Source organism: Myotis myotis, unplaced genomic scaffold (genome assembly GCF_014108235.1).
Source record: "Myotis myotis isolate mMyoMyo1 unplaced genomic scaffold, mMyoMyo1.p scaffold_m19_p_14, whole genome shotgun sequence".
NCBI lineage: Eukaryota > Metazoa > Chordata > Mammalia > Chiroptera > Vespertilionidae > Myotis > Myotis myotis.
This window is the reverse complement of record NW_023416318.1, coordinates 49,713,179-50,001,536: the sequence shown is the minus strand read 5'-3', so window position 1 is coordinate 50,001,536 and position 288,358 is coordinate 49,713,179. Positions and strand designations below refer to the sequence as shown.

At 41.2% G+C, this 288,358-nt stretch overlaps 5 protein-coding genes and 1 pseudogene across 11 annotated transcripts; 4 read left to right on the top strand and 2 right to left on the bottom strand.

The window, feature by feature from the left end:
* The first annotated feature begins 52,182 nt into the window (after positions 1-52,182).
* Positions 52,183-52,665, top strand: LOC118669487 (annotated as a pseudogene).
* A 4,855-nt stretch (positions 52,666-57,520) lies between these two features.
* RAD51AP2 (RAD51 associated protein 2) lies at positions 57,521-66,072 on the bottom strand. Its single transcript, XM_036335561.1, is given in 3 exon segments — positions 57,521-57,678; positions 62,426-62,509; positions 62,844-66,072. Coding segments are annotated over 3 exon segments (3,471 nt in total).
* Positions 66,073-81,809: 15,737 nt separating this feature from the next.
* On the top strand, positions 81,810-144,932 carry VSNL1 (visinin like 1). Its single transcript, XM_036335288.1, has 4 exons — positions 81,810-82,117; positions 111,503-111,669; positions 142,331-142,546; positions 143,910-144,932. Exons 2-4 carry the CDS (start codon positions 111,508-111,510, stop codon positions 144,105-144,107), a joined length of 576 nt encoding a protein of 191 aa, XP_036191181.1. The 5' UTR covers positions 81,810-82,117; positions 111,503-111,507; the 3' UTR covers positions 144,108-144,932.
* Positions 144,933-146,426: 1,494 nt separating this feature from the next.
* SMC6 (structural maintenance of chromosomes 6) lies at positions 146,427-202,570 on the bottom strand. Of its 3 annotated transcripts, XM_036335283.1 has the most exons (27): positions 202,373-202,570; positions 193,749-193,891; positions 193,049-193,166; positions 190,658-190,763; positions 186,584-186,720; positions 185,986-186,047; positions 184,994-185,074; positions 183,857-183,958; positions 179,948-180,067; positions 179,765-179,863; positions 176,501-176,647; positions 176,140-176,228; positions 175,798-175,962; positions 175,013-175,191; positions 173,737-173,941; positions 171,140-171,254; positions 169,811-169,971; positions 168,041-168,176; positions 167,102-167,182; positions 165,625-165,795; positions 161,171-161,308; positions 159,999-160,144; positions 156,884-157,009; positions 154,906-155,011; positions 151,124-151,276; positions 148,327-148,424; positions 146,815-146,929 (listed from the first exon to the last, which is right to left on the bottom strand). In XM_036335283.1, the coding sequence occupies exons 2-27, from the start codon at positions 193,884-193,886 to the stop codon at positions 146,815-146,817; spliced, it is 3,294 nt and encodes a 1,097-aa protein (XP_036191176.1). In that variant the 5' UTR covers positions 193,887-193,891; positions 202,373-202,570. The 3 variants fall into 3 exon arrangements, with proteins under 3 accessions (XP_036191175.1, XP_036191176.1, XP_036191177.1); XM_036335282.1 differs by lacking the exon at positions 202,373-202,570 and having other exon boundaries at positions 146,427-146,929; positions 193,749-193,886; XM_036335284.1 differs by lacking the exons at positions 185,986-186,047; positions 190,658-190,763; positions 193,049-193,166; positions 193,749-193,891; positions 202,373-202,570.
* Positions 202,571-202,875: 305 nt separating this feature from the next.
* Positions 202,876-256,668, top strand: GEN1 (GEN1 Holliday junction 5' flap endonuclease). 5 transcript variants are annotated; one of them, XM_036335285.1, is made up of 17 exons: positions 202,876-203,106; positions 212,930-213,105; positions 213,774-213,960; positions 217,510-217,686; positions 218,795-218,905; positions 221,405-221,478; positions 223,997-224,091; positions 225,699-225,849; positions 226,141-226,177; positions 226,269-226,349; positions 227,213-227,343; positions 229,729-229,790; positions 233,537-233,677; positions 234,741-235,973; positions 243,835-243,926; positions 255,916-256,021; positions 256,553-256,668. In XM_036335285.1, the coding sequence occupies exons 2-17, from the start codon at positions 212,945-212,947 to the stop codon at positions 256,576-256,578; spliced, it is 2,865 nt and encodes a 954-aa protein (XP_036191178.1). In that variant the 5' UTR covers positions 202,876-203,106; positions 212,930-212,944; the 3' UTR covers positions 256,579-256,668. The 5 variants fall into 5 exon arrangements, 2 of the variants coding, with proteins under 2 accessions (XP_036191178.1, XP_036191179.1); XR_004971931.1 differs by lacking the exon at positions 255,916-256,021 and adding an exon at positions 242,993-243,201 and having other exon boundaries at positions 202,882-203,106; positions 256,553-256,572; XR_004971930.1 differs by lacking the exons at positions 255,916-256,021; positions 256,553-256,668 and adding exons at positions 242,993-243,201; positions 244,093-244,113 and having other exon boundaries at positions 202,882-203,106.
* Positions 256,669-263,721: 7,053 nt separating this feature from the next.
* On the top strand, positions 263,722-264,513 carry MSGN1 (mesogenin 1). The gene has a single exon (XM_036335485.1). It carries the CDS (start codon positions 263,932-263,934, stop codon positions 264,511-264,513), a length of 582 nt encoding a protein of 193 aa, XP_036191378.1. The 5' UTR covers positions 263,722-263,931.
* The last annotated feature ends 23,845 nt before the right edge of the window (positions 264,514-288,358 follow it).

The window sequence follows — 288,358 nt, the reverse complement described above, 5'->3', positions numbered from 1 at the left end:
GGGAGGGCAAAAGAGGGACCCCAAATTCTAAATGCCACATATTACAAGCACACTGAGAAACTATTTTTTAAATACTTACTGGGAAACTAATCACAATGGTTGGCTGGGAAACTGATCACAGTGGTTGGCTTATGAGGGGAAATATGTGACTGAAAGATAGAACCAAGGAGACGCTTTCATTGTGTATATGCATTTTTCAAACTTTGAAATGTGCACACTTTGCATACATCACCCATTCACAAATTAATTTAGCTAACTGAAAATAAAGTGGTGGGTGAACGTGATTAAAGAAAGTAACCCTTGTCCAGAGTAAAAAGTAATATCTCTTTAATATCTGCTATTCACAGTAAAGAAAAATAAGAATGCCTTAGTACCTATAAGTAAATAATGCATCTGAATTTTTATAAGATTGTTTGAAGTTCAAAACCTAGCATTTTATAACAAGGTCCCAAGTTTTCATGCAATCAAATCATGGACTTAAAATATGATGCTGGTTGCCCTGACCTGTTTGGCTCAGTGGATAGAGCGTAGGCCTGCGGACTGAAGGGTCCCAGGTTCGATTCCGGTCAAGGGCATGTACCTTGGTTGCGGGCACATCCCCAGTGGGGAGTGTGCAGGAGGCAGCTCGTCGATGTTTCTCTCTCATCGATGTTTCTGGCTCTCTATCCCTCTCCCTTCTTCTCTGTGAAATAATCAATAAAATATTTTTTAAAAAAATATGATGCTGGTAATAATGTAAATTGATATAACCACTTGATAGAACAGTTTGACTATATCTAGTAAAGTTGAAGATATGCATAACCTCGGACTCATTTCCAGGTCTGGATAGAAACTCTAAGTGGTTCTTTATCTTTAATGTGTGTCAGAATCTCTGGAGGGCTAGCTAAATTCCAGATTGCCAGGCCCACCTCTAGAGTTTCTGACTAAGTAGCTCTGGGGTGTGACCCGACAATCTCCATTTCTAACAACTCCCAGATGATGATGCTGCAGATGTGAAGGTCACACTTTGAAAACCACTGATTAGAGAAATCCATGCATAGGTGCATCAGGATTCATGAACAAGGATGTTCATAGCAGCATTTTTCATAAAACACCAAACTGGAGACAAATCACTGTCAATAAAAGAATGCTGAAGTTGTGAAATCATACAATAGATTACCATACAGCAATGAAAGTAAACTGTAGCTGCCTGCAGTAACATGAATGACCCACAAAAATATAATGCAGAGCAAAAAAAATGCAACACGAATAACATACATAGTATGATTTCATGGGTATAATGTCCAAAAATAGGAAAAGTGAAATTATATCATTTGCAGATGGAAACATAGTAAAAGCAGAAAGCAAAGCAAGTAAATGGTTATCACATAAGTCAGAATACTGATTACCTCCAGGGTGGAATGTGGGGCTGCAATTGGAAAGGGTCATATGGAAGGCTTTTGGAGTGCTGGCAATGAACTATTTCTTCATTTGAGTAATGATTATGCCAATATTGGGTTGATAATTATTTGTTAAATTGTGCATTTATGTTTAAAGCACTTTCCTTTATGAACGTTATATTTAACAATAGAAGAAGGGGGAAATATATTCAAAGGGAAGAGATCATGAAAAATGAGTGAGACCCTAGCTGGTTTGGCTCAGTGGATAGAGAACCAGATTGAAGGGTCCCAGGTTCAATTCCAGTCAGGGGCACATGCCAGGTTTCAGGCTCGATCCCCAGTAGGGGATGTGCAAGAGGCAGACAATCAATGATTTTCATCATTGATGTTTCTCTCTCTCTCTCTCTCTCTCTCTCTCTCTCTCTCTCTCTCTCTCTCTCCCTTTCTCTCTGAATTCAATAAAAATATATTTTAAAAAAATATAAGTGAGGCAGGAAAAACTTCATAGAGGTGCTGAGACATAAACTCCAATAAAGGAAGTTGAAATCTTTTCTTTTTTTAAAATATATTTTATTGATTTTAGAGAGGAAGGGAGAGGGAGAGAGATAGAAACATCAGTGATGAGAGAGAATCATTGATTGGCTGCCTCCTGCACGCCCCCTACTGGGGATCGAGCCCACAACTCAGGCATGTGCCCTTGGCTGGAATCGAACCTGAGACCCTTCAGTTGGCAGGCTGATGCTCTAGCCTTTGAGCCAAACCAGTTAGGGCAGGAAGTTGAAATCTTTTCAATGAAAAAACTACTAAGTTTGGATATTTGAAAACAGAGCTATTAAAATAATTTTTAAATGTGTTACTCTGTTTATTAGGTAAGTTTCAAAATTATCAATTTTATACAATTCAATGAAAAGTTTCATGAAGAAAAATTTAATCTCACTGCCAAATCAATGGAAATAGATTTTAAAATAATGTATTTTAGCCTGGCCAATGTAGCTCAGTGATTGAAGTTGGCCTATGAACTGGAAGGTCACAGTTCAATTCCCAGTCAGGGCACATGCCCAGGTTTCGGGCTCAATCCCCAGTGGGGAGCATGCAGGAGGTGGCCAATCAATGATTCTCTCTCATTATTGATGTTTCTCTCTCTCTCTCTCTCTCTCTCTCTCTCTCTCTCTCTCTCTCTCCCACTCTCCCTTCCTCTCTGAAATCAATAAAAATATATTTTTAAAATAACAATAATAATAATGTATTTTATTACTGCTTTTAGAATAAACAAACATTTAATTGATTATTATTAAATATATTTCAAGCCCAGAATTAGGCAATTTTCTGTGTTGGGTATGTTCTAAATGCCAAATTACAAATGAAACAATCATTTATAGGATTGAGTCTTTTCAGCAAATAGTTATAAATCAACCAACATTTTGTGATCCAGCACATCTTTTTCTCTCCTTCCGCAGAAATTAGATAATACTTATTTTTTCTTCTCAACACAAGTTCTCACTTTAACCCAAAGAGATAAAATGGTTTTCAAAATATCTACCTCTTTAGCTAAGTTTTGGGTGAATGAATCAGAGTATATCTGTTATACAGGACGGGACAAAAGTAGGCTTACAGTTGTAAGTATGCGAAACACAGTTTATTCTTGTATTATTATTTACTACTTATTGTTGTGTCCAGACTTCAAGGTTCCCAAAAAGCCCATCAGGGAGCCAGCGAGTCCGATGCAAAAGCAAAGAGTCCTTCATTTCGAACTAGTTCGGCTCCCCAACCACACTCACCGATACAACAACGGTAAGCCCAGTGGCCGAAAGAGAGCGAGGCCTGATGGGATTGTGGGTTTTATAGTAAGGGCAGGGGAGGGGACTGTGGGCCCCGCCGATTGGCCAGGCGCGAGTCGGGTCTTGTTACACAGGATGTGGTCATCTCTATGGTGCGCACGTCCCTTGATTGTCATTGGTTAGTTTAAGGAAATCCCGGGCGTGGCCAGTAGGGGCCTGGGCTTCCGGGAAGAAGGCACTCTCCTGAGCACATGGCGGCTGCCCCAAAAATGGAGCACCCAGGGCAAGATGGAGGGCGAAGTCCTAGCCCCCCCCCCCCCCAGGGCAAGCTGAGCCCGGGCTCCAGGGGCCAGTCCGGTTGCTGGGGGTCCAGCAGATCGACCAGTTCCAGCCCAGACAGGAAGTCCAAATCCTCCGTCTCGTTCCTGGGGGCACCGGCGATCACCTCCTCCTCCATCTCCTCGGGCAAGGGCACATGCCCCGCCCCGCCGCCGCTGATACAGCGTGGGTCCGGTCCGGGGGCGGCGGGCGGGTGGCGGCCTGCGCCGGAGCCGTGGGCTGGGGAGTCGGTGCCCGAGGCCGCCAGCAGCGTGGTCAGGCTGTGCCTCATGGGGCCCGGCGGCCGGCCCACATAGGCCCCGCGACGACTCGCCCTTTCACTTATTATTTTATTTTCCATACAAACAACTATAAACCTACTTTTGCCTCGCCCTGTATTTGTTTCATTTTGCTGAATCATTCCTATTTGCTCCTTAGGGGCACCATCCTGAAGTAAGAGATTACTTTTTCTTTTGCCTCATGTATCTGTAGAATGATGCCTTAGTTATTTCTAAAGTTAATAATTACCTCATTATTCTAAAGGCTGAGAGGATGAACTACATAGTCCTTGTACCCTTTTCCTATCTGCCCTTTTTCCAGATTCAAGAAAATCATTGGTGTCTCCTTTCTCTGTGTTTCCACAGCACTCATAATTAGTTTCTATTACAATACCTCCACAGTGTATTGTAATTACTTACTTGTGTATCTATGGCTCCCAGTGCTCATTGAGGGAGTGACCATGTTATATTCATCTCTGAATCTGTATCTAACAGAAAAACTGATACCCGATAAACAGTATTGAACTGAACTCTCTCCTCAAATTTCCACCATCTTAAAATAATGTTCTTCTCTTGACAAAAGTAAATGCTGTTAGCAGACCTACTATGTGTACGGTACTTTGATAGAAATCTGGGAGACGTCTTCATGGGGACTTACAATCAAATTGACACTAAATAAAATACAATACAAAGGATAAAGAATCTTATAAATGCTGAAATAGAGCAATGAACAAACTATCTGAGAATGCAAGAGAAAAATTTTCCAATTAATGAGCAGAGGTAGATGCGGGAGGAAGTCTCCAGGCAGGAAGTAGAACAATGTAAATGATACTACACTCTTCAACCCCAAATTATTCAGGTTTTACTTTCTTGGAATTATTTTCTATTCCCCATCTCATACAGTCAATTGAAAACTCCCAAACATTCCATTTTTGTTAATGGCCCCTAAATCCATTGTCTCCTTTGCAATTGCACTATTGCCTCATCCATTACTTCTGACATGAAATGAACAACTGTAATAACCTTTTAGCTAATCTCGTTCTTCCTTCTTTCTCTGCTCTATCAATATATCTTATACGCTCTTTCAGAATTAATGTCAATGTGGAACTGTAATCCTATCATTTCTCTGCATAAAAGCCTTTAATGACTCTCATTAACAAATTAATTTCCAGTTCCTCAGATCCAAGGTACAGCACGTTGTGGCTGAAACCAACAATTTTAGCCTTATCCCCAACCACCTCCTCACTCTGACCCTGTGCTTCGGCTACACTTGGCTGTTCAACATTTCCCTACAAGCTTTGCATCGTTCTGCCTCAGACTTCATTCCTCTTCCTCTGCCTGCTATGGCTTCCCTGCTCATCTCCACGAGTCAAAATCCTGACCAGCAGCACCTCATTTGGCTCCAGTGTCATTAGCTTGATGAAGCCTCCCTGTTGGTTATTTTTCCTGCAAAGCAACATGATCTCTTCCACCCTGAATGTCTATGGTATCATTCTTTGGGTTCTGTGTTGTTTTTACTGCCTCTTGGAAAGCAGGCTCATAGAGGTAGGTAGGGCCTCTCAGACTTTACAAAATATACATACACCCTTCCCCAATCTACCTCGCCATTATGCCCTCTCATTATATAGATTTTTTTTTCAATTTTTTTTTTATTATTGCTTAAAGTATTACAAGGAGTATTACATATGTCTCCTTTTTTTCCCCCCGCCCTTGACAATACCCTGGCCTCCCCTACCCCCCAGTGTCTTCTGTCCATCGGTTATGCTTATATGCATGCATACAAGTCCTTCGGTTGATCTCTTACCCACCCCCCTCCTGCCCTCCCACCCTCCCCGGCCTTCCTGCTGTAGTTTGACAGTCTGTTTGAGGCAGCTCTGCCTCTGTATCTATTTTTGTTCATAAGTTTATAATGGTCTTTATTATCCAGAAATGAGTGAGATCATGTGGTATTTTTCCTTCATTGAATATAGATTTTTTTAAAAAAATCAAATTCCAGAAGGAAGAAGGCACAATTATCAGAACACACATGAATTAATGGTAGATTTGGTCTCAGGGCCTCAGAGGTCCATATTTCCCCCAGCAGTGTTGACCTAGTCAAAAAAAAAAAAAAAAAAACCACTAATCCATCAAAGACATAAGAAGGTCAGGAAAAATAAAGGTTGGCAAACACTGGAAATGGGCTTCACGTACCCCAAAATTGAGGATGGAGAAGGTAACTTCGTATGTACATGTAATCCCAACTGGACAAATGCAGCCCAAGAAGCCTGTAACAGCCCTGGCTGGTTTGGCTCAGTGGATAAAGTGTCGGCCTGTGGGCTGAAAGGTTACAGGTTCGATTCCAGTCAAGGGCACATAACTGGGTTTCAGGCTCGATTCCCAGGAGGCAGCCAATCAATGATTCTCTCTCATCATTGATGTTTCTTTTCTTTTCTTTTTAAATTTCTTTATTTCATCGTTTCTCGGCCTCTTGGCTAAGATCAAGTGTAGTAAATTTCTTTATTTCGTCATTGATATTTCTATCTCTCTCCCCCCTTCCCTTCCTCTCTGAAATCAATAAAAATACATTTAAAAAAAGAAGCCTGTAACAGATTTAGAAAAAGATGTTGTTATTAAGAATTATATTAGTTTATAAAATTTTGCAAATTGTGTACTTTAAGAAAATTCTGAACAGGAGCTTATGTGGAAGTTTCAGTGAACACTACCCCGCTGCTAACCTGAAGTGAGAGGTAAGACAATAGAACAAAAAAGGGAAGAGAGAGAATATGTAAGACCAACAGAAACAACATTAACATCCATGGTTGATAGAGAGGTGTTGACAGTGGCTCTCTTGGCCTGTCCTGGCCACTCCACTCTATCTGTCCTAGTGCTCACCCTGAACTGATTCAATTTCTGCCCCCCTAACAGTACTCTGGCCTCCAGCAACATCTGTTGCAGACTAACACCAATGTCAGAAGGCTGTGAAGGGCCTTTGTTCTCCAGTAACTTGTTCATTGCTTGTCCATCCTCTTGAATTCACCTCAGCTAACTCCTATTTATCTTTCAAAGACCAGTTCAGTAGTTATCTCATCCAGGAAGCTTTCTCTGACTCCCTAGTCTGTCTTAGAAGCCCTCTTCTGTGCTCACACGGTGCCTAGATTTACTTACATCTACAACCATAACCAGCACACTGCAGGGCAAACCTTGATTCACTTCCCTACTCGACGGCAAACTACTTGAGAGCAGGAACTTTGTCTTCTTTTCCTTGGTATCTTCCCCCTCCCACCCCCATTTAGCACAAGGCATGATACATAGTAGGGACTCGTGAAATGTTTTCCAAATGAAACAATATTCCTAAATGTCAGGCTTGATGCTGTAACTTATCTCTGTAAATTCTCCAGTGCCTACAATATAATAAATGTCCAACTTCCTTAGCTTTCTGTGGTATTCAAGGTTCTCCATAGTAGGAGTTCAGGCTGTCTTTCCTGAGCCAGGTAACTTGAATAAACAGATGTTTCCATTATAAAAGAATTTCACAGAAATTGTATGAATAGTCAGCCCAATCCATGGGGAACCCTCATCCCAAGGCATTTCCACCACAGATGAGCCAGAATGATGCAGTAACTGTCCCCCAACAAAGCCCAAAATAAACCAACACACAAGGTGTGGCCTTCAAACACATTGATAAAACAGGGCCATAAAAACTCTGATGGCAATAGAAATAAATTCTCTCCCACCACCACCCCACGCATATCTTATCGTGTACTATCATGTAACATATGGTTCTATGCTAGCACTGGGGGATTAATTTTATTGTAGTAACGTAGGGAAAGTTTATCTGCCTGGCCCCAAAGGAAAAGTTATAAATGAAGATCAGGCATATATATAATTTTTCAGCAGTATAACCTAAAGCCTTCCAAATAAAAAACAGGGGCCAATAAAGGTCCCAGATGACCAGCCAGGATGCTGTTGACATAGATATGCATGATGACTATAGCAAGCAGAGAAGCCACTGCCCAAGGGCCCCACTCAGGAGAGGCTGAAAGCTAGAACAGAAAAGGGAACCCTGAACCTGTACCCCACTTCATTCTGACCTTTAACAGACTGGAACACAAATGTGCTTGCCTTTCCCCATAGTATGGCCTCTATGTTCACACCCAGAGGCTTTGCTGCCAAACACACCCTTTCAAATCTGTAAAAATCTCCTTAAGATGCCAACTCCCTTTTGAGTCCCTCCTTCTTTCCCAGTAAGGCTTGATTGCTTTTACTTCTTAAAACCCGCAACGTGGCCACTCTCTCCCAAGAATCCTAGAAGTTCATGATGCAGACATGATAGTAAATGATCATTCCAACTCTAGGACAATCACAGCTTCTACTTTCCAGATGTGCCTCTTCTCAATGGCATCAGAGGGTCAGCCAGGACATTACTCCTCTATACAAAGATGAAAAACAAAGCTATTTTGCTGTACTTAGTTCAGTTGGATCAATGTGCTTAGACAAACATCCAGCCATTCCTACAGAGAAATAGAAGGACGTGTTGGGAGGAACATGGTATCTAGGGACAAGGACCTACAATTTGGCTTTGCCAGTTAATAATTTCTTAATTTTTCCCTCCAAGTGTTTATGTTTATAATTTTCTTATGAGACTTCTATAATCTTTGGTCAGTAGAAAGTTGATGACTACTTTCTAAGTATCCTTTTATTTTTACTAATAAATGCAATAAATATAATTGATTTTTCTCTGTGTATAAAACTAGCCTCTTCAATAAGTTTTTATGTTTCTTATTATTGATTTCTGAGCAGTATGTAATTTCAGTTTAGATTTGTTCTCTGGCCAAGTGTTATTTGGGAGGGTTGGTTTTGTTTTGGTATAGTTTCTTATACTTGGGACTGGAAGTTTTGGTTAACTTTTGTTATTATTTCTACTTTTGTTTCATGCCAGAGGGTTAGACTAATATAAGTTATGCACTTTGCCACTGATAAGCTTTTGACTGTTAGAACTGTTCCTTATACAACATTTGGGGTAGGAAGTATTCATATTCTCCCTTCTATATCTTTCAAATTTGTTTCTGAATTAGTGAGTGATAAAACAGTGACAGAGAGGAAGATGCTTTAAACATCTCTTAACCCCAAGTGACTTTGCTTGAGTCATTTTTGCTTTGGTTTGCAGACGATGAATTTGTTAAAGTTGAAGCATCATATCTACAGAACAAAATTACCAGACTCATAAAATAGATGTCTGGCAGCAAAAATTATTCAGCAGTGAACATGCTAGATGTTCTATATATTCTATCATTTAAAACTTTTAAACATCCTTACAAAAGAATGCCAGTGATATCACATGTTGATTAGTCTGCAACATATTCGCATTCTTTTGTTTACAAAATACCAAGATAATTCATGATTTTTTTCAGTATTGTTGCTTTTTTACTCTCTCCCTTCCTTTTCCAGTAGATTTACTTTCCTCTGTAATAGCTTATTTGGTGCTGGCACCCTTTCCCCTCTCCTACCTTTTTCAAATAACATTTCTAAAGCAACATCTCTCCAAACCCAGCAGCTTCCTACAGGCTTATCTACCCACGTATTTTTGTAGGCCACCTTTCATCTCGACTCAGGCTGTCTCAGAGACATTAACTCATGGCTCTTCTGGGACACAGTCAGTAAGTCATAATTACATCCACTCTGAATGGAGGACTGCTCAGAATGCCGATGACTAATGGAAACTTACCCATGAAAATGGATGAACTTGGATTAAAATTCAGAGTCTCTGACTCCAATAGTGTAGGCTCTTCACATTAGATATTACAATATTTTTCTATTACAACTTGAAGTTATTGTTCCCTTGAAGTTTACAATCATGAATTTTCGAGTTGGCAAAAATCTTAATCCCTACCATTTGTTATCTTAGACAACAAACAAACACAAAAACCATAGAGTCCCAGAAGAGGTAAAAAAGATGTGGCCAAGTAACAAGGGCTTAAAGCCGAATAAGGCTAGAATCCTGGCCTCCTGACCCTGGTCTAAAACATCTCCACAATTGCTTATAGATTTATGATTTGCTTCATGTACCCATGTTCTTCCTTTTTGTCTTTTCTTTAACCATTCCACTCCTTCTCTTCCTTCCCTCCATTTTACACAAAAGTGAAACTGTTTTACATAAAAATTTGTTTTTTAAACTTGCATCTACAACATAAAACAAAACAAATTTAAACTATGTGCAAAGTCCATCTCAATTTACTGAAAAGATGTAGTAGACATCTTTTTTGAAGAAATTCTGTTTTGTTCTACTTACACCCAAAGGTAATTCAAAGTAATTTATTAAAATGCTCCTTAACAGATACATGCTTTGCCTGGTGGATGTGGCTCACTGGTTGAGTGTTGACCCATGAACTAGGAGGTCTGGGTTCAATTCACAGTCAGGACACATGCCCGGGTTACAGACTCAATCCGCAGTGGGGGAATGCAGGAGGCAGCCTATTGATGATTCTCTCTCATCAATGATCTTCCATCTCTTTCTCCCTCTCCCTTCCTCTCTGAAATCAATTTTTTAAAAAAAGAGGTACTTGCTTTGAGGTTAGGGATTAGAGGTGACCACATTTCAATCATAAGCCATGGGTACAGCTAAAATGATTGATCTGTATTGATAATGATACCACTAGCCACATGCATAATGATGTATAGCCAAGCATCAGTTTATGGTTGAAAAATGCTTTCAGACCCATGACCCCCTTTGATTCTCAAACCCCCATACCAAGAGAGAAAAGGACAGCATTAATCCCATTTTATCATACAAAGAAACTAAAGGTCCATAAGGTTAAATCACACAACCAAGAAGGCAGGCAGGATCGGAAGCTGAGATGTGCTACCTCCACACCCTCATCTTTTTAGCAAATAGCCCTGTACTTTGGTTCCAGTCCCTCTCACAGTCCTGGGCGTTAGTTTATCTGCCAAACCTGTGCTCTTTGAGGTTGAGGGCTGGCTCATATTCTCCCCTGTATTCTCCAAAACTCTGTGCAGAGATTGTACTCAATAAATGTTCTGTGTACTGAATGTAACCACATGAAATAATTGCATTAAATTGTACTGAAATCCCTATGACCATCTTTTGGATTAATACTGCATCGTTTTCACTAAATTCTTAAATTAATGGGGCGGAGAAATAAAACTCTTCCTGACTCAGAATAAGCCCTTGCTACTCTGAGTCTGCAGGATGTCTTTGGCAAGGGAACAGCTTCCTTGTAGCCTAAGTCCTCTCATTCTCTAATGTTTGACTCAAGGCCCACCTCCTCCAGGAAGCCCTCTCCACCTCCATCCTTCCTGGACTTAACTCCTTTCTGATCCATGCACTCCATGCTGGGTACTGAACAGCCACAGCTTTAATTAAAATTTGCTCTACTTTTCTCCTCAAATGACAGCTGCAGGAACCAATGTTTATTTCTCTGCCTCTTCCTGGGACTGTCCAGAGCAGCGTCTTGTGCAGAATAGGTTTGCAATAAACAACAACTAATAACTAATAACACCACAAGCATTAGGTTCTAGTGCAATCTCAGTCCAGATGCTGAAGTGTTCTAATTTTAGCCTTCCCCCAGCATCTCACACCTGCTTAGACAATTGAGAGCATACCCTCTCCTTGACTAAACACACAACCAAACACGGAGGACCAGGGCTCCACCACTGAGCTGGCGCTGCTTTCTAGATGGGCTGTGAACAATAAGTGATCCTATCTCCTGCCCCCCTGTGTAGTCTCCAAACCCAAGCAGTTATAGTGGGATTCTGCACCCAGCATAGGGAGAGCCCCCAGATCTGCTGCAGGAATGCACAGAGATCTCTGAAATGCAAATAGCCCCTGCATGGCACATGAATGGCTGAGGGGATGGCAAACTCACAGTACTCTCAGGCTCTTTAAATGCTTCTGCTGCAATGCAGCACTCAGCCTGCTGACTCTCTAGGAAGTGATGGCTCAGCACTCAGTGGTGTGGAAGGAATGGCTGAGAGGCTGTGGGAGAGCTAATGCTGGGGATGCTGCAGCAGAGCCCCGATGCTCACTACCTGGGCTCGGAAATAGGCAGCCCTGACGGTGCTAATCAGAGAGACAAGTGGAGAGGGAGGGAGCAGAAAATAATGTGAGGAGGGGAGGAGAGGAGAGAAAATGAAAGGCGGGTGGAGAGAGAAAGAAACGAAGGGGGAGGTAGAGAGTGGAGAGAGAGGAGGGAAGGAGGAAAGACAGAGACAGGGCGGGAGAAAAAAAAAGAGATGTGGGGTGGAGGGGAGAGAAGGCTTGCTGAGAACTTTCCAAGTCAATTCGATAATAGCTGTTGAGGGTAAAACTTTGTTTATCTGGTTACTCACAGGGAAAACTAAAATTGCACATCCCATGCAACTGAACTGTATCTGAAACCTCAAGAAAAATAAACCTGAGGAAAAGAGAGCTGGAGCTTAGCTGCAGGAGGCCAGTTTATAAACTACCTCTAAAAACCCTTCCCTTTTTTCACTCCACCTCCCAAGTCATTTTCTACTTCAGTATAACTTAGTCTCCTTCTACTCCCCAGAATAAAACTTATTTTCATAGAAAAATGTCCGCATTTGTCTGTTAAGGTCCCAAGTGATTCACGCTTCCCATCCCCCATCCCACACTCTGAGAAGGATAATCATGTCAAGCCTAAGCCCTTAGCACAAGACGTGAATCGCTAGCCCGTAATAAAGGGATTTCAGGCCTGAGTCAGCAAGCTAAAGTCTGTCCATGTCTGGATACTTCCTCTAAACCCTTTGGGTACTGGGACTATGGTCCTACTTCCCAGTGATGGGGCTCTGAAGACCCTTTCTCTCAGGACAACATAGTTCCTGGCTATTTACCTGTTTTCTAGAATTTGTTTCCTCATATAGTCATTTTTTCTTTTTTCACTTCTAGTTCTACAGATATTTATTGGGCACACATTATAATTACAACCCAGTTCCAGTACAGAAAGGGAGTTCATTGTCAACCAGAACTGAAATGACAGTGGGGGTTTTGGGGGGTGCTCAAGCTCTCGAGCTTGGGAGTCCTTAGTGAAATCTCACAAAAGAACCTGAGCGCCAAGGAGCAGGACTCCAGATATCCAATTCCAACCTCTTGTTTAAGTGGCCCAAGGCAACCACGTCTCTCATGTCTTATTTATTTAAATAACCTGATACAGCTTTTAGATGAACTAGATATGGCCACCAAGATGCCTGCCTGAAGGGGAGCCAAGTAAGAAGTGAGCACAGAGCCAGGTCGGGGACTAAATCCAGGTCACATGGCGATTAGAAGAACAGTTAGAAATAAACTGGAATGGGGTGTCTTCACTCAAGGTTCAGTGTAGCCATGTCATATCACATAAGACAATGACATTTGAACTGGACCTGAAAGGATGACAGTTCACCAGGTGGAAGAGGGAAAGGTAAGGCAGAATGTTCTAGAAAGGGAGCAAGGATTGAGTTGTGCTGACACAGTGAGGTGGAACACAGAGTGCACAGGTGTCTACTCTCTCAGACCTAGGGAACCCACTGAGGCAGCTGTACTTCTTCTTTATAGCAAGTCTCATGGTTTGTAATTATATACAGGGTGAGGCAAAAGGAGGTTTACAGTTGTTCATATGGAAAATAATGCAATAATTAGTAATACAAGAACACACTGTGCTTCATGTACTCACAATTCTAAACCTACTTTTGCTCATGCCTGTATTTGTAAGGTTTACTCCTCCCCACCTCTACTCCATCCTAAACTTACCCAAATGGCAGAAATTCCAACTGTTTTGCTCACCACTCAATCCTCAACAACTAACAGTTTCTAGTGCTTAATGGGGCTCACTAACATTTGACAATGAACCAATCAATGAGCTATAAACTCAGTGAGACTAGCTCTATCAGAGCACTCAGTGTTGCATATTAATAAGGCATTGTTATTTGTTTGCCATTGAGCTAAATTAGGCATCAATTCACATTAAATTACCATGAGCTGTGCATGTATACAGTATTAATTCTGTCAGATTTGAAAATACCTATTTTGTGGAAAGATTTCCCCTCACCTAGCCCCATTTTTTTCCTTCTTTAAGACAAGACCCCTTTGGAACATACATTTTTTTTTATATCTTAGATACAAGATAGCTTCTTTAAAATGTATACTAAATATCACTAATATGTACTGAAGTAAAAGGCAGGAGAATACAGTAAGGATATTAAAGCTTAGACCCCATCTTAAATATGCAAAATTTTAGTAGGTTTATGAATTTGCAAAAATCAAAGATCTCAGTGCATAACCTAAAGATATATGAGAAAATTCTGTCCTTCACTTGGGACAAATCTGTATTAGGGTGGGCTGGCCAGGAACAGGTGAGATCATCAAACAAGGCTGACTTCTAGTGGCATTCCCCCTAGGGATGTGCCCTTAGTTATGGGCCAGGCTTTACCCTGAATGCTCCTTACCTGGATCTTGGAATTGAAAACCAAAAGGGTTTGAGCTGGGTTTCCTCACCTTCTCTACTCAGTCTGCATAATGTGATATGAAAGCCGTTCCCCACTGTAGACATTACCGGCTCCCAGTGAACTAACACAGCCCCATTCTGAGACCTCCACTCACTACTTAAGTCTTCTCTATCTCTGTGCCTCTTAGGGATATAAAAATAATACCATATATTGTTCTGGTCTTTACTATTTTGGTTCTACTTGACTATCTTTTTTAAAATATACTTTTATTGATTTCAGAGAGAAAGAGAGAGAGAGAGAGAGAGAGAGAGAGAGAGAGAGAGAGAGAGAGAGAAACATCAATGATGAGAGAGTCATTGATCGGCTGCCTCCTGCACATCCACACTGGGGATGTGCCCTGACCAGGAATCGAACTGTGACCTCCTAGTTCAGTGGTCGGCAAACTCATTAGTCAACAGAGCCAAATATCAACAGTACAACGACTAAAATTTCTTTTGAGGGCCAAATTTTTTAAACTTAAACTATATAGGTAGGTACGTTGTTATTAACTTAATTAGGGTACTCCTAAGCTGGCCTTTGTTAAAAACGTCCTCAATCTGACTGAGGTACATTCGCTGAGGTCGACCCCTTCCAACTCTCCCATCCACACTCGTCTTGTATACTTGTTTCATCTGTCTCCTTTCCGAAAACCGACTTCTACGCATGGGCCACGAAGTTTCAATCGCACTGTACGTGTGCACCCGCACGTGGTATTTTGTGGAAGAGCCACGCTCAAGGGGCCAAAGAGCCGTATGTGGCTCGCGAGCTGCGGTTTGCTAACCACCGTCCTAGTTCTTAAGTTGACGCTCAACCACAGCCACACTGGCTAGGCTCTACTTGACTACTTTAATAGCTTCTCCCAGCAAGACCAGCCATGTTAACTAACCAAATCCTAGAGAAGCCTAGCTATCCAATCTCTTCTAATTTTCTGATGAGGAAACTGAGACAAGCCTACAGAGGTTAGTTGACATACTAAGGTCACAACAGAAGAATGAGAACACAGACCCCTTCTTCCCACAAGCCCTAATGCTCCTTCTTTTCTCCTCTCCCACATTTTCGCTCTTCAGTAGAAACCCCTTCATAAGTTTCCTACCTTTACCCTCCTTTTCAGATTCCACTATCATCATTCCACTTTGGAGTTCACATCATTTCTTATGTTCCCAATACTTTGTTCACATCGTTCCCACCACCCCTACCGGCAAGCTCTTCCATGCTGTATAAAAGTTATTATCACTGAAAAGCCAGCTCAAATCCTTTCCCTCCCATAAAACCTTCCTGGCACGCTCAGGCCCAGAGGGCCCTTTCTATCTCTAACACCTGAAGTCTGAACCCTGCTTCGACACTTTGCACGCACTTTCTCCATTTCTTTGTTATGGGAAACATTTCTTCCCCACTCACTGAGAATCTTTCCCTAAAAAGGACCTTAATTATTGACCTGTCTCTTCCCTTATTCACTTCATCTCAGAGTAAAGTAAGGAAATATAAAGTTATAATTTTCTACTTAGCTCCTCTCTTTTTCCTCCATAAAGACTGGTTACTCTGTGTTCCAAGGGGAAGGGGCACTGCCTGGCCAAGAGAGTGAGTTTGACTCATTCTGGACTTCAGTGTCAGGCCTACCTCTGAGATCCATGCAAAAAGGTGTGCACTTCAATCTAGCCTTTATCTACTAGAAATAAAGGTAATCTATTGCCCTATGTGCTTTATATTTATTTTTTTATTATTATTGAGGAAGGGAGCTGGGGAGAGAGATAGAAACATCAATAATGAGAAAGGATCATTGATTGGGGATCTAGTTCACAACCCAGGCACATGCCCCTGACTGGAATCAAACCTGGGATCCTTCAGTCTACAGGCTAACGGTCTACCCACTAAGCCAAACCAGGTAGGGCTGCTTTATATTTCTTATTTCTCAAATGATTCAGAACTCAGAGGGGACGGGAGAGAAACCCCCTGGATACCATCACATTCTATATGGATATTTACTAGTAAGCCTTACTTTATTATTTAATCACTGCTCTGTGTGTTCTGTCTCTCTCTCTCTCTCTAGTATGAATTCCTCAGGGCCAGGAATTATGTGGTATAATTTTTAATATCCCCCAGAGCACTCAATTCAAAGCTTTACACATAGCAGGTGTTCAATCCATTTCTATTCAATGAAATATTTGTTGAAAAAGTCTCATACCTCCCAGCAATCAAGTAATTTTCCCTAAAGTGTTTTTATCATAATTCTACTACATATAAAGATCTGTAACCAAGGAAACATCCTTCCCATGCTAGCTAAAACAGATACTGTCAGCTTTTAAAATCTCTTTCCCTAAGTACCTACCCTTCTCCTCCATCATTTTCTGAATAAGGAAGGAAAAAAGCACTAATAAGGTCTTACAAAAGAGAAAGGGCAGACAAAGCATGGTGGTTCTGTTCACACTTTTCTCCTTTTTTCACTCATAATTCCTCATAAGATATTCTTGTTTTTAGACATAGTAATACCTATAGTTGGTAGAGTTTAGAATTAATATTTTCCTGCCAGCAGACCCAATGTCTATATCAGCGATGAGCTGTTGACAATGCTATAGGCTCCCAGTTGCAGCATTTCCTATCCTTTATCTCATGCTGACCTGACCCATCCCCTATGACTGGTCCTGTTGCTCTTGTGCCTTTCTGTTCCTCATCCAGAGCCATGCTTCTGTATCACACGGTCCTGAGTATAACCTGCTGACTGTGGTTTCCCTCTGCAAACTCTCCTTCCAAGAATTTGCCTGCACCTTTCCACAGCCACCATCCTGTTAGTGATGTATTACCATGCTCACCTAATTTTGTAAAGCCATTTTGGCCCATATATGGGACTTCTGAGTCGTCTCTGCTAGAACCTTCCTCTGTAGATAGTTTAATTTCCCAGGGTCCCATCCGACCTGAAGCACTTCCTCCAATTTGCCTTCTTTTTTAATCTCAACTATCTTATCCTCATCATAACAGTCCAAGTCTGCCAATTGTAGTCTACAATATGCAATGGGTAAGATCAGAGTGCAAAAGAGAAAATAAATTTTGAGGATGTCCAAGTCTGACCTCATAACTTCCTCCTCTTCATTTTATAAATCAGGACACCAAGACATACAGAGGTTAAGTTACCAACGTAAGCTAAAGGAAAATTCAGGACTAAACCTCGAATTTTGCCCACCAGTGTCAGCTCAGTTGATTGAGTGTCCTCCCATGCACCAGGAGGTCATAGGTTAGATTTTCAGTCAGAGCACATGCCTGGGATGCTAGCTTGAACCCCAGAAGGGAGCATGCAGGAGACAGCTGATTGATGTTTCTCTCTCTTCGACGTTTCTATCTCTCCCTCTCCCTTCCTCTCTCTGAAATTAATAGGATATATATTTAAAATAAATAAATAAACCTTGAGACTCCTGGCAATCAATTCTATATAACAATATTTTTAAAGAAATAGAATAACAAAACAGCAACTGATAATAATTTATCAATATTGTATAAAAGAGCACTGCCAAAAATGGTACAGATTTCTCACAAACCAATGCCTCAAATCCTAGGTATTTGCAAAAGGAAGATTAGTTTTGAGCAGTTTTTATAAGTTGAATATTAAACTATAACACACAACAAGGCTGAGTGCTGTTTTATCCTTTGAGACCAACAATTCAGTCTTTTAATAGTAGATGGTTGCAATAAGGGAAACTCTAGAAGCCTCCAAGATCTTAATATTCCATTAGGAATATAAATAGCAGTTACAGAGCTTAAAGCAAAAGGACTTCACCATAATATTAAAGAAATACTCCACAAAATAGCACTAAGTCAATTAATAAAAGGTATGACTCTAAAGAAAAAATCCAAATCCTCAAATTTCAATTAAAAAATGTAATGGGTTCATAAAAATAAGACCAATCCTGTCTCTGTCATAATAAAATCATTGATACAAAGAAGCATCTTTCACCCTTCAAATGCAAATTTCTAGAAATATTCCATATTTTGTGATGACAAATATAAGATCATTACCAAAATTACATAAACAACCAAAAAATACGCCTAAAATCAAATATATATATTTACGTTGAAAATGTTCCATAGTTTTGCTGTTCATTTCTTACCTGCAAACCACAGCCTGTACAAATTAGTTTCAATCAATTTAACTCTGTGTTTCCATCAATAAATGATGCTGAAATATCCATGTATTTATTAAAATTCTCCCCATAAATTTCACATTGGTAGGCAATGTTTCAGTTCATAACCATAACCCTTTGCTCTCTATGCAATAGAGAGAACGGGAGAGAAACATGTATTATCTATAAATGCTGGGGTGCCACCCCAGCAGGTCCAGGGGTCCCCAAAGGTGTGGATGGAGTCGGCGAAGAAGGAATGGCACAGAGACAGCGTTCAGTTGATCAGCAGCCTAGCCAGGATCTCTAGCCAGGATCTCCAGCCAAGTTCTGGTCTGGATCTCCAGTGAAGTTCTGGTTTGGATCTCCAGCCAGGTTCTGTGTCCATGTTCTCTTGCTAGGTTCTCCAGCCAGGTTCTGTAGCCATGTTCCCTCGCTAGGTTCTCCAGCAGGTTCTGTCCAGGTTCTCCAGCCAGGTTCAGTCACCAGGTTCTAGTCAGGTTCTCTTGCCAATTTCTGTAGTCAGGTTCAGTCCAGGATCTTTTGCCATGTTCTCTCCAGCGAAGTTCTTCTGTCTGTAGGTTCTGTGTAGGTTCTGTCTTCTAACTTTTGTCTTGTTACATCTGTATTTATACCAGTTGATTCCAATCCTATCAATCTCTATTCCAAAGGTTAGGGCGTTTCTTATCTCCATTCCAGGGAGTAAAGATTATGTAGCTTAAGCATGATTGTTCGTAGTTAAAGTGATTAATTACCCGCCTGGCACTTAGTTAAGAGGTTGTATTCCCTCCCTAACTTCAGGGGAAAATCCTTACCTGGGGAAACAACCTTTCTCAGAGAGGTGACCTTGGTTAAAACACATAGTGCCAAGAAGGTGAGCAAACATATTAAGAACAGTATGCCATATATGCCAGGTCCCTTGAAACAGCAAGGATGGACCGGCTCCCGGCATATAAAGTTGAGCTCTCATATTTAAATAATTGGATACTACTCCCTCTATGCTCTCTGTCTTCCTAAAATGGTAGATAAAAGCAGCACTTTGGGGAAGTGAGTGGGAATTGATGCTTTGTCAGCACTAGGGGAATGGTTTGGCTAAATCACTTGAATGGAGTACAGCAATTTGTCAGGCCACTGCTTACAACGCAAAGGGTTCTCTGCATAGTAAGAAAGAAGCTTGGCATACAAGCCACCCCAACTTCAAACTAATAAGAAGTAGTCTCTACTTGATCCACTCATTGAAGAGGTTAAAGGTGGGCCAGGACTGTATAAAAAGTACATTTTTAAAGTGGACTCCTTAAAATGTCCTGCATTTGCATTTGGGTTGTAAAATTTTGAGTTTGCCAGTCACTGCTTCCTCAATAACTATAAATGGAATGCTTTGAATTACATGAATATATTTAATTCTCTTGTAATTCTCAGGTGAGAGAACTAAGTTACAGGGAGGCTAAGAAAGTTGCCTAAGCCCTAGCCAGTATTGCTCAGTGGATAGAGCTTTGGCCTGCAGACCAAAGGGTCCCAAGTTCAATTTCGGTCACGGGCATATACCTTGGTTGCAGGATCTTCCCCAGCCCGGGCCCTGGTCAGAGCAGGTGCAGGAGGCAACCAATCGATGTTTTTCTCTAACATCGATATTTCTCTCTGTCTTTCCCTCTGTTTTCCACTCTCGCTGAAAATCAATGGATTAAAAATCAGGTGAGGATTTTTTAAAAAAAGGGAAGATACTGAACTCAGAGATCTCTAAAGCCTCTTACACCCCTGACAGCCTTACACACTCTGTAACATCTTAGCTAAAATTCATACCTACCTATATTAGGTGTGCAGAATATGCACCTCTCCTGATGTCCGCTAAAATAACAACCACAGCCCTACTCAGTTTGGCTCAGTGGATAGAGTGTGGGCCTGTGGACTGAAAGGTCCGGAGTTCAATTCTGGTGAAGGGCACATGCCCGGGTTACGGGGTCAGTCCCCACTAGGGGGCATTCAGGAGGCAGCTGATCAATGTTTCTCTCTCATCATTGATGTTTCTCTCTCTCCCTCTTACTTCCTCTCTGAAATCAATAAAAATATATTTTTTAAAAACCTGTTAAAAAGTAATAATAACAACCACAATCTCCCTGATTCCCACGTGTATAGTTTTTCCACTAACTAGTCCTTTTTACCATTTGTTAGAGAACATGTCAAGTTCAGAGAGAAATATTCCTCAGGTTACCTAGTTATCTAGTTATCTAGTTATCTAGTTATCTAGGTAAAACCATTCATATTATGTTCACCACTCTCTGATGCTAGCAGGAATCTGGATATGCAATGTAAAGTTTACTGATTTCCTGTTCTATGAGTCAAGCAATATGCCAGACACATTTGGCAGCACAGGGATAGATAAAGCCTGATTCCTGCCTTCAAGAGATTTATAGCACTGTAGTGGGAGAGGAAACTGATAAAAATTCTTTCTTGTCTATTATCTTTGATCCTCACAATGATCCAGTGAGACAACATAGAAAATATCTATATGATATAATGGTAACGACCATAGATACAGGTATAAATATTCTAGTAGATGCAGATATCTGACATTTCCCATCATTTTAAAAAACAAGGGGAAATATTTAGATTCTAATCATTGGATGGTCATTGAAAGTCTCTCATCAGGGAAGAACACATTCATCAAATTATAAAAAATACACACCGATCTTGTCTTGCATTTTTCTGGTCCACAAGGAGCCCAAAATTCCTTTCAACCTGACTGAAGCCCAAAGCAAAGGTATCTCCAGAATGAGTGGGTGGCAGACACACTTGCCTTGCCGCTATTTTTTAAGAGAGGAATGAAAGAAAAAAGTCAACATGTAGGTCAGATCTTTATTATTCTCTAATGCTACAACGGGTAGGCTAGAAAACATTTCCTCAAATAAATTGATGTTGTATAACTCAAAGACAAGAAAGGTTTGCAAACTTTGTGCATCTTTTTCTTTTTACCAAAACTTTAGAAGCGAACCAATATAAAGAACCTGATCTGAAAGTTAAAATTACAAATTATTTTTTTCTTCTTTTTGATGGGAATAGTTCTATATTTTCCAAAACTCTTAAAAATCCAAGATACATTAACATGGTCTCTGTAAAAACTTGTTTATGCTATTAATTTTTTTTAAAAAGCTCTTTTCAAAAATATAAGCATAAATATAAGCTTCAATGTAACTTTAACTCTATTTACTTTAGATTTCACACATGGCACCCAAATATTTTCAAAGTCCAATTCCTGCCACCCTTCATCTTTGTTTTCCTACCACTGTGCTCTCTCACTGTGGTGGATACCGCCCAAGGATTTCTGCCCCCTGGTGTTCAAGCTGTTGAGTAACCTGCTTCCCTTGAGTGCAGGCAAGACATGTGACTTCCTTCTAACCAATACAATGTAGCAAAGGAGATTGGGTATCATTCCTGTGTCAAGGTTACATTATATGACAAAAGTCTTCTAGTATTACTATAGCTAACCCAGTATATTTTCTCGATCTTTAGGTTTTAGGTGTGACACTTGCAAAAGCATATAGCCTCTTTCCATATTTGTTTTTCAATCTGATACATTTTGCCTTTCAAATGAAGAAATTGGTTCATTTTCATTAATTTTAAGTACTGATGATTTTTATACATTTCTGCTATCCTATTTTGTGCTTTCTATTTGTCCCATTTTCTGTCTCTTTTGTTTATTTCCTCCTTTCTTGAAACCAACATTAAACCCTACAGCATCAGACACTCTGCTAGGTTTCTATATATATAATATCTGATTTAATTTTTATAACTATTAACCTATTTTTCAGATAAATAAAGAGTCTCAGGAAAATAAAATGATTTACCCAGTAGTACACAGCTAGTTAGTGACAGAGTTGGGAATCAAATTTAAATACAACTTCAAATCAATGTTGTTTTCTTCTCTTGATGTATGCTTCAGGATTTCATGTGAAAAATTGCATACACACACACACAAAGGTAGTTAAGTGGAACTATGATCTCTAAATCCCTCACTGCTCTGAGATTCCATGATTCAAAGCATCTATTGAAAACCAGCAACCATGAGACACTCTAGGGAGAGACTACTGACTCTAATCCCACAGGTTCTGAAAAGGAAAGCAATTAACAGCAAACAATAACGGAGTGCCTGATATTTTTATTTAAAACACCATTCAACACTGACTTTGAGCAGGATTACTTCATAGAGACTATAATAAACTCTTATGACAAACTTTGCAACTACACTGAAAAAGCACTTTATGTCCTAGCCAGTTTGGCTCAGTGGGTAGAGCATCAGCCTGCAGACTGAAGGGTCCATCCAGGGTTCCATTCCAGTTAAGGGCATATACCTCAGCCCCCGGCCCTGGTCGGGGCGTGTGTGTGAAGGCAACCAACTGTTGGGTCTCTCTCACATCAACGTTTCTCTCTGTGTGTGTCTCTCTCCCTTCCACCCTCTCTAAAAATAAATGGAAAAATATCCTCAAGTGAGGATTAAGGAAAAAAAAGCACTTTATGTATAGAAGATATATTTTATTGAAAATCTACTGTGCACTAAGGATTTTACCTATATCATCATTGCTAAACCTCCAGAGAACCTCATTTTATAGATGAGTAAACTGAGACATAAAAAGGTTACATAGGTTCCACAACTAGTGACACCCATGCCTGTTTCCAGTGTGCCCCCCCCCCACCGAGATGTGCAGTCATGAACTCCCCCCATTAGAAATCCACATTCAGTGTAAAACCATTGCCAAGTGAGGTGCTCCCCTTCCAGCAACTTAGTCTTTTATGACATCATCATGAAACAACCTCATTAGATCTTCCAGATGCAAGAGCTTTACTGAGTTAGCAACGGGAAAGAATACATATCAGAGAAAGTTACAGGTCTTTTCCAGAATGGAAAGCCTATCAATAGACTGGCTAAACACTTAAGGAAAACTTTTAAACTATATTTATTGCTGGATTTTCAAAATAGAACCTATGTTGAAAATGTTGTTAGACTGACACATACTTGTTGAGCAACTAAAAAATCTTTTTCCTTTAAAAAATGGGCTGGAAAATCCATGTGTTTCCTACTCTCTATTCAAGTTCCTGAACCTCACTTCATATGAATTCTGAGATTCCCTGATTCAAAGCATCTATTGAAAGCCAGCAACCATGAAAAACAGAGGATTGCATATTCAGAACATGGTGTCATTTAAAACTCCCTCATAAAGGACTTACCTCTCCTACGGACTTGTGAGCTATTAAAATAGAGTAGTATATGTTCCAGGAAGTAAAAGGTGAAGGGGGGAGCAATAGGTACACCAAGTTTGTGCACAGCGTCAATTCCAGAAGAGATTCCAATTAAGACTTTTAAAATTATTCTTTCACTGTGCTTTCAGAAGACGAAGGGTGTGATGTGATTGCTAGCTTGTATTGTTTATACTGCCCTAATTTATAATTATATTAAAAGATTTTCCTACAACAGGTGACTAGATGATATTCTAGCTAAGTACCATTGGCTTTGAATATCCCTCCAGGTGAGGTTAGAACAACTACTGTCCTCGGTTTTGCTGCTTATTGCTCAAGTGAATTCAGAATGATATTTCTCTTCTATTAGGCTATTTTGGAAACTGTCAGAAAAGCATCCTGATTTTACCCTAGGAATCAGTCAGAAAGCTTGAGAAGGTTTTGATCCCTTATGACATTTGGTTTTGTGTGACTTTTTCTAGTTCTACTTTTTTCTTTAAAAAAAAAAAAAAAAAGTCTGTTGTGATTCTCCCAAATGCCAAAAGGGAAAAATACTTAAAATGATGTTGCATAACATTTACCTTCAAATATCAAGCTTAGAATATACACAAGGTTGATAGGACATAACGTATCTTTCTATTATGTGTGTGTATGTGTTTAATAGTCTCTTAGAAAATGTCACAAAGTTATTTTAATTGCATAGTCAAATACTATATCCCAAGAAAACATGAACTTCTAAATTTAGAAAAGTTGAGCAGCAACAAAAATTCATCTCCCCGAAATCAAATATCTTTCCAAAGACAAAGGACTCACCCTCAGTCATCACTGAGTCCTCCCTCTTCCTCATAACCAATATTCACTCCATCACTAAACCCTTGAATTTGCCTCAAAAATATCCGGTGGCCACACTCTCTCTCAACTTTCATTGGAACTTTCTATAGCCTCCTTTCTCATCTCCTAACGGCCTGTTTCTCCCACATGAGTCTATTCTCTCTTTCTCTCTCTAGTGCTACCAGAGCTCAATAGTTCCCGAGCCCATCCTATCTGCAGTTTCGCTTCCCAGGGTTTTCAGTTACTTTGGTCAACCAAGGCCCAGAAATATTAAATGGGAAATTCCAGAAATAAACAATTATGTGTTTTAAATTGTAAGTACACTGTTTCACGGTTCTGAGTAGATGATGAAATCTCCAGCCATCCCCCTCCGCACCATTCGGGACTGGATGTAAACCATCGTTCTGTCCTTGTCTCCACACTGTTTATGCTTCTGCCCCTTAGTTACTTAGTAGCAGTCTGGGTTATCAAATGGACTGTCACTGCATTGCACTGGTTGTGTTCAAGTAACCCTTATTCTACTTAGTAATGGCTCCAACGTTCCAGAGTAGTGATGCTGGCAAATTCAGATATGACAGAGACAAGCCATAAAGTGTTTCCTATAGATGAAAAGGTTAGTAATGTGCAATAATGATGAATGTACAGCTCTGCTTGAAAACACTTGCTAATTCCCTATTGCCTATAGGATAACAAATACAAAATTCTTCCTAGAGTGTCTCACAAAACTGTGATTCTCAGAGCAACTGCATCAGAATCTTCTGAGCTCCTTACTGGAATAAAATAAAAGGGTACTCCTGGCCTTAGCCCAGGCCTACCATATCAGAATCCTTGGATCTGAGTTCAATAATCCACAATTTAACCTCTTACTCAGAAAGAATTGCCCTAACCGGTTTGGCTTAGTGGATTGAGCATCAGCCTGCGGACTGAAGGGTCCCAGGTTCGATTCCGGTCAAAGGCATGTACCTTGGTTGCGGGCACATCCCCAGTAGGGGGTGTGCAGGAGGCAGCTGATAGAGGTTTCTCTCTCATCGATGTTTCTAACTCTCTATTCCTCTCACTTCCTCTCTGTAAAAAAATCAATAAAATATATTTTTAAAAAAAAGAAAGAAAGAATAAATCTCCTAGGAAGAAGAAAAAGTATTTAAAAATACATACATTTTGAAGAATTTCAGTATACGGAAAAATTATGAATGAGAAATCCTGAAAATCATGACTGTAAATTCCTAGATGAATGGATGGACTAATATATAAAAAAATGACAATCAATCAAATCTATGGAGGAGGGAAGAAGAACATGGGTCTAAAGAGGTGATACAGAGTAGGAAATTCAATCACAGAGGTTTCATAAAGTCAAATCCAAGTCTCAGTGAACAGAGAAAGGGTGAAAAACAACAACAAAAAAGTAAATTCAGAAATAGATAGCAAAAATACTTTGGTATTTTAACCTTGGCTCTGAGAAGGAAGAAAACCATTCTTCCAGAGTATTAGCCACTATCTGGTTCCTTATGTGAGTTGATAGCTTAAATATACACTATTTTGTGCAAAATTTAAGGGCAAACTCCTTTATTTTATTGTGGACCCAAATCCGTAGCAGCTGCAAAGGCAAATCTCCTTCACAGAAACATACTGTCAATCTAAGCAACAAAGGAGTCACATATGTAAATTTTCAAATATGAGCTACCAATGAAAAGCTATAGAACACTCAAGGAGACAAAGCATCATGGTGAGAGTTTTCATTTTTTTTTGAAAAGTTCAGAAAGACTTCAAATGTAGATATAAAGAGATATAGTATATAAAATAAATTTTTATAATTAGCATAAAAAATTATGATCTGCAAATATTATTTCTCACTAAAAGGTACAAGGATTACTTGGAGAACTGGCTGGGAAAGAAAGCATAAGTGTTAATATTAGAATACCTTGTCATATCAGAAAGCAATGACGCTATTAAAGACTACTATAGCTATGTCAAAAAGACTTGGAACAAATGAAGAGGCCCCACATTAGCCAAAAATGAAATAATTTGAGCATGCACACAAAAAAATAATGGAAATATCAAATAGTTAAAATCCATCAGCTTATAATAATATTTAAACAAAAACTCATAGGCCACCTATGAAGGATTCCAGACAACCAAAACATTATACTAAACACTTAAATAAAAGAAAGCTATGCCAGCCAGTGTGACTCAGTGGTTGAACATCGACCTATGAACCAGGAAGTCAGGGTTCCATTCCTGGTCAGAGCACATGCCCAGGTTGTGGGCTTGATCTCAGTGGGGGGTGTGCAGGAGACAGCCCATCAATGATTCTCTCTCATCATTGATGTTTCTATCTCTCTCTCTCCCTCTACCTTTCTGTCTGAAATCAAAGGGGGGGGCGCTATCCACATTTATTCCAAAATTCAAATTGTACATCAAGATAACCAAATAGTTAATAACTTTTTTAAAAGAAATAGTCCATTTAATAATTGAAGATGGAATGATAGACTTAATTAATCAGCATTTTTGCAAACCCTAATGAAATTATGAATCTTTGTGATGACCATTAATGGTTGTTAAATCATTAGATAAAAAGAACATGGAAACTTTAAAATCCAAGGATCAGGCCAAATCACCTAAATAGACTGATTAATCTTATCACAAAAGGAGACAAATAGGCATAATGAGCCTCCTGATGAAAGTACACAACACCATCTGTGAAGTATTCCTGTCAAAATATTGAATGTGCATTTAATCAAGCTTCTATATCCAACTATTGGTTTATGGGAAATATAGGGTAACAAAACATACTCCCATAGAATGCCACGGTGATGCAATAAGCAAAACCTAGGCTGTGGAAGTCTCTACAGGACAAATGACTGACCTTTTTTTTTTCCTTCAAATTATAAGAAAATTTTAAAAATTTTAAAAAAATAGGAAAGAAGAATACATAGAATTTTAAAAATATAGTATTTGTTTGCTAGAGCTGACACAGCAAATACCAAAGACTGGGTGACTTAAAAAACAGAAATATATTTTCTCAGTTCTGAAGGCTGGAAGTCCAAGAACAAGGTTTGGTTCCTTCTGAGGCTTCTCTCTATGGCTTGCAGGTGGCCACATTCTCACTGGTTCTCATGGCTTTTCCCTGTGTTCCTGTACCACTGATGTTTCCCTGGGTTTCCAAATTTCCTCTTATAAGGACGCTAGTCAAATTGGAAGGGGGACCACCCTAATTGTCTCATTTTAACTTAATCACCTTGGCAGAGTTCCTTTCCAGCTGTGAATCTGTGAAATCTGACAAGCTAGCTGCTTCCAAAATGCAATGATGGGACAGGCATTGAATAGACATTCCAATTCCAAAAGAAAACAATTGGGGAAGATAAGGCACACAGATCCCAGCAAGTCCAAAACCAAGTGAGTAAACTCCATTAGACTTTAAAACTCCATAATAATCCTTCTTTGGATCCAGGCTATGTCCTCTGGGCTTACCTAGGTGACAACCCCATCCTTCTGTCCTATCCTGGCCTTTAGCTGCACCCCTGAGGCCTTATCTCCAAATACAAGTCACCATTCTGAGGTGATGAGGGTTGGGCCTTTAAAATATAAATGGGGAGGTGGGGGGGAGACATACAATTTGGCCTGTAACTGAGACCTATCTTATGTAATATTTGGAGCATGTTTGGTCATGATTAAGGAAACTGTTTAAAATTTATAAAACAATCAAGGATTTAAAGTTGATTAAATATCAGATAAGATTAAGAATAGCTTTTAAATAATTATATTTTAAAGTTCTTAATATGATAATCCTCATGAATACTTATGAATGAAATTTATGCTATCTAGAGTTGGCTTCAAAATAACAAAACAGGGGGATTTGATAAGCTGAAACTGACTTTGATTTGATAACTGTTGAAGCAGAGTGGTGAGTATATGGGAATTTCACATACCATACTCTTTACTTGGGCATATATTAAAAAGGTTTTATAAGTTCAAATATAAATGAGTGTATTTAATGTGTGTAAGGGAGTAAAGAAAAAATCAAAACATGAGCAAGAAGAAATAAAATATAAAAAAATCTTTGAAAAATAATCTAAAAGTACTTGTAGAATGGAAAATATACTTGTTGAGCCCTAGCAAGTTTGGCTCAATGGATAGAGCGTCAACCTATGGACTGAAGGGTCCCGGGTTCGATTCCGGTCAAGGGCATATGCCTGGGTTGCGGACTCGATCCCCATTAGGGGGCATGCAGGAGGCAGCTGATCAGTGATTCCCTCTCATCATTGATGTTTTTCTCTCTCTCTCCCTCTCCCTTCCTCTTTGAGGTCAATAAAAATATATTAACAAAAAATAGAAAAAGAATATTCTTATTGACATTTTAAATGCTCTATGGTAGAGAGCTCACTTCATAAAATGTCATGCTCCTAAAGTGATCTATATATTTAATAAATTATAATCAAACTTCCAATAGGATATTTTTTTTTAAATATATTTTTATTGATTTTTTACAGAGAGGAAGGGAGAGGGATAGAGAGTTAGAAACATCGATGAGAGAGAAACATCGACCAGCTGCCTCCTTCACATCCCCCACTGGGGATGTGCCCGCAACCCAGGTACATGCCCTTGACCGGAATCGAACCCGGGACCTTTCAGTCCGCAGGTCGACGCTCTATCCACTGAGCCAAACCGGTTTCGGCTCCAATAGGATATTTTATAAAACTTCATACTCTAATACCTATTTATGTTGATGACTAAATAGATAAGAATAGTTGAGAAAAATCTTACCAAAAAAAAAAAAAAAAAAGGAATAGGAAGGAGAAGAAGAGGAGAAACTAAAACTTGATTTATCAGATACAAAAACTTATTACAAAGCAAAATAGTTAAGACTGTGCTACAGTGGTTTCAAAGAAAGACAATAAATCAATGCATTGAACCAGTGAGCACAAAAGAACACCATGCACACATCAAAAGCTATTTTTAAAAAGCTATATATGCACAGATAACATTGAAATTTGTTAGGTGAAGATAGCTCATTCATTAAATGATATTGGGTCAATTAATTATCAATAGGGGGAAAATGAAAATAGGTACCTACTTTAAACCACACAAAAATGAAAAAAGAACAGTGCTTTAATGTTTAGAAAAGCATATTTTAGGTAATGTTTTATTTTTAATTTTAAGCCCCTCACAAGACACAAAATACTCATCACAAAACAAGACTGATAAATTTGACCATATTAAGATAATTCCATTATACCCTTTATATAGATTTACTAAAGGCCTGGTGCATGAAATTCATGCACTTAGGGGCAGGGAGGGGTCCTTCAGCCCGGCCTGTGCCCTCTCATAGTCCTGGAGCCCTCAGGGGATGTCCAACTAACAACGGGAGAGGCTCCCGCCACCACTGCTGTGCTCACCAGCCATGAGCCCGGCTTCTGGCTGAGCAGAGCTCCCCCTGTGGGAGCACACTGACCACCAGGGGACAGCTCCTGCATTGAGCATCTGCCCCCTGGTGGTCAGTGCACATCATAGTGACCAGTCATTCCACCATTATGTCGATTTGCACATCAGCCTTTTATTATATAAGATTTTGTTCATTGCAAAAAGAACTAGTTACTCAGGTAAAGAGCAAGGTAATGTGATTGGAATTAAGTACACAAGTACAAATTGGGAGCTCTTGTAGGTTCTGGTACCTAATGTGTGTTGGGAGTAGCAAGGCTTAGGGGGGGCACCACAGGAAAATGAATAAAGAAAACTTCATTTAAAACAAACTCCAGAAGTCCTGAAGGAAGAGTTCTCTCTCACATACTACCACTCACCACACTTCAAATTTTCCAGACTCCAACAGAAAGAAGCATAGGGTTACATTTCTGTACAGAAGGAAGCTTATTTTACTACTCCAGGAGGAAGATGATTTTCTCCTTGCCTAGCAACAGACCCAACCAATAGCAAACCACCATGACTCAGCCAATGGAAAGCCACTACACTTCAACTCCTTTTGTCATAAGAGCCCCTCTCAACTCCTCCCTTTTCTCTATACAAGAACATGCCTCCCCTTGGTTCTCTGGACTTGCCTAAGGTTTCTGCCATAGCTTGTTTACCTCAAATTGCAATTCTCTGCTTTTCCCAAAACTCATTTTGCTGATAAACAACTGGCTATTTCATTTTGTTAAGGATGACACCAAGAAAAAGCAATTATCTGGACACTATCTGGGTTTCCTACAATCTAACTCAATTCTATCACTATCTCCTTGGAGATAGCATCAGATTTCACAGGTTAAGGATTTATTTCTACAAAACTGCTTGAAAGTGCCAACTCTCCAGTCACATGGTTGGTTCTCCTGGCAACCAGCCCACATTCTCAATTGAGGTCCCAAATTTACCTCATTTGCACAATACGACACCTTTATTGCTCTCATTGCTTGGGAAATTCCAAGGGTTTTAATAGCTCTGTGACAAAAACAGGGATGAAAAACAAATATAGAGTCATGTGTTAAAGATTAAACAACATCATTTAAATACAGTATTTAATATGCCTGTATTATGTATGTGTGTGTGTATAAATCAAATTATATTAAAGTTAATTTAAAATATTTTGTGTCATAAGGAAAGAAGCTGTAACTCTGAGAAAATAAAATTGGTCTCTGGCTATCAGTTAATAAATGATAGCAAATGAGTCAGTAAACGTCATTTTTTGCCTTCTGTGCATGTTTTCAGAAACTGATTTGACTACTTTCTCACTGAAAAATAGGTCCTTCCTTGAAAACTGTCACACAATAAAGAGACTAAACAGGAGGCTTAGTCCATTCTTTTCCATCAATGTAAAAGGATTTATAAATGCTCATAAAACCAAAAGCACCAATGAGTTTCAGTGACTACTCTAATAACTTTTAACTACTGCACTGTTCCATCTGACCTTCTTGGTTTGGTCATTGAACATCAAATGTAAGAAGAAACGAATTTATTCTAAAGGACTATGTAATACTTAAATCACACACAAAAGTATATACCTGCACCTGGTTCCTGCAACTGTATTCTTTTCTATGGCAAAGATACAGCAACAAAATGTTCCTAAATGTTGAGTTTGCTCTCCGTGGCACATAGCACTGAAGAGAAATCCCTATGATAACTGTCTTTCATCTGAGGTGACAGTCTAACATCTGTAGGGGAATAGTTCCTTTCCTAAATATTCTGGGCATGAGGCTGGTCTTCAAATTAATTAATACTTACAGAATTAGTACTTTTTTACTTAGCTCCAGAGAAAGATGGGAAAACCTGACCTATATTTAGTGACTGTTCTCTCTGAATTTTTGTCAAAGGAATGATGAAATTGTTTTTGAAAACCAGCATTAACAACTATATTCAATGTTGCGCTAAAAATATGCCCCTTGCAGAGTACATCACAACTGTTTCTCTATAAAACTTGAAGTTTTAAAAACTATGCAACACTTTAGCACCCAAAGATCCAAACAGGAAAAGTTTCACTCTCCTTGTGAAAAGGCTGAAGCAAATGATTTCAGCGTGCAACATATTCATCCTATGATGTTATCTGCTCTGTTGGCGAGATCAAGAACCCAACCAATCTTTTAAAACAAAAGAGTAATGCCAGGACTGCTTCTCTGTGCTTTGTCTCCACTGAGAGTGACTTGGCGTTTCACCTTATCCTTTAAAGGAGGGATATGTCCACTCCTTATAAGGAAGCCTCCAACTGTATTCCTGTCCATTGCAAGTGTATCCGTGGTCTGTCAGGCCCATTGCAAGTGTATCCATGGTCTGTCAAGTGCCATATAGGCAGTTGGCCAGTCACACCACTTTGAAGATAAGAACCTATTTATATCAGAACCTATTTGTAGGGAAATAAATAAATAAAGTAAAATAAATATGATAGTGTCAATATACATGTACTAAAAGTAATGCTTATAAAATGTCTCAGGCAATGTGGCATTGAAAGCATGCACAACAAATGTTCTCAAGAATTGCACCACAGTAAGATGTTTAGGGGAGACTACATAGGTCAGTGATGGCGAACCTATGACACGCGTGTCAGAGGTGGCACGCGAACTCATTGTTTTGGTTGATTTTTCTTTGTTAAATGGCATTTAAATATATAAAATAAATATCAAAAATATAAATCTTTGTTTTACTATGGTTGCACATGTCAAAAAATTCCTATATGTGACACGGCACCAGAGTTAAGTTAGGGTTTTTCAAAATGCTGACACGCCAAGCTCAAAAGGTTCGCCATCACTGACATAGGTCCTAATTTAAGATAGAGTATTTACAGGTGAGTGGATAAACACAAACTGTGTTTATTTACCAATGGAATGCTACATAGCTGTAAAAAAGAAGGATCTCTTACCCTTTGAGACAGCATGGAGGGACCTGGAGAGTATTATGATAAGTGAAATAAGCCAGTCAGAAAAAAACAAGTATCATGTGATCTCACTTATATGTGGAACCTAACGAACAAAATAAACTGAGGAACAAAATAGAACCAAAGACACTGAAGCATGCAACAGACTGACGTATTTCAGAGGAAAGGTGGGGTGGGGTTGGATAGGTTAATCAAGGAACTTAATGCATATATGCCGGGGTCCAGCCCCAGCAGGTCCAGGGGTCCCCAAAGGTGTGGACGGAGTCGGCGAAGAAGGAATGACACGGAGACAGCATTCAGTTGATCAGCAGCCTAGCCAGGATCTCTAGCCAAGTTCTGGTCAGGATCTCCAGCGAAGTTCTGGTTAGGATCTCCAGCCAGGTTCTGTGTCCATGTTCTCTTGCTAGGTTCTCCAGGCAGGTTCTGTAGCCATATTCCCTCGCTAGGTTCTCCAGCCAGGTTCTGTGTCCATGTTCTCTTGCTAGGTTCTCCAGGTTCTCTAGCCAGGTTCAGTCACCAGGTTCTAGTCAGGTTCTCTTGCCAATTTCTGTAGTCAGGTTCAGTCCAGGATCTTTTGCCATGTTCTCTCGCTAGGTTCTGTCTCTAGGTTCTGAGGCCAGTTTCTGTCCAGGATATTTGCCATGTTCTCTCCAGCGAAGTTCTTCTGTCTCTAGAGAACGTTCTGTGAAGGTTCTGTGCCTCCTGGTTCTGTCTTCTTAGTTCTGTGTTCTAAGTTCTGTGTTCTAAGTTCTGTGTCTTGCTGTCTTGTTACATCTCTATTTATACCAGTTGATTCAATCCTATCAACCTCTATTCCAAAGGTTAGGGCGTTTCTTATCTCCATTCCAGGGAGTAAAGATTATGTAGCTTAAGCATGATTATTCATAGTTAAAGTGATTAATTACCAGCCTGGCACTTAGTTAAGAGGTTGTATTCCCTCCCTAACTTCAGGGGAAAATCCCTACCTGGGGAAACAACCTTTCTCAGAGACCTTGGTTAAAACACATAGTGCCAAGAAGGTGAGCAAACATATTAAGAACAGTATGCCATATATGCCAGGTCCCTTGAAACAGCAAGCATGGACCGGCTCCCGGCACATATATGCATAACTCATGGACACAGATAATAGTAGGGAGATGGAGGGGGTCAATGGGGGTAAAAGGGGCACATCTGTAATACTTTCAACAATAAAGATAATTTTTTAAAAGGAAGAAAAGAATTGTGAAGGGAAAATATTAGATGTCTCAAGGTTTCCTTTGTAAAAATTCTCTGTGCCTTTTCCTTTTGCATATTTTAAGTTTCTTAGGTCAGCCTTTTCCCCTCTTGGTGCTAAGTAATGATATTATAGTGATATAACAATGCTAAGATTTAAAATTGCATGTGCTCCTAAATGATGGTGAAAGAATCTCAGAACTATTGGAAGGATAAAATGTTTCCCTCTCCTTACAGCTGCAATACATATAAATCTGCTTTATACTGTGAATTGAGAACAGCTATAAAAGTATCGATCTTATTTTCCTATGAAATATATGTGAAAAAAGTAATCTGTTCTGTGTTAGATTATTGAAACTGTCCTTAAAAGTGTTATTTATACAAAGGAGTCTTTTGGGGCACCTGGAACTTTGAGATTATTACTCTGCTGTTAGAAATATAACCTAGTAACCCTCCAAGTTTGTGATTCTGATTGTCAATATTTCATTATTATTATTTGCCATGGTAATCTATAATAATAAGTGTAATATGCTAATTAGACCAAATGTCCTTCTGGATGACCTTCCAGACAAAACCTGGGCTGCAGGGAAGCCCGGGTCCCAGGTGCCAGAGGGAAGCCAGTGCCAGCAGCCAGGGGGAGGAAGGCCTACTCTTGCGCGAATTTTGTGCATCAGGCCTCTAGTAATATTATAATAGTCATCCTTGTTTCCTGAAATATAAATAGTGTGTTTTCTTTTTCATGTCATAGAAGCACTTTTACAATTGCCTATTCTCTCCCTTTTTACATAAATGCCACAAAAATACCATGAAGATGATGAATTCTTTATTTGAGCAAGAGTTCAAGACTCTTTGTATTATTTCAGTTAAATCTAGTATATCCTAGAGCAGTGGTCGGCAAACTCATTAGTCAACAGAGCCAAATATCAACAGTACAACGATTGAAATTTCTTTTGAGAGCCAAATTTTTTAAACTTATACTATATAGGTAGGTACATTGTTATTAACTTAATTAGGGTACTCCTAAGCTGGCCTTTGCTAAAAACGTCCGACCGACACCCCCCAATTCTTCTAATGCCACTTCTTCAAAATAGACTCGCCCAGGTCGAAAACCGATTTCTGCGCATGGGCCACGAAGTTTCAATCGCACTGTATGTGCACGCCCGTACGTGGTATTTTGTGGAAGAGTCACACTCAAGGGTCCAAAGAGCCACATGTGGCTTGCGAGCCATGGTTTGCCGACCACTGTCCTAGAGCATACTGAAAGACAAAAATCCTGAGACTATATACTTTTTAAAATGCAGAGGGAAGATAATCACTTTTAACTAATAATATATTTAGGAAAGACATACTTAGCATCTTTCTTAATGCCTGGAGCTTGACTGAAACACTGACTATATCTTGAATTTCTGTCTCACTTTTACCTTGAATTCCCAACACCTATTTGCAAAAAACATGTTCAACTATAGCATGCCAGCCCTTCATGAGAATCTTCTGATTTACAGATGGAGCAAATTAGAGACATTGGAATTAAGTAAGAATGTCAGAATCACACATAAAAAGAAGAAAGGGCTGTTTTTAAGCTGCTAAGTACTAATTTCTGGGTTTGGAACCCAGCAACTGCTTCTGAAGAAATATGATTGATTCCATATGAGATTGTATCTAGTTATTAATGCCTCAACTCTAATAGTAGGGGAAATTTTTCTAATATGTGAAATAAATAGAGTTAAATGGAAGAGGAATCCTTTCCTATATTACTCATAATGAGTCTTTTCTAGATCACTAATAATAGCTATCATTTTACTTTGCTTTTCTTATTTCAAACTGTATATAAAGGACAGATGTTTAAGTAAATGTGTATGGGTTCATGTTTATGAAAAGAAAAATTAATAAGAGTTTCTTTCATATACATCTTCTCTTTCATCTAATTTTACATTTTACTCTACTCACAGCCATGATGAGCTCTGCTCCCCTGACTGAATATCTCAATTTTAACTAAGCATACCATTTAAAGCATATTGACTTAAAGTAGATTCTGTCATCTCTGTAGCATTTTTGATTCTTTCATAAAAGGACTCTTGTAAGGAGAACATAAAGGAGTATACTGTGGCCCGGCAGGGATAGAGTAGGAAAAGCACTTCAACTCTTAGTGAGAAGAAAACTTTTTAAAAAAAGATAAAGTGATTGTTAATTTCTTTTTTCTCCTTAACTACCCCGAGGAAGGATAAGATATGATTAGCTAATTCCATATTTCAAGTAATCCAGAAGAGGAATGAGAAGAATCAATTTTTCAGCCAACTAATAAGAGAAATTATGTTTTCAGATGTTAAATTGACCTTATTGAGCCAAATCATCCATTCAATAGGAAGGAACACAAAATAAGAAAGGCCCTGTGGGGTGTGTCCAGAAACTGAAGCAAGAGACACATTCAGAAATAACCATGTTACAACTGCTTGTAATGTATGATTGAAGTCAGTACTATGGAAGCATACAGGAGGGAGGCATTAATTTTTTTAGGGATAAGAAAGCAAGGCTGAAAAAAAGACTTCAAGGTGATAATGTCTTCTACCACCCTGTCCAAATTAACCTTTGCTACAGTGAACAGATTAATAGAAAATTATTTATAAATCTGTAATACTGCACAAGTAGTAATCTCTTCTCTCATCAATATTTAATATAGTTGGATGGCTGAACTGTACATTCTTTTACAGTTACTGCCTGCTGATTCAAGTGGAAACTCCTTAGTATAATATTCCAACTACCACTACCTGGCTTTAACCTATATTTCTAGTTTTATATGTCACCAAGTCACATTTTACTTACTACACTCCAGGAAACTATAATATTCTGGAATTTTCTTTCCCTGTATATAATTTCAGTTTCCTCTGCCTGGTATGTTCACGCTTAATCCTATTTTTATCTGTCATAATTATCAATCTCTCATTCCAAACTTAACTCAAATGCAAATAGGGATAGCTGGGAAGGTTTTATATATGTACTAAGCCTTAGATAATATATGAGAATTGTTGTGAATTTTCTAGATGCAATAATAGTATTTTGCCTAGGTGAGAGAATACCCTTATTTTTAGAAGACATATGCAGAGCTGTGTAGGTGTGCAATTTTCTCTGAAATGATTCTGCAATGAGGCTAAAATGTTAACAACTGTTGAATCTACAAAGAGGACATATGGGAGTTCACTGTATTCTTTCAACTTTTCTGTGTGTCAGAGAATTTTTACAATGGACGTCAAAGTCTTATTAATGTAGCTCACAAAAACTTTCTATTTAGTGCTAAAACCTTAATACAAACAAAATCTGACAAGGAAGCATAGAAAATAAAGCAGACTGATTGGAACAGGTTGATGAACTTGGAGTCTATCCCTCTGAGCAACCCCTTGCCCTTTGAAGGCACCCTTGAAGCATTCAAAGAAACACAGTTAAAACCCTCTTGTTTAGTAAACCATTTCTCCAGGTGACAAGAAGAGCTGGGGTGGCAGCAGGAAAAGAAAAGAAGTGTGCTCAAAGAAAGAGCATAGAAAAGGAAGGTGGCAAAACAAAAAGGTAATATATATTTCACATTCTTATTAAGGCCAGTCCTCTCCTAGGGCATTTTGGAGCATTTAGGTAAATTTTCACTGTCAGCATACACAGTCAGAAGCCCAAACCTTAGAAAAAAAAGACCTCCAGTCACTAGGTGGCGTTGTCATTAAATCAGTGGAGGATTCAGCATAAAGCATGAGCCCAAGTGTCCATCCATTCAGAACGTTTCATAAACAGATCCAGAGGGAGGTTTTAGCTTCACAAGGTCTTTTAAAAGAAAAGATAGGTAGCTTTAAAATTCAATTGAATGGTACTTTAATTACTAAAACGTAATTAAATTTGGTGCAGCCTAATTTGTAAAAATTTTTATTTACTTCCTACTTGAAACACATTTCACTTTTAGAAAATAGCCTACTAAATGTATGCATGTTTTAATTATGTACTGTTTAAAGCATAATTGGATAGTATGAGTTTTAATTAGGTGCTGAGCTTTTATTTTCATTCCTTTGCATTCTGTTGGGTATGTGCGGGTGTTTATGATTTTAAAGACCTGACTCTTTTTTAATTAGTTTCCACCCATTCTGAGCTTTCTCTGAAATAATAAGCCACATCATCTGTTGTATACATCTAAATATGTGCAATTTTCTAAGAGACAAAAATTTTTTTCAGGAACTGAATTTAGAAACTTAGTAAAATAGCACCTTTTCCTAGTTATTTTTTTTTTACCTGTAAATAAGTGTTTGCAGTAAAGTTTCATAGATATTCTAAATTATTATGAATGCCTAAGAATTCTATATTTTAAATCATAACTAGTGGAGTTTCTGGAGAACATATTATAGAAATAATATTTTCAGTCCTCTTGATATTTAATAATAGACATTTCTTTTTGTTTGCTTGTTAATCCTCACCCAAAAATATTTTTCCCATTGATTTTTAGAAAGAGTGTGGGGGGTGGGGGGGGGGGGGCGGAAGAGAGAAAGAGAGAGAAGCATGTGTCCAGACCCGACCAGGGCCCAAGTATGTGCCCTCAACTAGGAATCAAACCCACACCCTTCAGTGTGTAGACCAATGCTCTATCCACTGAGCCACACTGGTCAGGACAATAATACCCATTTCTTGAAGAAAAATTATATCTTTTCAACACTTTCTAAATTGAATCATAGATTTTTAATGCAAATAATCAAGGTTTCCTTATCTAGGGAGCAAAAAATATTGTTTCTATTGGAAATTCAAATTTAGCTAATGTTATCCATTAGGCTTTGAGAGGTAAATAAAGGGAAGGAAGGTAACTAACATGTACTGAATGCAAACTGTGTACCAGGTCCTTGTACCTACAGTCTCATTTAATTCTCAAGCTAGTCCTACATGGTAGATATGATTTTCTCCTCTAAAATTAAAATATACATAAAACCTGTTTGATTCTAAAATGTGTGCTCTTTCTGAAATAACAACTATCATCATTAGAAATTAAAATTTAGAATGCAAAATGATAATATATCCCATCTGCAAATATCTGCATGTTAGAGTGGATATCATGTGAAGATATTGCTGGTAAGAAATCATAATGAAACAAATTAAAACATCAAAACATATTTTTCAGCCTGCCTTAAATTTTGAAGGGACCAGATAATGTGAAAATACAGAACCATTCTTTTATTCTCTAGAGCCATGAGAAACATTAAGCAGAAATAAAAAGCAGTTATGAGTAGAAAGGAAACATATTTTTATTTTAAAAATATGCATTGACTTCCCACTTTGTGTGGTAGTATAGCACTATCCCAGAATAATCTTTTGGTTTTTTTTGTTTTGTTTTGTTTTTTTTGGGGGGGGGGGGGCAGGGGGAACTTATCTGTGCTTATCATACCACTAGAGCAGCCGTGGGCAAACTACGGCCCGCGGGCCGGATCCAGCCCATTTGAAATGAATAAAACTATTGAAAAAAAAGACCATACCCTTTTATGTAATGTTTACTTTGAATTTATATTAGTTCACACAAACACTCCATCCATGCTTTTGTCCCGGCCCTCCGGTCCAGTTTAAGAACCCATTGTGGCCCTCGAGTCAAAAAGTTTGCCCACCCCTGCACTAGAGGCTTGGTGCATGAAATTCATGCACGGGTAGGATCCCTAGGCCTGGCCAGCAGTCAGGGCCAATCTGTGGGGTGACAGATGGGGTGATTGGGGGCCCCTGCTGGCACCCGCCTTGGCCAGCCTGGGGCCTGCAGGCTGGGGGTGCTTCTGTGTTGAGCATCTGCCCCCTGGTGGTCAGTGCATGTCATAGCGACCGGTCATTCCACCGGTTATTCCACCGTTCAGTCAATTTGCATATTAGGCTTTTATTATATACTAGAGGCCCAATGCACAAAAATTTGTGCACTCGGGGGGGAAAGGGGGGTGCCTCAGCCCGGCCTGTGCCTCTCGCAGTCTGGGGCCCCTTGGGAAATAACGCCCTGCTGGCTTAGGCCTGCTCCCGGGTGGCAGAGGGCAGGCCCAATCCCTAGGTGCAGCCCCTGGTCAGGCTCAGAGCAGGGCCAATTGGGGAGTTGGGGCGCCGTCCCCTGTCATGCACAGAGCAGGGTGGATCAAGAGGTTGCGATGCCACCCTCAGTCACGCACAGAGCAGGGCCAATCAGGGGGGTTGGGGCTCCATATCCTGTCACACACAGAGCAGGGTTGATCAGGGGGTTGGGAAGCTCCCCCATGTCACGCACAGAGCAGGGCCCATCAGGGGGTTGAGGAGCTCCCCCCTGTCACTCACAGAGTAGGGCCGATAGGGGAGTTGGGGCACCGCCCCCTGTCACACACAGAGCAGGGCAGATCAGGGGGTTGGGGCACCGCCCTCTATCACCCACAGAGCAGGGTCGATCAGGGGGTTGGGGCGCCACCACTGTCACACTCAGGGCAGGGCCGATGGGGAGGTTATGGCTCTACCCCATCACACACAGAGCAGGGCCCATGGGGGGGGGCGGTTTGGGGCGCTGCACCCTGTCACACACAGAGCAGAGCCGATCAGGGGGTTGGGGCGCCGCACCCTATCACACACAGAGCCGCAGGGTGATCAGGGGGTTTGGGCGCTGCCCCCTGTCATGCTGATCCCAGTGCCAGGAGGCCTCACGGCTCCACTGATCCTGGTGCTGGGAGGCATATTACCCTTTTACTATATAGGATAGAGGCCTGGTGCATGGGTGGGGGCTGGCTCGTTTGCCCTGAAGGGTGTCCTAGATCAGGGTGGGGGTCCCCACTGGGGTGCCTGGCCAGCCTGATGAGGGGATGATGGCTGTTTGCAGCTGGTCACACACCCTTCAGGGTGGGGGTCCCCACTGGGGTGCTTGGCCAGTCTGGGTGAGGGGCTGAGGGCTGTTTTCAGGCTGGCGAGTGACTGAAGCTCCCAACCGCTCCTTTTATTCTTTTTTTTTTTTATTCTGGGCCAGCTTTAGCTCTGGCTCTAGCTCTGAGCCTCTGCTGCTGAAAGCAGGTATCTGGTTTGTTTGGGTTCTATAATCGAGACACTGTATCAACTCCAGCTCTGAGATCCTGGCTAGCTGAAAGCAGTTTTCTGGGGTTTTGTTTAGCTTTTATACTTGTTACAATGTTTCAAACTGCAAGCTCAGAGGCCGGCAAGGCAGGCAGGGAACGTGGGAGTCCTCCGTCACTGAAGCAAGCAAGCCTCATGTTCACTTCCAGCTGCCTGGTTGCCGGCCGCCATCTTGGCTGGCAGTTAATTTGCATATCGCCCTGATTAGCCAATGGGAAGGGTAGCGGTCGTATGCCAATTACCATGTTTCTCTTTTATTAGATAGGATGATATTACACTTCCATGAATAACACTATTGATTTTTAAATAGTAGATATAATTAGCTGTTTTCTATTAAAAGGACAAAGTTAAGTAATCTGTATTTTAACATCTGTAAAATTTGGATATTATTACCTCATGGATCTAGTATTAGAATTAAATAAGTGTAAACACATTATACTTTTTAAAATGAATTATACATTTTTCTTTTTTAAATAAAACTTTTTATAATGAAAATTTAAATATAGGGTAGCCCAAAATTGTATATCCACACTTTGAAAAATTATAGAGGCAGTGTTTATTAAAATACATTTCATTTTCAAAATTGAGCTATCAGCTGTTAAAGTGTGTCTGCATTTTGAGGGGACACCCTGTATATATAAAAGTAAAGAGAATAGAATTCTTTGTAACAATCATCTAGCATTAACAGTTTTCAACATATGAAAGCTATTTTGGTACCTGATACAGAGTAGGTTCTTGAAATGGGTTGAATGGTGGCCACCAAAAAGACATGTCAATGCCCTAACTCCTAGATTCTATAAATGTTACCTTATTTGGAAAAAGATCTTTGCAGATTTATGTTGAAATGAAGAGGTCATCCTGGATCATTTCAGTGAGCCCTAAATCCAATGATAGTGTCCTTAGAAGAGGAAAAGGAAGTTGATAGATAGATGTACAAATGGAGGCAGAGATTAGAGTGATGAGGCTACAAGCCCAGAATACCAAGGAACTCCCCAAGCCACCAGAAGCTGAAAGAAACAAGAAAGGCTTCTACTCTAGAGCCTCCAGAGGGAATGGGGCCCTGTCTATACCTTCAAAACTATCAGTGGGGGGGCGGGGGAGGGGGGGCACTGGATTTTAAACAACCCAATTTGTGGTAATTCCTATCATTTGGTATGGAATTCCTATCATTTTGTATGGACGTAATAGGAAACTAATATAGTTCTCACATGGTAGTTATTAGTGATTAAGTCAAAGTCATTGCTATGCCTTCCTTTTGGTTTAATTCAATGGATCTCAATTTCAATGCACAATAAAATTACCTTGGAAGCTCCTAAAACAGAAATGCCCATGCCCCATCCGTGAGATTCTAGTTTAATAGGTAGAGGGGCTGGAGGAGTGGCTATGGTTTTCAGTAGTTTTTAAAATCTCCCAGGTAAATATAATTCACTGTTAATGTTGCTAACTCAGAGTCTGTCTTCCCCACTAGATTTTGAGCTCTATCATATAAGCGCTATGTTTGAATTATTCCTACCTAACATAGTACCTGACATATAGTAGTATATTTGTTGACTAAATGAATAAGTATCTAGCCCTCTAACATGTTTATGCAAAAGTGAAAAATGAATAAAACATGGCTCCTTACTTCAAGCTGTTATTCATCATGCTAGGAGGGAGAGGAAGACAGGTTTGGGTAGAAAACAGAGGCTGTCTAGGAATAATAAGAATTATATCAAGTTGAATCACCTTCAGCTTCAAATATAGAAACCCTAAAATAACAGTGGATTAAATAAACAGAAGTTTTTCTCACACATAAAAAAATCTAGTAGTAGACTAGAACTGGTAAGATAGTTTTAAAGTTATCACAGACTTGACCTTCCTCCTCCTCATTCTTGACCCAATATGGATATCAAAGATGTCAAACACATTGCAGCCAGCAGGAAGGGATGAAAGACAAGCACCCTCCCATTAAGGGTCCCCTGAATGCATGTGACAGGACATTTCCACTTATATACCAACTAGTGGCCCAGTGCACGAATTCGTGCACAGGTGGGGTCCCTCTGGGTGACTTGCAGGGATCGGGCTGAAACCTGCAGTCCAACACTGCCTGCAGCTCCTACCTGCCATTTCCGCTCATCCCGGCCCCACTGTGCCTGCCCCACTGTGCTTGCGCCCAATCAGTCCGGATCAGGAGAGGCTTGCACTGCCACAGCAGTGCTCACCAGCCATGAGCCCTGCGTCTGTCACGCTCCCAAAGGGAGTGGCCTGCAGGATCTCCGACATCCCCGAGGGGTCCCGGATTGCAAGAGGGTGCAGACCAGGCTGAGGGACCCTACCGGTGCACAGTCGGGCTGGGGAGGGACTGCGGGAGGGCTCAGGGCATGTCTGGCCCATCTCCCTCAGTCCCAATGGGCCAGACCCCAGCAGCAAGCTAACCTACCAGTCGGAGCAATGCCCCCTGGCAGTCAGTGCACATCACAGTGACTGGTCGACCAGTTGACTGTCTGTCCCCTGGTGGTCAGTGCATGTCATAGTGAGCAGTTGAGCAGCCTTAGCATGTTATTAGCATATTACACTCTAGTTCGGTTGTTCTGCCATTTGGTCTATTTGCATATTACCCTTTTATTATATAGGATAACCATAACTTAGTCATATGGCCGTTTCTATCTACAAGGGTATCTAAGAATATTGCTTTGTTTCAGGCAGTCATGTGGTCAGATAAAAATTGGGAGTTCTATATATTATTCACTAAAATGGGTACTTAGAGGAACAATTACTGTCTCTGCCATAGTAATTAAATGTGTCATAGTAAAGGTACACAGTACTTTGGGAGTACAAGGAAAGGAACTAAAATTCCAACTGGAAGCATCATTGGAAATGTTATCATTTAAGCCACAGAAGATAAATCGAATAATAGGAAAGGGAAAAGGTGCTTAAGGCAAAAGGAATATTGTGAACAAAAGCATAGAAATGGGAAGAGTATGTATCAGAAAAAGATACAGAGTATGTATCAGAAAAAGTTCATCTAGTAAGAGCACAATTGGAGAAAGCATTCTGTTGTAGAAAGAGAACAAGAATTTTGAATCACAGAGACCACATTTGAATCACTGCCCTCACTACTTAATAGAGGGGTAATGAGAAGTTAAGAGATTTAGATGAGAATATAAAGTGCAATTGGCAAATAATAAAGTTGAAAAATATATATGATAAAGATGAAATAGAAATCAATGATGGAGCTTTGGGTTTATTCCATTGGTAACAGTGAGAAAATTGAATATATTAATAAAAATCATGCAATGTCTATTTTATGGAAAATCTATTTGGTAATTTTGATTAGAAACTTTGGTGATTTTAATAATTAAAAAAAATGTTTGTTACAGTAGAGAAACCTACATATACCACCTTGGAATTCTTTCACACAATTTTATTCCTCCTTACAGCTTTCAAATCATCTAGTAGACACATGCGGAAAAAATCTGTTTGAAAATGACAAGTGAAAGATGTTTTATAAACTCCAGATGGAATTCGGTCTTTACTCAGATCAAATATGAAAAGACATCCAGGCACCAGGGTATATATATAGAAAGTAAATTCTATCTGACTTCGTGAATCAAATTTTTCGGCATTTGACTAACTGAACTTTAATGTGGAAAATCAGCAGTTATGCTGCTATGCAAAGAGGAAAGAAAAACTGGAAGGAATGGTGGAAGGTTAGCATTATTTATTGGGAATTACATGGTACCAGGCACAGTGCCAGATATTTTATATCCAATATCTCATTAAACCCAATAATCTTTGACCTGAATACAACTAAGGTTCAATAAGGTTAAGTGTCTTGCCCAAGTCATTGAATGACCAAGATTCAAAATCCAAAGTCTGACTAACTGAAAAGTATTTGCTTTTTTTTTAAATACAGGTGATATCCACTTTTTTGCTCACTCACTCACTCATTAATTCCAAATTTACTGTTAATTCTTTTTTTAATTGTTTTCTTGCTTAAGGTATTACAAAGAGTATTACATATGTCTCCTTTACCATTAATTCTTTAGTTCCAATTTATTTCACCCAATTTTTTAATATGATTTTTTTAAATTTTGTTTTATTGCTTAAAGTATTACAAAGAGGAGTACATATGTCTCCTTTCTTTCCCCCTTGACCTTCCCCCAGCCTCCCCTACCCTCCAGTGTCTTGTGTCCATTGGTTATGCTTAATCGAAATCACTCTTCTATTTGCCTAGATCAGTGGTTCTCAACCTTCCTAATGCCACGACCCTTTAATACAGTTCCTCATGTTGTAGTGACCCCCAATTTCATTGATACAAATTGAACATAATTAAAGCATAGCGATTAATCACAAAAACAATATGTAATTATATATGTGTTTTCCAATGGTCTTAGGCGACCCCTGTGAAAGGGTTGTTTGGCCCCCAAAGGGGTCACGACCCACAGGTTGAGAACCGCTGGCCTAGATGTTTCTAATATCATTATTCACTGATTTTCTTCTCCATTTCTTTTTGTTGTTGTTGCTAATCCTTGCTGAGGATATTTTTCCATTGAATTTTAGAGAAAGTGGAAGAGAGAGGGAGAGAGAGAGAAATATCAATGTAAGAGAGACAATTTGATTGGTTGCCTACTGCATGCCCCTGGCCAGGGCCATGGATGAGTCTGCAACCAAGGTATGTGCCCTTGACCAGAATGGAACCAGGAACCCAAACTGGCTAGAGCTCCATTTCTAAGTTATCTCACTTCCTGATTTATAATGTAAATTAAAAATCCTTAGAAAAGAAGGGTTAACATGTTATTCTTTTAGTGAATTAAGAGAAATAAAAAAAAAAAACTTTAAAAGAAAAATATGGCTGGCAAACAAAATAAAAATGAAAACATATCTATGAATGGTGAGTTAGTTTACAGAAAACAACATCTAAAGATACTTTGCACAAATTCCTGGTTGGCTCTGCAGGTGTTAACTCTGTATGTTTGCATTTCCTTCACTATTCAAGCAGCCACCTTTAGGATGACTTGAAGCTCATGCTCATGGTAGAGCCATCCCCATAGACTACAAGCTAACTACTATATCTCAGAACCTTTTTACCCATCTGGGAAAACGTGGTGGCCCCCCGGGCATATACGTGATGGATCTGAAGTATTAAAGTCTGAGGCAAAACAGATTAAATCACAATATGAGAAGCACTGAAGGAAATCTCATTCAGAAAATGTGCTGACTCCAGCCATTTTCTTTATCTGCATGTCTTTCAAAGAATATTGGAATCAGAAGCCATCCCCTATTTCTTAGAGCTTATTTCAAACAACTTTACTGAGGTACATTTTACAAATCATAAAATTAACCCATTTGACTCTACAAAGTCACACCCTCCCACCCTCCCCAGTAAGATCCCTCATTCCTATTTAAACTCTTACCCTCCCCCTAGGTCCAAGCAACCACTAATCTATTTTCTGTCTTTATAAATTTGCCTTTTTTTTTTTTTTGGACATGTCACATAAATGGAATCATACAATATATAGTCTTTTGTGTCTCAATGCTTTCACTTTGCATAACGTTTCTAGAGGTTCATTCATGAAGTAGCATATGTCAGGAGTTTGTTCCTTTTTATTGCTAAAAGTTTTCAATGATGTAAATCCACTACATTTTGTCTACCCATGACAGCTTGATAGACACTGAGGCTGTTTCCAGTTTCTGGCCTTAGGAAAAATGCCATAAACTTTCACTCACAAGTCTTTTTGTACACATATGCTTTTGCTTCTCTTGAGTAAATACCTAGAGTGGGATGGCTGGATTATATGGTAGTCTTAAGTTCAACTTTTTAAGAACCTGCCAAAGTGACTGTACTATTTTACATTCCCACCAGCAATGTTTGAGGGTTCATATTTTCCACACGCTCACTAACATTTATTATTGTCTGTCTTATTTATTATAGCCATTCTACAGGGTGTGAAATGATATATCTTTGTGGTTTGGATTTGCATTTCTCTAAAAACTAATGACATTGAGCAGCTCATAACATTTTGAAGTTGCAAGTTCATTATTTTACAAATTTGGAAATTAACAGCTGGAAGAGTGACTTATCTAAGAATACTCAGAAATGTTGTGGCAAAAATAGAATATATATCTCTTGTCTTTTTATTTAAAGCTTATTTTTTATGAAGCAAAAAAGTAAATTCATCCTATAGCAGTGATGGCGAACCTATGAAACGCGGGTCAGAGGTGACACGCGGACACATTTTTTTGGTTGATTTTTCTTTGTTAAATGGCATTTAAATATATAGAATACATATAAAAAATATAAGTCTTTGTTTTCCTATGGTTGCAAATATCAAAAAATTTCTATATGTGACACGGCACCAGAGTTAAGTTAGGGTTTTTCAAAATGCTGACACGCCGAGCTCAAAAGGTTCACCATCACTGTCCTATAGAGTTTAGACTCCTCTGACAGATTATAACCACCTCTAAAGCGATAATCAAAATTTGTGCTACCACACTCAGTACAGTTTTCATGCAATCTTATATTTATTTTCTCTTGCTGTGTATAGACGCTAGCACATGCTTGATGCTTCATAAATATCTGAGTGAATGCTGACTGAATGAATGAATGCTAATAAGTGTTAAAAGCATAACATGTATCTGAGGAAAAGCAAACAATGCTGGAAAGAACTTATACAAAATAGGCATGTGAAAGTCTGTTATTTCCTTCAATCAACAGGTGAAGAAATTTCCTCTTGCTCCCAAATTGAATGTGTGCTCACCACTCTCACTTACACTTAAGTGAAATCTTCCATTATCTTGGTATTGTATTATGTCAATAGCATTAAAATAGTCTTTCCTGCCAGCAGTTTTTTCTAACTCCTGCTTGTTGGTAAAATAAATATCTGAAGTCATTCTGGGTTTTATTACTGCCTTTGTCTAGCCAGTATTCTTAAGTCCAAGTTATTTAACAAGACACATAAGCCCAGCCGGCTCAGTGGTTGAGCATCGACCCAAGAACCAAGAGGTCAGCAGTTTGATTCCTGATCAGGGCACATGCCTGGGTTGCAGGCTCCATCCTCAGTATGGGCATGCAGGCGGTAGCCAATCGATGATGCTTCTCTCTCATCGATGTTTCTATCTTTCTCCCTTCCTCTCTCTCTAAAATATATAAAATAAAATAAAAAGACACACAATCCTTTGTCACATATTAAATGGGCCTTAAAGACAAGTAGACTAGAGATAATTGGTGGGCCAGTCCCACCAAGAAAATCTCTTTTTTGAGGCAAGTTTCATCCCAGCCAATGGTATTGCTTAAGCTTTCCTGAGATGTAATCTTGGATTTGCAAAACCTTTCTACACCTGTTCAAAAAATAATTAATTGCTTCTCTTTCGGCTGTTTCTGTGGAAGACATGAATACTTTCTAACATAACAGTCCAGTCCCCATCCACCAGAACTGGTTATCCTATGGTCTGTCTGCAAAACTACCTCTTTTCCTCTTAGAACAAAACCACCACTTTGATTTAAAAAAAAAAAAAAAAAAAAAAAAAAAAAAAGCCCTGATCCAGCACCACTTGAACAAGTCCATTTTTTTCTGAGGTGGGTAAACTGTGGCTTAATGCTGTGTTTGAGCTCACAGATGCAGAAACCATGCTATTTTTGTTCTTGGACAAGGTAATCCAGACTCTAGGATGACTCACTCACTGTGTTCACATGCATTTTCACAAATACTAACATGGATTAATGCTTCAACTCCCACTTGGCATGAGTTTACAATTCATTAAGAGCAATTGCAAACTAGATTGTGACAGATCTGTCTATGCAGAAGAACACCATGCTCTTTCTATTTTCTGGAGTATGTATTACTAGACAGGCCAAGGAAATACCACATAAAGTGGCAGTGTATTTCTGCTTATTGTTAATTTGTCATATTTATTAGAGATGCCTTAAGAACTACCTCTAAATCCTCTTTTTATAACATGTTTGACCAACAGTTTTGAGCACTATTAGGTGTGAATTCAGTTTTCTCAGAGGCAATGACTATTTCATGTACTAAAATGATCTGCAGATTTTGTACAATATTGAATAACAGAAATTTGGTGAAAGTTTTTAACAATACTTTTTGTTATGCAAACCTTATAGAGGTACAGTTATATGTATAATTACTAGAGGCCTGATGCATGAAATTCATGCAAGGGCCTTGGCCCCAGCCCCCACCCACCACCACCACCACCACTGCCGCAGCCGGGGGCCTCTGCCGTGGCTCCTGCCCACTGTGGCTTTGTCCGGAAGGAAGAACATCTGGCAGGACGTCCAGTCTAATTAGCATATTACCCTTTTATTATTATAGATATTTAAGGATCATGTAACCTTGAGATATAATTTTATACTTTTGTAGACATTCCAGATGGTAGAATACATAAAATACTTTAAATAATTTTTTTAACCATGATATAAACAGTTTTTGCTGGCATTCTAGAAACCCACATATTTTATTAGCATATGCCTCCTTGTCATATTTTAACAGTCCCTAATAATAACCAAAAGTTATCACATAAATAGCATTCATGAGCTGAGTCAAACTATAATGTGGAGAGAAATTATGGTGTGGTGACAGAGGATTGAAAAAGTATCAAGACGTTTTGTTCTAGCCTTGGCTTTCATACTGTGTGGCCTTTTTGAACCTCCATTTTCTCATCTTTCTGAGCCTATTTTCCTATTCGCTTGGATGAGATGTGTCACTACCAGAATTTTGAAAGCAGAATCTAGGAAAAATGCCTACATGTGAAGTGTATTTGGGAAATGATCGCAGAGAGCAGAAATGAAGGATAAGAGTAATGAAACAGGAAAGGAGAAGAAGTCAATAGGATGATCTGTATGGTGTCCAGTTGGCCACTATTTTGAGCTACTGGTGCTCAGAACCTTCTGGAAGCTTCATGACATGGGCAGTGTTAGAGCAGTCCACTGAGGGACAAAAGGTGGAAGGAAGAATGTATTCATCAACTCAAGGCCTATCAGTCAGGCATGGTTGTACTATTGCATGCGTTCGGCTCAGGGTCCCACCGGTGTCCACCCAGAGTTGTCAGAGAAGCCTTGGTCAGGAAATGAGAGGTGTGTATGGAAGCCTGAAACAAAGTGGTCTCAGGTTGCAGGGAAGTGAAGGAGTTCAAAGCCTGCACAGAAGTATTCCCCTTAGCACAGCGGTTCTCAACCTTCCTAATGCCGCGACCCTTTAATACAGTTCCTCATGTTGTGGTGACCCCCAACCATAAAATTATTTTTGTTGCTACTTCATAACTGTAATTTTGCTACTGTTATGAATCGTAATGTAAATATCTGATATGCAGGATGTATTAGGCCACCCCTGTGAAAGGGTCGTTCGACACCCAAAGGGTTGAGAACTGCTGCTTAGCAGTTACTGGAGTAAAGGGAAAGCCAGGTGCATTTGAAATGGTACAGAACAGGTGCATGATACAAGACAGTGGCTCAACATGCTCTCGAAAAACTTCCAGCTCTAATATTATTTAATATTAATAACTACCATATATGTAGTTTCTACTAATGGATCACTCTGTTTGTATTGCTAACTAATTTTGGTTGCACAATAATCTCATAAGTAGACATGGTTATTTCCATTTTGTAGATGAAGAAATTAAGTATAGAAAGGTGAAGTCATTTTCCTAAGTCAGGGTTCCTCAACCTTCATATTTCTGAAACTTAGGGTCAGATTCTCTTTTGGGAATGGGGGTGGCTGTCTTGCACACTGTAGAGTGTTTAGCAGCATCTTTGGCTTCTACTCACTAGGTGTTTTTAAGAGCTTAGTCAATCCTTACTGCCTCACCTATAGCAGAAAGTAAAGTGTGTTTCTGTTTCAAAGTCTCTTTTGGGAATGTGCAACGTGGTCCAGAGAAAAGGAGATGGAGGCTGGTGGCATTGAAAAAAGAGTATACTCATTTATTCAACAAATAAAAAAGCACCTGCTCTTTTTTTATGATGTCACTCTTTAAAAAAAAAAAAAAAGGAAAAACTGAGTGACTGGAGGAAAATAGCAGTGGATTAAGTGGAAGCTATGCTGACATTTTCCCAGGACCAAACTGGAATTACAACAAAAATATAGAAAAATCATCCTGAAAAACCAGCTGAAGACTAGCTGGAGAGAACCCTTACAACCAAGGACATACAGAGGAGACCTCATCGAAGAGGAGAGCAGAGGAGCCACGCTCCAAAGGCAGCAGCTGAAGCTCCAGAGGATTATCTCAATTGTGGGAATTTCCCCCTGAGAAGTCTGGAATCTAAACCCCAGACCTGGAGGGCTCCCCAGCCCAAGGCACCAGAACTTGGAAAAGGTGCCTACATCACATCTGGCTGTGAACAGCACCAGGGGTTCTGTCCAGCAGAGACAGACAGCTAGATATGCAGACACCCTCTTATGGAGCCAACACACTAGATTTTGTTTGCAGCCACTTACCTTGGGCTCCAGCAGTGGGAGGACAGAGTGGACTAGAGCTGGGTGAGGCGAGTCTGGGGTGGGCAGCTTGGTGGGGAGAGAACACAGAGGACCACCTTGTGGACCCATGCGCTGAGTCATTCCTCCATACACGAGAAACCATCTTTCTCAGGCGGAGCTTCCCCATTCAGGCAACTTTTGCCGGGGGCGGGGGGGGGGGGGGGGACTGCCCCGCCCCTTGGAAACCCTTTTTCCCCACCCTGAGGAGTAAATACTCCATTGAGCTCTACAGCCTGGGGCTCATTAAGTGATTGAGACTAACAATCTGCCTGCAGGCAGAGGCAGATCTATTGTTTTGAGTTTTTGTCTTACCTGCCTCTGGGCCCTGAGCAAGAAAAAACAGACCTTGGTGCACAATTTGGTCCTTCCCATTTGCTTCTAGCCCTAGCAGAGGGAGCTACAAGCTATGTGTTGCTGATAGCTCTAACCAGGGCCAGTCACAAACAGCACCTGACATCGGCCTGTACCAGAGACACTCCAAAGAGGCTCAAAACCAATAAACCCAATGGCCAGCTTCAAACAAGAGCAGGATCCAACAAGCTCCAGAAGTAGTATATACACAGGCTCCAAAATTTGCAGAGAATTCAACTTTCTGTGATAAGTAACTGCACAGCAGACTGCACACTGTGTTGGGGGTTGAGTTTCACTGGGATGAGCCCACAAAAGAATGAGCCAATAGCAATTGTCTTACCGATCTGCAATCTGCGGGATGCTGATTTTCATGAAAACCCTCACTCTCAAGGTTGAACCCTCTGATACGATAGAAAATATACTAGTAAAAGCCAAGATCCAGGATAAGGAAGGAATTCCTCCTGATCAGCAAAGATTGATCTTTGCTGGCAAGCAATTGGAAGACGGACATACTTTGTCTGACTACAGCATTCAAAAGGAGTCCACTCTTCATCTTGTGTTGAGACTTCATGGTGGTGCTAAGAAAAGATAGAAGAAGTCTTACACCACTCCCAAGGAGAATAAGCATCAGAGAAAGAAGGTTAAGCTGGCTGTCCTGAAATACTACAAAGTGGATGAGAATGGCAAAACCAGTCACCTTTTTCGGGAGTGCTTTCAGATGAATGTGGTGCTGGAGTGTTTATGGCCAGCCACTTTGACAGACATTATTGTGGCAAGTGTTTCAACAAACCAGAAGACAAGTAATTGTATTTGGGTTAATAAAAGACATGAACTAACATTTAATTGTTAAATTTTATTCCGGTGAACATTTTTTAAGCATCAAAAGTTGATGAATCAAATTGATAAACTATACTTTGGCAGAAGAATTCCATTATATTTAATATCAGCTGTCTAGATAATAAACCAGTTTGTGTTTCTGACAAAAAAAACCCAAAAGACTCAATTGTAACGGGAGGGCACACACGGAGTGCACAAGGATAATTATTAGAACTAGGTCTGGTGATCAGGGAGACTGCACCACTGGATCTCACAGGTCATCCACTGCATGACACCCACCAAGGCTGGGAGTCATAGCAGATCTACCTAATACTTAGAAACAAACCCAAAGAGTCAGCCAAAAGAAACAAGCCCCAAGTGAAAGAACTATAATACTTTCAACAATAAAGATAAATTTAAAATAAAATAAAACTTTTAAAAAAGGAAAAACTTTATTTAAAATAACATGTTTAGAGCAAAACATGTTATTTTAAATAAAGTGACGTTCAAAAGTGCTATATTCAACAGTGTGAATGTACTTAATGCCACTGAACTGTATACCTAAAAATTGCTAAAATGGTAAATTGGTATTATGTAACAAAATTTGTATACTGTAATAAAAACAGCTGTATCATTTTTAAAAATTATTTATAATAAAAGAACTGCCATTGGACCTGACATAGTACATTATACATGTGAATATAGATTGACCCAAACATATAATATTTGAATTATGAATTAATAAAGTGTTCTGAAAAATAAATATTCAAAACATGTAATAGACTTAAAAACATAAAGGTAACTATTTTTCAGCCCATCCTTTGTAGGTAGGATCCCTTACACAGGAAACTATTAGTATATTTTTATATAACCCTAAAAGGGGTGAAAAAGCTCCTTTTAAAGTAATAATAACAGATATTAGTAATTATATGCTTGCTGTATACCAGGAGCTGAGCTAGACATTTCATGGATATTATCTTTAATTTTAGTCTCATGAAAATAAAATGATCTCTACTCCATTCCTCAAGTCCCCAAATTACAAACCTTAACGCTACTGAAACATCTTTTTTCTCTCCGAGATGGGAAAAATAGGTCACATCCATAGGATTGTGTTCATAACCGACTTTAGAAAGTCCAAATAACATTGTTATGGTTCATTCTTTTTTTTTAAAATATATTTTATTGGTTTTTTTACAGAGAGGAAGGGAGAAGGATAGAGAGCCAGAAACATCGATCACCTGCCTCCTGCACACTCCCCACTGAGGATATGCCCGCAACCAAGGTACATGCCCTTGACCGGAATCGAACCTGGGACCCTTGAGTCCACAGGCTGATGCTCTATCCACTGTTGCCAAACCGGTTAGGGCTGGTTCATTCTTTATTATTGATACAGAATGTGAGTAAATTTAATAGAGAGTTTCTCATAAGTTAGACAGGTCCAAACCATTCAATGGATAGGTTCCTTTAAAACAGCGTTTCTCAACCTGTGGGTTTCGACCCCTTTGGGGGTCGAACGACCCTTTCACAGGGGTCCCCTAAGACCATCGGAAAACACATATATAATTACATATTGTTTTTGTGATTAATCACTATGCTTTAATTATGTTCAATTTGTAACAATGAAATTGGGGGTCACCACAACATGAGAAACTGTATTAAAGGGTTGCAGCATTAGGAAGGTTGAGAACCACTGCTTTAAAAGGATGTTTGCTATGTAGAAAGAATTATGAGTCACTAGATTTTTTTCCCATTTTGCTTAACTAAATAAGATTAAACAGGTAATATTACCTCAGAGGTCTACATACTTAATGTACTGACTATAACATAACTTTTTAATTTAGTGTAATATAAGGTTCTGCTTTTCTTCTCCAGCTTACTGTTACACATTCAAAAGCTTGCTATTTTAAACTGAAGTAACACCCAAGATTTATTCTAAGGTTGAATAAAAGCAAGTATTTTTTGAAGTGGCTTTTCATTGTCTGAATATTTTTATTCTGATCTGAACACACTCAACTTTTACATTTTAAGAACAAGGATAAAAAGAACAAAGTGGAGGGGAGAATGGGTTCCAATTTAAAATGTATTCCACCACAGCCCCAATGCAACCTCTGCAAACCTGGCTACAAAGACACAAAAACTTAAAAGCTAAAATGTTACCTTCCTCCTATCCTCCAATTTTCCAATTCCAGAAACAAAAACTCACAGAACTAGGCAGGAAGGGGGAGGTGATGTTTCTGTGTGTGTCTGTATGTTAAGGAAGAAGGTCCTGGGGGAAGGGGTACTTGAGTAATGACACTAGCAGGAACAAGTTTTGCATTGGGAGAGGTATAATACTTCCCAAAATTTTTATAAAGAAAGATCAAAGATCAAAAAGACATAGCTATGATGAGCAGGTACAGAAATTTATTCATTCACTCATTCAAATAATATTGCATGGGTACTTAGTAGGGGCAGGTACTATCCAAGGCACTTGGGATATATTGGGGGGTGGGGGGGGGCAGGCGGTAAAGAATCCTACCTCCAAGGACTTGCATCCTTGTAAGGCATACATTATATAGTGTGTGAAAAACTGAAGAGTTCTGCGAGAAGAATAAGAAATTAGAGTAGGATAATGAAGTTAAAGACTACATGGTAGGGCATGGAAATCAATAAATAGAGCTGAATTTGAGATGGTTTTTAGTGTGTCTCAGAATCTTGGCTTGTAATAGGATAATCAGACTTACTTTGTTAATACATTTAGTCTTCCTTCTGTCATTATACACTTTCCGTTTTTTGTGTTTTCTTGCTGCTTCCTTTTTTCCTTAGTTTTTGCTAAGCAGCCCATTTTATTTCTCTGTCTAGTGTTTTCAAAAATATTATTCTACTGATGGTTGCTCTTAAATTATGTATATCTGACATTTCTTTTCCAATCTCAAGTAAGCTCCTTGAGGCAAGGACTTCTGTATTCTATCACTGAGCCTAACACAACAGTAGGAGTATTAAAATACATTTATTCTATGAGTGAATAACTTAATAGTAGGTATTAACTAAAGATCACAATTCTGCTCTTGGGCCAGAGATAAACTCTGGAGGTGGAAATAGAAAGTGAATGCAGAGAAAGGTGGGAAAGAATGCTATGGAGGAGATTCCTCTATCCCAACCCTGACCAACTTTGTGATTTTGAAAAACTCAACCATCCTCTTTGCACCTCTATTTTTTTTCACTTGAAAAATAAGGGAAGTGAATTAAAACAATGATCCATTACCTTTCTTTTCTAACATTATGGGAGTTTTATTTGGAAGTGAACTTTAAATTATTAATACAAATGTCAAGATGCTACACAAAGCATCCACAGAAATTTTTTCATCCTTTTTCAAAAATTTACACAAACATTTCCTACATAATCCAACACACAACAACAACAAAAATGGTACATCCTTTTTTCAATTTGCATACAATGGAAAAACATATGTGTGAGAAATTATCTAGTAATAAATAATCAGAATTTTTTTTAATATCAGTCACTTCCATAACCAAATATTATTCTGATCAATAAAAATTGCTATCATCAGACTTCTGGTATATACTTATACCATTACTTAATTTTTAGTACTGCTCCACACTTTGGTTCTTCACAATCACTAACATAGAAAACTATTGCAAAGTAGGTACAAGCATTTGCAAAAACAAACAAAATCCCCAGCTTAAAGCATGAATGAGTATGATGGAATTTCTTCCCAACCAATGGACTTTCAAACCATCAAATACCCAGAACCAACCTGGACTTTGGCTGTGTGGCTTAGTTGGTTGGGGTTCATCCCATGCATCAAAAGGTTGCTGGTTTGATTCTTGGTCAAGACACCTGCCTGTTTTGCAGGCTTGATCCCTGGCAGGGGTTGTGCAGAAGGCAGCTGATGAATGTTTCTCCCTTTCTCTCCCTCTCTCTCTAAAAATCAATTTTAAAAAAACTTTTTAAAAAATCACTAGAACTGAACTAAATTTGCCAAGATGGTTTTGCCTAAGTCAAGGAAGAGATACATTTATTTTCAACAGAGGAGCTGAAATTAAAAGCCAGTATTAAGTTTAAGACAGGTTGGGGGATTCAGCCATTTGAAAAATAACCATCTTTTTAAAAAATGACCACTGAAAGTAAGTTCACTAAATTTATTTTTTAAATCATAAAACATTTCTTACAAAAGATCATTAAATTGTTCACATTGCTCTGAAGAGATGCCAGGGACATGTGGACTATTGTTACTTTTCCTCCCTGTCCCAACCCCCCAAAATGTTGAAGTGACCACAAAGCAAAGTGTTCACAATAATTTCATAGGGGAGATTTTCCTTTTTTAATCACCAGCAGTGAACAAATATTAAAATTCACTCATTCTGTTGCTGTTTCAAAATTTCAGTGTTAGCTTTTGCACACACACACACACACACACACACACACACACACACCTGTTTGTAAGGAACGAAAACATTACATCTAGTAAACAGCAAAGATTCCACTACACTTCAAATGCAGAACACCTATGAAGCAGAGGCATGCTGGCTTTTTAAACAGAAGCAGATAAGGTTTGTTGCCTTTTTAAGAGTCACAGATCTTTTAGAGAAACCTATAAAGGCTACCAATCTTCTCCACAAAAGCATTTTATATATATGCATATGTTATGAAAAATAAGTTGACATGTTTTATAAGATCAAAAAAACTTTTAATCTGTATATTGTTAATGCCATAAAAATATCAATATTATATAATGTTTAAATATAATTCACACACACACACGCACACACACGCACCCTCTCCATACTTCATAATAAAGAAAGCTCCCAAACCCCAAGGTGAAAGAAAAGCATTTAGCCAAAGAAATAAATAAAAGATTGATAGTTGTCATGAAATTTTAAAGTCCAATATCTTCTTTTAAGTCCTCATAACATATTTACTATAAATAGGGATGAAGTTGCTTAAGTTTGGCTTTTCTTGACAAACCAACTCTGATTGGACGACTGCATGTCTTAAGAGGTAGTACTCTTGAAATTCCATGTGAAAAATTACTACCTAAAAATATAAGACAATAAAAGTATTTAAGGGAAAAAATTACTCATAGTTTCTAAGATTAAAAAATTTTGATAACTTTTAATCATACTAGCAACTTTACTGACTCACTGAGTTAAGTGCTTTAAGTGAATTAGCTTACTTAATCCTATCTCCATTTTTAAAATGTAGAAACCTCAGCACAAAAGTTAAGTAACTTGGCCAATATAAAATACAAACTAAATAAAATCATCATTCCAGTCAGGCAATTTGACTTAACAAAAAAACAACATAGATTTTTTTTTAAGTATTGATTTTCGAGTGAGAGAAACTGATTTATTGTTCCACTTATTTATGCATTCATTGGTTGATTCTTGTATGTGCCCTGACTGGGGATGGAACCCACAACCTTGGTGTTTCTTGGTGTATCAGGACAACACTAACCAGCTCAGCTACCTGGGCCTATATAGATTTTAAAGTTACACTTGATATAGTGTAGTGATGGCAAACCTATGACATGCGTGTCAGAGGTGACACGCGAACTCATTTTTTTGGTTGATTTTTCTTTGTTAAATGGCATTCCAATATATAAAATAAATATCAAAAATATAAGTCTTTGTTTTACTATGGTTGCAAATAACAAAAAATTTCTATATGTGACACGGCACCAGAGTTAAGTTAGGGTTTTTCAAAATGCTGACACGCCGAGCTCAAAAGGTTCGCCATCACTGATAGTAGCTCTAAACACCATGTCACTTTTTCTTATTAGAAGCTAAATAACTAAACTATTCCATTAATGATTATGTTTGATTTCTAATAGAGATTATTATCAAAAATAGAATGTAAATGTTATTTTTAAAACAGCTCAAAACATTTCATGAAGCTATATCTGTTATTAAATCAGTTAACCAGACAAACAGAATCAACTACCCTTGATAATAAAATACAATACCTCTAAATTTCAGGTGCTTTATTTTTAAAAATAAACAGTAGGATACATATTTAAAGCTAAAAATGTATCTATCAAGCTTTCATCATGCTTTAATGAATTAGTATGATCTTAATATAAAAGCACATTATACTAAAAATAGTGTAGTCAACATAACTTCAAATCTGACAAAAGGTAAACAACATAATTTCTACTAAGTTTAACCAAACAGAAAGTGTGTACCTATGTAAATGATAATGAAATAAAATGCAAATTTTAACTATATGTAAAAAGGGAGGAAACAACATAATATAGCTAGTTACTCATAAAAAAATTAAAAAAATATATTGCCAAATTATTTTTTAAACAAAAAGGGATTGTTCAAATAAACCAAAATTGATGGATCATACCTGATACACTAGATTTGGTTATAAATTAAGTAATGTCAGCAATTTATGCTAAGTATACTTCTACATTATGAGATTTTTATTTCAGAACAAAGCTATGATTCGTCTATTTGATTACTTTTTCAAAGTATAGCTTTCCCCTTTCATATTCTAATATGACAGATACTTCTGATAATTTTGCAATGGGTGGGAAATCACTAAACCAATTTGTATCAACAGTAGGCCTTTTGCAAAGCATATGCCCTTAAACAGTGATTAAGTTGTGGTCGCAAGGATGTGCTTTTTTGTAACCTTGGACTTCCTACCTTTTTATTAAATAAATTATGACCCTTTTTATTATTGCTATATACTGGATTAATGTATTGCGTTGTATAATTTAACAATTCTAAATATTCAAACGTACTACCAGAAATGGTTCATTTTAAAAATTAGTATTTAGAAAATTTCTGAAATTTATTAGTCATCTTTTAAAAATAATACTAACTCGATTGTTTTCTAAATCCTTGCAACTCAGAATATAGTCCACAGACTAGCAGCATCTAGGTGCTTGTTAAAAATCAGAATCATAATGCCTACCCCACAACAGAACAATAATCATTTAGAAAGATACCCAGGTCATCTATATATATAAAAGGCTAATATACAAAGTGTCCCCTCAGTGATGGGGAGTTGGGAGACTGGGAGTTCAATCACACACTATGACACGCGCTGACCACCAGGGGACAGTGCAGAACAAAGGAAGGCCCCAGCCAGCCCTGATCACTGGCTAGGCCTAGGGACCCTACCCATGCACGAATTTCATGCACCAGGCCTCTAGTTTGTATAGAATTTAAAATTAGGGGAGAATGGATGCTGAATGATATTTAAAGCACCTGGCACACTGGCTGGCTGGCATATAACACATGCTCAAAATAATCCCAAAATACTTGCCTTCTCCACAGATAGAGAAGAAAGACACAAAGAGTTTACAGGATGTTACTGGAGACTTAAGTGGCAGAAATTTTAATTGGAGGCATCATGATGACAAGTGAGTAAGTATCAAAAACATTTCAGTACAATCAGGAGTTTCCTAATGCCTTTAAAACCACTCTGTATAAACAGGTCTTATCCCCACTTCCCAGTGTCTCTCAACTATTCCTTTACACTATCGATTTTTAACAAGTCTCAGGAAGATTATCCCACTTGGGGATAATCTTTGTAAGTAAATCCAAGACAACTATCCTAACACAATATTAAATAATTCTGGCTGACCTCACACATACTTTATAATAATGAGGCACTTTTTCTTATAAAGACACAGTACAGTAGTATAGATTCAAATATTTCCAACAAATGTAACATTTCTTTTTTTAATTTTTGTACATAACTTAATCTTTCATTTCATCCATTTCATTATCACAATTATAATGATGAAGAGTATGGGTGTATGTTCCCTAATCTTCCTCCATTCTATCTCAAAATTAACCCAAGTTCTTCCTTTCTTTCTGTCCTAGAAGAAACATCTCCTATCCTTTCCAGACTAATTCTGCCACCAGCTTTTATTTTCATAGAGTATTGCTACCTCAGTTATTCTCTTCATTCATGGGAGAAGAAACTACCTGTGGGTTTTTTATCTTCCGGGACTTGGATTAATTTTTAAGGTTATTTTATTGCAAGCTTAGAAAAAGGAAAAGATGCATTATGGAAGTGACTGCATAAAGGTTCCACTAGCAGCATCCTACTGATGAGAAGCCAGGAAAATGTTTTGAGAAATGATGAATGTTTTGGTAAATATATTTCACCTACATCATTACTCTTTCTAGCTCTGGTCTTGTGTAATACCAGCAGTTTCTACCAAATAAAGTTTTAGTCATTTAGAAAACAATTACCCAATGTAAATCCTACCCCTGTGTCTCATTCCACTGGTACTATTATAAGTTAGACTAGATATTAGACTTGCTGTGTTTTATTCTGATATTGTAAACCTTTTAGGCAAATGATGAGGCTAGTTTAACTTTTCATTAGTTTTGTTTAATAGTAATCAAAATTTAAATTCCATAGTCATAAATCATGTTCATATATCTAAATTGCTGGGAGCCGGTCCATACTTGCTGTTTCAAGGGACCTGGCATATATGGCATACTGTTCTTAATATGTTTGCTCACCTTCTTGGCACTATGTGTTTTAACCAAGGTCTCTGAGAAAGGTTGTTTCCCCAGGTAGGGATTTTCCCCTGAAGTTAGGGAGGGAATAAAACCTCTTAACTAGTGCCAGGTGGGTAATTAATCACTTTAACTATGAACAATCATGCTTAAGCTACATAATCTTTACTCCCTGGAATGGAGATAAGAAACGCCCTAACCTTTGTAATAGAGATTGATAGGATTGAATCAACTGGTATAAATACAGATGTAATAAGACAGCAAGACACAGAACTTAGAATACGGAACCAGGAGAGACGGAACCTAGGCACAGAACCTACACAGAACATTCTCTAGAGACAGAAGAACTTCGCTGGAGAGAACATGGCAAAAGTTCCTGGACAGAAACTGGCCTCAGAACCTAGAGACAGAACCTAGCAAGAGAACATGGCAAAAGATCCTGGACTGAACCTGACTACAGAAATTGCAAGAGAACCTGACTAGAACCTGGTGACTGAACCTGGCTGGAGAACCTGGACAGAACCTGGCTGGGGAACCTAGCAAGAGAACATGGACACAGAACCTGGCTGGAGAACCTGGAGAACCTGACTGGAGAACCTAGCAAGAGAACATGGACACAGAACCTGGCTGGAGATCCTAACCAGAACTTCGCTGGAGATCCACAGCAGAACTTGGCTGGAGATCCTGGCTAGAGATCCTGGCTAGGCTGCTGATCAACTCAACACTGTCTCCGTGTCCTTCCTTCTTCGCCGACTCCGTCCACACCTTTGGGAACCCCTGGACCTGCTGGGGTTGGACCCCGGCACTAAATGGTACTAAATTTTTAATTACTAAATAAAATGTCTACATAAAGAGCCTCATAATAATTAAAGAATAGAGAACATTGATGATAATTATATAACTGTGAGCAACATCTCATCAGTGGAAATTCAACTTAGTTAAATGCCTTTTTTTGTTTTGCCCATTAATGTTACATATATTAGATTGTATATTAGATATGTATTACCTCTATCTTATTACGTAGTTATTTCAATGCATCCTGGCAAATAATTAAACAGTTTTGAAGAGCACATTTCCCAATAATATTCTAAAGCTAATATTCTAAAATGGTATTTTAATCTTTAGCCAATTTTTAACTATTAGAATTTGCTCCAGTACATTATTAATATTTACAAAGGTGCTAAATCTTTATATTTATTTTTCTAACAACTTAAGTACATTTTCCTTATACTGAAAAATACAAGAATGCAATAATTATCTTAGAAGGTATTCTTGAAAATAACCAAAAATCTTACCTCCCTTCACTATATAGTTAATTCTTTCTTCCTTAAATTCATCAGAGGAAAAAGCAGGTCTTTTGGGTGAGGGTTTCTCACAATCTGAAAATAAAGATCAATATATTACTGTAAAAAGTAAGTTTTATATAAAATGTGAATTCTAAACAAATTACTTTTTCAAAAATATTTCTCCCATTGGCTCCTAATATTTAGAAAAATGCTTCAAAGCTCCTTGAAAAAATTTTATCACTTGTTATCTTCAAGTTCAACATATTTAATGTTGGAACAGTTCTTTATATAAAATAATGTGCATCAATAAGCATTGCTTACACTTTATCTCCCTTTTGTCAAAATTATATATTTGGCCAACACAGGGGGGGAAAGCTGCAATTTTTTTTCTATCATAAGAAAAAACATTTTAAAACTAATTTTGTACCTTCCTCAGAAGTCGAATAGAGTACTTCTTCCTCTGATGTTCTTAAACAGGAATGTGCATTAGGAACTTCCTGTTCTCTGCTTCTGGGTACCGATTCCCAGTTAAATAAACTTTGGTGTCTTTTATGCATATTAGGCCCTGCTTTAGCATCACAGAGCAAAGAAGATTCACAGATTTTGTTGACTGTACCTATTTTCAAATCTTTTTTTATCTTTGTTTTTACCGCCTCCACAGCATTATTTTCTCTAAAGTAATTTTCTTGCCCATTGTTTGTTTCAAGAGTGCTTAGAATTTCATTTTCCTTACTGATTTTGTGAAACATACGAAGTTCTTCAAGAACTAAATCAAATTTACTTTTCATCTCAAAATCTTTGGCTATTGTCACAACTTCTGTTGGTAAACACTTGGCAGTTAAATCCTGAAAACATTCATTGTTCCCTACACTCAGATCAGCTTCAAATTGATGTTTAACACATTCTATAGAGTCATTCTTTGGATAAAAATGCTTTAAATTAACTAACTCACTTTCTTGCAAAATACTCTCACATTCCTTTTTGTCAGCTAGATTATGTTGATTAACATAGTTAGCCTCCTCCACATTTACTTTCCTACTCATTAAGGAAACTGGTTGGACAGAAAAAATGCCATCCATTGAATAAAAGCTATTTTTCTCTTCCTTTTCAATCTTAATATCTTTATGAACTTGGTGACAGTATGTTAAACTTTGGGCTATAACATTTTCTTCCTCCATTAAAATTAAGTCATGTCTTTTTGCTTCAATTTCACTTTTTAGCAAGCTCCCAAAATTTTGAACTTGAGTTACAATCATGGGATTGGTTTGTTCAGCACGTTTTGTGCAGTGGCTTGCTGGTTTGGCTTGTTGCCTAACATTGAGGATATCTTCAGCAATGCACTTACAATTAAAGCTACTAATCTTATTATGCGCCTGTTGTCTTTCAGTAGCTACATTTTCATTATACATATTTATTTCATAAAAGTTTTCATTAATATGTTCATAGTTGTTCTGTATGAATTGAGGAAGAGAATTAACATGTATTTTCACAGTGTTTGTACCACACTGAGCCCAATTTTTCACATTCACTACTTGTTCAGGACAAGTCTTACTCTTGTAACTAATTTCATCCCTATCATCAAAGTCCATTAAAACGATATTTTTAATTGTTGTACTAAAGGAATCGATGGGTTTTTTCTTAAACTCTTTGAAAACTTGTTCAGTTTTAAACAGCTTTTTCTCCTCTAACATAGGTTTCATATTATCTCCTAATGGTATTGAAACAGTTAAAGTCCTTCCTAGATATACAACCTGATTTTCCACCATAATATTTTTTGGATAATTCAAACACATTATCCATTTGAAAATGCACCCCTCTTCTAATTTAGAATCATTTTCAGTTCCAGTTAAAGAGTCAAAGTTATTGAGCAAAGAAGCTATGTTGGTTTTCAATATGATATGTAGAGATTTTGAAACACCGGTTTGCAAATATATGCTTAAAATGTTATTCCTTCTATTGACATTTATATTCCTAATTATTAGATTATGAACATCAGTTTGCTTTAGACACTTCAAAATTTCATGCCAGGCTAAAATACTATTATCTGCTTCTTTTGCTGAAATGCTTTTATGGAAGTAAAACCTTTCTGTAATGAAATTCACCAAAATATTGCTTAAATCACAGTCTTTTTGTGAAGTATAATATTGCAACGGCAACTGTAGCCTGTTATCGCTTTCTCCTGTACCACTGAACCAAAAAAAATTTATTAAAGCTTTTTGGCTACCCAGTGTCCCCATCATGAGAAGCTGTGGTTGTTCTTCGCGTGTGTTCATGGCTTTTATATCATAACAATCTTCTTTGCTTACAAGAGCTGTATCCGACGATTGTAGCCAATTCCACTTTTCTCCAGTTTTCTTCATATTTTCACAGTTGGTTTGGTAACTATGCATAACCCAGCTGTTTTCCCTATTTTTTCTCAAAATATGTCTAATGCTATAGCTCCCGCGCTGACGTTTTCCGAATCCGGTGGCTATGTGACCGTCCAGGCTTGCTCCTGCCTCCTCCCAAGCTGCACTGTGCAGTGTCAGAGTGAAATTCGCACCAGGATCCCTTACAGCAGACTCGACGCCCCTGCGGCGATCGCACCGGAAGCTGATGGCGTCCTCCCGCCTCACGCAGACCCTGTGCTCGCTGGCTGAGCGGGCGCCGCTGTCACCGCGTTCAGGAAACAGAGCCCCTGCGTCCACCATGTCTGTGTCGCCCAGTAACTTGCGCCTCTTAACAGTCGGTCTATTTGGGGGCCAGTCGATGTTTGTGAAACCGGTAACATGGGTCTCGTTTTTGTCGCCCTTTTTCTTTGCTCTTTGCTTTGAAGGGGACAGTGTGCTCTTGGAGTCCGCTGGGCCCTCGGGGAGAGGCCCTGCGCTGCTCTCTCTGCAAACCCTGGGCTCGGCGATGCTCCTGCCGGGCTGGTTCTGAGATCTGGGCCTTTTCAGCGTGGACGCCGCCACGTTACTTTCCTTTTTATTGGGCTGTGCGACGCTGCCAGCTTGGCGCTCCTCAGCTTCCTGAGATGTGGGTTTCGGTTCCTCGTCAAAGGTGAGGCCCCGCGACAGATTTCCTGTCCGTTTCCTGTCACTACTGTCGTCCTGCCTTTTGCCTCCCCCTGGGACTGCATATCGTTTTCCAGCCTCGTTGGCAAGGCCTTGTATGTCGCGTAGGGACATGTTGGGCTGAAGCTGCCCCCCCTCCGCGTGGGATCCGTCACCGCGGGGCACACGGACAGCCGCCCCGTCACACAGTCCTGCCCCAGAGAACCTTCTGGAAGCCCTCGAACCAGAATGCAAACTTCCTGAGGGAGGGGACTGCAAGCCAGCATTCATCTCGCATGGGCTGTTTTGGCATCCCCCATGTCCCGTGTGCTTCCCGCCGGAGTTGGTGAAAATCACGTCAGGGGAAAGGAGCAGCGCCCTGAAGGGTCTGGGCGGCAGCGCCCATTTTTTCTCCACCTCCGACAGGCGAGGCACCAGAGGCAGCCTCCACCCCGCCTCAGAGGCCCCGTCAGGCTCCCCGAGGCGGGGCCGCTTAGTCGGGGGGTGGGAATCAGGGTCTGGAGGAAGCTTAGTGGGGGGGTGGGAATCAGGGTCTGGAGGAGGCGGGGGACCAGCCCGCTCCCTGAGCTCGGCAGCCGGCAGCGTGAGGCGCGTGAGCGACATGACAGAGAACTGAGGGCATCTGTGGGAGGTTCCCGCCAAGCTCCAGTCTTTCAGCCCAAGCGAAGAGGCTCCGCCCCATCCCGGGCAGCCCCGGCCACGCCCCCGACACGCCCCTTAAGGCCTGGACTCAGTGTTATCTTTATGGAAAGTCCCGCCCCAAACACGCCCCTCCAACGCTCCAGGTTATCCGCCCCGCCCCTCTAAGTGCCGCTCCGCCTAGACCACGCCCCCCGGACGCTCTCCTCCACCCCAAAGCCGAGAGCTCCCAGTGTCGCTCCCAGTGTCGCTCCCTCACCCCGAGAGCCGAGAGCCGCCCTGGCCGTTATGTGGGCTATTTTTAGCGCCTCTTGCTCCAGCCAGGACCTTAGCTGCTCTAAATCGTTTCTTTCCTCTGTCAGAATCTGCATTATTTTTCTAATTTGTGAACAGAGACGGCTTGACATTTCAACTTCTCAAATTCCATGTTTTCCTGGGGGGGGGGGGGGGGGAGGCGGGGGGAGGGATGGCTTCCCCGCGGCAGCTCCCGAGCGAGCGACCTTCCAGTCAAACCCTGCAGCTGTGCCAGCGGCGGGCCAAGTCTCTCTGCGCCCGGAAAAGCCTCCTTACAGCTGCTCATCGCCTCGGCGGCGCTTCACGTCGAGTGTCCACTTCGCTAGGAAAGTGTGTTGTGAGGGAAGGACAGTACATCCGGGCAAAGCGTGTGGAAATTATTACCCAGAACATGCTCGGTCTTCCCTTTCAGGCTGTAGAAAGGTTTCTCCCCCTGCTGGGGGGCTCCTTCCCCCAAGCTTGTGGGTCAGGTCACCGAGAGCAACAAATTCCTTGCTTCAGCTACGCCATTTCTTGTGAGCAGAAGTAATAGAGCGCTGGCTGATAAGTTTCATGAAGGTTATTTTTCTTTTCCTTCAATAATCTCCTAAAATACTTTATTATGTCCAGTTCATGGCTGAGTTTTGTCAGTTCCGTGGCCACAGAGTGATTTTCAAAATGTGTGTTGTTGTTATTACGTTGGTGTTTATTAGGAAACACGTCATCACTGTTCAGCAGTCAAAACCTCAGTCCCCTGGAGGGCTGTTTCGCAGTCGGGAGGCCGCAGGGGCCCTGGTAGAACAGGAATAAGAATGACAATGAGGGGAACAGGAACCCCCACTTCAGGAGGGGAGGGGGGGCGGGGTACCCGCAGGATGGAGCTGACACACTGCGCCCAGCAATGCAGCGCCCACCCGCCTCCCGTCGGATAAACGTCACGGTCCCATCTCCCGGCATCCGCTAGGACGGACGTTAGCTTTTAAATTCCTCCAGAGAAACGTCTGCTCACGTGTGGAGAAAGCCTTGCGGTAGAAGCACTTCATCAACACCCTCACTACGAAGGCAGCGGAGGCTCAGAGGATCCGTCTTTTTCTTTCTTTTTTTTAACATATTTTATTGATTTTTTACAGAGAGGAAGGGAGAGGGATAGAGAGTTAGAAACATCCACGAGAGAGAAACCTCGATCAGCCGCCTCCTGCACACCCCCTACTGGGGATGTGCCAGCAACCAAGGCACATGCCCTTGACCGGAATCGAACCCAGGACCTTTCAGTCCCCAGGCCGACGCTCTAACCATTGAGCAAACCGGTGAGGGCAGGATCCCTCTTTTTCTTAAACTGGAGGCCCGGTGCATGAAAATCGTGCACTCAGGGGGGGTCCCTCAGCCCAGCCCGTGCCCTCTGGCAGTCTGGGACCCCTGGGGGATGTCCGACTGCTGGGGACCCCACCACCGCCGCTTTGCTCGACAGCCGTGAGCCAGCTTCTGGCTGAGCCGCACTCCCCCTGTGGGAGCGCACTGACCACTAGGGGGCAGCTCCTGCGTAGAGGGTCGGCCCCCTGGTGGCCAGTGCGCATCATAGTGACCGGTCGTTCCGCTTTCGGTCAATTTAAAGGATTGCGTTGCCTTTTTCACCTCGGAGTCTCCACAATTCCGCACTCCATCCCCATGCAATGCCGCCCGTCCTCTGCAGCGCGAAGGCAGACGAAACTGGTGCACGAACAGGACATTAGGACCAAGCTTTCTATGTCAGTGACGGCGAACCTTTTGAGCTGGGCGTGCCAGCATTTTGAAAAACCCTAACTTAACTCTGGTGCCGTGTCACATATAGAAATTTTTTGATATTTGCAGCCATAGTAAAACAAAGACTTATATTTTTGATATTTATTTTATATACTTAAATACCATTTAACAAAGAAAAATCCACCAAAACAATGAGTTCGCGTGTCATAGGTTCGCCATCACTGTTCTATGTGAACACGCCACAGCTCTGAGGTCCTGGGCTGATTTGTGTGTAACTTGGTGTTTGAGTGTTTGGCTACACAGCTGTTTGTAGTTTAGCTCCTAACCGTTCTCCAGCTTCTATTCCCACCGCACACACACCTTGCCTTCCTGCGGCACCGAAACCCTCTCTGCTCCTTAAATACATAAAGCCCTTTCAGGACTTCAGTTTTCGGGTGTGTGCTGGTGCATTTGCCTAAGGGTGAAAAACAGGATCTAGGCAGCCTTAGAAGACTGGCTTTAAGTGGGAAATAAAAAGTGACCTAAGACCCTGGAAAGTACAGCCCTGCTTCCTCAGAGACTAAGGACGCGCAGAAATGGCTCTAGAATAGGAAGAGCGAGCCAGTCAGGATGCAGACCAAGCGGGGTCTGGGGGAAGCAGGGATGGCGATGGTGGGGGGGGGGGGGTGGGGGTGGGGGGAGGGCACAGGGCGGACAGAGGGGGATGTGGCGATGGACAGAGACTGCTTGGGGTGGTGAACGCACACCACAGCGTACAGGTGACGTGTTGTGGAACTGGGCACCTGACATCTGTATAATTTTAACCAGTGTCACCCCAATAATTCCAATAAATAAACAAAAGTTGTTTTAAAAAGTACCCAGTCACCACCTGCAGGACCACCCCAGAGACCAGCCAACACGCCCTTTTCTCTGCCTTAACTCCTTATTACCGAACAACCATGGGCTCCCAAATTCATCAGAATCGTTCCCCCAGGTGGAGGCTGCGGTCGCCGCCTGGCCACCTGCCTCTGCGGGCCCCACACCTACCTCTCCCTGGGCTTCCATCCCCACGGGACATGTGGCTCTGGAGGGCAGGCGGGGGCCACTTCTTCCGTGAGCTGGTGGAGAAGAAGTGCTTGGGCGCTGAGCGGCTCTTAAAGTTGCAAAACCAGCTTGGCAGCCGCATTCCCTCCAGGACGTGTAGGAGCCGCCCCAGGATGAGGGGGCAAAGCTCAGGACGCCATGGAGGCCCCCCGGGCCTTGGAGAGGAGCCTGACCCAGCCCTTGCGGAGCTGCAGGCCCTGGGTTCCTGGAGAACCACTTCCGGGCGAGGAGGTGAAGCTCATCAAGAAGATGGGAGACACCTGCCTCACCTCCCTCCGCAGGCTGCTGGCCCCCAGGCTGGGCAGGGCGAGTGTCTCTTCGGAAGGCTCCCCCTCCAGCACCACCAGGAGCCTGTGGAGCCCGAGGCCTGTGGGGCCCTCTGCCTCCCCTGGGGTCTGGCTCTTTCCTGAGCTTCTCCCCGAAATTACTGGCCATTCTTTCAACCTCCCTGAAGCCGCCTCCCATGCATTGGACCAAATGAAATAAAGCTTTTTTGCAGAAAAAAACAAAAACAAAAAAACCTGTGAAAAGGCACAGGTTTTATTGGTTTTTGCTTATAAAATCTCCGATGGGTGGAAACACAAACACAGAAAAAAACTTATTTCAGTTCAAACAATATTTAGTACAGAATATATGTCTCATTACTGTGCTGGATGCCATACTCTTCCGAAAAGCACTGGCTTTGTAGTCAGAAACACTTAAATACGTATGTGTCGCTCTGCTGAATAGACTTCTTACATAGTAATGTAATAGCACTATCTTTTTCCACTTTTACTCTCCAAACTCCTCTCTGGTAGAAGGATAAAAAAAAGAAGACAAGTATTTCAATTTCTGCATGCCATTGAAGAAAAGACCTCTTACGCCCTAACTGGTTTGGCTCAGTTGATAGAATGTTGGCCTGCAGACTGAAGGGTCCTGGGTTCCATTCCTATCAAGGGCACATGTCGGGGTTGTGGGCTCAATCCCCAGTAGGGGGCGTGCAGGAGGCAATCAATCAATGATTCTCTCTCATGGATGTTTCTATTTCTCCCTCTCCCTTCCTTTCTGAAATCAATAAAAATATATTTTTTAAAAAGACCTCTTACATTGGGTTTGATTACAAATGAATTTCCTCAAACGATAATTACCTATACTTGAAGATCTGATACAACATGAAACTTTGTCAGGAACTTCAACATGGAAATAAAATATGCCAATTTAAACTCCAACTATACTGTGTGTCTGCAGAATAGTTGTACTGGGGGCTGACAAATGGAAGGCTAGAATCGTGGCATCATTCACCATTTACCCTTTCGGCAGCCCTTGTTTCCTAGTATAAACCGCCAAGGTCATAGGGTTTGCCTATAGTCTGATTTTGAGAGGATTGCAAGCTAGCAGAATTTTCACTGGGCAGTGTCATCATCAAAATGATCTTATGTAGTAACTTCTTGAAGATTTTTCTTATTGTTTAATATGATTAAGCTTTTATTTCCTGATTTTGGAACTAATTTCACAAAAATTAATTTGAGTAACAAAAATCTTTAAATCAATAGTATGTGGATTTCAGTGTTACCTGCATATAGACAATCACTTAATGTAAGAAAATATTTTACTTTCCCTTAGAAAATATAAAAGGGAAAACTATTTAAACTTTTACAACGGCCTTAGAAAGCTATGATCTTGTCCATGGTGGCTACCAAATGAATAGTTAGAGAAAATAAAGTCTAGCACAGCCTTCACTTGTCAGTAGGAAAAAAGAAAAAAAAGGACAACAACATAAAGAATATAAGCAGATTTCTTGGCTTGCAAATGATTACATTGGTTGCCAAAAGATGGTTCAGTTCCAGTGTCTAATGTCAATTGTAAAAACTGTTGCCCAGTCAAATAAGCCTGGAAACTCCCTCTGTCAAGTCTAATTTCCTCTTTCATTCATAAAACTAATCACACAGTGTTCATAAAAATTAACCCAAACACTGCGTCTCTTCTTGTTTAAATACTTTTATAATATATTCCATCATATCTGGCACAAACCTATAGTGAATAATAACAATATAATCATTAGCTGGAAAATGTCAAAATGCATTTTTAAAATCAATATAAGAACACTGCCACTGTTAGGGGTTTTGTAAATGGAGAATTATCTATCACACCCACTATACTAATTATGAAACAGTATCATTATTAAGTTATAAAAATAATCTTCCCAGTTATCTGAACTCCCAACTGAATTTTAATTCTTCTAGATTGTAAAAGTATCAAAAACTAGTCCACTGAGAATAAAAACTAAAGAGAAAGAGGGAATTGGCCAACCAAATAAATACTGAGCTCCATTATAAATCAGGAACTTGGCATTTTGAATGATACAAAGTAGAAGTATAAGACAGATCCTGTACTAAGTAGCTTTACAATATAGTTGGATATTAAAATCTAAAAGGAGCCCTAACTGGTTTGGCTCAGTGGATAGTGTCGGCCTGTGGACTGAAGGGTCCCAGGTTTGACTCTGGTCCCCTTCCTTCCTCTCTGTAAAAAATCAATAAAATATATTTTTTTTAAAATCTAAAAAGAAAACTGTGTATCACAGTGATATTTCATTTAATTTTCTGCTCATATTAGGTATCTTAAATCTACTGGCAATTGAAAAGAAGGAAATATCACTCTGGAATAGGTAGTCAGGAAAGTCTTCATGGTATTTGAATAAGACGTTGAGTAAGTAGGAAAGGTTACAGCTATCCAAATTCAGCAATATGCTATAACCTGGCTTTTTGGTAAAAATATACCAATCTATTGTAAAAGTCTTCATTTGGGGGTACAAATTTGGGTGGAATTCTAGGAATACTTCACGTTAGAGGTCAGGAGATCACTTTGGTCTGGAGATGCCCCTGGTGAGAACAGGAGATCTTGGAGGAAATCTTGTCCTGCTTAGACTCAGTTAAAGAATTCTCTTCTGCTCTAACTTCAGACCTAGGATCTGGTCAGAAAGCAGCACCACGGCCTGTACTTGACCCAGCCCTAGTCCATCCCACAGAAGCAGAGCATCACCATCACCACCAAACGGTACAGTGTTGCTCTCTCTGAAGGAAAACTATTTTTCATTAATCAGAAGAGATTTGTCTTTGGCACCTTTCCACTCATTTGTACCATTTCAATAAAATGCACTGCTCACACACAAAAAAGTGTGATCCTTCCTACAGGAAGGACCAAAGAGAAATATTCAGACGAGAAACTGAAAAGTACACTTACCTGACAGCATCGGCAACATTGTGTTTTAACTATCTTAAGGCTCCTGGACAAGGCTTTCCTAATTAGCTTAAAGTGACCCTACAAGTTCTTTTACCAGGTGCTGGAGAGATACAGGCTCACCAGATAAACACGGGTGTTTTCTAAAGACAAGTATTCTTTCTTTTAGACCAAAGTGACAAATTATTCACACAGTACATGTTTTAAATAACATCATTAATGGCCCATCCTCTTAGATTAATAGCTTTATTAGCTCCTAAAGAGAAAGAGCTTCAATCCCTTTAAAAAATCTTCAGGAAGACCTATTTTTACAAATGCATGTTGAAGCCATAAAGACCAAAGAGTACATTTTAGCTCTTTCAAAACTGACCTTCATCCACTGCATTCAAATTGCTTTCAAAATGGCCAGGATCTCAAGTTTCAATTACATATTTTTCAAGTAGTACAATGATGTATGGAAATTTTAATGTTTCCAGATAGCAGGATTTTTAATAGAATATGGCTTTTATAGATTTAATTTTGGGGCTGTATCTATTTGTGAATGACCCTGGGGGTTATAACGACAGTACTATGTCATTTTGCTAAAGTACAATTGTGAATCTTATATAACTATGAAGCTGGTGCCTGCAATTGAGAATGAAATTAGTATAAGTCTTAGTCAACTGATCACCTTTGTGTGTGCAGCTCAATGTAGCTTTGTTGTTCTTAATTTATTATCTTACTAGAGGCCCGATGCACAAAATTTGTGCAAGGGTAGGCCCTCAGCTGCCCTAGCTGCCTCGCGGCCCTGCAGCCCCAGCCCCCACCCCCACTGGTTGTCCAGGTTGTTATACCATTTGGTCTAATTAGCATATTAGCACTTTATTATATAGGATTTAATACTCTATAAGTAGGTAGTTATGGTTACACCAACTAAGCAATTTTATTCTACAATTTTATTTGTGTATTGGAGAGTCAGGAAGGTCTTAGGACATATAACCTCGTGAATATTAAGGCTATATAATACATTAAAGAAATAATACAATTAATATGTTATTTAGTTTTATTCATCCAGTTCACAATCAGAATCAATAAGGTCTACGGTCAATGAGTGTTTCTAAAAACATTATGTGTGCTGTTATCCTATTTAAAAAAAACCAAACACATTATATTGGCAAAGTGTTATATAAGTCTAATTTCAAAATATTATCTAACATTAGGGTTATTAATACTCACTTTTATTAGAACATCTATAAACTAGCCTGCGAAATCTTAAACAGAATTTGTATTACTTCTTGCACTGGCACTGTGATCAATGTACCTAATCTGATTTTCATGAGCAACAATATGAAAAGTCTCTAAGGAAATTATTTTAAATGAACTCAAAACCAAAACCATGAATTTAATTTAGTTTTCGATAGGAAGAAAGTGGCTCAATATCATCTTAGATGCAAATTAGCTCTAGTAACTTACTCTGCAGAGTTTTGTGGATGACTAATATCTTGAATTTTTGAGCTACAGAGCCCTACTTTTAGGTAGAGTTTTAATATTTCTCAGTTTATCAATGAGGAAATTAAGTCATGAAGGTAACTTAATTTGCCCAAGACCACATCTAAGAAGTAGCAGAGTTGGTTCATGAATCTATGTCTCTGAATTCAAAGTCCTGTCATTTTCATAGAAAATAAAAAGGGGGAGTGGTCTATTTGTAGAAAAGAAAACTTTATCTTTCTATTATCTTGCTACCAGCATAGTCTTTATTGAAAACCTAAATGTCAATTGCTGTATTTAAGAGCACTTATTCTCTGTATTAATTTCCTAGGCTGTTGTAACAAGATATCACAGAATGGGTGGCTTAAAACAATAAAAAATTTATTTTCCTACAGTTCTGGAGGCCAGAAGTCTGAAATCCAGGTATCCCTGGGGCTGATTCCTTTGGGGGCTCTGAGGAAGAATCTGCTCCCGCTGCAGGTGGTTGCTGGAAACCCCGGACATAATGCCAGTCTCTGCCGCCATAGTCACCTGTATGTGTCCCTGTCTCTGTGTCTTTACACTTCTCACAAAAACACCAGTTATTCTGGATGTAGGGCCCATTATGAGCTCATCTTAACCTAGAAAGAACCTATTTCCAAATAAGGTCACATTCTTAGGTTCTGCATGGACATGAATTCTTGAGGGCATGCTATTTAACTCAATATTGTACATCTTCTTACCTAATAGTGATAAAGAACAGTTAAGAAACATTTTTTTCTATCCTGAGTTAACTGACTCTCCTTTGGCTTATAGATTTTTTAAAAAAATATTTTAACATTTGCCCTGGCCAGTGTGGCTAAGTTGGTTGAACACTGCCCTGTGCATAGAAAGGTTGCCTGTTCCATTCCTGGTCAGGGCACATGCCCTGGTTACAGAATCCCTCCCTGGCAGGGAGCGTGCAGGAGGCTGATCCATGTTTCACTCTCACATGGATTTCTTTTTTTCCTCTCTCTCTCCCTCTCCCCCCTCTCTCTAAAAAATATCAATTAAATATTTTAAAAGTATATTTTAACATTTTATGGATCATTAATAAGGATTTTGAATTTGAAGTTATTACTGTTCCCTTAATCACTGACCAGATTCAAATAATTTCAAAATTATGACATGCTTTCCTATGGACTTCAAGTTTATTGTGTTAGATATGATATTTAATTTGTCTGGTGTTTGATTTCCTCAACAGCAAAATTAAGCTACTAGTAATTAAATTACCTACCTCACAGGACTATTATGAAGATTAGGTGGAGAATACAATGAGTATATCGAATATTAAAAGAATATTGAAGAGTAGTATGCATTAAGAAAATCAAAGATGTTATTTTTAATTGTAACAACTTTAGCTGTGCTAAATAAGAGTTGCAAAGTTCTTGGTACATGGCATCAACATTTTACCAACTGAAGCTGTAGATTGAGCTCAGTCATCATCTCCTTTGGGGTCCCTTTCATAATCTAGGTTCTTTCTCTCACAAATATTCTGCCATACCTTTGTGCTTAGAATAGAATTTAGAATTTATCAAACTGTTTTTTAATTATCTATTTACTAATTCATTTCCTGGAACAGACTGAAAGCCTTTTATAGGCAGGTCTATATCTTTTTTTTTTTTTTTAATACATTCTTATTGATTTCAGAGAGGAAAGGAAAGGAAGGGAGAGGGAGGTAGAGAGAGAAAGAAACATCAATGATGAGAGACAATGATTGATCAGCTGCTTCCTGCACGTCCCACACTGAGGATTGAGCCCACAACCCAGGCATATGCCCTGACCGGGAATCGAACCATGACCTCCTGGTTCATAGGTCCAACACTCAATCACTGAGCCACACCTCTGGGCAGGGCTATGTCTTATTAATCTTGAACATTCATCCTCTAGCTTTAGATAATTAATAAATATTTGCTGGATAAGGACAGTAGTAATAGCTGCTACATTTGGTTCACTTTTATGGCACATTAACGGGGAATTATTTACCATTAATTCATTTTTTTGAGAGCTCACAATAGACTACCTCTTCCAGATTAACTCAGAAACAGGAGAACTATACTTGATATATTGCCCATCAAAATATTCATGAAAATACAGAAAAAGACAAAAACAGTCCCTAACAATGTAAACTAACATTAAGATAATTCGACAGATAAGTTTCAGGGCAATTTCAACTTGCATTGTAAAATGAGTTATACCATAATAGTACCTATTTCACAGATAAATAGGGCTGTACAACATTTATCTTGCATTTATCCACACTTTAGGTGGATAAAAAGGTAGTAATTTATAGAGAGGAAATTATAATATTAATTGCAATGGGGTGAAGAAGGAGGAGAAATTGAGGCTAACTGAAGAGTGGCATCTGGAGATATTACTAATATATACATTGCCTCAATTTCCTCCTCATATGTAAAATGGGTTATTACAGTACCTATTTTACACATAAATAGGATTGAACACTGTTTGGTACAAAGTAGATGTTCAAAAAGTGCTAAATAAATGAATAATGAATGGATCCAAAGGAATTCAACCTCCTCATCCACTACTGAACACCACCATGAATTACTTGCACAGGGTTGTTGTTGGTTTTTTTCTCTTTTAAAAAATCAGTGCAATCCACCCTCCTAGAGGCTATGATAACAGGTACTGAAGATACATTCTGAAAAAAATCAAAGATCCTCAATGGTCACCCTTTCTCTTCTTGAACCTCCTTGGGATGGTATAATGAACTTTAAAGGAGGAATATGATCACACTCAAAATGCGGAAGGCCACTATCTCTTTGCTCCTTCTGGAAGTTAGATGAACATATAAACTCAATTATGAAAATCTTTTGATGAAGGATAGAGGTTTTGTTTTTGTTGGTTGTCTCAGAGGAAGTGTAGAATTCATCCTTTTTATTTCATCTTAAATTGTATGCTAAGATTCTCTGTTGAGTTTGAGAGTTTCATTAAAAATTCAAAGAAACAATATTAAGGGAAATAGAGATTGAATGGAGAAACAAGTCAGTAAGGTCTGTTTTAGGCAAAAAGGGCTTTTGAAGTTCTTATGGATCAGATTGTCTCCAAAGTACCTAATTCCTGTATTTGAATGCCTGATTCCATTTGCACAATGGTCGGCAAACTCATTAATCAACAGAGCCAAATATCAACAGTACAACGATTGAAATTTCTTTTGAGAGCCAAAGTTTTTAAACTTAAACTATATAGGTAGGTACATTGTTATTAACTTCATTAGGGTACTCCTAAGCTGGCCTTTGCTAAAAACGTGCTCAATCTGATTGAGGTATGTTCGCTGAGGTCGACCCCTTCCAACTCTCCCATCCACACACACCTTGTATACTTGTTTCGTCTACCTCCTTTCGTTCATCCTCTCTATATGTCCAAACCATCTCAACATACCTTTCTCAATTCTCGACACTACATCTTTCACTCCACAACGTTCCCTAAAATTAACTTAATAAACTTTACTTAAAGTTTTAAGTCAACTTTGCACTGTACGTGCGCACCCGCACATGGTATTTTGTGGAAGAGCCACACTCAAGGGGCCAAAAAGCCGCATGTGGCTTGTGAGCCGCAGTTTGCCGACCACTGGCCTAGCATATAGGACTACCTAAAAAGTCACTGAAGAAAAGAAATAGGCTCATAGATAGTCCAACTCTGCTATCATTATTTCTTTTGTGTTGCCACTAAAAATAGTGGTAAACATTCCCAACTTCAGAGCACTGCTGTGAATCTATAGGTTAGGCCCAAATGTGGAGGAAAGAATGGAATAAAATATTTTCTGTTCTTAAGGCTGTAGACCATACATTTACAATGACCATTTCTGAGACTCCAAGAAACTTCTAGGAAACGCAAAGCTTTGCCGATAATTCATTCAGCAGGGACTTAAGAAACTTTTATGGTGAATTGTTCAAACTTTAAAGGAAATTGGTGACGCCGTCAAAAGTTATATTTCAAACCGAATTTAGGTTCAATCATGGATTGCAGAGATAAATCAGGAGTGGGCTGGGAGAACTGATAGACACAGTCCATTAAAACTGGGCCTTTTAATCCTTCCCTGTCCAGAGAGGCATGGAGCTCTCCCTCTAATTGCATGGAAATTACTCCTTCATGGTTTTGCATCTTTTTAATTATTTTAGAAAAAAACATGTAGAAGGAATACAAAATTATCTGATGAAGCAATTTATGTGTCAGTAAAACTACTACTGTAAGGCTTTATTCCAGGTGATAACGTCCTGTTTGAGTTTAGGAGCTTATTTTATTTTGTTGGTCTATCCACATATTTTTTAAATAGGATAAAAAAATGAGGATAAATATAATTATCTTACATAATGCATCTCCTCTGTGAGGATTAATACTCTTAGCCTTTTCAAATAAGGGCACTTTACCCATACAAGAAAATTACTATCATTATTCTTTATGAATTTAAATGAGTATAAATCAGTTTTTCCAATTCCTGTCTCTTTGCATTTTAATGACGACTTTCCAACACTTAATCTTTCTTCCAATTTCCTAAATGCCCTCATGTCTTAAGTTCCACCCTCCTTGGCTCATTTATTTTATACACAGCATGTCTAATATATAATATTACCGTGAGCTCACAAGATGACAAGCTTAGACCTGTTATACCGCTGCCATTTTGCACTTTTACTGTGATTCTCAGTTTTCATCTTGGCCATGCTACCATGAAAGTGAATGGGAAAATTAAATGAAGTTGGGTACACCTAAAAAGTCATTCTTTGATTTTATTTTGTTTATTTTTGAATCTGGGAAGGAGGGAGGTGAAAATGAGGCAACTTCAAGTAAGAACATAATTTGCAAACAAGGAAAGGAAAAATGGCTCCTCCGTTGTTTCTGGGCAAGTGAAGATTCTACAAGGTACTCCAGGAAAATCAAACACCCCCCTCCCTCCCTATAGCACCTTCCTTCCCGCCCTCTCCCATGTCCCGACTCACCCCCTCCGCCCCTAAAAACTCTCCAGCGTGTGAAAGCTGACACTTCGGGGGTCTGCAGTGTGGGGCACCAGGCTTTAAGTCGTGGGACAGCGGCCACAGCTGGTGGCATTCTTCAGTGAACAGGGGCATTACTGCAGCCCTCTACCCCAGGGCGGGCAGGCGGGCGGGGCAGCACGCCGCTGCTCTTCTTTGATCACCCGTGACACCTGCATGGAAAGAAAGAAAGGCTCCCCTATTTTTCAGCTTCCCACCACATTCCTGCCATACAGCTCATTCTACCAGCCTAAAAAGGGCAGCTGCTTTCTGTAATTAAAAAGATAACATTTAACATTCCTTCGCTATCTTTTAGAATTGGCTTCCCTTCTGCGATTCCACTGCACACAAAACTCCACCTAAGGGCCTCTCAAAAAATTTTTTTTAAACAAAAACAAAATATTAATGCTTCAAAAGATAAGGTTACGCAATAGCTGGAGATTAAAGATTAGGATTAAGATAGCACATGACCCCAAAAAACTCTTCAATGCAAATAGAACTAAAGAACAACAAAAAAACCCTGCCTGCCCCATTACACAAAGCTGCGTTACCAAAACGCACGCATCTAAACTCTTCCTTACAACAGAGCACGGTTTGAAAGTATCAGTGCTCATTTTTTCCTAAACACGAGTCCAAAGTAAGTTATCTAAAACCTCACATGGCCACAAAAGAGACCCCCGGGGCGCAATAATTAGATTCAGCTCTCCGAGGCCAAGAAATGGCACCGTGCCCGCTACAGTCCGCACGGAGACTCCTTCAGAGGGAAACCGGAGAGTCCCGCACACAAATGTTTTCATTGGGCAATCGACCAAAGACGGGGAATTACTTGGAAAGCTTTGGAGACTGTCTCCGCCGCCCACCAAAGCTGCCCATCAGGACTAACTTTGCCCAGACCCCAAGCAGAGAAACAGGATGAATAGGCTGGGCGAGCCGGCTGCGCAGTGCGCACTGCGGAGCGGGAGCGCGGGGCGGGCGCCGCCACCCTCGGAACCTGCTGGGCTGCCGCAGCGCCAGGACCGCGCGCCCCGCTCCCCGCCGCTCCGCGCTCCGGGTTTCCGCGGTCGCCAGCCCCGCGCGGGAGAGCCGGCCGGCTGGTGGGGAACCTGGGCAAGCTGGGTGCCCGGAGCCCCTAGCGTTCTGCCCCTTTGCGCGGTCTCCCCGAGGCGTCTGGCCCCCGGGAGCGCGTTCCTGGCTCTGGGCCGGCCAGGTTGGCATTTTGCAAGAGGCCAGGACGTCACCGCCCGAGGCCCTCACCTAGCTGGCTTTCCATGGCCACAGACTCAGGAAGCAGAGGTGTGTTTTTTTCTGGTCGCTTAAGTAGCCTCAAGTTCTTCCAAACCTGACACCCCAGCTGGCAGCTAGGAGCATCTCTCTCCTGGAAAGAGATATGTCAACCTAGAGCTGCGATTTTCGACTGTTGTGTCCCGGCCAGTGTGCCTCCAGAATTTATAAAACATGCAATACCTATTTATTTAGTCAGGGGCACTGACCTCTCTTCCCTCAGATTGTCAAATTAAAAAAAAAAAAGACAACAGGCCACACAGTAGCTGTCCAGTGTGAATGAATCAAAATTATACCTTGTCTTTTTTTTGCTCATATCGGCAACAAGATATATTTTCTTTTGTGCCACAGTTTTAGTAATTAGTTTATATATTCCACGAGGTGGAAAAAGTTGAACATCGCTGGACTAGAGCCCATTTGCCATGGGAGATGCTCGTGGTGTCCTCAGAACCAAAGGTTAACTCAGCCGCTTTCCTGCCAGTGGTGAGGTGTGTGAAGGCTCTTGGCAAATTGCAAAGCTCTCTGCTTAAGGAGGACATTGATCTTTATTGTGCCCCCAGAACTTTCCTCCCTTTAAAATAAAATTCCCACCTGAATGTAAACTTCAGGAGGGGTTTTGTTGACTGCATTACTTCCAAAGCATAGAACAGTGCCTAATAGTCAGTAGGAAGGTGGCCAGTGATAATTGTTGAATGAATGAAAGTACAAGCATACACACTTGAGGAAACTGATTAGGTTGGAAACATCAGTGAATTCTCCTTGCTTTTCCTGGTAGGGAAGCAACCAAACATTTACTGGGCAGTGCTCTTTGCCAAGTCTTCTAGGCTTTGGCAGGCCAGTGGGGAGCAGAGGAGGCTGGCAAACATACATTGTTCAAGGACAGAAAAGGGGGCGGTATATGATCCCTTAGTTCAAGCCCTCAACCCTGAATTCCAAGGGTGAGTCATCCCCACCTTGGCTACCCCCCCTCCCCACGTCCCACTAAAAGCATATTCAAAAGCACATTCAATAAGCATTTATGAAGTGCATGCAGGCACTTATAAACATTTGTTGATGGTTAGCATGATTTGCTCAAGGTCACACAGGGCAAGCCTCGGACCCAGCTCCGTTGAACACACATTTCTCCATCACCTTTCTGGGCCTGGACCTCTCCTGGGCACTGGGATACCACAGGGCCAGGCTCCCAGTTCTCTAGGTTGAAGTGGCCATGCAAAGTCACCCCAGTGAGGGTTCCTTTGGGGAGCCCAGGTGATGGGCTCCCAGGTGGCTGGGAACGCTTCCTTCTGAGAAAGGGATTCCTGCAGTTTGCTCCTTCATCTGCAGCCTGACGGAGGCTGGGCTGGGGGGAAAAGCAGGATCCACGGGGCACATCTCCGGCCTCAGCCTTCACCGCCGGACTCGGCAACGGCGGGGCGAGGGGAACCCAAGTCCCCCTCCCTCACCCCTCTCCAGGTGCCGCTGCTAGGGGGCCAGGCACCTTTTTCCTACCTACTTTCCTTTGGAGTTTCTGCTAAAATCTGGAGAATGGAATGCACCCGCGGCAACTCCGAGCCCCTCCAACTGAGCATGCGCCAATGCCAGGCAGCTTTTGGTCAGCGACCGACTCCCGAGCATTCCGAGCCGGGGCTGCGGAGCCGGAGGGGCGGGGGGAGGAGAGCCGGGAGGGGTGCCCGCGCGCCTGCGCAGCCAGCTCCAGCGACCCTAGGTTTTCTATGGGATTCCCAATCTGCAGCAGCGATTTACCCGAGCGTGTAGCTGCGGCCGCCGGGCTTGGAAGGCGCGATTCGAGAGGGATTTAAGCAGCCTAGAGCTCCGGAGGGGAAAAGAGCGCGGCTTCACCACAGAGACGGCTCAACCTTTTGCTCGAATTAAATATCTCTATAGAAAGACCTGCCGAGTTTTGCCGTTTTCGTTCAGTCACCGAGCGCAGGGCTCTAACTGTAAGTGGAAGACGCAGTCTTCGTTGCATTTGTGCATGGGTAGCGCAGCCAGTTGTCTGGGAGGTGCTTTGGCTGTTGTCACACACGTTGCTTTGCACATAGATGCGTCTGCATGCGTGGGGACAGTTGCTTTGGTTGATGCTGGCTATCTGGATGCACTGTTAGTCCAAGGGGGGCTATTTGGAATAATGGGGGGGGGGGTGTTTATACGCGGCGTGTTTTGGAGGGTTGTCTTAGGCTAGATTTAAGACAGGTGAAACAGAGGTGCTTTTTAGTTTAAGTCTATAAATAGTAGGATTTCCTTACAGAGATTTAAGTAACTAACTGACCGATGGGGAAGTTTCCCGGTTGCTGATAAAACTATTGAGAGGTTGCAGTCCAGTAGCAACCTGTCATTCGTGGGGTTGGTGCACCATTTTCCTCGCCGTGGAAGAGCAGGGGAGGTGTTTGCTAAGTCAAACTGAGTGGACGAGATGGTGTGGAAATCAGGGTTGGTTTCCCAGCGGGATGTAAGTGTTTAGAACCACACAGCGAGACGCAACATAAGCACATTTCTCTCAGTATTTAGGAATGAGTGGCTAATTTTTTCCCTTTTGGTTTTTCGTCACGATGGTGAATGGTCAGAAAAAGGAAAGATATTCCGCCGCCCAGTCAGCCCTCTATTTTGAACAGAGTCTGAGACAGAATGAATGGGGGAGTCAGACCCAAACTAGTTACCTGCCTTGGCATCCGGTATTCGCCTTGGGGGATGCGGGCATGGGAAGTGGGAACCCAGACGCGTTGCGTTTGGCAGTGTTTCTTTAAAGGAGGAAAGGTCGTTTTGTGTTTTTTGTTAAAATGGATTGTTCCTTCCCAGACACGGGAGAAGTCTTTGCAAGGTCAACCGCGCTGTGGACATCGGAGGTGCTGGTGAATGGGGGGAGGGGGCGGCGGGAGGAATCGGCGATGCTCCGTCCAAGTGCTCAGCGCTGCACTGCGCGGATCCGCGCCCTGGGAGATGCCGGAGTGGGAATCCATTTTTCAGAGTTGCCCTCCTGCCCATATTTTGGAGACTACAGTGAAATGGAAATGCAGTGGGTGTAGAAAACAAGTGTATACTGTCTCTGTGTCACGTCCAACTTCAAGGCAAGAGGAGCAAGGGAGTTGTATTTCTACATATTCATTTTTTAAATAAATTTGAGATTGAGACAAATTAAAAGAGAAACTCTTGTGAAAACACATTTTATCTCCACTACCATCAAAAGTGCCTGCATGTGTGAGTGATGGTGATGGTGGTGTGTGTGGTGGTTGTGGTGGTGGTGGTGGTGGTGTGTGTGTGGAGGGTGGGGGGGGGGTAGCTTCCACATCACTAAATAGTGCACCTCCATGAAGCTCGGGTGTTTGATAACCCCAGAAAATGCTGCACTGAAGCCGGCAGGCAGAATGGTATGAGGCAGGCAGAGAGGGGGAGAGCATGGCCAGTGTGCTGGATTTCCATGGAAAAAGCAGGTTCAGTTTCTGGGAAGAAATGAAATAATTTTTTTTTTTCCCAAAACGGGGCAGATCATTATAGAACTCTTTAACCATTTTTCAGTCCAACTATTTAGAACCTACTCAAAGGAATTTATAATTTATTTAAGTGTATGAAATTTGAAATAGAAAATTCGAGAATAACCTCTCCTTGGGAACCCAAAGTATAAATTATACTGCCGTCTCTGTGCCTCTCTTCCTTACTTCAGGGTGGAAGGAGCAATCATCTGTCACAATTAAGCCACACTCCTTGTCATCACTGAGGCTGAACCAGCTCCAGGAGTGGTGCAGGTGTGCACTGCATTGATAAATGACTGGTGGAGGAAGAGGGAGAATTTGCTATTAAAGTTCAAAGACGTTTCGTCTCAGATACTCTGGTTCACAGGCTGACAGTTTATAGAGGATCACATCTGGCCCAGACCTTCAAAAGCATCTAGCCCAAATACCTTGTTTGTACAGATGAGGAACTGAGGCGCAGAGCCATGAGCTAGGGAAAATTCAATTAACTTCTCTAGCCTATGGAATAAACAATTAAAAAGTAATGTTGAATGGGAATGATCCCTTCTCTCTGCACTTTTAACATGCTCGGTGACATTGCTGACATCGTCAAATAAGTACTTATGTGCTCCCCAAACATCTTTCGAAAAGGTCCCAAGGGTTTCTTTTCACACCATAGCACTTCTCTGCCTCTTCTTACTTGCAAGGTCTCTTTTCTATTGCCCCTCACCTCTACTAGATGCATCTCTTTACATGTTTAGTCTGGCCTCCTGGCCTCCTCTGTACCACAGTCTATTTTTTGGGGCACCTTTGGAGGTTTTAGAGAGAACTGGCAAACCAGTTAGATCTTCAGCTCCTGTTTGGGGACAGCACAGCCCCATCTCCATCCCTGCCCTGCCATGTTTCCAGAATTCTTCAGAGCATCCTGCCTTCAGAAACACTGCAGGCGCATGCTCCTTCTTCTGCCTTCTTGCCTCCTCCTAAACTGCTGCAGCTTCAAGCACTGAGACTCTGAGGAGTGAGGAAGCTGCAGTGCAAACACACCGTGCCCTGCCAGCTCTCCCCTGCCTCCTAGAAGGCAGAACCCAAATCCAAGATGCCTGTCTCTGGCTTCCTGGCAATGCTCCAGATGCAGCCACCTTCAGAAAAGATGGAGGGTGGGGCAACAGCAGGACTGAGAGAAGAATGCCTGACTGCTTGGAGCTGACCAGGCCCATAGAGGCCAGCAGTGCGGCTTCTAAAACCTCTCAAGGGCTTGCGCAGCTCCTCCTGCACAGCTTCCTTCTCTGTCCTGCTGGACAAGGACAGCAGCACCGGCAATAATACCTGCCTATGTGAGCCTTCTTCTCTTTCCTCCTTTTCTTCTCCTTCTCTCTCACTTGCTTTCTCTGTTTCTCCCTTTCTTCCCAAACATTTTTTCCTGAGTGTCTATATAATAAAGTTCTAGTCAGTTTTAAAATAATCCAGGCCTTCCTGTTCCTTCTCCCAAAATGCAATCACTCAGGCACTCAGAAAGATAACCAAAACTAACCAAAATGTCCCCTTGAGGGATATGCCAGGAATTCTGACCTAGAAAAGCTGAGGCCTTCTGGGAGGCTGGTAGAAGACAGAGTCTGAGTCTCTCATTGGAGAGAGTAGCCAATCCTCTTGGAAGTTGTGGAGGAAGTAAGGTGATGTCTTTCTCAACACATTCACCAATTACCAAGCGAATTCCACCCCCCATCTTGGCAACCCTTTACTGAATCGGAAGGAGCTGTCTCTTGGATAGTCTGTTCCAACAAAGGCTGTTGAGTCAGATGACACCTGGTCTTGCTATCCCATTCTGAAAACAGGCAGGCCAGGATTTTTCTCAACACCAGGTAGCCTCTGCAGACAGCAGAGACTTGGGGTTGCGAAGTGCCCTGCTTGGTCTCGCGAGGCTATGAATCCCATTCTGTGACAGGGTAACTTGATTAGAAATGCCGCCCTGGGCAAGCTATAGGTTTTCTGTTTGGGTTGCACATAGTTACGGATTCCACCAAACATTGCTGAGGAGCTCCGTGGGGAGTTTCACATCCATATCAAATGCCCAGTTTTCTAATTCACAAAAGCAATATATTTTAATGTCATTCTAAAGGTCTTTTTCTTTATGTTGAGTGATTTCTATGCTCCTAAGATTCGTCATTATTTAGGAAGATAAGAAAGTTCTTTTAGAAGGAATCACATTCAGTTAATCTAACGTTGAAATGGACAATGTCCATTTCAGTTATATTTATTTATTTATTTCTATATTAATATACTTTATTGATTTTTTACAGAGAGGAAGGGAGAAGGATAGAGAGTTAGAAACATCGATAAGAGAGAAACATCGATCAGCTGCCTCCTGCACACCCCCTACTGGGGATGTGCCTGTAACCAAGGTACATGCCCTTGACCAGAATCGAACCTGGGACCCTTCAGTCCGCCGGCCGACGCTCTATCCACTGAGTCAAATCAGTTAGGGCCATTTCAGTTATATTTAGTAGACATAAACATTAAATTTCATAAAATATCAAATGATACAGAGATAAATTAATAAATGATTGATATTTCTACTATTCCAGTGGTTAATTCATATAATTAATATAGTATATGAACTGGAAGGGAACCATATAAATTACCTAATCCATCCTTCCAATACATAAAAATACAGTATATTAAGGAACATTTTTATCTTAAAGACATAGCTACAATATGAAAGCACTGTCCACAAGGGCAGATATTTTAATGACCTTTTTCATATCTCTATGATGGTTTTTATAGTAGATACTCTATAATATTTGTCAACGAAATATTTGTTATAACAAGAATCAGTTGAATGTACCTTATTAATTATATCAAGAAATTAAATCTTCTACTAAAAGCCTGTGAACAATTAACATTGCTATAAATATCTTTATGTTACTTAACAGAAAAGAAAAGCAAGACTAAAGAAGATTTTATAATTTACTTCCAGTAGATATAAAGCACCTTTAAGAGTGCTTTTTAATCTACTCATATGAGTATCCTCCCTTTCATCTCTTACTAAGTAAAATCATAATCATTTTTACCTATATTCAAGAATTGTTATTAATAATTTAAAGTGATGCAAACCTAGCCTATGGTAGCTATGTGTACCACTCATTTAGATGATGGGTCTCTTGAGCTGTGGAATTATTTTAACATGTTAACATTGTGAAGGGGCCATAACACTTCATTTCTCATTTACAGTTGGTTTCTAAAGATAACTTGTGCTCTCTTAAGTGAATCAAAATAGTTTGAGTTGCTCACAGCTTGAATCATTGAGAACTTCACAAATGGGGATCTTGGGGGTGCTTTAGAAACTACTTAATGAATGAAACAGAAATGGAATAGCAAATTACTGAAGAATCCTCAAAGAGGTTTGACACTTTAATAATAAGGTGCCTGTGAATACATTAAAGAGATGTTCTATACTCTGATCAGTTAACTTAAAGCATGCAAGTCAGATAATTTATAATTCTTATGCCTTCTCTGAATATCTCAACTGCCTTACTTCACTGTATTCCTAACAAAGATGACTTACTGTATAACCACCAATTGTTTATTTTTTTTTAGAAGACAATGCACTGTATTTCTAACCATTTGTTGGATAATTTTTAGGTGAACAATCTATTTCCTTTTGTTCTAAATTACAATTAAGACTTGGAATACTCTCATTCACCAAGTGGCCTTCAAGCTCAATATAGCTGAGAATAATTGGTGAACTTTTTATAGAAAGTAGGTCTCTCTTAATTAACAAAGATTTCATTTTTATGAAGTGTTACTCATTAAAGGGAAAGTGTGCACAAATTAGTTAAATTTGCCTACAGTTATTATAGATCTATTAAGTGAATCCTATTTTTTTCATTCTTACTCATATAGCAACTTTCTGAAAATGGAAATCTGTCACTTTAAATGTACTTTTTATCCTTTATTTGGATCTTGTTTATTACCTCTTAAGCTCTGAAAGACTATGAACTTTTGAAAAGCTGAATGTAAATAGATTTTTTTGCAAATCATTAACATGTTAAATGTGCTTTGGAGCCTGGATGAATTTTCTCTAATTCACGCAAGTAGGCCCTAATATTTCTGCTCTTTCATATTTCAGTATGTTTAGGGCAATTGAAGGTTTCTTAAAATAGTAGATTTTGGTGGTACAGGAACCTGTGGTGTTTTATATTTTGCATTGGTTTTATTAATTTTTGATTAGTGAGTTTATTTCTGAAATGCAATCTTGAATTATTAGTGAAATGCCCCATTGGAGGCCCATTAAGCATTATCAATAAAGTTGACATGCTTATTAATATAATATTTTATTTTTAATGTACCAAAAGACTGCACAAGTCTGACTCAATTTGCAACTTCTGCTTGATGGAATTGTTTGGCATTTGATGCTATGAGTTAATGGAAGACCATCAGTTTTGTTTATTGCAGAAGTTCAAGTGTTTTTTAAATGCATACATAAGGTACTTTCTTGCTCATGAAATATTTTTTAAAAAATCAGCTTAAATTTTGTAAGTTTAACTACTTATAAAGGTATTTTTCCTCAGAATGAGATGAAAACTATTTAATTTTTCCTCATTTTTCATTTGTAAATGGGAAAATTCCTCAGCCCTCACCAATGTTTCAACTGGCTCAAAAGAAATTAGAGGAAATGTAAACAAGAATTTTCAAGATAGACATCTATATATATAAAAAGCTAAGTGACCATCCAACCGTCCAACATCCAGTACATATGGCATGCACTGACCACCAGGGAGTAGATGCTCAACGCAGGAGTTGCCGAGCTGCAGTGGCTTGGCAGTGGCAGTTCTCGGGTGATAGATCCCGGAACCAGAGAGGAGAGAGCCCGATTCCTCGTGGAGGCTGCGTGATTCCACCTTCGGCCTTGGGTTATGTTGTTGCTGTGGTACTGTCTGCCCCGTATCTGGTTTACTGCCAAGTTGTGGTGTTGCACCCTGGAATCAGAGAGGTTAATTTTCTTTCAATGTGCACGAATCCATGCACCAGGCCACTAGTACTTAGATAAAAATCTCCAGTTCCACTGTTTATTAGTTCTATGATCTTGAATAATTGTTTAACCTCTCAGCCTCAGTTTCCATTTAAAATAGTACTTCAGCCGAAACCGGTTTGGCTCAGTGGATAGAGCGTTGGCCTGCAGACTGAAAGGTCCCAGGTTTGATTCTGGTCAGGGGCATGTACCTGGGTTGCGGGCACATCCCCGGTGGGGGGTGTGCAGGAGGCAGCTGATCGATGTTTCTCTCTCATCGATGTTTCTAACTCTCTATCTCTCTCCCTTTCTCTCTGTAAAAAAAATCAATAAAATATATTTTAAAAAATAATAATAAAATAAAATAGTACTTCAGAGAATTCTTGAAAAGTAAAAAGAAGACTATTTATATAAAAAATATAACATAATGCCTCATTACTAAAAATGCACAACAAATGATAGTTATTATCATCCCTTTCATGAGAAATCAATGGTTCATAAACCACTTTAGTCTCTGAACAGTAGTAATCCCATTCATGGTGGAACCTCTGAATAAGAAATTAAACTATTAAAAGCATTGAACAGTTAATAGTGCTTAACCTACAAAATAAATAACTATTGAATAAATGTGCTGAGGACTGTGTAGTCACTGTAGAATCAACATTAAGATACTACTGGAGCCTTCAAGGAATTTATGCCTAATGAGAAAGACAGATAAATGAATTCCAGTAAGTCAAGTGAAGTAAAAAGGTGGTATAGATGCATACAGGAGAGAATCTATAGAAGAAATACCTGAACTATATAGTGGAAAGTACAGAAAACTGGGAGTCATTAGATGTGTTTTAGACATCACACCTGTGCTGTAGTCATCATAGGTGTGAAGTCCTAGAAAAGTTACTTTTCTGAGTTTAGTTTCCTTGTATGAAAACAAATATGAAATTACCTACCTTCTCTAGTTAGCAGTTATGAAATTGAGATGACTATGAATATATTCTGTAGATTATATAGTGCCATGTAATGGTAACAAATTTTTTAAAATATATATCTGTATTGATTTCAGAGAGAAAAGGGAGAGGGAGAGAAAGATAGAAACATCAATGATGAGAGAGAATCATTGATTGGCTGCCTCCTGCACATCCCACACGAGGGATCGAGCCTGCGACTCAGGCCTGTGCCCTAACCAGGAATTGAACCAATACCTCCTGGTTCACAGGTCGATGCTCAACCACTGAGGCGTGCATCTGGGGCGGTAACAAATTTATTATTGTCACAACTTTAGAATTTTAGTTTATCTTTTATAAAAAAAATTTAAGACTCAAAGTACTGATCTTGTGCAAATTATTGCATCAAGGTTATATCTGCTTCTTCATCACTTAGTTCAAAATTGAACTGAGAAAGGAGAGATTGAATTGGATCTAAGTGGAAATATATGTTTAAATTAGACTGAACTTTTTAATACCTAGGAAAAACACTTTTCTGATACCTGAAGTGGACCCAATTTATTATCCTGGGATGGGACAGGGAAACACAGTAGAGAATATTTGAAGCAATAAAGAATAAAGCTATATAGCCAACCTATCAATAAACTGGTTATAAAAAGAGCTGTACAAAATGGCATAAGATTTGTTCATAAAACAAGAGGTCTAGGCAAAGGGGAAACTGGAAAAGGATACCATTCTTCCACAGAGGTGCTCTGTAGATGACCAGCTCCACAGGAATTTCATATCATTCACCTTTGGTTGTTGGCCAATATCAGATTCATCTGAATATTGTAAGTTATCTCTGGCTAAGTCATGAGAGCAAGGAAATGAAAACAGAGATTATTTATTTTTGTAATAATATTAACTAGCAATGTAGTGAAGAACTTAGAATGTATAGGGCACTATGGTGTATATTTACACACAGTACCTCATTGAGTCTACATTACAGCTCTGCAAGGTAAGGATGCTTCATTTTGTGACTAAGTAGCTGTGTCTCAGAAAGTAACTTATTCACGGTCACACTTTTACTAACTGAAAAGGTGTTATTTAAACCCAAGACTTGCCCAGCTGGCATGGCTCAGTGGTTCAGTGTCAACCTATGAATCAGGAGGTCATGGTTTGATTCCCAGTCAAGCCACATGCCTGTGTTGTGGGCTCAATCCCCAGTGTGGGGTGTGCAGGAGGCAGCCAATCAATGATTCTCTCATCATTGATGTTTCTAGCCCTTTCACCTTCTCCTTTCCTCTCTAAAATCAATAAAGATATATTTAAAAAGTAAACAAAAAAATAAACCCAAGACTCTTTTTACTATGGAAAGCATACACATTCGAAGGGAATAATGTACCAGTAATGAACTCCCACGTACCCATCACCCAGCTATAACTATTATTAAGGTCACTTTTCTTCCCCCTCCAGTAGGTTAGTTTGAACAAATTAAGACATTATATTATTTCATCTACAAATATTTAAGTATATTTCTACAAAGACTCTTTAAAACATGTCCACAATACTGTTACACACCAAAAAACAAACAAAAAAATTAATTTCATCAACTATTTGATCAGTGTTCAAATCTCATATGAATTGTTGAAGTTTATTTAAGTCAGGTTCCAAATAAGGTCTTACATATCCCAGTTAGCTAATAGAGAGCAGCCTGTTTTATACAAGAAATTTATACAATACCTGTTTCTCTCTAGAGAGAAGTATGGTATGGATAAAAGAGACATGGCTTCAGAGATGAGTGCAGTCACTCTGCGAAAGTTATTTAACTTTTGTAAAATGGAAATTATATCCCTGAGATTAATTGCAAGGACTAATAACATAATGTCTATGAAAGTGCTTAGCACAGTCTCTGGCATGTATTAGGTCTTCAATGAATGTTAATGTCCCTTCCTTAAAAAATTTAAATGGAAAAAAAGGGACTAATAGGCCAAGAAGCTTGAGGAAACTTCTTGGAGTACTTTGGCTACTGATCCCTTGCGATCTCTCCCATTTTGTTTCTGGATGGAAATTTGACACAATTGTGCCAAAGTGGCTAATGACTAATGGCTCTGAATCCTTCCCACTGCATGTTTATACCTCTGTATAGTTTCCCCACATGAAAAGGGGGTGTATTTATGACTTTAAGATGATCTAAAATTCAGAAAAATGACATTATTGTAAAATATTTTTTAATTTCATGTCAATTCAAAATAATACAAAAATTAAAGTATGATATGTTATCAGAGGTTAATATAATGTTGCAGAGGTCATAATTTAAAAAATCAACAAATAGAGGCAATTAATCTGATTCAGATTTGAGTTTGTTTTTTGTTCATATTAACTCGGCATGTCATTTAATTCCTCATGTCTCAGTTTCTCAGGGTATCAACTGGGAGTTCTGAATAAAACAATCTAAATAATCTAAAGACTAGACATCAACAAAATGGGAAAATTTAAATAAAACTGGACTATAAATCAGAACCAAATTTGAATTCTGACTCCACCACTTAATGGCTGTGTGGCCCTAGGCAAATAATTTAATCTTTCGGAGCCTTAGTTTCTTCATTTAAGTGTGAATTTAACCTGTCTCACAAAATTGTTGCAAATCCTAGAGATAATATATATTAAAGGCCCAGCAGAACCCTTGCACTGAACTGCCACTCAGTTTTTAATAATGAAGTTGTATTTGTTATTCTCAGAGCTTTTAAGTTGAGAAATTAAATGAATTCATTATCAAGAAGTTTACAGCTGAATATAGCTGACGTGCTAGCTCCTAAAACCATTTGTGAAGGTAAATGGGTACTCTTTCTAGAACATGAATGTTTGAATTCAGAACATTGTATTTATAAAGATTCCTAGCACAATGACAGTGGCATAATGTTCTTGTACTGCTTGTGCCTGCTTATTTAAAAAACTAGAGGCCCGATGCACGAAATTTGTGCAACGGGCTTGGCCCTCACAGCCCAGGCTGCCTTGCCCGGCCTTTGCAGCTCTGGCTGGCCCTCACAGTCCTGGCCAGCCCTTGCAGTCCCAGTCAGCCCTCACAGCCCTGGCCAGCCCGCACAGCCCCTCACAGCCTCTGCTGGCCCTCCCAGCCCCAGCTTCATCCGGAAGGTCATCCAGAAGGTTGTTTGGCTGTTTGGACTAATTAGCATATTATCTCTTTATTATATAGGATGTAAAGAGACCAGCTTCTTCTATATTACATGGGAACCACTTAATAAAATGCCAACCAGAGGTTGCTGGTAAGAAGTATTTCGATTATAATAGGTCTATAAGGTTATACATCTGTGAATGAAAACTCACTGGGAGATGTTATAATAGAAGGAAGGCTAAACATTTATCCAGTACTCCAGCTAGTTTCTCTGAATTGTAGCTATCGGCTTCTATGGTAGATAACCAAGAATCACATCATTTCTCTAAATTTAGAGCCAGCCTGGACACTGATTGTTTACATGGCGATTGAGTTTGTCTCATTATAACAGTGATAATATTCCAGTTTTGTGGTTGTCTGGGAGTAGATATAAGGGCAGAATATTTCTTTTTTCATTAAGTGAAGAAGACAGATTACTTTGTGTGTGTTTTTTCAGAAGATTTTGTGTCTACTTTTGCAAACTCATTTGACAAAACTCCAAGAACTAGAACTAAAGAGGGCTGCTGTTGGCATTCCATGCAATTCATTGAACAATACTCAGTCCTTCAAGTCCCTACTCACACAACAGCTCTTAAAAGAGCTTGATTGTGCCCGGCTGGTGTGGCTAAGTGGTTGAGTGCTGACCTATGAACCAGGAGGTCACAGTTTGATTCCTGGCCAGGAATTGCAGGCTCAATCCCCAGTGGGGGGTGTGCAAGAGGCAGATTCTCTCTCATCATTTATTCTCTCTCATCATTGATGTTTCTCTCTCCCTCTCCCTTCCTTTCTGAAATCAGTAAAAATATATATTTTTAAAAATTAGCTTGATTGAAAGCTTGGAATTTGCTCTTCTTAAGTGCTTAGTGATACCTTCTTCTAAGTAAAAGAATAATACTGCAGAAAATTTGGAAAGCAAAACATAAAAAAAGAATAAAATCACCTACAATCTGTTACTTATAGGCTATATTTTCCTCCTTTGTAAGTATTGTTTCTAGTTGAGACTACTCATGTCTTTAAATTTTATATACTACTTTTTTCCCCCTTAGCATGACCCTTGCAATTAAAACATATCACAAATGTTATCTTAAGACATTATACTCCATTATATGTATAGACAAGGTTTACCTCACTATTCTCTTTTTATAATACATTTTAACTTTTTAAATACCAGTGAGGGAAATATCTTTGTACACGTTGCTCACTACTGTTTTAAGGGTAGCCTTAACAATATCCTTGACATAGATTTCTGGACATCTTTCGTAGAATGAATAATCCCCTTGAACCTGGGTTGGCTGCTTAGTGACAGAGGGTGAGATTCTAGAAAATCATAGGCCAGAGGAGTCATAACATTTAGTATTGGGTGGGAAATTTGTCTAAACTATTTAGTAATTTTCAGGGCCAACTTTATGAGTCAAAGACTGCATTCCTTCTGGAAGCTCTGAAAAGTCTCTTCTGACCAAAACCTATCTGCAACTGCCTGATATCCCACCACTTCTGTCACTTTGTTTTGGAACAGGAAATAGGAAAGAGCCGAATCTAGGCTGAGCTCCCAGAACACTGTTTCATACAGTTTTAATGGCCTGCTTTGCTTTTACTATCATTATTACTACTACTACTACCACTATCACCATCATCCTCTTCATATCATTGCTAGTAGCATATTCCTCATTGGTCTGTGAATTCCTAGAAAGCAAACACAGGGTATGATTAATCTTTGGATCTCTCATTGGTCTAAATGAAGTGGGCCAGGTGTTAAATTACTGTTAAAATGATGGTATTTTGACCAAGCAGAATGCCTGCCTAGTATCTTTGTCTTTCAGAACCTGTCATCAAGCACACCAGCCAATAAAAATATATCCAGGATCCTATGTGGTTCAATGTCCATGAATTGACATTGCTGGTCTAAAAAAAGGAAACTCCTGGATTCTGAATTTTGCATTCATTTTAAGTTAGTTTTAAAATATTTCTGTACCACAGGCAAGCAGTTTTCATGTGCCAGAGAAAACCCAGCATTTATGAAAGAATATTTTTACATCAGTAATTATAAGGACCATGTTTACTAAATTGCACAATCTAATAAAAAGTAGAAAATTCTATAATAATGTCAAGTCATCACTTGCTAAATAAATTATACTATTAAAAGTGACTGGCTGGCAGATGTGCTATAAGGAAAATCATGGCTGTAGGCGTGTAGGGTCACATAGACCTGCATTCCAACCCTAACACTGCCACTCTCTAGCTGCAGGGCTGCAGTTTCTTTGCCTAAAAATGAAAACTGTTAGGTCTACCTTTCATAGTCCTTATAAAGATTAAATAAGATTATGAATCAGGAATACCTAGGACAGGGCTGGGGGGATAGAGAGCGTATACAATAACAGATAGTTACCATTGTTATTGTTTGCAGCGATATGTGACTAAGGCCCCTAGGTCCTTTCAGGAGTTATTCAAATACTAGAGGCCTGGTGCACAACATTTGTACACTGGAGGGAGGTCCCTCAGCCTGGCCTGCACCCTCTTGCAGTCTGGACCCCTCAGGGGATGTCAGCCTGCTGCGGAGGTGGGAGAGGCTTTCGCCGAGCTCGCCAGCCATGACCCCGGCTTCTGGCTGAGCAGTGCTCCCCCTGTGGGAGCGCACTGACCACCAGGGGGCAGCTCCTGCATTGAGCATCTGCCCCCTGGTGGTCAGTGCGCACCATAGCAACTGGTTGTTCCACTGTTTGGTTGATTTGCATATTATCCTTTTATTATATAAGATAAACAAAGCTCTAAGACTGAACATCTATCTAATTGACCAGTGTATTCCCAGAGCCAACCCCAGTGGACGGCATATCATAGATGCTCAATAAATATGCATTGAATAGACCAAAGAACACCAAAAGGTCCCAAATGTTTGTCTAAGATTTGGAATAGGGAAGTGAGAATTTCTGGCCACATGAGGAAGAGATTTCAGGGGCAATAGGGTTTCCTCATGTGAGTAATTTCCACTTTTGACAGATTTTTACACCTTATGATGTTCAAGTGTTCCAAACTTCCAAATAATAGTATTTCTACTTTTGGTGATGAAATTGATACAGGGGTTGAGTTATTTGCCTAAAGTAATGATGTTTGTAAGTAATAGCTCCAATATCCAAAACAGATCTGTGCTCTTCCTACTTACTTTACCTTCTTTTTACTATTTATTATGTTACTTTCACATGAGGTATTGCCTCTCTGTCTTATCAAATCATTCTTTTAACAAATACCTATTAAACATCTATCATTTGTCTAGTACTAGATATCTATTTAGATCACTAGGGTGATCTAAATCATCCATAATCCCTGCCCTCATAGAGATCAGAGTCTAGTTAGAGGAACAGATATCAAACAAATAATCATACTATAGCATAAAATTATAAAAAGGATTAAGTACCATGGAAGAAAATTAATCAATGCTACAAGAAAATTTTAATGGGGAGACCTATTTTGAGCTGTTTGAAATAATAGATTCCAGGGAAATCCACTGAGGTCTAAATTTCCAACTCAACCTCCTGGGATTGCAGCTAAAACCTGTTTACAGCCTCTGGGCCTTGAGAAGGAGGGTGGTTGCTGTATTTCTCTTTGAGGAGAATGAGCCTTGCCCACAAGTGTTAGCATCTCCCATTTTATCCATCACTTGCAAGGCCTCCATAGCGAGGACAACAAAGCCATTTACCACATAGATATCCATTTAATTTTAGCATATCTCCAAGAGAAATCTCCATGATAACCATACCCTGATGCATAGCTCACTGGAACAGTTTCCAGATAGAGAAATCTGCAAGCACCTGAATGTCAGGTGCTCTTCCCAAACCCTTCATTACTTCCATGTGATACAAACCTGTGGGTCTTTAAACATGTCCAAGTGCCTTCACAATTCCATTAAGTTAAAAGTATTTTATTTATTTATTCAAGTATTTCTTTAGTACTTACTATGTACTCTGAAGATAGAAGACATTGTTCATGCCCTCTCAGAACTCACATTCCAGCAGTAGAGACAGGTATCGGTAGTCTGTTAAGAACAGTCATGAAAGAAGCATAGAGTGCCGAGGAAGCCCTTCTAGACACATAAACCCAGACCTCCACAGGGTGAGGATTGGAGGTGGGATCATTTGGGGTGTGCCAAGAGTAGGAACTAGCTAGGCAATGGGGAAAAGGGTGCAGGGAGCAAGGACCAAAGCATACAATAATGGCAAGAAAATACTTTCAAATGCATTGTCTGACATAATGTTTTAAAGGATTAAAGAATCTTGATTGAATAAGACGGAAAGAAGTGTGGATTTTATAATAAGGCTCTGTCACAAAATATTCAGAGTTACATGAGTTATTTTATCTGTGAAGTTTAGATAATGATACCTGTATGACAGATTATCATGGTGTACATGTTATAAATATTACTACATAGATATCAATTGATGCCTGGACTTTAGAGGTGGTAGTAATGGTTTTAATAATAGGGTCAATAATACTACCATGGTTAATTTATATTGACATACCCTCTAATCTTATTTAAGAATGCTTATTTCAGTTCTTCCCTGAAGTTGGTAATAATTAAGAACTTGACTGACTTTTGCATATCCCTATTGAGCACCTGAGCATGTAGATAGGGGAACTTAAACTTGACCTTTCTTTCAAACAATTTTGTAGAGACGATCTCTTTGCATTGAGCACAGTCATATAATAACTCTAACAGCTATCACTATCAAGAAGAGGAGCTTGTATTTAAAAATTATAGAAAGTTAAGGTATTTCTTTTAAAAATATTAATTACTTCTTCAGTACCAGGGGCAAGTCTAGATATAAAGAGTGGTAAACAAAACAGGCCAAGTTCCTGCGCTTTTGGAGCTGACATTCTAGTGAAAGAAGTCAGTAAATGACCATATAGACTAATAACTACATTAGCTAAGTTCAGATAATCCTAAGGCTACAAAGAATATAAGGCAAAGTAATTGATAGTCATTAGGAGTGTATTGAAGGAGAGACGAGTTTTAAAAATTTAAATAGAAAGATCAAAAAAGTGACATTTGAGCAGTGACTTGAATGTTGAGAAGTCAGCCATGAAAGACCTTAGGAGAAGAGAATTCTAAGGAGAAAGGAAAACTAATGCAAAGGACCTAATATGAGAGTAAACTTGATGTGTTAGAGACAAAGCCACAAAGTGAGTGTGGCTGTGGCATAGCAAATAAGTGTTATTGATAGGAGATGAAGTTGGAGAGGTAGGGTGACCGTACACCCCAATTTGCTTAGGATAGCCCTGAATAATGCCTGTTGTCCTTGCATAAACAATAGTACCTTCTTTCATTCTCAAAATGACTTCATTTTTTTTTGCAGTAAATAGTTTAATTATAATGACTGTTAAATATTGTATGTCTGCTTTTTCCACTTAGAATATCGTAAGTAATTTGCCATGTTTCAACATAGAACTCACAGTTTTATATTCCATGGTGTTAATGTGCCATAATTTACTATACATTTTTTTAATGGGGAATGGTTATAGTTCTAGAGTATTTTTACCATTATTAAATAATGCTGCTTTAAATATATTCTGTGTATCACTTTTTTTTCTCTTGGACTATTTCTTTAAGCTAGCTTCCACTGGAATTAAAAGTGTCGATATATAAAGCTTATTGATTTCTAGTATTTTTTGGTGGGTTGCAACAATATACAATTTTACTGTGCTCGATTATTTGTAGGATTGAAGTTGGCCAAGATATTTCATCTTTTGTTCATAATCTGTTCATATTTGTTGCCCAGATTTCATACCCTTTCCCCATTTATTTTTAAGCATATTTAGTACTTAGAAGACATTTATGTTGCATATTTCCCCATTTTGATATTTGCTTTATTCTAGTGTTTTTAGACTGCATAAGCTTTGAATTTTTATGCAACTCTATTTATCTTATCTTTTATAGTTTCTGCCATTGCTTTTAATGTTTAGAAAGCCTAACTTAACCTTAATAAATAAGTTAACCATGTTTTTGGGTTTTGTTTTCATTATTTGTGTTTATTCTGGCCTGAATTATCTAGCCTCACTCCAATCATTTATCTCCTCAGATTCTAATGGTTTCCTTAATAACTGTATTGGTTTTATATTCAAAGCTATGTGTACACATACACAATAACTATTAACATTTGTCTAGCATAGTTTCAGTTTCTAATTGTTATCTTTGACTTAATTTTTGTATTAAACTGTTTGTTCCAACTGTTAATGTTTTTTAAAAGGTGGTATATAGTGTGATTCTATCTGATGTTTTTCATCGAATTGCTGCAAAGGGGTGATGATAGCATCACTTACAAGAATATATTCCCTTTTCCTCTTGTTTGGAAAAATTTCTTTCATCATATATTAAGTAATTATGTATAGCTGGATCTATTTCTAGACTCTCTGTTCCTTTATGCTAATCCATAAGTCTATTTTTGTGCCAGTAAATCCTTCACTTATTTGAAAAGAGCTCAAATTTCCTCCCTAAAGTCTTTGCTTCTCTTGGCTAAAAATTCTCAGTACCTTCAACTGCTGCTTTTGTATTTAGCATCCAAACCTGTCCCCCACCCCCTAGGAATCAGAAGCTAGCAATTGTGAAATAACGAACCAAGCTGTGGAGTACCCTTAAGTTGCCTTCCTTGGGGAAAAAAATAACATAGATCAGGGCACCATCCAGGCAAGGAGAATGGCAAACTCTTACATTGAAATAATAGTTTTTGTCCTGGAGAATACTTTGTTGTTTCTCATCTCCTTTAAGAAGATAGAAAAGCTATCAGTGAATGAGAGAACTTCCAGGGTTCAAAATCCCAATTCTACTGTTTTCTTGCTGTGTGATCCTGAACAAATGTCTTCAATTCTCTAAATTTTATTTTCCTTGACTGTGAAGTGAAGACATAGTGGCATCTACTTCATAAAATTATTGTAAAGGTGGAGTGCATAACCCATGAACACATGGTAAGCACTTGATAAGCTATAGTTATTACTGCTAAAAATCATTTATGTGGATTTATTATTTAATTTAACATTTTGAGGTTGTATGTAATTTAAAGCTGAATGAACAAGGTAGGAAAGGTTCAGTAACTTTCCCAAGGGCACAATTTAATAGAAGTGCTAGAATTGGGATCTCACCTCACATGTCTAACACCAAGGCCCATGCTCCTTCCTGTAGATGACATTACTGCACAGCATGATTAAGGTGCTTATACCTGGTTCTTTGGGTTCTGCCCTGGTTACATAGATGCAGCTGTAAGTTCTTAAGTGAAGATAAATAGAAGGTTCAAGTATATGATTGTCTTGAGATTTCCTATGGCTTCACTATGGAAAAGTTATATTAATGGGAAGGAGAGATATGGTTTTATTCTAATCTGCAAATTAGCTGACAAGGAAACATATCCTTTCAAGCTAAGTATTACTTAACATACTGCTCCAAGTGGCAGGACACAGGCCCGGAAGCATTTGTCATCCCCACAGGGTGGCGGAGGAAGCAACGCTTCCTCTCGTTCAGCACACGTTACCTGTGCTCTCAGGAGGCCCAGGGACGGAAGGACGTGGGTAGAGGATGCCATGTTAGCAGCCTGGGCACACAACTGCCAAATCAAACAGAACTGGAAGGTCTAATTTTAGCCCTCTCAGCCTTGGCATTGTCCCTTTCAGGCAATATATTTATCACATACCACAATAAAGTGCTTTATTCCAGCCTTGCTGGATCCTTCACAAAGGCCCAGCAAGGACAGGGTGAGCATAAGTCAGAGCTAGAAACACATCAAAGACAGGAACCTTACTAGAGAGGGTCAGCACTCCCCTGGAAACCTTTGGTAAATGTGTCTTTTCCACCCATCTAGTCCCAAAGATCCAAGAAACTGGCACGTGGTTGGCTCTTCTTCCTCCAGCTTCTTCTTTGTGAAGCTTCTGTCGGCTGCTCATCAACAGGTGTCTTCACCCCTTCCTGCTTGGGATTTGCAATTTACTCCCTCTCCTCATCCCTGCCTCACAAAGTCCACTTCTTTCCATATCTGGGTCTTGTTTTCTTTCCTGAGATGTCCTGGAGAGTGCACTAAATTAGGAGTTACAAACAGTGTTACAATATACAAACTGCCTCCTCGCTTTGTCCCCTGCAATGACCTGGTGAGTTGGGTGAGGGAAACTTTCATAGAACTTTCAAAGATGAGAAAACTGAAGCTCCAAGAGGCAACAGACTTTTCCTAAGGTCATACAGGAAAACATGGCAGAGTTGGGACTGAAACCCAGCTCCGGTGTTTTAGGGAAAGGTGTCCCATGAACCAATCAAAGCACAGAAAGCCCACACAGGCCATTTGGGTGGGCCCTGGAAAACTTTTCCTGAGGATATCAGCTGGCTTCATGGCCAACAGTTCCAGGTTGAGGACTCAGAATGGTGGCCCTTACCTTCAAGTAAATGTCCTTATACTAAAAAGAGACTAGGGGATTTTGATCTACAGACACATCCAGAGATGCTACTGTTTGCAAAGGAGAAAAATACATTTTTCATCTACCAGTCTTGGTTTTTGGCTAAGCTATACCCTGTAATGATAGACAGATTAATAGGACGAAAACAAGCAGAAGTCTAATAACACATAGACCTCTATTGTACATGGGAGAGAACCAGGAAAACTGAGTAACTCTTCAAAATGGCCCAAGTCACTACCTTAAATACCATCACCAGTAAAAACAAAAAACAAAAGCAAAAAACGTTAGTTGGGAGGAAAGCCAGTGGTGGGAAGCTATCAGGCAAAGCCCAGCAATCCAGGTCAAGGTTGTTATGCAGATTTAAGTCAGCTGCCTTCTCCATTAATAAGAATTTATAGGTATTTGGACATCTGCCTGTTCCTGGTACAAAGAGGGAAACAGCCTTACAGATAGAGATTTCCCTTAATAAATGTGTCTTTTTGAAGGGTAACTTTGACTGTTTTCAGAGATTCTCCTATGTCTGCTATTTCTTAAAAATAATCATCCTAAAGTAATCCTATGCCAAAGCAGCATATTTTGGCTCTTTCCTTTGACCTCTAAATGGATCTCTCTCTGGGCCTCATTGAACTATCCTAGATCTGGCCTTAGGCACCCTGAAGTAATGACCTATGGATCATCTTCTCTTTGAATTTTCTATCTTTCAAATTTGAATCTCAATCATTATAATGAACATGGGATAGATTTTTCCTATCTTATATATCATTTAAGCTGTGCTAACATTATCACAATACTGTGTGTAACATTATTATACTCCATCTCACAGAAGGCAGCACTGAGCCTCAAAGATGCTTCCTAACATGGCTGTCCTGAATGTCAGAGACGCTGATCCAGGAATTCCCCCACAACAACACCATGTCTCCCTATCATTGCTTCTCCCGGGTGCTGGGGGAGAGGGGACAGAGTAGTCTTGAGTGCCATGCTGAGGACTGGATTCAGAAGGAGGATATAAAGGCCACTGAAGGGATTAAGCAGGGCAGTGACATGATTAGATTTTATGCTTTAGAAGGTCATTTCAGCTATAGTTGAACTTAAGGAGGGCAAGACTGTAGATGGGGAAACAAGTTAGAAGATTATTGTGGTAATCAAAGTGAGACATAAGAAGATGATAGCCTGATCTAACATAGTGGCAACAGAGAGTGGATGGAATTTGAAAAAGTTAGGAAGTACAATCTACAGACTAAACTTGATGATTAATTAGATAAAGGAATGTAAAAGAGAGCAGAGTCCTCAATAACTACAGGTTCTGAACCGGTCCCTGGGCAGAGAGTGGGGCCATTACCCAGAGAGTAGCCCAGTAAGACAACATGTTGGGTCTGGTAAGTTATAGGATACAAAGGTGGACATGTAAGCAAGCTGATAGATATATATCTAGTATTCAGAAAGGGCCTGCACTAGAGATCAATATGGGAACCATATTTACATTTGTATTATATTACAATATTGCATGAACATTTGTTGAATAAGTTTAGTATCACATCTGCTTCAAGCAGAACATTTTACTTTTATAAAGCCAACTTTATATGCCAACTTCAAAACTCTCTGTATGTGAGACCCACCCACACCAGTTAAGTATTTTTTAGGATTACTGTGCAGATCACAGTTTAGAAGCATGGTCAGTGCAAAGGGCTCTCAGAGGGGAAACAGACTAAGAATCGGAAGACTTGAATGACTCTGCCTTTATCAGTAGACACTTGAACATGTCACTCGCCCCATCAGGATACCCATGTCCTCACTCTGAGAACAAGGAGAGGATACGCACCACTTATGCTCAAGGCTGCTCCGAGCCCTGTGACTAGGGATGTGCAGGTGACATGGGCCCCAGGTCTGCACTTCTCTCTCACGACTCCCTGCTGCTGGAGATAAGGGCATGGTCCTACCCACTGGGACTTGGCAGCACAACCTAGATCGCAATCTGTTGGACAGAAGGCTGTGATTATTAATGAAAGCATTTCCTCTGTTACCTCACAGAACTAAGGTTCTTATGCTGCCAGAGACAGCCCCTTCTTTTCATAGAAACTGATTCTCAAACACATTGAATAGTCACAGACAAGCACCGGGAAGTAAAAATAAGATGCAGAAAAGTGGGTGGCTGCTTGAAACACTCCCAGATGAAAGGTTACCAGCTATTAATCAGCTCATACTTCTGTTCAGTGGGTGAGAAAGGAATTGAATGGGAACTTCACTCAATAGATGCTTACTCAGGGCTGTGGGGTCCTCAGATGACTTGAATATGTCAAGTCAGATATGAAGCATTTTTACTTAAAGGAAGGAGAGTAAATAGGACCATGGTAAATTCTCCATGTCTCACATTCTGTGTACTTCTGTTTATACCTATCAGACCTGATGTAGGTATAGGGGTTAGGCTGACTCCTAGATGTCTAGACCTGAATCTTGAAATGTCTACCTCTCTGCTAGAGCTGCCCAGTTTGCTGGGTCCTGTGATCAGGGTAATAATAGCCACTGTTTGTTGAACAGCCACTATGTGGAAGGAATTTTATGTCTTATCTTAGTAATTCTCATAGCAATGTCATCATTTCCATTTGACAGATGAGGGAAATGAGGCTCCAATGGGCTGAGTAACTTGTCAGAAGTCATACACCTCGTATGCAGCAAAAAGCACCATTAAATCCCAGGTCTGACACCAGCACACTTTTTTTTCTCCATTAAACTAAGCTTAAGTAAAAAATAAAAGACATTGCGCCCTGATTAAGAAAGAAGGGAACCCACAAGATGGGGTGAAAGAGAATTGAGTCTGAACAGAAACATTTCCAAAGTCATAGCCTAGCCCTTGGGCATGATATAGTCTAAGCTGTGGTTCCCAGATACTTGGGAAATGTCCTTTGTTCCTGGGAAAGGAGAAAGAAGATGGCAGTTGGGTCTGACCCCTAAGGCTAATCGGCCCACTTGACCCCTTGCAGGTAGAGTCCATGAGCACTTGGTCACCTAATTACTAGGTGATTTTAGTTTGGAATCACCTAGGGAACCACTTAGTCAGATTCAAGGGCTAAGGCCCACTAGCAGCATCCATCCTTGGGTCAGGGCTACCCCATCCAGCAAATCTCCAGGGCCCCATCAGGTTCTCAGCCCTGAGCTGTAGAGGGACAGCCTAGGGAAGGAGGCCACTCTTCATACCCTAGTCACAAGGACATGGATTGGCTCTTCCTATTCCTGCAGTGGCTAGGAACTTTGGCCCATCTAAGTGCCCCGGGAGCACTGGCCTCCAAGTCTTATTGCTCAGGCTCAGTAGCCAGGGCACTGCTAGGTTCTGTTACTAACTCCGTGTCCCATGGCATAAGTCCCCTCGCCTCCCTGGAGCTCCTCTATTAAACAAGGGAGTTAGATCAGATGATTGATCCCTGGGGCTCACTTCTGCTTTCATCTTTCTGTATTTATTATACTTTCTGGAATGAAACTCTTGTCACTGGCTCTAACACTGACATCAAAATGTGTTTCCTCATTTATTACAGATCAAATAAATACTCGCTCATCGTGAGTCCCCAAGAGTGCAGTCTGCGTCCCCACCTGTTTCATGCTTGTGGACCAGGACCTTGGCTCTAATCTCATTAGTTTCAGGGTCTGAGAAAGTCTCCAGAGAACACCAAGAGAAAGGATTTCTCCCCTTTTCCAAAGCTGCTCAGGTCCACAGAGACAGCGTAAAAGGCCAGCCTGTGATCTCTCCCTGTGCCCTGGGACATGCTGTTGGGGGGCTGTGAGCACTTGGCTTCGGGAGGATGAAGGAGAGAGGAGCCCAAAGAACCAGCGTGTCAGATATTTGCTTTATTGAAGAGAATACCCCACACAATGTGCTGGGCAACGTTGAGTCTGGTTTTCAGGGTGGTTTTAACAGTCTCTGGAAACTAGCAACCTCATGTCATTTGTTTATAGGATCCCAAAGGGTCGGTGATGGGAACTGTTTCAACACTTGGCACAGAAATAAACATGCCTCCTGGCTTATAGGCTTTGTTTGGCCTGGAGGCAGCTCGCTTAGGGGTGGAAGGGTGGGAACACCCGGCCAGGTTAGGAGACAGGGGTTCTCACCCTGGCTCTGTCATCAGTCACCCATGGGACCTTGAACCTCAAATTCTCCAACCTAAAACCAAAGGGCATAAAAGAGAAGAGCCCAGAGGCAAATTTTTTAAGCTTTGGCCATCCTTACTTGTGTGGTTTCTAAATTCTTATGCTAGTGTCCCCAGTGCAGGATCTTGAAACCATATTAGGGATGTCACATGGAAGAAGGGAGGGTCTGGGGTTATGTCTGTGCTGCCTTGGGTGTTTTCTCCTTAGACTTTGATTTTTATTCATGTTTGTATCGGTGCTTCCCAAATTGACTGAGGATCATATTCACCTGAGTAGCTTATTAAAAGTACAGAATTCCCTCAAAGAATGGGTCTCAGGAAGCTGTATTTTTAACAAGACAACCAAGGATGAGTCTTGTTCTGGGGCATGTTTGGGAAACACTGTTTAAGATTTTTTTCACCTGGGAATCAGTTAAAGGAGAAGTTCCCAGAACTAGTAAGAATTTGTCTCTCTGTTCCTTATGATCTTTAGCTCTGTGCTGTGAGCATTCATCTCACCATGCTCCCTATTCCAGGAGGTTTGAATGTCTCCTGCATTCAGTTCTCAGCCCTTCAAGATTGGAACCATGTCTTCTCTGTATATCTCACCATGCCCAATACAGGGCCTTTCTCACAGAAAATGCTTATAAATGTCTGCTGAACTGACTTACCCAGAGTTAACCAGGCCACATGTCATTATGAATACAAAAAGGACAGTAGAGAGCTTGTAGAGAGTGTCATGGAGAAAACAGCATTTGGACCAAGCCTTGCATAAGGAGTAAGATTTAGACGGGAGGTAAGGAAAAGAAAGGACAATTTTGGCAGGAGTCTAAGCCTGAGCAAGGCTAGTCTCTTCCAGTTATTACCGTGTTCAGGTGAGGAGCACTTGTTCTATTAAACCCTCGCCCCAGGTAATCTGACACTAGAACCAGCTCAACTTGCAATCCAGACCCCTGTCAGGTATCCCATAGGCCTCCAGTCTGAGCCCCTAAAGCCCTTTCTCTGCTGCTCTGAGTCCTACTTCCAGGGCTGTTTCCCTGTTGATATGCTCATCTTGCTGTGTTTCTGCACCAGTGCCTGGACTGTCCATCTCAGCCCCTCAGTCTGTACATGGATCTTGGCAGGCTGATGGCAAGATTACATGAGAGAAGCTGGACCTGATGTTCTGTGTGCCTCATTACATGCAGCAGGCCCTGCCGTGTCCTGGGAAGCTGGACTTAGATATCAGCATGGGTTGGGGCCAACTCAGGGCAACACACACACACACACACACACACATACACACACACGATGCAAGTGGGTGTTGCTTGGTTCCCCTGCTGGTCCTTTCCCCTCTTCCAGGCAGTCTTCCAGTTTTCTCCTAAGGGCACTCTGACATGCTCTGCCCCTTCTGCTCTGGAATCCTGTTATCAAGACAAGATAGAAGGTGGATGAGAAGAGGGAAAAACTCAAGGTAGCAAGACCAGCTAGAAGGTGGCTGCAGAATCCAGACCAGAGATGACAGAGAGCCTGTATCAGAAACCAATGGAAGTTCTTTCATTCTGTTCTAAGCTTTTTACTAGCTGGTTGAGCTAAAGTAAATTACTTAATCTCTCTGAGCTTAAAACTTCTCATCAGTAAAGAGGGGATGGTAATTACCTCTTTCTTACAGCATTATTATATGGGCAAATGTGCACAAAGGCCTTCTGTAAACTGCAGTGTAGAAAAATTTAGTCTTTTCTACAGGTAAGTGGTCCTGGAATTTCACTCCAGGGCCCATCCCTGGGGGGTGGGGGGGTTCTCTTGCCCATCAGAGCCCCTCCACCAGTCCCACTTTGTGCCTAGCACCGAGTTTCTCTTTATTGTAACACAAGCAGTGAAAAATTCTTTGGGTTGTGGCTGGACTGGTTTTTACCTTGTAGCCTGGAACTCAAACTTAAACATAATACACCAGTTCCTGTCCCCTCCCTTCTAAGGTAACAAACACTCAAGTACAGACAGGTTGTCAGGTAAAAAATCCACACATTTGAGACAGCCAATTTGAAGTCTGGGACTCCATTTTCACATTTACAAAACTTACGTTGCAAATCAGTGAATGGAAGGGGTTGGAATGGCCTTAAAGATCATCTGACCCAAATCACTTATTTTTCAAAGAGGGAAACTGAGCAACAGGGAAGGAAAGGATCTTACCCAAGATCACAGAATCTACTAGAAACAGGGCTGGAATAAATCTCCCTCCCATTATCACTGGGAACTTGGTAAGTTTTACTTTCATTTCTACCCTTTCTGTATTCCTGGTCCCAAGCGAAAGATACTACTTAACCCATATCATTGCTGCCCAGAACAAAAGGAGTGTAGGTGGGGAGCGTTAACCCATGGATGCTTTTTCATTCACTTATCAAACATTACTAAGCGCCGCCTTTATCCCAGGAACTGAGGGTACTGAGATAAAAAATGGATCCCACCTTCAAGGTGTTCAAAATTTGATGATGAAGACAGACAGGGAAACGACCTCCAGGAAAACAGACTAGTTTCTATACAGTTCAATGAAACATTCCTGCCATACGCTGCCTGCACTTTATGTTTATACTATGGTTACATTGATTCCCTTCAAAATAAGACATACAAAATACCATAAATTGATGAAAATCAGTGACAAGGTCCTTAAGCATCTACTTCATAATGGTCAGTCCCCATCATTCATTCATTCTGTCAAAAAATATTTGTTGAGCACTTAGAACAGTGATGGCGAGCCTTTTGAGCTCGGCGTGTCAGCATTTTGAAAAACCCTAACTTAACTCTGGTGCCGTGTCACATATAGAATTTTTTTGATATTTGAAACCATAGTAAAACAAGGAATTATATTTTTGATATTTATTTTATATATTTAAATGCCATTTAACAAAGAAAAATCAACCAAAAAAATGAGTTCGCGTGTCACCTCTGACACGCGTGTCATAGGTTCGCCATCACTGACTTAGAATGAGGTACCAAGGATGAAAGATAAATAAAAGACAGTCCTCTCTCTCTCAAGAAACTAAATAATAATGATCATGGAAGCTTTTACAAGGCAAGAGGGATGCCTAGGAGAAAGGATGCCTACGTTGGCCTTGTAAAGTCAATGAAGGTGTCGCAGAGGGGTGGCCTGTGAGCTGAAGCCACTTAAAGAAGAAAAGGTGTGCTGAGCAAACACAGGGCATGTGATTCTAAGAAAAGAGAGCATCATGTACAAAGCATGGACCTGTGGAAGCATGTAAGACCTGAGACCTGTAATAGTTGATTGTTGCCAGGCATGTGAAGTGAAAAGATAGATGAGTAGGCAGGACCTGTGCCATGGTAGAGAGAGGGGGGCTACATTCTGTAGACAATGGAGAATTATTGAGAGTTTTAGGGAGAGGATTAGAAGGTGAGGTTTATATTTCAGAAATTCATTCAAGCAGCCATGCAGAAAAAGGTGGCTTGGAGTTAGACAGCCCGGTGAGGAGGTTGGTCATTAATCCAAACAAGTTCTGATGAGGGCATTGTCAATGCCACTTTGAGCCAGTTCAGAACTTGATTTTCTGAATGATTCACTCGTTGCCAGACACACCTGCATGATAGTGCTGATCATAAAGTATAACCAAGAAGCATGAAGCTATGCATTTGATTGTTCAGAACTGTGATTCATGGTCCTGACAATGTTCCCTGCATGTGTAAGAGACAACCCTCTTCCCAGGCAGCTGGAACAGACTAAGGAATCATAAGTGATCCATGGAAAATCCAAGCTTTCCTGCATAAGAGAGAAGCTGACACTTTGACCTTCAAAAGGCTATTGGAAGAGGTGGTTTTAAATAACCTTTAATCCATTTTTTCCATTATTAATACAAATTCACGTCTGAGCTTGTGGTTTTCCAAAGAAGGCTCTGGCAAAGTGACTGACCTCTCTCTCTCTCTCTCTCTCTCTCTCTCTCTCTCTCTCTCTCTCTCTCTGCCAAGAGACACTGATTCTTCCTGCTTTTGCTCCTTCTGTTCCTTCACTTAACATGCCTTCCATTCACCCGTCTGTGATTGTGCATAGGCGTCTTGCAGATTCAGGTTCAAATTTTAGTTCTGCCACACACTATTTGTATGATCTTGAGAGAGCTGCCCTAATCCTTATTGCTGAGGTGCCATAAGGTCATAGGCAAGTTCATGAAGTGCTCACTCAACACAGTGCCTAACCCAGAGCCGACACTCAGTATTCAGTAGCTCTTATTGTTAGGTGAGATTCTAGTTCAATAATGAAAATTTGTAATTCTCTAAAAAGAACAAAGTGATGTATTGAAAATTTTACATCTTTTGATTATCAGGATAACCATGAATTGCAGTTTTCTTATTCCGATTATATAAACCCGACACCTGAGTATTTACTTGATTTCCATATCCAGCTGTGGAATCCCACAGTAACTTACAATTAAGAGACAGTTGCTAATAAGAGACTTGGAACTTGGAATTAAGAGCAAGAGTAAATAGAGAAGCTCCATAACAAAGGGCATGCCTTATCCTCCGCGCATTTTCTCAAACCAGAGAGCCTAGAACACAAATGGCCATCTCAATGGCATCTTCTCGCTGGGTTGTGTGATGTTGGGATGGTGCTGGGGGGGAAGCCTTCCCTAGAGGGAGTGGCTTTGTGAAAGAATTGTTCAGTGTTAGGGCAGGTTACTGACAATGGGTGTGGAATCTGTTTTAGAAGAAGGTAAAAAATAATAACAAAGTATGTGATGAGATTACCTTTTCTGGTCTATTGCAAGTGTAGACCTGCCTAGAGCCCGGGAGAGAATTTGTCTCAAGAACGTTGAAGCACTAGGCCCACTTGGGTAAATTCTTCAAAAGCTTACTCAGTCTCCTCTGAACAACTTTAAAGATCTTGTGACATTTTCCTTATTCTGGTGGTCCCTTAGATTTTCAAGTTTACTTTGACTTTTTAAATCAATCTGTGACTAATTTGTTTTCACTCTTTTTTAAAAAATATATTTATTGATTTTTTACAGAGAGGTAGGGAGAGGGATAGAGAGTTAGAAACATCGATGAGAAACAATGACCAGCTGCCCTACTGGGGATGTGCCCGCAACCAAGGTACATGCCCTTGACCGGAATCGAACCTGGGACCCTTGAGTCCACAGGCTGACGCTCTCTCCACTGAGCCAAACCGGTTAGGGCTGTTTTCACTCTTTTTTATTATAAAACAACACTAAAAGGAAATTTTACGTAGTAATTCTTAATTTTCCTGCACTAATGCAACTATTTTAATTTTGGAGTATTTTTATCTTTGTTTACCTATTTCTTTCAGTGAAGCTAAAAGAGTTTTGTTATTATATTTGCTTTATTAAGGAAGAAATTGAAGATAAAGCAGTTAACATTGCCATAAGTGATAGACATAGTAAATGGCAAATCAGGAGTAAAAATCAGGAATGACTTTAAACCTATGCTCTGTTCACTGACAGTCTACTGTGATACTGGCCACATAACTTGGCACATAATTGATGTAGGTAACATTGGTTCTTTTTCTTTCTTTTTAGGTAACATTATTTAATGTACTATTATTTTTACTTACTAACAGTAATAATAGAAGAATGGAATTATGTCAGCTGAAATTCACCAAATGATCTTTTGAAAAAGCCACCAAGAGTTGGTCAGTACTGAAAGCAGTGTTGTTGGAAGTCTCTGTGGATGAGAAGAAAAATAGAGTATCAATGTGACTAATAAACATAAGCTGTTTCCATTTGGGAAAAAAATCTGCAACTTTAGAACTAGAACAACTGAGACTCCCTACTATTGCTGATCAGCTTTCCAAGCCACTTTTTGATCATTTGTCTATAAAGCCTTATTTTTCTTATCAATAATCTCAATATTTCCACAAACTAAATGTAGAATTAGGTACCTGGGTAGCAAATGAAAATAAACTTAATCCATTGAAAGAAAATATAAACAATGCCCATATACTTTACATGAGTAGCATAAAAAGGAACAAGTGCCTTCCCATGTGGTAACCAATGTTATGTGAAAGATGACACATGATGGACGAGGGTGAACTCTGCAGCCCTTTGAACTGTGAGAAGAGGGTTTTGTGCTAATCTCTTTTCTAGAATACCAAATAGAAGGAAGTAGACTTGGGGAGACTTTTATCAGATGCCCTGGAGGGAGTTCCCACCAAGGAACTGCTCAGAACTCCAGCTTGGCTCCTAATCAAGTTTGAAATAATCATAGCTGTGGCACTAATTGCATTAATTTGCTTTTCTTCAGGCAAAATGGGGAAACAGAATAGCAAACTGGCTCCCGAAGTGATGGAGGACCTGGTGAAGAGCACGGAGTTTAACGAGCATGAGCTCAAGCAGTGGTACAAAGGGTTCCTCAAGGACTGTCCGAGCGGGAGGCTGAATCTCGAGGAATTCCAGCAGCTCTATGTGAAGGTAAGTTGTTTGTTCATCAGGCAGAAAACATTGTCTTCATGAAATGCAGCTTCATGTGGAATTATAATTCAAATTAGCCAGTTTGTTTCACCCAAATAGAAAAATTGACAATTTAAAAAAAATGCAAAAGGGTGTGCTTTGTTCCAGAGATAATAATTTCTGAACAAGAAGAGTAATCATTCAATCAAACCACTGAGAAGAGTTTAGAGGATGACAGGGCTGGTAAAAGAACAGTAAAATTTCAGATAATCGTACGTGCTGATGATTATTGACAAGCTGCTAATTACACTATTGTTTGGCTTGAGAAGGCATCTGTATCTTTCTCAGTTAAAGAGAAAGTACATGGATTTTTTTTTTTTTCACTAAGAAAAGTCCTCCTATTTGCAGATAAGAAAACAATCCCTTCAACATCACATGTAGAAGGGTTAGGGGAGGTCTGGTGTACATCCAGGCATCAATGTCCACACCATGGGCTCTTAACTCAGCATTTTGTAGTGTATGGAAGTTCATCTTTCCCTGGACCTGAGATAAAACTGTTCCATGGAAGGTATACTTCCTACTGCAGTGGTATTGTTTGGGTTTGTCTGAGTTTATCAGCTTGACTTGAGCCACTCTAATTTGTATCTACTTACATAATATTAGGCTTGTGGAAGAAATACATACTTTTTCTTTTAACATTTTCTGAGTAAAATGACAAATAGCATAGAGTGATTTTATCACTTAAGTGTAGCAACTGTCCATTTGAGCAATCTGAAACACCCACCTGTATATATGTGTGTAGGATGATTGCATAAAATATTAAGCATTGTCCTTGTCTCCTGAAGCATAGCCTGTACTCCAGAATTCCTTCCTTGCACTTGTACAAGAAAGGACATGTATAAGAATGCTCATAGCTGCACTGTTCACAATAGCAAATCTGGGAAACAACCCAAATGCCCATCAAAGGGAGAGTGGAAAATAAACTGTGGTATATTCACGGAAGCAGTCAAAACAGTTGAACTGTAGTGACACTAAAACATTAAGTGCAAAAAAGTAAGTCTCAAAATGTTCTAAATTAAACACAAATAGCATTTAAAAATTTTATAAGATTACAAATAAATGCCATAAAATCATATAAAAAGGAAAGCAAGAGAGTGATAAACACAGGATTCAGACTGATCATTATATTCAGTGGGGAATCGGCAAGGGATGAGCTGGGGATATAACCATATGTTAGATATAAATTGTGTCAGTCATACTTATGGTTTTGGGTGGTGAATTTTCAGGGCTTATGTCATTATTAAAAGCTCACTAAACCTGCATGGGCCACTGATGCATGTCAGGGACCCAGAATTATTATTACTGCAAAGCTGAGCCCCTGAGGACACTATGTCTATAAGTGTGTGTAGAAAGGTACACATATACTGGCATGGGTACTGTAATAAGACTACTGTGACATTTCTAAGATCTAAGTAATTCATTTTTACCATGTGAAGACCTTTTATATAAAAGTGTTGAGAAATGCATTTATTATTCAAGTGATCTAAATTGGTTTTGCAGAGAAGTGTGATGGTATGCACGTTCCTAGATTATTATACATACCACTCTCCATAGTTTCCAGTCACATCTTCCACTATTTTATCACCCAAGAGTTAGCCTGGGCCTCAGAACTGTCTTCACTATCAGCCCCAAGGAAAGCACAGACAAATGAGATTTGTCAAAGCCACTTCCATGTCACCGAAGGTCATGTAAGCTGTCACTCTGTGTTTAAGAGAGCTCCGTGTGCCATGTTCCTTACTGTTTGTTTGAAATGAGAAGTTTTGCCTTTGAAGACATAGTTGATTTGCAGGAAATTAAGTATTGCATTTATATACTGGAAATACTCAGCACCAAAAAAGCACCAGCCTCAAGATGGGGAGAGAGGAGGATGTAAACATTAAACACAGCTCAGCGTATACAGTACAACTGACATATATGTACTGACATCATCTCCCACCCCACCTCCCCAACTCCGTCCTGGAGTAGATTTTTTTTTGTTCCCTGAAGGGAATATATGACTTTCTGGATGGAATTTAGACTCTTGGCAGCTTCTTAATAGCCACATTCAAACTTAGCCTGTGCTCTTGTATCAAATAGTCAGAAAACAGGCAAAGTCTTCCACTGCTTCCAAAATTGTCCAAGGACATAATACAAAGTAGAATCACGTAGGAAATATGCCACATGCACAGAAAAAAAGAACGACAAGTCTGATAAGCTAAAAGGGAAAAGCACAGAAAAATGTGGGTTATATAATGAGGACCAGGAGAAGGGCCGACAAGAAAAAAAACACAAAAAAACTTCCTTTAATGCTGCTGAAAAGTGCAAATATTCAGCAAAACACAGTCCTTCTCCTGATGAATAGGCACTTTTCAGGGGTTCCTTCTAGCTCAGTGTGGATGATGAAACATCCTGGAACACAGCTGGGCCAGCAAAACTGCTGTGGCCTCTGCCCTCTTGTCTGTGCGGTCAGCCTGGCTCATCTACCTGACCTGTTTCAGGCTCCCAGTCACCTCGCTGCTTGGAACAAATGCTGATGAAGTATAGGGAGGAGCAGGATAATGAGAGACAATGCAAGGCCTGGAGCCACAAACCCTCAGCTTTAGAAGCCTTTGTTACCAAAATATAAAGGAACGCTTTCATTAAGTCTATGTTTAAAAAGGCTTAAAACCGAGGTTCAGAAAAATGAGGCAATTTGCCCACAAAAAGACCGAAGGTAGGAGAATGGACAATAAAAATTGTGTGCTGACTCGCACCACAGCACAGAACCCTACCTGTCGACTGGATTCCATGGCAGCTCCGCCTGCACCCCTCCATCCCCTACACCGTATGCCTGCTGGAGTGAGCCTTGAAAAACACAGATCTGGGCATGGTCCTTCCTAGTCTGATACAGGTTTCATTCTTTCGTCATATTGACCACAGTCACCTCATTTCAATTAACATAAGACCCAATGGCTAGCACATCCTACTACAAAGCAAGCATGAATCATATTGCTGAGTGAATCATATTAAATGCTGGCTGTGTATCTCCCCCTCAGAAAGCCTTGTGGTGGAGGCATAGAGAAGTAACTAAAGGACAGTCCTGCCTGCCCTCAGATCTCGCAGGCTACCCTGAAAGACACGGCTAACCACAATCCAAGGCGGAATGACATAAGTGCTTCTGGTGGGGCAAAAGTGGAAAGAAGAGCTTAATTTCAAAATGGGATATTAAAGTAAAAAGTTAATTAAGGCCGTGATGGAGGACTTTTCTCTTAGCTTTTAAGAAGGTAAAATATCTCTAGGAGATATTTTTACTTTTTCAAGCTTAGAACCTGTGCACTTCCCCACAAATTCATTTGTGAGAGTTTTAACCGCCAGTACCTCAGAATGTGACTGGATTTGGAGATAGGATCATTAAAAAGGTAATTTTAAATGAAAAGGAGGTCATTAGAGTGGGCCCTGATCCATTATGACTAGGGCCATAAGAACTGGAGATTAGGACACAGGCATGCAAAGGGATGACCATGTGAGGACACAGGGAGAAGGTGCCCATCTAGGAGCCAAGAGGCCTCAGAAGAAACCAACCTTACCAGCACCTTCATCTTGGACTTCTGCCCTCCCCAAATGTGAGGAAATACATTTTTATTGTTCAAGTCACCCTGTCTGTAGGTAGCACTGTGTTATGGTGGCCCCAGCAAACTAATATAGTACCTGTTTCTTCTCTGTTACACACTTCCACGTGCAAACCCAGATCCCTCTGTATCTGATGTAGGGACCCCCCGGCACACACAGGAATGTCTGTGTCTCGGGTCCCAGGAGTGGTAGGAGATATTTCATCATCCCCACCACAGCACTGCTGTGAAAGGGTGGGAAGGGAGCTTTTGCATTTTGATTTTTTCCCCCCAGGAGCATTTCTTGTTTCCAATAATCATGTGATTGCCAAGTTGAGATCACAAATGAAGATGGAGGGTTTGCGGTTTTAACTATATGTTCAGAGAAGCAGCCACAGTGTCAAATAAACCCTACCCTGGGGAAGAGCAAGCAGCTGTGTGAGGGAGGATGTGTCCCTCTCCAAGGTCCTCTTCCTGGGAAGACGGGTGCCTGTTTGCCTTGTTCAGTCACTGTGACATGAAAGCTGAAGACACCGCATAACAAAGCTGGTGGAGTTTTGGAAAGCCCCAAATGGATTCTGATTTTGTTTGGAGTTTGCCTGTCAGGATTGTTTGGGAGGATTCAGGCTGAGTTGAAAAGTCAGTCAGGGGGTAGTTAAAAATGGCCATGGGATTTGGAGTCGGGCAGACTTGAGATCCAACGCCAGCTGTGCTACCTTTGCCATTCCCTGCCTCTCTGAATCTCTGTTTCCTCATCTTTGATAAGGAAATAACAAGCCCAGACCTATCACCTCAGTGGTGGACCCCAAAGGACAGAAGGGAAGCGAAAATGATTTTGCAACCTATAACAAGATGTTTTTGCTCTCATGATTGATGATCTACTCAGTTACTCCAGAGTCAAGATGAAAAATGTGTTTGTTTTACATGCCAAAGCCAATGGCCGCATAAATGGTCTACAGAGGAGGATGTAAGGCTCTATTGATGTCTACAGTGTATTCTAAGGTGGGGTAGCAACCATGGCAAGACCTACCACAGGCTATGCTAGCTTCATTTCCATCGCAGAGCCTTAGACATTGAGCTCTGTGTCTTCCCCAGCACAACGGTGTCCGCCAGGCCCCTGTTGCCATACAAGATGAAGTGTGACATTAGTTCATGTTAGAGCCAACCAAAGTGCTTTGTACCCAGGTAAGACAGATGGGTAGCTAGATTAAGGCACCTGGGCATGGGAAGGTTTCCAGATGTCAAACAGCCCAGTCCCTTGGACTGTGGCATTGTGGCATTGTCCAGGAGAGAGAATTCCCCCTTCTACCCTTCTTGCGTTCTTGCAGCTAGACTACTAATAAAATTGGCACAAGGCCTAATAACACGAGGAAAACCCAAATTATTACATGTACATAGGAGAATTAAAAGAATAATTCTCTAAGAGAGAAGTGGAGCAGGCTGTTTATATATTTTTTATTATATGAAGAAACAATTAATTTGTGCGGACTTTGAAAAGACAAAATAACATAGGTGCTGGGGTCTGTAAGTAGTAAGGAAGTCTCTAGAATGTGGGCTAAGGGCAGTAAATTAGTAAAACTGACAAGGGTTTGTTTATATTCGCTTCTCAGCCCTGGATCCTCTATCTGTTGCAATAAGGCTGTCAGATTCTTTTTAGTCTGACTGCTCTGAATCTTAGTCCTTTTATAGCGGGGGGTGGGGGGTGGGGGTGGGGGGTGTACCTTTCACATGGAGGTTTATTTCCTGCATTTATGCATTTATAGAGACAGAGGCGAGTTGGAGAGCTCCTCCTTGCTCTGGCAACCTCTCAAGTGATTTTAATTCAAAATAATCCATATGCCATTGTGGGATTACAATGGCTATTACAACATCGCAGCATCAGATTCAAATGAAAATGGAAAGTAAAAGATTTGGCTCAAAAAAGGTTTTTGGATGATGAGTTTTCAAGGATTCAGATTTTGCATGTTTGTAAAAGGTAATTAGGAGTAGGCCTCATTAAAAATTTTGGGGGCAGAGCTATATGCAGAACCATTTTAATTCTTTTGGGAAATAGACGTTACATAAGACATAAAATGTCATGGAGATTGGGCTGGTGAGGATGCTAAGATTTTTAGTGAAAACCTGGGAATTCATTTCCATTTGGAATGTTTCCCAACACGATCAAGGCTGCACTTCAACTTTAATTAACGTGGAAAACAAGAGCTAGGGTCTGAAAATCTTGAGGGAGAGATGACAATGAAGTTCTAGTTCTGGGAAAATGAGGTCACATGTGAGGTTCCAAAGGCATTTGTTATGGGGAAATTTTCTCAGGGAATAGCTAGTTACCAGTGAGTCTTGCATTAGAGAGAGCATTAATCCCAAAGGGGTTGGAGTGATAACCTCCTCCTGTCTGGGATGGCGTGAAATTCCTTTGGATGGCTTCCACACCTTGGGAGTTTGCTTTCCTGTGATACAGCAGGTGTCAGTTAGAGAGCTATCAATGGTCATTGCAGCCATGTTATCCAGAGGAATGCTCTTAGATGATTCCTCGACTTCTCCATTCTTGGGATAAGGTTGGAAAGAGCTCTTTAGAAGTCTTTCACTCCATCTCCTCCCTCCTCCCCCTGCACCCCGCCAACCTCTTTCCCACTTCCCCCAGCTCACCTCACCTCCAATTTACAAAGGAGGACACAGAAGCCCTTGGGAGGGGGAGGGGCATTCCACAATGGAGCAGTTTCTTAATGGGATCCACTTAACATCCAAAAGGATGGGTCCCAACTCCAGCCTGCTTATGGAGGTTTTAAGCCAGGAAGACCAACTCTCCACTTAGCTATTATCTACAGCTAATTGGTAAAGGACAATCCATTTCAAATTGGAAATAGAGCCAAAGAGGAAGAAATCGCCCATGTCTATTATAGGATTGCACTTAAAGATACACAATCATGTCTGGATCTCTCATTATAAAGCTGTTTTGCATTAGTAGATTTTTGTGACCCTTTGAAATGGTATCTGGATAAATGGGATCTGGATCGGGTACCATTGACCTAACCTGGTGGGAATAATTTCTTTCCTCCCCTCCTGTGGCCCATCGAGCACCTGCCAGAAGAAAACTCTCCACCTTATTGATTATCACTCTTAAATCTCCACTGGAAATGTTCTTGGCTCTTTGACTATTTCTCTCTCAGGGTTGTTATGGAGTCCCATCCTTGTGATTGCCCTTATGATGCTGTGAATTATTCCAGTGTCCTGTCAGCTTCTCTCCTCCCAGATGAAACGCAGTCCTGTCATAACTGGAAAGAAATGGGAGAGATCAGGTGTAAAATAGTCCTAAATCCATCTACAAAATGTCCAAGGACTTCATTAGCTCTGTCATAGGAGAATCCCTCAGTAGATAGCAATACAGAGAAGCTACTAGCAATCATTCACCGACACTGCTGGGTGGTATCTATAACAAGCCTGCAGCCAGGAACTATGGGGAATGTGAAGTTTGAGTCAGATTGCCTCACTTGTGTTAAGGGCTTGCAACCTAGTACAACAATCTACATAGATAGCTCAGAGATGGTAGAGGAAATAATATTTGTCCCAAGACCAACAAAAATATTCTAGCCTTGTATATTTCTATATATTTCTACATAAATATCTTTACTGGATATTTCAACATACCCTGAGGTATAGTAAGAGTTGCAGCTGCAAGAGTGACATTCCAAAGAGAAAGGACAAATTAAGCAAGGGCATAAGGACAGGGAGATAGGGGGATGTATGGAGAATAGCAAGTAGCTATGTTGCCTGAAATGTCAGATTACCAAAGAGGTAACAGGGGGGAAGTAAGATTGGAGATGTGAGTGGGACCCAATCACAGAGTCACTGAATGCCAGGAAAGCTCAAGGTCCTGAATATGTTCACAAGTCCAACAGATGGCTTCTTGCCAGGAGGTGTTAGATGACCATAGAAATTCTGGTGACCTGGTATTGTATTCTTAAAATAGCAGAATGACAGCACCAGAAATGATAAGGTGTGTTTTATGTTTTCATTTTCCTTGTAAATGTTCACAGTGACTCGGTGAGTGAAGCGGCAGGAGCTCACAATGTGTCCCTAAGCAAATGCCTTAGAGCCAGAGTTGACTGAGTTCTTCATCAAGTGTTTATTGTCCGTACCTTGTGTGTGCCACACCAGACTAACCTCTGAGGGGACCACAAGCAGTCCTAGGCAGTCCCATGGAAGCCCTATGCAGTCTGGGCAGGGGCTGGGGTGGGCACAAAGCCATCCAGGCAAACTAGTCAGGCACAGCACAAGAGCTATGAGGTTTGGGGTCAGTAGGAGCTTTAGGAGCTGAGGGGAGGGGAAGGAGACAGGGGCCATGTTTTTAGCTTCACCTCCTACTTTTTTTCTGGAGACATAGAAATTAATAGAATATGGTACCAAGGCAGAGATGGGAGTTCCACAACAGAAAGAAGTTTCTATGACTGAGCAGAGAAGATGAGGGGGTAAAAGATAGAAGGTTAGAGGTAGGATGGGGAGGCATGGCCTTAGATTATTTCTCTGTGAAATGAGGGAGAGAACCGTAGACCTCTTGGATTCCTTTCCAGTACTAAGATTCTAGAGAGCAAGTGGAGCTGACACGAGATCTCTGCTGGTATGTACTGCAGGTTGCTTGGCATCATGGCGCTTTCCTGTCCAGCCCCCCACAGGGGCAGGGACTGTGTCTTTTTTTAAAATACATTTTAAAAATTGATTTCAGAGAGGAAAGGAAAGGGAAAGATAGATAGAAATATCAATGATAAGAGAGAATCATTGGTTGGCTGCCTCCTGCACGCCCCCCACTGGGGACCAAGCCTGCAACCCAGGCAAGTGCCCTGACCTGGAATCGAACTGTTGACCTCCTGGTTCATAGGTCGATGCTCAACCACTAGCTATGCCAGCTGGGTGGGGACTGTGCCTTATTCATCTCTCTATCCTCAGCTCTCAGTAACAAAAATTAGTTGGTTGATAGAACAAATTAATAAATGAATAAAGGACTCTCTTATAAGCTTAGCTGAAATTCAATTTGAAGAAAAAATGAAAGGAATGAAGCATGTTACAGCATGTTATCCAGAATAATAAATCTACAGAGATTCATAATGAACAACTGTGATATAGGATGAAATAAGCAGGATACATCATAACATAACAGGATGCATAGCATTGCCATTCTCAGAGTCTAGTTAATTTTATTATGAAATATGTGATGCAGTTGCCAGCAAAGAGAATAGTCAATGAGCTTCCTTAAATACTACTTTCCCAAGAGGAAAAGAAAGGATAAAATGTAAAACTCAAGATGTCTAATATAAAAAAGCTACCTGAGCCCTAGCCGGTTTGGCTCAGTGGATAGAGCATAGGCCTGGGGACTGAAGGGTCCCAGGTTTGATTCCCATCAAGGGCACTCACCTTGGTTACAGGCTCCTCCCCAGCCTGGGCCCTGGTTGGGGCACCTGCAGGAGGCAACCAATCTATGTGTTTCTCTCATATTAATGTTTCTTTCTGTCTTTCCCTCTCTCTTCCACTCTCCCTAAAAAATCAATGGAGAAATATCCTCAGGTGAGGATTAACCAAAAAATAAAAAAATAAAAAAGCTATCTGAAGACTTGAAAATTAGACTGTTTGTGTTAGTTTGTAGTATGATTATTAGAGAAAAATGCAAAAACTTAAAGGATTTTCTTTTAGAAGAAATGCAAAAGACAGAGATCGTCTGCTTTCTAAGTAAATCTCACTGTATAGTCAAGGTAGGACTTGCTTTTATCCATATTATTTTTAAAAATGTGACAAGTGTACCAGGAGCATGAATAATGATGACATCCTGTTAGAGCTAATATGTTGTGGCTTCACAGCTTGGTCCCAGTCATATCTCTTGTCGACTCAGAATTTGGTGCCTGGAGATATCTTTCAAGATGACACAGTTGGGTTGCCAGGGTAACTCCCTGGATGAGGATCTAGATGGCTTCAGAGAGATTACATAAGACAAGACCAACTGGAAAGAGTCAAGAGATATCCTGAGGTCAAGAGATGAAAATAAGTTAGATGAAATAGTGTCTATTTAGCTTTCAAGATGAGGACATGATGAGACAGGTAGCATTAGACACCTGGATGAGCCACGTAAATAGAAAAATCCTAGTGGTCAGACTGATGATGAAAGCTCTGGGCAACTAAGGAATCCAGTTGATACAGAATTAATATAATAGTATGTATTAAGCAAGGAACCATTTCCCTAAGAAATCAGTCTAACTATCTCCTTTTAAGGTTTCAAATATATTAAAGGTGCTCTGTTATTCTGTGTTAGGGACATATATCAATATGTATTTATTGTTCAAATGGAGGAATGACTCTGAAGGACCAAAACTATTGAATTCATAACAGTCAGTGGAGGAGACATGAAGATTTTCCAGAGTGTTTGTGTGTATAATTACACACACACACACACACACTCATTTCAGTTAAGATAAAAATTCAACTGAGTGCAATAGAGACTCATGTGGTTTCAGCATGACTGAAGAATATTTTTTTTTCATGGGAAGTCCAAGTTGACCTGGCATCACTGCTCTGTAAACCTTGAGGGACTCAGTCCCCTTCTATCCTTATGCCCCTTCCAAGGGTGTTGCTCTGATTCACAAGTGGCTCCCTACAGTGCCAGTTTCCAGCCAGTGAGAAGGAGAAGACTGAAGGATGGGAAAATACACCCTTACCTTTAAGGGAAAGAACCAGAAATTGCATACATTACCTCAGCCCATATCCAGAGTTTAGTCTCATGACAACACCTAGCTGCAAGGGACACTGGGAAGGTAGCCTTAATTTTAGGTGGCTATACGCCCAGCTAAACAGTCCATTACTGTGAAAAGAGAGAATACTAAATAAGGGAGATCACTAGAAATCTCTGCCCAGAGGGAATGTTTGGGGGGGCTCCTTCCTGTCATCAACCTCTCTTCTCAAGGTCAGATGCAAGGTGCGCAGCTATGCGCGCTTCCCGGTGGATGGGATTTGAGACCATGACAAGCAGAATTGGACTCATTCTGTGTCTGATTCTCTTTACTAAGCGTGGGTGGTGCTAAGATACCCTGTTCTACTGCCTGGGCTGAGCCAGACAGCCTCTTCAGGGCTCCACTCTGTCTCACACTGGAGGTTGATAGAAACTGCATCCACATAGAGAGTTAAACTGACCATAAAGGTCCCAGTGATTGATTACTTCATTTGCTGAAGTCAGTGGGGTTTATTTTTTAAACACAAGGAACTGTTGTCCATAATTTCCCAATGTAAGACTTTCCTGTCAACCTCTACCCTCTTCCTGCACCTGCTCCCTGACTCTTTGTCCCCATTGGGGCACTCTGCCGGGTGTACTGCTAGGCTGGTGGACCATGATTAGTGCTTGTGTTCCTCTCCTCTTGTCAATTTGACAGCAGAGGCATTTATTTGCTGGCATGACTTGAATAACGCATGAAGATGAGGCCTGCGGTGGCATTAGGCAAGTGCAGCGTCACATGAGGAACAGACACCTAACAGTGGGTGAGAGATGCTGAGACATGGGATCTATAATCACACTCATACTAAGATTTACTGATGCAGAATGACTGGTCTTTGTATTTCACTCATCTATCCATCTACCCATTGATCAATCAATCAATCTATATATATATACATTTATTTATTCATTAAACATTATTGAGCATCTGCTCACTGAGGACCCTGAAATAAACCAATAGCCATGACTCCTTTCCTCAAGGAGCCCAGCCAATGGAGGAGACCGCCAAGTGAACTGGAGGTGATGATAAATGTTGTGCTAGAGGCCATAAAAAATGAAGAGTGCTGGGAAGAGGCTCTAGGGGGGCTTTCCTGAAGAAACAGTAATTGAGCTACGTCTTAAGTGGACCAGGTGGCAATGAAAAGAAGGATCTCCTGATAGCAGCAAGCATTTGCAATCTTTTGGGTGTTTTTTTTTTGCCAATATTTTTTCTTGGTCCTGGTCCACAAAATCATCGTGGAAGGCAAGATCCTAGGTATTTCTCAGCCACACTAAAAATACATCCATAATCTAATGGAAACAAACACATTGGTGAAAGTTTCCCCTTCCTGCCCATTAGTCAGCCCTTTATCAAAACAGCCCTGTCGGGGACCGAGAACATGACGATGGATCACAACGTGTGCATGATGTGGGCCTGGACGCATCCGGATGACAGGGCCTTGGCTCTCCGTCTCGCCTGTGTGTTTCCAAGGAATCTTCCTCTGAACTCGAGCCAGGCGGGGGCTACAGCTCAAGGCCCTGAACTGTGCTCGCTTTGATCCAATAGTGCCAGTGTTGGCTTCTTTTCAGCGGGAACATGAAAATCTTTGTTCCGTAAAACAAGTACTCGTGACATTTTTGTTGGCCCTGATGGCAGTTTTCAGAATGACAAAGGGAAGGGAGATAATACTTACTGAGGTCCTACTATATGTCCAGTAGATACAATGAGAGAAACAGAGGTGATAGGATTCCTTTGAAATAATATTGAGTAGTAATAACATGAATAAGAATAATAGTAAACACTTATGTCAGATTTACTATGTGCCAGGCACTGTTCCGTGTATTAATTCTTTTCATTAAAACAACTGCCTTTTGTGCTAGGTACCATTACTGCCTCCAATTTGTAGAGAAGGGAACTGAGCACAAAGAAAGAAAAGTAGCGTGTCTAAGGTCACACAGCTAATGAATGGCTGAGTGGTATAGGCTTTAACTCTGGAACCACAGCTCTGACCTTACTGTATGACATTGGACAAATGACATAAACTCCTGAGCCGCAGCTTCTTCATCCAAACAACGGAGAGAGCAATGCCTCCCACACAGCTCTGTTGAGAGCATTTCAGTTGTGCTGAGACACCAGGCTTGTATGGAGATAATATGAAGGTTGACCCTGCCATATAACACTCATGTCATGTACGACTGCTTTGAGACAGGCTCCATCCACGAAGTAGGACTTGAATGGAGCCAAAAGGTACATTGACTCCAGGCTAGAAAGAGGTTTGCATGATTATTCTGAAGAGGACATTGGTGTTTCCAAAATGAGCCAACTCTGGCTCCAACATCCTCACTGACATTTTTCTGTGCCCTATTGTCTGCTTCATAGCTTCCCACCCCACACCTACCTACCTCGCTCTTGCCCTCCCTCAGTCAAACCTGCTCCCTCAAATGTTTCTAATCAATTATATCAGCACATCAGTGGCTGCTTAGACTTCATGTGTGTGGCATGCTTAGGGATTTAGAGTGTATCAGGAAAGCCAAAGCAATAATGACGAGATTCCAGGGCCATCACATGGATGAGCAAAGCAAGGCTTTGGCAGTCATCAGGGGTGAGAATTTGACAAGCTAGGTCTTATATTCCAGGGTGTGTGTGTGTGTGTGTGTGTGTGTGTGTGTGTGTGTGTGTGTGTTAGGGGTGGGGAAGGGATTGGTGTTTTGAAAATGTTTTGCAAGTTTTTGCCTTCCTTGACTTTGGCTCCTTTGGCAAAAGAATCTCTGCTAAACGATCCTTTGCTGGGGCTGAAGCTCTCAGTTCGGAGGAGGGCAGCACAGAGGGGCCCCAGAGGGTGCTTGTCACCTGTGTGATCCTGGTGGCTTGTGTAGAGGACTGACCAGCAAGGCGCTCCCCTCTCAAAGTGTTCCTCAGTGTAAAGGCCCCCTTCTCCCTCCACAAATATCCCATCAGTTCATCAGAGAACCTGGTACAGGAGTGAGGGTTCCTGTAGCTGGGAAAATCCAAGTAGACATTTAGCTCCACCAAACCTTACTGAAAGGATCACCCCAAATATGCCACCAAACAGATACATCTACAACCACTGCAGGGCCATCTCCAGAGGAGGGCAGGGAAGCTGGAAGAATCTAAAAGTGCTGAAGATCATGCTTCCTGACATCAGGCGTATGCATTTCTAATTTCTACATGACTGACAGGGCCCGTCCCTCCCTTCTGATTCAGTATAAAGGAGGTAAGAGCAACATCTATACTTTACAAAGCTCCACGGTGATTCTGAAATGCATCGCAACTTGCCACTGGGCTTTCACGTGACTCTAAATGGGGACAGACAACCCTGGACGACAGCAACTGCTTCATTTTCCAGAAGGCGGAGTTGCCCATCCTGCAGTTCATTTATACACTCAACGAAGAGTTCCCAGAGTCTTTCTCAAAGCCGGGTCCAGGCCCAGTCCTCTGTGTTGGGGACACAAAGATGAATAAGACACCCAATCCTGACTTGGGACACTCATGGTTCCCCAGCACCCTTCCCTGGCCTTTCCTCCCTAGGCTACCTCCTTCTTTATTTTCCCCACCAAATCCACCACCTTCACTATTCCCACCTTCTCTCTGTAGCAGCATAGGGGAGGAGGGGCACTGAAATTACACTTCCTGTTGTCAGACTTCCCAGTCAGGGGAAACATTGACTTAACAATGTTCAGCAAATTACATATTCACACAGAATCCTGTTGGCAGATCCTCCCAGCCCTGAGCACCAGCACCGGGGAGTGCCTCTGACAGTCTGACAGCATAATTACCCCTCACTATGAGTTCTGCCAGTTGTCATATTCCCAGGAGCTTTGCTGAACCGTCAGCGTTGAAACCAGCCTGATGGGCTCCACACGACACTTCCTTTGGCTTTGGTGTCCGATCGCTCTTTTCCTCCAAACCCATGCCAGTGTGTCCCTACCTCCCTGAGTCAGCTCTGGTCAACACCGAAGGGGGCATTTATGCCTCAGGATCAGGCCCAGACATTTTGCTTTCCTAGCAGGCCCCAGGAGGAAGAGGCTCTCTGGGTGCTCACTTTGCATCAGGTCTCCTCATCAAGGCAATTCAAATACAGTGGGGCCTTGACTTAAGAGTGTCCCGACTAATGAGTTTTTCGAGATAAGAGCCGTCTCTCGGCCGATTTTTTTGCTTTGAGTTGCGAGCTAAAATTCGGGTTACGAGCCAGCTTCAGATACCCCACCGCTAGTTGGCGCAGCGAACGTCACAGTGAACACCACATCAGCCCAGCATCACGTATCTCACTCGTTCACTTTAAGATTTGACATACGAGTAATTTGAGTTATGAGCTCCATCACGGAATGAATTAAACTCGTAAGTCAAGGCCCCACTGTATTTGCATTTGGCAGCTTGGAACATGGGAGCAGTTATGATGGAAAATGCAAACCCATTTGTCGGTAAAATAGAGGAACAAGGGATTTGGGTATCAGACAGAACCAGGTCCCAGTTCTGAGGGCACCTCTGTTTCCACATCTGTAAAAGGAGAATGACCTCACAGAGGAGCTGGGATTAAATGAGAACACCAAACACAGTGCCTGCACCCAGGAAATTACCCACACATCTCAGCCTCTCCTTTTGCTTTTCAGAGACAAGGGAGGTTCTATCTATTTTGTTTATGTCCTATTTGGAGATGATTGAATCATATCAGCTTCATCTTCCTTAAGTACAGCTTCCCCAATATCCATGGATCCACCTGGATCCAGGCTGTATTATTAAATGAAAAAAGCCAATTGTAAAACACTATATAGCATAATCCTAAGTTTTTGCAAAATATACACACATTTCTCCTCTTCATAGTGTGTTCCTTCAAAAAGGTTTGATGAAAGGGGGGCCCTGTACTCCTTACTTTCTATACTTTTCTATTGTCCAAAATCTTCACAACACGTATCTATTACTTTTTATTTTAAATTAATCTTAAACAACTACAAAAGCCCTCCTTCTCTTTGCCTACAGGAAAAAGTACAAATTCCATTTCCTGTGCTGGACCTCTTAGTTACATGGCTACAAGGAACCAAAAAATCTAATAAAAGGTGGCTTAAATAGACAAGAGTTTATTTTTCTCACACAAAATGAAGTTTGGAGATAGAAATTTGTTCAGTATTAAATCATGGCTTCTGAATATTTCTTGGCCTTTCCCTCATGGATACAAACCGATTGCTGAAGTTCTGGGCATCACATCATTACCCAAGTCTGCCAGAGAAGGGAAAGGGCACCAGTGGCATCAGTCTTTTTTGTCAGGAAATTAAAAGATTTCCAAGAAGTGCCCCCTTCCCACCCATCTACCTTCAACAGACTTACTCATCTGTCTCTTTGGCCTAAACTATATCACATGTCATATACATATATAATTAAGAAGCAAGAAACAGAATTGTCATTATTACTTTTAGTTCGATCACCATCTGTTACCTAGAGTTGGAAATATTGATGCCTTGAACAAAAGCCAAGTTAACAAAAAATTAGGGAAGAAGGGATAGTACTAGTTGACTTAGACTATCTGCCAAAGAGCCTGATACCTTACTTTCTCACTGCACTAATCCATGCACTAGTTAACCTGGGCAGAGCACAGTCACCGAACATTCTTCAGTGTTGCATCTCCTGGACTCAAGCCGTTTTCTTGGCCTGTGACATGCTCCCTTGGGAGGTCATGATGAAGGGAACAAGGTGCTCACATATTGTGAACATCATCACCCAGTGGAGCCCAGAAAGCCGGACGCTGCTTCTTGACTCTGGGAGGCCTTGCAGCCAGCTCTGTGGCTCCTGTCAAGCTCTATAGTTAACTCATGAACTCCAGTTTATTTCATGAAGTGCTATGAAATAGCATAGAGTAGCCTTGCCCCATCCACCCTGCTAGCTCCCTGGACCCTCTCTGCAGCATTGTGGCAAGTCCCATAATGACGGAAGGACAGAGTGGATTTGTCCAAACACCCCGTTGCTGACTGGTGGTGCAGTGGTAGGTGGCAGGAGCTGATGGAGTGAAGTGAATTTGCCTTCTAATCAGGCAGTGGGGCCAAGGTGAGCTTCGTGTAGATCCTGGGTTGCAGTTACCTGTGTATGTGCCTCAGCTTCCCTGCTGGACTATGGCTCTTGAAGGTCAGGAACCAGTTGAGCATCCTTGGAAAAGTTAACTATTTATTCAGATTGGTTTAAGGAGTGGTTTCTGTCTTGTGTTATCTGGGCCCCAGAGTCCATCGTGGCCAGTGGCGTAGCTGAAGAGCTTTGACGTGGTCCCTGAGGAGGAGGCGTGTAGGAAGCAAGACTGCAGAGCCCAGCAGCAGGCGGTCCTCTGATAGATAGGCCACAGGGGCCTGGACTTCTCGCTCATTCTCCTTCAGTCACTTCCTCTGAGGAAGCTGGCACTGTGAACAGCACAGGAGCAGCTTCCTTTGGCTCCTGGCTGCCCCTTGGGGCTTTTCCTTGCCACTGGATTTCAGGAACATGGAGAAATTGCCGTCATCCTGGCCATTCTTTAGCTCTATCTTGTTCCTCAGTCTGAGTTCATCATCTCCCAATGAACTTAAACTCACGGTTGTTAGAGGGGCTCTCAGGGGCCATCCTGGCTAACCCCCTGCCCATCACAACAGAGTGGAAACCAGGCTTGGAGGAGGGAAAGGACCTTCGCAAGGAGATCTTGAATCCAGTACTCTGCCCAGTGTAGCTTACAGCCTCTCATCTCATTCACAAGCCAATTTCCTGGCCTCTGGAATCCATGCAGCTAATTTAGAAAGATGGAAAACAGCAGAAGTGCTCTGGCCTCGAGGCACGCAGACCCTGCCGGGCCGTCGAGCTGTCAAGCATGGAGTGGTGACTGGATCGCAGAGGCAGAGCTGTGCTAAGAAGGCAGCCAGCAGAGCCAAGGGATGCTGTTTCCATGGCAACTGCCATTCATCCTGGGCTTGCCAGGAGTTGAGCAGGGCTGGATTCCTGCCCCCATCATGTGACATTATTTTCAGTTTTGAAATGCCTTCATCAAGGTACACACGTGCAGACAGGCACACACACATCTCCGCAACTTTTTCCTCTACCTTTGCCCAGGGAAGAAGAGGAGGGGTTCCCAGCGGCCCATTTCAGGCCTGGCAGCACCATTTCAGCTCCAGTAGCATCAGTAACCTGGGGAAGGGATGTGGGGGAGGAGCAAGTGACGGAGGTGTGAGAGGGACCAGCTGTTGTCCTGGTACCCAGGAATCAGAGGAGGAGTTGGGTGGTCATTTTGTTGTCTGTGTTCAAGGATGTAGCCACCCGGTGAATCAGTTTCCTGCTGCTGCTGCAACAAATTACTACAGCTCCTTCGCTGCCACAGGGACAACATGACCCCCGCCAGGGGCAGAGAGGAGGTGCAAGGAGAAGCTCACATAAGGCACCTGCCCTCGCTCCACTCCACTTAAATCAGTGGTTCTCAACCTTCCTAATGCCACGACCCTTTAATACAGTTCCTCACGTTGTGGTGACCCCCAACCATAAAATCATTTTCGTTGCTACTTCATAACTGTAATGTTGCTACTGTTATGAATCGGCATGTAAATATCTGATATGCAGGATGTATTTTCATTGTTACAAATTGAACATAATGAAAGCATAGTGATTAATCACAAAAACAATATGTACTTATATATGTGTTTTCCGATGGTCTTAGGCGACCCCTGTGAAAGGGTTGTTTGACCCCCAAAAGGGTCGCAACCCACAGGTTGAGAACCACTGACTTAAATGAACGGAGCAGCTCAAAGCAATCTCTATCAGAATCTCATTGTGTTTTGCTTTGTTCGGCTGCTCTGCGACTTGACTTAATTCTTGTGAAATTTCTCTGAGAGAATATATTCTCAATAATAATCCGAAGGAGAAGAGTGGAGGGGTTGTTTGCCACATATGCAAATATGTGATAAGCTTGCAGTAATTAAGCCACTATGCTATTGACAGAGGAATAGACTGACTGCCAGCCGAAAAAAGAGAGTAACAAGTTTAAACCCAGGCCCCCAGGGCACAGCACAGATGTGGTATTTCCAACCCGTAAGGGAAATTTGGACTTTTCATTAAATCATGCACTGGTTCAACGCTCCGATGTTGCCATCTCCAAGTTCTTGATAATTTTTACACAGGGGCTCCACATTTTCACTTTGCATGGGCCCCCCAAATTCGCTAAAGAATCAACAAGACTAGAAGCGGGCTATGTTTTGCCGGTGCCTGGGGGAGAGGGCCGCCTGGCTTCCGTCTCTCCCTCTCCCAGCCTTTGCATTTGGGGACTTCTTAGCACATCACCCAGGGAAGGAGCAGCGATGGCAGTGTGTGGCGTTGCCCAGCCAGGGAAGGTGCCTACAGCGGGAAAAATGAGGCCAAGGCCAAGACCCACTGGGGCCCTCTTTGCTTCGTCCCAAACATCGTTTCTCCTGCGCATGGAAACTGGAATCAGGAGCAAGGGGTCCTCGGGGAGGAGCTGGGAGAGGGGGAAGACAGGTGTTTTTGTGTATTTTGTATATTTGCTTCTATTTTCCTGGGAGCACAGCTATGAAAGAGGAGAAAACGGTTACCTTCCTGCTTTGAGTGATGTAACTCCGTCCCACCCCCTCTGTGCTTCAGTCTGTTCTGCTGCAGTCCTGGGGTCCTGCTGCCAGGCACAGCGCTCTCTCTCTCTCTCTCTCTCTCTCTCTCTCTCTCTCTCTCTCTCTCTCACACACACACACACACACACACACACACACACACACACACGCAGATCTGGGCACAGGAGGGTTTGTTTGTGTCACCATGAGGGTTTCCTTCCACACATCTCAGCGTGCACCAGCTGCTTAGCAACAAGCTGCAGGGCAGAGCTGGGAATGCAATGCCCCTGTGGCTGCTGCAACTACGGGTGCCCCACGGGAGGGGGAGGGTCCACAGGGGGGGCTTGAGCTGAAGAGCCTGGTGTGCGGCCGCCAGAAGGACACTCCAGAGATCAGAGTCAGGACTCTGGTGCCGAGCCAGAAATCTCAGGCGCCTGCTGGGCGTGATGCTCCAGAAAATAGAATCCCAACAGAAAGCCGTGGGCGGTGGGGAAGCTGCCGGGATGGCTGATAACAGGTGGCAGGCAACATGTAAAAATTCATAAATGTCTGCCGACAGGATCGGCCGCGGCAGGATCTGGGTTCAGGTCATCGTGATGGCTGCCCTAAAGCTCCTGCCCTGGTTGGTGGTTTTTGTCTTCAGGTCAACTCTCCCCGCCCTGGGAGCCCCTGGCCTAACAGTGAGACAGCAGAGCAGCACCGGGCTCTGCAGGTAGATTTCCTAAGTTCACATCTCAGCCCTGCCATGTACTGTGTGACCTTGAGAAAGTGACTTCACCTCTCTGTGCCTCAGTTTCCTCATTTGTGAGCCCTACCTCATAGGAGTGTTGTAAGAATTAAGTTAAAACTGGGAAAAGGACTTAAAACAATGGGTGTGAATCAGTGTGAGGTCAGTGACACTCCAACAGGACAGAGGTGCCTTGTTTTCAGAGATGGCACAAACTAGTGTAGACTCCAAAACACACATCCACGGGCCTGAGGGAGACAGGAGGAGCAGCAGCTAGATGTGTGTGTGTGTGTGTGTGTGTGTGTGTGTGTGTGTGTGTGTGTGTTTCATGTCTCCTGGCAGCGAACGAAATGCTTAGATAAGCTATGGCATTAACCACTCCTGGGACCGGTCTTTTCACACCCGCTGGAAACAGGCACAGGAACAAAGTTCTCAGGCCACATGGCACTTTAGATGTGGAGTCAGGGTTTGACGTGGTGGCAGCGGCTCCTGAACCCTCATTCATTCCCCTCAGCCATGCTGTGTCCCCTATTGCTTCTCAGAGAAAGAAAAAAACACTGATGTCTCAGAGGGGTCAAGATTCGCTGGGAAGAACTCTTCAGAGGAACATTTGAGAAATAGTGTTTAAAGCAGGGGGAGCACTGTGGCACTCCCTGGTGGCTGGGACCTGGGAAGGGGAAGGCAGACCAGGGTTCGGAGGAAATGGAAGGTGTGCGAGGTGTGAGGGCATCAGATGCCTGGATTCGGGACGGAAGCCTGGACTGACGCAGCTGTTCCAAGCTCCATACGCAAGCCGAGGCCCAGTCTGCCTGGCCGCTCACTCTCCTCGAAGCCTGGTGTGTCCAAGGGTGGGAAGCAGCACTGGTGTCCAGATCTGAGAGGTTGCTGCCTTGCTCCGGCTCACAGCTTTCCTGGTAACGCACAAACCCCTGCATCCCTGATCGGTGGACAGCCATCCTGTGCCCACGCTCTGACGGTCACTCACAGCACTGGCCTATGCTTCTAGAATGTGGGCAGTTAGAACACATTCTTTGCATTGGACGCACTGTCCAGAGCTGCAGGGTTCCACAGTGAGGCCCGGAGCTGCGAGCCCTCAGAACGTGGCTGGTGGGCATTGAGATGTGTCACCAAAAGACACACACACTCATTCCAAAGGCATAGTTCACAATAGGTAAAACATTTCATTAATAACTTTAATACTGGTTACATGTTAAAAATGATGTCATGGGATGTGCTTTGACTAGAGTGGGTTAAATGAGATGTCATTAGAATAATGTCACTTGTTTTTTCCTACCCCTTTAAGTGCAGTCATTAGAAAATTTCAGATGATTGTGTGGCTCACATTTGTGGCTCACAGTGTCTATTAGGGCTCTTCTCGGAGGAGTTCACAACAGGCCTGGCATTTGGAGAGCGCTTCTTGCCGCCATAAAGTGTCTGCCGTTCCTTATGGCAGAACCACAGAAAGGGAGGCCTGGAATGAGGAGCCTTAAGCCATCTTGTTCAGCCTCTTGATTTGCGGGCGGGGAAACTGAGGCATTGAGAGGAGAAATGATTCTGGTGCTCGGGTATCACCTGTGACCCCCCACTCTGACCCGGTTGCCTTTCTATGCCACCACGGAGGGCGGGTTGGCCTGTTCTTTTTCACTGTGTCCCTCCCGGTCATGGCCTCTGCTCCCCTCTGCTCTGGGAGGACCTGGAGGGTTCTCCAAGGGGAGACTCACATCTTGATTCATGAGCCTGGTGGTGAGAGCTGGGATGTTCTCTGCTTTCCCTTCAGAGACGGATATGGAAATGTACAGAAGTCCTCCTGTCGGGAGTCCGGACAGCCACCTCACCTAGAGCATAAACCACCAGGCCCCACTCAGCCCTTCTCCACCCTCTGTACCTCCATCCCTACCCCACAGGCAGCATCGCCCAGGCAGGCCAGCAGGCCCACCGGGCATCTCCCCAGCTGGCCCATGGCTTCTGTTTGCCACACCACCTCGTGTAGGCTTCTCCCAACACCCCAGTGTGGAGAGCGGCTACAGTGTTTGGACAGGTTCAAGCCTTGGACTAATGAGAGGGCACAGTCCTCTCGTGGCCACGTGCAAGTCCCAGCTTGGAGGGCAGGGCCCTCCCAGCACAATTATAGCCAACAGCTATGGTTGTAAGGTTGAACCTATGGTCTGAACATGTGGCCCCACGTGGCTGAGTGATGTGGGCTTGATAGAGTTCAGGTGCATGTAGTTGAGTAGGATTGAAACCCACAAGAATGTTGTAAACATCTTAACCAGGCCCTTACTTTGCCTTGTGGAATCTGGCTATAAAATAAAGACACGGCTTGTAGTCCGTGTCGCTGTCTCTCCATCAGAGAGGCAACGTCCCACCGAGACCCAGATTTCATTCTCTTGTCTGTCTTTTCTCAACCCTTCACCGCCCCCACTCAGGTTTACCCTTGGCCATGCTGGCGAGGCATACCCCAGGGAGACACAGTGCCTACTTACCTCCTGCTCCCTCCTGTTCAAGCCCACTTCCTCCAGCACACCCCCTCCCCCCTGACCTCTCCAGGGCTGCCTGGGCCTCCTCCTTCCAATCCTAGGTGCCTAGGATCTGCATTGTTGCCTATCATAGTCACCATGACGCTGTGAAATGAGTTGGGTGTAGGGTGAAATGGGAAGAGATCTTGAATGGACCCCTTTATTCTCAGAGGAGTTGGGTGTGTCTTTAGGCTCGTCCCAGAGAGCCCATGCATGGAAGGCCACGCCCATGTTCCGCTGTGTCTACCTCTGATGCATGACATCTACCTGAGGGCAGGGACCAGGCGTTACATTTACTGTTACTCTGCGTGGCCTCTCCTCGCCTCCCTCCTGCCCACACAGAGCCTGACACCAACTGGGCTTCTGCGAGTATCTGTTGAATGAACACTTCGGCAGGAAACGGTTTTTTGGACTCCCCACTTCTAATTAGGGGAGAGGGCTCTCTCCTCTTTCCAGCCACGAGACCAAGTGCATGCGCTGCTCTGGGGATGATTCATACCCTCATGAATCACCAGCTGACTTAGTGATGGGAATGACAAGTTTTCAGGCCAAACAGTGAGCCTTCTTTAGCATAGTGAGTTATGACAACCTTCAGAACACATGTCAACCCTTTCAGTGGCCGTCGGGTGAATGTGCAGCTGTCTCCTCGGGCTTGAAAAAGACCTAAAATGCTGAGTCACTTTATTGGACAGACAGTTACTTATTGGGCACCTCGGTGGCCTGGCCCTGTTCTGGGCACCAGGGAATACAGTGTGTGTGTGTGGGGGGGGGGGGGGCAAACCCTGGTCATTCCCTGCCTCCATTTAGCGTATAGTCCACTGGGGAGGAAGGCGTTAATCAAGCCACCCCATGAGCATTTCTTCACGATCATGATGGATGTTTCCAAGGGCAGACTCAGTCGTGTGCCTGTATATGGCCTGGACTCAGAGAAGGCTTTCCTGAGAAGATGAAGACTGAATCAGGGTCTAAAGAATGAACAGAGTTACACGTTTTGGCAACAAGGAACATTCCCACCAAAGGGAACAACAGGACTGTGGCCAAGAGCACAAGGTCCAAGTGACGAAAGAGGCTGAGGAACAAGGGAGGGGACCAGGTACTGGGCACGAGGCAGGACCGGCTGGGAGGGCTCTCAGGCCTGGGGGTGATTTTGGTCCTTCTTCTGAGAACAGTTAGACGCAATTGGCTGAGAAGTGGACATGAACAAACTTGGGTGTGAAATTTCTCTGTGGAGCTGTGTGGGGAACCGATTGGAGAGGCCTGAGAGGAAGGGTAAGGGAGCAGTTAGGAGGCAAAGAATGTGCAACATCAATGGGGCCAGTGAGCCAGCCCAGCAAATGGGGGTCCTGTTCCCAGTGAGGCCTCATAGGGTGAAGAGCCTGAAGCCAAAACTGAATACCAAGTTAATCCTCAAGGGCACCAGCTTGGCCAGCAGCCCAGGACATGTGCAGAGACCCTCTCACTAACCACCTGCTCACCCAGGTACCATCTGCAAGCATCAGGGTATGGGATGCATCTGGGCGGACTTGAGAGGATGAGGAAAGAGAATGAGGGCCTGTAGCACCCAGGGGCCCAGAGGTCTTCCACGTCTGTCATCTTCAGTAAATCCCACAATTCTGTGTGCTAGGCATCAGTATGGCCCATTTTGTGGATAAGGAAATTGAGGCTCAGATGGGTCAGCTGACAGCCAACATCACAGCGTGAAATGGAACTGGGTTCTCACCCCACCTCTGCTTCTCGTTAGCCTTGGGTGGGCCCTGACTTCTTTGAGGGACACCACACTTCTGCAGCCTTGGGGGAGCGGAGATCCCAAGTATCAATATCGTGTGGGCCACAGCTAAGGCCTAGGAGGCTGACTCAAATCCTCCGCCTTGGTCTTCGCTGGCACATCTTCCCCAATCACAGAACTTGGGGCCACAGCTCCCATTCACCTGCCCTGAGCACAGCCTGCTGCTGGCGGCGGGGGGGTGGGGGTGGGGGGTGGGCGGAGTGAATGTAGATTGATGTGAGGCGCAGTAGGTATGCCCTTTTGGTCTCCAGACGGGGTGCCCTGCTCCCCATGTGCCTGCTGCCTGGTCCAGCCCTGCTGAGGACAGAGGCAGGAAGTGCCCACAGGATGAGTGCCATGTGGGGAGGAGGCAGCAGACCAATGGGCAGAGAGGCAGAGCCTGCTGGACCCTCCCGCTGAGGAGGGGGCATGGAGGAGATGGATCACAGCTCAGTGTCAAAGGCCGGGCAGGCTTGCCAGGTGCAAGACAGGCGGCATTCTGCACACAGAGCTGGGTTTGACCCCAGCCCGCCCACACTCTTCGAGGTACCACTCTATGCCAGTTACTTAACCCAGAAGAACAGCCCTCAAGGTCTGAACTTCTTGAAGAATCAGCTGAAGAAGTGTATGATGCTGCCACAGGCCTTGCTCCCTGATAGACTCTTGGAAACTATAACTCCTGCCTTCGTGGCAGGGCCTGAGGACGTGGGCTGGACGCCTCTGATGAGTTCCAGCAGAGTGAGGGCACATGACCTTGAGGTGCAGTAGCCATTTCAAGGATGCAATAAAGAAGACCCTACCCTTGGGGGGGTTGTGTATGTGGGTTCATGGCCAGAGAGATAGGCTTCAGACATTGGAGAACAAAGGGAACAGAATGGACCGGAGCAGGATGTGCTAAAAGGGACTGCATTCCATGAGCCACGGGAAGGGAAGGCTCCCCTGAGGCTGAGCAGGGGAGCGGCCCAAGAAGACGTTTCTGTTTTTTGATCCCAGTGTGAACTCTAGTCCAGGCTGATAACGGGCAGAGATCTGTTCTGAGGTCTGCGGGCTGCCCTGCATCAGCCAGGAGTGGGCCGGGGGCAGATACCAGGAGAGACCGTCCTCACCGGCCTTGCTGCCACCCTCTGACCCCGCCCATCCGCGGTCACAGTGGGACACGGCAGGCCGCCAGGCCTGTGCAAACCTCGTGCCTCTGAAGGGCTAGGGGACCCGCATCCTCCGTCAAAGCTCCTCCATCAAAGTGCAGCCGGCTCCGGTGCCTGGGAGATGGAGAGATTCTAAATGTCGCAATGTCTTCTCTGAAGTTAGAACAGTTTCTGGAAAGATGCGGTATACGCGCAGCATGGTGGTGCAGAGGGCAGACTGGGTGAGGGGAGGAAGTGCAGTGTTTGAGGCCGTCTCTTTTTTGTTGTTAACCCTCACCTGAGGATAAGATATTTTTCCGATTGATTTTTAGAGAGAGTGGAAGGGAAGGGGAAAGAGAGAGAGCAAACCATGGATGTGAGAGATACATGGATTGGTTGCCTCCTGCATGGGGCCCAGTGGAGCTGGGGATCAAGCCAGGGATCAAGCCTGCAACCGAGGTATATGCCCTTGACTGGAATTGAACCCGGGAACCTTCAGTCCGAGGGCCAAGGCTCTTCTCACTGAGCCAAACCGGCGAGGGCTTGAGGCCATTTCTTGATGCAGCCACCAAACAGCCTCTGTCTCACCCAGGTCGGGGTCTGGCGTGCAGTCAATGACACAACACATATTCAGCATAGGTGTCCGGGCTCACTCACCCCCCTTAGAGGAAACAAGCCTTTTAACATTCACAGCTGGATAGATTATGGCAAAGAAGTGCAGGGTTTGGGCCACTGTCTTTGGAGGGAGCTGGATAATTCGTGCAAAGTCTCCTGTTGTGGCCTAGGGAGAGACAAAGGCTGCAAGCATTTCCTGGGGTTTTCTTCTGCGCGTTGGTGGGTTCCGAGTGAGGGTGTGGAGCACAGTGGGGAGAAGTCTAGACTTGAGTAAGCCCAGAAAGTCCCGGACTCTGAAACCATTCCTCAGCTACGATGAAGAACAATGAATTGTCAGCAGCCTGCATATTAGGGTGGTGGGAGGAAACGCTACACTACATTTTAGAAATTTTATACTAATATCATTCCCATCACTCTTGTTTGCAACTCTATGCAGCACTTGTAACTTATCATAATGTATTTTATACTCATGTATGTAGTTGATTAATATCTGCTTGCCTCACTGACCTTAATGCTGTGAGTCTTTTTCTATTTTATTCAGCACCTAAAACAATGCTTGACACAATTGCTTCTCAATAGTTATTGAGTTAATGTATCATAAAAGAGTCCTCATTTTGGTAAATTTCTTGTAGTTCACACACAATGCCAGAGGGGGGCAATACATACAAAAGGCTGTGGATTTCCAGTGTTACAAGACAATGGGAGTGAAGAATTACATAATGCGACCAATTCTTTTGCTGCACCACATTCTTATGCTTCATCACTTGTGGAATTGGGTTTATTTCCTTAGCTAATGCTCCATGGAGAGAAATAACAATATGTAGCAGGAAAGATCACACCTGTCTGCGTTTGCCTCCTGCCTCTGCCACAAACAGGCAGGAACCCACAAACACCGTGACCTTTGAAGCTGCTTCTCCGGCCACGGTACCGAGTGCACAGCGGCAGGCATGCTATGAGGACTGAACGAACTCACACACATCAGGAGCTTTAGAACCGAGCCCACTCTAGCGCTGTGTGACAGTCACGGAAGCTTTCCGACAAATGATGAGGCCGATGGAAACCTGTCCCTCGCTCTCCGCCTCCTCTGTCCTGTGTGTCCTTATTCCCGGCAGGGCAGAGCTGCAGATGGACACAGTGGGGAGAGAACTAACTTAAGAGTTTGCTGGACCTCTCTGAGTCCACGTTTCCTTTTCCACGCAATGGAGTTGAGGATACATGCTCGACAGGAATATTGTGAGCGCTAATGACAGCACAGATCAGAGCAGTCAATGCAGAACCCCAGAGCCACACGTGGCTACCTACATCGATGTGCAAATTAAACAATGTCAAAACATTCAGTTCTTCCATCACATGTAACATTTCAAGAGTTACAACCCCCACTGTCCTCAATGCTCTCTGTGGGGTTTTTCTTTTTCTTTTTTATACCCAGCACGCAACATAGTGGTTGTCACATGGCTAGTGGCTATTATTTTTAACCGTGTGGTTTATAGAATTTTCCGTCATCACAAGAAGTTCTGTGGCACAGAACTGGCTAGAATGTAATAGATGTTCCGTAAGTGGTAGCCGTTTGCAGCAGCAGCGTTTGTTACCCTCAGGTTGGCCCTGCAAGGGTTCCTTCCATGTGGTCATTCAATAAGATTGTACTCAGCACTTCCGTCTGCAGGCCTGTGCTATGTGCTATGGATACACTGGTGGGCAAATAGGCTTTGCACTCTGCGAATTTTAGTTCAACAATAGTAAGTAAAGAATCCCCTAAATAAATAGGAATGCAGACAGTGCTAAACCTCTGTCTTAAAAACCCGCTTCTCTGTTACCAAGGAAAAGTTAACAAAAATCAAACCATCCCCTTGGGTTGTCTTGAGGACTCTAGAGACACTGAATGTGTAATTGGTTGCAACTATGCAGACAATGATTAGGAAGAACAGTTCAAAGAGAATGTAGTTCACTCATTCATTCACTGCGTAATGCGATGACCGGTGGCTGAGGGATCCTCGATGGGAACTGGTCAGGGAAAGACCAAAACATGATTAGAGGGTTGGGACTTTCAACCCCACCCCAGACCTCCAGGCAGGGAAGAGGGGCTGGAGACTGAGTTCCATCACCAATGGCCGATGATTTTATCAACAAAATTTAATGAAATTGCACAAAACCCCTTAAACAATAGAGGTCAGGAGCTCCCTGGTGGTGAACACATAGAGGCACTGGGAAGCAGTGTGCCCAGAGAGGACATGGAAACTCCGTGCACCCTCCCCACACCTTGTCCTATGCTCTCTTCTGTTGGACTCTTCCTGAGTTGTGCCCTTTATACCTTTATAAAAAACTGGTAATCCCATATAATAAAAGGCTAATATGCAAATTAACCAAACGGTGGAACTACTGGTCGCTATGATACACACTGACCACCAGGGGGCAGACGCTCAAGGGGGAGTGCTGCTCAGCCAGATGCCAGGCTCAGGGCTGGCAAGCACAGCGGCTGTGGCAGGAGCCTCTTCCGCCTCCAAGGCAGTGCTAAGGATGTCCAATTGCCGGCTTAGGCCCAACATCCCCTGAGGGCTCCCAGACTTCGAGAGGGCACAGGCTAGGCTGAGAAGACTCCCTTCCCCCCTGAGTGCATGAATTTTGTGTGCCAGGCCTCTAGTAGTAGGTAAAGTGCCTTCCTGATTCTGAGTCATTCTAGCAAATTATCAAAGGAGGGAATTGAGGGAACCCCCACCTTTATCAGAATACAGGTCTATCAGAGGTACAGGTGGCAACCTGGGACTTGTGACTGGTACCTCCAGTGGGGGCAGTCTTGTGGGACTGAGCCCTTGACCTGTGGGGTGTGCCCTAACTCTCGGCAGTTAATATCAGAATTGAATTGACTTCTAGGACACCCACTTGGTGTCCGAAGAGTTGGAGAATTGGTTGTTGTGAGGGGTAAAAACAAAACAAAAACTCACATGTTTGGTGTCAAAAGTGTGAGTAAAAAGCAGGTCAGAGCACGTAAGGATCCAATTTACCTATTTAGAAATTTTCAAGTTCAAATTGCTTAGTTCAAAACTCAGCACCTGGCAACCTATCCTCAGGCACCTGAGCTCCGCAGAGGCATGGGGGAGAGGGGTGCAGAGGGAAAGAAGGGCGACCTTTTCCTCCATAGCACCCCTCTTTGAAACCACCCGGAGCTTTAGGAAGACTGACTACTTAGGGGCTCTAGCTCTGACCAGGTAACACCACTGTTGTAAATTTCACATTGGGTTCCCCATTAATTGCAAGGACCGGATCTCTGTATTCCCAGCACCGAAGACAGGGCCTGGCAAGAGAAAGGGCACAGTGGGTTTTGATGAATAATGCAAAATGAAGGACAGCAAAAATATGACACATTTAGGGAATGAGGGAACAAAGGGGAAAGCTGTCCTTCACAGCCATAGAACCGTAAGTTGTTTGATGGGGAAAATGGCTGTCCAATGTTTGTTTTCTGAGATGAATAAAATGATCGCCATTGTTTTATGCCACTAAGCTTAGCGGTGAGGTGGTACACAGCAGTAGTAACCAGAATGGATCTTGGTGTCTGGACATGGCTGCTACTGAAATTCAAACCTAAGCCAGCTCCCCCTCCCCCAGCAAGGCTGGTCCCTTCTCTGGGCCTCAGGTAAGGGGTCCTGATGTGGAAAAGCATCTTTTATCTCTGGAGGGAAATGTTCTGCCTTCCATTGTGCTTCTAGGTGTAGGAAGAGTGGGCAGCAGGTCAGGATGTACAGCGAGAGAGAGACTGAGGTTCCCTAAGGGAGACAGCCCCGAGTGGGTTCCAAGCCAGCCATCTGTCCTGCTGGCAAGTGGCAAAACTTGCAAAACATATCCTCAAGAATGTGCTTTGAATTTGCTGGATTTATTCATCCATAAATACATATATACCTTGTCTGTTTTAAAATAGCACGTGGTTATTGGGGTGGGGGGAGAGTTTGAGGTTCATTGGCCTCTTTTCTTTTCTCCACCTGGAGAAAGTCCTTCAGCTTTGCTGGACTAGACAGAGGATCAGGTGTCAGATTCCCTGGCCCTTGTGAGGGCTTAGACCAGCCGTGGGCAAACTACGGCCCGGGGGCCGGATCTGGCCTGTTTGAAATGAATAAAACTAAAAAAAAAAGACCATACCCTTTTATGTAATGATGTTTACTTTGAATTTATATTAGTTCACACAAACACTCCATCCATGCTTTTGTTCCGGCCCTCCGGTCCAGTTTAAGAACCCATTGTGGCCCTCGAGTCAAAAAGTTTGCCCACCCCTGGCTTAGACTCATGTCCAGGCCGAGGCCACCACCTGGTTCTGCCCCTGGCTTCTCCGGGTCTATGCTTCCTCTCCTCCTTGTACCCATCGTCTCCGCGGCACCCTTGCCAGCTGGTGGCTCTGAGAAGAAACCTCTTTCTATCTCTCCAAAGTAAGCCCAGTCATGTTCTATTTTTAATGGCTTTTAAATGTCTGTTCTACAAAAGAAAAGTCCCTGTAAAAGGCGGTCGGACACTAGGGCCTCAGCAGAGATGACAGCTGGCTGGGGAGGGAGCCAGGGGCTGGAGAGAGCAGGTCCAGGCAACCTCGCTCGGCTCATGGGCAGGGACCTAGATGTTCTCACGGAGGGGAATGTGGACATCCCTGTAGAAATCCCCCTCTCCCACCCACCTCGGCCATGGGGAGAGGAGGCTGCTACCTGCCCAGTCCTTGTCCTTGTGGGAGTGACTGGAGAGGCCGCAGCTGAGGGTTCCAGCTACCCCCATTCAGGCTGCACCAGCCTCGCCCACGGGAAACAGTGAGGTGCTTGTGAGTGAGGTCACCCCCGCAGACAGCCTTTCCTGTGCCAGCGCCCTTGGCCTTGAACCCGTGGCCAAGCTGCTGCTCAGAGAGGCGAGCTCCCCCCACCCTCCCCGGTCTGAGACCACCCGTGTGCTGCAGCCTCTCTGTCTGTAGGGGCTCAGCTTCAGCCTAGACGGGCTGGTTCTCTCCCTGCCGCCCCCTGACCGTGTCCGTTCCGCTTTGCAGTTCTTCCCTTACGGGGACGCCTCCAAGTTCGCCCAGCACGCCTTCCGCACCTTCGACAAGAACGGGGACGGCACCATCGACTTCCGAGAGTTCATCTGCGCCCTGTCCATCACGTCCAGGGGCAGCTTCGAGCAGAAGCTGAACTGGGCCTTCAACATGTACGACCTGGACGGCGACGGCAAGATCACGCGCGTGGAGATGCTGGAGATCATCGAGGTGAGCGCGGGCCCTCGGGCGGCCGCCGGGCTGTGGGGCGCCGGGGCAGACCGGCTCTGGGCCCTGCTTCCTTGGCACAGGTCTACGGCGGCTCCTTCCTCCCCGGGAGCCCTGCTAGTGACAGGCCAGGCCCTGGATTCTCCTACCCGCCCCCCACGCCAGCGCAGGGCGGGGAAAAGTCCAGATCCCAGAGGCTGGCGCTGCCCCCTGAGGTGGCATTGAACCAGCCCCGCACCTCTGAGCTCTTACACAACGTGGGCTACTGGGCGCGGAGGAAGCTACAGGACTGCTTCCCGCCCGGCTTAGCTCTGCGGGGCTGGACTCGCCCTGTTCCTCCAACCAGCTTCCCCGCGGGCATGCGATGCCACTGCGGCTCCTCCAATTGGCATTGAAAAAAGACTTTGTTGAGTCATAATTTATAGCCCATAACTTCAGCCATTTTAAGGCACAATTAAATGGTTTCCAGTAAACGCAGCAAAGTGTGCAGCCATCACCATAATCCAATTTTACATTGTCATCCTCCCCGTCCCAGCTAGTAAGGTCTCTTTGCCCACCTGTTGCCACCTCCAGGCGGCTCAGCAAAATACTGTCCTTCTGCACATGTCATGTCAATGGAACCGAACAATGTAAGCATGTGTGTGGCCCTCTGTCTCTGGCTTCCTTTTTATCTCTGTTGTGGGATTTATCACATTCATTTTTCACGCATAAATAGTATCCGATTGTAGTGTAAAATACGTCATGTCTGTTCATCTTTACCAATTGCTTCCACTTTTTGGCTCCGACCTGCAAGTCTTTGTATAGATGGGCATTTATTTCTTTAAGACACTTTTCTAAGAAAAACATTGTTTCTACCTAGGAAACTGCCACCTTGAGTACTGTGTCTGGTGAATGGAACAATTGGAGTCTTGTTGTAGCTCTAATTGACAAATAGTCCCCAACCCACGGTGCTCCTCACACTGACTCCTTTCAGGGCTACATGGTAGTGCTCCATGTTGTGTGACTGTCTTAAGCGACTCTCAGTTCCTGATCAGTTGAGACCACATTCCATGTTTTCCCAATTCACCAAGGGCGAGGGCATGCTGACCATCACCTACACGTCAAACTCGGTGTTCAAAACAGAAGCCATCATTTTCCTCCCTGACCAACCCGAACCCATGGTTCTTGATCTCACCACTGAGCTACTCTTTCTACCCATTTCCTCCCGCCAGAAACCTGGCAACCATCCAAAGTTCTTCTCTACCCAAGAGGGCCTGAGACTCACATATATCTGAGTATATCACTCTCGTATTTAAAGCATTTAAAGAGGTCTTTGAAGTAAACTGGAGCTGTTGATCCTATCATAGAGCCTTCTGGTTTTCTGCAGGCTATCTACAAAATGGTGGGCACTGTGATCATGATGAAAATGAATGAGGATGGCCTCACGCCCGAGCAGCGGGTAGACAAGATTTTCAGCAAGATGGATAAGAACAAAGACGACCAGATAACACTGGATGAGTTCAAAGAAGCGGCCAAGAGCGACCCTTCCATTGTACTACTTCTGCAGTGTGACATTCAGAAATGAGCTGAGGTCAACGCTATGGACTGCATAAGTTTCAATGTTCCATTCAATCTGCAGCTATCTCTCTTTCTCTCTCTCTCTCTCTCTCTCTCTCTCACTCACACACACACACACACACACACACACACACACACACACATTGCTTGGACTACCTATACATGGACTTGCTTCTTGTGTTTGAAACACTTGTGTGCATGAGAATGTCATTTGCTAATGAATTTTAAAAAGCATATATTATAAAACAACCTGCCACAATGTAATATGTGTAATATTATTTCATAACTAACCCTCCTTCTCCAAAGCCTGGCCAGAAATGTGCAACTAATAGTTAGTTCTAGGACTTCTCATTCATGTTTTGCTAATGCTTGTGTCTCCTTGATTACATGTCAGTAGCACTGAGAACCCCCCCCTCCCCCCCGCTATGGTAATGTAACTTATTATAAGCTGTGTCACCATTTTCCTGTAAAATAGTACTGGACAGACACACACAGGGGTTCTTGATTCTTCCATGTGGTCCACCCACAAGAGCTTGTCTTACCAGTGAATATAAATGTGCTACATTTGCATGCCTTTTAGGGTTGCCTTCACTCTTACCTCATTTGCATCCTACCAATCTGGAAAAATCTGTTTTGGAATTAATGCAGTATAAAACTTAAAAATCCTGATAAATGACTCAGTAAGTATATCTATCTATATATATATATATATACACACAAAGATATTATTTATTGAAAGTGACAAAAAAAAAGTGTATTGATTTCTGCTTGAGTTTTCAAAGGCTTCCGAAAAGGTGGCAATAGAGGTCCCAAATAAATTTATAACATTTGACTTTTTCCCTGAATTTTTATTTCATAATTTTAGATGTGAAACAGATGTTTATAATTATCAAGGGTCAGCTAGCTACTACTTACCAAATCTAGCCCTTAAACAGACAACTCTGGAATTCGAGGAATTAATGACAACAAAAGGGGAAAAGCAACCTTCCAACTTCATTCTGGCCCTCAAAAGAGGGACAATTTCATATGTAATGTTTACAGAAAACACAACTTTTTCATCCTTAAAAAAATGCTCATATGAAAATAAAATGTATCTCAATGTGACTCTGGTGCTAACGACACATTATGTTCTACACAGGCTGGAGGGCACATTCAGCAGGCTGGAATGTCCTCCAAAAGAGGTCTTTCCAAACCAAAAGCACACTATCTGTTCTTTATCAGGATGGAACACTCTGACCTTCTTAGCTCCAGGAAGGGAGGCAGAAAAGATTCCATTAAGAGCTCTAACTGCTCGCCTGGCTGGTGTGGCTCAGTGTTTGAACATCGACCTACCAACCGAGAGGTTCCAGGTTGGATTCCAGGTCAGGGCACATGCTGGGGTTGTGGGCTAGCTCCCCAGTAGGGGCGGGGTGTGCTGGAGGCAGATAATCGATGTGTCTCTCTCATCAATGTTTCGCTTTCTCAAATCAATAATTAAAATTGAAAACAAAGGACTCTAAAGGCAGGTTTGCATTTCCAGAACATGTCTAGAGCAGTTCAGTTCCTTCCTACAGTGCCGTCCAACAGAGCTTCCTTGGTGATGGGAACGTGCATGTCCCCACCAGCTACATGTGGCCTGTGTGACTGAGGAACTATTTTTCATTTTAATTATTTAACTTTAATTTGCCACATGTAGGCAGTACAGTATCACAGTGCAGTGCTATATTATTCATTTCTTATTGAGTGCTTTTTTCCTAAACACTCTTTTTCTTTGCCGTAGGGTTATTAAATAAGACAGAGACCACTGCCTAATAATTTATTTATCCATTCAACAGAAACTGAGGCAAGCAAACCGTACCACAAACACTGATAAAACCAAACTTCCACCCCAAGTGCTAATAGAATATCCTGGTGTCCTTAACCCCTGAGCTAGGTGGTCCAAAGTGGGGGCAGGGAGAGATGGGAAAGGGTCAGTGAGTGCCTCCCCATACTCCCTTCCCAGAGTGAGGGAGGGGGGTGGAGGGGGGTTTGAGGAGCTGCGGAGGCTCCTTGGAAGGGCAATTGGTTAAGTCAGGCTCTGGGCAATGCTTTCATAGCAATCTTCATGGACCTACCATGTGTCCAACACTATGACAGATAAACACACACACACACACACACACACACACACACACGTGCACGCCCGTAACTGTGAGTCATGAAGCAACAGCAGAAGGAAGTGGGCCCTGTGGATATTCGGGACACGCACAGAAAACAAATTCTCCAGCAGATTGAGTGGTTCTTTTCATACATAAAGTAGAAACAAACGATGAGAATGTAATATTCTGGAAAAGCAGGACTAAATATAATCAGGGAATCAAAACGTTTATTTTCATTCTTACAAATTCTATAGAAATGAACCCAAATGAAACAGATATGTACATATACATATGTACAAAATTTTACTTCTGAAAAAGAATCTATAAAAGTAGATGGTTGAAAATAAAACAAAATGAAACAAATAAACAAACGTAAACGGATTTAAAACCAGTACTATGAAACTGATTTTCTCCAAGTAAAGTAAGAGTTAATTTTGAATTGCTGGTTGTGGCTGGTTTTCCAGGTTATTTACATATTTTATTGTGGTCATCTATACAAAGGAATCTCTTTTATTTCAGAATATCTTCAGTTCCATTTTATTACATCAAATAGTCCTGAATTCTTTTCCCTTTACAGAGCTTTCAGCACGAAGACGATCAACTTCCATTTTCTTCTTCCTCTTGACCCACGGGTCGGAAAGGCAGTATCATCTGCCCTCTTTCAGGATCTGACATTCGAAGAATTCTAATCAGCTTACTTGATGGAAGTGAGCTAGAGGAAGTAAAATTAATTACTCACATTTCCAAGAACACGTTTTCACATTACAAGAAAATTCTCCTCCTCCTCATGAAAACATAAATCTAAATGGCTGTTATCTGTTAACATATATTCACAGCAGGGGGGTATGGCTACTATCTGAAGTTCCAGAAGAAATATGATTTGCAAGAAGGAAATAATTTGTTTTCATTCAAAAAAATCAACTTCCTGCTAAATGCTATGGGTTTTCAGTTTGGCAGAAAAATAAAATGAGGGAGATTTATATACCAACTATTTCTTATTCTTGTTCTTCTTGTCTAGCTGGAAAGGGGTTACCTGATATTTCCAGTCACAAATTTAAATCCCCACCAAAGCGACCACTTTAGAGAGAGAATATGGGTTCTAAGCGACAGGGAGCCTGGTACCTAGCAGGCACCAGCAGAGGCTGACTGCGGCAGAGGAGCGCTCTCTATTGGGAAGGAGTGTAACTGCACTTGTAACTGACCGGGAAAAGAGCCAAGACCAGGGAATCATGAACGTTTTTTTAGTCTAAATGGAATTACTACAACTACTGCAACACTAGTTCAGTGGTTCTCAACCTTTCTAATGCCGTGACCCTTTAATACAGTTCCTCATGTTGTGGTGACCCCCAACCATAAAATTATTTTCGTTGCTACTTCATAACTGTAATTTTGCTAGTTATGAATCATAATGTAAATATCTGATATGCAGGATGTATTTTCATTGTTACAAATTGAACATAATTAAGCATAGCGATTAATCACAAAAACAATATGTAATTATATATTCAATATGTGTTTTCCGATGGTCTTAGGCGACCCCTGTGAAAGGGTCGTTCGATCCCCAAAGGTGTCGCAACCCACAGGTTGAGAACCACTGCACTAGTTGGTCATAATAAACACAGAGGAGCAGATTCAAAATAGAAACAGTAACAAGTCAATAATCACATTCAAATCAACCTGCTTCTGTTATGGGAGATGATACACACAAAATTTTAAATATCTACAAAGAGAAAATTATCTTAAATCTCCAGAACTGGTATAGAGGCTAATTTTTCCTTTTAATGGTCATTTAAGCATTTGCACTTTAAAAATTGAGATTATAGCCCTAGCCGGTTTCGCTCAGTGGATAGAGCCTTGGCCTATGGACTGACAGGTCCCGAGTTCAATTCCGATCGGGGGCACATGTCCGAGTTGTGGGCTTGATCCCCAGTGGGGGGCGTGCAGGAGGCAGCCGGTCAATGATTCCCTCCATCATTGATGTTTCTCTCTCCCTCTCCCTCCCTCTCTGAAATCAATAAAAATATATTTTTTAAAAATTGAGATTATAAAAGACTTCTCCCCATTTTATACACTTGACACATATATTCAGAGCAGACTTTTAAAAGTTACCTCATGCTCTGAGGCGTAAGCAAGATGAATTGTCTGAAGCGCTGGGAATCTGCCATCTTGAGTATCATGTCCATTGCGATTCTCCGGTTCACCATGTCCTGGAGAACAAGCAGAGGTCAGGGTCGCGGCATGTCAATCAAATTACTGGGAACACAGTAATCTGCCCGCTACTGCAACCCCTTGGATTTTTATCCACGAATCATCCATTGCCTTCTCTCCGATGCCAAGCTTAGGGAAGATAATGTCCAAAGCTCTCAGGGAAAACAACTGAGTACATCTCTCTTCCATGTAATTTCTTCAGTAAACGTGTTTATAAGCACTCAAAAGACAGAACTAACTATTCCAGAATGGATCTAATTTGTACAGTAATAGTCACTCAGGAGAACGGTATCAAAAGTGACTAGCGAAGCCGAAACTGGTTTGGTTCAGTGGATGGAGCGTCGGCCTGCGGACTGAAAGGTCTCAGGTTCGATTCCGGTCAAGGGCATGTACCTGGGTTGCGGGCACATCCCCAGTGGGAGATGTGCAGGAGGCAGCTGATCGATGTTTCTCTCTCATCGATGTTTCTAACTCTCTCTCTCCCTTCCTCTCTGTAAAAAATCAATAAAATATATTTTAAAAAAAAAGAAAAAAAAAGTGACTAGCGAAAACATGTTACGTCTCTCAAATTTTCCCTCAATGACTACGGTGCTTTAAAAACGCTGCCTGCACCCTTCATCTTCTACAATTTGTACAATGTGAACCAATTTGAATTCACAGACCAATTTCTCAATTAAATCTTTAATATAAACAGTGCATCGGTGCATAGAAAATGAATTACACTGTGCTCACATTTTCTCAGTTAAATAACAGAAAAGAAAAACAATCCAAGCAGCCCTCCCACCCGAGAGGTGGAAGCCGAGGCAGATGGAGGATGCACTTTGAAAGGACTCCTGGAAACCATGTGTGCGGTGCAGCCTGCTGGCTCAGAACATGGGCTTTGGAGGCAGACAGGGGACCCACATCCCGCCTACACTGCTCAGTGGCTCGTATGATACAAACTCTTCCATCAGGAATATCTGCAAAGTAATATCACATAAAGTGAACAAAAATAACCAGAGCTTGCACAAATGGAATGCTGTCCTTTCCTAACAACGCCCCGGTGTGGCCTATCATTTAATAACAAAGCTGTCAACGCACCAAAAAAAAAATTTGCTTCATTGGATTGGTTCTCAGAACCTGGGTGCATTTTTCTGAATAATTTTAATGGGGCAAAATGCCATCCTGATTAAGACCCTCTAAGTTTGTGAAAGAGAAAGAAGTTGTCCTGAGTTAAATATGACATAAGATGGGTCATAGGACTGGACTGCAAAATGGTATTTGGGGGTGTGGGGGCGTCAATTGGGGAAAAAGGAGACAGATGTAAAATGGTAGAAAAGAAAAAAAATTGTATTTGGGACAAAAACAATGCATGAAAGAACAATTGCCTTCTAAGATTTGTGAATTAGTTTCAAAGCCAATTCTCAGAGGAATTTCTAACTAATCATCAACAATGTTTTTTGGGAGGCTGCCACTTGAAAGATTACATGGCACTCACCAAGTATAAATTCTGATTCATGAATAAGCATTTTCTAAATGCTTCCTATGGGCTAGCCCAGTGATGGCAAACCTTTTGAGCTCGGCATGTCAGAATTTTGAAAAACCCTAACTTAACTCTGGTGCCGTGTCACATATACAAATGTTTTGATATTTGCAACCATAGTAATACAAAGATTTATATTTTTGATATTTATTTTATATACTTAAATGCCATTTAACAAAGAAAAATCAACCAAAAAAATGAGTTCGCGTGTCATAGGTTCACCATCACTGGGCTAGGCATTAGAAGGTAGAAATATGACCTCCAAAAGATTACTATTTGGTGGGAGATTCAGACATAAGAGGGACAGCAATGGAAAGGAAAATACATACAGTTAAAATACTAGTGTAATGGTACATGCAATACATAATATAAAATATATAATGAGGCAATGTGAGGGAGGTGGAAACCAGTGAGAAGACACATTCTGAAGACACATGGAGGATAGGCCTGTGGTGACAAATACTAAAAGAATTAAAGTACGACTGGAAGTTCGTTTATGATTTGGCTACACCAGTTTTGCTAGAGTAGTCAGTCTCTAAACTCAGACTGCAGTGGATTTAGGAAAGAACGGGGCATGAGTAAGTGAAGAGAATGACTCACAGATAATGTGGGAGAACTTACTATGTGCACCGAGCAAGACCCCACTGGAGCCTCGCTATAACCTGAGGCAGGAAAGATGAATAGCTTTATTTTATAGATGAAGACACTGAGGCCTGAAAGGATAACTACTTTGCCCAAAGTCATTTGGGTAATTGGTCTCAATCTTGGGTTTTTAGACTTCAAAATCAAGTGTTCCCACGCCCTTGTGTCATATATATATACCGCTCTCTGAGGGGCTGTGAAGGAAGGAAAGCGTAAGCTAACTGCTTTTGACTTTCTGTTACAATGAGAGACGGAAATACACTAGGGAAGAGGCTACAGGAGGCCCATCTGGTGGCGAGGAGGGAGGTCCCGCTGGGAGAGAAGAGGAGGAAATCAGGGCGGGTCTCTGGAGCTGCCACACCGTAGCAGGGAGAGAGCTGCAGCTCTTCAGTTCTTCCTTCCACCAACACGGACTGCAGTGTCGGGGCCGGAGCTTTCCTAGTTCGGGTAAAACTAAAGAGAGAATCGCTTCCATACAAAACACACGTCCACCACCCCACCCCCCAAACTGGAGAAATTAAAATGTAACACTACCATGTAGACATCAAACTCATCCAGGCATCTGAAGGGAGACTCAGCAATGGACCACAGAGAAAGAATGAAGCACACGGTGGAGAAGGAGCGCTCGCCCCCGGATAAGGCTCGCATGTCGTTGAAAGCCGCTCTGTTCCCCTCGCCAGGCTGCACCTTGAATGAGTCAATCGGAAAAAAAGGTGTAGAAAAGGCATTATTAAATTCTCTATAAAAAGGCTGCCTCACATTAGAAAGAATGGGTTTACAGTTAAAAATAATAAAAGAGACTAAAGTCATTTAGTCAAGTGGAAATGACATCTATTCCATTTAAAATATTTTACAGTAAAACAATGAGCTATGCATAACAGTGGTTTTTGTTTTATTGTGAGAAAAAAAAATTGAAAGCATTTTCTCACTGTAATGAGATCTAACATCCACAATTCCAAAGGCTTGGTGATAAAAATGCCAATGTGAGCCCAATGTTAGTAACGAAAACACTGTGAACTAGTCATTCTGGCACTTTCATAGCCCCCTGAAGACCTGAAACCATACAACTTGTAGAAGACAACACAGGGAAGAACCTACTCATCTTGGATAGCCTGGGCCCCGTGTTTCCCTCACGCCCTACACCTGGCACCCACCATTCTACTGCTTCCACGAAGTTTGGCTCTTTTAGATTCTACATAAGTTATACCAGACAGTATTTGTCGTTCTCTGTGTGACTTACTTTAATTAACATAATGCCCTGAGCTTCATCCATGTTGTTGCCTGGATGTCAATTTCCTCTCCTTTTTATGGCTAAATGATATTCCAGTGTGTGTGTGTGTGTGTGTGTGTGTGTGTGTGTGTGTGAGAGAGAGAAAGAGAGAGAGAGAATATCACATTTTCTTTACACATTCATCTCTTGGTGGACACTTAGGTTGTATCCATGTCTAGGCTATTTGAGATAATGCTGCAATGAACATGGGGGTGCAGGTGTGTTTCATTTCATTTCCTTTGGATATATACCCAAAGCTTGTGCTTCTGGTGTCAAATCCAAACAATCATTACTAAGGCCAACATCAAGGAGCTTCCGCCCTATGTTTTCTTCTTAGAGAAGATTGCAAACGGTGTGAAAAGTTGTAGTAACCAAGAGGCGTGACTGCTTCCAGATTTGTTCTTTTTTCTCAAGATTGCTTTGGCTATTCAGGGTCTGTTAGATTCCACACAAACTTTAGGGTTGTGCTTTCTACTTCTGTAAGCAATGCCACTGGAATCTTGATAGGGACTGAGTTAAATCTAATCAGGCTTTGGAAAGTATGTACATTTGAACAATACTAATCCTTTTGATGCATGAACACCGGATATCTTTCCATTTATCTGTGTCTTCTTCAGTTTCTTTCTTCAATACATTATAGTTTTCAGTGGACAGATCTTTCACCTCCTCGTTAAATTTACTCCGAAGTATTTTACTGTTTTTGATGCTACTGTAAATGGGACTGTTTTGTTTATTTCTTTTTTCAAACATTTCTAAGTGCCAAGATAACTTTTGTTACTTGAATTCCAGTGACATCTAGTGGTTATGTTGCTTCAAATGTAATTACTGAATGTCAAAAAGACATAGGACCGACTTAAACAGACTCAGACTGGCCAAAGAAAGTAACAGCAATGAATTGAAATTCATAAAATCTCTTTAAAAAAAATCCCCCTTTAATAAATAAGGGCTCATGGGAACAATAAACTAGCAATTAATAAATGAACAGCACACTGTCACAATTGCCTGAGAATATAGTATACTGAACATTAGAAGTCACTCCTTCATTCTGACAGAATTCCACTTGCACAAATATGCTACACAAGGTGAAAAGGCAGCACCAACCAGTTCTACATCATGAAGGTTAATCACACATGGATTCACATATTTTCCAAACTGCTATCTAAAAAATTATGAAGCTCTCAAGTGAGCATTCATTTATTTTTTAACCATCTAAGGGTTACAAAATATTCTGAATTTAAACATACACTGAAATTTTACATATATCATCTGTAAATCTGAATCCTCCATGAAAATCCAAATGAAAAAGCAACATTAACATAGCTAAACCAAATAAACATACACACACACACACATATGAAAGTAAGAACTAAGTAACAGGATGTAATCTTTTGTCCAAAACTGCATTTGGTATCAATCTCCATGGGTGAATCATGGAGATCTAAATTTTACTTCTTATCTATTACTAACTTATCATAGGACATTGGTATCAATTTCCCTTTTTTGAAAAATGACTAGATTCCTTTTTTTTTCTTAATACTCACCTAAGGATATGTTTGTTTGTTTGTTTGTTTGTTTATAAAGAGAAAGAAAGGGGGACAGAGAAACATTGATCAGCTGTCTCCCATATGAGCCCTGACTAGGGATCAAACCCTAGTTGTGTGCCTTGACTGGGAATCAAATCTGAAACCCTTTGATGTATAGGATGATGCTCCAACCAACTGAGCAAACCAAGATGACTAGATTCTTAAAGCAATAATGTTCTTCTGAATAACAGGGATGACAACGTCAGAAAATCTAGCTGCACTTGTCTTGTATAGTCAGCTCTGGGGATAAATTACCCAAACAATCCTAACACTTTGCTCTTTTACTCTTTTTTTAAAATTATTATTATTAGAGTGTAAATTACATACAGTAAGGAACAAAACTGAAGTGTTTAGTGCAAATAATTTTTATACAAACACATACACACACACAGAGTAACCACCACTCAGATCAAGACGGCATTTCTGGCATCTCTGCACATTCTCTGTGTTCTCTCCGTCACTAGCAATCCCCAAAAGGTAACCACTATTTTGACTTTAACCACATAAATGAATTTTGCCAGTGTCTGAAGAGTGGAACTGCTTTAACAGACAGTGGCAGACGGGTTTCCAAATAAGTTCTACCAAGTTATAGTCCCACTGGCAGGGAATTAGAGTTCTTAGTCTATATCCTCACCAACACAAGATATTATCAGTCTTGTTCATTTTAGGCACACTAATGGTGATGTCATAGTAAATTGTGATATAAATTTGTATTTCTCAGATGACTAATGATACTGGACACTTTTTCATGTGCTTATTTGCCATCTGGACACTTTATGAAGTTCTTGTTTAAGCCTTTTGATCATTTTTACACGTGTTGTCATTCTTTTTCGTAATTATTATTATTATTTAAAATTTTTAGATATGAGTCCTTTGTTTTATATATGTGTTGCAAATTATTACTTATTCTAAGTATTAACATGGGAATATAAAATGTATGGCAACTAGATGTAGTAAATGAGTATTTGAAAGTTTCCTCCAATTATTTGAGTGAATAGCTGCTCTTGCCCTGCACTCCTTTCAACGCATGTGACTATGAGAGAAAACATAAAGACAGACTCCACAGAGTTGAATGTGGCAGCTTTCTTTCTCAAGAGAGATCAGATCTAGGTACACCTTCAGAAATAAGTAGTACAAACTATTACATGGGCTAGAACATTCTTTGAGAAATTCTTTCTTGGCTTCCTATAGTGAGACCAGAGAAAATGGACCTTCTATAATGTCCCACATAATTTCAAGAAAGAAACCAATGGAGTAGAAAGAGAAGGTAACTAAATTTTATTTCCACTGAAATAAAATTCCTAATTATCATCAGAAGAAAATAATGTGGTTGTCTGGGGGAGATTTTTTCTTTTTAAATTAAAAAAGCTACAACAGCAGCTTTAGCCAATAAGGTCAATTTACTGTTCAACACTTTGACAAAGCATCTCCTAATAATGAACATGTAAAGTTAAGATACTTACTGATATAGTAAGAGTTTCATTCTTGTGGTCAAAATTCATTTTTCCACAATAGGCCCTCTGAGATAATAAGTTGTCAAAGTACAATTTGCATCGTAAAGTCAAACACCTTGAAATAAAAAATTGGACACATTAAGAAGAATATAAAGATACAGAGTGTATTCAGCATGATCTTTAACCAGCATGTAAGACCAGACAAAAATATGCTAAACTGTTAACACTGGTGGGCCATTTTATAGGTGCAATTTTAGGTGATTTTCTCCCGATCTTTATATTTCGCTTGTCTCTACATTTTTACCACAAACATCTGCAGAATGATATCACCTCACAGTGAATATATCTCCTGATATTAGAGCTGGTCCATATGGATGTACCGATCCATCATCCTAATGCAGAAGACATCCATCTCCTTGCAAGGACTGACTCTAGCAGTGTTGACAATGGGTGAAGGACCTATTCATCTGCCTGTCTCCTCCCAACTTCGTAACAGCAAAAAAAAAAAGGGGGAAGGGCAACCTCCAGTCACTGCGTATCTACGATAGCTACACCATGCCTGACCCGATGCAAACTCCCATTCCGTCTCTGTCTGTCAGGTGGCATTCCACTGAGCCCTATGGATGCCTTCAATGACAACTTATGGAAGAGTAAGGGGAGAGGGTGAAAAACTAAGTGGAGCTGGTAGTCCCTGGAGGCCAAGGAGCCTCCGGTTCACAAGGCAGAGTCTGCAGAGGAAAGCACGGCACTGAGAGAACTCGAGAGGACCTGGAGAGGTGCCTCGGGTCTCACTGAGCACTCTGCTCATCAGTGTGAGGATACCACTCCCTGGGGGAGAAACATTGGAAAGAGGCAGAAGGAATTCATGAAGACACCCACAGCCAGGAGCAGTTCACATTCCCCCTGCCCAAGTGGAAACCTTTTAAGTGACAAGATGTCAGTACAGTACTCAGAACCTGCTTCACAGGTAGAAAAAAATTAGTTCTCGACTAAAGGCTGCTCTGGTCCCACCAAACAAAACTTAAAAGCAGCCTTAAAAGGATAAAAATAAACCCTATTTAAGCCTTAACAACATATGCTTATAAAATAGAAACAAAGTTTTAGTTTAGTTCAGGAATATGGTCACTCATGTAAAAGCCTATTTCTTGTTATGGCTTCATTTGAATTTCCATGTATGTGGTAGAGCTAGTTACATTTTAAAAAAATTCTTAAGACTAATAGAGTTTGGGGTATAAAGGCAGGGAAAAAGCACGTGACTGAGGGATTGCTTCTGGGGAAAACAGAAGGTTAGTATAAAGACTAGGGCTGCCTTGGGTCCAAGCACACCAAGGGTTATCCCTACCTTTAAACTGTCCTCTGCTTTATTTGTTGCTTGTGACTTTCATTGGGGTCAATTTATCCATGCGAGTCTGTACATTTCCGGGTACATTAATAATATCCAGTTTCCCTAATACTGTATTAATTCACGCAACTAATATATACCAAGTTCCTACTCTGTTTCAGGTCCTGCAGTAGGTTCTGGAGATAGCTGTAACAAAGCAGCATCCATCAAGCTACAAGCCACACCATTCTTGTTGATCAGGGTAAATCAACTGAATATTGACTCAGCAGGTCCCGTCAAAAACATGCATCTCTCAACAACGTGCGATGTCCAAGAGTGAAAGAGGCTGCCTCAGGACCAATGAGCTACCCTTCAAAGGGCACTTTAAGCAGCCAGTGACCAGCCACCTGTGAATGATCTAGAAAGGATGGATACCTGATGGAGTGGAAAAGTTGGACAGCTGCTATAAAGGCCCACTCAAATCCATAATTCCCTAATTAAATTATAGGACTGTGAGCACCAGCTGACAAGGTAAGCACTGGCAGCTCTTCACTAACTGAATCATGCAAAGTTCTTTTAATTTAATTTAATATTTATAAGGGATAAGTGGAAACAAAGAAAAATAAAAAAATGCATATGTGATAATATATTTTTTAATGCACTTACCTTCTAAATTGTTGGTATGTTTTGAATCTATGGGTCATTATTTCTTCCAGTAATTTAATAAACCTTTTTAAAGTCTTTACTTTAGTATCCAGATCAAGATAGGTTTCTTTTGCTTCTTGGTACTGCCTATTTTATGAACAAAGTATTAAGTAAATAAAGGTCATTCAAAGAAACATAAAAAAGTAAAATCTCAAATATATTTCATGGGGAAGACCAGGGAGTACAGGGAGTGTTGAGGACCCAGAACTAGCAGATTTCACAGAGTTGTAAACACAATCCACTACCAGGAGGAGCGGGTGCAGCCCTGACCAGGAAGAGTGGTTAGCAGGCTGGGCAGGAACAAAGTTCAGCCCTAGAGAAGGCAGAGAAAGCACAGAGGAAAGTGGGTCCCAGAGTGGCAGTGTGTATTAGAGAATATACACCTTCTAAACGTAAAGGGATTACACTGGAAGGCAATAAATATTTCCCTCAGTGACAGATACTAATGTGGGAACACACTGAGGAACACAGAGAACAGAAAGGAGAAAAGGAAACAAATTGGGGAAAAAACATATAAAATGGTTGGACAAAATATATAGAGAAGACAAAGACTATCTAACATATGTATAAACTAGAGGCCCAGTGCATAACATTTGTGCACTGGGGGGCGGAGGGAGAGGGTCGTCCTCAACCCAGCCTGCGCCCTCTTGCAGTATGGGACCCCTAGGGTGATGTCTGACTGCCAGCTTAGGCCCGCTCCCCGAGGGGTCCTTAGCGCTGCTGCAGAGGTGGCAGAGGCTCCTGCCACCACTGCTGTGCCCGTCTTCCGGCTGAGCGGTGCTCCCTCATGGGAGTGCACTGACCACCAGGGGGCAGTTCCTGCGCTGAGTGTCTGCCCCCTGGTGGTCAGTGTGAGTCATAGTGATCAGTTGTTCTGCAGTTTGGTTTATTTGCATATTAGCCTTTTATTATATAGGATGAAGACCTCAAAAAGAAAACTGAACAGAACAGAAAATATTTTAAAAAAGTAAAACACAAGAAAACGTTTAATAAATAAGACTTGAATCTCCAGACTGAAAAAGCACGCTGTGTACCAAGTGAAAGGATCATGGAGTCTGACATTCTGGACAAGCTACAGGACTTCGTAGACTATCACAGATACTCAAGAGACAGGGGATTTTACATTAGGGTAAACTAGTCTTCAATTCAAAGTTAAGACAAATAATTATGAATATGCAAAAATATCATTCATGTAGCCATTCTTAAGGAAACAATTTGAGGACAAACAACTTTTTAAATGGCTGCAGGGCCATTTGGGAAAAGATAAAATACATTCCTCACCTTACAACCAAATTATCCACAGGACAATGAAAAAATACATAAAAAGTGCAAAGAACAAAAAATAAACAGTTGTTAAGACAAGAAAAAAAATGTTCAATAATACTTAATATAAGTGAAATGCAAATAAAAATTATAACAAGGTTTTTTTTTGGGGGGGGGGCGGGGGGGGGAATCTATCCATCAGCAAAAACCATACAAGATGATCACACTGTTTAGGCTATTGGGAACAAGCCCTCTAATACACTGCTGATGGGAATGAAAATTAAATACAATCCCCAGAAAGGGGAATCTGTCAAAATGAAATTTTTTCCTAAAAAAACAAAACCAAAAAACCACACACACATACACACACAAAAAAAACCTGAATAACATGACACATGTACAAAATTACTTATTATGTACCACTATATATAATAGCAAAAGATTCAATTAAAAAATTCAACTATCCATCAATAGGTGGTTGAATACTCTAAAACATTAAAAAAAATATCCAAAACACTGTATATCATTAAATCAAAGAAAATAATCTGTAAAAGAGTTTATATAATGTGCTATCTTTTATAGCTGAAAGGATAAAAAGCAGTCACATTACCTTACATTTGCATATAGAAACACTGAGAGCACATTTAATAAGATAAAAGAAAAAAAAGTAAAAAGAGGAAGTAAATTTTTGGGGGGTCTTTTTACATTGTATTTTTTAAAAACTATTTTAAAGAAAAACTTTACTGTTTTTGTTTTCCAATGCTTTTGAAAATAGAATTGAGATAGCTCCCGTCTCCAGCCTTTTCTTAAATAGGAAAAGTTCTTCCAAAGTGCATAGTTACAATCTTCTACTACAATTTAATCATCATCCTATAGTTGCACATGGTTCTAATTTTTCACTGTTATAAATAATAAACATATCCAAGCAAAAATTATTTTTCTCATTTTGGATTATAATAACAAAATTACTTGGCCAAACAAATTTTTGAGGGCATTTGACATAAACTGCCTTAATGTTGTTCAGAAACACTAATATTTCACATACTATGTATCCTATATATTCTGTCTATTATGATCTCATTTAATCCTCACAATAACCCTTTAAGGGGAATACTATAATTACATCTATTTTACAGATGAGAAAATTTAAGGTTCAGAGACACTGGATAATCTGCTGAAGCCATAAGATAATAAAAGAGCAATTCAAACCGAGGTACTTTTGCTTCAGAACCTGTGCTCTAACCACATTGGAGCTTCCATTTTCACCTAGTATAAAAACATCCATTTCACTGAGATCTAACTGACATGAAGTTTTTTCCATCTTCATGTATGTGAAAATGGCTTCTAATTATTCTGATTTGCATTTCTTTGATTACTTGTGAAGCTGAATAATTTCATGTCTATATGAACCTTATAGGTATAAAGATAACATTTATACGCAAATATTCTGTAATAATTCAAAAGAAAAAAGTTAGTTTATATTATTTTTTTATTGACTTTGAGAGAGAGACAGGAGAGAGGGAGAGAGAGAGAGAGAGAGAAACATCGATCAGTTGCCTCCCATACATGCCCCAACTGGGGATTGAACCCAAAACCTTTTTTGGTATGTGGGATGACGCTCCAACCAATTGAGCAACCCGGCCAAGGCAAAGTTAGTTTATTATTAACATACACATATGAAAGACTAGTTTAGCTATAAACTATATGCTATGGCAATATTTAATCCAAATTGAAGATTTATATTTAAACATTTTTTTGTGTTGATAATATATATGGATAACATAATCAAGTAGAAAAGCTACCAACCACTTACCTCATTATTTCTTCTCGATCTCCATGACTAGCATGTTCTGCCTGGATCTTTTGTCTTAATCTATTAATTTCTTTATCTAGAATCGATGCGGACTTTTTCACTTCTATCCGTTCTGGGCAGATTTGTCTTGCTTGTGACATTTTCTCCTAAGACAAGATATTTTTAATGTCATTAAAACTCTTCTTTGAGATAACAATTCATTTTACTACTAATGCCAAAATAGGCAAAGTCAAATTCTAAACTTATGTTTACAAAATGTATTTTGAATGCATTTGGTATCAATGTTATTTCTCTAAGCTTTATATTGAGAATATAGTACAGTCACTATAAATCTTCAAGAGAAAATTACACTACTGTTCACATCTTTAATAATTTGTAAGACCTCCGTAAGTTCCTAATGAAACAAATTTCAAGTAGCAGTTATGAAAAGTTTGGCATGCAGGGCACTGAGGTCAGACATAGCTTTCTGTGTATTTTAGGATGGACTCTGAACACCAAATAGTATTGAAATGCAAACAAAAAGACCCTCATGTTTATAAAATATTAAAAAACTCAAAGCACTTTCACACATAGTACTTATTTTGTATTTACAACATTTGGTGTAAGTCTTGAATAAGTAAGGCAATGAATTAGAGTCTCAGTCCTTTCCCAAGATACATAAAGGCAAAGTTGAGATCCATCTCTTCTAGTTAGACCGAGGTTGCTTTCAACTAATCTCCAAAAACAGGGCTGCTGCTCACAGCTGTCAGCATGGGTGTCCAGCAAGCAGGAGTGGAATTGCAGCCCAGCACAGGCCAGCCCAGCCCAGCCCAGCCAAGCCCGGCCCCAACTACTCAGAGGCAGGGATGGATTTTCTGGCATAAAGCTGCTATCTACTTGCCACACTAGGCCAGTAAGGAGCTAGATTAGCTTGGAAGGAGTGCCATTCCCTTTCAGACGCCAGACTGTCGCAGTCCTGCCTGAAGTCTTCTTCGTGTTAGTCTATTTAAGTCCCCACACTCAGAGAGTCCCTAAGGCTCCTTCTCTTGATTCACCAAAACAGCTGTTATTTTATAGGAAACAGATACTCATCCGACAACTTGTGTATGTTTGAAAACAGGATATTAAGAAAAACGCACTTTGGGAATTAGGAGTAAGGTTGTAAACAAAAATGTAAAATAAAAAATGATAACCTCTAGTTCTTTTTCTTTCATATCCAGTTCTCGTTTCTTTTTATTTAAAGTATTCAAGTGTTCTTTTTGTTTTTCTTCATAATGCCGCTTCCCTCGTTTTTGGGTATCTACTTCAGAATCAGCAATGTTTAATTCATCCTGTTTGAAGAAAGCCAAAATAATTTCTAAAGCAAACATTGTTTTTTTTTTAAAAAAAAAATTACCAGCTATAAAACAAACTATAAAACAAACTGACAACTCCATAAAGTGGATAGGACTATGTTGCTTCAAGACACAAGTGCTAGAGTTCATACCGAATGTGTCTGAATAGAAATGAGGAGTCACATGATTATATTTAAACTCTTATATGAAGTCTCCATATATATGGTGCTTTCAACTTTATTTTGGTAAACAGCATAGTTTGGTGGGAAGCCACATTAGCCTGGTGAAAGGCTTGGATGACATATGCATAAAGACATTCATTATGGTGGCTTCTCAAATAATGATCTACATTACCACTGATTTGGATGTTTTTACAAAATATATAGACTTCTAGACTCCACCTCTGGATGTTTTATTTTAGGTCTGGAATCCCCGAATCTCAATCTTTTAAATAGCTCTTGATTTAAGAAGCACCAAAATAAGTTTAGAATCTCAGAGGGCTTGTTCTTTTGGTTTGATATACAAATGTTTAGAGCAGCTTTCTTTGTAATAGCCCCAACCTGGAAACCCATGTCCATCAATCAGTAAATGAAACAAATTGTGGTATATCAAACACAATGGAATGCTACGTGGCAATAAGAAATGAATTATTGATTCAGGTAAAAATATGGATGATTACAATAATCAGAAAGAGTAACTTGTATTCCATTCACTCACTTTTTCTTTCAAACTATAAACAGTGTATACATTATGTGCTAGACAGCATGTTAGGTTCTGAAAAAGGTCAGATCACAAAAAAGTGAGAGTATATAATGTGTTATTCCATTGCATGTAATTCTAGAAAATGTGCAGGCTACAGTGTAGAAAGCAGACTGATGGCTGTCTGGGGACGAGGGGCAGGGCACAGGGAGGGACAGATTACAAAGGGGCACGAGGAAACTTTGAGCATGAAGGATTGTTCTTTTGTCTGATTGTGAGGTTTTACAGGTACATACATGTCAAAATTTATGAACTCATACACTTATATGTGTATTTAATGCATGTCACTTATATCTCAATAACACTGTTTTCAAAAGGCTGATTTAAGAACCACCATGTTATATTTTAGTTCATTTGTTTGCTTGTTTTTCGAGCCTAGCATTGCTCACTGACACTATGATTATCATGTTCAGTCTCAAGAGTTAGTTATAAACAGAGAAAGAAACAAATACAAACCAGAGCAGCAATAGAGCATCACACGGGACAATACATGGAGGAATCCGCAAAAGGAAGAGGTATCTAAACATGGAAAATATTTACCTCACATCATGGGCTATTTTCTAACCTAAGAATACAATTTATTGCAGCTTGTTCATATTAATGGAAATATCACCATGATAAACATTTGATAACATATAGCTTTTATAAAAGAGTTCTATTAAAATCATTGTTACATGAAGGATGAAAATAAACTGCTCATTTATATCAAACAATAAAAGAAACTGGGTGCAATGTGTGTAGCAGGAGAGATTACAATTAGGAATGGGAACAGTTTATGAAATAGAATGCTTGTCTTCTAAAAACAGAACTAAGTTTTCTAATCATTTTTGGTAGAAGCTGTCAAAATAAATAGGCCCCATTTGCTTTAGGGAATCAATTCAGTGTTAGGGAACAGAAGGGATAAAACACACAAGGACACATTTGTGCTGGTTAATCTTCCCTCCTAGCAACCTGAGAAAGGGAAAGACCTACAGTGTGAAATAATAGGAAAAGACCTACAGATGTTAATATCCCTTTCTCAACATTTACCATGGCTGTCTGATTTGTCCTTGTATATTTAATAAATATATGTCCTGGGTACTATGAGATTTAAAACTAAAAGGAAACCAAGAGAGCATTTCTTTTAATTTCATTTAATTTGATGGTGAAATGAAGAACTAGAGATAATAAAAGCAAGTTAATACATTCATCTTGGTTTGGGGGTGAGGCCTAGGATGGGATAGTCTAAAATGAAACTATGATGCAGCCCTTAACCTGTAGAGTAAGCATGTCAAACTCGCGGCCCTTGGCCTCATTTATTTGGCCCATGTCATTAGCCTTTCAGTTTGACATGCTTGCTGTAGAGTTTCCACCTGCAAGAAGTTACAGCCTTTAGAAAATAGATTAAGATGCTAGAAAGGACAGAATCATTGAAAAACCTTATTCTCTTGGATGCCTAAGCAATGAATTTTATTCAGCACCATCGGAAAGACTGCTTCTTGTTTCATATAAACCTACGTTCATTATGAGGTTTTAAAAAACTATAAAACATGAAATCTTGTGAGAAAAGTATTCCCCATGCCAAGATTTCAACGACTGCATGTTTAAACAGAGTATTCTACTCTTTACCACCCCTCTCACAAAATGAACAAATGTCCTAACAGCAAGCATTATGTCTAGAAGCTGCTAATGTTTAACAAGTGACTGCAGTGTCTCAGGAATTATTTTGTTAGCCAAATCCTCTTGGTCCTCTTGTTACTGACGGCTATGTGATGTGACTGTGAAGGAAAACCTCTTGGCTACTAGCTGTTTGCATGCAGGTTAACTGAAGGACTCACCTCCTAGCTTTCAGTTATTTGCAGCCAAGGCAAAGAGCTAAGACCAAGAATTCTTACTGCCTTCTGCCCATATTTTTCTGCTCTTGGACTTATTTATGGACTCCCAATTCCAGGAGTTGCTTTAGCTTAGAGGTCCCTAAAAGAACAGAACACAGCGTACTCTTCATCATTTCTTGTTTTTAATTTTAAGTCTTCTGGGATAAATAATTTAGGTGCTTTCTTTCCCTGTATCGTTTTACCGTATTTCATCATTTTGATTTTGTCACTCTGTTCAATCCTTCACCCATTAAAAAAAATATTTTAACCTTACCTTTGTTGTAATTTTACTGCTCTAATTCCTGAATTTATTTCTCTGAATTCTACCTTGTCTATTCTTGATAATTTTCATATTTATTTTATTCTTTTTCTTCTTTTAAAAAGGAATTTCGTTTTCTTTTTTGTCTTAGGCTTTATCTTCTTAATTCTTATTTCCTGTGGTAACTACTCTCTTATTTGTATTTCTCAGTGTTACGTTTAGTACATTTTCCTTCCTCACAACTTTACAATTTAATATTTAAGCTATCTATTCTTCTTAGTCTATTTTCCCATTTTCTTTTCTTTTTTCTCATTTTCTCAGTCATAATTTTATTTATTTTTTATTGAATTTATTGGGATGACATTGGTTCACAAAACCATACAGGTTTCAAGTGTACAACCCAATCAAATATCACCTGCACACTGAATCATGCACCTATCACCCCAAGCAAAGTCTCTTTCCATTCTCAATCCCCACCTTTGCCCACCTCAATTGATCCATCTTAGGTTATAATGGCAGACAGAAATCTCAGCTCCAGGGATAATAACTACAGAGAAATCTACCACAAATAGGGGAAGCTATTTCTATGCAGCAAAACCTCTAAATTCCTTTACTATTCTCTCAACTCTTTACTACATTTTTAAAATTTTTTAATAAACAAAATTACAATAAAAATTTTTATGCATGCAAATTCTCTTAAACTTTAAAAATATCTAAACACATTTTAATATACAGAGGGCAATTAATTTTCCTGGAAAAAGAAAAGGATATGTTAGAGTGATATCTCAGATACCCCACCCCTCTGAAAATATCCTATTCATTCTTCCCAGTGTCTTATAAATAAAAGTCCTGAAAATAATTGAGCTATTCATAAAAATGATGACAATAAAATATTAATAACTAACCTAATAAACAACTTGGAAAAATTTACACAATTTAATTGTTGAATAATTGTTTTCCTAAATTTGGTTTTAAAAAGCATGTGTTAAAAAAAATAAACTGAATTCAAGCTGGAATGTAACTGGGACATGCCAATAAGCAGGAACTGAGTAGCACTTTATTTCAAGTTGGCTTGAGTTATTGAAGGAAAGTGGGACAACAGAACAGGCAAGCACAGAAACAGTGCAGACAGACAAGATGTCCCTGGCTCTAGCTCTAAAAAAAAAAAAAAAAAAAAAAAAAAAAATTAAATCAGAAAATAAAGAGGGCGGGGAGCTATAATCTTCTGGGACAAAAACTTGCCAATTTATTCTTATAAAAGCATGAGCAGAAGCATTTTATTCTAATTGATCTAAGGATGAAAATTTGGTTTACATCCTATTTTTACGTGGATATATTAACGTTTAAACATAAATTATGTTAGGATAATATCTAGTGAGTACACTGTAGATATAAAGTTAACACCTAAGATACATATATCATAGAATAACAATAATACATACCTTAAGTGGATCTGCTAGCTCTGCTAGCTGGTTAACTTTCAGTTTAATCGCATCATACTTGTTTTCTGCTTCTACTTTCAGACTTTTAAGGTATTCCATATTTTCTTTTTGTTGTTCCATACTTTTCTCAACCATTTTCATTTTCATTTTATTTTCTTGAGCTTCATCTTCCTGATTACATTTACAGAGCATATGGAGTTAATTAAAATGCTTTGTTATCAGATAGAAAAGTAGTACAAACAATTCTAAGAGAGAAGACACTACACGCTATAGGCAAATCAGATAAAAGACAAATTCAAAGACTACTAGGGCATTTTCACACTCTCAAAAGCAAATTAGGAAGAAGGAAACAGGTTCAAAATAGTAAGAGATACTATTTAGGACATAATTTAAAACTATATTGTGCTTGAGGTCATAATCAAAAGGAATAACTTTTATTCTACCCACTTACTTTTCTTTCACAATATAGTACATACTGGTATAAATATCTACCTTGTGCCAGACAATGTGTTAGATGCTGAGTAAACAAAAATAAACAAGACATATTACATATCTTCAAGAAACTTAGTCTATCACCCTAGCCAGTTTTCTCAGTGGATAGCGCATTGGCCCGTGGACTGAATGGTCCTGGGTTCGATTCCAGTCAAGGGCACATGCCCGGGGTTGTGGGCAAGATCCCCAGTAAGGGGCGTGCAGGAGGCAGCCGATCAATGATTCTCTCTCATCAATGATGTTTCTCTCTCTCTCCCTCTCCTTTTCCTCTCTGAAATCAATAAAAATATATATATAAAAGAAACTTATAATCTATCAATAAAAGGAGTTAAAGCAGACAAATAAAATGTGGGAAGCAAGATTACTAATAAAAAATGAAGACAAATTCTCATTCGAGTAGAGTCCACATGCTGTATATCCCTCAGCAGTTTATATGACGTACAGTACAGACACTAAGTAATACTTCTTTTAACAAGATTCTGCAAGCTATCTAATCCATTGTTTACTGTAACTCAGAGAAGCTAAGCTGAATATCATAAACAGATGCCTGAAAAAAATACAGAATAACAAATATGTGGTCAATTAAAATGAAAACTATTAACTTGGGGAAAAGAAACAATGCAAAGAGAATAAGCATAACTGACTAAAAGGTACCCATTAATATTGATACTGATTCACTCTGAAAAATACTATGCTAGGCAGCAGGGTTTAAAGTGCCACTGTTTGATTTTACAAGCACAATTAAGCTTTGATAAAGTTTTCTTCATGTAGTAGATGACAAAATCAGTTATTATTCATGCAAGTTATACAGACAAAACAATAAGGAACTTGAAGGCTATACATGAGGTAGTTTCTATCTTACCTGTAAATGGAGATAATCATGAAAAGCAGCCTTAAGCAAAAGGATTTAAAAAAAAGCTGAGTAGATACTGTTAAGCTAAATGATAGTTTTGTCCTTTATAAACTTTGAGGAAAAGACTCTTACCAAGGTTGCAATATCTACAGACTGGTGTTCTTCTATATTCTCAAGTTCCTGAATTTCAGAAATACTTTTTCTTATTTTCATCTGAAAGAAAGTATTTTAATTTTAGTAACATAAAAATAAATGAAAAATAAAAATAAAGAAAGGCTATATTAATCCATGATGTTCTACTCTGTGTTACAGAAGGATTCTGTATTTAATAAGAGAGACATATTAGTATTAAATGAACCAAAGTAACTTATATTACCAAGTTTGCCATATTACCCTCACTGGTGAACCATTCCCACACAAAAAAGATGTAAGTACTCCATCTTTGCATTTAAAATGATGATAATGTTGAATTCATAGAGAAAATATTCTAAAATATCCAGACTCAACTTGTGGAAAGATTATTCTAATCCAGGGGTCTTCAGAGTACAATTCAAGTACTGCCTGGATGCCTCTGAAACTCTTGCAGAGATTCATGAGGTCAAAACTATTCTCATAAAAACACTAAGACATTATTCACCGTTTTTACTATTATTTCTCATAAGTGCTCAGGAGGTTTATAACTCGGTGACGTGTACTTATTGCAACAGATTGATTGCAGAAGGTTGATTTGATAATTCAGTTAAGTTTTATTAAGCCAGAAATACAAATTTACTACAAAAATATAAAAATGTCAATCTTCTCACTAAATAGCTTTGGTATTTGGAAAAGTTATTTTCCATAAAAAATGTTAGTATGTTAACAAACAATGAGTTTATAATTTTTAACTGAACTAATAAATACAGTTAAATTTTGTTTTAATTTTTAACAACGTAAATACTGATAGATAAAACCCACATATGTAAAAAGCTCTTTTAAGACTATTAAGGTGCTAACCTAAATAAATGGTAGAATTTTAAAAACAGCTTAGAAGTGACAAGATGAGAAAACAAAATGATGCATATATTTTTTTACCTTTAATTCTTTATATCGTAGTTGGTACCTTCTAAGAAATTCTTCATTGCGTTTAATATCCTTTTCAAGGGCAGACAAATGTTGCTGAAAATTTAATATCTGGGCCTTCTTATTTTCAACCTCATCCTCCAATTCACTGGATAGAGAAGGATAAAAAATAATTTAAAACTATTTCTGAATATTACAAATACTTTAGATCTTTACAAAGAAAAACTAATTTTTAATAGCTTATTTGTAAAAATCCTGATGATTTCAAAAAAATATCTAGACTGGAGTCAAATTTTACTTATTTCATTAATAGGCATTTATGATATGATTTCTGTGTGGCGGACTTTGTGCGTAGTGATAAGTAGAGGCAGAGATAGAATTAAGACATGAATAACTCAAACAAAAAAAGACTCAGGAAATAAACCATAACATCAAAATACGAACAGGACACTATACATCCATAGTACCACGGAAAAATCAGACTTTGGGAGACATGGCAATTGTATTCTGTAAAGTTTTCAACAGTGGGACCAACTAGAGGAGAGGATGGGAAGAACTGCACAAAGGCACCGAGGGGTGAAAAGATAAAATTGGCAGCTCAACTTTCACTGTTGGTGAGAAAGTGCTATCACTGCTATGAATGCGTGAGGAATTAAAGTGAATGAAAGGAGGACAATGAAAAGGGATGGAGAATAAAGCAAGCAAATGCCAAAACCATAAAGATCTGGCCGGCATTCACCGTCTTCAGAAATGACCTTTTCCTGCCTGACCACAGTACCTGTCCCCCAGAGGTGAGTGCCTGGTGGAAGTGAACCACCTTTGCAGTTAAGAAAAAATTCTCTGAGAAAGAGTGTGCCATATTTCAATAAGATGCATATTTCCCACATTTTCACCTCTCTGAAATAATCTTTCAGTCCATGGTTCTATTAGCAACTTTTTTCTTCCTTACTGATATATAAAATAACACAGCAACTTAAATTTGATAAATATTATAAATGTGCTACCTTACTGGAATTCTCAAAATTAAAAAAAAAAAAAAGTCAGCTGAATAAATGATAAATGAATAAAAATGAGGAAAGAAGAATAATTGTGGTATTTCTGATAAAAATGGGGCCTGATGAAAAATTTAAGATGGCTCCTCAGGATTTAATAAGAAATGTTTATCATATATAAATCTATACATTTATTAACAAATAGTAATTTTGCTAAAACAATAAAAATTTACCAAGTAAATAAAATTTGAAACTAAGAGACCAAAAATAAAACCAATAAACAATATTGTTATTAAACATTTTTCTGAATATTTAGAATAAATTTAAAGAATCAACATAATTGCCCTAGCCGGTTTGGCTCAGTTGATAAGAGCGTCGGCCTGCAGACTCAAGGGTCCCAGGTTTGATTCCAGTCAAGGGCATGTACCTTGGTTGTGGGCACATCCCCACAGTAGGGAGTGTGCAGGAGGCAGCTGATCGATGTTTCTCTCTCATCGATGTTTCTAACTCTCTATCCCTCTCCCTTCCTCTCTGTAAAAAATCAGTAAGATATATTAAAAAATAATTAATAAAAAAGAATCAACATAATTTACATAAACAAAATGGCTAAATTTTATAACTTCCCTTTTTCAGGGTAGGACAAATTCTGTTATGTATTTTCATAGAGTGTTTCTCCTTAGTTTTTAATTATTTTTTACTTGGAGAAAGAACATGTGCTACCTAATAAAATATGTATGAACCCCAAAGGAAGCAGTAGGAATAATATAGCAAAGCCACACTGGACACCAACCTTATTTCAGAATCCACATCTCTGCTTAGGAATTTAGGTCTTGTATATTCAGATGAGTAATAACGTCCTGCAAAAACTTGATCACCATCAGCAGTAAAAGCTTCCCTGCAATTCTTAGGTGGCTTTTGGGACTGCATAACTGCACGAGCTACAGAATTACTCTAAAAACAACAGAGGAGGAATACATTTCTTAAATTGTGCCAAAGCATTTTTGATGCACACAATTTCAAAATTTCTGCCATTGTTTTAAGATTCAAATATTTTTTATTTAAACATTCAAGTAAAATAATTCCATAAAGTTAAACAAAAAAATTAAAAAAAAAACTTTCAAGATTCAAAGAATTAAAACTATTAAGTCTTCAAATCAGCACAGCAAATAATGCTTTATGACAAACTGATACGTTCTATTTTTAATATTGCTATCCATTTAAATTTAAAAATTTTAAGTAACTCTTCACATGAAAATATTTACTTCTACCAGTTAATACAAATCTTATTTTTTCTAAATGACTTACTAGAAATGATGCAACTGAATAACAAATTCCAGTAAAAGACAACAACCTTGAAATATTTAAGCTTTAGAGGAAATCAAAAGGGAATCAGGCTTAACCTCTCCAGGCACAGACCTTTACAATAGGATTTCATTGTTTTATTTCATATATCCTTCTAAAATATGATAGAGCCAAGCCCACAAAAATTACAACACTTGCAATACACACACACACACTTGGATTACTAATACCATTACTTCTCATTTCCATTAATAAGAAAAACAGACTCTATTGTGTTTGTCTTGATTACGTATTTCTGTTTTAAGTTTCCTTATTCCTTTCCAGCAAATTTATTCCAATAGGTAAAACACTATATGGTGATCAAATCAAACAAGTATATAAAAATGCATATACAGATAAAGAATACATATTGATTTTACAGCACTCAAATTTTTAAGAAAAGAGATTTATAAAGTATCAAGTATTTGTTTAAAAAGTAGAATGATAATAATACATGTATCTGTAAGGGCAAGTCAAAAATGAATTTGGCAGGCAATCGAGAAAGCATAAACAAAAAAATTTATAGCATCATGCATCAAAAAAATATATACATTTGTGAAACTGCTTTACAAAGAATAGCTGAAAGTAATGAAGTTCCCTGGGGCAAAAAACACAAACCACCAGCTCTATATTATTCTATAGATTTTCCTACGAGGTACATGCACAATGATGAAACATCAACAGCTCCATGATGTAGGAGGGGAACAGGGACTTATATAACCTACTTCAGTTCTGAAATTTTTTAAAAAACATAAACACAGCACGCATCTGGTCTTACTTTGATTAGCAGCACTGTTTCTATCCCTCTCATGTCAATCAGGCTATTTGCAACAACTGCGTTATTTATTTCCAAAGCTGTCAGCACCGTTGGGAACTCTGGATGATAAGCAGCTCTAAGAGACAAAAATACATAAGGATTAGCATCAAACTTTAATTATATGTAAACATCCCTACATATATATTAATGGGTGAGTAGATGATAGGCAATGATAAGATAATGAAAAATATCTGGTAACATTTGAAAATATCTGATTAGGTTTATTTATTTACTTAGCAAACATTTATATGTGATAGGCACTGTTATAAGAATATTATATGCTCATCTAATCCTATAGCAACAATGAGATAGATAATACTATTCTCTCCCTTTTTCTTTCCAGAGAAGCTTCAGATTTTAATAAGTTCCTCAATGTCATAGAGCTTGTTAAATGCCTGGGTTAGGATTTAAACCAGGCAGCTCAGCTCTAGAGCCCAGATTCTTCTTCTCCTTTTTTTAATAAAGTAGAGTTGGCAAATGATATTATATTAGTCTCAGGTGTACAACACAGTGATTCAACATTTGTAGAGCCCGGATTCTTAAACACTATGCCCTACTGCCTGTTACAGTAATTACACCTTTCTTAAATCTTACATGCTATCATACATAAAAATAAAAGTCAATTAACTAAAAAAGTGAAACAATATTACTACCGAGACAAGAAAAACTGAAGTAAAGATTATTATGAACACAGAGGAAATATGAGAGAAATGATATTCTTAGGAATTATAATTTGGGCTCCCTAAAGAGACATTCACTCTTTCAACTAAAATTTTAAACATCTGTGCTATTAACAGCACTGAAGAATGGATACACCAAGAACAGAAGGTGCAGAAGCAATGAGTATCTATAGGGGAAATGGTCATGGTAGTCTTAGTACTTTCTTAGTCCTACAATTCTAAAACAAAGAAAGTATCTTTGTATATACCGGGTGGGGCAAAAGCAGGCTTACAGTTGTATGTGAAACAGAGTTTATTCTTGCATTATTAGTTATTAAATATTGCATTATTTTCCATAGAGACAACTGTAAACCTACTTTTGGCTTAAGCAACTGAAAGATGAAGATGGAGAAGATTCTAGGAAGAGCAGGTTTTAGGGCAGAAATCAGGAGACTGGCTTTTACACAAATTAAATTTGAATGTTTATATTCCCCAACTTCAGTTGCAACTAACCTGTCAGGGATCATTTTTTACCACAGCAATGTTGTCTGGTAGCACAACTGAAATTTCACTTTTATGGGGTTTAAGAAACCAGGGATCAAACTAGAAATCAACTTAAGGTAAAATTCCCATGCAGAAAAAGAAAACACTTACTCTTAACTCCCAATCCTTATCCTATATAATAAAAGCCTAATATACTAAGTGTCTGACCAGTCACTATGATGTGCACTGACCACCAGGGGCAGACGCTCTGACAGGTAGGTTAGCTTGCTGCTGGGGTACGGCCGATCAGGACTGGGCGAGGCGGGCCGGACATGCCCTGGAGCCCTCCTGCGGTCCCTCCCAGACCCCAATCATGCACTGATGGAGTCCCTTGGCCTGGCCTATGCCCTCTCACAATCCAGGACTCCTCAGGGGGATGTCAGAGAGCCGGTTTTGGCCTGATCCCTGCAGGCCAGGCTGAGGGACCCCACTGGTGCACGAATCAGTGCACTGGGCCTCTACTTTCTAGTATAAAAGCCCAAAATCAACAATTCTAATACAGAACTTAACTACTTTTGACAAATTCACTTTTTTCTTATATTTTTCCTAAATCAATTGTTGGCACATCTGTTAGGTAGTCACTCCAGCCAAAAACCTAGCAGTGATCCTCAATTCTTCTTTCTCTTATATTGAAGTAACATGTGTTATTTTGTCCTAAATATCTTTTAATCTGTTCCTTACTATCTATAATGCAAATGCTATTTTTGCAGAGTAATTTATGATGTCATGTTTCCATGCAATTTGCACATAAAATTCTATTTGCCTACAAGGCAATTAACAAACTCATCAGTTAGAAGACCAATCATTTTCCTCTCTCCTCTGATTTCTTCACTAACCTACCTAACATTTATTTACTCCCTTATCTCAACCGCAACTATAACTTGTAATCCAATTTTATCAAAGATGACAAAGAATAAATTAGGGACTATGTACACACTTAGAAATACAATGGGCAGCCAGCCAACAGCTAGTAAAGAAGCCAGTTTGGGTATCTTGCCTTGAAAGGTTTGTTAGGGTCATTAAGGAAAACAATCACAGCTCTTTATGGAATCTCCGAAGCACATGAACAATGTCTCCCTTAATGCCTCCCTCTTTATTTGTCTAGGTCTGGCACCATTTCCCCTATCAGCATAATTCCTAGGCCACACTACATCTATTTCACCATACTGACTCCCACAACAGACCTCAAGGCAGGGCGTATCTCTCTTGTGTATCTACCAGAAGAGAACAAAGTGGCCTGATGTAGTTTTGTATATCAGTAGTACAGATATGGTTAACTTAAAAATGTTTTCATTCTTTGTGACTTGCACATGATTAAGCAAAACCAGAAACAGTATTTAATTACTGATGCCTTACCTGTGTCGTACATCATACATGTCATTCCGAAACTCAGAAACTATTATCTGTGGCCGTGAGGTCCCTGGTAAATAAAACTTTCTCATCAGTGCCTGAAGTACTCTTTCATCAGAATGATTATGGCAACAATAAGCTTGCAGAAGTCCTTTTAAGCAAGATTCAATAGCCAAAGCAAGTTCAGGATCCCGAAGATGAATGCAAGCTCCTAAAAGTGATAAAAAATTATTAAAGGCCCATAAATACTTATTTTTGAACATTAATGTAACTATCTTTTTAAAATAGTTCATAATGATTTTAAAATATTCTCATGTAAAGCAGCTTAGATGATATTACAAATCTTACTTTAACTGAATGGGAAATGTCACATATCCACTCATCACACTGGGAGGAAACCCACTCTACTCTGTGAAAAAAGCTGTCCCACTGAAATGTAAATCAACAGTGGTTTTTCTACGTACATTTATAGATTCCAGCCTTTGAATGGTATTTTGAAAATCAATCAAAAGATTTAGAGATTCTTTATTTTTTTTTTTATAAAACTGATTAACATTGGAACTTTAGACTTACAACAGGAAAAAATGCCTTTCACTGAAATGGATCCTGGCATAGAGGTACATATTTAATTAAAGAGACATTACTACAATACTTAATATTGTATATAGCACTGTACTTATACAATACAGTACTTTACTAACAAAATAAGTTTATATTTTCACGTAACAAAGTACAGAATTAGAGATAACTCCGTAGGAGAACTCAACTGATTTTCTAAAATCTCAGGTATATATGGAGATATTTAGGTAATCCCAGATTTTACAGTTGGAAGAGGACTTAGAAACAATGTTGTCCATCCTTAATAGAAACTAAGAAACTCAGAAAAACACAAGTCATTTTTTAAAGGTTAAACAAAACTCAGGTGTTGAGTATCCTTTCAAATATGTCTTAATGTCACTGGATTTTCTTACTAATCAGTTACAGTCAAGTTAGTTCATTTATTTACTCATTCAGGGGAAAAAAAATCAAAATCAGATTATTTAACTCTATAATTATTTTCCTAAGTTCTCTTTTGAGTATTTTATGCTTTAAAGATACAAAAGCAAAGTTACAAACTTTAAGGTGACTCATCACTACTTCTTAAAACATGTACAATTAAAATCCACACATAACTATATAGCTCTTTGATAATAGGTTTAAAATTAGATTCAACAGACCCACTCCTAAAAATAAAACCTTATTTCTAATGTTTATTATATCCTGACTAAATGGTGACAAATACCTAAGGGGCCTACAGGTTTATAGGTAAAGTGCCCACGTCTATAAGCATCGTCTATTGCTTCGAGAAGAGCTGGAACATGAGGGCCAAATCGTTTCAGTCGATCAGTTTTACTATCTTTCAGTTCTTTCAGCTGCCTCTGATTATAGCTCAGTGAATGCTTCACATCTAATTCTTCTCTCCTAAAATATAAAAGTGGAAGAACAGAGCAGACGTGATAAAATTACACAGAAATATTCACCCTTCTCCCCTAACACCTGTATACCAGTAACAGAGCCCGCTACCCTAAAAACTAAAAGCAGATCAGAGGTTCTCAACCTTCTGGCCCTTTAAATACAGTTCCTGATGTTGTGACCCAACCATAAAATTATTTTCATTGCTACTTCATAACTGTAATGTTGCTACTGTTATGAATCGTCATGTAAATATCTGATATGCAGGATGGTCTTAGGCGACCCCTGTGAAAGGGTCATTCGACTGCTAAAGCAGTCACGACCCACAGGTTGAGAACCACTGAAGATGTCTTTATTTAAAAATAATTGTGCAACTAGAGAAAAATTAGTCAGAAATCCAAAAAAAAAAAAAAAAAAGGATGCAATAATGGGGACTAGAAATCCCAGAAGTTATTCAACTCTAAGAGTGTAAGAAAGTCTCAAAAAACACTTTTAAAAGGTCCCTAAATTATGTAGAGCAAACAAAAACCCCCATGTTTTCTTACTTCCTATAAAGAGCAACACTATGATTTTCAAGTAATTGAAAAAAGTAAGTGTAAGCATGTTGAAACTTACCTAATTCTAGTATATTCTTCTTTGTCCTTTTCTATGGCTTGCTGAAACTGCTCCATCTCTTGGTTGACAGAAATTTCTTGATCCTGTAAGGACTTTACTCTGTCTTTCAACCAAGATATTTTTCTTTGCCTCTCCAACCGCTCAGGTTCCAAAGATTGATCGGCACTAACAGTAAATAATCCAAAGTGGAAAATGTTAAATGAAAAGCCTAACATTAAAAACACATAAAGCAATGTGATAAAACCCTTTAACAATAGTACAGAAAATACAATACTCCATTTCAACTAGACTACTTTATTATAAAATGAGGGAACCATAAAAATGACAAAGTAGCTATTTTACCTTTTTTTTAATTCTTCAATTCTTTTGCAAAGCTGCTCATCATCTTTCTTTAATGCTCTATACTCATCCAGGGAACGGTTATATACAATCTAACGAAAAATTAAACACACTTCAGTAAAATAAAAACAAATAAATATCCCATTCAAGTCCACTTTGCCAAGTCTTCAAATCAGTGGCTGAATATAAGCAGAAATATATTTTTAAAATAAAAAAGTACATAAATGACCAAATGAAAACATTTTTTAAAGTCTTAAAGCAACACAGATTTCAACACAATTACAAAACCTCTACTTCTAAAATAAACAAAGAGTGTTTATATTTGACATGCAGTTTTACTACTCCAGACTGGACAATCTCTCACCTCGGCTTCATGATAGGCTCTTTTCTTGGCAGTGACATCTGCTTTCAACGCCATACATTCAGGTGCCCTTGCATTTGTCTCTTCACTAATCTTTTCCAGTTTATCTTGAATATCCTTGTATTTGTCTTCTGCTTCATTAAGTCTGACCTTTAAAAAAATAACATTGTTGGCATATGTTTTATTTTTCTTCAATAAATAGAAATTTAAAAAATTATATATAGTTCACACCCCAATAATAAATTTAATTTCACTGATTACATAAACTCAAGTTATCATGCAAGCAAATATAATTATAATATAAAATACTAAAATGTATTAAATTTTAATTCCATACTTCCAACAAATATGTTATCTTCTGGGGATACAAAAATGCTGTAATAACTGTCTTCAAGTAACACAATTAAAGGGAGACAGACACAATTCAGCAGAGAAATAGGCATGCAAATTGGTCATACAGTTTGAATAGATTAATGCTGAAGTCAGGTATGCCTATTTGTAATTGTGGAAGCATACAAAAGAAACCCATAGCTTTGCCAGGAAAAAATAAGGCATGTCTTCAAAGCAGGAGTAGCATTTGAGCTGAGGTGGGAAAGATTTAATAAAAATGTACCAGGAGAAAAGCTGGGGTAAGGGATTAATACCCATTTAGGAGTTAGAAATATTTCTGGAGATTAAACTGAGAAGGTAGTGGCGGAAGATGAGATGACGAAGTACAAGGGTCTTGAATTCCGCAGTGATGAGCTTACAGCTTAACCCTAGACAACTGGGAGACAAGATCTGACCAAATCTGTATAGTGAGTCACTTTGGAAGCACAAGGAAGGTAGGGTGGAGAGGAAAATAAAAGAAAATGATTTCAGTAAGAAGTTAACAGAATATTCTGAAGCAAAAATAATTAGGGGCCAGAATGGGGTACTGACAATGGATTAGAAGTAGCAAATATGAGAACAATTTAGATCAGGAATCAGCAACTTTTTCTGGAAAGAGCCAGATAGTGTATGTCTCAGAATTTGTGAGCCATATTGTCTCTCACAGCTAGTCAACCAGACATGCTAAGTTTAAAGTTTCTGGACCAGGTTATATAAAGCTGTGAAGACAGACATTTGAATCAGTGCTCAGGATAAACATTTGAAAAGGAAATATAGATTAGGGAACTGTCAGTATTAGGATATTTAGGAAGCATTACAGAGAATGATAACAAAGTTCTATTATTAAAACATTGATAGTAAAATCTGTATGCTTTTTTAATAAAAATTGAAGTTGGTCTATGTGTTATACACAATAACATATATTTTCAGTTTTAAATTAGGTAATACAAGGTTAAAGTTTGCTTTAGACCAGTGATGGCGAACCTATGACACACGTGTCAGAGGTGACACGCAAACTCATTTTTTTGGTTGATTTTTCTTTGTTAAATGGCATTTAAATATATAAAATAAATATCAAAAATATAAGTCTTTGTTTTACTATCGTTGCAAATATCAAAAATTTCTATATGTGACATGGCACCAGAGTTAAGTTAGAGTTTTTCAAAATGCTGACACGCTGAGCTCAAAATGTTCGCCATCACTGCTTTAGACACTATTCAGAAACCTTCGATTCAATAGCCATTCTATAATCAATAACTGAGCATATATTATGGGAAAGTTTTTATGTAAGACTGAGGGTGAAGGGCATAAATATAAAATTAGATAGTCTTTATCCTCCAGAAATTTACCACTTACTACATAAAGTGCCCAAATAGTTAAAGTGGAGCAAACACCCACAGAAGCAAATTTTACCCAGCCTCCAGATTTTCCTTTTCCCATTTGGAAAAAAGGGGTGAGCACCTAGTACTCAGACTGGATTCCATTTCTAGATTGGTGAATACCTAAAGAGGGAAGTAACTTAAAGTTTTTTCACATGAGAAGCTAAAAAAGGAGGTCGAGAACAATACAGTTAAAATTTCAGAACATTCTCTCCAAAATGAGTATGTGAGGTGAGAGAAGTAGGTGGGATTGAACTTCCATTTATTACCTGAAGAGGGAGTAATAAACTCAGCCCAGAGATCACCAAGAAAATGCACAATCTGTAGCATTTGTTATTTTTCATACTTATCTATTACCTTTAATAGCTTAATGTCAGAACCCTTAAAAGAAAAAGACATATCTGTTTAACTTGGAGGCACAGAAAAAACCAAGGTAGGGAAGATTATATCCTATTACATCTAAGCTAGGAGGCCAACAACTACTCAGTAGAATAAAATACTCAGAGGTAAATCAACCACACTGAATATGGGGGGTGGGTTGTGGGGTTGGGGTGTCCTATATAGAAAGAAAAGGCTAGGAACCTTACTTCTGGTATAATACTGTGTGGAATTCCACAGTGCTAGCTACACACCCTTGTGAACATACTAAAATTCCACTGACCTGTAAATTTTGCAAGGGTGAATTGTATGGTAAATGAACTATATCTCAATAAAGCTGTTTAAAAACGAATGGAGCCCGGCTGGCAAGGCTCTGACCTATGAATCAGGAGGTCACGGTTCAATTCCTGGTCAGGGCACATGCCTGGGTTGTGGGCTCAACCCCAGTGTGGGGTATGCAGGAGGCAGCTGATCAATGATTCTCTCTCCCTCTCCTTTCCTCTCCGAAATCAATAAAAATATCTTAAAAAAAAACAACAGCAAAACAAAACAAAAAAAACAAATGGAAAGGCGAGAATAAAGAGTGGATCTGCTATATGTTAAAAAGATCCATGTGGAGGATCCCAACAGAAAATGACTACCTTTATGTACCACTCAACCAACTTCTATCTCTAGGCCCAATTGGAAGAGTTTTCTTGAATCTTAGCTGATCACATCCAAATAGTGTCCTCTCTCTAGATGTATTGCCACAACACTCCTTGAACAAAAGTTTAGGTCAGCTTCACTTGAGTAATAAATTCAAATTAGGTAAATATATAGGTTGGGCCGAAACCGGTTTGGCTCAGTGGATAGAGCGTCGGCCTGTGGACTGAAGGGTCCCAGGTTCGATTCTGGTCAAGGGCATGTCCTGGGTTGCGGGCACATCCCCAGTGGGAGATGTGCAGGAGGCAGCTGATCGATGTTTCTCTCTCATCGATGTTTCTAACTCTCTCTCTCCCTTCCTCTCTGTAAAAAATCAATAAAATATATTTAAGAAAATATATATATAGGTTGGAACTGCTATTTTTGTAAGTCATAATAGTCTAATATCAGCAATCTCATATGATTCAACATACTAACTCTATATAAAAACAGTAATTACCTGCTGTTCTTCCATTTTCCTTTCAAGTCTAGCAGCACGATCTTCTCCAATTTTGATATTATCTCTGATAGCATTCAATTGTTTCTCAATTTCATTGACCTAAAAAGAAATTATATAGAAAATCACTAACTGTAGCCAAATATACTGATAATATATGTGAATAAATAATTAAGTGAAAATTACCACTGCCCAAGCCATTTCATGTTTCAAGCCTTCTAAGTTAGTCTTCATTGTACTTAAACCAGCAATAATTTGAAAACGTTCTTCTTTCTCTAAACACTGGCGCTTCAGTTCAACAAGTCGCTTTAAAAAAAAAGGATATATTTCTTACTAACATTGAAAAGACAAGACGTTTCACAAATGTATTTCTTCTGAATACATTGCCTAAACAAGTACTAAAAAAGATCTGCTAGGAAATGACTTCTTTAAGATAAAAATAAAAAATATTTTTGATTCTTTGGTATATTTTACTAGGTACAGCAATTTTGTTAATTTCTGCACTATAAAAATGACCACACTACCACATTTGAAGGGATAATGTGGGAAATAAAAATAAATATGGTCACCCCTGCTTTTGGAGTTTTCACTTAGTGAACCATAAAACTATAAACTTACATTTTACTATATAAAAACTTGAAGTAAAAATGCCAGTGAAACAACTAATACATTTGACCTGAGTCAGTCATTAGTACAAAAGAACAAGCTGTCTAAATTAACTGACTAAATAACAAAAGAACAAGACCCAGAATCACACAAAAATTGGTGGAACTTAATGTATTGGATGAACAGTTGAAATGTAAGCCTTATGATTTTGAGGTCTCTGATTATCAAACAGAAAGGGTGGATCTTCAGGAATCTGAAGAAAGTATAAGAACAAAATATAGCATATGTAAAAACAAATTTAAGTTAAGTCCCACTGGCTTGCTTCAAGCAAATTTGCAGCTGCAAATCTGGGAGTACTGATGTGACAGCTGCCTCCAACCCATCAGAGCTTGATGAATGTTAACACTGTACTAGGGAAATGAAAGAGTCATCTGCCATATATAAGTATAAATGCATATTATGTTTAATACTAGAGGCCCAGTGCACAAATTTGTGCATGGGTGGGGTCTGTCTGGGCCAGTCGGGGGGAGGCGCAGTGGGCGGCTGGCCAGCTGGCTCCGCCCCCGATTGGGGTGTTGGGGGGCAATTGGGGGCCGGGCTGGCCTGGGGGGAAATGGGGGCGATCAGGGCCCAGATCAGGCTGGTTGGCTGCCACAGTGCGTGTCACAGACACCGGTCGTTCCACCATTCCAGTCATTGGGCTTTTATATATATAGATAGAGGAAGTAATACATGTACATACCCATTACAAAACAAAAAGTAAAGGCTAGTAAATACCCTAAATATAAAAACCACACTTCATATACTTCATAGGGTACTTTGAAAATATTACTTTTATATAGACAGGGGCCCGGTGCACAAAAATTTGTGCACTCGGGGGGAAGGGGGGATCCCTCAGCCCGGCCTGTGCCCTCTCGCAGTCTGGGATCCCTCGGGAGATAACGACCTGCTGGCTTAGGCCTGCTCCCGGGTGGCAGAGGGCAGGCCCAATCCCTAGGTGCAGCCCCTGGTCGGGCTCAGAGCAGGGCCGATTGGGGAGTTGGGGAGCTCCCCCCTGTCACTCACAGAGCAGGGCCCATCAGGGGGTTGGAGAGCTCCCCCCTGTCACGCACAGAGCAGGGTCGATCAGGGGGTTGGGGAGCTCCCCCCTGTCAGTCACAGAGCAGGGCTGATCAGGGGGTTGGGGAGCTTCCCCCTGTCAGTCACAGAGTAGGACCGATAGGGGAGTTGGGGCACCGCCGCTGTCACACACAGAGCAGGACGGATAGGGGGTTGGGGCGCCGCACCCTGTTACACTCAGGGCAGGGCCGATGGGGAGGTTATGTCTCTACCCCATCACACACAGAGTAGGGCCTGTGGGGGGCGGTTGGGGCATTGACCTCTATCACCCACAGAGCAGGGCCGATCAGGGGGTTGGGGCGCCGCCACTGTCACACTCAGGGCAGGGCCGATGGGGAGGTTATGGCTCTACCCCGTCACACACAGAGCAGGGACCGTGGGGGGGAGGGGGGGCTGGGGCGCCGCACCCTGTCACACACAGAGCTATAGGGCGAACAGGGGGTTGGGGAGCTCCCCCCATCAGGCACAGAGCAGGGCTGATCAGGAGGTTGGGGCGCCTTCCCCTGTCACGAACAGAGCAGGGTGGATAGGGAGGTTGTGGCCCCGCCCCCTGTCACACACAGAGCCGCAGGGCGATCAGGGGGTTTGGGTGCTTCCCCGTCACGCTGATCCCGGTGCTGGGAGGCATATTACCCTTTTACTATATATGATAGAGGCCTGGTGCACAGGTTGGGGCTGGCTGGTTTGCCCTGAAGGGTGTCCTGGATCAGGATGGGGGTCCCCACTGGGGTGCCTGGCCAGCCTGGGTGAGGGGCTGAGGGCTCTTTTCAGGCTGGCGGGTGACAGAAGCTCCCAACCGCTCCTTTTTTTCTTTTTTTTTTTTTTATTCTGGGCCAGCTTTAGCTCTGGCTCCAGCTCTTAGGCCTCTGCTGCTGAAAGCAGGTTTCTGGCCTTTGTTTACCTTCTATATTTGAAACAATGTTTCGATCCTGCTGGCTGAAGCCCGGCGACTAATACAGGTTTCTGGGGTTTTGTTTAGCTTCTATATTTGTAACATAGTTGCTTAGAGTTGCAGCTCAGAGGCCTGCAGCGGCAGGCGGGGAACGTTGGAGTCCTCTGTCACTGAAGCAAGCAAGCCTCATGTTCGCTATAAGCTGCCTGGCTGCCAGCCGCCATCTTGGCTGGCAATTAATTTGCATATCGCCCCTTATTAGCCAATGGGAAGGGTAGCGGTTGTTCGCTAATTACCATGTTTCTCTTTTATTAGATAGGATAGCTACACCAATAAAAGACAAACATGCAAATTGACTGCACCTTTGCTACACTTTAAGCCACGCTCACCAGCCAATCAGAGCGACTATATGCAAATTCACCCAACCAAGATGGTGGCTGGCAGCCATGGAGCTGGAGCAAGCAGGAGGCTTGGTTGCCCCAGCGATGGAGGAAGCCAAGCTTCCCGCCCACCCTTGCCAGCTCTGAGCTCCACTCAAGGCTACAAAGTTTCAATTATAGAAGGTAAATAAATACCAGATTTTTTTTTAAAAAAAGGAGAGACTGGGAGCTTCTATCGCTAGGGGGCTTGGCCAGCCTGAAAAAGGCCCTCAGCCCCTCACCCAGACTGGCCAGGCACCCCAGTGAGGACCTCCACCCTGAAGGGAGTGTGACCAGCTGCAAACAGCCATCAGCCCCTCACCCAGGCTGGCCAGGCACCCCAGTGGGGACTCCCACCCTGAAGGGGGTGTGACCAGCCTGCAAACACCCATCAGCCCCTCACCCAGGCTGGCCAGGGACCCCAGTGGGACCCCCACCCTGATCTGGGACAACCTTCAGGGCAAACCAGCCGTCCCCCACCCGTGCACCAGGCTTCTATCCTATATAATAAAAGGGTAATATGCAAATTGACCCTAACAGCAGAACGAATGGGAATGACTAGTCACTATGACACACATTGACCACCAGGGGGCAGATGCTCAATGCAGGAGCTGTCCCCTGGTGGTCAGTGCGCTCATACAGGGGGAGCTCTGCTCAGCCACAAGCCAAGCTGATGGCTGCCAGTACAGCGGTGGTGGCAGGAGCCTCTCCCTCCTCCTCAGCAGCACTAAGGATGTCTGACTGCAGCTTAGGTCTGCTCCCTGCTGGTAAGTGGACATCCCCCGAGGGCTGCCAGGCTGCCAGAGGGATGTCTGACTGCCAGTTTGGGCCCAATCCCCCAGGGAGCAGGCCTAAGCCAGCAGGTGGACATTCTCCCAGGGGTCCCAGGCTTCAAGAGGGCATAGCCTGGGCTGAGTGACCCCCGAGTGCACAAATTTTTGTGCACCGGGCCTGTAGTATACATATATAAACATATAAATGTAAATGATTTTATAATAACATTTATACCTATAGAATTTTGACTGATCTCAAAAATAACTACATTAAATGTTTACAAACCTCTTCTCCTTGACTTATCTGCTCCTTTGTTCTTTCTTTTGTTTCCATTATGTATGAATAATCTTCTTTCATTTGTTCTAGTTGGGTTGCTTTCATGAAAAACTATCAACAACAATGAAAACACAATTAAGAAAATTTCCATGGAACTCTAAAAATAAAAAATTGGGTCTTCAAAACTTTTAGACCAATTATGTAAACAAGACATGAAAAACATACGTAAGCACACATAGACACAAAAGAACATGTCTCATTTCAGACCCAAAATTTACTTAATCTACTATGTTCGTATCTACATGTTTATCTGCAAAAGTTCTTAAAACTCCATGAAAGAAAACACTTTTACTGTGATAGTAATACCATTTTGAAAGCTTATTTTTATTGATTCCCATTCTTTAAGCAAAAATGGAAACAGAGAAAACATCTGTATGTTTGATCTTAGTACACTGCAAATTTTTAGAAAAGGAAATACTTAAACCCATCCAAAAGTTACACTGTAAATTTTAGTAGCTTTTTGAGATTTAAACAATTTAAGGTATAAAAATTATTATTCAGACAAAGCTAAGAAACATGAGTTCTTATGTTTGGAATTTCAACCTGAAATTCATAGACACAGACAACAGTATGATGCTCACCAGGGGGAAGAGGGTGGCAGCTAGTAAAGAGTAAAGGGGAGGCAAACATATGATGCTAGAAGATGATTTAACTTTGGGTGGGTGTTGGGCACACAATGAAATATACATATCATGTATCATAGAAATATAAACTTGAAACCTATATGGTACTACTAACCAATATTACCCCAATGAATTTAATAAAAACTTTAAAAAAAGTTATATATGTGTGGCTAATCTTTCTTTTGTATTTTCTTAAAGATAATTTTAGAAAATAATAGCTCATTCTCCCTCAGAAAGCCAAAATGTGAACCAAGAATTTACCAAAAGATTAACATTTTTGGTAGTGTTAATTTATTATCTTACTTAACAATTTCCTAAATTAGTCCCTATAATAATTACTTTAAATAGGTGGCTTATTAAAAAACCCTCAATATTTACTGTGGAAACAAGAATTATGTTCAGAATATATGCTTAAACTATGAATGTGTTCTTTTATTAAGTTCATTTACGTGGTGTTCCTTACTTTGTACTTGTCTCCCTCATTTTTAGACTGTAAAAACTGCTTGCTCATCTCTTGTGTTAAAACAGAAACTGGATTATCCACCTGAAAAAAGCAAACAAGCAAACAAACAAAAGGTTATTTTTGAATACGTCAATTTAATGCCTTAAAGATAAATAAACTGAATATATACAATACAACTGACCTATGGTGCAATCAAGCAGGCTAAGTATTAGCCAATGGTTAGAGCATTAGGGTAAATATATAAAGAAAAATGTTATAATAGAGAGAAAATGTTTCAATATTTCATGAGACTAAAATATATACTATAGTCAAAATTAAATATTCTGCTATTACATGAGGGCACAGCTATAAGAATTCTCTGAAGAAGTGTTTTTATTGGAAAGTTTTCATTTCCTTTATCTCTTTTATAGAATATCACTCCTAGCTACTCTTAACCACTGGACAAGAGTTGGGAAAGCCCGAGCATGGGATTCAGCTGCCTTGAGACCTAGTTTGGGCTCCATTTCTACCCTCCTATGTAGCCTTGGGCAACTTTAAATACAAAAAGTCCAACACAGTTTCTTTTTAATCAGAATTATGATAAGTATCATTTCTGTTTCTTATAGCAGTTTTTCAGAGTTCCCACTTGTTATATCTTCATGAAGACATTATAAAAAAAATGGAAATGCTGGAGTCATTTCTATCTTTTGGAGTGGGGAGGCATTTTAAATAAGCCATTGCTTGGATTCAACCACCTTTGGCTAACAAGTTAAAGTACAGTTAAGGTAATAGTAAAGTATACTAACAGTTCAAATTATAGTTGAAAAACTTAAAAACATATTACTTGTTTCAAAAAGATTTATACTTTATATATCTGGTATTAGTAACAAAGCAATTGGTATGTTAGAAAATAATCCTGTTCCTAAGTGATAGAATATGTAGGGCCAGTATAAATGAGGAAAGTTTTAAACTCCTTCATTTTACCATTTGTAAAATTCCAACTTAGCAATTACCTGTATGTTAAAATGATCAAGAATTGCAATCAGCTCTTCTTTCCTAGTAGAAACCACGGTGCCTAGTTTCAGGAAAGACAAAATAACCAGACTGTTTCTAGGGCAATAATACAGAAAAAACTGAGCAGTTAATCAGGTACCCACAGAGGGAGAGGCACAGATGCAGTGACTGTGCTTCTCTTCTTCCTGGAGCTCAACATTTTCTGTTCCTTCTCATCTCTGGCTCCCATAATTCTTAACACTCACTTCCTTTTTATGTCCTTTCCCACCTTTTGCTAACCATCTCTTTCCACATGTGATAGAAACTATGGGGGTGAAAGAAGGTTTGCAGATGAGAACAAAATGGCATAGCCTATTTCAAACAAATCCAAATTCTGCCAATCTTGGTTTTGTTGTAGAATGTCTGGTGGTACAACTATGTGCAATATTTGTATGCATATATACACGTATGAATACATACATGCAACCAAGGAACCATCTTACAAGAGATTTCAAGAGCTTAGTGCCCTTCCAATAAATACCAGCACAATCACTTAACTCTTTTAAACTAGATATTTACTAATATTTTATATGAAATGAAAAGAACTTCATAACAAACCTGTTTCACTTTTTAGTTTATAAGATCGACTTCCATCCATGCTGATGTGTTGCTGCACCACTATAGAGTTTCCATACACATTTCCTCTATAGGCATCATCTCCTCTGTTCCTTAATGTTATTGAGATGTCTGCTGAGCTAAAGCAATAAGGTTAAATACATGAAGATACAGTGCAATTACAGTACTAGGTCACTAAATTTTCAAAACTTCCAAGTAATTTGGCTAATTCATTTGAAAAGTTACTGTACACCAGATATCACATCTAACAAAAAAAATTAAAATTGAGACTAAGGGAAGCTTTATTAAAAAAGAACTGACTATTCTATCTAATATACAAACAAGTTGTTAAATAATAAGAGCACACATGCTTCAGAAACAATGAGAGACACTCATTTCCCCACACTTTTTGTTGTCAGGAGAAAGGGGAGTGTATACAGGCAATTAGGTGAGGAGGATGGGGGAGGTGGCATAGAGGAAAAGAGCAGCAAAGGCACTACCTGCCTAGAGGCAAAGGCCAGAGAAAACCAGAGACAGGAGACACTTGGTTTCGAGGTCTCTCATTTCTGGTCTCTCATGAGACCCAATTCTACTTCCTCTTGGAAGCTTGCAAGATATATAAAACCCTGCATCTTTACAATAAATCTCCTTTTCAAAAGCTCCCCTGAATGGGTTGGTGTATGTATTTTCTTTTATTCAGCGATACCTAATGAAGACAGATATGCTCCTGCCAAATTGTAATTACCAGGATTGTTACAAGCACTCTGAGTTGATTCTAATGAAGACTCAAGGCTGAAAATCAATAAATAAAGGATGATCGGAAAGGGCAGCTGAACTACAATATGGTGCAAAAATATGTTTCATTAACTAATATGATTACTTCATATTAAGTGAATGTATCTCATGAAAACATTGATTGATTGATTTTTTACAGAGAGGAAGGGAGGATAGAAAGTCAGAAACATAGATGAGAGAGAAACACCAATCAGCTGCCTCCTGTACGCCTCCCTACCGGGGATTGAGGCCGCACCCGCAACCAAGGAACATACCTTTGACCGGAATCAAACCTGAGACCCCCTCGCCCATGGGCAGATGCTCTATCCACTGAGCCAAACCAGTCAGGGCCTCATGAAAACATTTTACAATAAAGTGATTGTACATGCTGTCTGAATAACCAAAATCTCTCAATTAGCAAACATCTACTTTATTATTTTTATTTCTAGCTTACAGCTTGTATTTCAAAGCTACTTTTAGTATTGTGAGAACTTTGGGGGCACTGACATCCTGTTGCTATATGAATTTAATATAAGAAAGCCAAGTTATTAAGAAAATTCAGACTTAAGAAAAAAGCCTCCTGGTACTTCAAAACACCTGTGAAAGGGGAGAAAGACAACCGAGCTGGGCCCTAACTGCTTCCTCCCAACCACACTGACGTGGCTGAAGCTGAATTTGGGTCAAGGGCCACAGTGTCTGTAAATACGGGAGATGCATATGTGAAGAGAGACAACTATCAATGAGATATGACAACACAAACTAGCAGTGCCAGGTAAGCATGTGGCTTCTTTCTCAGCTCCGGATGAAACAACCTCACAAAGGTAACTGGCAGCACACACCAATGGGATTGAGGACCAAGGAAAAAACCATGTAAAAATACAACCTATCTGTCCCTTCTCTGGGTAGCCAGCTCTTCCGCAGTAAGTTCTGTAACCTTGCGTTTTAGTCCTTCCATCCCCCACTCCCAATGCCACAGCTGATGGCAAAACAAGACAGGTACGAAGATCCCAACACCACCAGGCTGGATCCGGAAGGCTGAGGGAGGAAACGGTGAACTGTCATGTTTAAGAGAAACCTGACCAGCCAGAATCATGAGAGCTGAGCTCACTGTGAGAGGTTCCCAAGGGCAGAGATGTATCAGAGGATAGTGGAATCACTGTCCCTGTATAACTGAAAAAAGAGCTGGTGGATGGATGGGCTGAACCCCAGGTAAAAGGTCTTAAGGCACAGTTCTCTGATTTCTCCTAACGATGCTGGGCAAGCATCTCTAAGACAGCTCACAGCCCGGGTGTCAAAAATGAAGGGTATAATGTTTGACATGGAGGAAGGAGAGTCCTGAGGCCACCTCACACCTGTGCCCGACAAGGCCATTCCCCAGACACACTGGGATAGCCACATAGACTTTAGGCACAGAACAGACTACAAATAGAACTGGAAAGCTCAATGAGCTGATTCCGTAAAAACGTGATGACAGAATCAGACACTATAAATTAAGGGGAATTTTACAGACACCAAATGTTTTAAATGAGGAAAGGGATGACAGGAATAGTAATGGGTCTGGAAAAGCTGTTTATAGCTACTTTTTCAGACAAGGTCAGTAAAAAGGAGACCGAGCCCACATTAAAGCTTTTAGCTGTTATTAACTCTGTTTAAAATATACTGATGTTCCTATCCACAGACAGCTGTGTCCTCAAAAGCTGGTGATTGTGTAAGCTAGCCCTTTTCTTCCTTTCTTCCTTTTAATGGTTTTCCAAGGGCAAGTCTCAGAACAAGTTTCTGCTTTGGTTCAGGTACCTCCAAAATGGGGGGTAAAATTAATTAATTAATTAATTGAGTCATAAATCATTTAGTGATACCAAAAAAAGTAGTTTCTTCCTGAAGCTTCCATTTGAAAGATCAATGCATTATCTGGCTAGGTGGATGAGGTGATTATTTGGACAACTAAGAAATGTATAGTTATATAATGAATTAAAACTGAGTCCAGACTATTAACTAAAAAGTGTTAAGATAACTAATTTTTTATTTCAGACATAATTTTGTTTGGGGACTATGGGAAAGAAGAGCTTGCTGGGCTAAGGCCCAAATAAGATAAGTAGAGACAAAAAAATATGCTGGAAAATTCTTACCAACTAGTTCTTTTCCAAGGCCACACAGCATGGGAAATCATTTACTGTGTATCTTTCCCCTGCTTCTCCTGAGTCAGCTTGGAACCCTGGCTCAGGGTTGATTCCTAAGGTTTCTGAGAGATACATCAGAAACTGTAATCCTGATTCACATCCCTCCCCATTCTATTTTTTAGTAATAAAATGGGGGAAGTTAAATGGATATGACACTGAGCAGAGGAGTCTGTTATACGAGAAAAAGGCTTCACTATTAATTATCCAAGTTCCTGATGTTTTGGGCGTCGGGCGTGTGAGAGGAACGAGTACTGGAAGCAGCCCCACTCTGGGAGCTATGACAGTCTGGGGCATCTAGTTGTCAGGAGAAACAAGGTCCCTACTGAGCCATCTGAGGCACTATTTTTTTTAAATTTTTTTATTGATTAAGTTATTACATATGTGTCCTTATCCCCACGTTACCCCCATCTGAGGCACTATTAAAAAAAGGACATCATCCTGAAGAGAGCTCCTAACAGGCAAAAGGCCATGAGTCTATGATGACGTAAACTAGGCAATTACTATAAAGTTATGTGAAGGCAAGCTGCAACAAAAAAATATAAACTTGAAGCCAAAGTGAGTAGTTATAAGACCATTCATCAAGGGTCAAGATGGACCACAAATAGATTCGTGATTGTGGCCCTCAAATCAAACTCATTGGTGAATCACCTGAATAAAGGATATAAAAATTAGAGACAGAGAGCAGAATACTCTTTGGAATTCTTAAAGCGCTGGAGGCAGAAATTTTGTGCAGGGACACCTTGGCTGGTCATAGACTCTGCCTTCATCTGTGTCATACCAACGTGGACTTGCCAAAGCTGGGTTTGGAACAAGAGTCAAAGGTCAGTGTTTATAAATATTGCTTTAAACACAAGCACATAGATTTACCACTGCTCATTCTTCCAGAAAGGTAACAGAAACAGGCACATGGCAATAATTTGCACAAGCTGTCTGTCTGTAGGTGGATAACAGGCAACAGTGGGCCATGCTGGGAACAGGGGCAAGAGAAAGGAATGGAAAGCTGTGATTCCTGTGCTCCAGTTCTGAGAAGCCACTTCATTTCCTAAAACGCCTACATGAACTGTGAATCTAAAGTAGCTGCTAGTACGAAAAAACTGAAAAATGCATGTAAAAAGCAAACACTTACTTCTGTCCATCTTTCACAAAACCTTTTAAAGAAGATCCTCTATTAGTAGCGATTGCTTTTCCACCAAGACCAACTATGAGAGCTGTGAGTACTGCACTCTTCCCACCTAAAGAAACGGGAGTTGAAGAAATCACATTCATTAGCGAGCGAGAAAAGGAAGGGCTGACACCTACAATTTGATGTGAAAATTTCAGAATAAAAATGTGAATTAGCCTAATCCTGAAAGTATTACACTTCAATTATAATTTTCTTCCAGTGCCACAGCAGCTAATGTTAAAAAAAAAGTTGTATATATAATGAAATATTTAGCTAATGCTATTAGAAAAAATCAATACATTTCAGGAAGTAAATTTTTGCCACTGATAAGGAAATGGGAAAAAATGGTTGCTGCATTTTCAACCTAAAAATCCCATTGTACTTTGGACCACAGCCTATTCACTGAACTCCCTAACTATACATACATACATACATACATACATATGTACATATTTAACTCATCTAATTTTTATGACATTCTAATTAAAATTTACTTTTTCCATAAATTCTTAGAAGCCAGAAACTATTTTTAACAACCCTTAAAGTTCCATTGAGATAGGAATGTTGTCTATTTTATTCAATGCAGGGTCTCCAATATCTGCCCATAACAGCACTCCCATGAATGAATTTTTTGAAAAATTTATCAATCATATCAATAAATATTTGGACAATTATTGCTCCTAATTTGAATATCATTCATCAGTTAGCACTTTAAAAATGTATTTCTTTTTAACCTGCATAAAATATCACAAGCTGAAATTCCAAAACCTACAATAATTATCCAGAATATGATAACCATTTTATGACTGCCTCGATCAACCAATTCAATCAACTCTTACTGGCCCATTATCTTCCACAATACAGTCCAAATTAACCAAAATATAACATTGGTTGTCCAGCTGGCGTGGCTCAGTGATTGAGCATCGACTTATGAACCAGGAGGTCATGGTTCGATTCCCGGTTAGGGCACATGCCTGGGTTGTGGGCTTGATCCCCAATATTGAATGAAGAGGAGGCAGCCAATCAATGATTCTCTCTCATCATTGATGCTTCTTTCTCTCCCTCTCCCTTCCTTTCTGAAATCAATAAAAATATATTAAAAACAAACAAAAAAACAACACAATATACCACTGGTTAACCCATTTAGTTCCTGGGATGCCTTTCAAGTCCCTATTCTAACTCTCTTCTTTTCTTTCACTTCTAAATTTACTGCCTCCACTACTTGCGTTATTTCTTCCTAAGTTTTATTAATAAAATCAGTCTCAAGAGTTAAAAATAAGAGGACCTAATGGCCCAACCCACTAGTCTTTCTTCACTTACTGCCCTATGTGACCTCCATGTGGCACTGACCCCTCTGTCCATTCTCTCCTTCTGAAAACACTTCCCTCTTGGCTGAATGCAGAGCAGGGAAAACAAAGAACTAAACAGGCTGTGGAACTACAGGTACCTAGTTTCATGTCATAGCAGTATTACCATTGTAGACTTTGGCAAGCCTCCTTTCCTTGTGTACCGGCTCCGTCAAGCTGCCAACACCTCATGCCTGGCGGGTCTATCACAAAAGTTAAATCGCTGTTCTTTCTAACTCCTGTATCTTCCCCTTCTCATCGATTCTCCACAGCGTGGCCGTTCGTTTCACAAATCTTGCTCAGGTCATCACTGACTCACAAGCTTTAATTAGTTCTCCGCTGACTTCTGAATAAAACCCCCACTTCTTTACCATGGCATCCAAGATCTTTAGCAGTATCACCTACAGCATGACTCTCCAGTGTCAGCTTTTGCCCCCTCCCTACCACATACGATATGATAAAGCCATATAAGGTTGTTGCCTCTCTCCACACGCATCTACTTCTACCCCCACAAACCTTAACCTTAGCTGATGAGCAATCTTTGCCTGGAATATCTCAGCTTCTTCCCCAATGAGACAAAGTACCAGCACAAATACCAGCTCTCACAACACTTTCATTTGTCACAAGAGTGAGAAGTTCTTTCCTTCACCTTTGGATGCCCATGGCCCTTTATTCATGCTCTGTTACAACATTTAATAGAAGTAGATACAGGGCTGCCCCAATTACAATAAGGTCAGCTTGTCCACTCTTCTATGGTGTGAATTCCAAGGTAAATAGATTCAAAAGAATAAATATGAAACGTTTATCTCTGTTGCATAAATCATGAACCCAGAGTTAACATTATTTCTTAACGTGTAGAATGGCAGCAAACACTGAAACTATTCATGACCACTGTTACAGACCTAAAGCTCAGATTTATCAGCACTAACAGTCACCTATTTCGAAAAGATAATGCATTCTAATGTCAACGCAGTGCTCAGAGTGCACAAAGGAAAGCGAAAGCACTTACTTCCATTGTTGCCAACGACAAAGTTAACATTAGAACCAAATTTGAAGGGTCCAAGCATTGAATGACACATGAAGTTTTTTAGCTGAATACTCTCAATTATTCCAACTTCTGCTGCAGTCTATTAAAAAACAATGGAAGAAGACAATCAATTGGTCCAATTCACTCATTATAACTATCCAAACGTCTACAGCAGGAGAAAGATCAGCAGTGTCACCCATGAAAAAAGTTACAGAAAGTGAATAATGTTAACTTCAAACAATGAGTGAAATGAAATGAAATGGGAGCCTTATATGAGTAACTACTCATTCTAAATTCCTTAAAAAATCTAATAAGTAAATCACAAGGTTTCTTAATATAAATAATACTAATATTTGAGTCAGATAATTTTCTGTTAGAGGAGGGCTGTCTTGCATTGTAGAAAACTATTTCCCAGAGTAGCTGTAGCCCTTTATATTCCCCTTTTCAGTCTTACCAGAGGTTTGTCAATTTTATTGCTCTTTCCAAAGAATCAACTCTTTGTATCATTGTTTTTCTCTACTAATTTTTTCTAATTAAACAAAAACTTCATAATTAGTTGGGTTATTTTACCTCAGTTTTTTAAAGGTCATATTGCTTTTCCTGATATTGAATTATCAAGAATATGTCATATGAACCAGACATGAGAAACATGCCAATAAAAAACCCACAGTTTTGTACTTACCAAAGTAGAGGTACCATTAGTGAAGGTATCTGTACATTCATCTTCATCACCATCTTTATCAGAATCCTCCACCTCTTCTTGTCTTGGTCTTTTGGCATTTTCAGGAGAGCAGAAATCCTCTTCCTTTCTTTTGGCCATCAGGTCTGAACAAATTTTAACATATTATTGTAACAATGAAATAAATCAAGTATAGTATTCATATGATTATTCCACATACATTAAATTAAACAAAATTAAACCAGACAAGGCTTACATTTTAAGTACCATGCTCATTCATTTTGACTTTAAAAAGGTAACAATGTCATCTGCATGGAGAAAGGGGTCTGTGAGCAGAAGAATGCAGGTGTCACCAGAGGCTAGAAAGGCAAGGAAACGGATTCTTCCCTCGAGCCCCCAGAAAGGAACACAGACCCACTGCCGCCCTGACTTTAGCCCAGCGAGACAGGTCAGACTTTTCACCTATCAAAGTATAAGATAATACATTTGTTTGTGTGCTTCTGAATCATCTGCATATGAAATACCAGTTGATTTTACTTCCATTGTTTATGGCCACCATTTTACTGATATGGACCTACCTAAATAGTTTGACTCCTAAATTCACAAAAGGTAAAAGATTTTGTGCAACCGTGGTTTCTAGTTTCCCAGATGTTTTAGAGATGGCATAATGCCTTCTGAGATTATTCCAGAGCAATCATCCAACTTTTACAAGTTATAGAGTAACAGTCAATCAGATAAAACTTTTAATTTTAAATTATTTTCCCAAGGAAGTATATTTTGAAGCAGTGTTGCCTAGCACTAGTAATTCCCCTTAACCGTTCCCTAAAGAAAGTGCATGCTGATTGACTATTTTTTACCAACAGGCTATAAAATTTATACCTGGAAAATGAATATATTTAAAATTACACAAGATTTTCTAAACATATGAAAACTGCACTTCAAGTCACAGCTGATAGTCTGTGACTAAAATTAAATGTTATGACTACTCTGATTGCTGCTTTCAGTTTTCTCTTTAAAATACATTTAAGGTCTCAAAAGATATAGTACCTAATAAATGTTTGCTGAATAAAGAGAAAAATCCTTGGCACAGGTAATCAAAAGTTTCTAAGATACAAGAAAAGAATATGAGAAAAGTTTTAATCTCAATCAATTTCAGTCTCTCAAGTACTACATACACCATAGCAACCCTGTTTATGCCCGGTGCCTGGGCGGCAGTACATTATTTCCTCTTTTATGAATTTGGACTGAAAGGCTCTAGTCAGTCCTCCCTAGAAGAGATGACATGAACACAGGTCAAGAAAGCCAGTCCTGCCGAAACCGGTTTGGCTCAGTGGATAGAGCGTCGGCCTGCGGACTGAAGGGTCCAGGGTTCGATTCCGGTCAAGGGCATGTACCTGGGTTGCGGGCACATCCCCGGTGGGGGATGTGCAGGAGGCGGCTGATCGATGTTTCTCTCTCATCGATGTTTCTGACTCTCTATCTCTCTCCCTTCCTCTCTGTAAAAAATCAATAAAAATATATTTAAAAAAAAAAAAAAAAAAAAAAAAAAAAGAAAGCCAGTCCTAAGTGCATGTGTGTGCTGGGAAAGGGGGAGCTAGTGCAGCCGTGTTACAGAGCATGAAGTAGCTGTGCAGAAACAGGACAGGGACTCTACAGCAGCGGTTCTCAACCTGTGGGTCGCAACCCCTTTGGGGGTCGAACGACCCTTTCACAGGGGTCGCCTAAGACCATCGGAAAACACATATATAATTACATATTGTTTTGTGATTCATCACTATGCTTTAATTATGTTCAATTTGTAACAATGAAAATACATCCTGTATCTCAGATATTCACATTACAATTCATAACAGTAGCAAAATTACAGTTATGAAGTAGCAACGAAAATAATTTTATGGTTGGGTGTCACCACATGAGGAACTGTATTAAAGGGTCGCGGCATTAGGAAGGTTGAGAGCCACTGCTCTAGAGGAAGGATGTGTTAGAGAAAAGGAGGGCGAGGGAAAGACACTCATGCAGTGATGCCTTCTTTTAAAAAAAACAAACACTGCTTTCCAAACTTATACCGACAGAACCAATTTCAGAAGTATCAAATGCCTGTACTTATTTTGGAGGAACTATTCTGGAGAACAATAGTTGCCAAGTCTGTTATTATGACAATTCATTAAGTGAAATGAGTAGTTCTCCCATCTTCTTAATGCTCTCAAATCACCTCTATAACATGACATTAAATGTGCTTGGAAAGTGAAAAAGAACTAGACGTAAAGCTAACTAGATAGTGGAGACTGTTTTAAGTTAACTTTTTATGAAATCATCTCAATTTCTATCTTGTATATTGGGTTTTACAGGTTCACTATATCTTCCTGAATTGGAAAATAAAAATTTTCCATAATTTTTATTTTCCAAAATATTGATAATTTAAAGCCCAAATATACTACACAAAATCACCTTATAGTTTATAAATCTTCAAGTATAGTCATAACTCCTTTCATGCAAATTCTATTTCATTAAATTTTAAACATTTCTCCCCAAAATTAGTTCTTTGCCCCACCAAAACTAGTTTTTCTTCAATGGGAATATTTTAATATTTATTCATATATTTTATACAATCAAATATAAGGGATATGCAGGGGGACTAGATCTCCCACAGCGCAAGTTTAAAAAAGGACATAGAGACTTCCGCTTCCATGAAGATGGAATAGGTTTATTTTTCCCGATTCCTCCTACTTAGTAAAACTAAAAACCTTGAAAATTACATATAAAAGAAACATAAGACTCTGAAAGAGAAGGAGGCAGATTGGCTAGGGACCTCAGCACCCAAGGAATGACACCCTGGTAATGTCCCTGAGTTTTTGCTTTGCTTCAAATTTCTCAGATTTGGAGAAGACAGCAACTGCGGAAACACCAACAGGTGTAAGTGCAGGGGAGGTGGAAAACAGGGTGGAGCTAAGGAAAGCTGTCCTCTCTAGCCAAAGGACAGGAAAAGGGCCCAAGACAGAGAACTTTCAGGCAAGAATTGCTCTACTCCAGCCAAATACCATTGAAAAAACTGTGCCCCACGCCCCCACGCCCCCACGCCCCCACGCCAGCGAAGGCCAAGTGGGTAGCCTGGTCTTCCACTCTGGTGAGGCTAAAAGGAGTCATCTCAACATCCCAACTGGGCTGGTGTTAGAGGCTATGCAGGCCAAGGAGAGAACCATGACAATGACTTCAGTGGGGATCACCTAGAGAGCTGAGACAGTTACCCCCACAGACAGCAATAGGGTGCCACTTACTCCCACTCCCCCTTGCATGGTGTCAGAGGAGGCCTTTTACTACTGCCGGAGAGGGGACCATGCAGGGAGCTGAAACTTCCATTCTGGCACAGCTGTCACTGTGGCTAAGGAAAGAGCTCTGGTAAGTTCTAGATCAGAGTCTCTATGTCCATGGTCCAATACCGTAGGGCAGCAGTTCTCAAAGGTTATGGTCTCTCAAAAGATACTACAGTACTCAAAGAGCTTCTGTTTATATCTATTAATATTTACCATATTAGAAATTAAAAGTGTAAAACTTTTAAACAACACCAAGTACACATTCTATCAGTCGTGAGAACAATGACATCATCACATGTCTTACAACCTCTGGAAAGCTCCACTGTACATTCAAAAGTGAATGAAAGTGAAAAGGGGAAATAACATCTTACCATTATTACAAAACAGTTTTTACCTTGTAGACCCTGTGAAAGTCTCACAGATGCTTGCTTGGACCACACTTTGCAAACTGCTGCTGTAGGAGATACTGTATGCAAATCCATGACTCAGTGCCATTATTTACAAGGCATAGCCAGCAAAGAAGAAAGTTAGAACAGCAGGAAAGCTGACCACACAATGACTTGCAGACTTGATACTCAAAGTGTAGCCCAAGGACCAGCAAGCAGCCTCTATATCTCCTTGGAATGTGTTAGACTGCCAGCATCTCAGGCCACGCCCTAACCCAAATGAATCTGAATCTTCATTTTAGGAAGACCTCAGATGATTCATAAGCATATTAAAGTTTGAGAAGAACTATTGTAAACAACATTAAAGGACTTGGACTTTATCCTATCCTGAAGGCAATGACGAATCTTATGTATCACTCAAACGGTATATTAGTTAACATCCAAAGGACATTTAACCTCAACAAATGTCTTTAGAAACATTACCATTACAGTCACAATTACATAGTACTCAAAAATCTTTATTTTACATATAATTTAATGTTTATTTTGAATCTCTTACACAACTCAAAACTTGAAAATCAAATATATTCCTCAAATTATTTAATAACAAGAACCAATGTACACATATTTAAATATATTTTTATTGATTTCAAAGAGGGAGGGAGAGGGAGAGATAGAAACATCAATGATGAGAGAAAAATTGATCAGCTGCCTCCTGCATGCCCCACACTGGGGATCGAACTCACAACTTGGGCATGTGCCCTAACTGAGAATCAAACCATGATCTCCTGGTTCATAGGTCAACACTCAACCACTGAGCCAAGCCCGCTGGGCTCAATGTATATTAGTTTCAACTTGTTGCTAATTTAAATTCCCTAGAATACCACCAAGCCATTTTCCCCTCCCCAACACTTTCTTCTCTCCCACCCATCCTCTATTCATTTCTCAATTACTGAGCAATAATTAATTCATTTATTACAGAAGGGCAAAAAAGAAACATTACTGTTTGGTTTGCACAACATTAAATGCCCTTTTAGACAGTTTTTATTAATGCTTAATAACATGATCTTAGCAGGCACTCAGAGAGCAGCTGATTGATTTTAGAATTTTACCATTCATAGAAAACGGCAGTGTTCAAATAAAATTGGGGGGAGGAAAATGAACAAAGGTAAGTGTGATAAGCTTCTTACAATGAATGTGAGATTCTACACTACACAGAAGATAATGCGCTACATGAAGACGATGTTTTTTATTTGCTGTGCTTAGTCTGGGATTTGCAGTTTGCTACTAGGTTGCCATGGTAACTTGCACCTAACAGACATGAAGGATCCTACCTTTTATAATAGGAACCACTTTGTGATTTAATGATAATGGATTTTTAAAATCGCGGTAGATACAGGTTAAAACAGAAAAACTGTTTCCAATAGGTTAAAGAGACATATATACAGAAGATTCCCCTCCCCCAAATATACTTTTAAATATTCTGGAATGCACAAAAAGGGGAGAAAAAAGCTCCTCTGGGATTATCAAGACATCTACAAATCTCTTCATAGTTTTAATATTTGTTTATTGACAATAAAAATATTAGAATTAAAGAACATATCATTTCTCTCTCATAGGAACCAACCTCTATCAGAGCAGAAACAGTAACAAATATGCGCTTTTAATAAAAAATAAGTTCAAGATCAATAACCACAGGTTCATTACAGCAGTATGTGCATAGGAAATGTGATAGACATCAAATGCATTTTACAAATATATTTTTTAATGTTGACAGCATTAGAGATCTCCCATTTCCTCCCCCTTTACCTACTCCCTCCCAGCCCCTGCCTCCCCGGCCTCTTCTCATCGCCCCAGCCCCACATCAGGTACGTCAGTCTGTTCCATGCCTCCATGCTTTGGGTCTTATTTTGTTGTCAATTCATGAAAGTATGTGCGTAGGAAATTTGATAGACATCAAATGCATTTTAACAGGATTATAAATTTCTAGATTTTAGATTTTATTGTGAGCACCTAATAATTCATACTTCCCATTTAACTAAGCTGGAACTAACAGCAGTGGGAGCAGACATAACAGAATTGGAATTCTCAAAAAACAAATCATGGTTATAAAAAGGCAAATTGCTACTACTTCTGAATCTGCTGTGGACTGTTTACTTTATGCCCAATTCTACTCCTCCCACCACCATGGATACATTCATTCTGCATTAAACAACCTGATTTTTAATGCATTCAATTAATTAAGCACACTGCTTGCAATATATCATGAAATCATATGAGATACAATAGATAATAATATAAATATTTAAATTAAAAAATCCAATTAAGTCCACGCATTAAACAATCCCAGATAAGCGAAACTGGAAAGTACTAGGCACAGAATTTCAGTTAATAAATTTGAACAGTCAGATTTATGTTTTAAAAACATCCCTGTGGCCTAAATGTAGAGGACAGATGAAACAGAGAGGCTGAAAATATGGGCAAGGGAACAGTCTCTAAAGAATGAGGGGCACTGAACAGAAAAAACAATAGCAACACCAGGAGATGATGGGGGAAGAGATGAAACCAAGAGATTTAAAAGATTGGGTCACTTGGGGGCATAGTAATATTTGTTGAATAACCACTTGCTAGACTATGTGCTTAGCTGTTGAGATAAACATTCTATGTATTTCCCTTAACACGTTAAGCACCCAGCCTGTTTTGTCTTCCGGATGGAAAGTATAGTGTCAGTCACCGGTGACTGACAGGGCGCTTAACATGTTAATCCTCAACATCCATATAAACTGTCCTTATTTATAAAAGAGGGTACTGAGAATCAAGAGGACAGTTGCCCAGGTTTATGTAGCCCAGATCGAAACCCAGGTTTGTGAAAACCTAAATTCAAACCTCTTTAATGCCCAAGTTCCTCCAGGCATGAACTGAATTTAACATTTTAATTGTTTATGGCCTGTAAACTGGCTAGTAATCTGTTCATCTTCTTGTCCATCCTTTGTTAATGTATAAAACTACATAAGAGATTCTATTGCGATGTGTCCCTCCAATGTTACTATGCTTTATAAAATTTTACTTTGCGTTTAATTTTCAGAAACAATCTACACATTTAATGCTAAAATGCCATTATAAGTAGATGAAGCAGGTTTGGCAAGGAGGGAGGATATAGAATACATTTATTTTGTTGAAAACACTGAGTTTGAAGTGCTCCTGGGACACGGAGATGGCGAGGCCAACAGGCAGTAAAACGTACCCTGCTGTAGAGGTGGACTGGGGAGCGGAGCTAAGGAAGCCACAGAAATTATTTTGAATTTGGTCACCAGCAAAAGCATGTTGAGTGAGGAAAGATGTATTTCATTAATTAGTGAAGCAAAAATGCTAACGTTAATATAAGTGACTGTACTTGACTCTCAGTCATCTGGACTTCTGAGTAGATAGAACAGTAGCATTTAAATATGCCTTAAATGTAATGCATACTATTATGGTAATTTGCACTGTGCATTAATTCCTGAAAAGTAAGCCAAGTACAACTTTGATTAATTTTCCTAACTGAAATCTAAACGTGATAGTTAGGATTTGGGCAGGTTTTACATAAAATTCTACATCTAAGCACTCGGTAAAATAAACCTTTGAGTAAAACCTGTTTTTCCGATGTAACAACCCTAATATGTCAACTGTACTTACTTTTTGTCAGGTTCAATAAGTGCCTTACACAAATTATCGATAAACGTAGAGCTATAACGGTAACTATCTCACTCACTCTTCCCACCCCAATATATTTAAGAATCCCGTGAGTAGGGTATTACGTTAATTTATGCAACTACAGAAAAGGAAATGAGGCTTGAGGAGGTGGTACCCACTTGGCCCAGGGTCATACACCACCGGTTCTGCCTTAGACAAAAACATGCTTTTTAAACAACAGTCGAGGGATCTCAACATGTTCTTGTAGCTACACCCATTCAGGAAAAAGAAATTCTGAATGCACATTCCAAAATGAATTAAGTACTCTGCATACTTCACGCACCAACATAATGAGAGAAAGTAAACGTCGGGAGGCCTGGATGCTCCCACCCCAGCTCCACACTCGGGAACTACCTGCAGGCCAGCGCAGGGGCTGCCGAGTGCTTTAAAGGACTACACAGCAGCCTTCTCAAAGCCAGGGAATTTGGACTTTTTTCTTTCTTTCTTTTGAATATACATTCCAGAATAGCTTGTCCTCAAAACACTCGCTTTCCATCTCCTATTCGTGAAAGATAACTTGTCTTCCCACATCACCGCCTTTTCTAGGAATGATCACAAGCCCTGTGGGTCCTGCTCCCACCCCTTTCTCCACCCCGGAGTCCCGCGTTCCGCAGTTCCCAGCTGGGATTCTTCTCCAGCTCCTTTCCGCAAGAAAACAGGGGAAAGGATCGCTCTCATAAAAGATCCACACATCACAATTCAATTTTTTCTAGAAAATGCCGTTCGCATGTTCACGGAGCTGGGTTTCACCACCAATGCAACTGAAGTGGTAGTTGTATCTATCTCTTAAACAAACATTCTTAAGTTGCTTCTGGCGAGGTTACCATCAGATTGCTGATAAGCGCCCAAATCCCGAGTGTAACCTCACCCTTTAACCCCGAGGCCCCTCCACTGCTTCGCAAAGCCAACCGGCCCTTAGGGGACGGGCAGGGGGTCCCGCCGCCCGCGCCGGCAGCTGCCCGGAGGGGCCCAGCGCAGACGGGCAAGTTTCCCGCGGCAGCGGCGACCGGTGCCGCCTGCAGAGAGGGCGCGAAACACCCGCCGGCCGGCCCGCCCAGGCCCACGGGGACCATGCTGGACAGGGGGCAGCTCCGGGGACCCGGGCGCCACCAGACGGTTGGGGGAGGCAAGCGACGGGGGCAGCGACAGGGACACGATCCGGAGCCAAGGAGAGCGAAGGCGCGCACCCTCACCCTACCTCCAACAAGTCCAAGTCTCCCCAAGGAACCCGATGGCGGGACTGTCGCGCCGGAACGGGGCGCTCCAGGCCACTCGTTGGGACGTCTCGGCCGCGGCTGGTAGCCGTTGGCCCGCCGGGAACCGCGCGCCTGCGGCACGAGAAGGCAGGAGCCCGGCCGCCCCGGCGCCCACCCCGGGACGGTCCGCGCCTGCGCCCCGCCCCCCCGCCCGCGGGGACTCCGCCCGCGCGTGCGCGGTCTGGCGTTTTCGCGCCACTGTTGTCTACAGGAGGGGCCGGAAGTGCCCCTGGGCGGACGGTGAAGCTGGGAACAGCTGGGGCTGCACAGCGGCCGGACGCGGGGTGGTGCACAGGGGGGTGTTGATTTGCCTCAGTGAAAGGGAAGATTGCTCGGAGGCCCAGCAACAGCTCCACGCATGCGTACCACGGCGCGGCTGGGAGCTAGCGGTCGGGTCGGGACCGGGGGCTGCCACTTCCCGGAAGGGGCGGGACCTTGCGTGCGGAGGCGCCGGATTTGAAGTGCTCCCGGGAGGTTTCCGCGTCTGGGTGCTACGACCTATACGCAGGGCTTTGCGTGGGAAAGGCAAGAGGACGTTTTTCATTTTCTTTTTACTTTAATCTTTTTTGGGGAGGAGATTAAATTCAGAAACTTGGAAGCAGCTAGTTAGGATTCAGGCCAAACTGGTAAATGACGGAGGGGCGCCTTCCCAAGCCAAGGAGAAAGGGTTGTCTGGGTAAGTCCCACGGGCCGTGGAGAGGCGGCCCCAGGGGCCCGGCACTTCCCGTCGGTCCTTTGGCGTGTGGGTTGGGGAGGAGCTCTGTGTTCGCGCCCTTCTAACGCGCCGTCGGTGGCTCCCGTTTGCGCACCGTGGGAGTGCAGCCCGCCACCCGGGACGGTAGCGCCCCTCCGCCCCCGAGCTGACCCGCGGGCCAGAACTCGGTGTCCCCGCCACTCCGGGCTCTCCCTTCTCTGCCAAGGCCAATGCGTCCTGAATGTCCTTGCCCTGGGCACCCTTCGGGCCCCCGCCCACGCCTGTTCAAGGCCCTCCGGGCGAGTCTACCGATCCCCGCAGGTATACTTGGGTGTTCCCCTTTTCCAGTTGTCAACGTGGTGTTTGGAAAATAATTTGCATTATAGCAATTGCCTTAAGGCATGATGGTTAACTTACAGCCATTCTTCCCCCCTCCCCACCCCGCCCTACCCCACCCCACCCCCACCCGCATCTCAATAAAAATCGGGACCAGTAAAAGTTAAGGCCTTGACTTGGCTTTCTGCACCCGACCTTAACCTACTTCTGATGTTTGCGAAACTCTTCACGTGGCCTGCGGATCTAGACAAGTAAATCTTTCCATCTTCCTTTCTAGATGGGAACAAAGTGGCATGTACCGCTACCCCAGTCCACCCCAAATAAATTGATGTCAAACGTCTGGTAGTGAAATTCCTTGCATCTAAGTCACCTTTTTACTTCTAAAGATAATCAGATATATATATATATTATATTCCTATTATGGTCCTTGCCTTGATACAATAAGTATGACATAGTCTGAAGAGTCAAAAATGCTGTAACATCTAGGCTAAGTGGTCCTGTTGGGAAACAAGGGGAAACTGGGAGGTGTCTGCTTGGATGTCACTTCCTTTAGGAAGCCTTCCTGGAGTTGGGGAGGTACCCCTTCTTTATATGCTCCTGTAGTTCACTCTCCTTATCTCTGTACCTGTACTTGTCACATTGTTGTAATTCTTTTTATCTCTAGTCTCACTCTACTAAGTTCCTCAAATTCAAGGCTTAATCTTTTATTATTGCGTCTCCAACACTTAGAACTTCGATAAATAGTAGGCATTTAATGTTAATTGATAGCAAAGTTAAGCCCAGTTTATATTATATTATGCTTTAAAGTTAAAACTAAATTCATATGAAAATAAAACTGACGAAATAATAAACATTAGTGACGTTATGTGGGAAATCCCATACAGTACCATTTTGTACTGAAGTAAACTTTACATCGTTTACTAGTCCATTATAGTCATCTACATGGGAATAAGGTAATTTAAAGTATTTCCCACATTATTGTTAAAATAAGTTTTCTAATGTTTTTGCTTAAAACTGAAGTAAAATTGCAAAACTGAATAAAATGTATTTTTGCATGAACCAGATCACTGACCTTTTTTTATGTTTTTTTAAAATTTGATTCATTAGTGGAATTAGCAAGGTTCTGTGCTTTTCTCACCTCATTCAGTTTTATAATCAACCAATAAAAACTTATTAGCTTTTAAGGAAGTTTTAGGGGCATAAATTGATTTATGGGCACCATATGGTTACATCAAAGGATTTGTTTTTGTCTTAACCTAAAGTGAATTTTAAGCACTTTCTTTAAACTAGAAATTCATGTTCTTTCGTCCAAGTAATATCTGAAATAAAGTGATTGGATTTTCTTTTCTTTTTTTTTGGTACCAAGCTACTAAAATTGGTCATGAGATTCAAAGGATGTCAGAATCTTGTAATTCATTTTGTTAATATCCTTCATTTTGGAGATCAGTTAAATGTCTTCCCAAGGGTATACAGCTAGTCAGTGTTACATCCAAAACCAAAATCCTAGGTTTCTTATCCCAAGTACAGTGCAGTTTTACTAAACTAAATAAACTGAAGCCACTAATCGGTTATAATTTATTTGTTAAGGGTTATTCTGACTGTTGACTCACATAAGTAATTATGTATTACTCTAATTTGTAAGAATTGTGAATATGTTAGATTTTTTTAATATGTAATATATATAGACTGCATGATCAGATGGACATCAATAAAATTATTACATTATAAAAGTAGAAACTAACCAAATCTCACACCACACAAATTTCAGATTTCACTACATTAAAAAAAAAAAAAAAGTAAGACAAAATTATACCTAGTTTTGGGTGAGTTTGATATGTATAATATTTTTAAATTTTAATGATGGGTTATTTTCAGGTAACCTCATCAGATTGATCATGACCTCATGCAAGAACCATTTGTTCTATCTTTGAGTGTAGTTGTACTGGATATCTTAAGAGCTGTTGCATTCTGTCCCTTTTTGGAACTTTATTTGCTTTTACATTCTTGCTACTTAATGTCACTTTGGAGGAAGGACTGGTACAAAGAAAGTAACAAGAAAGCAATAGATCATGGAAATACATATTTTGTATTAACTGCTATCTTAAAATATGTTCTGTTGTTATTTTTCATAAAATAGACATTTCACATAATTTTATCCTTTCAGAACTATTGAGATATTCTTTTAATATTCTGCGTTTATTAATGATTTTCACAAGGAACATAAATGCTTTTCAAAAGAAAATTAGAAGAAAAAAAAAGAAAATTAGACAACTAAGTTGCAGATCTACTGAAGATAATCCTAAAATAGTATTTTAAAAGAGTCTTCTAAATTTCATTTAAATTACATACTAAGTTACATTAAAGAGTGTTCTGAATTACATTTAGAACACTTACGTAATTTTACATAATTTTTTTTTTTTTTTTTTTACATTTTACAACTGGCTCTAAGGTAGCACCCACCATATTTAAAGAAGTAAATTAACTTGTGACAAAGGTTATGTCACCTTTAAGGAAAGTCACTATCCATTACCAAAGAGGTGATTTTAATATTTTAGGTTATTAAACAAAATCATTCTGGCATCATTAGGAGAATGATTACCTGGGGTGGAGAGTAGAACCAGGTTAGAAGCAGGGGCCCAGTTGGAAGACTATGACAGTCATATACAGGCAACGCTAGGGGAGTGTCATTAGAAATGGGGATTTGGTATAGATTTTGGAAATAGAGAACTTGCTGATCAAGGTGCTATTAGAGAGTGAAGTAAAGAATCAAAAATGCCTAGGTTTTTGGCCTAAACTCCTGCATATTTAGGGAAAGACTAAGGGTAGAACAGTTTGAGGAGAGGTGTTGGAATCATGAGTTAGATGCATATTATGTATCCATGTGAAGATAAAGTAGGGATTGAATGTTCTAGTCCAGAGGTGAGAGGAGTTAAGAGATGATGTGGGATACATTATATTAGAGGTGGGGAGTGAAGAAAAGTTCCTTCATTGTAGAATATTCAAGGGGGACTCAGCAATAATGTCTTTTTCAGTGTAGTCCAACTCTAAAAATATCGTTCCTCACTCTCCAGTTCCCATGTCTATCCCCATCCTTTAGGTATTGTTGCTTGGCATGGCTCTAATCCATTATTTCTGGTTAAAAGTTGTAGAGGCTATAAAAGGTCTTGCAGTAATTTAAGAAGATCTAATAGAAATTCATGAATGGCAAGTCACTAAAAAAAAAATATTTATTGAGGAATGTCATAGAAAGAGACTAGCTCCTATAAAAATGGCCCCTTGATTCGCATCATTTAGACTTTAGAGGGGGAAAATGAGCGGGGGGAGGGGGGGGTAGCAGCAATTCTTTCATGCTTATGAAAAATATAGAGCATTACTATATAGGAGTGTGCTTGGGGAGCACAAAAGATGTTCTCAGCTTTTTCAAATCCATTTTGGTAGATACATAGGAACTATAGGTTAAGATACCAGAGTGGTTTAAAAGGCTTTGAGGAAGATTTAAAAATACAGTGACCAGAAGGATTGGCAGTGAAAGACGTTTTTCCAGCACTGTCACTTAACTAAGGGAAAGTGAAGAAGAGAACACTTTAGTTCTGCAATAATAACTCAAATTTTACTTTCTGAAAACTAACAGATAATTCTGTTATAGACTTTTTTCTTTTTGCCTACATTATTTATACCAGTTGTGTTTAAGTAGCCATTGTTACAGCTTTGTAGTCTTTTGCTCACCTATATATATAAAAGCCTAAGCGATTGTTCAACCGTTTGACCAGTAGCTATGACGCACACTGACCACCAGGGGGCAGACACTCAACGCACAGGCATGGAAACATGGAACAGACTGATGAATCTGTTCCATGGGTTAAGGGGGAGGGTGGGAAGAGATTAACCAAAGCTCTTATATGCATACTGGAGGCCAAGTGCATGGATTCATTCAACGGTGGGGGTCCCTCTTCTTGGCCTGTGGGGATTGGGCTGAAACCAGCAGTCCGACATCCCCCAAGGGGTCCCAGATTGCAAGAGGGCACAGGCCAGGCCTAGTATTATAAAAGAACAACCAAAATAAATCTTAAGTAGACATGGCTGATACCTTTTCAATTACCTGTGCTAGTTCTATACCATAACCATGGATGTTCATTCTTTAAACCAGGTTTATTTCTGACAAAAGAAACTAAAGTAATATGAATAATTAAGTTTTACATGTAATTAATGTTACATTAAACATATTATTTGGGGTCTACTTAAAAGCACAGTTAAAGAGTATTCTTTTTCTTGCTTAAGGGATTCCAACCTGTGGAAATGTTAATACATTATAGAATCAGTTCTGGGCTTATTTTTTCCCAGGCATGGCTGCTCCAGTGAAATATAACATATGTGTAGTCATTTTGTGTAATCTACCATTAGAGTCATGATAGGAAGGATTGAACTTTAGGGTGGGAAGGGCCAGAAGAGATATGCATTGTCTGAGATCACATGATTCATTCCTAGGCATTCTGAAGGAAACCGAAAATGTAAATCTCTCCTTAAAAAGCTATAGTGAAGTCATATTTTTTTAATATATATATTTTATTGATTTTTCACAGAGAGGAAGGGAGAGAGATAGAGTTAGAAACATCAATGAGAGAGAAACATCGATCAGCTGCCTCCTGCACATCCCCCACCGGGGATGTGCCCGCAACCCAGGTACATGCCCTTCACCGGAATCGAACCCAGGACCTCTCAGTCCGCAGGCCGACGCTCTATCCACTGAGCCAAACCGGTTTCGGCGTGAAGTCATATTTGATGTTCAGGTACTAATAAATTTGCAGAACATTGCTTTTTAATTCAACCCATGAAATATATTCAGTTTGGTCATATAATATTTAGGCAAGAAGTAACCCATCTAAAGATTTCTAGTTTATTTTCCAACCCTTTATAGATAAGAACACATTTTTAAAATAGTTTTTTAATTTGAAAAGTAATGCATGCATATGGTTATCTATCTATATAAAAGCCTAAGCGACCGTTATGACCAGCCAACCAGCTGGTAACTGTGGCATGCACTGACCACCAGGGGGCAGATGCTCAACACAGGAGCTGCCCCCTGGTGGTCAGTGCACTCCCACAGCCAACCTCTAGTGGCCGGCCAACCTCCCATGGCCCCTTCCTACCACCCCTCCCAACCTGGCTGACCAATTGCTTGCCAGACCGAGGGACCCCACCCATGCACAAATTCGTGCACCGGGTCTCTAGTTTAATATAATAAAAAACACAAAGGAATATACTTTGAAGAGTAATTCTTATCACTCATCTCCAGTCATTCCTAATATGTAATCTCTTTTATACCTGTTTTCATTTGAAAACTTAGAGACTTTTTGCTCAATACATATATATATTCTTTTCTCCTATTAATTTTAGAGAGGGAGAGAGAAACATCGATTTGTTATTCCACTTATTTATGCATTCATTGGTTGATTCTTGTATGTGCCCTGACCAGGGATCGAACCCACAACCTTGACATATGGGAAGAAACCAACTGTTTTACCCGGCCAGGACCAGTATGTATAGATCTATACCATTTTTATTTGCTGCACCATCTATTCCATTGTTTGAATATATCAAACATGTATCATTTATTCATGGACATTTATTTTTCCCCACTGTCTTACTATTATAAAGATTAGAGGCCCGTTGCACGAAGAGATTCATGCAATGGGCCTTCCCTTACCCTGGCTGCCGGCACCAGTTTTCCTCCGGGGCCCAGGCCTTCGCTTTGGCCTGGAGCCTTCCGTCTTCGCGGCTCCAGCCCGGAGCCTTCTGTCTTCGCTGGGCTCCACCGCTTTGCGCCTACATATGCAAATTAACTGTCATCTTTGTTGGGTTAATTTGCATACTCTCCTGATTGGCTGGTGTGCATAACAGAGGGACAGTCAATTTACATGTTTGTCTATTATTAGGTAAGACTAGAGGCCCGGTGCACAAAAATTTGTGCACTCGGGTGGGAGGGGGTCCCTCAGCCTGGCCTGTGCCCTCTCGCAGTCTGGGACCCCTCGGGAGATAACGACCTGCTGGCTTAGGCCTGCTCCCGGGTGGCAGAGGGCAGGCCCAATCCTTAGGCGCAGCCCCTGGTCGGGCTCAGAGCAGGGCCTATGGCGGAGTTGGGGCGCCGCCCCCTGTCATGCACAGAGCAGGGCGATCGAGAGGTTGCGATGCCACCCTCAGTCACGCTCAGGGTAGGGCCGATTGGGGGGTTGGGGCACCATCCCCTGTCACACTCAAGGCAGGGTCGATGGGGAGGTTGCAGCGCCACCCCCTGTCACGCACAGAGCAGGGCCAATCAGGGGGTTGGGGCGCCGCCCTCTATCACCCACAGAGCAGGGCCGATCATGGGGTTGGGGTGCCGCCACACTCACACTCAGGGCAGGGCCGATGGGGAGGTTATGGCACTACCCCGTCACACACAGAGCAGGGACCGTGGGGGGGGGCGGTTGGGGCGCCGCACCCTGTCGCACACAGAGCCGCAGGGCGATTAGGGGGTTGGGGAGCTCCCCCCTATCAGGCACAGAGCAGGGCTGATCAGGGGGTTGGGGCGCCTTCCCCTGTCATGAACAGAGCAGGGTGGATAGGGAGGTTGTGGCCCCGCCCCCTGTCACACACAGCCGCAGGGCGATCAGGGGGTTTGGGCGCTGCCCCCTGTCATGCTGATCCTGGTGCCGGGAGGCCTCGTGGCTCTGCTGATCCTGGTGCTGGGAGGCATATTACCCTTTTACTATATAGGGTAGAGGCCTGGTGCACGGGTGGGTACCGGCTGGTTTGCCCTGAAGGGTGTCCTGGATCAGGGTGGGGGTCCCTACTGGGGGTCCTGGCCAGCCTGGGTGAGGGGCTGATGGCTGTTTACAGCTGGTCACACATCCTTCAGGGTGGGGGTCCCCACTGGGGTGCCTGGCCAGCCTGGGTGAGGGGATGATGGCTGTTTGCAGCTGGTCACACACCCTTCAGGGTGGGGGTCCCCACTGGGGTGCCTGGCCAGCCTGGTTGAGGGGCTGAGGGCTGTTTTCAGGCTGGGGGTGACTGAAGCTCCCAACCACTCCTTTTTTTCTTTTTCTTTTTTTTATTCTGGGCCAGCTTTAGCTTTGAGGCTTGGCTCCAGCTCTTAGGCCTCCGCTGCTGAAAGTAGGTTTCTGGTCTTTGCTTACAATGTTGCAATCCAGCTGGCTGAAGCCCAGTGGACTAAAGCAGGTTTCTGGGGTTTTGTTTAGCTTCTATATTTGTTACATAGTTGCTTAGAGTTGCAGCTCAGAGGCCTGCAGTGGCAGGCGGCGAACTTTGGAGTCCTCCGTTACTGAAGCAAGCAAGCCTCATGTTAGTTTCAAGCTGCCTGGCTGCCGGCCGCCATCTTGGCTGGCAGTTAATTTGCATATTGCTCTGATTAGCCAATGGGAAGGGTAGCGGTCGTACGCCAATTACCATGTTTCTCTTTTATTAGATAGGATGCTTCAGTTGCCCTGGTCAGGTGGCTCAGTCAGTTGGTCATGGGTTCAATTCTTGGTCAGGGCACATATCTAGGTGGCGGTTCGATCCTTGTTTAGGCACACGTGAGAGGCAACTGATCAGTGTTTCTCTCTCCCTTCTTTCTTTAAAATCAGTAAAAACATCCTTGGGTAAGGATAAAAAAAAAATGCCACAGTGACTATCCTTGTACATACATCTGCACACACCTAAGTGCATCTTAAAATAAATTCCTAGGAGAGCTATGTAAGTCAGAAGATACTGGCATTTAAAATTTGACAGCTAGAGTCAGGGTCATATATAATAAAATAAGATCAGTTATGATAATTGTCCTCCGGAGAGAAGAATTGCGTAATTTCCTTCAATAATAAGCCCTTCCAGTAAACAGCTTGCTTCACAAATAAAAGGAAAGCAAAACTATTAAAAAGAACTCCCCCTCAAATTTTGTTGTTGTTTTAATTTTTATGTGTTCTGATAGTTACATTTGTCTTGTTTCTGTTCATAATAATGCCTTAGAAAATGTATGTACCTCACTCTTTTTCCAGAAGTAAGTGCAATTTTTCACATTAACCAATGGATGAAATCTTAACTCTGAATCTATGCTATAGTGTGCATTCTAACCAGTGGGACTTCTTGTTGTGAAATAGACAGTGTAAGCACTGAGCCACCATTAACTACCTAATTCTGTGCATTCAAATCTGAATGTTTTTCTTTGTACGTTGAGATATCAGCAAATATTTGTGCAAGTTCTTCATAAAAATGAGTGCACAAAATAATACTTAGATTAAAGGAACAGACAATATAGTATTTTTATTTAGAATGGTTTTTCATTATGGAGATAGCCTTTTGACTTAATTTTTGTTGTTGTTGTTGTCCAACCTTGTGCTTTTGGAATGAAGTTCATTATTGAGAGGATGATAATCTGGATTATATGTATGTATGTATGTATGTATAGTCAGACTGAATCATTGCAAATGCTGCGTAACATTTTTATCAAATAATAACAAAGGGAAAGAAAAACAGCTATAGATGTTTAGTAAGGAAAAACTGGCCTATAGAAAATACCAAAGACGTTATTACAATAGCAGAATTTAAGCCAATTTTGTTTTTCAAATTTCATGGACATAGAAAAGAGTTTAACAATAGTTTTATTTGGATCGTGTAAGTATGGGTGATTTAAAAATTTGTTTTTTAAAGTTGTTTATTTTTCCACAATGAACACGTGAGACCTTGTAATTAAAAAGCCCGTCAGTGCTCTTTGAAAAGATAATTCCATATTCCTCCAGTTCCCATTTTCTGTCTTCAGTGTTTTCCTTCGTTAACCTCTTATTTTTTTTCTTTGGTTTATTTGCTTTGTTTGCATGGATCCTTGCTTATGTTTTTTTTGTTTTTCCTGATCATGATAGAGCCTGGTGTGAAAAATCAACGAATGAATTTTCAATAAGATAAATATGATTTACAGCACCTCTGTTTTTCTACCTGTCTTGCATTTGTTAGTTCTTGTTATTAGCTGGAACAAAGCCAATTATCACCATTACGTTTTGGCGGGTAATATTTTATTTTCTAAATTTCATACAATGTTAAGGTAACCATGTGAAAAATGTTATTCTCAGCTGCTGCTAAAGAGGACATAGAAAAGAAGAGGAAAGAATGAGGAAGGACAAAGGCGACCATTAATATTTGAGTTATATTAAATTTAAAAATAACTGTTTTTAAATACTGTAAAGAAACCCAGATTTGGTGACATGTAAATTACTTATAATCCATTCATTGTATCAGCATTTTGTAACCAGCATGTCATTTACTACCATTTTTAATGGCTTAGGTATTCTTGGTTGATTCCAAAAAGCTGACTAGTGAAAGAAATAAGTAGAATCCTCTATTTATGAATTATTCTTATGTAGGTCATAATATATTGCTTGAATTCCTGTTCTAAGCTTCTGTGTTTATTAACAATTTTTGAAAAGTGTGTTTCTAATAACAGCCAATAATAACCAGAATGGGAGTGAGTGACTTGTGGCAAATTTTGGAGCCCGTTAAGCAACACATCGACTTGAGTAGTCTTGGTGGGAAAACCATTGCAGTTGATCTGAGCCTCTGGGTGTGTGAATCACAGACAGTCAAAAAAATGATTGGAACTGTCACGAAGCCCCACCTCAGGTACAGTAAAGTTCTTAGAATATAAATGTATGATTACATAAATAGTTGATGTCTTGGTTTTGAGATTTTAAAAGATATTAATGTGTCTAGATCTGCCATCTCTGTATTGATGACTCACAGATTTGTACCTCTTACCTTCTGAACTCCAGACTCACATGCTTAGTTGCCTGTTTAACATATCTACTTGGATGTTGCCATGACTAAGCCAGAAATTTGGGAGCCATTCTCTCCCTGTTTTACCTGGCCCACTGTCCAGTTCCTCAGAAGTCTTGCCAGTTCTACTTTCAAAAGAAACTTTTGTTAGTTCATAAACGTTACTTGATGTCCAAAGGCACCACCTCAGTGTATGCCAACATCATCTCTCATCTATACTGCTGAATGACTTCTTCATCGGCTTCCCTCCCTCAGGTCTTAGCCTCCTCTTCCTCATCCTCCTCCTCCAGACCATTTTCCATATAGCAATTAAAATAATCATAAATCTCCCTTGCTTAAAAACATTCAAAAAACAAAAAAACATTCAGTAGTTTCTCAGTCCCGTGAAAATAAATGTTATTGCATATAACCTTTTAGGTACTAGTCTAATGTTCTTGCTGTTAACGTCATGCTGCTATGTTGACTTTTGCCATCAATATATGAGGATTAATATATGACTAATTTTTGTATTTCAGGAACCTGTTTTTTCGTATCTCACATTTAACACTAATGGATGTAAAACTGGTATTTGTTATGGAAGGGGAACCCCCAAAGCTGAAAGCTAATGTCATAAACAAGAGGAATCAAATTCGGTATGGGCCTTCTGGAAAAACATGGTCTCAGAAAACAGGGAGATCACATTTTAAATCAGTGTTAAGAGAGGTGAGCATTTGGATCTGATTTAATAATTCTTATTGTATTGTATATAGAAGGCCAGTGTGGGTGGAGAAGAGTTTATATTTTGGAGTGAAATTGACCTAAGTTCAAGGCCTGGCTCTCGCATCTTGAAACTCTAAGGTGTTCTGCACGTTTTTAATTTATTTAAAATAAAAATTTCCTATTCTGTGAATGAGGATAGTAATACTTTGCAGGGATGTGCTGAAAATGAGAGAAAATCTACAAATATCTAATATCTAATCAACTAGTTCATAGTAGAGACTTGATACATGTTATCTTTTATGACATCTTTACCACTTAAAGAATTCCCAGAACAGAGATCTCATTAATTCATACTTCACTCATTCAGAATTAATAATAGTTCATGCATTGAACATGCATATTTGACTTTCCTTAGGGCTTTGTAATTTTTAAAAGTACTTATTGTTATATTTTAATATATTTACATATTACTTATAAAATATTATATATTTTTATAAAAGTTAAAAAATTATCCATAAAATAAAATATATTATTAAAACAATAGGAAGCTACTATAATTTTGTCTTTTTTCAAATGTATATATTTTTAAAATTTGCCATAATAGTTCATAAATAATTTTTGTCTTGGACTTTTCACTTAATATGTCATATCCATATTTCCCTGTTGTTATAATGATTGTGCAACATTTATGAGGCTATGAAATCATTACCCAGGATTGTATATATTGTTTATTTTTCAGCTCTTCCATTATATGTGAAATTATGATGAACATTTTTTGTGTACGTAGTTTTTTCTTGTGATTTGGGATTTTTAAGATAAAATTACCCAAAGTGAGATGAATAGACCAAAGCTTAGGAATGATTTTATAGCTACTACCAATTACTTTCCACCAGTATAGATATGAGATAAGCAGTTTCAGTGCACCCACAAGAACACTGAAGATAGGATATTTATCTTTGTATTATTTAGTATTCAAAATCAAAGATGTTTCTTTGTTTATGTAATACATATAAATACATATTTAATATGTATTGGTCTTTTAATGGTGAGGTTAAACATTTAACCTAGTTTTAGTCCCTCTGTGGATAATGGTCTTTGCCCTACTTACCTCTTGAAGTTTTAATTTTGTTGTTGTTGTTCAAATTCTTGATATATTAAGGATATAAACTTGTTATCATATTTGCTTTTAATTCATATTCCTGTTTTTCTTTTCAATTTTGGTTAAAATTTTTATTTCTTTAAAAGGTATTGCATAAGTTAATAATCATTTTCTCCTGAAATTCTGTTTTTATTCTTAGATGATTTTTAAAAAAATAGTTTTTAATTAGTGGCTATTCCACCTTAATGACTATCAGTAGTTGAAGAAAATATATGTACTGGATTCTAATTATTTCCTCCATAAACAATTACTGGAAATAACCATGGTACACATACTTAGAGCCTTAAATACCCAGAATAAAGCAAAAAGATGTCCATCTCTTTTTTTTTTGAGAAAATTGCTCCATTCTTATTTCTTTATTACAGTAATTGGTGTTCTTAGACATTTTGCTCAGTGTTACCTGCCCATTATTTTCATATTTCTGTACCCTCAGTTACTTGGCCCTACTTCCTCCTACTCCACTGCCAACTTTTAGTTATAAGCATGAAAGGCACAAATTAGTCTTCTTCCAACACCACATCCACCCTCAATGTGACAGGGACTTAGGGTAGGAAAATTTACAACCAGCCTCATCACAAATTCACTGCTGGTTTTTGAAGAGCTGAAATGACAAATGGCACTGGAATCTAAGATAAATTTCAAACTCTTGTTTATGCTGAAAGGATATTTCTTATCTAGAGGAAGGTCGAAGCAACTATAGTGTTGCCATAAAATAATACCTGTAACAAAACTTGTCTTCTGAAAAGTACCCTTCTTATCAACATAGTACTTTGTATTTTTGGACCTTGTCCACGTTGGGCAACATCTGGCAGAGGTTTTTCTTATGTAATATGGCATGTAAGCAATTGACCAGTTAAAGCAAAAGAGACGATGTTTACTCTGTCGGTCTCTCCAAACTACAGTGCCCTTGTTTCTTCACCTTACCCAGTATTCCCCAGTAATAGAATTTGAGAATTATACATGACAAGAAAGAATACACTGGGATCTCAGACTACACTCTATGCTCCTCAGTTGGGTTAAATTCATAATCCAAAGAAAACTCAGGATTATTTATTCATCAGCAAACTGATAGGAACATTCTGCACAGACATTTGACTTCCTAGGAACACATCAACAGCTGACCCCTCTGTGGTTTCCCACCATGTGTTTCATTATAGGGAAGAGATGATATAAGGAAAAGAAGAGAACTTTAAAGCCTCAAGCCAAATTGCATAATCACCTCATATTACATTGCCAACATCATGTGAGAATTTTTGTAATTTTACAGACGTAAACATTAATGTGATTAATTATTAATCATTTAAAAGATATTTCCAGAATCTTGAGATACTATTAAGCAAGTATCATAATTTGTAAGACACGTAAATAGCACTGTTAATGCATTATTTGCGGGTAGTTTTTATAGCTTGCTAACAGGTGGCGCGGGCCATTTTTGCTAATTTTTTGCGCAAATGGCAATGTTCAGTAAAATTACGATAACTTTAGTTTACGTATTTATACGTTACCCGCATTCTACCGCTAGTCTATAAAAAACGTATTAATACGTGTCCCGCCCTCTACTACACTGGTAGAACGTATAAATACGTAAAATATATAAATACGTTTCCCACATACAATGTGTTAATAACTATAATAATCCTATATAATAAAGAGGTAATATGCAAATTGACCCTCATGCCATCACATAAGATGGCCACCCCCATGTGGTCAAAGATGGTCACCACAAGATGGCTGGCAGGGGAGGGCAGTTGGGAGCGACTGGGCCGGCAGGGGAGGGCAATTGGGGGCGACTGGGCCTGCAGGGGAGGGAAGTTGGGGGCGACAGGGCCTGCAGGGGAGGGAAGTTGGAGGTGACCGGGCCTGCAGGGGAGGGAAGTTGGGGGCGACTAGGCCGGCAGGGGAGGGCAGTTGGGGGCAATCGGGCCAGCAGGGGAGCAGTTAGGCATCAATCAGGCTGACAGAGGAGTGTTTAGGGAGTGATCAGGCTGGCAGGCAGGTGAGCAGTTGGGAGCCAGCAGTCCCGGATTGTGAGAGGGATATCCGACTGCTGACAGTCAGACATCCCCCAAGGGGTCCCATTGGAGAGGGTGCAGGCTGGGGTGATGGACAACCGCCCCCCCCTCCAGTGCACGAATTTTGTGCACCAGGCCTCTAGTCTATAATAATAAAAGCATAATGTGCTAATTAGACCAGACAGCTGAATAACCTTCCAGATGACCTTCTGGACAAAGTCAGGGCTGTGAGGGCTGAGGCAAGCCACTGCGGCTGCGAGGGCTGCGCCCCTTGCTCAAATTTTGTGCATCAGGCCTCTAGTTTGTAATATAGGAAAATAAGTGAAAAAAATTAGCAATAACAATGTTCTTAGATTTCTTGTATCTGCTTTTTCTTTTCAGTGTCTTGAATTGCTGGAATGCTTAGGAATTCCCTGGGTCCAAGCTGCTGGGGAAGCAGAAGCCATGTGCGCTTACCTTGATGCCAGTGGTTATGTGGACGGCTGCCTCACCAATGATGGGGATGCTTTCCTTTATGGGGCCCGGACTGTTTATAGGAATTTCACTATGAATACCAAGGTATTTTTTTCTTTCTCTTTGTCAGCATTTGTTTTGCAAACTAAATTTTTAAAGGGATTACTAAATGATTAAATGGAAAAAATGCTTATTACTGTTACTAAATATCATTGCCACATAGTTCATTCTCTTTGAAATGTAGATTTCTCTCCCAAGGGTTTGACTTGTTTCATATACTTTAATTCTAAATTAGTTTTAAAAGTATATTATAAAATTGCATTTGAAATTTATTGCTTTTACCCCGAATTTCTACTTTTAGTAATGTATCCTCAAAAACACCTCCAAATATGCATGGAGAGGTATGCAAGGATATTATTTCCAGCATTGTCAGTAATTACAAAAATTTGATAAGCAACCCAAATGTCTATGAGAGGGAATGGTTAAATATAGCCATGGTTCTCAGCCTGGGAGATACTGCTAGGAGACATTTTGGTTGTAACTATTCAATGTTGGGAAAGGGAGACTATAGACATTCGGTGGATTGGAGCCAGGAAAGCTAAATCTCTTGCCAGACAATTCTGTTATCTGTCTGAAAATGCTTATAGTATCCCCATTGAGAAACACTGCTTCAGAATTGATATAAGAGTAAGCAGTTATTAAAACGGTATGTAATATTAAAGATACATAGATATATTAGCGGGTAAGAAATGTTGCAAAATATTTCTTTTATATAATCCTGTTTTTACTTAAAATATGCTTAGTAACAAATATTTGTATATGTGTATAAAAGAAAAGGTATTTTAGAAGAATATGTTCCACACTGTTAATAATGTTAACTTTAGAAATTGCAATTACAGGGAATGTTTTCTTTCAGTAATATACATTGTAAAGTGTTTAATTTTGTAAGATGAAAATCTGCTTTTGTATACAGAAAACAATAAAGGGGAGAAAATAAATGCTGAAATGTTTAGCCATTTTTGAAACTATGACTTTATTTCCAGATATTAAAGTGTTAGATTCTACGAAGATTCTGGTTATTAGGATAATTTCCCTATTTAAACATCTGGGAATAATTAAATATTTAGAGACACCTTTGACACATTTTTGTAATGCTGTTTAATGTATAAACATTTACATTTTGAAGATTAAACAAATTTGTGCTTTCTTTTAGGACCCCCATGTTGACTGTTATACAATGCCATCTATCAAGAGTAAACTAGGTTTGGATAGAGATGCTCTAGTTGGACTGGCAATACTGCTTGGCTGTGATTATCTTCCAAAGGTACACTGAAATTCACTATTCATAGTGTGGGGTTTTTTTATTCCTTATGATTTACATAAATATTAATACAGTATTGTTATATGATTAAGAATCTAATTTAGAGTATAATTTTAGGCATAATAAAATATTCAATAACTAAAATAATCAGCATTTCAAATGACATTAAAAAGCTGGTTCATTGTGACACTGAAGCTTCTAAATAGGAATAGAATAATAATTATTATCACAGTTTGAATCTCATAAACCATTACTCTAGATTAAGAATTCACATTCAAGTTTCAACTACCCTTTTAAAGAAATAAAGGAATTATTCTTTTCTTGTGTCATGCTAATGTTAGTTTCTATCACTATTTTATCTATTTTTTGGTTTTCAGTCTTTAGCTTTCCAGCTGTGCAGACGCTTGGTGTTATTATTATTGTTGCTAGGCTACACGATTATTGGAATAAGCCATTCATCCTTTCGTGCCGCATTCAATGTTGTTCAGAAAACCTTTGATTTATATCTTATAAATTTATATTGTAACAAATAGGTATATTAAGTGAGTGATTAAGAATTATGAGGATAACCCCATTCTTAAATACTATATTTAAGAATACAAAATTACTTGTATTATAGCTCTTATTATGTAGTCCCATTATTATGTCCCTACTGATCATCTCTTCTTACCGAATCCCTCATTATACTATACTGTATACTCTATCCCCAAGAGACATCTAGAGAAGGAGGACATATAATATTTTTTAGCCAGATCTTAGGAGATAGGAAAAATAGCAGGGAAGTCAAATTATTAACTCTAATTTCTAATTTATGTCATCAGTGACCAGATGGTGAAATCAACTTTTTTTTAAACTTATAAGTAAAGGAAGAAGGAAGAATGAAACTTTTAGATAACACACAAAAAAATTATTTTATTATAATTGTAATTCTGAAATAGAAAATTTCTATTTCCTTTATATAATTATTAAAGCTTAAAGACTAGAAGCAGTCCAATGTTGAATGTAAAAAACCAACTTTATCTACAGTGGTATTACATTATGCATTAGCCTTAGCTATTTTGAACATTTGTATTCTTTGTAATCCAAACTGCCATCTATTTATATTGTTCTTAAAGTTAAAGATTGTTAAGACTATATACTAATACTAGAGGGGTCCTTCCTGCCATTGCCGCTGCACTCACCAGTGGTGAGCCTGGCTCAGGACTTCTGGCTGAGTGCACTGACCACTAGGGGGCAGCTCCTGCATGGTCAGTGCACGTCATAGCGACCGGTCGTTCTGCTGTTTGGTCGATTTACATATTGAACTTTTATAGTATAGGAGGACTAGAGGCCCAGTGCACGACATTCATGCACTGAGGGGGAAGAGGGTCCCTCAGCCCGTCCTGCGCCCTCTCACAGTCCAGGACCCCTTGGGGGATGTCCACCTGCCGGCTTAGGCCCGCTCCCTGCTGACAGTCAGATATTCCCCGAGGGGTCCTTATCGCTGCACTTGCCAGCCTTGAGTCTGGCTTCTGGTTGAGCAGTGCTCCCCCTGTGGGAGCACACTGACCACCAGGGCACAACTCTTGCGTTGAGCATCTGCCCCTAGTGGTCAGTGCATGTTATAGTGACTGGTTGTTCTGCCGTTCGGTCAATTTGCATATTAGCCTTTTATCATATAGGATGATTCGTCCTCAAAAAATTTAAGATGTAGCTAAGTGCCGATACAAGAAGGGTGATACACAAAATATTTGGCAACTGGTATGCTGAGGACATAGGCTTGTGGTTGCCATCTGTTGTGCCATGTGCTACCATTTTAGTAGCAGGATCCTGGTGGGTTGGGAAGGGTATTCAGGTTAGAGGGTTTGCCAGCAGGCACTCAGGATGCTTGAGGAGTATTGTAAAACTGGTATGTCTATTCTAGTGTATATTGGCTAACCAACAGACTTGCTTATAAAGACATATTCATAAACTTGTATAGTTACTGGAAGCCTCAACTTAAATCAGAAATTGTCATGTGAATTTATGCTTAATGGGTATTAGCTTATTTTAATTTTCTTAACTTAGAACTCTTTTTTGTTCTCTTTTGACATCTGGGTCTTTAAATATTAAATTTCATATCATTAAATAAACATGCTTTTTCCTGATTATAAATATAACATAAAATTAGCTCAAATAAAAAATATTATCCAAATAATTAACAAAGAAAGCTATTGCCCTCTAAAATTCTGTTCTTCCTTCCCCTAAAACAGACACTATCAGTGGTTTGGTATGTAATCCTCTGACTTTCTTCCTTTGAATAGATTAACAATATAATTGTTACTTCACTTACATATCTAGATCACACCATAGGCTATTCTGTGGTTTTCATCTTACACACAGCAATGTATTTTGCACATCTTTTTCTATCATTATATAGTTACCGCATTCTTTCAGCTGCATGATCTACTTTTGAATGGACTTAATGTACTTTATTCATTTTCTAATGATTAACATTTGAATTTCTTTCCCCTTTTCTGAAAGGGCGTCCCTGGAGTTGGAAAAGAGCAAGCATTAAAACTTATACAGATTTTGAAAGGGCAAAGTTTACTTCAGAGGTAACTAAAAATTAAGTTTTCTTGGGACATCAGACTTTTATTCTTGTTGAATTTTATAGTGAATGCTAGAGGCCCAGTGCATGACATTCGTGCACTTGCGGGGGGGGGGGGGGGGGATGGGGGTGGGGATGGGGAGTCCCTCAGCCCAGCCTGTGCCCTCTCATAGTCCGGGACCCCTCGCAGTATGTCCGCCTAGGGGTCCTTGGTGCTGCCGCAGAGGCAGGAAAATCACTTATTTTTATTTTGAAATTTTTCAAAGAAAGGGTTGGCAAAAGTAGGTTTACAGTTGTTCATATGGAAAATAATACAATAGTTAATAAATAATAATGCAAGAATAAATTCCCGTGTTTCACATATAACTGTAAACCCACCCCTATATACCCTAAGCCATACTATATATTTTTTTCAATATTACTAGCTCACTGTAAACACAAGTAGATGTCAAATGTGTTTATTTATAACCATGGGCATTTGCTATGGGCTATTTTAGACTATTTTACTACCAAGTAAAGATAATGTAACATTAAAATGATTTTATCCTTAAAAATATTTTATTTTATCCTTAAAATCATTTTTATTATAAAATAATTTGATACTGAATTTATTTTTGTAAATGAAATGCCTAATCTGTTACAAATATTTAATAAGTAACACTTGATCAAAACTTTTACTTCCTTTGTTCTAGAACCATACATTTAAGAATATATTTATTCAAATTAATTTAGACTGAACAATTTAAGGGTTCGAACCAGTTAAGGAACGTATTGAAATTTACAAACTATGCTATTTAGTTTTGCAAGCATGTGAACTAGATTTACTTGATGAAAGCAGTGGTTTATAAAAATTAATATTAAGGGTGATAAAATAGAGTGAATAAAGGGAAGAATGAGAATACTGGAGACTTAAACCCGTCTTGGCTTCCGGTTAGGTTTGAGATGGTGAGTGCATGAAAGGAAACACAAGTTGTAGAAATCAAGAAGGAATGATGATGAAAACAATTTCAAATTACTGTGCTTTTTCCTACAATACTTCTTTTTCAGCTGAAAAGCTATTGATAGATCTAAGCCTTCAAAAAATTCATTATTGAGATCAGTGATTACTTTGCCAAAGCAGGAGAAAAGGGTATTCTTTGGCATAGAGGTGAGTTAAGGAATTATTTGGGAATTGTGAAAACTAATACAAAGAGGGAAAAACAAGCAAATATGGCCTTTGGCCAGCTACAAGTCATTCTTATTGAAACAGTTTCAGCAAATTTGTACTTTTGGCAACATTTTATTAAATGTTGGTCTTGATATTTGAAAGTAATGAAATTACATTTTTTGTTATAATTATGTTTTAATTTTGATTAGCTTAGACTGACTTCCCTGTTTATTTTTAACATTTGAATCTCTATTATTTATCCAGCAGCCAGCATCAATTAATGCTAATTTTTAGCAAGCGTGTAGTTGGTCTTTGTAGTATGTGCGTTAGAAATTCCCAAAGCTAAATAATAATTCTTAGTGCCAGTTACTAGATTGCAAACTGAAGGTATAATTTAGTTTTTTATTAGAACTTTAATTTCTGTAAGTAGAGGAACAATTCAGAACTTATATTTTATGGTAATGTTTATCCTCTTGGTGGTTTTAAGTTGACATGAAGCTTGTAGTGAAAAATTAACTATTATGCCCTAGCCAGTTTGGCTCAGTGGGTAGAGTGTTGGCCTGTGGACTGAAGGGTCCCAGGTTCGGTTCCAGTCAAGGGCACATGCCTGGGTTGCGGGCTTAATCCCCAGTGGGGGGTGTGCAGGGGGCAGCTAATCAATGATTCCCTCTCATCGTTGATGTTTGTATCTCTCTCTCCCTCTCCCTTCCTCTCTGAAATCAATAAAAAAATATATTTTTAAAAAACTTATTTAGTAGACCTTTTAATAGTAATGTACATTTTCTTAAAATCTTTCATTAAACAAGTAATGTTTTTGCTGTTTGGGTAGGAGAATAAGAAAATGACAATTTCAAATGATCTGGATTTTTTAAACAGTTCTTACCCAGAAACTCCATGTTTTATTTAGTGTTATACTTTGCCCTTAACCCTTATTTTGATATACAGAAGTGTTCGTGTACATGATTCTCTTTGTTTTATACTCTGGCACTTAGAAAAGATATAAAAAACAAATTTATATGAACCATTCTCCCTATATGTATGCTTAAGTGAAGATTCTTTTTTAAAAATAAAGGCTGAATGAATATATCAATACACACACACACATTCTTTCTCTCTCTCCCTCTCCCCTGCTCTGACACTCTTTTTCCTCTCCTGTTGGAATTCTGTCTTGGGGAACACATCTAAAAATTGAGGTACGTTGATTGAGGGAGGGTTTTTTTAATTTGGGCAGTAACTTTATCTACCACCAAAGGGAAAATAAGTTGGTAGGTTGGAAGGGAACAGAATAACCTGATATTTGAGAACATGGCACTTTGGTGACCTTGGGGGTGTTTTTGTGTGTGTTTGTTTTTCTTTTTAAAGCCATTTTCTTTTAAAGGTTTACTCAGTGGAGTGAAGAAAAACCTTGTAACTCTAATCAACAACCACTAGTTATTAAAAAACTGGCTCACTGCTCTGTGTGTTCCCATCCAGGTAAGCAGCCATAGGGAATGATATCTTGGAGGATTAGTGTCAGAAACCCACATTTTCACCCCTGTTCTTATAGGTACATTTTATATTATCTTTCCCGCTAGATTGGGAATCCTCAGAGTCAGGAGTTGTCATATATACATAATAGGCACTCAGTAAATGTTAGTTGAATGAAATGAAGTGACATAAATGATAAATATAGAACCAGTACAGTTTCAAACTATGAATCCAAATTACTTAGATCTTAAAATTATGTTTTTAATATAGAAATCTATTTTAAGGGAAAAAATACACTAATAGTATTGGGGAAAATGGAATTGAAACTATCTGTTTCTTTAACAGTGATTTACACTTATATATTTAAATGATTCTTAATTGTCCTCTAGTGCATTTTGATTGTGTGAAGATAGTGCCTGGAAACTAATTTCTAAAACATGTTCATTATTTTTGAAAATAGCTTGGTTTCTCTTTATTAGTTTTGGAAGAAAAAAAAAGATGTCACTGATACACAGTAGATTAGAAAGGTCTTCCACTTTCAGCAGAGATTGAGATCATGTTAGCTCATCTTTTAAAAGAAATTCTGCTTTATGTATTTGTCTTTTTTTTTTTTTAATTCTCACCTGAGGGTATGTTTCCATTGATTTTAGAGAGAGAGGAAGAGGGAGAGACAGGAAGAGAGAGTCTTTCTCGATGTGAGAGAGAAGAACATCAATTAGTTGCCTCTCATACCCACCATGACTCAGGGATCAAACCCCCCTTGGTGCAAGGGATGACACTCCACCCAACCAAGTCACACTAGCCATGGCATTTATCTATTTGTCTTACTATGTTTTCATTAACATTATTACATTATAGATGAAATCATGGAAGAAAAAATTTTTTATGGATAAGATTCTCCATTCTCTATTTTCTTGATAACTTATAAATGGTAATTTTAGTTCATATCAGTTATGTATGCTCTTCTGTATTCTCAAAACAATGTTGAAGATGGTCATGCTTTCCTTTTAAAGGGAACTAGGATCCCACACCTTTGTCACAGTCATAATTTGTTCATGTTCCAAGCATAATTTAAAAATAGTAATACAGGTAACTTAGAGCTAGACACTAAAAGAGGTAATTTATTGCTGTATTCTTTTAATATTTTAATTAAGGACAACAGTTTATGAATTATTCTATAAAGTAAATAATCTTTTTTAATACTAATAATTATAGCCTACTTTTCTTGAATTTAGCTATCAAATTAACCACAAACTTTTCCATTGTTGATTATTATGAATGTATAATTTCAAGTTACAAATTAACACTTTCAGATCATGGAATTTACAGAAACAAAGTGTCATGTGATAGTAATAGCTTAGGATCTACTACACCTTAAAGATTACTATAGTGTGCATTATTCTCTTCCATAATTTTCTTCCATGATTTCATCTATAATGTAATAATGTTAATGAAAACATAGTAAGACAAATAGAGACCTAAATATGTTGAAAGCCAGGCACTCTGCTAGGCAGTATTCATTTTTGAAAATGGGTAAGTGCAAGAAAAAAAAGTATAATAGAAGATAATTCTAAAAAGCAGTGAAAATCATACTTTCTTATACCTCCCTAAAGGTTCACCTAAGGATCATGAACATAATGGATGCAAATTATGTCAAACTGATCGATATTGTGAACCACATGATTATGAATACTGTTGTCCCTGTGAGTGGCACCGAACAGAGCAGGACAGGCAACTGATTACAATAGAGAACAATATTAAGAAGTAAGTTTTGTTTTTAACTCATTCTTTTCTGGCATGACCTATTTTATATACCTGTGGTTGAATTATTTCCATATAGCCTTCCCCCATGTCTAAATTAATAACATTTTACAAAATCCTTTTCTTGAATTTACTAAAAATATAGGCCATTTCAGGAGATGGTAATATAATAGTTATTCAAAGTGAAACTTGATGACTGAGATACTATACAGACATTTTTCATTAAATTAGAGATTAGATGAGATATGGTTTTAGTCTGATTGTATTAACAACATGTATATAATCTATTTTCAGAAAAGCTTGCAGTTGTGAAGGATTCCCATTCCATGAGGTATTAACTAATAATTCAAGTGTGTTTATTTCAGAAGTTTTTTTTTAAAAAAGTTTGAAATCTCAATTCCTATTTTCTTTTCTCTTGTTAGGTTATTCAAGAATTCCTTTTGAACAAGGATAAATTGGTAAAGGCAGTCAGGTACCAAAGACCTGATTTATTATTGTTTCAGGTATCTGAAAATAAATTCTTTACAGTATGAAGTTGAATAGTAGGAGATAGAAAGGATAATCACTTTGAATGGTCTGCTATTGGCACCCATGCTTTTTTCAGCATTTATTTCTAGTCTTCATTTCTTTGCTACATAGTAACTGTACTTTGCAGACCATAAGGCAAATTGTAATTATGCTGTTTGTTAGAAAACACCTTAAATACCTTGTACAGATATATTGTATTCAGCGGTATATTGGGAGAGAGGGGCTGATAACCAAAGAATGTCAGGATCAAGTACTGGTATATTAATTTGCACGGACATTGTGATTTGTAATCAGTTATATAAATTTAGATTTGGATAGTCTATCACTCACTGTGTGACACTGGATATGTGTTATCCTCAAAATAGAAATAATATTATCTTACAAAGTCACTATGAGGATTAAATGAGATTATTTATATTAACTCTAATAGAGTGGCTAGGGAAACAGTGGCTCAGTAAATTATAACTACTTCTTGCTTATTCCTATCAACAACAGAAATAATAATGGTAAACAATTATTGAACATTTAAAATTTGCTTTTTTTAAAAACACATTACATATAATGTGACTTAATCTTCATAATCTGTGAGCTGGGTTATGTTTTACCTGAGGCTGAGAGAAGTTAAGTAACTTACCCAACATCTAGGAAATATCATGCTGACATACCAATGGAGAACCGTCACCCTTAATTACTATGTACTAATGACTCTTTAGGAGGCTCATTGTGCTGTCAGTGATACTACTTTAATGTTCATTCTGAAGGAAAAAATAATATCATCTGAGTGCTCTTTGTCTCCAAGAGATAAGAAAATCTTATTTTATTTTTATTATATTTACAGAGATTTACTCTTGAAAAAATGGATTGGCCCAATCACTATGCATGTGAGAAATTGTTGGTACTTTTGACCCACTATGACATGATAGAAAGAAAACTTGGTAGAAGACACTCTAATCAACTACAGCCAATTCGGTATGAATTTTGTGTGTGTTTGCATTTGAATATCTTATGATCTAAAATTTTCTTCTTAATCTATACTAATAATAGAGGAATATGCAAATTACCCAGGATGCTGTCACAGTAACAGTAACAACCAAACAGCAGGCTGGCAGGCAACGTGGGGCAACAAGGCCAGTAGGGGGGGTTAGTGAGGGATGACCAAACGACTGAACAGCAGGCTGCATGGGGCAACCAGGCCAGTGGGGGGGAGTAGTTGGGGGCGACCAGGCCAGCAGGGGGGCAGTTGGCAACCAGGCCAGCAGGGGTGTCAGTAAGGGGTGATCATGCTGTCAGTGGGGGGAAGTTAGGGGCAATCAGACAGGCAGGCAGGTGAGCAGTTAGGAGCCAGCGGTCCCGGATTGTGAAAGGGATGTCTGGCTGCTGGTTTAGGCCCGAGCCCTGGGATTGGGCCTAAACTGGCAGTCGGACATCCCCCAAAGGGTCCCGGAATGGAGAAGGTGCAGGCTGGGCTGAGGGGACACATACCACCCCCCATCCCCGCACTGTACACGAATTTCGTGCACCGGGCCTCTAGTATCTTTATAAAGATAAAGGAAAGGTCTCCCGGAATAAATAAAAGCTTAGTCAGGGCTTACAGCCAAGCTAACATAATAACTTCACACTCTGACATACTTTCCTGCTTCGAATACATAGTTATAATAGATTAAAAGAAATCAATAGTATAATAAGATATAGCCAAGCTTAACCAGATAACTATTTCAGTGACCAAAAAAGGAACAAAAGTGTAAAGTGAATAGAGGGACCTCAGTGAAGGGTATGTCAGTGATCTTTGCACTATTCTTGCAAGCTTTCTAAAGGTTTGAAACTTTCAAAATAAAAAGTTTGCAGGAAAGTATTAAAGAAAAAAGATAAACAACAAAGAAAAGACAATGAGATAGCACACATCTTTCATAATAGTAATAGATGTCAAGAGATGACAGGATAACATTTTAAAACTTTGAATAAAAATAATTGGCAGCCTAAACATTATTAAAATATTATTCACTGGTTGGTAAGGCGTTTTCATACACATGAAGACTAAGAGTTTACCATTCACAGGTCCTCATTAAAAGCACTATTAAAAGATGTACTTCATTCAGCAAGAAGAAAACTGAACCCAGAGGGAAAATGTAGATAACAAGAAATAGTGGTCAGCACAAAATTGATAAAACATAGCCAAATTAATAAACTGACTGGAAAAAATATGTATATAAATATCTGCATAATGCTTGATCGTTAAAATATGATCATAAACTCCAAAGTATATGTGTAGACATATAATGGTAACCACTAAAACTTTAGAAATCCAGTATCTTCTAAACCAGTTCTTAAAATAATACTATCAAACCAAGCCCTGGCCTGGTGGTTCAGTTGGTTGGAGCACTGTCCCCTACACCAAAAGGTTATGGTTCGATTCTGGGCAGGGCACATACAGGAGGTAACCAATTGATATTTCTCACATCGATGTTTCTCCCTCTCTCCTTCTCCCTTCTCTTTCTAAAATCAATACACATCTCCTCAGGTAAGGGCTTAAAAAAAAAGCACACACAAAATTACCAAGCCAAAAAAGTATAAGAAGGAGGAAGTGGGAAGTAGTGAAGAAAAAGCTTGGTAACAGAAAACACAAAATAAGAAACAGGAATAAGTTCCACTATGTTAGTAATCACAATAAATGTAAGTAGATTAATCTCATTTATTAAAAGACATTTTATTGGATGAGTAAACAAAATTCATCAATATTCTTTTTTTTTTTTTAATATATTTTATTGATTTTTTTACAGAGAGAAAGGGAGAGAGATAGAGAGTCAGAAACATCAATGAGAGAGAAATATCGATCAGCCGCCTCCTGCACATCTCCCACTGGGGATGTGCCCGCAACCCAGGTACATGCCCTTGACCGGAATCGAACCCGGGACCTTTCAGTCCGCAGGCCGACACTCTATCCACTGAGCCAAACTGGTTTCGGCATCAATATTCTTATAGGGCATGTACAGAATATACACTAAGTTAGAAAATAAGGAGACTTAAAAGATTTGCCAGGCAAATATTTACCAAAGTGATGTAGAAAAATGAACAGAAACAGAATAGACTTTAAAACAAAAATTATTATGAAAAAGTGGTACACTGAATAATAATGAACAATCTACTCATACACTCTAATAATTATAAGCCCTATACCCCTAACAATAAAATCTTTTGTATAAGTTAGTTGAATAACAATGTGGTTATTCCTCACAATATTTTTAATATTATAAAAATAGAATAAGAATCAATGCATATTTAATTATTCAATCTATAAATTGAAAACTTACAAGTTACTCATGCAATTGAACTTCATTAGATGAATTTGTTTTTCAGAATTGTTAAAAACCGGATCAGAAATGGAGTTCATTGCTTTGAAATAGAGTGGGAAAAGCCTGGTATGTATCATTTTAAGCAGTTTAAGCAGCTTTTATAACATTAAACCATATATGTTTAGCAAATATTGTACACATATGTAAAGTATATGTATGTATGTAAAAAGTAGAGAAGAAATATGTACCCAGGGTTAATTTCATAGTTTCCCTGTGCTATTTAAATAGGCTTTGACTAATAGTAAAGATTAAAGACTTCAAATAATTTTATTTTAATGTCTTAAATTGGCATTTCTTTAGTACTTAATGTTTAAAATATAATATGGAGATAGTTTGGTTTGGTATTTTTCAAGAAAATACTGCTACAAATGGTCTGCTCATTGGATTTCACTGTGGGGTACTCTTCCTCTCATTTTCTTACTCTTTAGTTTTCATGGGAATTTTTAGTTGTCTTACTCTTATTTTTGTTATAGACAGAAATACAGTAAACTTGAATTAGCACCAAAACCAAAGGCAAGAAAAACACAGATTATTTAAATGGAAAATAATCCCAGTTTCATTTCTGTTTGGCATTGAGATTATATTGTGTGATTATGGGTGAATGAGTGAGAGAGTAGATTTATCAGTGAAGGTTTAAGTTGTAGGTAACTTGAAGAATGAAATCAATAAAGAATTAGATAAACTGTTCTAAGCAATAAGAAGAAGATAGAAAGCTGAAGAATTTTGAAAACTGCTTGGAAGCAGTCCCACAAACCTTAGTCTATTTTCAGGAAGGAAAGTGACATTAACCCACTTTGGCCGTGCAGATCTGTCTAGAACTGAGGATTGGATGCCCACTTTCACTTATCTTTGTGGGAGCTGTCCTTTAAGGGGAAAATGTACCCCAAGCTAGTTTAACTGAGAAACACCTTAAAGTCACCGATTTCTATTATTTCTACTTTATTATACTCATCAACTAATATTTTCATTAGAGTTTGGCCTCTCTTGAGCTATTTTCCCTCATGTAGGATAAATGCAAAAATTTAGACTGTTACTTATATATCTTATTGTGAATTTACATATAAACCCTCTCATTTTCATTTATCACTAAGCCTGGGTATATCTTCAAAAGATTGATAAAATCTGGAAAATAGTACAGTATAAACCCCTTATCAGGGGGTTACATTTAACATGGTTTTAGTTACCAGCAGTCAGTCAGAGTTCAAAAATATTAACTGGGAAATTCCAGAAATAAACAATTCATAAGTTTTAAATTATGTGCCTTTCTGATAAATTCTTGTGATTTCCTGCTCTGTTCTGCCTGAGATATGAAACATCCCTTTGTCTAGCATATTTAGGCTGTATATGCAGCCCACCCATTAGTCACATAGTAGCCATCTCAGTCATCAGATTGACTGTCACAGTATTGCAGTGATTGTGTTCATGTAACCCTTATTTTACTTAATAATGGCTCCAAAGCGCAAGAGTAGTGATGCATTTGGGCATACCAAAGAGAAGCTTTAGAGTGCTTCCTTGAGTTGACAGGTGAGTATACTACAATAAGATATTTTGAGAGAGAGACCACATTCACATAACTTTAATGATAGTACATTGCTATAATCATTCTATTTTATTATTGTTGTTGTTAATCTCTTACTGTGCCTATTTATAAATTAAACTTTACCATAAGTATATGTGTATAGAAAAAAACATAGTATGTATGGGGTTTGATACTATTGGTGGTTTCAGGTATTCACTGGAGATCTCATGCACTGCTGATGGGGTTTATAACCCCATGGATAAAGGGGACTACTGTAATATTTTTGAAGACCCTTTCAATCCTGTTCTTTTCATTAGACACCACTAAAGAAAGTTAATATTGAAGTTTTAGTCAACTGTCTATTCCCATTCTTTATCTGGGTCTTAAACACTTATTATACTGAACTAAACCATTTAACCTTACCTACACAAAGACTTATTCTCTACGCTGCTCCTTCTGCCTCTGAAACAAGAGACTTTAAAGTTCTAATTTAAAAGTAATCTCCTCCTAGAAGAACAAAGTTGGAGGGATCACAATACCAGATATCAAGCTATATTACAAAGCTACTGTTCTCAAAGCTGCCTGGTACTAGCACAAGATCAGACTTATAGACCAATGGAACAGAAGAGAGAACCCAGAAATCGACCCAAGCCATTATGCTTAATTAATACTTGACAAAGGAGGCAAGAACATACAATGGAGTCAAAACAGTCTCTTGGGGGCGACCAGGCCAGCAGGGGCAGCAGTAAAGGGCGACCTGGCTGGCGAGGGTGGGCAGTTAGGGGCAACCAGGCCGGCAGATGCGGGCAGTTGGGGGCAACCAGGCTGGCGGGGGGGCAAGTGGGGGTGACCAGGCTGGCAGGCAGAAATATGCAAAAATAAACTCAAAATGGATAAAGGGCTTAAACGTAAGACAGGAAACCATAAAAATCTTAGAAAAATCCATAGGCAGCAAAATATCAGAAATATGTCATAGCAATATCTTTACTGATACAGCTCCTAGGACAATGGAAACTAAGGAGAAAATAAACAAATGGGACTACATCAAAATAAAACCTTCTGCACAGCAAAAGAAACCATCAATGAAACAACAAGAAAGCCCACTGCATGGGAGAACATATTTGCCAATGTTATATCTGACAAGGGTTTAATCTTCAAAATTTATAGGGAACTCATACAACTTAACAAAATGAAGATAAACAATCCAATAAAAAAAAAATGGGCAAAGGACCTAAATAGACAGGTTTTGAAAGTGGACATACAGAAGGCCAAGAGACATATGAAAACATGCTCAAAGTCACAGTCATCTGAGAGATGCAAATCAAAACAATGAGGTACCATCTCACACCTGCCAGAATGGCTATCATCAACAAACGACAAGACTTGGAGAGGATGTGGAGAAAAAGGAACCCTCGTGTACTGCTGATGGGAATGCAGACTGGTACAGCCAGTATGGAGTTTACTCAAAAAATGAAAAATGGAACTCTCATTTGACCCAGTGATCCCACTTCTAGGAAATATCCCAAGGAATCAGAAATACCAATCAGAAAGGATATATGCACCCCTGTGCTCATAGCAGCACAATTTACAATAGCTAAGATTTGGAACCAGCCTAAGTACTCATCAGCAGACAAGTGGATTAGAAAACTGTGGTACTTCTACGCAATGGAATACTAGCTGCTATAAAGAAGAAGGAACTTTTACCATTTGCAACAGCATGGATGGACCTGAAGAGCATTATGCTAAGTGAAATAAGCCAGTCAGAGAAAGATAAATATCACACAATCTCACTTATTTGTGGAATATAATGAACAACATAAACTGATGAACAAAAATAGATCCAGAGACATAGAAGCATCAAACAGACTGTCCAACCTCAAAGGGAAGGTGGGGGTGGGGGGTAGGGGGGTGAGGACTGGGGAGTATGAGAGCAACCAAAAGACTTGTATGCATGCATATAAACATAACCCATAGAAACAGACAGTAGGGGGTGAGGGCATGTGCTGGGGGGTGGGAATGGCCGGGGATAGGTCAATGGGGGACAAAGGAGACATATGTAATACTTTAAACAATGAAGGATATAAAAAAAAATCTTCCAACTCTTGTTAGGCAGAAGAAAATCAATTCTATACTAGAATCAGCAGATTATTAGAATAGAGATGTTATAAAGCAATATTTGCAATAAATCATCCATTGTGGATGACTTAGTTTACCTGGTAAACTTTGTTACCTGGAAAATTGAATTTTTCATATCTGTAATTAAGGCTGTTTTACTGTATTTTTAATCTTTTAGAACATTATGCTATAGAAGATAAATATGGAGAATTAGTTCTACAAACAATAGAAGAAGAATCATTATTTGAAGCAGCTTTTCCAGAGATTGTTGCTGTTTACCACAAACAAAAGTTAGAAATTAAAGAGAAGAAAAAGAAAAGTAAGTATCTCATTTGATAGCCACACACAGCTGTTGTAGAGGAGCTATCTGTTCTACACGAGTCAATATTGTCTAAATTTTGCTGAAAGTTCTATATAAGAACTTGCTTCTTTGTCTTGATACACTATTAAAGCTGAAAAGCCAAGAGTAAACCATTCTCATATGTGTCTGATAAGTTAATCAAGTGTTAATAATAGTAATTACACCAACCACTTATTGAGCAAGTAGTATATGTAATATATTTTGGATTATAAATACATTTTCTTTATTTCCCAGAAAAACTAAGGAAGAAAATTCAATCAAACATTGTTTCTGGAAGAAAATATTTTATAATATGTTGTCATTAATTATTTTGTTTGTTTTTTAATTTTGTTTTATTGCTTAAAATATTACAAAGAGTATTACATATGTCTCCTTTTTTTCCCCCCCTTGACATTCCCCAGCCTCCCCTACCTCCCAGTGTCTTGTGTCCATTGGTTATGCTTATATGCATGCATACAAGTCCTTCGGTTGATCTCTTACCCCACCCTCCCCGCCCCCCAACCCTCCCCAGCCTTCCCGCTGTAGTTTTACAGTCTGTTCAATGCTGCTCTGCTTTTGTATCTATTTTTGTTCATCAGTTTATAATGGTCTTTATTATCCATAAATGAGTGAGATCATGTGGTATTTTTCTTTCATTGACTGGCTTATTTCACTTAGCATAATGCTCTCCAATTCCATCCATGCTGTTGGAAATGGTAAGAATTCCTTCTCTTTTACAACAGCATAGTATTCCATTGTGTAGATGTACCACAGTTTTCTAATCCGTTCATCTGCTGCTGAAACTTAGGCTGTTTCCAGATCTTCCCAATGGTAAACTGTGCTGCTGCTATGAACATAAGGATGCATATATCCTTTTTAATTATTTTGTTATAATTACTTACAACACAGTTTCTAGGAATGCACTGGGACAAAAATGCAAAAATTGCTTATATAGTTTTCAATCTGAACTGTTTAGTTTATTTGTTTATTCAAGTTAAGTCAAATAAAACAGGTTTTAATTATATTGTATTTTTCTTTTCAGGCATGAAAACTAAGCCTAAAGAAAATAATTTGCCACAGACAGATGAGATGAGTTTTCAGTCACTCATAACTTTAAAACCCACATGTGAAATCTCTTCTAAACAGAATTCCCAGTTAAATTTGGAAATTTTCCCTGATTCGGCATTACCCCAGGAATCTATTTCTGCGTCATTGAAGAGCTTGCTTTTATCTGAAGATGCTCTCTGTATGAATACTCAAGAACAGTTAATGTCTTCTTCAAAACCTTTGGCTTCACAGCAAATTACAGCTGCCAGTAAATCTCTAATTTCAGAATCTAGTCAACCAAATATCTCATCCCATAATGTGTCGACGATTGCTGATCTACACTTGAGCAGCATTGATTGGGAGGGAACTTCTTTTAGTAATTCTCCAGCTATTCCAAGGAATACTTGCTCTCATGGCTTAAAATCAGGACTTGAAACAGCCATCCCTCATAGCTTTAAACATATCCCAGGACAATCGTCATGTGACTCAGAATGGTGCACCACAAATAAAGTGTTCAGTTGGGATCTTCAAAAGACTAATCCTGAAGAGCATCTACTTTCTGGCATTACTAACTTACATAGTCAGGATCTGCCTTTAAAGGAACGAATACTTATAAAATCATTACATCCTCTGGGCAATGTACAGCCAGACCTGACTTCTTTACACACAGTAAAAGAATCTTGTAAGGCTAGCAGTAGTTCTGATTGTCCATCTCATCTTTCAGAGGATCTAGGAATTTATGTGCAAAAGGAATCTAGGAACTCTAAAGTTCTAAAAGGAGACCAGCTGTTTCCAGAAAACTATAAAGTGAATACTTCTATACCCTATTCTGTCAAAAACATGATAGTAAAGGCCTCTGATGCTAGAGTCGAGCCACCAAATACTTCTTTAGATCATAATAGAAATGTTGACTTGCAAACCACTCAGAAAATTGTAATGAAGAAAAGTGTTTGCCTTGACAGATATTCCTCTGATGAAGAAAGTGCCCCAGTGTTTGGGAAAGCTATGAATGCAACTGAGAAAATGAAGCAGAGTTTTCAGAAGCACAAACCAGCCCAATTCAAGAAAAATGATGCTAACAAATTGAGTAACCCTAAGATACATATTAAAGAAACAGAACAGTATGTCCAGACTTCTAAAACAGCTGTAAATGAAGAAAACTATTTCCCAGATGCAGCCAAAGTTTCTCTGAGTTCCCTACAGTGTCATAAGGAAAAAGATGACTCTGGTACTTATTTGGATAGTCCTCTTCCTTTATGTCAGAGATTAAAACTGAGGTTCCAAAACACTTGAAATTAAAAATGTTTAAGCGTTAGTTAATATTCTGGTATCATCAGCATTAGCAGAGGCAGAAGGAAGGTGTCTAATTAATGTTTGGCAGAAAAATGTAATGTAGTTTATATGTCAGGAGATACTTTTGCCATTTTAATCAAAATTATAATTTTTAAAAGTTACCTAAAACTTTTATTTTAAAACATAATCTTTGTGGTAAAACTAGATAATGTATATTTTTAAAACTTACTCTTGCCATGTTTTATATCTTTATTGACTATTCTTTAGTCATAGCTTTAAAGTGTTAATACAGTACTAGGCAGAGTAAAGGCTTCATCTTTTTGCTCATTTATACCCATGTCTTGCACAAACCTCTATAGTGTTTATATTTCAGCTTGTTCTCAAGAAGATAATTCTTTATAATTGCCTAAAATCTCTCAATGTCTTATATTGTGCCTTTTTGGAGAGTTATATTTCTCTCCTTGTGAAGATAACTTTTAGTATGCTCTTTTGCTTTGGTAACTTTATTCTCTTTTCTGAGGGAAAATGGAAAAGGAGGAAGATGATTGATATATATATAGAAAAAATAATGGTTGTAATGCTGAATAAACTAAGGAAAGCTACTCTTTATATATCCCCAGAAGTTAACAGGTTTGCCAAATGGAGAAAAGATTTGAAAAATAGAATATATAATCAGAAGAGAATTAGAAACTTGCTGAGGATCACACAGCTAATTAATAATGATGTGGGGATTAGATATCTTGCCTCCTAATTTGGTGGCATTTATTCTGTTTTCTTTTTCTTCTATAGCACTTTTTTCTTTTCCTTATTTTTATTTTAAAAATGAATCTATATAATAATTGAGTTCAACCTATCCAATTATTAAGTTGTTTATTCATTTATCACTCAAAAAATCGAGAGCAAGCATGTCAAACTTGCGACCACTGGGCCATATGCCTCGTTTAAATAAACAAGGCATATTATCCACCAGCAGCGAGTTTGACATGCTTGGTCTAGAGCAGTGGTTCTCAACTTGTGGGTTGCCTAAGACATCAGAAAACACATATATAATTACATATTGTTTTTGTGATGAATCACTATGCTTTAATTATGTTCAATTTGTAACAATGAAATTGGGGGTCACCACAACATGAGGAACTATATTAAAGGGTCACGGCATCAGGAAGGTTGAGAACCACTGGTCTAGAGGCAATTAGATTGGACAGGAAAAAGTAAAGCTGTCAATATTTGCAGATGACGAAATTTTGCGTGTACAAGATCTTAAGGAATCCACTAAAAACTACCGGAACTGATAAATGAGTTCACCAAAGTTGCAGGATTTAAAATCAATATACAAACATTGATTGTGGGTCTATATATCTTTGGTGAATAATACTAAATGAAGTTAAGAAAATTCTGTGTACAACAGCACTAAAAGCAATAAAGTGCTTTGTAATAAATTTAACAAAAGTAAAAAATTTATACTCTAAAAACTGCAAAAGTATTGTTGAATGGAAAATTTTAGAAACTTAAATAAAAGGAAAGACATTCCATGTTATGATTAGAAGACTTGATATTAAGATGGCAAACTAATTTACAGATGTAGTGCAGTCCCCATCAATTCCAGCTGATTTCTTTGCAGAAACTGACAAGCTGATTCTAAAATTCATATGGAAATTTATGGGACACAGAGTAGGCAAAGCTCTCTTTAAAAAGAGAAATGGGAGGAATTGCCCTTCTTAAATCTGATTTGAAAATTTACTACAAAGCTACAGTAATGAAGAATTTGTTGTCATCACATAAAGGTAGACATATATATTAATCAGTGGGATAGAATTGAGGGTCCAGAAATATACTCTCACATTTATGTTCAATTGATTTTCAACCAGAGTGCCAAGACAACTCAGGGAGAAACAAGAGTAATTCAACCAATACTACTGGTACAACTGGGTAGCCATATGCAAAAAATGAAGTTTGACCCCTACCTCTTACAGTATACAACTAGAGGCCCGGTGCATGAAATTCATGAACAGGTGGGGTCCCTAGGCCTGGCTGGAGATCAGGGCCAATCAGGTTCCCCGCCTCCCTACCTCCCTGCCTCCTCCTTCCCTTGCCACCCACCCCCAGTTCCATGTCCCAGCCCAGGGCCCGGCCCTGATCGGGACGATCAGGACCTGCTGGCTGGGGGGGAGGGACCAGGAGTTTGGCTGGCAGGTCCCATCAGTGATTGGCGCCTGTGGGCTGGGGGCAGCTCCTGTGTTGAGCGTCTGCCCCCTGGTGGTCAGTGTGCATCATAGTGATCAGTTGTTCTGGTCACTTGGGCTTATATATACATACATGCACTCGGTGGGGGGGGGAGGGGGGTGTCTCTCAGCCCGGCCTGTTCCCTCTCGCAGTCTGGGACCCCTCAGGGGATGACCACCTGGTGGCTTAGGCCTGCTCCCCGGGGGATTGGGCCTAAGCTGGCAATCAGACATCCCTTTGGCAGCCTGGCAGCCCTCGGGGGATGTCCACTTGCCAGCGGGGAGCAGGCCTAAAATGCAGTTGGACATCCTTAGCGCTGCTGAGGAGGCAGGAGAGGCTCCCACCACCACCGCTGTACTAGCAGCCATTAGCCTGGCTTGTGGCGGAGCAGAGCTCCCCCATGTGGGAGTGCACTGACCACCAGAGGGCAGCTCCTGCATTAAGCGTCTGCCCCCTGGTGGTCAGTGTGTGTCATAGTGACCAGTCATTCCCATTCTTTCTGCAGTTAGGATCAGTTTGCATATTACCCTTTTACTATATAGGATAGAAGCCTGGGGCTGGCTGGTTTGCCCTGAAGGGTGTCCTGGATCAGGGTGGGGGTCCCGCTTGGGTGCCTGGCAAGCCTGGGTGAGGGGATGATGGCTTTTTGCAGCTGGTCACACCCACTTCAGGGTGGGGGTCCCCACTGGGGTGCCTGGCCAGCCTGGATGAGGGGCTGATGGATGTTTTTAGGCTGGCCACACCCCCTTCAGGGTGGGGTTCCCCACTGGGGTGCCTGGCCAGTCTGGGTGAGGGGCTGAGGGCCGTTTTCAGGCTGGCCTGAGACTGAAGCTCCCAGCCTCTCCTTTTTTTCTTTTTCTTTCTATTCTGGGATTTATTTACCTTCTATAATTGAAACTCTGTTGCCTTCACTGGTGCTCCCAGCTCTGAGGCCGTGGCTGGCTGAAAGCAGGTATCTGGGGTTTGTTTGGCTTCTATAAGTGAAACTTTGTTGCTTTTGGAGCTGTTGCTTTCGGAGCTTAGAGCAGGCCGCGGCAAGCAGGGAACCTTGGCTTCCTCCATCACTGGAGCAAGCAAGCCTCCTGCTCTCTTCAGCTGCATGGCTGCCAGCCGCCATCTTTGTTGGCAGTTAATTTGCATATCTCCCTGATTAGCCAATGGAAAGCATAGCAGAGGTACGGTTAACACATTGTTTGTGGGTAGTTTTTATCGCTCGCTAACAGGTGGCATGGGCCATTTTTGCTAATTTTTTGCGCAAATGGCAACGTTCAGTAAAATTACGATAACTTTAGTTTACGTATTTATACGTTACCCGCATTCTACCGCTAGTCTATAAAAAACGTATTAATAACGTGTCCCGTGCTCTACTACACTGGTAGAACGTATAAATACGTAAAACGTGTAAACACGTTTCCCGCATACAATGTGTTAATTACCCTTTTTGTCTTTTATTAGGATAGATAAATGGATCAAAAACTAAATATGAAAGCTAAAGCTGTAATTAGATGAAAACAAACATAAATCTTTGTAACTTTGAATTAGGAAATGATTTCTTTGATATGGCACCAAAACCTCAGACAAGGAAAAATAAACTTCATAAAAACTTTGTGTTTCAGAGGGCACCAGTAAGAAAATGAAGAGATAGGCCTGGCTGTGTTGTTAAATGGTTAGGGTATCAGCCTGAGCACCAAAGGGTCTCAGGTTCCATTTTCAGTGCCGATCAGGGTGAGTGCAGGAGGCACCCAGTCTCTCTCTCTCTCTCTCTCTCTCTCTCTCTCTCTCTCTCTCTCTCGATCTCTCCCTCACTTTCTCCACCCCCCTCCCTTCACTCTCTCTAAAAAAATCAGTGGGAAAAATATCCTCAGGTGGGGACTAACAACAAAAGAAAAGAGATAACCCACAAAATAGAAAATATTTGCAAATTGTAAGTATGATAAAGGGTTTATATTAAGAGGGGCTTGTATAAAGAACTCTTAGCTCAATAATAATAAGACAACTCAAAAGCCGGTAAAATATCTGCATAGACATTTCTCCAAAGAAAATATATAAATGGCCAATAAACACATGAAAAAATTCTCATCATTATCAGAAAAAATCAAAACCACAATGAGATTCCACTTGCCACCTGATAGGATGGCTAAATAAAAAAAGATAATAACAAGTATTGGTGAGGATGTGGAGGATTTGGAACCCTTCTAACCTTCTGGTAGGGATATAAAATTGGGTAGCCACTTTGGAAAAAGTCTGGTGGTCCCTCAAATGGTTAAACATAGTTACCACATTATGCATTATATCCACTCCCAAGTATATACCTAAGAAATGAAGGCATATATCCACACAAAAACTTGTACACAGATGTCCATAGAAACATTCATAATAGCCAAAAATGTAAACAACCAGAATGCCCATCAACTGAGGAGTGGATAACAAAATGTGGTCTCTTCATGCAATCCTATATAATAAAGAGCTAATATGCTAATTAGACTGGATGGCAGAACGACCTTCTGGAATGACAGCCAGGGCTGCTAGGGCCAAGGCAGTGGGGCTGTGAGGGCCTACCCTTGCGCAAATTTCGTGCATTGGGCTTCTAGTTGTCAATAAAAAGAAATACTAATAAATGTTACAATGTGATGAACCTTGAAAACATGCTAAGTGAAAGAGGCCAGTCACAAAAGACCACATGTATGATTCAATTTATATAAAATGTTCCAAATAGGCAAGTCTATATAGAAACAAGTTATACTCTTCATAGACTTAAATATTCATGCTCCTTAAATATTTGTGTTCCTTAAATTATCTCTCTTTTCTTACTCTATTCACTATTTCTACATATTTTCTGCTCTCATGATTTAGATACAGATATTTAGCCGAAGCTTTTCTTCTAATGTATAGATCTGCTTATTTAACCAATTCCTGACATCACTGGGGATAAAAGTATAGTAATAGAGATGGCAGAAGCTCTGAGTTGCCTGTTACATCTAACCTGGATGTACTTCCAAGCCTTGCTGTAACTGATTCCTGGGTTCTAAGTGGTCACGCACACTCATTTATCCTGGAGACATTTACTTGCAGGAATAAGTGCACATGAAATGCCAAGGGCCACCAGGAAATACAAAGTAACATAAAACCCAATTCTTATTTTCAAGAAATTGAAAAGAGCAAGATAAAGAAATATGGCATATTTACATACAAGGATCAATTATTTAAAAAATAATAAATTATGTTGGTTAGCGTAGAATTGGGTGTTTAATGAATAGAATAGACAATCACTGCCACCTGGATCAGAGGAAGGAACGTTCTTTTGGCAGATTTGACTGGGCTTTGAAGTATAGGCAAAAAATTGGCAGAATTGTAGCTGTTACAACAGGACATTTCAGGGGATGAGGGATTGATTAGCTTGAGGTAACGACATAGAATAAAGACGGTTGGCACGCTCAGGGAATGTTGGAGTCTTATTTGGAATTTCGGTCTCCAGGGAACAAATTGCTGTGCAGACAAGGAATGGTCAGGGATTGAGAAGTGAAGAATCGAGCAGAAAGCAGACGAGGGTGTCTTTGGGCAATGGGGAAAAGAAATAGGACAAAGTGTAGCAAAGAACGTGACCAATATGCTAAAAGATTCTGACCATATAAGCCATATATAAAGGTTTATTTTGAATATCCAGAAGGAAAAATAATCCTAATTAAAACATTTTCTCTGGGGATCTGCTGATCATGATTTGTTCAATCTGGGCACCACAATTGGCTCTGATAGTTTAGGACCATCTAGTCCAGGTAATACTTACAATATAGAGATGTCCTTTTTTTTTAATTTTTTAAATAGATTTAGAGGTGTTCTGGGGATTTTATGAGATGAGAACAGTGTGCTTGTTCTGATATAATTTGCAGCCCAGTCGGTGTGACTCAGTGGTTGAGGTCAATCTATGAACCAGGAGGTCACGGTTAGATTCCTGGTCATAGCATATGCCCAGATTGTGGGCTCGATCCCCAGTTTGGGGCTTGCAGGAGGCAGCCGATCAATAATTCTTTTTCATCATTGATGTTTCTCTCTCCCTCTCCCTTTCTCTCTGAAATCAATAAAAATATATTTTCAATAAACCAAATATTATTTGCAGCTGATATATTACTCATTTAGCCACCTAATATATTTATTGAACAACTACTTTGTAAAAGAGCCCTTTGTTTTTCTGTGTATCACAGCCAGCTGGAGGTCCATGGAATTTAAAATAATTTTTTCAAATCACCCAGCTGGAAAAAGCTTCAGTTGGGGCTAGAACTTGGGTCTCCTAATTCCTTTAGTGAAGGACCTTCCCAAATATTTGTTTCCATAATTCATTCAATTCCATTAGTTGTTCTCTTTGTGGTCCTGAAGAAAAATTGTGCATACTTCCATGATAGTATTTATCACATTTAATTCATACACTCAAAATATTAGTTGAGTGTCTACTATATAGCAGGCATATTTTTTTTAATGTACTTACCTTTCTCTATGATAAGACAGAATTCTGAACACAGAGGTTAAATCGTATTTATTTTTGTGTCCCCCAGCACTGTGCTCAGAGTTTAATTCTCTGCTTCACCAACTCTTATTTATCCATCAAGACTCAGAATAAACCTGGTCTTTTCTAAGAGGGGTTTATATAGCTTCTCAAGAACCCCTCCTCTTTCCTATAGACTTTTAAAGTATTATCTGCAAATAGCTTTATTTTGAGTGGTTTGCATTTTGTCTCAGGTACCAGGCTGTGAGCATCTTGTATTCTTGAATCTAATCCCTAGCAGAGGGGCTGCCACAGAAAGCCATCAGTGAATGGGTGCTGATTGCCTGCTGGTGAATTTGGGGTCTTCGTTCTTCCATTCTCCATCAAGAAAGATCAGATCCAGTTGGATGGTTCCCTCCATTAGCTTGATCACGTGTCCCCCTTGTCATGTGAAGATGCCAGGGTGAGATGCCTTGCTTTCTGAAGGTGAAGGGGCTAACTCAACCGCTCACTATTCCTGTCATGCTGGTAGCACTTAGGGTGAAACAGCTTAAATAATACCACCAAAGGCAGCCTCCTTTCATCTGCAGATTAATGTGGCAACATTTATCACCTTCTTAGCCAGGAAAACCTTTTATCAGGCTCAGCTAACAGCTCGCATTAGCCCCTTAAAGGGCTTGCCACATTGCCTTTAAAATGACAAGCTGCAGAGTCAGGCCCAGGATAGTCCAAAAAAGTGGGACCTTTGCTGATGATTGCCAGAATGGATAATGTACTTATTCCCAGGCCAGGCAAATTCAGTAAATGGCCTGTTTGGTACTGGAGGAAAGGGTCATCTGGAAATCAGGCTGAGTCTTCTGTGCTGAGAATGACCGAGTATTCTGCTAATGTTTGGAAGAATTCTTTGGTAAGCACCAAACAAAACTTCATTAATAGGGATTAAGTGCCTGAGCTTCCTCAGCATTATTCTGTGCCAAGACCCAAAAAACAAAATGTTGACCTCCCCAAAATGGCAAAATTCTCTGATCAAAAACCGAATGAAAGAATTCTATACTGTTTGCATCATCGTAACTCCTACTCATCTACCACTCAACAGATATCCACCTTCCTGCTGTGAGTGAAGTCTCAAAGTGCTGTCCTTTGAATCTGAAAATGAAAATGAGTGATTTATTCAACGTTCATGTAAAGGTAGATTACAGATTCTTTGCCTTTTTTGTTTGTTTGTTTTATTTGAAAGCAATGTGGATTCAGTGACTGCTCCAAAGTAATATTATTGCTAAAGTCATTTACATTTTTATTAAACTGAGAATGCCAGCTCTGTGAATGCCAGATGCCAGAAGGCTTATTTTAACAGGGCTGTCCAAACCCAGACGTCTCAAGTCCAGGCCCTGTGAAGGCCCCATGACTTCACAGCTGGGATAGTGCTATGAGAGGTGTCAAGGACTCCATACAACCCGGTCTACATCCTGTGAAACAGACCAAAGGACATTTTCTTTAACGTGGGAGGCAATGTCTGCTAATTGTCCGATTTCTGATAGAGACTGGCTACCTTGGGCAAATGTTCCCAGCTTCTGCATGCTTCTCCTACATAGGTGAGAATGATATTTCCTCCCCCCTTCACTCTCATTTACATGTTGAGAATAAACAGCTTTTGGAGAAACAGACACTAGTGTATACATTTAATATTACTGATTTTTTTAAAAATATATTTTATTGATTTTTTACAGAGAGGAAGGGAGAAAGATAGAGAGTTGGAAACATCAATCAGTTGCCTCATGCACATCTCCTACTGTGGATGTGCCTGCAACCCAGGTACATGCCCTTGACCGGAATTGAACCTGGGACCCTTCAGTCCGCAGGCCGACGCTCTATCCACTGAGCCAAACCGGTTTCGGCTAATATTACTGATTTTGATTTGTCAAATCCATTGGTGAATAAGCGATGTTCTTAAAATGTGTTGTATTATAACCTGTATAATTTTTTGAGAAGGTAACTTGTCTCTAATATGAAGAAAAAAGACAAAACATATTGGATAGTATAAACAGCAGTGAATCTTGGGAGAAGAGAAATGACACATATTAAATGTTTACTATTACATCCACGCATTTTTCTACTTTTTCAAAATCCTCACATTTGCTCCACAGAAACTGAAAGGCAGGCACTTTTATTTCCCTGTTTATATATGAGGCTAAGAGAAGTGAAGGAACTTATCCAAGGTCAACATTTAGTAAAAAGCAGGGCCAGGATTTGAACCCAGAGCTAGTAGTCTAACTGCACAGTTTCTCTGGCAAAAATTAAGATGTCTGTATACTCCACATTTATCTAAGTGTATGACACTTTTAAAGAAACAACCTGTCAGAGAGATGCATTGGCTTCTACTGATGTGATTTCTGGAAAACTGGCCGCTAAATCAGAGTACTTGAGCCCCAGCAAAGCAAGAAATGATCACAAGTTACAGTGGGAAAGTTGGGAGATTTGGGTGGAAGGAAGGACTGGGAGGTGCGGGACAGCCAGGGCACCAAATCTAGAAGTTTCATCCCCTTCCTTTGACGCTCTAACCACCAGGGCCAGATGTCCCCAGGATGAGGTCATCTGTGAGTTCTCAGTGGAGTGTCCATTAAGAGCGGCTCCTTTTTGGCATTCATTTCTGACTTGAGTCACCTTTGCACAGGGACTGCAAGGGGCTGGGCCTGTTGTAATCAGTTAAGTGCATTTTTTACTAATCTTGAAAGCAACCCAGAGAAGTAAAGCGACATGCCTGTGGCCACACAGTTGGTATGTTTGTCTCCTCCCAGTTGCATTGCTCCCTCCAAAGGGGACAGGGACTCTGAGGAACTACTCTCGCAGGGACTACTAAAAGCGCCTCCTAACTGACCTCCCTGCTTCAAAGCACTCACGCCCTTTGTAGTGCACACATCAGCCAGACAAATCTATAGAAAGTGCAAACCACCTTCTGACACCAGCACGCATTCACCCTTTTCCTCCATGCAAAAGCTTCCCATCATGCTTGGCGTCAATTCCAAATTCCTTGACAGTCTGTCAGGTCCTCCGTGGCTGAGCCCTGCCTGTCTCCCTGACCTCATCTCTGGACTCTTCCCCTTGATCACCTTGCTCCAGTGCTGCTGGCTTTACTTCATTTCCTTAAACACACCAAGCTCATTCCACATTCTGGCTCTTGAACTTACTGTGCCATATGCCTGAACTTCTCACACGTTTTTGGATAGTAAGCTCCTACTCACCATTCAGCTAGTACTTTTGTGATGATGCTAAGTTGCCACATCCCCACTCTGATTCCCACTCCTCTACTCTTGCTTCTTACCCTGAGTTATTTTCTTCACAAATTATTAGAGTTCTTTTTGTTTGTCTCCTATCACTACAGTAACAACATGAGAAGAAACTTCATCTTATTTTTTGTCATATCCCTTGAGCTACTTTTAACCATGAGTAACATGTAGCACACATTTAATACAACCTTATTGGATGAATGAATGAATAAATAAATGAAGTTAAACTTTGAACCCAAATCCACATTTTGACCACCAACATGCCACAAGTTGTAACTGAATTCTTAAGATGGATCCAGCACCTGGTTAGACATGGTGCAGAGTACAAGGGAATAATAACTAGTCTCTCCTTTCAAGATCTTTATAACTAAGTTGTAACACCAGACTCATTTGCACTTGAGATAACAAATACACACCTAAGTGCTGGGTGAAGGGAGTGGCATCAGAGGGCATCAGCATGCAGATGAGAGTGGTCAGTGAGCACCCAGGTGGTCCTCAGAGACTTGCTAGTTGAGTTGATTGGAGGCTTGAATGGTAGATACAGTTTACAGGGGGGAGTGAAGGCCATGAGGTTCTTGGGTAAGACTTAAAATCGGGTGAATTTACCCAAGAATGAGTAACAAATGACAAGTATTTGAGGGCATTCCAGGCTGGTGACATTTGTTATATCCTTTTGTCTAGAAAGTAACTCACTCACTCATTACATACAAGTATAATTTTGTGAGAAAACAAGGCCAATAAGGCAAAAGAAGAGGAGGAAAAGAGTGAGTGAGGTTTCTAGTTTTTGACTTATGGTTGGCGTTGAGGAGGGGTGGACCAGGACCTGGCACACAGTGAATGTCACGTATTGGGCATTATATATATTCCGGTACAGGGCGGCAGAGACCATCTCTAAGAGTTCTCCGAGGGCCATAGCTGCCTCCTATGTGGACTGCCCCTCAGAGGGGACCCCAATAAAGTATAGAGCAAGGAGATTCCTGAGAACTAGGTCACTAGCTAATGAAGATGACTTCCTATGCTCAAAATGAACAAGTATCCGTCCATTCATTTGTCCATACATGTATTCCATAAGCAGGTTCTCTACACCAAGTATCATGCAAATTGCAGGGGCTATAGTAAGGGTTCGTTTTCTTAAGAAATTCACGGTCTATCCACAAAGAAAACCACATGCTGTTAAGACTTTATGACACAATATGCCCCTTAGTGTCTTAACTCTCTACTCATGCTTCCAGATCTGGGTTGAATGAAAATATTTATCACATATTCAGGCTTGGCCACAAAATCACACCAAACCAAACCAAAACATTCCATGAAGAGGAAGACTATGCTAATCTTTCTTTCTCTTCTCAGAAAGGTGATAACAGAAGATTTGGTCCCAACAGGCAAGGGATTTGCATTTTAAAGTTTGACAGATATTTATAGGCCTTTTGATCTCTTTTCTCCCCTCTACCCACCCACCCCCAGCCTTGATGCCTTCCCCTCCCCCACCCATCAGTTCTCTACATTGTACCAGGTACACGTTTGAGAAAGGGTGGTTCCAGGTCCAGAGGACCTGGGGGCCCTAGTGTGGTGTGTTCAGAGTCATGTAGCTCTTATTTATTGAATACCAAAATACATCAAGTTATTTTTAACATTCCCAACAGCCACAATCATCTTGAAAGTTTCCTTTACTATTTACCTTTTTGGTTGTTGTTGTTGTTAAGGGAGGAGGAAAATGAGGCGCAGAGAGGTTAAATAACCTGCCCAGAAACACCGATAAGTAGTGGAGACAGAATTAAAACTCAGGTCTGAGTGTCCCCAAACCTATGACCTTTTCCTTAAGCCAGGCTGACTCTAGTCCACAAGCCTGGTTATTATAGGCAGCTCCGCTAAGATCCTTCCTGGCAAAGCGTATCCTGCATTCCAGTTTTTTTGCTGGTGTTATTCTGGAAATAGCCCAATAAACGTCACACTTTGATTTACTCAGGACAGACTTGCAGCTGTCTTTTCCTTTGCAGCTCTTCTCGGGCTCTGTGGCTTTCCTCTCCTGGTCTTGCACCCTGGCCGCCACAGCTCGCAGCTGCACGCCTTAGTTTGGCACCATCATCTGCAGCCCCATAGGATTTGCTGAACAGAGCTTCTCTCTGACTCACAGAAACTTCATGGGGAACTAGCTTAGAATCACAGACTCTCACATTTTTGCAACTAGAGCGGATCCTAAAAACTATCTAGGAAACAGAGGTTCAGAGAATGTCTCATGCAAAAGTAGCTGACATCAGATTTATCAGAATACTACATATTTGCTAGGTTAAACGTGATAGATAAAGGACACAAGTCACATTAACAACTGTGTGCTAGGTGCTTTGTCTTGTTTAATTTCACTACAAGCCAGTGAGGTACAATGAATTATTATCCACATGTTACAGCTGAACTGGCTCAGAGAAATAGCTGACTGAAGGTTCTCCAACAAGCATGTCCAACTCGTGGCCCATGGGCCACATGCCTCGTTTATTTGGCCCGTGTTAGCTTTTGAGTTTGACATGCTTCCTCTACAGTAACTGGGACCGGGATCTGAACTCACTGGACTGTGGAGAGCTCAGCTCCTTCCTTTCCCACAGCCTGCGGTGGGGTGCGATGAAGAATGCAAACATACCCTAGCTGAAGGGACTGGCCTGTGAAATTTGCTTCTGAGCCAAAAGAGCCAAGAACCAACAGAATGAGGAGATGAATACGATCATTTGTGGGCTCACTGAGGTCAGGTCTGTAATCTAAAACCATCTGGCATTCACCAGCAGCCTGAGTGGTACTTTGACCACGAGGGCTTCCGCTGGGAAACAAGAACTGCTTGTCTACCTGCAGCCTCCTCCCAAACTTAGACTGTCTATTACAAACTAGAAGATTCTGCAAGTTCCCTCTATCCTTGGAAAATCCATCCCCCACCCTCAAAGAGGGGGCCTTCAGAGTGCCGAATTGGGAGCCGTAAGAAAGTCCTTGCTGGTGCAGTCTTCCTGTTGAGGTTGAGAGATCAGATTCAAAGCTCAAGCCACAGCTTCCCTACCTCCACTCCCTGTCCCATCTCCAATCCCTAGAGGGAATGCTCCTACCCTACCCCCCCTACCCCCTCCCCGCAGAGGTTTTCTGTAAAAGCCTCTAGATTGTGTTGAGCTGGGGGTCAGGTTGGAAGTTGGAGGCATCTTTTGTGCTCTCTCCAGATAGACTCCTGGGAAGGTGCCTCTCCAGAAAGAATGGCTATGGAAGCAGGCATCTTCCCTCCTGAGCACACAGGGTAGATACTGGTGTGGGCTGGGCAATTCCTAAGTAAGCTCTTTTCTTAATGATTCCCTCCTGTCAACCATGTAGCTGTGGTCCCATGTGTTCAGAATAACAAGGGTAAGAGATGATCCTGGTCCAGTGACTTCATCTTACCCAGCAAGCCCTGGCCCAACCACAGTTGCTCTTGGGGTGCAACCCATTTCTCACAACCCATTTCTACCAAAATATTTTTCCTGACCATCTGTCCATACTAACATCTTTCTCCTCAGAAATGATATGTACCCACACATAACTATCAGGAGGATAAATTGTCATCAGTGGCATTTAGCTGTGCCTGGAGGGACGCCTTTGAGCACAGAACCTACACAGACTTTTCTGCATCTTGATATTATCCATTCTGGAGCAAATACTTGACCTGCTAATGACAGTGTTACTAAAGATCCCAACTTGGCCTCATTTTGCTAGCTTGCAGGTGATGACATTTTCTCTTTTTAAATATATTTTTATTTATTTCAGAGAGTAAGGAAGAGGGAGAGAGAGATAGAAGTATCAATGATGAGAGCGAATCATTGATCGGCTGCCTCCTGCATGTCCCCCACTGAGGATCGAGCCCGCAACCTGGGTGTGGGCCCTTGACCAGAATTGAACTCGGGACCCTTCAGTCTGCAGACCGACACTCTATCCACTGAGCCACACCAGTTAGGGCAACATTTTCTCTCTCTCTCTCTCTCTTTTTTTTTTTTTTTTTTTTTTAACATTTTCTCTTTTTAGAAAGCACTCATCATTGGTAGCAATGCATCCAGTAGTTCTTAGCCCTTCTTTGAGTGATAAAAACCTTTAAAACTTTATGAAATCTATACATCTCCTTACCAGTAAAATATACCTGGGCACATAAGTGTTACTGTCATGTGCTATATTGGACACTCGGGAGTCCCATCCCTGACCTCTCTCACACTGCGGACCACTGTTCTAGAGTGAGCACCCTGGTCCAGGGACCTCATCTGATTCCCTGTACATCTCCAGATTGCAGTGGAGTTTCTGGTAGATAGTAGATACAGTACTTGGGAAATGTTGCAAGTTGAATGAATTAATCTGGAAGCGAGTGTGTGATACCCTGGCCCCTGGTAAGAATGTCTTTGAGTGACACCGCATGGTCAGGTGGGCTTTGGATCCCACTTAGAGCAACACTGCTGTAGATCAGAGAGGGGTGTGGGGGCTGAAGAAAGAAAATAAGGAAAATAATGGTATTTGGGGGCACAGATCCATTAATCAGAGCATGGTCAGGATAATCTCTCTCTCTCTTTACTCCATTCTCTCTCTCACTCTTATTCTGTCTTCCTTCTGCTGTGGTTATCAAGAGCTTTTGAAAGTACAAAGAGCTTTTGATCACTCTTCAGAATGATCAAAGATTAGCTAGTTGTCACACAGGCCAGAGCCACTGAATAAGCACCTTTGGTGGTCCCTGAGATGAGTCTGAGCCCACAGAGCCCTCCTGTTCTGCTCCCCCAGAGGGGAGACCCACAGAGCAGCCCAGGACCTGAGCTGTTTCCCCGAGTCTGTATTTCAAGTGCTTCTCCCCAAAGGACATATAAAAGAACAGAAGATGCCAAGGCTGCCTCTGGCCATGGATTATGGAGAGCTCCCCCGAGGCTGCCTTTCAGAGGCACAAGCATGACCATTTGCAGCTGGCATTGTCAAACAGTTTCCTGGGCTGGGACCCATGAGCAGCGGGACCACCATTCATGGAGCTGTGTGAATCATGGATGCCTGAACCTCATACCCATAGAGTTTATCTCAGAAGGCTTGGGGTGAGCCCAGGAACCTATACTCTTTTAGAACTACCAGGAAATTCTGATGGGGAATCAGATTTGGAAACTCTAGGAGGACTGTAGCACCACATTATCTGTTCAGTCCTCCAACTGGCTGACGTCACAAATTCCCATCTAAGATCTGGGTGTGGATGCCTCCAGGCCTTATCCCTCTAATTTTATTTCAAGACCTAGTTTGTTGTCATTTTTCCAGGAAGTCTTCCTGGGTCATCCAACAGAAATTTATCTCTCCCTTCTCTCTCCTCCCATGGCACATTTCCAGTGTCTTTATGGCAGTTTATATACTGGCCCCTCTACTCATGACATTTTCTGTCAGCACTATGCAATGGAAATATAATGCCAGTCACATATACAACTGTTAATTTTCTAGTAACCATGTTTTTTTTTCAATTACAGTTTACCAGTTTACATTCAATATTATTCCATATTAGTTTCATAGACAATCATGTACTTTATAGAGTAGTCCCTCCAATATTTCAAATATCCTCCTGGCTTCATACATAGTTATTACAATATTATTGAACATATTTCCTATGCTGTACTTTACAGCTCTGTGACTATTCTGTAATTACCAATTTGTACTTTTGAATCCCTTCACCATTTTCACCCAGCCCCATAATCCCCCTTTCTTCTGTCAACCATCTGTCTATGACTGATTCTATTTTGTTTGTTTATTTTGTTCTTGAGACTCCACATATAAGTGAAATTATATAGTATTTGTCTTTCACTGTCTGACTTATTTCACTTGTCATAACATCCTCTAGATCCGTCCATGCTGTTGCAAAAGGTAAGATTTCATTCTTTTTTTTATAACCGAATAGTATTCCATTTTGTACACGTACCACAGCTATCTTATCCACTCATCTATTAATGGGCACTTGGTCTGCTTCCAAATCTTGGCTATTGTAAATAACGGTGCAATGAGCATGGGGTGCATATATTCTTTCAAATTAGTGTTTTGGGTTTCTTTGGATAGATTCCCAGAAGTGGAATGGCTGGGTCATAGTCTAGTAGCCATATTTATCGAATGGAGTTAGGCAAAATTGTACTAACATTTTTGTTAATGTTTGATTTGTAAACATTGTAAAAGAATGCTTGATTCAACATATCCAAGAGGTTACTGCAACATGTGCCCAATATAAAAATCATCTGTGAGATAAAATGGTTACATTTTCTAACCATACTAAGTATTTGAAATTTTTTTAAAAATATATTTTATTGATTTTTTACAGAGAGGAAGGGAGAGAGATAGAGAGCCAGAAACATCGATGAGAGAGAAACATCGATCAGCCGCCTCCTGCACATCTCCTACTGGGGATGTGCCCGCAACCCAGATACATGCCCTTGACCGGAATCGAACCTAGGACCCTTCAGTCCGCAGGCTGACGCTCTATCCACTGAGCCAAACCGGTTTCAGCAGTATTTGAAATTTGATGTGTATTTTACACTGACTGCACATCTCAGCTTTGGCCACATGTCATGGGCTGACAGCCACGGGTGGTCCTGGAAGCCATATTAGCACAGTTCTGGTTCTCTGAGTTCAAGTTTGTGACTTTTGCTTTAAGTTCTTTAGAACTTTAAGGTCCACTCCCAGGGCCCACTTTAGGTGCTTAGAAAATATTTGAGTCGATTCAAATATGAATTCCTCTTGGAGAGTATCCTTTGATGTTTTTTGTTTGTTTGATTGTTGTCTGTTTGAAGGCACAGTCTCTTTGGAGAAGGTATACTATCTGTTTTAAGGAAGGGGAAGCAATCCAGAGCAGGTTTTATTTGAGAGGAGTGGGGGTTGGGAGAACCCCAGGGGCACAGTGCATTAAGAGAGCAGGAGGTAGTGCAGCCCAAGGGGCGGATGTCAGAGTAACTTCTCCATTGTGCACTGTGGGATCGGGCGCCGTACACATACACGTGAGGCCCTGGTGGCTCTGCACCGTGCTCAGCCTTCTCTGCGCAGGTTCCCTTGGGCTGCCTGGAAAACATCGTCTGCCAGAAGATTTGTTTGGAATGTAATGTGATCACTCGAGTCCCCAAAAAGAGCTACAGGAAGAACATGTTCTCAGCAAAGATTTTTTTCCAAAAACAGGTTGAACCAGTTTATACCATTCATGACCACAGGCTTCCCATGAGAATTGCCTGGCTTACCTCATAATTCACCCATAGTTGAGTTTGTCAAAAAAGAATTGTCTCCAAGAGAGTGCCCTCAGATACAAGATCATGGCTTTCCAGGGAAGAGAGAGCTCTTAAAGAAATCAGAGTTCTTTCCCGAGGTCCTCTGAGGTCAGGTAATCAGTGTATAGAAGTAGAAGGACTGAAGTTTGGAACTCCCCAGGCTGATTTTCACTCACAGGGTAATACGTTTGCTCCATACATAAGGAGGAGCAGACCGTGGGCTGGGTCACATCATTCCCAGACGAGGCTCAGGATGTGGTGACAAGGACCCACTTTGGAGAGGAACACCCCTATCTTCCAATGTCAGCTCACCCATTATCTGGAACACCCAGACATTACAGATCTTAATTTGTACACTTCCTAGTAGGGACTTTTGGTGGTTTATGCAAAGCACTGTAACAAGTGGTTAAGGCCTTCGCCCACTAGCATGTGAATTTAAGGGAGTTACTTTGCCTCTTTTAGCCACGGGTTCTTCACCGTGAAATATGGGTAGTAACAGTCCCTACTTCCTAGGGTTGTGTGTTAATTAAACTGTGAGATAAAGGACTAATCAATGCACGAAAAGTGCTCCATAAAAGTTCATAATGATTTGAAAATTAAGCCCAACATAAACCAGGATAATTTAAAGTAGAAAAGTGAGTTTTAAAAGAGTAAAGAAATCGGTATTTTTCAAGTAAGAGGATGCTGACTACACACCACTGCATAGTAAGTGATGGGCAGCCGAGGGTAATGAGAAGGAAGGAAGCCTCTCATCTTAGTCCCCGGCTCTTAGGCTAGTTGAGTGGACTAAATGCAGGAGGAAAACCTTGTGTTAGCCTGTGAGGCTCCCACTATAAGAACACCGGAGGCCACTAGAAGTTGCCTGGTAGTCAGAATAGACCAGAAAGAACAATTAGGATTTGGTTAGGCAGTGGGATGGCACCACTCACCCGAGGCAGAAACCTGTATGCTAACCAAGGCATAGCAATGGGATGAGCTGCCTGTCTTCCAAGGAAAATGATGGAGGAAGGGGAAGGGTGAGGATGAAATAGGAAGCTTTAGTGACAAGTAAGAAGGGTAATAAGATCAAAAGAGAAAATAGAACAAGGGCTCATCAGCAGGCACAGGCCCTACAATATTGGGGAAAAGATGCTGAGATCCATAAAATGGCAACAGCTTATATTGTGGAGAAGGGATGGGAAGGAAATGGAGGGGAGCAGGGAATTCATCTCCAATCCCATTGTCTGTTCCGTGGCACAGATACCCCGAGAGCTCCCCAGCTCTGCCAGGAACACTCTCCCGCAGTGCCTGTCACGAACGCCGGTGACTGACAGGATTGTGCCCCCTCGAAGACTCTGCTTCCCTTTCTTAGGAATATCTAGGAAAGGCTCATCTAAGGCACGTGCCTTCTCTCTGCCTGGCTTTCTCACCTGTCCTTGCCAAACCTGGCCTTCCTATAAGGAATAACTAGGTAACATCTTCAGAACGTTTTGAACTACAAGAAGGGAGGACGTTGTGCACACACGTACAGGCACGGTTATTTTCGCAGGATTCCATTTCCTCTCTTTTCTTTGAATCCATCTCCTGGTAACAGCTGTCTGGCTCTCTAAAGCCAGCAACAGCTGCAATAATGAGCCCACCATTTGAGCCAGGGATGACACAGGCTCAGCTCTGAGGTGCAGCTGTTCTTTAAAGCTTGGTGTCTCGACCCTCCCCCTGGCCTGGAGAACAAAGAGGGCCATTCATTAACCCCCCCACATTTCCAGTTTTCACATGGGGAGATCCCCTATTCCTTTTACCGGTGGTGCAGTCTCGTAATTCTGCCACTTATGCGTAGTTTTACCATAAGAACGCTCGAGCTGCCTCTCTGAACTTTAGTTTCCAATTCCAGTGGAGATGACACCATTATCCATATCTTGAGCGGGTTATGAAGTTCCCAAGATGTAATAGATATGAAAATCTTCTACAAACTATAAGGCACTGCTCCCATAGTAGTTTTTATTAAGGTCCTCCTTGTTCCTGAGTTTAACAAGTGAAAAAAAATTACTGAACAATTTAGGACAGTGAAATAAACTGTCTGAATTGGACTGTCCACATAAGTGGTCACAGGAGTGAGGAGGCACAGAGGGTTTCTGGAGAAGACACTTGGCTGGACTTAGGGACTGGTAGAACCTGAAGGGCTAAGGGAGAGGAAGGGACATTTGGGGGAGGGACATATCCCAGGTAAAAGGCAAGAAAAAAAAATGTGTTCAAGGGACAGTGCAGAGCCTTCCTGGAATGGGGCAGAGAATGGGCACATGAAGTTGAAGGGCCGTGATGGGTCGGACCGGGGTATCCTTACATGACAGGCAGGGATGTTGTCAGGAGAGGTTTGAGTGGCATGGAAAAGTCAGGAGCGATCGAGATCATCCTGTCCCTGGGTCCTGTGGCTTATCCCTATTTAACAGTCAGGACAAGGGGGCCCGTACGGGACATGCTCTTGGCTTCCAGGGGCCGGGCTCAGTAGCTTTTGGACCCTGCAGGTCTTCATCTGTCCAAGCCAGCGGCTCCCCACTTCTCTGCTTATTCAAAAAAGAGATTATCCATCTCCAGCCTAGACTTGCCAAATCAGAATTCTGGGAGAAGGGCCCAGGAATCCTTCTGAAAATAAGCTTTCCTCCTCCCCAGGTGTTCTTGTCCTCGTGGAATTGTGGGAATGCTGTGCATGTGACCTTGATGACTCCCTGCGCCAGGAGCCTCATCCACAGGCAGGCTTCCTATGCTGATGGAGGAGGTGACTGCTCAGTCTACAGAGGGCTGGGTAGAGTCACCCAGTGCTCTGTGCCCCACCCAACTGTGACTGAGAAGACTGGCACTTTCTTCAGGAACAACTTTCTCTCTCATCTTTCTTGTTGCCCTACCCTGAACCTCCTTCCCATTTCTTTCTCCCCCATGCAAGCTAAATGCAGAGCTCTATCAAGGGCTTAATAATCCTCATGTCCTATTTATCAATGTTCTGTTCTCTTTACAAGAGTATTCCCCCCAATCACCTTCCTTCCTCACCTCCCTCCCTCCTTCCCTCCCTCCCTCCCTCCCTCCTCCCTCCCTCCCTCCCTCCCTTCCTTCCTTCCTTCCATCTTCCCTTATTTCCTATCTTTGTCTTTTCTTTATTTTCAAATAAATGTAGTACCCAGATGCTTTGATTCAACTTGAGGGCAACGGTGATTTTTGAGTCTTTTTCCTCTATTCATGGACCTACTCAGGTCAGCAGCTTTGCCTAGTCACTGCTTCTAAAATTTTAAATTATTATCTTTTTGATATTTAGAAAATATTGACAACTATAAAGAGTAAGAGCAGCTACCAATGACTGAATGCTTACTATGTCTGAAGACAGTTATCGAGAACTTTCTTTACATGTATGAATCTTCACAAAAATCCTGTCAGGTAGGTACTGTTTTTATCCCCACATTATAAATAGAGAAACTGAGGCACAGAGAAACACCTTGGAGGACCGTCTTAGTGCAAATTGCTTTCAACTTTTTTTTTTTAATATATTTTATTGATTTTTTACAGAGAGGAAGGGATAGAGAGTTAGAAACATCGATGAGAGAGAAACATCGATCAGCTGCCTCCTGCACATCTCTTACTGGGGATGTGCCCGCAACCCAGGTACATGCCCTTGACCGGAATCGAACCTGGGACCTTTCAGTCCGCAGGCCGAGGCTCTATCCACTGAGCCAAACCGGTTTTGGCTGCTTTCAACTTTTTTGACACAGGTATTAAAATGCCACCCCAAATACCAGTACGTTACCTTCTTACTGTCACATAATTAATGAAAGCAGAGGGATCCAGGTTTGAACAGGAACCCTATGCTTCTAACCATGACACAGACTACCCCTCAAGAATAAAGTCAGATGAATAAAGAAAAAAATGACCTTCAATTCCTATTACCAGAAATAACCAATATATTTTTAAAAATTTTCTTTATTGATTAAGGTATTACATATGTATCCTTATCACCTCTTCCCTCCCCTCCCCCACCATGCCTTCACCCCCTGGTGTCTGTGTCCATTGGAAATAACCATTCTTAAATACTTCATCGTTTTTTCTATGGAAAAATATGTAATTGGATCAAAATATTAAGTTTGCAATCTTGATTATAAATTCTTAGATTATATTTCCTATGTTATATGTTCTCCATAAATATGATTTTCATTGACTAATAGTATTCCATCACATGGAGGGGACATCATTTATGTCATCATTCCTTTGTTGTTAAGTCTTGAGGTTGTTTCTAATTTTTTACTATCATAATTCTATGACAAATATTTTTGTTCATAAATTTTGACTGTAACTAGTTCTGTAGAATAAAGGCCATGTGTCAAAGCTATTTTTAAATCTAAAGTGCATTCTAGAGACTTTAGAATATTTAAGAAATCTCACCAGTTGACCCACAGCAGTGTGTGTGAGGGACCATTTCCTCACCCTCTTGCCAACGTTGCCAATTTGGGAGGTGAAAAATGACTTCTCCTTGTAGTTTCCATTTACATGTCTTTGATTACTAGCAAGATGGGACATTTTTTTTACATTTACTACCACTTGCACTTCTTTTGTGAGCTGTCTATTCATCCCCTTGTTCATTTTCCCAGTGGTGGGCTCCTGTTTTTCTTATCCCTGTGAGATCTTCATAGCCATAACCTTTTGAGTCTCAGATTTGTGAGAAATATTTTCCCTGGTTTGGTCTTTGCCTTGTATCTCTGCTTTCTAGGTGCTAATTAGCTTACAAATATGGAGATCTAAATTTAAAATGATCTAATGTAGAGGCCAGCATTTCTGAAAATAAGCAGCCTTTTTATGCAGATATCTGACTAAAAACATTTGTAGTATTCATTTTACTACCAGGAGTTTCCACATCTTAATTACTGGCCTTGGAGGGGACTAAAGAAGTAACTTTGCACGCCTCTGCTTTTCAGGCTGATAAAAACAGGGAACTCCTTGGAGGACCGCCTCAGTGCAAATTGCTTTCAACTTTTTTGACACGGGTATTAAAACGCCACCCCAAATACCAGTGGTAATAAAGAATCCAACTTAAAAGGGGGAGTAGGTGTAAATGTAACACATGAGATTTTTTTTGAATCTTGCTAGCCAGTTGCTGAAGAATTAGGGGTGAAGCACTCAGAGCTGCTTCCCCTACTGAGCCTGTGGGGGAAAACCAGGCTATGTGGGGCTAAATGTTGACATGAGATTTTTTGAACCAAGAGGAAGTGCTCATATTCTCTTGCAACAAGAATCATCCCCACATCCTGCCCTGTTGTTCTCAGGGGAGAATTAGCTGCCACTTCCTCTGTTTTTCACCCTGGTCCATGCTCTCATGTTCCTCTGCCCTACACAATGCATTCTCTTCTCTACCACCCTCCTGTGGTCCACACAACAGCCCGTTTTGTGCAGATGTGATGACTGCCCCCCCCCAAAGAAACATATTTTTATATAGAGAAAAACATCGATGTGAGGTCAGCTACCTCCTGCATGCCCCCTTCGCCCCCACCTTGGGATGGAGCCCACATCCCGGGCATGTGCCTTGACCAGGAATTGAACTGGTTCAGGTGACCCTTGGGTGCACTGGATGATGCTCCAACCATCTGAGCCACAGAGGCCAGGGTATTTAGTCACATTTTCCAAATAGAAGGAGGCTTCTATTCTGATCAGGAACCACAGGGGTCCCACAGGGATGTGGTTACCTGCAAGTGGATTATTTTACGGGAAAGCCACGCTGACTTGGTTTCCATCTACATTCATTCAACACAGAAAATGCACACAGTGCTTGGCTGTGGAATGGGTGGACGAGTTGGGATCTTGAGCTCAGGCTGTCAGCGTGTTTGAGGGGAAAGGAAGCCATACAGATGTTTGGGACAAGAAGGATGCTCTTCCTCCCCACGTTGCTGAGTTAAGGGGATGGAGATACACATGATTTCAGGTCGGGGAATCCTACTCAGGAATGGCTTGAGAAGTCCACAGGTTTTCTCTTTCTTTTCAAAAGGGCTTCTACAGTTCAGCATATTTTCTTCTGTCTCTCGTGTGTCCGATGAAGTAAGCCACTTTATTTCATTTCATTTTTTTTTTTTTTTGGTCCGTATTTTGTCCTGGTAGATTACTTAGCCTGTGAAAATCATCTATTTGCTCATTGCATGATGCTTCACAATGGATTTGTAAGAGGACTAAAACCAAAATATTACATTTTGGCTTTCCAATGAACCTCAGACTCAAGTCAGGAGAGCCAAAAACTTTCACAGTTTCCCGGGTTAGTCGGGAGAGTAATGGCAGTGACCTTGAAAGGAACGCAGGCACTGGCCTTGCTAAAACTCTCACAGCTCAAAAACACAGGAGTTCTATGCCAGTAACCAAGTAGGGAATTGCTACTTTTATTTCTCTTGACTAGCTCAAGGACATAGGGAGACAGCACATTGCAATTAGGAGTTTTCTTCTCTCTCTCTCTCTCTCTCTCTCTCTCTCTCTCTCACACACACACACACACACACACACACTCCCTTTGCCCCAAAAGAATTATCTGTTTTTTGGTTGTGTGTTAGTTGGGTGCCAAGATTCTGTGATGGCGTGAAAGAGTGCATGGAAAGAGTGCATGTTTTTACATTAGTCCTAACTGTGTTCAAACACCACCTCTATCTCTTTCCCAGCAGGAAGTTCCAGGGTCTGGACAGGCCGGAGGCTGGCATGGTCAGGGTCCTGTGGCTGAGGCTGAGGGACAGTGGAGTATACAAAGGTCGGGGAGTAGACCCTAAGGGCCAAAGACAGCTACTGACACTTGGCTGCGCTGAGTGTCTATGTGATGAGCTCAGGGTTGGAGGCAGTGAGGACAGGACGCAGCATTACTGCAGCGGATTCTGGGCGTGTCAACCGCAAAGGTGTTGGGTGAGGCTGTGGCCTTTAAGGAGAGGCTGTTTCCATTGACCTTGGGCGAGCTCCTTAGCTTCTGAGTTTCATTTCCTCTCTTGTAAGGTGAAGACGAGGCCTACCATACCAAATTATATGGAGGATGACATGAGATCCTGTATACAAGGCTCTCATTTCTGGCACCTAGCACAGAGGAAGTGCTGTAAGTACTCAAACAAGGAAAGTGTTCTTACTTATTAACATTAACACATAAAATTACTTGTGAAAGAATGAGATTTTTTTTTTCTAACATTTTCAGTTATAGGAAAATATGCGTAAATGTCAACTTACCTGCTGTTTAGTCAAGGTGGTTGCCTGGCCGTAAGCCAGGGAAAGCACTAGAAGGTGGTCGGGGAGACAGATGCCTTCTGTTCTGGAGCTGCAGACCCAAAGCTGTAAAACAGCCTTAGGACACGAACAAGGGCCCTTTCAAAGCCTGCCCTCCCCTGCTCCTCCCTCATGATGTGGAAGCGCTCGCTGGAGCCTGGCCCTCCAGTCCGACCACCTGGGTCTAGCGTGTCTCCTCCACTTTTTAATCATGACCGTGAACAACTTTTTCTACTTCTCTAAGCCTCCATTCTTTTCTTATATAAAATGGGAACAAAAATAGTACTTTCTTTAAAGGATTTTTATAATATCCCAATGGAATAAATCATACAAAGCCCTTAACACTAAATAAGCTTATTGGGGTAACTATGGGTATGGCCAAGACAGGGGCTGCCTTTGCGATTGTGCACACAGCACTCCCTTCAGACTGTCAGAATCAGGCCTGTCCACGAATCGTGGCAGAGAAGTATGTGGGTGCTAATCTGTCTCACCATCTAATTTAGGAACAAGGACGGGAAGTCTAAACCTACTGCATCCTTTTAGCCCCTTCAGTGCTAGCACACAGGCCAATCTCGGGTGCTCTGTACACACTGACCATGTGATTGAATGGCACCAATCAGTCATCCCGATTTTTAACTGTGTTTCTGCTATAGCTTGAGTTCAGGCATCAAGAGCACTACAGGGACCATTGTGCCGATGCCTCTGATGGTTCTCAGGTGTTCCAGCCAGGGGTTAAAGCCTGGCCCGAGGCAGCCTGCTGAGATTTGAATCCTGGGCTACCAGTTATGAGGTGTTAGGGGTGGGGTCTCCGGTGAGTTACTTAACCGCTCTGTGCCTCAGTTTCCTATTAGTACAACAGGACTGGTGGTGATAATAGCTTCTACTTCCTAGGGTTATTGCGAGGATTTTGTGAGTTAATCTCTGTTACACACCTGGAGTGCTATCTGGAGCAGCCTCAGCCTCCAGGCCTGCCCTGCTCAGCAGCTGGAGCCGTGACCCCGGCTCTGCTGTCCTGAACCCCATGTCCACAGAATGAGCTCAGAGAGCTGCGGGGAGACAAGCAGGTCCATGCACATCTGGTTCTGGTTTATCTCTTACTAGAGAAAGAGAGGGTACATTGGCAAGCAAGGATCCCAGGCAGTTTCCTTGTTCCCAAAGCAGGTTTGGGGACTAGCAATGCTGGTTGCCTGAGGTCAGCAGAGGGGAGTGAGAGCATGGGAAGTCGTTCTGATACCAGCGACAAGAGCAAAGCCAACGCTTATTAAGTGCCAACAGTGTACCGAGGATTTGGCAGATGTTGTCTCATTTAGAAAACGAAATTTCGGAAAGTAGAAGTTTAAGGAATAAGCAATTTTAGAAAGAAGCTATAGAGAAAAAAAGAGAGAGAGAGAGTTAGGGAGTCTGAGAGCAGAGGTGATATTATGTGGAAAACTGGGAGGTTTAGAATGAGGATTGAAAGCCGACTGATAGTGGCAACCCCAGCGCCTCGGGTCAACTGAGAGTCCCTTCTTTTTCAGTCGCATTCAGGTCACCTGCCTCTACCACAAACAACTGAAATAAAATGTTTTTTTTTTAAAGGTGGTCTTATGGGGATCTTGGCTTGACCACTTTCTGCCGGGGAAATCTTAACTGAGTCTTTTAACCTCATAGAGCAGTGGTTCTCAACCTTCTGGCCCTTTAAATACAGTTCCTCATGTTGTGACCCAACCATAAAATTATTTTCGTTGCTACTTCATAACTGTCATGTTGCTACTGTTATGAATCATCATGTAAATATCTGATATGCAGGATGGTCTTAGGTGACCCCTGTGAAAGGGTCGTTCGACCGCCAAAGGGGTTGCGACCCACAGGTTGAGAACCGCTGTCATAGAGTCTTAATACTTTCATCTGTAAACTGTTGGTTTATTTTTCTTAATAAAGGTTAATTAGAATATGTGTAAGTGTCCTTAAATAGTAGCAGCAGATTCCTGGCTTCCCAATAAGAGCTGAAGGAAAAGAAAGGGGAGGGGAGAGGAGAGGCAATCACTTGTTACATTTATTATGTTTTATTAATGTTATTCTGCCAGATAGGGCTAAGGGTCCTTTAGTAAGCATCAAGATTAAGAGCATCTTCCGCAGATTGCCCGAGTGAGCGTTTCCTTCCCCGAGCCTACTTAATTAAAAAAGACCATCCATGTTTTAATTAGACCATTGACATTTCGCTTCAATAACTGCAAAGGGGCCTTAACTAACCACGTTAGAGGACACGCTGCTATTACGCTGAAATGTAACGCACTGTGCTTCCGATATTCATACTCCCTTGTGGAATTAGTTCCGTGGAGAAAAAGGAGCGCTCACGGGACAAATGGGGACTCAGAGACACCCTTTTTCGAAGCCCAGGTCTGTCTCTCAGAGCATGTAGGAAGTGAAGCAAACTAGCGGGACCATCCAACCTCACACATCCCGGGGCATTTGGAGCTGGGGTGGGGAAAACAGGCAGGCTCCCTAGTTAATTTCACACTTCCCCAATCCATTTCAAAAACAAGGTGTGACTCTGCAGCCAGATTTCAAAACAAAACAAAACACAAAGCACCTTCAGAAGGCTGACTGCCAGGTACCCTACCCCCTGTCCTGCCTTAAGGATCGTCCTCTATCTGGTGTCTGTTTTCTGTGACAAATCCCAACCTGCTCAGTGAAAGCAAGGGCTTTCAGCTTCTTGGAGGGTATTTCCTGCTCCTTAAGGCTCTGAGTTTACTGGAGCTGCCGGCCTTTGTCATTCTGCCCGTAGGCTTCCTGCACGCTACAAAACCCTGGGGGAATTGCCTAAAGAGGGAGAAAAGGAGGAAGCTGGCATCCACCATGTCTTCTCCTCCCAACAGCCCTATGCAGTAAGGGTTTATTGTCTGCGTTTGGCATAGGAAGGCATCCAAGCTCAGAGGGGGTACCTCCTCCCTAGACCTGTTTCTCCAACAGCACACCCCACAGGCTCTGAACCTCTAGGTGGGCTGAGGGGGGAGGGGGGAGGAGGCCCTCTGGGGCACTCTGCTCCTCTCCGCAGGCCCCTGGCCCCCGCCTCCTGGCTGCAGGCTGCCCCAGGTTTGTTTTCTTTGGCTCCCCCTTTAATGAGTTCCACAGGACAATGCTAAGTCTAGTTATGCAGCCTTAATTGGTTTAGTTACCACAAGATAATTCCTTTTTTCTTCTCTTGGAGGCCTTTTTGTTTAGAGCCGTTTTAGCTGGAAGATGCTAATTATCAATGAGGAGAAAGTGACACCTGAGGAGTTCATCTTCCATCTTGGTCCTCGCCGTCTCCTTTGAACTCCCTCTCCGGCCTCTTTCCCACTTCATCACTCGTCCCCCAGCATCATAAAAGCCAGCTCTGCCCAAGCGGAGCAGAACCTTCTTTCTCACTTGCCAGGGAATACTTCTCTCTGCAGCTGCCTCGCAGGCATGGACAACCTGCGTGAGACCTTCCTGGGCCTGGAGGATGGCTTGGGCCCCTCCGGCAGCCCCGGCCTGCTGTCCGCCTGGGATTGGAAAAGCAGGGCAGGGCCCTTCGAGCTGAGCCAGGCCTCGCCCATTCAGAGCCTCTCCCCAGCCCCCTCGCTGGAGTCTTACACCTCTTCTCCCTGTCCGGCTGCGGCTGGGCTGCCCTGTGGGCATGGGGGTGCCAGCAACGAGAGCAGCGATGGCTGCAGCGGCCGTGACCCTGGTGGCCTGGTAGAGGTGGACTACAACATGTTAGCTTTCCAGCCTGCCTACCTGCAGGGCGCAGGGGGCCCCAAGGCCCAGAAGGGCACCAAAGTCAGGATGTCTGTGCAGCGGAGACGGAAGGCCAGTGAGAGGGAGAAGCTCCGGATGAGGACCTTGGCCGACGCCCTGCACACCCTCCGGAACTACCTGCCACCCGTCTACAGCCAGAGGGGCCAGCCACTCACCAAGATCCAGACGCTGAAGTACACCATCAAGTACATCGGGGAGCTCACGGACCTGCTCAACAGCGGGAGGGAGCCTCGGCCCCAGAGCGCCTGAGCACCCCCTGGGCTCCCTGGACCAGCAGCACACGGTCATGTTTGCATGGTCAGCGTGTGACCTTGTTGACAGGAGAGTTTTAAGGGAATTCCCACTGGACTTGGTGGAACTGCCGGAGAAGCAGGTACTTTGCTTCCAGCTGCCCCACGATTTCTCAGGAGTCTCGCCCTTTGCAAAGACACGGATTCGTTTGTCTTTCTCTGTTCAAGTTACTTTCAAGGTTCAATGATTTTAAATGCAGTTTTTTAAAGTAATGTGAAATTATTACAATTCATCTTCTCTTGTCATATTGGCGTTGGGAGCTTTCTTTCCGTGGCCAATGAAACCTGTATTTTGTACAGGACCCAGTGTGACACCTGGATTCTTATTTAGAAAGTTCTGTGTCAAGTAAAGGGCACAGTGTGCCTGTGTGTGGGCGTGTGTGTGTGTGTGTATGTGTGTGTGTGTGTGTGGGTGTGTGTGTGTGTGTGTGTGTGTGTGTGACAGAAACCCTGCCTTTACTTGCACAGGGACCCAAAATCCCTTAAATGCAGCAGCAGTGAGTGTCATGGTAAACAGACAGTCACAGGCAGACAGGCTGTGTTAAGACAGAGTGACAAGCCTAGAGGCCAGCGTCCTGTCTTAAGGGAAGGAAAAGAAGGCTGTGAGCGAGGCAGTGCAGGGAATGGGAGAGGGTAGGACAGAGGAGGAGGAGGAGAGGCAGGACTCAGCACTGTGGGGTGGGCCTGGGCTGGGAGGGCAGGAGGGCCCTGTGCCAGGCCTCCTGTGAATATGACCTCGCTGGATCCCATCACTTACTCATTTCTCAAGTGAAGAGAATGACTCAAAAAGAAAACCAGACTATTTTAATTCTATAGAAAAGTGCCACGGGCAGGATTAGAACCCTAGTCTACCTTGAATCCCTGCAAAGATATTTATTTCTTCGCCCAGAGCATCAACCCCTCCTCCCCACCCCCCAAATCACCCCACATGCATCCATACACCCCCTTCACTGTTCCTCATCTGAGGGGTTGACTATAGCACCCTCAGCTTGGCTAGTTGGATGGCACATGGCATCAATAAGGGAGCTTTGAATTAAGGAAGTTCTCAGAAACCAGTAGGCTTTAAGGCTGAATATTTCCCCCCTCTGATTAGTAAGCATTTGTATTTGTTTCTCAATGTTTGTGGCTTCTGTATTTTTTTCTGTTGGTGATTTTTTCTTCTTTTTAGCGACAAACTACAAAGGCAGTAAGGTATTCACAATTTAATGTAGAGTCTCTCCACTTTTTCCTTTTCATAAAGCATGCAAATAAATGTAGGTGTACATACATTTTTAAAGACTCCCTTTAATTCTGCAAATTGCTTTTTAAAAAAAAAACAAAAAAACTTGGGACATATAGTAAAAGCCCTTCCAAGTTAACACAAATAAATCTGTAATGTAAGTGCCATTATTACCTTCATCTTACAGATGATGAAACAGAAGCACAGACTGCCCTATGACCCACATGTGCACAAGTAGAGGATGCAGAAGCTCAACAATGTGCCATAGCATCATTTGTTGAATAATATTTAGGTTGTTTTCAGTTTTTTTTTAATTATAAAAAGTGATTTAACAGACATCACAGACAACTAACTAGCTTTATACACTGATATTTTAATTAGCCCAAACAAGTCGCAGAAATGGGATTCCTGGATCAGAGTATGTTACATTTTAAAGTTGAACAAATATTGTTAGATGACTTTTATGAAGTTTGTAATTACTCACAATTGTCCTATCATTATGGGACAGAGCCAGCCCCTAGATCCCAAAAGATATTACCAATCTTTTGAACTGTTTTAATGGATAGAAAATAGTTATGTCGTCGTGTTCGTTTTAATTTCCCTGTGTACTGTTCGAGATGGTGTGGCTTTTAAAATTTTATGTTACCGTTGTTCATTTTGGCTCTTTTTTTTATAACTTGCCAGTTTATGTTCTTTGTCATTTCTCTATTGGTTATTTATTGTCTTGTTAATAATTTGGGGAGTTCTTAGTACATTATATGTGATACAAATATTTCCTTCCAATCTATCATTTTGTTACCATCCTTATGATATTTTATATATGACTTTGAGTATGATGTCTTTTCCTCTTTTAAGCTTTGCATTTTATATGATCAAATATCTCCTTTTTTATGGCTTATATATTTCTTCACTTTGCTTAATTTTTCCCTGTTCCAAGGTTATCTAAGTGTTTAGATTTAAATATATATATGTTTCTGTAATTATTTATCTATAGCTCTTTAACATACCTGCAATTTATTTTTTTTATATTTTTGTGCATAGAAGGAATCTAACATTATTTCTGATTAGTGTTTTTATAACTGAAGAATATTTTGCCATTGGCGGGTGGCGGGTGGTAGGCACAGTTGCTAAAATGTTATCTTTTATGTACAACCTTCATCAACTTCTCTACATTTGTCGGTGGTGTTTTAGAGAAGAAACTGGAAAATGTTGGACCATATCAAGGCTTTCCGTAAGGGGCCTCTACCCTGTGTATGTATAGTTGTTCATGTGAGTATATGTGTGAACATGTATGTATTTGTGTGTGTGTGTGTGTATGTGTGTGTGTGTGTGTGTGTGTGTGTGTTATTCCATTTATTAGGGGAGGAGGGTTAGAAAGGAGAGTGTAATACGGGGAAGAGTGTGTCCAGCCTTTGATCAGCTTTTAGATCCATTGTCATTTTCCTTGCCATGCTCTTGACTTTTGATTTTTTTTCAATTTCAAGCATTAAGAATGGGATATAAATAGCTTGGGCAATTTTGGTTGCCCTGAGGACTGAATTCTGTGAATGGGTTAGGAGATCCTGTCCTCACTTTCAGACAACCCTGAAAGCCACAGACTCCCTACTAGCTGGGCTCCTAAGGGGCCAGCCCAGGGGAGCCTCTGGAAAGGCAGGAGAAGGTGACAGCTTCCTGGCAGGAGGCCTCTGGCGCAGGCCTGGCTGCATTGGCACAGCTGCAGGCCTCCCCACATTGCATGGGTACCCCCAGCCCGTGGTGGGAGGAGGCAGCTGCCCATCAGCATCTGACTGCAGCAGTCCACGATGAAGTCACCTCCCTGGGGGTGGGGGAGGAGACCTGGAGCAGGTCCCTGATTCCTCTAGGGGGCATTGAAAAGCAGCAGCCGGCCTGGGCCAAGCTCAAGGATGGGAATAAGTCACTTTTGGTGCTTAGATAGGAACTGCAATCTGTGTGTGTCCAGTGTGCTGTGGTGGGGATTTTCATATTTTTAATTTCACATTATCCTCCTAACAGCCCCAGGCCGTGGGCATTATCAGTCCATTCTGAGGATGAGGAAACGAAGGTCTAGGTCAGCGAAGCAGTGCAAAGCCACAAGATCAGGAGTGGCACGTGGTGGAAGAGTTGGCTAGTGAGTTAGGCTCTCACTCCAAAGCTCAGGCCCCTTCCGCGGACTCCTGCTGCCTCTCTTCCAGGGACTCCCAGGGTGCCAGCCCCTGCGCTGGGCAGCAGGAGAGCAAATCCTCACTCCCCGTCTCCACCTTTTCTCTGCGTCTCCATCTCTGGGGCCCTCACTCCTTTCACCACCTGAGGCAGTTCAGAAGGGGCTCTTCATCTTGTCACTTAAGTTATTTCCCTTTGAACTTCCACCTCCACCCCAAACATTTCCAGAAATTCCCTTCGCTTCCTTCCTGGCGCCCAGAGTCCTTCCTAATCCACAGAGGAAACCTGACGTCTGTTCATTTGTGTTCAATAAAGTTTCCCCAATTCACACCGGGCTGAGGTTTCTTTGTTCTTGCAGCTCCAGCCACGTTAGCTGAATGGGAGAGAGGCCCTAGCAGGGGTGGGGAGATGCTTTGCAAACTAACAAGCCAACAGAATCACCCTTAATGTTGTTTCTTAATCCTACCAGACCTGAGGCCCTGAACCTAACTGTCCCCTATACCTGGGCTCCTGAGCATTAAAGAGAAAAAACCAACATGATACAGAAAAATGTTAGTTACATGCAAACAAGTGGTTAGAATAAGATGGAACTTGGAGACATTGTAGAAAATAGGTCTACCTTTCATCTACCTTTCATCTAGCGCCAATATTCCACCTTTGTGTGGAAATTACCGAAAAATCAGTACAGCGGTCTGGTAGGGTTAAGATCATTTTTTAAAAACAACAGCGGAAGAAGATGCCTACGTAGGTGAGTTTTGGTGTTGCTGCCTGTGAGGTCCTATTACAATGGTTCTGTAGGTTCTGCGCCTGCACCGATTCCCGTACATGCTCCAGGCTGCGGGGAGGAGCTGGGCCTGGCCCTGACCCCTGTGCGCTCAGCCCACGCAGGCTCCACTGCGCCCAGCTGGCTCACGCCTCTTGTCCTCCTGTGTTGCCAGTGAAGTATTGAAGCTAATGCAGTGCCTCCCAGAACACTCAGATCTTGCTCCTTGGGTTCCAGAAAGGCCCTTGAACTCTGAGGAGGAAGAAAGCAAAAAGCATTTGAGGAGGCTGGGGAAAGGACAATTCTTTGTCCGTCTCCAGGGTTGGAAAACGATTGACTACCCTCCCTCAGCAGTCTCCCCTGAAGTTATGAATGAACTCTGTGACTTCTGTTTGTCTTCATTAAGTTAAGTGGGGAGGCAGGCAGGGCTGGAGGTCGGGGGCCCTGTAGGAGGGAGGAGAGTTTGGGAAGGAAGGGGTGCCCTGGGCTATTCCCAGCCCAGTCAGCAACAGATGTGGATGGATTCATCATCCCAAGTGTCAGGCTCAGGGCCAACGGCTCGCTACACTTTTTCTCCTTTAATCTTGACCGCTAACAATAGGAGACGGCTATTATTAGCCCATTTTGTAAATAAACAGGCCAAGGTCACCTAACTGGGGTAGGGCCCAGGAGTCTAACCAGGTCTGCTTGACTCATCTTCCCACAAGACTGAGGTCTCTGAGCCAGAAGGCAGCAGTGACTAAGCCAAGGACAGAGAGGTCTCTGCATTCCAGCCTCGCCCACTAGTGTGTGCTCTTGCTCTGCCTTTGTATTGTCCAAACAACGTATTAGCATTGCTGCAGATCAGGGCAGGTGTTACCTGGCGACCCTTCCTACTCCTGTCGTGTGAGGATTGGAACGTGACCCCTTTCTCTCTCTCTTTCTCAAAATAGAATTTTTTAAAAAACAGTGTGGAAGTTTTGTAACAACTTTGGGGCATTTGTATGGCTCCAAGACATACAAATCTGACTTCAGAAGCACCTGTTCTCAGGGACTACAGCTCCATACCTTTTTCTTCAGTTTCTTTTAGGTACAAAGTGACAAAATGAAAATGGCAATCATTGTAATAATAGCAACTAATATTTATTGTGTGCTTGCTCTGGGTGAGATACTGTTCTAAGTAAATTACATAAAATATTTTAACCTGTATGAAGTAATAAATAACTAACAACCCTCTGAAGGATTAGAAGGTCTAAAGTTTTCCCCATTTTACAGATGGGGAAACTGAGGCCCGGAGAGGTGAAAACTTGATGTAAACCCCAGCCTGGTGTGGCGCACCAGGTGTGTCTCTGTTGTGTTACGGATTACAAAGCATTTTACATAGATTATCTTGTTTAATTCTTACTTGTACCTCAGTATATGTGAGGAATTATGTCTACTTACAGATGAGGACATTAAGGCTCATAATGGCAAAATATTATAACTGTTCATAAATGACAGAGCTGGCACAAGAACCCAGAATTTTAAATTCCTAATCTGGTTCCTTCTGGGTAAACTGTGCTCTCTCCTAGGAACTCCAGCCCTGCCCTGAACCCCAAAGGCATCCCCACAAAGACAGAACAACAATGAGCTCCGGGCACATTTCTGCAAGGTGGGTTTTGCACGCAGCCTCTCTGAATTTTAAACCTGGTCCGCGTGCCCACACAAAACAGTCAGCGTCCGCATGCTGCGGAGAGTGGCGGAAACCTAAACCCTTGAACACGTTTATTCCCCTTCATAATTCGGGAATTAGCGCCCCCAAGAGACCCCTGTCACTGTTTTTACTGCCTGTCTAATTCCTAGCAGAGGGAGGCATGGCATTTAAGTCATTTCAGTTCCAGATGCTAAAGAACATCACCAAGCCTGATGGACCCCGGGGGCAGCTGAGAGCAGAAGGTGCCACGATGGCACCCAGACCAGCGCAGCGGCAGCTGTGGATGGGAGTCCCTGTCAGCCTGGCCCGTCCACTGGATGGAGGGGACGCAGCAAGGATGCCCACAGTCCAGCGAGCGAGAAAGGCGAGTGAAGGGATGAAGGGAACCACTGCTCTTTGCGGGACTCGGGGAGGGCGCCACATAGGAGGTGGCCCTTGAAGTTGTCCTCTGGAAATTTGAGGGAGTCACATCCTAGACCTAGACAGAGGAATGGCATCTGCAGAAGCAGGCAGGTCTGGGACTTGGGGACCCGAAGTGGCTGGTTTGGCTGAAGCACAGGCTGAGTGTGGAGCAGCAGGGAAGGGACGAGGGACAGGCAAGAGGGAGCAGGAGGCAGGGGGCCTGAATGTCCTTCATGCTGCGTGGGAAGCTGACAACCTGAGAAGCAGTCTGTAGAGCAGGGGTGGGGAATCTTTTTCTGCCAAGGACCGCGGCTAACTCAGGTGGTTCCCTGTCTGGTTTCAATCACAGCCCCAGCCCAGAGCAGGGCACATGGATAAAGAGCAACTGACATTGTGGTCCAGGTGGTTCAGTCACTAACTACGCAAGCTTTTCTCACTTAACTTTTATGATACTTCTTTACATACCAATGAAGGGGAAATCCAATGAAGGGGAAATCCAGTCTTTAACAAATTTAAACACAAGTTCTTTTTTTTTTTTTTTTTAAGTGATTGATTTTAGAGAGAGAGGAAAGGGGGCAGGGGGAGGGAGAGAGATGTCAATTTGTTGTTTCACTTATTTATGCATTCATTGGTTGACTCTTGTATGTGCCCTGAACCCACAACCTTGGAGTATTGGGACAACACTAAGCAACTGAGCTACCTGGCCAGGGCAACACTGTGCCCTTTATAAACCGATGTCATCTTGTTTAATAACCATCTGAGGGCAAAGGGCAAATGCAGCCTCTGTGCCCATGAAGTTTGAATGGAGCTGAGGGAGATAGGCCTGTACCTAAATCAGCATAACACAGGCAAAAAAGGAAGAGGTAAAACATTTTGAAAGGTGTCCAAAATCAGTGGGAAAAAGGGAGGGAGAGGGGAGTTCTGCTTGGTGGGGCACCTGGCTTTTTAGGTGAGCTGGCCCTACACTTGAACCCAGATGGATGAGTGGGATCTTGGTACAGAGGCAGGAATCGGTGAGAGGCACGAGGGTGGAAGAGTAAGTTTGGTACATCTAGACCAGCTGTGGGCAAACTACGGCCCGCGGGCCGGATCCGGCCCATTTGAAATGAATAAAACTATTGAAAAAAAAGACCGTACCCTTTTATGTAATGATGTTTACTTTGAATTTATATTAGTTCACACAAACACTCCATCCATGCTTTTGTTCCGGCCCTCCGGTCCAGTTTAAGAACCCATTGTGGCCCTCGAGTCAAAAAGTTTGCCCACCCCTGATCTAGATTGTAAAGGGCTCAAATGCCAAGCCATGGGGTTGGACTTAGCAAACACCTTTATTTTCCGTTTGACCCATCCCGTAAGGCTATGTGAAGATGCAGAATTTATTCACTGAACAACACTGTATGAGCTGAGGACATGTTTCTTAGCCTGTGCTTGGTTCTCAGGAGAGAGACAGGGTCCCTGTCCATTGGAAGTTCATGCTCTAGTAGTGGAGGTTTAAGGTTCCATGATGGATTAGAAGGACTGTAGCTCAGACAGCGAGTCTTTGGGGGATGGAGGGACATTGTCTAGGGGTTGGAAATGCAGAAGGAAGGGGTTACAAAATGTGAGAACCCAGGCTGGAGGCGTGGGAAGAGAGAACAGCATTCCTAGCAGAGCTGGAGACTAGGATGACTGAGGGGCCAGGACCAGTGATGAGAAGAGAAAGGTGGTCCCAGCTTTGGAAAGCTCTGGAAAAGCCGGTGCAAAAGACATCCCCTCTAAATCTTGCCCAGTCCCTGAGCATTCTTGTTCTTGAACATTCATTCACTTCAATGCATAACTGCCTCTACAGCAGAGGTGGGGGACCTCTGGCCCACGAGCCATATAAGGCCTGAGAAATCATTTGGTCTGGCCCTACCAAGGCAACTGCAGGCAGGACTTGAATTCAATAAACCTGGGATCTTTTTTTCATAGTGACATACATTTATATTAAGTAAATGATGTTATAAATATCCAAATGGCCCTTGGCAGAATAAAGGTTCCCACCTCTGCTCTACAGACTGCTTACCCCCTGCCTTTACCTCCCAACATCTCCAGCAGGGCTGTGAAGTAGCTGTCACTCTCCCCATTTGACAGATGAGAAAATGAGGCCCTGAGAGTGAGGCAAGTCTCCTGGGGCCCAGGGCTTGTAAAGGGCTGTGAGGTCACAGAGCTTCCCAACCCCTCAGCTGCAACACCCTCATTCAGACAGTTCCGTGGGAATCCTCAGGATTTGCCAGCTTATTAAAAAAAAAAAAAAAAAGTGGAAAAAAAGAGACATTATAAGCTCAGTGTGCGAGAGGGCATCAGTTAAGATTTGTAACTAAAGTCTAGATTTCAATCCAAAGAGCACAGCCTTCAGTGTTTCTCACTGTCCAAAGTACTCACAAAACAAACCCTCACCATGTTACAGAATTTACCAGGTGACCGTAAAATACGCAGGAGTACCTGGAGATACAGGAAGAAAACATTTATTTTCAGATGTTTCACATGTACTAGTACAGTGACTCAGGAGGTCAGTTCTCCAAATCCTGAGTCAATCAACATGGAGGAAGCTTACTCTTTATACCCTTTGGTTTCTTTGTCCCCCATATATGGATCAGATTTCTGGACCTTTCGGGGCTTTGCAAAAAGCCCTGTGTGTTGGGATGGGGGATGTGAGACCACACCTAAAGGCCTGGCCTGGTGCCAGCACTGATAACCCCCTCTGGGGGTTGTGCATTGTTCATGGTTTATGGCCTCTGTAAAATGGGAGTATTTAGGTAAACAGGTCTTGCAAGACCAGATAATTAAGGAAGGGTCAGTGACTACTAGACTATAGGCTAATAGGAATGTGCATTAGGGATACATAGTCAGGCTGCTAGCACCTCCCCACCCCCAAATGTCTTATTTTCCTCATCAACCACCCAGATATTGGATCTGTGGATGCTTCAGGAATAGGATGCTATCAACATCTTAGTTCTTCTGTGGAAGTGAATTTGGAGGGACTTTATGCACTGTCTTTATGCTGAATTTAAAATTTTGCCTATGCCAAATATTGACAAGACAAGCTAAATAAAAAGGCTGTTGAAGTCACAAAAGAAATGTGAAAGGTATTGAGGGAGGGAGGGGGGTGTCAGGGGAATAGTTTAAGTCCCAGTAGATAAAATGTTCACTTCTGAGCCTGCTTAACAACCTGGGCAGGAAGAGAAACAGCGTCATGGAATCACTGTCTGAAGACAAAAGGGTTCATGGCCTTAAGTGCTAAACAGAACAGGCCTTCCAAGGGCCGGTCCATTTTACTGCTCCATCTTCAAAAATACTTTCCTAGAAGATGAAAAGATGTGATGATTTTACATTGATTCTCCAAATGAGCCAAAAACATGATGTAATTTGCTCTCGGGGAGAACTGTTGCTCTAGGGAATGAGTTCAGTTGGCCAAATCTCTGATTTCTAGGTGGACACATCTTCATCGATGAATCCCCTGGGTGTTTGAAATGGTCAGCCCCGATTCTTTGTGATTAGCCTCATTGTCAGGTTTCTGCCCAAATGTCACCTCCTCAGAGAGTGTAACTATCCCATCCAACAAAGGATGCCCCAGTTCCTGCCACCCTTTCCTCCGCTTCATGCTCTTCAGAGCATTAGATGACCTCTGTGCTTGTCTTCCTCTAATGAATATAGGCTCTGGGGGTGGGAACTTTGTTTTGTTCAAAGCCCTATTCCTGGTGTCTACCCGGAGCACCAAAACCCTCACCAGCCTCACAGACAATCTGCCCGCTGGAGGCCATCCCAGAAGTTGCCCGACTCAAGATCATACGCGTGAGGACACTTGGAACGTCTTCCTCGTGAGACTCCCAAACCCCATCGGACCATCTCTTTTGTGGCGCCCCAGTCTCCCATCCCAGCTGGGGGTGAGATCCAGAAACTCTGTGGAAGGATCTCACGAGTTTTCCCATGACACACTGACGCCAGGGAGGGCTGGGCCCCATCCTCTGGCTCATCCTGGGGCAGGCCCATTGGGATTCAGGTTGAGAAGAAGGCTGTTAATGTGCGCACACTTTAGGCCCCCTCATCGTGGTAGATGAGCTCTCCTCTTGTCCTCAGGTCAATGCGACGATTATCCCATTAATCTACCTCCTCCAGCATTCAGAAGCTGCCGTCCAGTTCTAACAGGTAATGGAGCTTCGTATTACGAACATCAGAATGCCTACGACGGAGGCCCAAGGTAATTCCAGAGTATGTTGTGTGTGTGTAAGAGGAGAGACTGGCCGAAACCGGTTTGGCTCAGTGGATAGAGCGTCGGCTTGCGGACTGAGGGGTCCCAGGTTCGATTCCGGTCAAGGGCATGTACCTGGGTTGCGGGCACACCCCCAGTAGGAGGTGTGCAGGAGGCAGCTGATCGATGTTTCTCTCTCATCGATGTTTCTAACTCTCTATCTCTCTCCCTCTCTCCCTTCCTCTCTGTAAAAAATCAATAAAATATATTAAAAAAAAAAAAAAAAAAAAGAGGAGAGACTGGAAGACACGCTACAGAGAGCTGCCCCACAGTATTGACCGATGTTGATAGCCATGTTAATACAGCAGAAGCCTGAGCTAAGCCAGGTCAGAGTAGAAAGAACTGACTCAGTCAGAAACAATTGCCATATTGCGCAGTCTACATAGGTTTCAGTGCTTATATTTACCCAGATATAGCTTCTGCTTAGTAACCAGTTTAACAGAACTTTAGCTAGTTTTGTGCAGAATTGAGCAAAAACATGAAACCACAGTGCTTTTACCTCAACTTTGTGGATTGTGACCTGACTTTTTGCTTCCAGAAAGATTTGTTTTCCTGGTAAAATATAAGAGTAATTCTCACTTGCGAGAATCGGAAGTAGCCATGCCACACGCCCAGGCCTCTCTCTGGCTCTTGCGGATGAGCAGGCTGAAGGGGAAGGACCTAGTAGCTTTGGAACTCTTGCTTTAAGCTCTGGTTCCACTGCTTTCTTTATAAGATTTATTTTCTTGGCTTTTAATCTGCGTTTCCTCATTTGTACAGTGGGGATGGGGATAACAGCTCACAGGGCTGCTGAGAGGTTCAGTGAGCTGATGCATGTGATGTTCTTAAAGTACAGACGTGTTATAGGCTCAATAAATGGCAGCTCTAACTGATCATGTTAGTTGTTGGGACTGAGTCACGTGGCAGCCACATGAGAGACAACACTGTAGAATTCCAACGGGGAATGAAGAGCTCAAGGGGACGACTGGCCATTTGCTTCATTGTATCTAGAAAAACTGCCCAAAACCACAAGAAGTTCCAGGTGAATACAAACGTGAACTTCTCCCACTAGACCAAGAACCTTGAAGGCACTTGGAATTGACCTTCATAGCCTCCCAGAGCACTTCATCCTGGGTCTAATACATCTTATATTTGTTGAAACATTTAAAGTCCTCTTTCACTGAAGTAGATGAGGGGGATAGTAGCTACAAAGTTGATAAGGACATTGATGTGGCAATACAACTAGTTTATGAATGTGTGAAACTGGATGACTACTTTGCATAGTGAAGCAAGTGGGTGGAAATAGCTCTAGCAGAGGAAGCCCGAATCTCAGTGCCCACAACAGTGACCGATGCTTAATAGGCACAAAGCAAACACTTTGATGCCTAATAGGCACAAAGAAACCCAACCATGTGGCCTCAACCCACTTACATATAAGCACAAGACACCATCTTCCCAGGTACCCCTCACAAACCCACACTTGGGTGCACTCCAAGAATAACTTGCTTCTATGACTTAAAACTCTGATGGGGCCTTCGGGATGGCTGGAGGGGTCTGAACGTCTCAGAAAAATCAGTGCAACAGATCTTGACCTCCTTGGGTAGATGCCAAATATTAGTTTCACTGAGGCCAAACTAATTCTGTTCAACCAACCAAAGCTAATCCACCGTCTCCCACACGGCCCACTTCTCCATGAACTCCACATCCTGTGCAGTGGGTGTGCTCATGGCTGAGATGCAATGTCAGAGGCTTCGGGGACACTGCAGCTGAGGCCTGGACCTGACTTGTTGAAGGTGCCTCTGTCGGACTCAGCGGATGTCTATTCCACAAGAAGGGATTCAAGAAGTTAAGGGTGAGAGTCTCAATATATCAATAGCCCAGGGCAGATCCCAAACTCCATGCTCCGAGTCACTTCTGAGGCTGATGCAACCTCTGAACCAGCCATCCCAGAGGCCTGGGGCATGCACCTGCATACAGGTGTAGCAGCCAAGAAAAGAGGCCTACAGTTCCACATCCCCAGTGGTTCAAGAGGATGGCGTAGCTACCCGCAGAGTCAGAGCCTCATCTACCTTTCTTCCTGAGCCCCACTGGTCTGTGCAGAGCCCCAGGCAGCGTCTTACCAAGTGCCCTCCTTGCCACTCAGCTCCAGGTGCCTGTCCACCGGCCCCCACTTTACAGATAAAAGAGTTTTGCTGAAGGTCACGTAGTTGAGAAGAGCTGGAGCCATGATTCGAATCCAGGTAATTGGCCCAGGGCCTGCATTCACGGGCTTTAAAATGTTTTATTATATTTTAAAAACAAAAGTAGAAATGTTGGTACTTTGTCTGAGTGGCTCCACATCCCTCGGCCTCCAAGAAGTGCCTGGTACACTGTAGGTGCTAAATGATAACCGTTAAAGAGTAAGTTTCTACATGTGGCAGGGGCCACGCTGGGCACTTGATAAATATCCTTTCATTCATTCATTCATTCATTCATTCATCCCACCCCCTCTACAAAAACACATGGCATTGTTCCCAAATTATGTGGAAACTGATGGTCAAAAGGGTAAGCACCCCTCAAGGTCACACTGCTAGTAAAGAGCAGAGGTAAACTTCAATTCAAGTCCTAGCTCTCCCCATAATCCTCCGTGGTTTCTATAAGATGCATGGCTACGTTCTGAAGCAGCCACCCCCAAGCAGCTGTTTCTTATGGGGAATAGTCAGCTATGTGCCTACATGCATTTACCTGTCTGTGAAATCTACCAGTTGTGCCATGGCCAGAAGTCTAGGTCCCAGTGAAGTAATACCGACAGATGGCAATGGGTGTGTTAATGCTAAGAAAGCCAGAAGGTACCAGGAATTTATGGGAAACATGTGGCCTTCATGAGCTCTAGTTGCAAAATATGCAATCCTTTGACATGGTTTAAGCCAAGGAGAGATAAATGACCCTCCACACCCCATGAGAATGGAGAGCAGTCAGAGCTGTGCTCCCAAATTAGGCGGCTCTCACCTACTGTCGAGATACCTGTCCTCATGTGGGTGGCCGCCAGGGTCATTTGCATGGGACTTCCCACACTCCAGGGTCATGATGTCCATCTGAAGATGTGTGTGTGTGTGTGTGTGTGTGTGTAAGCAGAGAGAAGGGGTGTAATGAGCCACTGAATGCCACTGCAGCCCCTCCAGGCCCAGGTGGACAAGAAATCCTTGTCACCTACTGCAGGAGGGGCTCCGTGTCTGAAAACCAAAGCTCCTAGAAGAATGAACATTCAGTAAGAGAAAGAACCAACTCCACCACTGAGTCTGCACAGGAATGCCTTTCCCTGCCCGCTTTGAGAGGTATTGAGAGAAGTTTACCCAACAGCCTGAGAAGAGGGGTGGGGTAGCAGGGAGAGACAGACAGACACATGGACACACACACACACACACAGGAGTGGGCAAAGTAGGCTCACAGTTGCAATACAAATAAATAATTCAATAATCAATAAATAATAATACAAGAATAAACTCTGTGCTTTGTGTACTCACAACTGTAAACCTACTTTTGTCCACCTCTGTACAGATACACATAGAGACAGACAGACACACAGGCACAAAAACAAACACACACAGACACAGAAAAAGACACCCCCCCTCCCCTGAACCCTGAGGCCCCGTGGCCTCGTTTAGACCTATGGTAAGAGCTGGGCAGTATCCCTCACCTCACAGCAAGATGCAGAGCCATGACCAGCTGGAAGCCCAGCAGCCCTCTGGCCTTTTACTTCTGCACATGGGCTCTGCTCTCTGCTTGGCCTGTCAGCATGGACCGATCCTCGGAGGGGCTTGGCAATCACCGGGAGAAGCCCTACCAGCTGCCCTTCCTCCCTCAGGCAAGGAGGCAGGATCCAAGACAGCTGCCCTGCAAGGAGCCCTCCCCCCAACATCCGCTGCTTCCTTCCTACAGCTTTCCTTTCCAGCGCACTCAGGAATGTTCTACAAACACTCCAAGAGAGGCCCCGAAGCAGGGCAGCCGGATGAAATATAGGACCCCTTGTAAAATTCTAATTTTAGCTCATACTTGGAATACTGCCATGTTGGACATAGCTGCAATCAATATTTGAGACATACTTATAGTAAAAAAATATTCATTGTTTATCTGAAATCCCAATTTAACAGGCATCCTGAATTTTCATTTGCTAGATTTGGCAACCCCTACTCTAAAGTTTTGTTGAGCAGAAAAGGGAATCTTTAGGATGAGCAAGAGAGACTTTCCTGGGACCCACAATTAGCTAAGAGCTTGCTCTGGCCCTAACCTGCTGAAGGCCTCCCTCTCCTCTCTGGGCTTCCATGTACTTTTAAGTCAAATCAGAGAGTTGGGCCAGGTGATCTCTGAGGGCAGTGCCAGCTGGGGCGCTCCCTGATTTCTTATTAAAGGAATTTTGCTCCTATGAGGCCATGGTCACTGAACTGTGGCTTTGGAACTGGGCTGGGCTGGGATTGGGGTTGAGGGGTGGAGGGGGGCGGAGAGTAGTCTGGCTGCCAGAACAGGGGGCTCTCTGGGTGGGTGACTCCTGTGAGCATTTCCTCATTCAGTTTAGGACCTGCTGCTGGTCACATCTGCTGGGACAGAAGCTAAAGTATGACTGTGGGGGCAATCTGCAGGGTCCGGAACAGCCCTACATCAGCCAAGGAGCCTGGGAGCAGGAGAAAGCAGACCCAGGAACGACGCCTGGAGGGCAACTTGAGTGCCATCTGGGGCGGGAGTGGGGACTGTGGGGGAGCTGGGGCCATTCTGGTTGAATGTGTAAAATTAACTAAAAAAAACCCCAACAACTTTAGAAGCTGTCCTAACAGATGTCAATGGACGCACCACTGCCCGGGCTGGAGGAAGCTCTAATTTGGCAGCTCTAGTATCTCAGAAGATAATAGGGCTTTGGGGGGTTAACAAAGTGTACTTGATACTCACCAGCTGTGTGACGCTGGGAAAGTTACTTACCTCTTCTGAACTGAGGGTCTTTATCTGTGAAGCAGGGATTTGCTGTGTCTCAAGGTTCTCATCTAAAAAGCCTTGGTGAACATCATGATCTTCTAAATCTAAAGGCTAGATTACTTTAAATTAACAACAATATATTATGCCTATTTCAAATAATGATACATACAATTTTGGAAATCTCTATGAATTGTGGCAACTGGAAAATTTGTGCAATGTACAAAGTAGATTCATATTAATCTGGATACTTCTCTTTGCTTTCAGTGACCAACTATGGAGGGAGTAGAAGAGATGAGATAAAGATGGGCAAGGACTGACATGTTATGATAATCATGCTACAAACTTCTGTGAGGTCATTTCAATCTCAAAGTAACTTGCACTGATGAGCAATTTAATCGGCTTCACCTTCTTTTATATTCCATGAAAGAATCTTGTTTAGGAAATAGAATAAAACATATGATTTCTTCTAAGACTTCAAAAAAAAAACCCCTGGTGAATTATGGACACACACTCAGGAAGCGAGTAAGCAACTCCCTTCTCCTTCCACGTGGACCCCAACTCCTACCTGGAAGAATAAAGAAACCCTAAAAATGAGTGTGTGTGTGTGTGTGTGTGTGTGTGTGTGTGTGTGTGTGTGAGTGAAAGAGAGAGGGGAAGTGAGGGGGAGGGAAAGGGAAGGAAGGGAAAGAAAGAAGAAAGGGAGGGGGTGGGGAGGGAGGGAACTACTGAGTGTAACCTACATTATTCTCAGTTTTGTGCGATTCATCGTTTTGTGCAATATTTTTTTATATTAAAAATCCCCAAGAGTAGCAACATTAAATTGTCTAGGGTTGTTAAGTGAAAAAAGAAGGATATAGATCTGCATTCGTTCTGTGCTCATGGAAGGCCTTCTGGAAGCAGAAGTAACACCTGTGAGTTATTTAAATGTTCGGTTGCTGCAATCTTGCGCCGGTGCAACGGCAGGAACCCGCCACACGGGGGAGCCTGTGCCCGTCTAATGGATTTAGGAGGCGCAGCTGCTGAAGAACCTGAGTCCTGGAAGCCAGGGAGCCTTGGACAGTCCTAGCCCCTGAGAGGCACCCTCCCAAGTGAAGCCTGCGCCAGCCCTCCTTCCTAACACAGCCCGCCCCGGCTAGGGAGGCGGAGTGCCCACGGGAGGCCGGCGTTGAGAAAGCCATCCCGGTCTGCAGGCCCGGACACGGGCACCCCACGCTTCGTCAGGTGTGTGCGGCCTTTCCCCGGGCTGCTCTGGGCCACTAGGTACCGGGTGAAAGGGCCAAGTCCCACAGCAGACAGCGCCCAGGACAAGCTCAGAAGCCGGAGGCTCCAGGACGTTCAGGTAGGAGGTTATGCGGAGGTGAGACGGGGCACCTGCCGAGCAGGGGGACCTGCCCCTGAGCCCACCTGAGCGGCTCGGAGGGCAGGGGCGAGGGGGGCCGGCGGCAGAGGGGAGCAGTCTGTGTTCCCACTTTGGCTGGGGAGAGCGATGTGTTCCTTGGGCCTGCAGGACCCCACTGGGGGCCCTGAGGCATGCAGCTCCCCCTCTGAGAGCGTTCAGCAGGGACCCCAGTCGTAAAGGGAGTGGGAGGTGGGGAGGGAAGAGGCAGCACCTGCACTAGAACCTTCCACATCAGTCCTCGGAGTTGTGCACACTCTTCATCCCCACCAACAAGGACCCCGCATGGGACACCCGTCACGCAGAGCAATGATGGCCGTCGGTGGGGACCGGCCATGACAGGGCACCCCAGCAGTAGCCAATTCAGTGAAAACGAAGGAAAAGATCCATGTAACACACGCGTGCGCACACACACACACACCACAAAATGCTTGTTTTTGTCCTTTTTCTCCTTCATGCCCGATACACTGGATATCTTGATCCTAGAGAGGGAAAGGGGGGCGTTGGAAAAGAACAAGTCACCCCTTTCCATCTCAAAGTGTGTCTCCAGGTCCCTTCAGCCACAGACTGACAGCTAGGGGGGGTGGGTGGGGTGGGGGGAGTGATTGGCTGCAGCTGGCTGTAAGAAACTCTCAAACCATCCTGGGCTTTTTAAAAAAAGTGTTTTTATTGATTTCAGAGAGAGTGAGAGAGAAACATCAATGATGAGAGAGAATCATTGGTCGACTGCCTCCTGCACACCCCACACCGGGGATCAAGCCCAGGCATGTGCCCCAACCAGGAATTTAACCTGGATCTCCGGGTTCATAGGCCGATGCTCAACCACTGATCCACACAGGCCGGGCTCTCCTGGACTTTTAACAAACAAAACCACCTGGCCGGTTGCGGCATCTGCCCGGGCGTCACTGAGTGCAAAATAGAGCCTGTGGCAGGACGTGGAGATCAGTGATGGGAAAAGGAATCCTTTTCAGGCTTATTTTCGAGTTAAGGCTGCTCAACAAGCCTCTGGGCCTTAACTTTCTCTAGCGCGGGAGCAGGGCCGGCCAGTGCTCTTCCCACCGTGGCCTGGGCCGTGGAGGGAGGAGACGAGGGCCCAGGCCAAGAGCAGTCACCTGTGAGACACAATCCGCTTCTCTTCTGCTCCTGCTCTTCCTCGCCCCTCCCTGAGCCCAAGCACCTTTATCCAGAACACCTGGGTAGCGCCTCGCGCGGCTCATTACGGTCCGAATTCGTGGCTCTGTAGGGTCTGCAGATGCAGTTCTGCAGAATCTTCCAGGAGAAAAGGGATTGAAATCACAATCGGGGAAGAGAAAGGCTCTCAGAGCAGGAGTCGGCAAACTTCTGTCAAAGCCAGCCGGGAAATGGTTAGGCCAGGGATGGCGAGCCTATGACACGTGTGCCAGAGGTGACACGCGAACTCATTGTTTTGGTTGATTTTTCTTTGTTAAGTGGCATTTAAATATATAAAATAAATATCAAAAATATAATTCCTTGTTTTACGATGGTTGCAAAGATCAAAAAATTTCTCTATGTGACACGGCACCAGAGTTAAGTTAGGGTTTTTCAAAATGCTGGCACACCGAGCTCAGAAGGTTCACCATCACTGGTTTCGGCTCTGCTGGGTCACACGCTGATGCTCAGTTTTCACGTGTGCTTTGAAAGAAACACAGATAGCACACAGATGAAAGGGTGTGGCTGGGCTCCAGTGAGAGCTTTGCTTAGGGCAATAGCACTGGGATTGCCTATCACTCACATGTGCTCTGAAATGCCGTTCTTTTGACATTTGTAAACCATGTTTCACTTGCGGCTGAGGTTTACAGGCCCTGCCCTTGCTGGTCCCTTTAGGATTATGTGGGTCAATACATTCAGAGAGCCCGAGGCGTTCCCTGCAGGTTTCTGGTAACAACCACCCAAGTGGGAGAGCAGAAGGCGAGGACGTTACAGTTCCCCGCAAACGCTTATTCCAAACCTCCCAGGCTCCCAGCGCAAGGGGCCTGCTGCCCGCCCCGCAGCTTCAGTCCTTCTCTCTTCTCTTGGTTGTGAAATTCCTGGGGGATGTGGCTGTCAGCCTGAGGGCTGACTAACTCAGTGTCCTGCAGAGAGAGAGAGAGAGAGGGAGGGAGAGAGAGAGCGAGAAGTTCACAGAGCCATCTCACCATCCCATGTCAGGGGGGAGAGAGCAGCTCCTCCAATCACCTCCTTACACAGGAGCCCCGAGAGGAAAGTGTCTAACCCAGGACTGCACAGCAGCCCAGTGGCCAGGCGAGGACTAGGAAGCAATTCCGGAACGTGCATGCTTGTGGGAGCTGTTCCTGGCTCGATGCCCCACCCCCCTGGGTGTGCTGGGAAGACAGATAGGGTTTCTGAGGGCCTTCTATTGGTGCTTTTCCTTACCGTCACTGTCCCCAGTTGGAACACAGTCACCTTACCTACCTGTCCCGCTTCCTGGCGGATCTCAAAGACTCTGATTACTTTCTCTTATTCAAACGAGTCCTGTCCAGTTTCTGATGCTAACTAACCGCATATGTGATTAGAAGTTGTGCGCCTTGTCCATTTTAGGCCACTGTCATGCTCCGAGGGCGTGGCGTGGGCAGTGGGGCATGGCCTCCTTTTCTTCCTCCTCCTTCCCTCCCTCTGCTCCTCCTGCCTCCTCTCGTCTGTAATCCCGTGGAGTGTTGGCAGGGAGGTGGACAGGGGGCAGTGCTGTGCTGGGAAATGCCCACCAACCCGCTCCCTGGGAAAGATGCCCGAATTGGCAGTGTTTGCAGATTTCCGTGGGGTGAATGTCCCACCATGGCTGATCCCACTATGATGGGGTGTCACTGGACGTGGAGTTGGGAGATGTGCAGGAGCTGAAGTGAGCAGGAGTGAGTGGACCCCTGGATGCAAGGTGGGGGCCAGTTTCCACCCGAGTGGGCACAGGTACAGTCTTCTTGCTGGCTGCCACTGCTGCTCTGGCTCATTCTGATGGGCTGTGGTGCCCGCTGTGAGTCCCCGGGCCCCCACTGCTCAGTCCCTGGGAGACCTAACTGCTCCACTCCTGCTCAGCTCCCACGCATGCCCAGTGCGGGCCTCTGGCCCAGGTGGGCAGCCCTCCCATCTGGGGTACCTGCAAGAGAGCCCATGCTGAGCTCCGTTCCATCATGTCTGCTTGACCGACCGGGAAACCACACATCCCTGACACAACCAACCACAGGACTAGGAAACCCAGCCCCTGTCCCCCACCCCAACTCTCCATGAACCATTTTTTCCACTCTCACAACCCTTCTGATACCAATTCAATTATGTAAAGTGCATGCTACTTGATAATGATAATAGACAACTGTATGGCAGGGGTATGTATTTGCTATACTATACCTTCCATCATTATGTTAGCGTGTGCTCTTTCTACTTAGGATGGTGTGGGGAGAGCATCAAACAGTGGGCAGCCCATCTCAGTGGAGGCCACTGAGGAGATGCTACCCCATTAACCCCCAGCTGTGGTGGCACCCAGCCCTCCCCAGACCTTAGACACTTCAGAGGGCAAGGGAAGGAAGGGGACAGGGGAGGAGCCTGAATTGACACCAGACTCACCTGGAGTGACCAGGATTACTATTTTCTGCTGCCATGCAGAAGTGGGTCAAGAACTAAGACAGGGATAGAGAAATAGAAAAGTGAAAAATTTGCACCTTTGAGCCCTCAAAATTCACATTCAAGAACCCAGTTCATTGTACTAAGCCTGGTATAATGTTAATGTTCAGAAACCCTCTGATGACGAAGAGAATGAATGATGAGGGAATGAATGAATGAAGCGTAGCTCTTCCGATGGTCAGAGAGCATGTGTGGAAGCCAGGCTGCCAGCCCACCTGCCTAAGGCCCGCCGGTCACCCTTTGTCAGGACCAAGGACTCCGCCTGGGATGCTTTCCGTGTAATGAGAATGCGGTTCAAGCAGCTCCTGTGAGAACCAAAGGGTGTGCTTTAAAGTGGGATTTGAAGGGCTGCTCCTCATCCAACCAGGATTTATTTTGTTTACGAGACACTCCTCTTTATGTACAGAAAAGGAGCATGGGTACTGAGGGCCAGAAAGAAAAGTGGAAGATAACTCCCACTTATTCCCACTTTGTGCTAGAAGCACCAAAGTTTCAAGACTAATTTTTCCGTTCCTACTATTATTACCCTCATTTTATAATGGTTAAGTTGTAGCTGTGGTTAGTACACTTGGCACTCCATAAAACTTCAGTTGTGGGTTGAATGAATGAATGAATGAATGAAAATTGAGTCACATGCTCAAGGCTCTACAGGTGCTAAGTGGTGAAGCCCGAAGCAGCTCTGGAACCCGTATGTTTCTCTGTGTGTGGCGTGCATTCCGGGGTTGTAACTTGTTAAAACCCTCTTTTCCTGCACTCACAACCCTGGGAGGAGGACACCACCTGTCAGGCAGGGCCATGGGGGCTGCACTTGGGAGCGGAGGGAACCAGCAGGGGCTGCGGGAGGCAGGCTTTGTAGTGATGAGAAGGAGAGGTGACTCTTGGGTCCCACAGAACTATGTGATTGGCTTGTGTGAGCAGGTCTGGCGGGGAAGTGAGACCCATTAGGTTGGGAACCGGGTGGGGTGCAGCTGGTCCGGCTGGTAGGCAAACTAGCCAGGTAGGGGCACTTTCTGGCTGAGCCTCTGGGGCCTAGTGAGGCTCAAAGATGTCAAGACAACACGTGGAATCTCATAGTAATGGGGGGAGACAATCCAGTATAATTATCCCCATTTTACATGGAGGGACTGGGACAGGGGATGGAGGAGGGTGGGCAACATGACACAGTCAGTTTGCTGCTGAGTTGAACACAAAGGCCTTTGCTTTCCTCTACATTACTCTGTATGCCACCATTATCTTATCTGAACAACACTCCAGCCCTGCTGTGGAGCATCTTGCCGAGAGACTGAGGTGCAGAGAGAGAGAGATGAAGTGTCCAGGTCACACAGCCCAAAGGCAGCGTGTTGTGTCCAAGACTGTTGACCTGCTGGCTCAGCTGCCCGTGGCATTGGCCCTGCTGTCAGGAGAGTGGTCACAGCCGGCTGGCTCCTGCATCTCCGTGGAGGATGAGTTAGACACGCTCTTGGTGATCAGATGGGAGCATCAGCAGTGTTTCTGTGGCTCTGAGAATTCCTTAAAGACAAGAGACTGGGCCCAACTATTGGGTTTCTCTGTTTGCTTGTTTTGTTGTTGTTGTTGCTCTGTGGAGAAAGGACTAGGAAAATCAAATTAGGTATGTGCATATCCAGGGGTGATACTCAAAATATTGAATAAATATTGTTGGAAAGACAGTCAGTTCTAGCTGCTAAGTATTAACCCTTCAGTGTCTGGATGGTGGGAAGTCCCAGCAGTCCTGGTGCTTGGATGCAGCTCAAGACTAAATCTAGCGAATTAGCTAGAATGATTTATTTCAGATTGTTGATATAATGATCACTTTTCTCTTTTAAAAAATATATTTTTATTGATTTCAGAGAGGAAGGGAGAGGGAGAGAGAGATAGAAACATCAATGATAAGAATCATTGATCAGTTGCCTCTTGCACGCCCCTACTTGAGATCGAGCCCACAACCTAGGCATGTGCCCTTGACAGGAATCGAACACAGGACCCTTCAGTCTGCAGGCCAACGCTCTATCCATTGAGCCAAACAGCTAGGGCATGATCACTCTCCTTTATGAAATTATTCCTAGCCTTACTTTAAATGGCCTGTTATATTATTTTTATATGGAAAGTATCTTAAATATTTATGGTCTTCAAATCCAAAGATTTGAATTCTAATCCACCTCTGCCTCTGATCAGTTCAGTGATATCGCCTCTCTGGCTGGGTTTGGACTAGATATCTCCAAAGTCCCTGCCGGCTCTACAAACTCTACAGTTCTACAGACAGAAGGACACAGCTTAGCAATCATTAAAGCAAGAAATGTGGCAGAATTCGGCCTGTCCCCAGACACAAAAGGATGCTCTTGGTGGAGAGGCACTTGGGCGTGTCCTCTGAGAACCCATGAGCATTTCCCAAGGGTAGTTCCCTGTGCCATGAGGACCCTTGGGTCATGGTCAAAAGGCTTTGGGCAAGTGCATACATCCCACTTGTCTGTACTCACATTGCACTTCAGTAGAGTAAAGCTCTGTCTGAGAAACCAGGTCACAAAAACACTCCAAGGAGTGGGTGTCCAGAGCGCTCCAATCTGGCGCCTTTCCTTCCCAGCCGAGCTCTTCACACCTTTCTCTCTGCCTTACTCATCCCCACACCTCTTACTCCAACCCTGACACACACTCTCTCTTCACTCTTACATTCCAGCCGGAAACATCCTCTCCACCTTTCCGCTGTGCTCGTGGTGAGCTCCCTGAGCCTGTACCCTGTTTCCATAAGGCCCCCTTCTCTACCTGGCCAATGTCAAAACATAACCTCCAAAATCATTACCATCCATTGTCTGAATCTTTGGACCCAAGCTGCTCCTTCAACTGGGTCCCAACCTCCAGTATAGTGATACTCCTGTACTCCTGGCCCCTGCTGGGATTGAGTCTTCTGCATTAAACCTGGAGCTCCTTGAGGGCAGGCACTGTGTGGTATTATTCATCTCAGTATCTTCAGGGACTGGCCCATGACAGATGCTCAGTGACTGATCCTATGTAATAAAAGCCTAATATGCAAATTGTCCCCTCGGGTGGTTGTTCGGCTGGCACACTGGAAGTTCGACCACTCGCTATGATGTGTGCTGACACCAGGGGGTGGCATAGAACATGGTGGGGTGTTGGCGACACGGGGCTGGCAGCAGGTGGCAGTGGACGCGCTGCTGGCCCCGATGGGCCCTGATGAGAGCAGGACTGCGGTGGGATGGTGGAGCAGGTGAGCAGGCAGCACCAGGCCAAGGTGGATGCAAGCGGGGGCCCAGTTGCCCCACTGATTGCCCCGCAGACAGCGACCAGTGGTGGCGGTGAGGGGCGTGGCTGCTGCTTGGGTCCCAGGCACTGAGGGAGGGGGGCCCAGCACTGATC

Excerpts from the sequence above, each read along its gene's own strand:
- VSNL1 (XM_036335288.1), top strand. The coding sequence starts at position 111,508 with ATGGGGAAACAGAATAGCAAACTGGCTCCCGAAGTGATGGAGGACCTG. Across the intron at positions 111,670-142,330 it reads TCCAGCAGCTCTATGTGAAG|TTCTTCCCTTACGGGGACGC; the intron begins GTAAGTTGTTTG and ends TCCGCTTTGCAG. Across the intron at positions 142,547-143,909 it reads AGATGCTGGAGATCATCGAG|GCTATCTACAAAATGGTGGG; the intron begins GTGAGCGCGGGC and ends GGTTTTCTGCAG.
- SMC6 (XM_036335283.1), bottom strand. The coding sequence starts at position 193,886 with ATGGCCAAAAGAAAGGAAGAGGATTTCTGCTCTCCTGAAAATGCCAAA. Across the intron at positions 180,068-183,856 it reads AGATAAGTCAAGGAGAAGAG|CGACTTGTTGAACTGAAGCG; the intron begins GTTTGTAAACAT and ends TTTTTTTTAAAG. Across the intron at positions 171,255-173,736 it reads ATGTATGATGTACGACACAG|AGCTGCTTATCATCCAGAGT; the intron begins GTAAGGCATCAG and ends TTTGTCTCTTAG.
- GEN1 (XM_036335285.1), top strand. The coding sequence starts at position 212,945 with ATGGGAGTGAGTGACTTGTGGCAAATTTTGGAGCCCGTTAAGCAACAC. Across the intron at positions 213,106-213,773 it reads GTCACGAAGCCCCACCTCAG|GAACCTGTTTTTTCGTATCT; the intron begins GTACAGTAAAGT and ends TTTGTATTTCAG. Across the intron at positions 226,178-226,268 it reads AAGGATTCCCATTCCATGAG|GTTATTCAAGAATTCCTTTT; the intron begins GTATTAACTAAT and ends TTCTCTTGTTAG.
- MSGN1 (XM_036335485.1), top strand. The coding sequence starts at position 263,932 with ATGGACAACCTGCGTGAGACCTTCCTGGGCCTGGAGGATGGCTTGGGC.